The following is a 288,358-nucleotide window of genomic DNA, read 5'->3' as shown; positions in this document are numbered from 1 at the left end:
CTGCAATTCTTGCAAGAAGACTTGTTATTAATGCTTTGGGTGTGAGAAATCCCCAGTCCAGAGCCGATCGAGATGCTGAAAGGAAGAAGCTTAAGGAAGCTAAAGGTGAGCAGATGTAGATATGGAGGAACTGCTAGAAGAGTGTGGTATGTTTATATGATATGGGAGAGATTCATTGACTCTAGTGCATCAGTTATTTTTAAAACATAAAGGAAGACATTTAAGGGCTAGTCTGAGTGCTGTGCGTTTTGAAACCGCAAAGGCAGACATTAAGAGCTAGACAGTTGTGCGTGAGCAAAAAAGGGTTTATCCGGGGCTCTTTGTGCGCATCGGAAGTAGTGCGTATTACAAGTTGAAAGTAAACGCGTTTGCTCAAGCGCAATTGAATCTAACGTATATTGGGATAGTGCGACTTCAGAGCTCTGGTTAGCTGTTACACTCGACAAGAAAGTTGCACAAAAAACATTAAAAACACATTTAAATGTTCAGTTACACTCATATTAATAACATCTAATAGAAATGAATAAAAAAAAAATTATGAAAAGTTACAAGGGTACAAAGCTATATTGACTTATTGATATATTTACTGTAAATATTTCACATTCCAATGTTCTTCACATAGGGAATTATAAGTATTTATAAATAGATATTCCTATATATCTCTGTGTGTGTGTGTGTGTGTATATATATATATATATATATATATATATATATATATATATATATATATATATATATATATATATATAGTGAAGATTGGAGTAGTCGTGTTAGTCCAGTAGATAGATGCTCAAAAAAACAAAGTATTGCAGTATGCAGTGATACCTTTTCTCCAACATTGGTGTGTCCGGTCCACGGCGTCATCCTTACTTGTGGGATATCTCTTCCCCAACAGGAAATGGCAAAGAGTCCCAGCAAAGCTGGCCATATAGTCCCTCCTAGGCTCCGCCCACCCCAGTCATTCTCTTTGCCGTTGCACAGGCAACATCTCCACGGAGATGGTTAAGAGTTTTTTGGTGTTTAAATGTAGTTTTTATTCTTCTATCAAGTGTTTGTTATTTTAAAATAGTGCTGGTATGTACTATTTACTCTGAAACAGAAAAGGATGAAGATTTCTGTTTGTGAGAGGAAGATGATTTTAGCAGACAGTAACTAAAATCGATTGCTGTTTCCACATAGGACTGTTGAGATGAAGTAACTTCAGTTGGGGGAAACAGTTAGCAGACTTTTCTGCTTAAGGTATGATTAGCCATATTTCTAACAAGACCATGTAATGCTGGAAGGCTGTCATTTCCCCTCATGGGGACCGGTAAGCCATTTTCTTAGTCAAACAAACAGAATAAAGGGCTTAATATGGGCTAAAAAACTGGTAGACATTTTTATGGGCTAAATCGATTGCTTTATTTGGGCATTTTATTCATATTTATGCTGACAATTCGCATTTATAAACTTGGGGAACGTTTATTAAACGGCAGGCACTATGTTAGACACCTTTTCCAGTCAGGGGGCCTTCCTAGTTGTAGACTGAGCCTCATTTTTGCGCCATTACTGCGCAGTTGTTTTTTGAGAGCAGGGCATGCAGATGCATGTGTGAGGATCTGAAATTTGCTGGAAAAGCTTCTAGAAGGCGTCAATTGGTATCGTATTCCCCTCTGGGCTTGGTTGGGTCTCAGCAAAGGCTATAGCTGGGACTGTATAGGGGTTAAATTTGTAAACGGCTCCGGTTCCGTTATTTTAAAGGTTAAAGCTCTGAAATTTGGTGTGCAATAATGCTTTAAGACACTGTGGTGAAATTTTGGTAATTTTTGAACAATTCCTTCATACTTTTTCACATATTCAGTAATAAAGTGTTTTCTGTTTAAAATTTAAAGAGACAGTAACGGTTTTGTTTTAAAACGTTTTTTGTGCTTTGTTGACAAGTTTAAGCCTGTTTAACATGTCTGTGCCTTCGGATAAGCTATGTTCTATATGTATGAAAGCCAATGTGTCTCCCCATTTAAATTTATGTGATAATTGTGCCATAGCGTCCAAACAAAGTAAGGACAGTACTGCCACAGATAATGAAATTGCCCAAGATGATTCCTCAGATGAGGGGAGTAAACATGATACTACATCATCTCCTACTGTGTCTACACCAGTTTTGCCCACACAGGAGGCCCCTAGTACATCTAGTGCGCCAATGCTTATTACCATGCAACAATTAACGACTGTAATGGATAACTCCATAGCAAATAATTTATCCAAAATGCCTACTTATCAGAGAAAGCGCGATTGCTCTGTTTTAAACACTGAAGAGCAGGAGGGCGCTGATGATAATTGTTCTGTCATACCCTCACACCAATCTGAAGGGGCCATGAGGGAGGTTTTGTCAGATGGGGAAATTTCAGATTCAGGAAAAATTTCTCAACAAGCTGAACCTGATGTTGTGACATTTAAATTTAAATTAGAACATCTCCGCGCACTGCTTAAGGAGGTGTTATCTACTCTGGATGATTGTGACAACTTGGTCATTCCAGAGAAATTATGCAAGATGGAAAAGTTCCTAGAGGTTCCGGTGCACCCCGACGCTTTTCCTATACCCAAGCGGGTGGCGGACATAGTAAATAAGGAGTGGGAAAAGCCCGGCATACCTTTTGTTCCCCCTCCTATATTTAAGAAATTATTTCCTATGGTCGACCCCAGAAAGGACTTATGGCAGACGGTCCCTAAGGTCGAGGGGGCAGTTTCTACTCTAAACAAACTCACTACTATTCCTATCGAAGATAGTTGTGCTTTCAAAGATCCTATGGATAAAAAATTGGAGGGTTTGCTTAAAAAGATTTTTGTACAGCAAGGTTACCTTCTACAACCCATTTCGTGCATTGTTCCTGTCACTACAGCAGCGTGGTTCTGGTTCGAGGAACTGGAAAACTCGCTTAGTAAAGAGACTCCATATGAGGAGGTTATGGACAGAGTTCATGCACTTAAGTTGGCTAACTCTTTTATTTTAGATGCCGCTTTGCAATTAGCTAGATTAGCGGCGAAAAATTCAGGGTTTGCTATTGTGGCGCGCAGAGCGCTTTGGCTAAAGTCTTGGTCAGCGGATGTGTCATCCAAGACAAAATTGCTTAACATCCCTTTCAAAGGTAAAACTCTATTTGGACCAGAATTGAAAGAGATTATTTCAGACATCACTGGGGGAAAGGGCCACACCCTTCCACAAGATAGGCCTTTCAAGGCCAAAAATAAGTCTAATTTTCGTTCCTTTCGCAATTTCAGGAACGGACCGGCCTCTAATTCTGCATCCTCTAAGCAAGAGGGTAATGCCTCACAACCCAAACCAGCCTGGAAACCGATGCAAGGCTGGAACAAGGGTAAGCAGGCCAAGAAGCCTGCCGCTGCTAACAAAACAGCATGAAGGAGTGGCCCCCGATCCGGGACCGGATCTAGTGGGGGGCAGACTCTCTCTCTTTGCTCAGGCTTGGGCAAGAGATGTTCAGGATCCCTGGGCGCTAGAAATAGTTTCTCAGGGTTATCTCCTGGAATTCAGGGAACTACCCCCAAGGGGAAGGTTCCACATGTCTCACTTATCCTCAAACCAAATAAAGAGACAGGCGTTCTTACATTGTGTAGAATACCTGTTAAAGATGGGAGTGATACACCCAGTTCCAATAAAGGAACAAGGAATGGGATTTTATTCCAATCTGTTCGTAGTTCCCAAAAAAGAGGGAACTTTCAGACCAATTTTGGATTTGAAGATCCTAAACAAATTTCTCAGGGTACCATCGTTCAAGATGGAAACCATTCGAACGATTCTATCCACTATCCAGGAAAGTCAATTTATGACTACCGTGGATCTAAAGGATGCGTACCTACATATTCCTATCCACAAAGAACATCATCAGTTCCTAAGGTTCGCTTTTCTGGACAAGCATTACCAGTTTGTGGCCCTCCCATTCAGGTTAGCCACTGCTCCAAGAATTTTCACAAAGGTACTAGGGTCCCTTCTAGCGGTTCTAAGACCGAGGGGCATTGCAGTAGTACCTTACTTGGACGACATTCTAATACAAGCGTCGTCCCTGTCAAAAGCAAAGGCTCATACAGACATCGTTCTGGCCTTTCTCAGATCACACGGATGGAAGGTGAACATAGAAAAAAGTTCTCTGTCTCCGTTGACAAGAGTTCCCTTCTTGGGAACAATAATAGATTCCTTAGAAATGAGGATTTTTCTGACAGAGGTCAGAAAGTCAAAACTTCTAAGCACTTGTCAAGTTCTTCATTCTGTTCCTCGTCCTTCCATAGCGCAGTGCATGGAAGTAGTAGGGTTGATGGTTGCAGCAATGGACATAGTTCCTTTTGCACGAATTCATCTAAGACCATTACAACTGTGCATGCTCAAACAGTGGAATGGGGACTATACAGACTTGTCTCCAATGATTCAAGTAGATCAGAAGACCAGAGATTCACTCCGTTGGTGGCTTACCCTGGACCATCTGTCCCAGGGAATGAGCTTCCGCAGACCAGAGTGGGTCATTGTCACGACCGACGCCAGTCTAGTGGGCTGGGGCGCGGTCTGGGAATCCCTGAAAGCTCAGGGTCTATGGTCTCGGGAAGAGTCTCTTCTCCCGATAAACATTCTGGAACTGAGAGCGATATTCAATGCTCTCAGGGCTTGGCCTCAACTAGCAAAGGCCAGATTCATAAGGTTCCAATCAGACAACATGACGACCGTTGCGTATATCAATCATCAGGGGGGAACAAGGAGTTCCCTGGTGATGAAAGAAGTGACCAAAATAATTCAATGGGCGGAGGATCACTCCTGCCACCTGTCTGCGATCCACATCCCAGGTGTGGAAAACTGGGAGGCGGATTTTCTGAGTCGTCAGACATTCCATCCGGGGGAGTGGGAACTCCATCCGGAGATCTTTGCCCAAATAACTCAATTATGGGGCATTCCAGACATGGATCTGATGGCATCTCGTCAGAACTTCAAGGTTCCTTGCTACGGGTCCAGATCCAGGGATCCCAAGGCGACTCTAGTAGATGCACTAGTAGCACCTTGGACCTTCAACCTAGCTTATGTATTTCCACCGTTTCCTCTCATTCCCAGGCTGGTAGCCAGGATCAATCAGGAGAGAGTCTCGGTGATCTTGATAGCTCCTGCGTGGCCACGCAGGACTTGGTATGCAGACCTGGTGAATATGTCATCGGTTCCACCATGGAAGCTACCTTTGAGACAGGACCTTCTTGTTCAGGGTCCATTCGAACATCCAAATCTGGTCTCCCTCCAGCTGACGGCTTGGAGATTGAACGCTTGATTCTATCGAAGCGTGGGTTTTCAGATTCTGTGATAGATACTCTGGTTCAGGCCAGAAAACCGGTAACTAGAAAGATTTACCATAAAATATGGAAAAGATATATCTGTTGGTTTGAATCCAAAGGATTCCCATGGAATAAGATAAAAATTCCTAAGATTCTCTCCTTTCTACAAGAAGGTTTGGAGAAAGGATTATCTGCAAGCTCTCTAAAGGGACAGATCTCTGCTTTATCTGTCTTACTACACAAAAGACTGGCAGCTGTGCCAGATGTTCAAGCATTTGTTCAGGCTCTGGTTAGGATCAAGCCTGTTTACAGACCTTTGACTCCTCCCTGGAGTCTAAATCTAGTTCTTTCAGTTCTTCAAGGGGTTCCGTTTGAACCTTTACATTCCATAGATATTAAGTTACTATCTTGGAAAGTTTTGTTTTTGGTTGCAATTTTTTGGTTGCAATTTCTTCTGCTAGAAGAGTTTCAGAGTTATCTGCTCTGCAGTGTTCTCCGCCCTATCTGGTGTTCCATGCAGATAAGGTGGTTTTGCGTACTAAGCCTGGTTTTCTTCCTAAGGTTGTTTCTAACAAAAATATTAACCAGGAGATAGTTGTACCTTCTTTATGTCCGAATCCAGTTTCAAAGAAGGAACGTTTGTTACACAATTTGGACGTAGTCCGTGCTCTAAAATTCTATTTAGAGGCTACAAAAGATTTCAGACAAACATCTTCCTTGTTTGTTGTTTATTCTGGTAAAAGGAGAGGTCAAAAAGCGACTTCTACCTCTCTTTCCTATTGGCTTATGAGACTGCCGGACGGCAGCCTCCTGAAAGAATCACAGCTCACTCCACTAGGGCTGTGGCTTCCACATGGGCCTTCAAGAACGAGGCTTCTGTTGACCAGATATGTAAGGCAGCGACTTGGTCTTCACTGCACACTTTTGCCAAATTTTACAAATTTGATACTTTTGCTTCTTCGGAGGCTATTTTTGGGAGAAAGGTTTTGCAAGCCGTGGTGCCTTCCATTTAGGTAACCTGATTTGCTCCCTCCCTTCATCCGTGTCCTAAAGCTTTGGTATTGGTTCCCACAAGTAAGGATGACGCCGTGGACCGGACACACCAATGTTGGAGAAAACAGAATTTATGCTTACCTGATAAATTACTTTCTCCAACGGTGTGTCCGGTCCACGGCCCGCCCTGGTTTTTTAATCAGGTCTGATGAATTATTTTCTCTAACTACAGTCACCACGGTACCATATGGTTTCTCCTATATATATTTCCTCCTGTCCGTCGGTCGAATGACTGGGGTGGGCGGAGCCTAGGAGGGACTATATGGCCAGCTTTGCTGGGACTCTTTGCCATTTCCTGTTGGGGAAGAGATATCCCACAAGTAAGGATGACGCCGTGGACCGGACACACCGTTGGAGAAAGTAATTTATCAGGTAAGCATAAATTCTGTTTTTTATTGGACTAACATAATATTTAAAAGACAAGCTTTCGAGAGTTTTCCTCTCTTCCTCAGGTCTAAAGCAATACTGATCATTCTGATATAGATACACCTCACATACAACAAATGGAAGGGAGAAAGGGGGGTGAGAGGGGGGTCATAAAAGCAGAGAATGTGTCTGAAGGAGAAAATAGCTGAGAATAGCCAGAAAGAATAAATAAACAGAGGAGAGTAAATAGGCCAGATGAGAGGAAAAACAAAAGGAAAAAGAAACCAATATAGGACAATAAGATGAGAGATTATAGAAAGTTACGGTAGTGTGTGAGAAAGCCAGAGTCTACATTAAGTCCTTCATTTCTGGTATTGAGATGTGTGATCATTTTCATCTCAAACGTCTTTCGTTCATGAGAGTCTTTGAAATTCCCTTTAAGAATTTTAATCCTGAGGTTAAGGATGGAGTGACCAGTCTGGGTGAAGTGATGACCAACAGGGGTACAATATTCATTTTCCTTGTGGTTTTTGATAGAGTGTCTGTGTAGATTCATTCTGAGATCTCAGAATGAATCTACACAGACACTCGATCAAAAACCACAAGGAAAATGAATATTGTACCCCTGTTGGTCATCACTTCACCGGGTACAATATTCATTTTCCTTGTGGTTTTTGATCGAGTGTCTGTGTAGATTCATTCATTCATTATACCCCTGTTGGTCATCACTTCACCCAGACTGGTCACTCCATCCTTAACCTCAGGATTACCCTCCCTCCCTTCCATTTGTTGTATGTGATGTGTATCTATATCAGAATGATCAGTATTGCTTTAGACCTGAGGAAGAGAGGAAAACTCTCGAAAGCTTGTCTTTTAAATAGTATGTTAGTCCAATAAAAAAGGTATCACTGCATACTGTAATACTTTGTTTCTCCTGTTAAGTGTAGTCAGTCCACGGGTCATCCATTACTTATGGAATATATCTCTTCCTAACAGGAAACTGCAAGAGAATTACCCAGCAGAGCTGCTATATAGCTCCTCCCCTCACATATCATACTCAGTCATTCTCTTGCAGCCTAACTAAAAAGGAAGCTGTGAGAGATCTGTGGGTTTTTTTTTTAACTTAGTTTATTTCTACAATCAAAAGTTTGTTATTTTTAAATGGCACCGGAGTGTGCTGTTTATTCTCAGGCAGCATTAGAAGAAGAATCTGCCTGGGTTTTTTTCTATGGTCTTAGCAGACGTAACTAAGATCCACTGGCTGTTTCTCATCTGAGGAGTGAGGTAACTTCAGAGAAGGGGAATAGCATGCAGGGCTCCCCTGCAACAAATGAGGTATGTGCAGTAATTTATTTTCTGAGGAATGGAATTGACTGAGAAAATACTGCTGATACCATTGTAAAGTAAGTTCAGCCTTAAATGCAGTGATAGCGACTGGTATCAGGCTGATGTGTGTGTGTGTGTACACTGAATGTATTTTTCTAAGGAATGGAATTGACTCTGAAAATACTGTTAATACTGAAATAATGTATGAGCCTTAACTGCAGTAAAAACGACTGGTAGCAGGCTTATTAATAATAATACATAACTTTCAAATTTATGTTTAAAACGTTTACTGGCTTGTTAATCGTTTTTGTGAGGTACTTGGTGATAAAACTTATTAGGGCATGATTTTTACCACATGGCCATTTTTGTTTTCTGCATAGAAACAGTTTCTGAGCTTCCCCACTGTTGTAATATGAGTGGGAGGGGCCTATTTTAGCGCTTTTTTGCGCAGTAAAAATTCAGTCACAATCTGTCTACTTCATCCTCCATGATCCAGATCGTCTCTAGAGAGCTCAGGGGTCTTCAAAATCCATTTTGAGGGAGGTAATCAGGCACAGCAGTCCTGTGACAGTGTATTTGACTGTGAGAAAAACGTTAATTATATAATTGTTATCCGTTTTTGGGTACTAAGGGGTTAATCATCCATTTGCTGGTGGGTGCAATCCTTTGCTAACTTAATACATTTACTGTGAAAATTTGGTTGCTATAACTATTTTGGTCATTGTTATTTCAACTGTGTCAGTTTTTCTGTGCTTCTTAAAGGCACAGTAACGTTTTTTATATTGCTTGTAAATTAATTTTGAAAAGTATTTCCAAGTTTGCTAGTCTCATTGCTAGTTTGTTTAAACATGTCTGACTCAGATGAATCTCTTTGTTCACTATGTTTAAAGGCCAATGTGGAGCCCAATAGAAATTTGTGTACTAATTGCATTGATGCTACTTTAAATAAAAGTCAATCTTTACATGTAAAGAAATTATCACCAGACGACGAGGGGGAAGTTATGCCGAGGGAGAAAGGTAGCCCGGCTTGAAAGAAATTATTGCTGACATTACGGGAGGTAAGGGCCATGCTCTACCTCAGGACAGGGCCAAATCAAAGGCCAAACAGTCTAATTTTCGTGCCTTTCGTAACTTCAAGGCAGGAGCAGCATCAACTTCCTCCGCTCCAAAACAGGAAGGAGCTGTTGCTCGTTACAGACAGGGCTGGAAAGTTAACCAGTCCTGGAACAGGGGCAAGCAGGCCAAGAAACCTGCTGCTGCCCCCAAAACAGCATGAAGAGAGGGCCCCCTATCCGGAAACGGATCTAGTGGGGGGCAGACTTTCTCTCTTCGCCCAGGCTTGGGCATGAGATGTCCAGGATCCCTGGGCGTTGGAGATCATATCTCAGGGATATCTCCTGGACTTCAAAACTTCTCCTCCACGGGGGAGATTTTATCTTTCAAGGTTATCAGCAAACCAAATAAAGAAAGAGGCGTTTCTACGCTGTGTACATGACCTCTTACTAATGGGGGTAATCCACCCAGTTCCGCGGACGGAACACGGGCAGGGATTCTATTCAAACCTATTTGTGGTTCCCAAGAAAGAGGGAACCTTCAGGCCAATCTTGGACTTAAAAATCCTAAACAAATTTCTAAGAGTTCCATCATTCAAAATGGAAACTATTCGAACCATCCTTCCCATGATCCAAGAGGGTCAGTACATGACCACAGTGGATCTAAAGGATGCCTACCTTCACATACTGATTCACAAGGACCATTACCGGTATCTGAGATTTGCCTTCCTAGACAGGCATTACCAGTTTGTAGCTCTTCCCTTCGGATTAGCTACGGCTCCAAGAATCTTTACAAAAATTCTAGGATCACTTCTGGCGGTACTAAGACCGCGAGGCATAGCGGTGACTCCGTACCTAGACGACATTCTGATACAAGCGTCAAGTTTTCAAACTGCCAAGTCTCATACAGAGATAGTTCTGGCATTTCTGAGGTTGCATGGGTGGAAGGTGAACGTGGAAAAGAGTTCTCTATTACCACTTACAAGAGTTCCCTTTCTAGGGACTCTTATAGATTCTGTAGAGATGAAAATTTACCTGACAGAGGCCAGGTTATTAAAACTTCTAAATGCTTGCCGTGTCCTTCACTCCATTCCACACCCGTCAGTAGCTCAGTGCATGGAAGTAATCGGCTTAATGGTAGCGGCAATGGACATAGTACCATTTGCGCGCCTGCATCTCAGACCGCTGCAATTGTGCATGCTAAGTCAGTGGAACGGGGATTACTCAGATTTGTCCCCCCTACTAAATCTGGACCAAGAGACCAGAGATTCTCTTCTATGGTGGCTTTCTCGGCCACATCTGTCCAAGGGGATGACCTTTCGCAGGCCAGATTGGACGATTGTAACAACAGACGCCAGCCTTCTAGGCTGGGGAGCAGTCTGGAATTCCCTGAAAGCTCAGGGATTATGGACTCAGGAGGAGAAACTCCTCCCAATAAATATTCTGGAGTTAAGAGCAATATTCAATGCTCTCCTAGCTTGGCCTCAGTTAGCAACTCTGAGGTTCATCAGATTTCAGTCGGACAACATCACGACTGTGGCTTACATCAACCATCAAGGGGGAACCAGAAGTTCCCTAGCGATGTTGGAAGTCTCAAAGATAATTCGCTGGGCAGAGTCTCACTCTTGCCACCTGTCAGCGATCTACATCCCAGGCGTGGAGAACTGGGAGGCGGATTTTCTAAGTCGCCAGACTTTTCATCCGGGGGAGTGGGAGCTTCATCCGGAGGTCTTTGCTCATCTGATTCGTCGTTGGGGCAAACCAGATCTGGATCTCATGGCGTCTCGTCAGAACGCCAAGCTTCCTTGTTACGGATCCAGGTCCAGGGACCCGGGAGCGGTGCTGATAGATGCTCTGACAGACCCTTGGGTCTTCAACATGGCTTATGTGTTTCCACCATTCCTGATGCTTCCTCGTTTGATTGCCAAGATCAAACAGGAGAGAGCTTCGGTGATTCTGATAGCGCCTGCGTGGCCACGCAGGACCTGGTATTCAGACCTAGTGGACATGTCGTCCTGTCCACCGTGGTCTCTGCCTCTGAGACAGGACCTTCTAATTCAGGGTCCTTTCAAACATCCAAATCTAATTTCTCTGAGGCTGACTGCATGGAGATTGAACGCTTGATTCTATCAAAGCGTGGCTTCTCGGAGTCGGTTATTGATACCTTAATACAGGCTAGGAAGCCTGTTACCAGAAAAATTTACCATAAGATATGGCGTAAATATTTACATTGGTGCGAATCCAAGAGTTACTCATGGAGTAAGGTTAGGATTCCTAGGATATTGTCCTTTCTACAAGAGGGTTTAGAAAAGGGCTTATCTACTAGTTCGTTAAAGGGACAGATTTCTGCTCTGTCTATTCTTCTACACAAACGTCTGGCTGAAGTTCCAGACGTTCAGGCTTTCTGTCAGGCTTTAACTAGGATTAAACCTGTGTTTAAGTCTGTTGCTCCGCCGTGGAGCTTAAACTTAGTTCTTAATGTTCTTCAAGGCGTTCCATTTGAACCCCTTCATTCCATTGATATCAAGCTGTTATCTTGGAAAGTTCTGTTTTTGATGGCTATTTCCTCTGCTCGAAGAGTCTCTGAGTTATCTGCCTTACATTGTGATTCTCCTTATCTGATTTTTCATTCAGACAAGGTAGTCCTGCGTACTAAACCTGGGTTCTTACCCAAGGTAGTTACTAACAGGAATATCAATCAAGAGATTGTTGTTCCATCTCTGTGTCCTAACCCTTCTTCAAAGAAGGAACGACTTTTGCATAATCTGGACGTAGTCCGTGCCCTGAAATTCTATTTGCAGGCAACTAAGGATTTTCGTCAAACTTCTTCCCTGTTTGTCGTTTACTCTGGACAGAGGAGAGGTCAAAAGGCTTCGGCTACCTCTCTCTCTTTTTGGCTTCGTAGCATAATACGCTTAGCCTATGAGACTGCTGGACAGCAGTCTCCTGAAAGGATTACAGCTCATTCTACTAGAGCTGTGGCTTCCACCTGGGCCTTTAAAAATGAGGCCTCTGTCGAACAGATTTGCAAGGCTGCGACTTGGTCTTCGCTTCACACTTTTTCAAAATTTTACAAATTTGACACTTTTGCTTTGTCGGAGGCTATTTTTGGGAGAAAGGTACTTCAGGCAGTGGTTCCTTAACCTTGTCCCTCCCTTCATCCGTGTACTTTAGCTTTGGTATTGGTATTCCATAAGTAATGGATGACCCGTGGACTGACTACACTTAACAGGAGAAAACATAATTTATGCTTACCTGATAAATTCCTTTCTCCTGTAGTGTAGTCAGTCCACGGCCCGCCCTGTTTTTACGGCAGGTCTAAATTTTAATTAAACTCCAGTCACCACTGTACCCTATGGTTCCTCCTTTCTCGTCTGCTTTGGTCGAATGACTATGATATGTGAGGGGAGGAGCTATATAGCAGCTCTGCTGGGTAATTCTCTTGCAGTTTCCTGTTAGGAAGAGATATATTCCATAAGTAATGGATGACCCGTGGACTGACTACACTACAGGAGAAAGGAATTTATCAGGTAAGCATAAATTATGTTTTTTTGAGTGTATATGTGTGTATATGTGTGTGTGTGTGTGTGTATATATATATATATATATATATATATATATATATATATATGTCGAGTAGAAAACAGCACTCTCTGGACTTAAGTTTTAAACAAATAGTTTAATTAGTAACGTTTCGGGGAATGCTCCCCTTCATCAGACCCGATCTGATGAAGGGGAGCATTCCCCGAAACGTTACTAATTAAACTATTTGTTTAAAACTTAAGTCCAGAGAGTGCTGTTTTCTACTCGACTACATTTCACCTACTCTAGCACCCTGGCCCTTGGGAAACTGTTTGTGAGAGTGCAACTGACTCACTTTGCATATATATATATATATATATATATATATATATATATATATAATTTTTTTTTCATGCCAGGTTAGCACTCTTAGTTAAACGTGATCGGATTTGCACGCAATTAAGGGTGTTTGTTTTCCCCCCACTTTGCACAAAGACTTTTTACTTTCATCTTGTAATATGCGCGCAAAAAGCCTCCGTCTAGAGAAGTTCATGCGTGTGCACAAACTTCCTCTCCACTCGTAATCTAGCCCTAAATGGGCAGTAAAATAAAAATTTAACTTTCATGATTCTGAGCATACAATTTTAACCAACTTTCCAATTTGTTCATTATCTTGCTGTCCTTTGTTAAAAAGCTTAGCTGAGTAGTTTCAGGAGCAGCAATGCACTACTGAGAACTCGCTGCTGATTGGTGGCTGCACTTTGATAATATGTGTAAATTGTTGTTTAAAATTGCATGCTCCATCTGAATCACAAAAGAAAAATGTTGGTATTCATGTCCCTTTAAGAGTAATGTTACAGCCTAAAGGGAAAATGCCTGAGCCCTGACAAAGACACATGGGTTATGAAACTCCAGGTTAGATCAGGGGTCAACACTGTGTCAGTCTCTCTATTCTAATATTTATTCTTCTCTACTCATTTTATTTCATGCATTTAAAAGTTCTGTTTTTATTTACACAATGATTTAAAATTTTCCAAGGACGCACTTAAATATTTCACCTCTACTGGAACACTGCACCATAAATCCTCTGCGTCTTTTGTAAATTATTATGTTCTCTGATTTCTTCACTAAAAACCTGACTTTAGAGTTTGATACCTTTTCCAGTCTGTATCATAGTATTTTAATATTTCCAAGGCTTTTCTTCTTATAACTAATCTAATCTTATAATTACACACCGAAGCATCACTTTTACATTTGATTGAAATCTTGTATTTGAAGTAATTTGAATTTTACAGTTTATTATTTACCTTAGACTGATATCTTGATGTACTATTTCCACCTACAAAGCCTTTACTGAAATGTAAGCATTATTTTTTGGCTCGCCAATGAAGAATATTCCCCTTTTTAAAGTGGATGAACAAAAATTCTACCTTTAACTTTTTAGGCAATATTGTTCCCACCCCCTTTACAGTTTAGTTTATTTGTTTCTGTCCCACAGAATATACTGTGTTCTTTCCTTGCCCATTTTATTTCCTTTCTAGCTCTAATTTTGGTTTGATTTCTGGCCTACCCCCCTCATGTTTCAAGACACTCTCATGCTTGTACAGTTTACTTCTGTGCAGCCGAACGTGTATTTAACATGCTGAGTATTTGATTTTCTATAGGTAGGGCATCAATAGAGCTTCACTTGCTTGCTTTGATCCTTTCTGCTTTCTCATATTCCTTGGCGAGGTTTCATGAGTGTAGTCGGTTTTAGTCAGAGTATCAAGCACTAAAATGTGAAATAATATAGTGGCACCATTTTCTCACACAAGCTTGGCGATACATTTTGGATATTATGGATCTTTTCCCAGTAGTATGATAAACATTATACATTGTGTATGTATTTACTATCATTGGTATTACTTAGGCTTGGAAACCTGAATTGTACTGTTTAACCATCAGCCAAGGTTGAACAAGTTGATGCTTGACATTTCTCCTAGGATTTAGCCATTAAAGCCTTTGGCCCTGAAGGAGCCTATCACCTAAGTAGTGTAGCCTTATCCTGTCATCTCTATTTTATTTTTCCAAGCAAACAAAGTAGTCTTACATCGAGTTCTAGAATTCCTTTGAAAGGTTGGCTCAAATGTAAAGTCCACTGTTTTTCAATGAAGGAATAATTTCTTGTTTCTCCAACATTGGTGTGTCCGGTCCACGGCGTCATCCTTACTTGTGGGAATATCTCTTCCCCAACAGGAAATGGCAAAGAGTCCCAGCAAAGCTGGCCATATAGTCCCTCCTAGGCTCCGCCCACCCCAGTCATTCTCTTTGCCGTTGCACAGGCAACATCTCCACGGAGATGGTTAAGAGTATGTGGTGTTTAGTTGTAGTTTTTTATTCTACTATCAAGAGTTTGTTATTTTAAAATAGTGCTGGTATGTACTATTTACTCTGAAACAGAAAAAGATGAAGAATTCTGTTTGTGAGAGGAAGATGATTTTAGCAGACAGTAACTAAAATCCTTTGCTGTTTCCACATAGGACTGTTGAGATGAAGTAACTTCAGTTGGGGGAAACAGTTAGCAGACTTTTCTGCTTAAGGTATGACTACAACAGAGGGGTTTTTTGGTTACGCACACCACAAAAGGACTGTTTAAACTTAACACACATATTGTGGGAGTGCTACCAAAGTGTCCAAAATAATTACAAAACAACAAAAGATATTTTGGTGCACATCCAACCACTTAAGTCCACTCTTTCATGGCATATTAGTATATGCTTCTGTCTGCCAAATATACTTACATAGCTTCTAATAAGATTGGGATAAACATCTCGCAATAATATGAGCTTATATTTGTGCTGCAAAAACAAATATACTTCTATCTGCTAAATATATTTACATAGTTCAAATAAAATTGAGATTAACATCTTGCCATAGTATTGACTTATATTTATGCTGCAAAAATTTTTTTTTTTTTTTTTTTTTTGCTTTTTAAAAGATGATGAAATGGGATCTTAGTCACACAATATGATCATATTCTGCTAAGCCAGTCTACCACTTACAAGGTGTCCCACATCAGACCGGTCCTATACTAACCAGTTTCCACACTGCAGCAAGTCATGTCTACACAGTGTGAAGCTTTCTAGCTTATTGAGTATATTTATCAGGAACACACCTGGGCTGGGTGGCGTGCAGTAACCAAAGGGGAGGGATTTGGTCAGCTCCCTATTTAAGAAATACAACAGAGGGGTTTTTTGGTTACGCACACCACAAAAGGACTGTTTAAACTTAACACACATATTGTGGTTTGAACAATTCCTTCATATTTTTTCACATATTCAGTAATAAAGTGTGCTCTGTTTAAAATTTAAAGAGACAGTAACGGTTTTGTTTTAAAACGGTTTTTGTGTTTTACTGACAAGTTTAAGCCTGTTTAACATGTCTGTGCCTTCAGATAAGCTATGTTCTATATGTATGAAAGTCAATGTGTCTCCCCCTTCTAAATTATGTGATAATTGTGCCAAAGGGTCGAAATAAAGTAAGGACAGTACTGTCACAGATAATGAAGTTGCCCAAGATGATTCTTCAGATGAAGGGAGTAGACATGGTTCTACATCATCTCCTTCTGTGTCTACACCAGTTTTGCCCATGCAGGAGGCCCCTAGTACTTCTAGCGCGCCAATGCTTATTACCATGCAACAATTGACGGCTGTAATGGATAACTCCATAGCAAATATTTTATCCAAAATGCCTGCATATCAGAGAAAGCGCGATTGCTCTGTTTTAAACACTGAAGAGCAGGAGGGCGCTGATGATAATTGTTCTGTCATACCCTCACACCAATCTGAAGGGGCCATGAGGGAGGTTTTGTCAGATGGGGAAATTTCAGATTCAGGAAAAATTTCCCAACAGGCTGAACCTGATGTTGTGACATTTAAATTTAAATTAGAACATCTCCGCGCACTGCTTAAGGAGGTGTTATCTACTCTGGATGATTGTGACAACCTGGTCATTCCAGAAAAATTATGCAAGATGGACAAGTTCCTAGAGGTTCCGGTGCACCCCGACGCTTTTCCTATACCCAAGCGGGTGGCGGACATAGTGAATAAGGAATGGGAGAAGCCCGGCATACCTTTTGTTCCCCCTCCTATATTTAAGAAATTATTTCCTATGGTCGACCCCAGAAAGGACTTATGGCAGACAGTCCCTAAGGTCGAGGGGGCAGTTTCTACTCTAAACAAGCGCACTACTATTCCTATCGAGGATAATTGTGCTTTCAAAGATCCTATGGATAAAAAATTGGAGGGTTTGCTTAAAAAGATTTTTATACAGCAAGGTTACCTTCTTCAACCCATTTCGTGCATTGTTCCTGTCACTACAGCAGCGTGGTTCTGGTTCGAGGAACTAGAAAAGTCGCTCAGTAGAGAGACTCCATATGAGGAGGTTATGGACAGAGTTCACGCACTTAAAGGGACACTCCATCAAAATTAAACTTTCATTATTCAGATAGAGCATGCCATTTTAAACAACTTTACAATTTACTTCCATTAACTAAATGTGCACAGTCTTTTTATATTTAAACTTTTTGAGTCACCAACTCCTACTGAGCATGTGCAAGAATAAGTGTGTATGCATTTGTGAATGGCTGATGGCTGTCACATGGTACGTGTATGCATTTGTGATTGGCTGATGGCTGTCACATGGTACAGGGGGAATGGAAAAAGACATAACTTTTAAAATTGTCAGAAAAAAATGTACTACTCATTTGAAGTTCAGACTAAGTGATATTGCATTGTCTTGTTATCTTGCATTTGTTGATTATGTAAATCTACTGTGTTGACTGGTCCTTTAAGTTGGCTAACTCCTTTATTTTAGATGCCGCTTTGCAAATAGCTAGATTAGCGGCGAAAAATTCAGGGTTTGCAATTGTGGCGCGCAGAGTGCTTTGGCTAAAGTCTTGGTCAGCGGATGTATCATCCAAGACAAAATTGCTTTATATCCCCTTCAAGGGTAAAACACTCTTTGGGCCAGAATTGAAAGAGATTATCTCAGACATCACTGGGGGAAAGGGCCACGCCCTCCCACAAGATAGGCCTTTCAAAGCCAAGAATAAGTCTAATTTTCGTTCCTTTCGTAATTTCAGGAACGGACCGGGCTCTAATTCTGCATCCTCTAAGCAAGAGGGTAATACCTCACAGACCTAACCAGCCTGGAAACCGATGCAAGGCTGGAACAAGGGTAAGCAGGCCAAAACAGCATTAAGGAGTAGCCCCCGATCCGGGACTGGATCTAGTGGGGGGCAGACTCTCTCTCTTTGCTCAGGCTTTGGCAAGAGATGTTCAGGATCCCTGGACGCTAGAAGTAGTTTCTCAGGGTTATTTTCTGGAATTCAAGGAACTACCCCAAGGGGAAGGTTCCACATGTCTCACTTATCCTCAAACCAAATAAAGAGACAGGCATTCTTACATTGTGTAGAAGACCTGTTAAAGATGGGGGTGATACACCCAGTTCCAACGGCGGAACAAGGAATAGGATTTTACTCAAATCTGTTTGTAGTTCCCAAAAAAGAGGGAACTTTCAGACCAATCCTGGATTTAAAGATCCTAAACAAATTTCTCAGAGTACCATCGTTCAAGATGGAAGCCATTCGAACGATTCTACCCACAATTCAGGAAGGTCAATTTATGACTACTGTGGATCTAAAGGATGCGTATCTACATATCCCTATCCACAAAGAACATCATCGGTTCCTAAGGTTCGCCTTTCTGGACAAACATTACCAGTTTGTGGCACTCCCATTCGGGTTAGCCACTGCTCCAAGGATTTTCACAAAGGTACTCGGATCCCTTCTAGCGGTTCTAAGACCAAGGGGCATTGCAGTAGTACCGTACTTGGACGACATTCTAGTACAAGCGTCGTCTCTTTCAAAGGCAAAGGCTCACTCAGACATCGTTCTGGCCTTTCTCAGATCTCACGGATGGAAGGTGAACATAGAAAAAAGTTCCCTCTCTCCGTCAACAAGAGTTCCCTTCTTGGGAACAATAATAGATTACTTAGAAATTAGGATTTTCTTGACAGAAGTCAGAAAGTCAAAACTTCTAAACGCTTGTCAAGTTCTTCATTCTATTCCTCGTCCTTCCGTAGCTCAGTGCATGGAAGTAGTAGGTTTGATGGTTGCGGCAATGGACATAGTTCCTTTTGCGCGAATTCATCTAAGACCATTACAACTGTGCATGCTGAAACAGTGGAATGGGGACTATACAGACTTGTCTCCAGTGATTCAAGTAGATCAGAAGACCAGAGACTCACTCCGTTGGTGGCTAACCCAGGATCACCTATCCCAGGGAATGAGCTTCCGCAGTCCAGAGTGGGTCATCGTCACGACCGACGCCAGCCTAGTGGGCTGGGGCGCGGTCTGGGAATCCCTGAAAGCTCAGGGTCTGTGGTCTCGGGAAGAGTCTCTTCTCCCGATAAACATTCTGGAACTAAGAGCGATATTCAATGCTCTCAGGGCTTGGCCTCAGCTAGCAAAGGCCAGATTCATAAGATTCCAGTCAGACAACATGACGACTGTTGCGTATCTCAATCATCAGGGGGGAACAAGGAGTTCCCTGGCAATGAAAGAAGTGACCAAAATAATACAATGGGCGGAGAATCACTCCTGCCACCTATCTGCGATCCACATTCCAGGTGTGGAAAACTGGTAAGCGGATTATTTGAGTCGTCAGACATTCCATCCGGGGGAGTGGGAACTCCACCCGGAGATCTTTGCCCAGTTTACGCAACTATGGGGCATTCCAGATATGGATCTGATGGCGTCTCGTCAGAACTTCAAGGTTCCTTGCTACGGGTCCAGATCCAGGGATCCCAAGGCGACTCTAGTGGATGCACTAGTAGCGCCTTGGACCTTCAACCTAGCTTATGTGTTTCCACCGTTTCCTCTCATTCCCAGGCTGGTAGCCAGGATCAAACAGGAGAGGGCCTCGGTGATCTTGATAGCTCCTGCGTGGCCACGCAGGACTTGGTATGCAGACCTGGTGAATATGTCATCGGTTCCACCATGGAAGCTACCTTTGAGACAGGACCTTCTTGTTCAGGGTCCATTCGAACATCCAAATCTGGTCTCCCTCCAGCTGACGGCTTGGAGATTGAACGCTTGATTCTATCAAAGCGTGGGTTTTCAGATTCCGTGATAGATACTCTGGTTCAAGCCAGAAAACCGGTAACTAGAAAGATTTAACATAAAATATGGAAAATATATATCTGCTGGTGTGAATCCAAGGGATTCCCATGGAATAAGATAAAGATTCCTAGGATTCTTTCCTTTCTACAAGAAGGTTTGGATAAAGGATGATCTGCGAGTTCTCTAAAGGGACAGATTTCTGCTTTATCTGTCCTACTACACTAACGACTGGCAGTTGTGCCAGATGTTCAAGCATTTGTCCAGGCTCTGGTTAGGATCAAGCCTGTTTACAGACCTTTGACTCCTCCCTGGAGTTTAAATCTAGTTCTTTCAGTTCTTCAAGGGGTTCCGTTTGAACCTTTACATTCCATAGATATTAAGTTGTTATCTTGGAAAGTTTTGTTTTTGGTTGCTATTTCTTCTGCTAGAAGAGTTTCTGAGTTATCTGCTCTACAGTGTACTCCACCCTATCTGGTGTTCCATTCAGATAAGGTTGTTCTGCGTACTAAGCCTGGTTTTCTACCAAAGGTTGTTTCCAACAAAAATATTAATCAGGAGATAGTTGTACCTTCTTTGTGTCCGAATCCAGTTTCAAAGAAGGAACGTTTGCTACACAATTTAGATGTAGTCCGTGCTCTAAAGTTCTACTTAGAAGCTACAAAAGAGTTCAGACAAACTTCTTCTCTGTTTGTCGTCTATTCTGGTAAAAGGAGAGGTCAAAAAGCAACTTCTACCTCTCTTTCCTTTTGGCTTAAAAGCATCATCCGATTGGCTTATGAGACTGCCGGACTGCAGCCACATGGGCCTTCAAGAACGAGGCTTCTGTTGATCAGATATGTAAGGCAGCGACTTGGTCTTCACTGCACACTTTTGCCAAATTTTACAAATTTGATACTTTTGCTTCTTCGGAGGCTATTTTTGGGAGAAAGGTTTTGCAAGCCGTGGTGCCTTCCGTTTAGGTGACCTGATTTGCTCCCTCCCTTCATCCGTGTCCTAAAGCTTTGGTATTGGTTCCCACAAGTAAGGATGACGCCGTGGACCGGACACACCAATGTTGGAGAAAACAGAATTTATGCTTACCTGATAAATTACTTTCTCCAACGGTGTGTCCGGTCCACGGCCCGCCCTGGTTTTTTAATCAGGTCCGATGAATTATTTTCTCTAACTACAGTCACCACGACACCCTATGGTTTCTCCTATTTTTTCCTCCTGTCCATCGGTCGAATGACTGGGGTGGGCGGAGCCTAGGAGGGACTATATGGCCAGCTTTGCTGGGACTCTTTGCCATTTCCTGTTGGGGAAGAGATATTCCCACAAGTAAGGATGACGCCGTGGTCTAGGGTCAGTAATGCAAAACATGACATGCTCTAATTTGTTATTTTTTTGTATTTCAATACCCCATTAACCAATTTCTCAAGAAAGCCAAATATCACAGGTAGTACACTACGTTCACGTAGACAAGTGACCATTCAGAGGCCTTAAAAATGAAAGCGCAAAAGAGGCTGTGAGTTAGCGGATCTAAAACATTTATTCTGGTGATGTTCCTCTGTTGAGCTACCTGATTTCTCTGTATCATTTAACGTGCAGTAACTGCAGGGGCATATCAACCGAGTATAAAATCTTTCAAACCTTTTATTTATTTCTAGAGCGAAGGAAGTTAGAAGCTAAGCAGCGTGAAGATGCCTGGGAAGGAAGGTGATGACACTGATGTTTGAACACAGCAAGAAGACTGACGTGTCTATAAATGAGAGCCTTCAACAGGCATAAATTATTCAGTTTGTAGGACATATACCAAATAAACTGTTATTTAAGGTTTTGCTGAGCTTTGGAAGATTGACGTTTATCTTGAACAGCAGGTATTTTCAAGTGTAGGAATTGCTTTATAATAGGAACTAAACCATGGTGGGCTTGTTAAGGAGTGATGGTTTTACAAGTCCCACACCATTCTCTTAAAAAGAAGCGTGAAGCATTAAGAATATTTTTTCTTTCTATTTCATTGTTATTAATCTTATTTTTAAAGACATTTCTGTGTGTTCAGAATGTTAACTCTGTAGCCAGAGATGATAGATGAAGATTGGTTTGCTTTTTTGGGGAAAGTAAATTGATTATGTAGCTTTGACTGGCATATATCTTTCACTGTCCAAAGTGTGTACCAGGGTATATTGTTCTACTGATTCTCTGCAAGCTTCTGTCTGTATGTTGTGTGCACACTGTTTTGTAATGTTCCCAGTGACCGTGTTGCGTTTGGCATTCTATTCCAGGTACTGGATTTAAATGTTTTATTTAAGACACATTTTAATTTCTTTTTATTCTCATGAAGTTTCTTTGCAACATTAGGGAGAGACGATTATTTTAGTGTAAGTAGTTTAGCTGATAAAGGAAATGTTCTAGCTAATAAAATGTGCATTGATACTGTCAGCATTAATTAATTTTAAAAATAGAATCATAATGTCCAAAATCGACATTGTAGTTGCTAGAAACTACCCATTATCACGGTATAGTTATCACGGTATAGTTCTGTTAATTTCTGCCAATCGGTTCTCAGTGATTGTTTTGTTTTGCATAGTTTTATTAACCAGACTGCTAGATCATAGCTTTGTGTAATCCATTCAACTACTCTGAGAAATAGTTTATTTGTGAGCAAAATAGATACAATGAAAATGTGTTATTTATTAATAACAAAATAATTTTTTAAATGTAGAGATGTTAGTTCATTTTCTAATTAAACCTATTTCTACGTGGGTGGAGCCTAGCACAGGACTGCTAAAAAATCTTAGCTTTGCTTTAACTTTTTGTGTATAATGTGAACATCTGTTTAACATGAAGTGAAAAGCTTGACAGCATTTAAGTGATGGTAAACTGTACATGTTTCAAAACCTGGTCCGGAATATAAGTGATATTTTACAGGAATTGATCACTTCTAATGAAGATGCGTTATAAGTTATTTTTTAATCTACCCGTGTCATTCTAATACACCACAGTCCAGCCGCCCACTTTAAACTTCATATTTTTTCTGAGCTAGCAGTTTGAACTGTACTCCAGTGGGCGCTCTAGCTACAAAGAATGTACTGTACAGCTTATTGGAGAGCAGTTAAAACCGCTTTGAAGTGGCGGCTGGATCGCCGGGTATTAGAATGTCACGGCTAGATTAAAAAATAAATTACAGCCCATCTTCATTGCAAGTAATCAATTATGGTCCCTATAAAATATTGCTTAGATTACGGACCTGATTTTAAAACATGTAAAGTTTACCATCACTAAAATGTCCAACATGGTTTATAATAATACTGTGCTCTTTCCATTCTCCTTAGATTTTAGGTTTTCAAAATTTTGGAAATTGCTTAATCGTGTATTTGTTTACAGCATCTTGAAAACCTAGGTTCTAAAATGTGCTTTTTAGCCTCTATGGAGTGTGGGCTAAGCATAGTTTTAAACAAAAGCAAGCGGTGTTTAATGTGCCTATAATAGCAGATTTATATTTTGGCCCACCCGAGTAGCACTCACCAACAAATATTGGTACCATTTTATAAAGGGTCAGGCAGAAACCTAAAGCCTAAAACTTTCCTTGTCAGTATGTATGATTTAAATTTCTAGGCATGTGCATTTGCGTAATTTGCTAGCTGCTGAATGGGGAAGATGTGCAAATCTAGATCTTAATGTGTTGCGCTTTCACAAGCAAAGAAATCCGTCTCCGAAAAGTAGGGATGCACCGAAATTTCGGCCGCAGAAAATATCGGCCGAAAATGGCATTTTTGGCTATTTCGGTTTTCGGTTTTTTTGCCTGTTATTTTCGGTAAAATTATTGTGTAGCATGTTTCAAATTTGATGCTAGCCTAGAGCTGCTGTTTAAGTTTATTACTTGACTTACTGTTCTGCATATAATAAAGTTTTCTAGGACTATACTTTATTTGGATAATTGGCAAAAAAAAAAACCTCTTAAATATGATTCTGTTACATAGAACTAAATGAAGAATAATACATTATAATTGTTTTAAGTAGGGATGCACCAAAATTTTGGTCGCAGAAACATTTTGGCCGAAAATTGCATTATTTTTTGCCTGTTTTTTTTTTTCTTAGTAAAATTATTGTGTAGCATATTATTGTTTTAAGATATTTTTGTCCAATTTTAGTGTGTTACTTTCAATAAAAGTGTGGGCTTTTTTATTGGCTCTAATTATGCAAAAAAAAAAACAACTAAAAAAAAATTAATTTGAAAAAATACATTTTCGGTATCAGTTTCGGTTTTCGGCCAAGTGCATTCCGGATTTTCGGATTCGGTTTCGGTCCAGAATTTCCATTTCGGTGCATCACTACCGAAAAGAGATGAATGCCGCTGGTGGACGCCATCTTCCCCATTTAGCAGCTAACAAATTACTCAAAGGCACATGCCTATAAATTTCCTTTTTGTCTTCTTTGATGCTACCTAACCTTGTGTCAAAACCTATATATACTGTTTAGAGTCCTGCCATGCACTGCTAAAGAAAATTTGGTGTTCATAGTAATCCAAACCATAGTACAAGTTATGGCTTCAAACACAGTCGATTATAGGTCTAATTATTTGCCTTTTTTTTGTGGTTTTATATTATGTTTTTCGATATTATTTTACTTTACAGTTTATATAAACATGATGGTTAAATATAAAGTCTTGAATATTTTTCTACATAACTTTGCACCTATCTTCAAAACCACTTTTCAATATTGTATAAGGCTATTTCCAGCACTTTGGCAAATACATAATGGATTTGATTAGGAATGTGCCCCTTAATGTGGATTTTGACTGTGATTCTGATAAAAATCATTTAAATATTGTCTTTTCTCAGGTTATGAAAAGCAAATGGAATTTTGTAAAAAGTTGTTTGATAGTGTAATTATTTATTTTTTATACAATTGCAATATTGTTTTTTTTTAATGTGTTAATATCTTTTAATATATATGTGTACATTTTTTTTTCTTTTTACTTTTCTAATACCTCTTGAAAAGATGTGAAAATGTGAGTGCTTTAAAAATCATCTCGCTGATTTTAAACTGGATAGTTATTAAAACCATAAACCTTTTAAAAGCAAGGATCTGATACCATCCAGACACTTTCAGACTCTGACATGTTTATATAGTTCACAAATTGTTTTCTTTCATACAGGTGGTGAGAATCCACAATCCATTACTCCTTGTGATTACTCTTCCTGGCCACTAGGAGGAGGCAAAGATTCCCAAACCTCAAGAGCTCAATAAATCCTCTCCCACCTTACTAGAAACTAGTCTTGTCTTTGGAGGTGTTCTCCAACAGAGCTGAGGCCCAATTTCCCCTCAGAGTGTTGCTGTTTGAAGGAGGGATGTGTTGGATAAGTGCACAGTTACTCCTTATGGTAGTTAGTCACAAGCCTGCCACAGGTGTTATGGGGACCTATCCTTCACCTCCTCCTGTTGGGTCATCAGTATACTCCTATACTGATGACCCAGAATTTTTTCAACATTTCTGGGTACTCTTGTCGGTGTTAAGAGCCCAGTGTACTTAATCATTATTTCTTTACCTAGATGATACCTTGGTTCAAGCTCCATCTTTTCATTTAGCTGTATCTCACATCAGCAGGCACTTTTTGTTGTTTCTTCAGCAGCATGGTTGTAAAATACATTTTGCAAAAAGTTCTCTTCTTCGACAGTCACTTTTCTGTGTGTTCAAATAGACTCAATCTCTGAGACTTTCTTTGACTGAACAAAGAAGGTTTAAGCTGATTTCAGCTTGTTCAAATGTTCAGTCTGTTCGGTGTCCTTCAGTAGCTCTTTGTATGGAAGTTCTAGGCCTAATGATTGCCACTTTGCAATACCATTTTGTTTTCTCGGTTTTACGTGTGGCCTCTCCAGCTTTGCATGCTCTGGCAATGGTGCAGGGATCATACTCCGCTTTCTCAGAATTTATTTGGACTCCAAATTAAGACAGTCCCTGTCTTAGTGGCTGGATCATCAGTCTATTATTCTGGGCGCTTCTTTTGTTCGTCCTGTCTGGACTGTGACCACAACAGATGCTTGTCTTTCAGGCTGGGGTACAGTCTAGGGGTCTCAGAGAGCACAGGGAGTTTGGTCATCTCAGGACGAGAGGATACCAATAAATGTTTTTAACTATGTGCGATTTATTAAAGGGACACTCCAAATTTTTTCATTTGTGATTCAGATAGAGCATGCAATTTTAAGCAACTTTTTAATTTACTCCTATTATCAATTTTTCTTCGTTCTCTTGCTATCTTTATTTGAAAAAGAAGGCATCTAAGCTATTTTTTTGGTTCAGACTCTGGAGAGCACTTGTTTATTGGTGGGTGAATTTATCCACCAATCAGCAAGAACAACCCAGGTTTTTCACCAAAAATGGGCCGGCATCTAAACTTACATTCTTGCATTTCAAATAAAGATACCAAAAGAATGAAGAAAATTTGATAATAGGAGTAAATTAGAAAGTTGCTTAAAATTGCATGTTCTATCTGAATCACAAAATAAAAAATTTGGGTTTAGTGTCCCTTTAAGGCCCTTTAGAGTTGGCCCCTGTTGGAAAGGGAGTCATATCTACTTTTTTTTGTCATGATTGATATATGCTACTGCTGTAACATTGTCTAAGGGGGGAACTCACAGTTCCTTAGCTGTGAAGGAAATATCTCAAATCCTTTCTTGGCCAGAGGACGATTGTTGTCTAATCTCTGCAGTACATATTGCAGGGGTGAGCAATTGGGAAGCAGTTTTTCTCAGTTGTTAAAACCAGCAATCCAGGTGAATGGTTTCTCTATCTGGATGTTTTCAATCAGATTGTGGGTCTTTGGGGTCTCCCAGAGATAGATCTGATGGCCTCTCTGTTGAACAACAAACTTCCCAGGTACTTTGCAAGGTCCAGGGATCTTTAGGCGGAATTGGTGGATACTTTAGTAGCTCCATGGTGTTTTCATCTAGTTTATATCTTTCCTCCTATGGTTCTTCTGCCAAGGGTGATTGCCAGGATCAGACAAGAGGGTTCATCTGTGATATTGATTGCACCAACTTGGCCTCGCAGGACTTTGTTTGGGGATCTGGTCCAGTTGTCCACCATGGCCACTTCCTCTGCATCAAGATCTTCTATCTTTAGTCTGGTTTTTCATCAGGATCTTAAATCTCTAAGCTTGATGACATGGAGATTGAATGGTTATTTCTTAGTCAGAGGGTTTATTTTCTGAATCTGAAGACTTTGATTCAGGCTCGTAAACCTATGGCTAGAAAAATCTTTTATAAGGTTTAGAAGGCTTATATTTCTTAGGGTTTGGATCATGGTTTTTCCTGACATTCTTTTAAAATAACTAGGATTTTGCAATTTTTACAGGATGGTTTGGATAGTGGTTTATCTGCTTGTTCTCTTAGAGGTCAGATGTCTGCTCCTTCAGTTTTGTTCCATAAAGAGATTGCTAATCTTCCTGATATTCAGTATTTTGTTGCCTTAGTCAGGATTAAGCCTGTTCTTAAACTGATTTCTGCTCCCTAGAGCTTTAATCTGGTTTTAAAGGTTTTGCAGGCTCCTCTATTTGAACCTATGCCTAAGGTGAATATCATGTTTTTATCTTGGAAGATTTTGTTTCTTTTGGCTATCTCTTCTGCTAAGAGAGTTTCTGAATTATTAATATTATATGCCATTTCTTGTGACCCTTCTTATCTTGATTTTCATCAGGATAAGGCATTTTTGAGAACTAAATTTGATTTCTTACCTAAGGTGGTGTCTTCGGACAATATGAACAGGGAAATTGTTGTTCCCTATTTTGTCCTAATCATAAAAACTTTTATGAATGCTTCTCCATAATTTGGATGTTGTTAGAGCTTTAAAGTACTATTTGCAGGCTTCTAATGATTTGACATACTTCAAATTTGTTTGTTCATTTTTCTAGTTCTAGAAAAAGGCAGAAAGCTACAGATTTTTCTTTGATGCCTTGTCTTAAGCTCTTGATTCAGAAGGCTTACTTTTGAGGTGGGTGAGACCTCTGTGGATCAAATTTGCAAGGTAGCTACTTCTCTTCTTTGCATACTTTTACTAAATTCTACCATTTTTATGTTTTTGCTTCTTCTGAAGCAGCTTTTGGTAGGAAACTCCTTCATGCTGTTGTTTCTGGTTGATATTTTTTTCTTCTTCATATTTTTGCATGTATAAAAAAAACAAACTCCTATCTAATATTGTGAAAAAAAATATTTTCTTTTCTGACCTTTTTTGCATGGCTAAACTTTAGACTAGTTTCTAGTAAGGTGGGAAGGGTTTTATAGAGCTCTTGGGGTTTATGATTTTTTTTTGGCTCCTCCTAGTGGCTAGGAAGAGTAATTCCCAGGAGTTATGGATAGTGGACTCTTACTACCATGAAATAAATTAATTTATCAGGTAACTAACTTTATGTATTATACCTAATCAGGTTTAATTGAGACCTATGCAGTGGCACAATCCATTTGTATTGTATTTGTCTGATAATGGACAACTCAGTGTGCTGTGGTCCCACCTGGTTTGTGGTGATAATAGTGTTGATGATTTAAATTAATGCATTTTGATGAATACATTTTGCTCCAAAAAGAATAATTTGAATTTACAGAGAACCAAACACTAGCAGATAAGTAGGACCACATCCAGCCTCCTGTTATTATGTGCCCCTCAGATAGAGCATGATAGTTTAAATAACGTACTCATGTATTTATATTATCCAATTTATTTAATTCTCTTTGTATCCTTTGTTGAAAAGTATACCTAGGCAGGCTCAGAAGCTGCTGATTGATGGCCTCACATATATGCCTCTTGTCATCTGATTTTAGCTAGCTCCTACTATTGCATTACTGCTCCTTCAGCAAATGATACCAAGAGAATGAAGCAAATTAGAAAATACAAGTGAGTTGGAAAGTTGTTTAAAAGTGTATGATCTGTCTTAATAATGAAAAATTTTTCTTTAGTTTCATGTCCCTTTAAATTAAATTCCGTAGCCCCTTTCCCAAAAAATTACTACAGAAAAAATATCTTGTGTTGTACAATAATGTTTGTCTAGAGAACATTAGATAAATATTTGCAACATAAAAGTTATTTATTCAGAATGATCTCATAATTCAAATAACTGGATAGAAATTTTTGATATTTCCTACCATCTTTGTTTGTTTGTTTGTTTTAAGATCACACCCACAAGCCGCCTTCTTTTTAGAGGTTTTCCTTTGTTGTTAGGAAAAACCTGTGAGTATGAAGATCACAATGGCTACTCCAATATGGCACTTCTTCTGCTATTATGGAAAATAATATAAATGTGTCTTTGTATAGTATATACAGGTATGTGATAGACATAGTTGCCTTAAGTTACTAAGTTGAACCCATATATTGAAGTAGACAGCTATACAAAATATTAACGAGTAACTGTTCATTTCAAACTTCATGTTCTACAAAGGAAGCTTATTGTTTAATGTTTATTCATTTATCAGTGCTATATATACAATGTTTGTACTTTGATTTTTGTTTTTAAAAAATGACCAATAAAATGTCATTAAAAAGAAAATGTGGCACATTCTCATCATTGAGTTTATACAAGCCAATGGCTTTACCAGTAGTATATTGAATCTACTGTAATCTAATACTAATCTAAGCAACCGTATCATGATAATAAGACTTTGTTCTGGGGAAACTGTGAAACAACTAATACTTCTGAATCTATCCGAAGACCTATGCTGTACACAAATTTGTTGATTGTTTGTGCAATGTAGGTAAATTGGAATAGCTGGCACACACAATAGGCAGTCTGGAATATGGCCGGAATTGCTGAACTGCATGAGACTTAATTGTGTCTCAGATGCTATAAGTAAGCTGATATGGTGATGCAAAAATGATTCAGCACACATAGAGTGCATAGAAGGCCAATAGGAGCTATACACAGTAAATTACCAGCAGGATGCAATATGCAGTTAAAGATTAGCAGGGCACATTATGCAGACCAGGGCCTACAGAACATTTTATACAGGCAATGTCTAACAGCGCACGAGGTGTAGGCAATGGCCAATAGGATAGGTGCAGTAAGCAGGGATGGCCAGTCAGGTCAAGTAGAAAGGCAAAGCTCCAACAAGTAGCAAAGAGAAAAATCACAATGGCACTTTTTTTCTCTCTAAAATATGGGCAGAGGTTCAAAGGTTGCTGTGCAGCTTGTCAACTAGCGCAGTGTTAAAGTGATGGTAAACGTAGCGTATATTCTAATAGTGACACATATATTGTTAAACCAATTTTTTTTTTTTTTTTTAAGGCTTAGAAATTATTTTTTTGTTGCACAGTGATAGTATTTACAGGTTCCCTATGGCCGCCGCCACCCCTTTTTTCTATATAGGGGCTTCTTTACTTGTTCCATGCTTGCGCAATGTTGTGGCCATCTGTTCTATTAGCAAAGCCCCCTTCGCATGCGCTGTTTCCTCACCAAAGAAGTCCTCATTACGTGACATCAATACAAGTAAGTAGTGATACGGAACAAGAGTTCTTATTCACCGTTTACTTGTATTGCTAATGCTGGAAATGGTGCAGTGGGAGTATAATGTGGAGTGCACACTACCAATTACGTATAGAGCAGGTGGGACAGCTCTATAGGTCACTACACTACAGAAAAAGAATGAGGTGTAGGGAATCATAGAAATGGCAAGTTAGTAAAATGTATATTAACAGAACAGTTAAATAAAAAATTGCGGATTTACAGTGTTGTAGACATTTCCCATTACTCTAAACCACTGGTTTTCAAACCTGTTCTCAGGTCTCCCCAACAGGCAAGATTTTCAGGATTACCTTGGATGAAAGCAGATAAAATAACCATATTTACTAATCAGCTGATTTTTTTAACCTATGCTCCAGTTCAGATGTCCTCAAAATCTGGCATGTTAGGGAGGCCCAAGGACAGTTTGAAAACCAGGGCTCTAAACTAAACACAACATTGCTAGAGAATCATGTATGATAACTTAATGACCACACTCCTAACTGCTTCAAATATTTTGACATTTCAGATTTTTCTGTCCTATAATGATTGAAGATAATTTCTCTCACTAATTGACGTAATATAAAAACAAGTTTATGCTCATGTAATTGAAAATGATCAGCCACAATAATCTAACTATATACAGTGGCACAAACAATTGTATCCTTTGGAATTACCTGGATTTGGTCATAAAATTAATCTGGTAAAACAATAAACAAAGACTGAGGGGGGTAGTTATCAAGCCGTCTACTTTTCTGGCTTCGCCGGCCCAATACGTCCGCCTAAGCTCGCCTACCTTCGCCGCCGCGGACCTTGAATACGTTCGCCTAAGTTATCAAATAAAGCTGTCAAAAAGCCGCGGGGCGATGAGCAGCGGACTGTGACAGTTATCACTCATCCGATCTCGCTGCCCTTCGGCTTTTTCCCAGCTTTATTGCTAGCCTGTCACTAAGCACTCACACTAAACTACACTGTTCTACCCCCTATACCGGCGCCCCCGGAGGCCCCCGCAACTAAATAAAGTTACTAACCCCTAAACCGCCGCTCCTAGACCCTGCCGCAACTCTTATAAATGTATTAACCCCTAAACCGCCGCTCCCGGACACCGCTGCCACCTACATTATACCTAGTAACCCCTATCCTGCCCCCCCTATACCGTCGCCCTCTATTATAAAATTATTAACCCCTATCCTGCTGATCCCGCACCTCTCCGCAACTAAATCAATAGTTTAACCCCTAAACCGCCGCTCCATGAACCCGCCGTAACCTATAATAAATTTATTAACCCCTATCCTGCCCCCCACTACGCCGCCGCCACTGTAATAAAATGATTAACCCCTAAACCTAAGTCTAACCCTAACCATAACGCCCCCTAACTTAAATATTAATTAAATAAATCTAAATAAATTAACTCTTATTAACTAAATGAATCCTATTTAAAACTAAATACTTACTTATAAAATAAACCCTAATATAGCTACAATATAAATAATAATTATATTCTAGCTATCTTAGGATTTATTTTTATTTTACAGGTACCTTTCAATTTATTTTAACCATGTACAATAACTATTAAATAGTTATTAACTATTTAATAGCTTACCTAGCTAAAATAAAGAGAAATGTACCTGTAAAATAAATCCTAACCTAAGTTACAATTACACCTAACACTACACTATACTTTAATAAATTATTCCTATTTAAAAATAAATACTTACCTGTAAAATAAACCCTAAGATAGCTACAATGTAATTAATACTTATATTATAGCTATCTTAGGATTTATATTTATTTTACAGGTAACTTTGTATTTATTTTAGCTAGTTAGAATAGTTATTAAATAGTTATTAACTATTTAATAACTACCTAGCTAAAAGAAATACAAAATTACCTGTAAAATAAATCCTAACTTAAGTTACAATTAAACCTAATACTACACTATCATTAAATTAACTAAATAAACTACCTACAAAGAACTACAATGAAATACAATTACATAAACTAACTAAAGTACAAAAAATAAAAAAAGCTAAGTTACAAAAAATAAAAAATTAAGTTACAAACATGTTAAAAATATTATAACAATTTTAAGCTACTTACACCTAATCTAAGCCCCCTAATAAAATAACAAACCCCCCAAAATAAAAAAAATTCCTACCCTATTCTAAATTAAATAAATTTCAAAGCTCTTTTACCTTACCAGCCCTTAAAAGGGCCATTTGTGGGGGCATGCCCCAAAAAGTTCAGCTCTTTTGCCTGTAAAAGAAAAATACAACCCCCCCCCCAACATTAAAACCCACCACCCACATACCCCTAATATAACCCAAACCCCCCTTACAAAAACCTAACACTAATCCCCTGAAGATCATCCTACCTTGAGTCGTCTTCACTCAGCCGAGCCACTGATGGAACTGAAGAGGACATCCGGAGCGGAAGAAGTTAATCCTCCAAGCGGTGCTGAAGAAATCTTCCATCCGATGAAGTCATCATCCAGGCGGCGCTGAAGAAGTCTTCGATCCGGCCGATGTCATCTTCAAAGAGGCGCTGAAGAGGTCTTCTATCCGGGCGAAGTCATCTTCCAAGCCGGGTCTTAAATCTTCCTTCCGCCAACGCGGAACCACCTTCTTCACCGACGGACTACGACGAATGACGGCTCCTTTAAGGGACGTCATCCAAGATGGCGTCCCCTCAATTCCGATTGGCTGATAGGATTCTATCAGCCAATCGGAATTAAGGTAGGAAAATCTGATTGGCTGATGGAATCAGCCAATCAGATTCAAGTTCAATCCGATTGGCTGATCCAATCAGCCAATCAGATTGAGCTCGCATTCTATTGGCTGATCGGAACAGCCAATAGAATGCGAGCTCAATCTGATTGGCTGATTCCATCAGCCAATCAGATTTTTCCTACCTTAATTCCGATTGGCTGATAGAATCCTATCAGCCAATCGGAATTGAGGGGACGCCATCTTGGATGACGTCCCTTAAAGGAGCCGTCATACGTCGTAGTCCGTCGGTGAAGAAGGTGGTTCTGCGTCGGCGGAAGGAAGATTCAAGACCCGGCTTGGAAGATGACTTCGCCCGGATAGAAGACCTCTTCAGCGCCTCTTTGAAGATGACATCGGCCGGATCGAAGACTTCTTCAGCGCCGCCTGGATGATGACTTCATCGGATGGAAGATTTCTTCAGCGCCGCTTGGAGGATTAACTTCTTCCGCTCCGGATGTCCTCTTCAGTTCCATCGGTGGCTCGGCTGAGTGAAGACGACTCAAGGTAGGATGATCTTCAGGGGATTAGTGTTCGGTTTTTGTCCGGGGGGTTTGGGTTAGATTAGGGGTATGTGGGTGGGGGGTTTTAATGTTGGGGGGGGTTGTATTTTTCTTTTACAGGCAAAAGAGCTGAACTTTTTGGGGCATGCCCCCACAAATAGCCCTTTTAAGGGCTGGTAAGGTAAAAGAGCTTTGAAATTTATTTAATTTAGAATAGGATAGGGATTTTTTTTATTTTGGGGGGGTTTGTTATTTTATTAGGGGGCTTAGATTAGGTGTAAGTAGCTTAAAATTGTTGTAATATTTTTAACATGTTTGTAACTTAATTTTTTATTTTTTGTAACTTAGCTTTTTTATTTTTTGTACTTTAGTTAGTTTATGTAATTGTATTTCATTGTAGTTCTTTGTAGGTAGTTTATTTAGTTAATTTAATGATAGTGTAGTATTAGGTTTAATTGTAACTTAAGTTAGGATTTATTTTACAGGTAATTTTGTATTTCTTTTAGCTAGGTAGTTATTAAATAGTTAATAACTATTTAATAACTATTCTAACTAGCTAAAATAAATACAAAGTTACCTGTAAAATAAATATAAATCCTAAGATAGCTATAATATAAGTATTAATTACATTGTAGCTATCTTAGGGTTTATTTTACAGGTAAGTATTTATTTTTAAATAGGAATAATTTATTAAAGTATAGTGTAGTGTTAGGTGTAATTGTAACTTAGGTTAGGATTTATTTCACAGGTACATTTCTCTTTATTTTAGCTAGGTAAGCTATTAAATAGTTAATAACTATTTAATAGTTATTGTACATGGTTAAAATAAATTGAAAGTTACCTGTAAAATAAAAATAAATCCTAAGATAGCTAGAATATAATTATTATTTATATTGTAGCTATATTAGGGTTTATTTTAAAGGTAAGTATTTAGTTTTAAATAGGATTCATTTAGTTAATAAGAGTTAATTTATTTAGATGTATTTAATTAATATTTAAGTTAGGGGGGCGTTAGGGTTAGGGTTAGACTTAGGTTTAGGGGTTAATAATTTTATTACAGTGGCGGCGGCGTAGTGGGGGGCAGATTAGGGGTTAATAAATTTATTATAGGTGGCGACGGTGTAGGGGGGGCAGGATAGGGGTTAATACATTTAATATAGGTTGCGGCGGGTTCAGGGAGCGGCGGTTTAGGGGTTAATACATTTATTATAGTTGCGGTGGGCTCCGGGAGCGGCGGTTTAGGGGTTAATATGTATAGAGTAGCTTGCGGTGGGCTCCGGGAGCGGCGGTTTAGGGGGTAATAACTTTATTTAGTTGCGGCGGTGTAGGGGGGGGTCAGATTAGTGGTGTTTAGACTCGGGGTACATGTTAGGGTGTTAGGTGTAGACAGCTCCCATAGAAATCAATGGGATATCTGGCAGCAGCGAACTTGTACTTTCGCTATGGTCAGACTCCCATTGATTCCTATGGGATCCGCCGCCTCCAGGCTGGCGCTTTGAAAACCAGGTACGCTGGGCCGTAAAAGTGCCGAGCGTACCTGCTAGTTTTTTGATAGCTAGCAAAAGTAGTGAGAATGTGCCGCACTTGTGTGCGGAACATCTGGAGTGACGTAAGAATCGATCTGTGTCGGACTGAGTCCGGCGGATCGATGCTTACGTCACAAGATTCTACTTTTGCCGGTCTCGAGCCTTTGATAACTAAGGCGAATCAGCCTCGCCACAAATACGCTGCGGAATTCCAGCGTATTTGAGGTTGACGGCTTGATAACTAGGCCCCTGATTATTAAAATGGCACACAAACAATTATGCCTTCTCGGAAGATGCTTTGTAAGTGCAGGGGGGGAAAGGAATGTAAACCCCTAGGCTAATGACTTATTTAAAGTAGTCAGGAGTCAGCTAACCTGGAGTCCAGTCAAGTTGATGAGATTGAAGATATTGCTTAGAACTGCCCTGTCTTATAATAAACGCTCACAAATTTTAGAGTTTTCTATTCACAAGAAATATTGCCTGATGAGCCAGGCCACAGCCAAAATAGATCTCTGAAGACCTAAGATCAATAACTGTTGACTTGCAGAAAGCTGAAAAGGGATAGAAATTATCTCTAAAATAATCTCATGTTCGTCAGTCCATGGTAAGCAAATGATCTATAAATTGAGAAAGTTCAGCACTATTGCTACTCTCCTTTCGGGCAGGGTGGGTGTCATGCAAGGATGGCTGCAAGGGCACAGCGCAGAATTCTCAGTGAGGTTAAGAAGTATATTAGCGTGTCAGATAAAGACTTACAGAAATCTCTGGAAAATGCTAACCTCTCTGTTGATGAGTCTACAATATGTAAAAAAATCAAACAAGGATGATGTTCACAGGAGGACGCTACAGGGGAGACCTCTGCTGTTCAAATAAGTTTCTGCTCGTCTGAAGTTCACAATAGAGTATCTCGATGTTCTGGTTTCACTGGCAATATATTCTATAGACAGATGAAACCAAAGTTGAGTTGTTTGAAAGGAACACAAATGCGCTATGGGCCCATTGATCAAAACATCAACGCTGCTGGCCAGATGTAACAAACCATGCTGATACTTGCCTGGGTTGTGAGATGTCTCCCAAGAAAGTAAAGGAGCTCACTGGCAAGAGAAACTATTCTAGGAGAGTGAAGTTACCAGGTGGCGTACTTTAAAGGGAAAATAAACACTAAATACAGATACTTGCAGTGAAATATAGGTTCCAAAATGGCGGCACCCATATTTAGAGGGAGGTGCGTGAAATTAATTTAGTGTTTAATGTCCCTTTAAAAATTAAATCCTGCAGCCAATACAATTCAGATTACTTTGCTTTTGGCATATAGTACCATACTCATACTGTGATTTTTTTCAATTAGAGTAATAACTATTTTGGGTATTTATAAACAATCTTGATCCCTTTCAGTTTGCAAGAAAAAAAAATAGCAAGATCTGCACACCCATATAACTTCCCTGTTGAGCCCACTAGCATAGGTGGGGAAGCTTATTTTACAATACGGAAAACAATACATTTTGAATTTCGTATTATAAATAGGAAATTTCAGTGCTTTTTGCATGTGCTGTGTAGTTTTATTACAATTTTTACTGTGTGCCTTTTTCATGTGTAGTTTTTATTTTTTTTCTATAAAATGTGAAGAATGTTATGATTTTTAATGTAATTAAACAATACAATTTCTCCTGTTAAGTGTAGTCAGTCCACGGGTCATCATTACTTCTGGGATATTGACTCCTCCCCAACAGGAAGTGCAAGAGGATCACCCAAGCAGAGCTGCTATATAGCTCCTCCCCTCTACGTCACACCCAGTCATTCTCTTGCACCCAACTAATAGATAGGATGTGTGAGAGGACTGTGGTGATTATACTTAGTTTTTATATCTTCAATCAAAAGTTTGTTATTTTAAAACAGCACCGGAGTGTGTTGTTCCTTCTCAGGTAGAATTTGAAGAAGAATCTACCTGAGTTTTTGGATGATTTTAGCCGGCGTAGCTAAGATTCATTTTGCTGTTCTCGGCCATTCTGAGGAGTGAGGTAAACTTCAGATCAGGGGACAGCGGGCAGGTTCACCTGCAAAGAGGTATGTTGCAGTATATTATTTTCTGAGGAATGGAATTGACTGAGAAAATACTGCCTATACCGATATAATGTAAGTTCAGCCTTAAATGCAGTAGTAGCAACTGGTATCAGGCTGTTATGTATATATGTTTACACTTCAGTATTCTGGGGAATGGCATAGGGGAGGTATTAGCAGCTCTGAATGATTGTAACACCGTTGCAATCCCAGAGAAATTATGTAGACTGGATAGATACTATGCGGTACCAGCGAGTACTGACGTATTTCCTATACCTAAGAGGCTTACAGAGATAATTACTAAGGAGTGGGATAGGCCCGGTGTACCCTTTTCCCCCCCTCCTGTATTTAGAAAAATGTTTCCAATAGACGCCACCACACGGGACTTATGGCAGATGGTCCCTAAGGTGGAGGGAGCGGTTTCTACTCTGGCTAAGCGTACCACTATCCCGGTGGAGGATAGCTGTGCCTTTTCAGATCCAATGGATAAAAAATTAGAGGGTTACCTTAAGAAAATGTTTGTTCAACAAGGTTTTATATTGCAACCCCTTGCATGTATTGCGTCTGTCACGGCTGCGGCCGCATTTTGGTCCGAGTCTCTGGAAGAGACTCTTGACTCAATAACTATAGATGAGATTTCAAATAAGCTTAAAACCCTTAAGCTAGCTAATTCATTTATTTCAGATGCCGTAGTACATTTAACTAAACTTACGACTAAGAATTCCGGATTCGCCATTCAGGCACGTAGAGCACTGTGGCTAAAATCCTGGTCAGCTGATGTTACTTCTAAATATAAATTACTTAACATACCTTTCAAAGGGCAGACCTTATTCGGGCCCGGTTTGAAAGAAATTATCGCTGACATTACAGGAGGTAAAGGCCATGCCCTGCCTCAAGACAGAGCCAAACCTAGGGCTAGACAGTCTAATTTTCGTGCCTTTCGTAACTTCAAGGCAGGAGCAGCATCAACCCCCTCTGCACCAAAACAGGAAGGAGCTGTTGCTCGCTACAGACAAGGCTGGAAACCTAACCAGTCCTGGAACAAGGGCAAGCAGGCCAGAAAACCTGCTGCTGCCCCTAAGACAGCATGAATTGGGGGCCCCCGATCCGGGAACGGATCTAGTGGGGGGCAGACTTTCTCTCTTCGCCCAGGCTTGGGCAAGAGATGTCCAGGATCCCTGGGCGTTAGAGATCATATCTCAGGGATATCTTCTGGACTTCAAAATCTCTCCCCCAAAAGGGAGATTTCATCTTTCAAGGTTGTCAACAAACCAGTTAAAGAAAGAGGCGTTTCTACGCTGTGTACAAGATCTTTTACTAATGGGAGTGATCCATCCGGTTCCGCGGTCGGAGCACGGACAGGGGTTTTACTCAAATCTGTTTGTGGTTCCCAAGAAAGAAGGAACCTTCAGACCAATCTTGGATTTAAAGATCCTAAACAAATTCCTAAGAGTTCCATCGTTCAAAATGGAAACTATTCGGACAATCTTAACCATGATCCAAAAGGGTCAGTACATGACCACAGTGGATTTAAAGGACGCTTACCTTCACATACCGATTCACAAAGATCATTACCGGTATCTAAGGTTTGCCTTCCTAGACAGGCATTACCAGTTTGTAGCTCTTCCATTCGGATTGGCTACGGCTCCAAGAATCTTCACAAAGGTTCTGGGCGCTCTTCTGGCGGTACTAAGACCGCGAGGAATTTCGGTGGCTCCGTACCTAGACGACATTCTGATACAAGCGTCAAGCTTTCAAACTGCCAAGTCTCATACAGAGTTAGTACTGGCATTTCTAAGGTCGCATGGGTGGAAGGTGAACGAAGAGAAGAGTTCTCTCTTTCCACTCACAAGAGTTCCCTTCTTGGGGACTCTTATAAATTCTGTAGAAATGAAGATCTACCTGACAGAAGACAGGTTAACAAAGCTTCAAAATGCTTGCCGTGTCCTTCATTCCATTCAACACCCGTCAGTGGCTCAATGCATGGAGGTAATCGGCTTAATGGTAGCGGCAATGGACATAGTACCCTTTGCACGCCTACATCTCAGACCGCTGCAATTGTGCATGCTAAGTCAGTGGAATGGGGATTACTCAGATTTGTCCCCTACTCTGAATCTGGATCAGGAGACCAGAAATTCTCTTCTATGGTGGCTTTCTCGGCCACATCTGTCCAGGGGGATGCCATTCAGCAGGCCAGATTGGACAATTGTAACAACAGACGCCAGCCTACTAGGTTGGGGCGCTGTCTGGAATTCCCTGAAGGCTCAGGGATCATGGACTCAGGAGGAGAGTCTCCTTCCAATAAACATTCTGGAATTGAGAGCAGTTCTCAATGCCCTTCTGGCTTGGCCTCAGTTAACAACTCGGGGGTTCATCAGGTTTCAGTCGGACAACATCACGACTGTAGCTTACATCAACCATCAAGGAGGGACAAGAAGCTCCCTAGCGATGACGGAAGTATCAAAGATAATTCGCTGGGCAGAGTCTCACTCTTGCCACCTGTCAGCGATCCACATTCCAGGAGTGGAGAACTGGGAGGCGGATTTCCTAAGTCGTCAGACTTTTCATCCGGGGGAGTGGGAACTTCATCCGGAGGTCTTTGCCCAAATACTTCGACGTTGGGGCAAACCAGAGATAGATCTCATGGCGTCTCGCCAGAATGCCAAGCTTCCTTGTTACGGGTCCAGGTCCAGGGACCCGGGAGCGGTCCTGGTAGATGCTTTGACAGCACCTTGGACCTTCGGGATGGCCTATGTGTTTCCACCCTTCCCGATGCTTCCTCGATTGATTGCCAGGATCAAACAGGAGAGAGCATCAGTGATTCTAATAGCGCCTGCGTGGCCACGCAGGACCTGGTATGCAGATCTAGTGGACATGTCATCCTGTCCACCTTGGTCTCTGCCTCTGAGACAGGACCTTCTAATTCAGAGTCCTTTCAAACATCAAAATCTAACTTCTCTGAAGCTGACTGCTTGGAAATTGAACGCTTGATTTTATCAAAGCGTGGATTTTCGGAGTCAGTAATTGATACCTTAATACAGGCTAGGAAACCTGTTACCAGAAGGATTTACCATAAAATATGGCGTAAATACTTACATTGGTGCGAATCCAACAGTTACACATGGAGTAAGGTTAGGATTCCTAGGATATTGTCTTTTCTACAAGAAGGTTTAGAAAAGGGTTTATCTGCTAGTTCCTTAAAGGGACAGATCTCAGCTCTGTCCATTCTTTTACACAAACGTCTGTCAGAAGTTCCAGACGTTCAGGCTTTTTGTCAGGCTTTGGCCAGGATTAAGCCTGTGTTTAAAACTGTTGCTCCACCATGGAGCTTAAATTTAGTTCTTAACGTTTTACAGGGTGTTCCGTTTGAACCCCTTCATTCCATTGATATTAAATTGTTATCTTGGAAAGTTCTGTTTTTAATGGCTATTTCCTCGGCTCGAAGAGTCTCTGAGTTATCGGCCTTACATTGTGATTCTCCTTATCTGATTTTTCATTCAGACAAGGTAGTTCTGCGTACTAAACCTGGGTTCTTACCTAAGGTAGTCACTAATAGGAATATCAATCAGGAGATTGTTGTTCCATCATTGTGTCCTAACCCTTCTTCAAAGAAGGAACGACTTCTACACAATCTGGATGTAGTTCGTGCCCTGAAATTTTATTTACAGGCAACTAAAGATTTTCGCCAAACTTCTTCCCTGTTTGTCGTTTATTCTGGACAGAGGAGAGGTCAAAAAGCTTCTGCTACCTCTCTCTCTTTTTGGCTTCGTAGCATAATACGTTTAGCCTATGAGACTGCTGGACAGCAGCCTCCTGAAAGAATTACAGCTCATTCCACTAGAGCTGTGGCTTCCACTTGGGCCTTTAAGAATGAGGCATCTGTTGAACAGATTTGCAAGGCTGCAACTTGGTCTTCTCTTCATACTTTTTCCAAATTTTCCAAATTTGACACTTTTGCTTCTTCGGAGGCTGTTTTTGGGAGAAAGGTTCTTCAGGCAGTGGTCCCTTCCGTATAAAGATCCTGCCTGTCCCTCCCGTCATCCGTGTACTTTAGCTTTGGTATTGGTATCCCAGAAGTAATGATGACCCGTGGACTGACTACACTTAACAGGAGAAAACATAATTTTATGCTTACCTGATAAATTCCTTTCTCCTGTAGTGTAGTCAGTCCACGGCCCGCCCTGTTTTTTATGGCAGGTCTAAATTTTTAAATTATACTCCAGTCACCACTGCACCCTATAGTTTCTCCTTTCTCGTTTGGTTCTCGGTCGAATGACTGGGTGTGACGTAGAGGGGAGGAGCTATATAGCAGCTCTGCTTGGGTGATCCTCTTGCACTTCCTGTTGGGGAGGAGTTAATATCCCATAAGTAATGATGACCCGTGGACTGACTTCACTACAGGAGAAAGGAATTTATCAGGTAAGCATAAATTATGTTTTTTACTGCATATTTTATTTCAATATTTCATTTAGTCATTATAAATAATATATTACGTTAGCCCTTCTGTAATGTATGCATGCCCTTTACATAGTTAAAAGCAGGGAACATCCCTTTGCGAGGCACGCTGTCCTTTAGGTAAAAATTGCCTTTATAGAATTAGAACTTGGGCTTCATTATACTTGCAAGATTTATTAGAAAATCTCACAAGCCCAGAGAGCTTTAAATAATTGGGCCCTATGTGTGGAGAAAAAGGTTAAAGCACACCAAACCCAAAACCTCATCCAAACTATAAAGTATGGTGAAGGGGGCATCATAAATCCTCATCCTAACTATAAAGTATTGTGGAGGGGCATTATAAATCCTCATCCTAACTATAAAGTATGGTGGAGGGGCATTATAAATCCTCATCCTAACTATAAAGTATGGTGAAGGGGGCATCATAAATCCTCATCCTAACTATAAAGTATGGTGAAGGGGGCATCATAAATCCTCATCCTAACTATAAATTATTGTGGAGGGGTATTATACATCCTCATCCAGCTATAAAGTACTGTGGAAGGTGCATCATATACCTCATCCTAACTATAAAGTATGAGGAAGGGGACATCCTAAATCATCATCCTAAGTATAAAGTATGGGAATGGTGCACCATAAATCCTCATCCCAACTATAAAGTATGGTGAAGAGAACATCATTAATCCTCATCATAACTATAAAGTATGGAAGCGGGTGCATCATAATAACTCATTCCAATTTTAAATTATGGTGGAGGGTGCATCATAGACCCTCATCCCAGCTATAAAGTATGGCGCAGGTTTCTAGCTGGGCTAGTATACTTATGTATACTTATGTGATATCTTACATATTTAATATTATGTGTTATCTTACATATTTAATATTCTGCTCACACCACTTACATTGATCCACTCACCTCTGATTTGGCTAGTATCCACTCCCAAGTGGTCTCACTTGTCCAATCATGAGAGTTGTGGGACATCCTTAGTGTCTCAATCCGATCCGTTCATCGCCATGTCGCCGCGGCTCCCAGATCTCCTCTGTGCTCTGACCACGTCACGTTGCCTAGTAACGTAACGCGGTCTTCCAGACACTCCTCCTTGACGTCATGGCCTCCTCTCTTCTCTGGCTTTAAATGCCGGCAGGAGATTTTCCTCGGGGCCAGTTTGTTAGTCTACATTTTGGACTGGTGCTGTGAGTACAAACTTTAATTTGTCTGCTGGATATTGACTCCTTGCTTGCCTGACTACGCTTTTGCCTGAATCCTTAACCTGTCTGCTGGAGATTGACCCCTTGCTTGTCTGACTACGCTTTTGCCTGAATCCTTATCCTGTCTGCTGGAGATTGACCCCTTGCTTGCCTGACTACGCTTTTGCCTGAAACCTTAAACCTGTCTTCTGGATATTGATCCCTTGCTTGCCTGAAAACAAACTTGCTTAACCTCTTAAGGACATATGACGGATTTTTTCCGTCATAAAACAATTGAGCAAACTGAAAGCTGTGTCCTTAAAGGGTTAAAGGGACATTTATCATTGTTTGTTTTCTCATTCTACTGCCTAATCCTGCAAACCTGCTAAAAGGGACATTTCTCTTGTAAGGTGTATCCAGTCCAAGGGTTCATCCATTACTTGTGGGATATTCTCCTTCCCAACAGGAAGTTGCAAAGAGGACACCCACAGCAGAGCTGTCCATATAGCTCCTCCCTTAACCCCCACCCCCAGTCATTCTCTTTGCAAGCTCTCGACAAGTAGGAAGTATAAAGAGATATGTGGTGATTTAGTGTAGTTTTTCATCTTCAATCAAGAGTTTGTTATTTTAAACGGTACTGGCGTTGTACTGTTTACTCTCAGGCAGAAAATTAGAAGAAGAATTCTGCCTGGAGGATAATGATCTTAGCAGATTGTAACTAAGGTCCATTGCTGTTCTCACACATAACAAGAGTATTGGAAAACTTCAGCTGGGGGAACGGCCTGCAGCTTGCCTGCTTTGAGGTATGTTCAGTATAATTGTTTTCTAGAGAGATGATACTAGAAAATGCTGACAGAGCCTTTTTGGAAATGTGGTAAGCTAGATGCAGTGATTTAATAACGACTGGGATCAAGCTTGCAAGGTTGGGTTATACTCATGTTATTTGTTTCTGGTGTTAAAAACGTTTGCTTTTTACACATGCAGATCATTTTTTGAGAGTGTTTTAAACTTTGTTTTGGGGTTTAATTATCCACATGGCTTTTTTCAGAAACTCCTAGGAGTGTTCCTTTAAGGCCCCTCTGACATCGAGTATGGTAGGTGGGGCCTATTTTCACGCCTCAGTTGCGCAGTTGCTTTCATCCTAAGACATCAAGCTTCTCTAGAGGATTCCTGCTGGGTCTAAGGACCACTAAAGAGGGTTTCTTCCATTCCTGTTGCTCCCTAAGGGCAGGTAGGCACCACAGCAGAGCTGTGGTGAGGTGTTTAGCAGTTTTTTACCGGTGGTAGACGTTTTTTCAATCCGGTTTGGGGGCCAAAGGGTTAATCGTCCATTTGCAAGTGGGTGCAATATTACCTTGGTTTCATATACACACTGTAAAAATTTCGAAGAATTTACTACTTTTTTTCACTGTTTTGCAGTTTAAGTGCTACTTTTTTTCTCTTAAAGGTACAGTACCGTTTTGAGGAAATTGTTGTTTTTCACTGTAATAAAGTGTTTTCCAAGCTTGCTTGTGTCTTTGCTAATCTGTTAAACATGTCTGACGTAGAAGAATCTACCTGTTCAATATGTTTAGATGCTATTGTGGAACCCCCTCTTAGAATGTGTACCACTTGTACTGAACTATCTATAAGTTACAAAGACCATATTGTGGCTTTAAAAAATATATCACCAGAGGATTCTCAGACTGTAAGAAGGGAGATTATGCCATCTAGCTCTCCCCATGGGTCAGAACCTGTTATACCCGCACAAATGACGCCTGATGCGTCTAGCGCATTTAATTCTTTTACTTTACGAGACATGGCGGCAGTTATGAGTTCTACTCTCACAGAAGTGTTGTCTAAACTGCCAGGGTTACAAGGAAAGCGAGACAGCTCTGGGGCTAGAACAAATACAGAGCTTTCTGACGCTTTAGTAGATATGTCCGTTATGCCCTCACAATGTTCCGAAGTTGGCGCAAGGGATTTGATATCTGAGGGTGATCTTTCAGACTCAGGGAAGTTATTACTTCAGCCCGACTCTGACATGTCAACATTTAAATTTAAACTTGAACACCTCCGTTTATTGCTTAGGGAGGTCTTAACGACTCTGGATGATTGTGACCCCATTGTGGTACCAGAGAAATTGTGTAAAATGGACAAATACTTTGCAGTGCCTGTTTACACTGATGTTTTCCCAGTCCCTAAAAGGTTTTCAGAAATTATAACTAAGGAATGGGATAGGCCAGGTATTCCGTTCTCTCCCCCTCCTGTGTTTAAAAAGATGTTTCCCATAGCTGTCGCCATGCGGGACTTGTGGCAAACAGTCCCCAAGGTGGAGGGAGCTATTTCTACTTTAGCTAAGCGTACAATTATTCCGATTGAAGACAGTTGTGCTTTCAAAGATCCTATGGATAAAAAATTGGAGGGTCTCCTAAAGAAAATTTTCTTACATCAAGGTTTTCTTCTCCAGCCTCTCGCATGCATTGCTCCAGTTACGGCTGCAGCGGCCTTTTGGTTCGAGTCTCTAGAAGAGGCTCTACAAGTGGAGACTCCGTGGGATGAGATTTTAGACGGGATTAAAGCTCTTAAACATGCTAATTCCTTTATTTCAGACGCCGTGTTTCAGTTAACCAAACTTGCGGCTAAAAATTCAGGTTTTGCCATCATGGCGCGTAGGGCGCTATGGCTTAAGTCCTGGTCAGCAGATGTTTCTTCAAAGTCTAAGCTTCTTAACATCCCCTTCAAAGGAAAGATTCGGGCCTGATCTGAAGGAGATCATTTCTGATATTACTGGGGGAAAAGGTCATGCCCTTCCCCAGGATAAGTCTAATAAGTTAAGGACCAGACAGACTAATTTCTCCTGTTAAGTGTAGTCAGTCCACGGGTCATCCATTACTTATGGGATTATAACTCCTCCCTAACAGGAAGTGCAAGAGGATCACCCAAGCAGAGCTGCTATATAGCTCCTCCCCTCTACGTCATACCCAGTCATTCTCTTGCACCTAACTAATAGATAGGACGTGTGAGAGGACTGTGGTTGTTAAACTTAGTTTTTATTTCTTCAATCAAAAGTTTGTTATTTTAAACAGCACCGGAGTGTGTTGTTTTTTCTCAGGCAGCATTAGAAGAAGAATCTACCTGAGTTGTGTATGATCTTAGCGGACGTAACTAAGATCCATTTGCTGTTCTCGGCCATTCTGAGGAGCGAGGTAACTTCAGAACAGGGGACAGCGGGCAGGGTTCACCTGCAAGGAGGTATGTTGCAGTATATTATTTTCTAAGGAATGGAATTGACTGAGAAAATACTGCTAATACCGATGTAATGTAAGTGCAGCCTTAAATGCAGTAGTAGCAACTGGTATCAGGCTGATATGTATGTATGTTTACACTGAAGTATTTCTGGGGAATGGCACTTCACTAAGAAAATACTGTATACATATAACTTATAGCCTATTCTGCAGTGAAAGCGACTAGCAACAGGCTTTTTAATAACATTTCATAAATTTATATTTAAAACGTTTACTGGCATGTTAATCGTTTTTTCTCTGAGGTACTTGGTGAAATTTTTTTATGGGCATTATTTTTCCACATGGCTGTCGTTTGTTTTGAATAAAATCAGTTTACTGAGCTTCCCCACTGTTGTATTATGAGTGGGAGGGGCCTATTTTGGCGCTTTATTGCGCAGTAGAAATTCAGTCACAGTCTTCCTTGTTCTCCCTGCATGATCCAGGACGTCTCTACAGAGCTCAGGGGTTTCCAAAACTAGTTTTGAGGGAGGTAATCACTCACAGCAGACCTGTGAGACTGTGCTTTGACTGTGATAAAAACGTATATATTTTTAATTGTTATCCGTTTTTTGGTATTAAGGGGTTAATCATCCATTTGCTAGTGGGTGCAATCCTTTGCTAAATTAATGCAACTGTGACAGTTTTGTGTGCTTCTTAAAGGCACAGTAACGTTTTTTATATTGCTTGTAAATTTATTTGAAAAGTATTTTCCAAGCTTGCTAGTCTAATTGCTAGTTTGTTTAAACATGTCTGACACAGAGGAATCTCTTTGTGCTATATGTTCAAAGGCCAATGTGGAGCCCAATAGAAATTTGTGTACTAATTGCATTGATGCTACTTTAAGTAAAAGCCAATCTGTACATGTCAAGAAAATTTCACCAGACAACGAGGGGGAAGTTATGCCGACTAACTCTCCTCACGTGTCAGTACCTGCATCTCCCGCTCAGGAGGTGCGTGATGTTGTGGCGCCAAGTACATCAGGGCGGCCCTTACAAATCACTTTGCAAGACATGGCTAATGTTATGACTGAAGTTTTATCTAAATTGCCAGAACTTAGGGGTAAACGCGACCACTCTGGGGTGAGAACAGAGTGCGCTGATAATAATAGAGCCATGTCTGATACTGCGTCACAATTTGCAGAACATGAAGACGGAGAGCTTCATTCTGTGGGTGACGGATCTGATCCAAATAAACTGGATTCAGACATTTCAAATTTTAAATTTAAGCTTGAGAACCTCCGTGTATTACTAGGGGAGGTATTAGCGGCTCTGAATGATTGTAACACGGTTGCAATCCCAGAGAAAATATGTAGGCTGGATAAATATTTTGCGGTACTGACGTTTTTCCTATACCTAAAAGGCTTACAGAAATTGTTAACAAGGAGTGGGATAGACCCGGTGTGCCTTTCTCACCCCCTCCTATATTTAGAAAAATGTTTCCAATAGACGCCACCACACGGGACTTATGGCAGACGGTCCCTAAGGTGGAGGGAGCAGTTTCTACGTTGGCTAAGCGCACCACTATCCCGGTGGAGGATAGCTGTGCTTTTTCAGATCCAATGGATAAAAAGTTAGAGGGTTACCTTAAGAAAATGTTTGTTCAACAAGGTTTTATATTGCAACCCCTTGCATGCATTGCGCCTGTCACGGCTGCGGCGGCATTCTGGTTTGAGTCTCTGGAAGAGACCATTAGCTCAGCTACGTTGGATGAGATTACAGACAAGCTTAGAGTCCTTAAGCTAGCTAATTCATTTATTTCTGATGCCGTAGTACATTTAACTAAACTTACGGCTAAGAACTCCGGATTCGCCATTCAGGCGCGCAGAGCGCTGTGGCTTAAATCCTGGTCAGCTGATGTGACTTCTAAATCTAAATTGCTTAACATACCTTTCAAGGGGCAGACATTATTCGGGCCCGGTTTGAAAGAAATTATTGCTGACATTACTGGAGGTAAGGGCCATGCCCTGCCTCAAGACAGAGCCAAACCAAGGGCTAGACAGTCTAATTTTCGTGCCTTTCGTAACTTCAAGACAGGAGCAGCATCAACTTCCTCCGCTCCAAAACAGGAAGGAACTGTTGCTCGCTACAGACAGGGCTGGAAACCTAACCAGACCTGGAACAAGGGCAAGCAGGCCAGAAAGCCTGCTGCTGCCCCTAAGACAGCATGAAGTGAGGGCCCCCAATCCGGAAACGGATCTAGTGGGGGGCAGACTTTCTCTCTTCGCCCAGGCTTGGGCAAGAGATGTCCAGGATCCCTGGGCGTTAGAGATCATATCTCAGGGATATCTTCTGGACTTCAAAGCTTCTCCTCCAAAAGGGAGATTTCATCTTTCAAGGTTGTCAGCAAACCAGATAAAGAAAGAGGCGTTTCTACGCTGTGTACAAGATCTTTTACTAATGGGAGTGATCCACCCGGTTCCGCGGTCGGAACACGGACAAGGGTTTTACTCAAATCTGTTTGTGGTTCCCAAGAAAGAAGGAACCTTCAGACCAATCTTGGAAACTATTCGGACAATCTTACCCATGATCCAAAAGGGTCAGTACATGACCACAGTGGATTTAAAGGATGCCTACCTTCACATACCGATTCACAAAGATCATTACCGGTACCTAAGGTTTGCCTTCCTAGACAGGCATTACCAGTTTGTAGCTCTTCCCTTCGGGTTAGCTACTGCTCCAAGAATCTTCACGAAGGTTCTGGGTTCTCTTCTGGCGGTACTAAGACCGCGAGGAATATCAGTAGCTCCGTATCTAGACGACATTCTGATACAAGCGTCAAGTTTCCAAGCTGCCAAGTCTCATACAGAGTTAGTACTGGCATTTCTAAGGTCACATGGGTGGAAGGTGAACGAAGAAAAGAGTTCTCTATTGCCACTCACAAGAGTTCCCTTCTTAGGGACTCTTATAGATTCGGTAGAAATGAAAATTTACCTGACAGAGGACAGGTTAACAAAACTCCTAAATGCTTGCCGTGTCCTTCATTCCATTCCACACCCGTCAGTGGCTCAATGCATGGAGGTAATCGGCTTAATGGTAGCGGCAATGGACATAGTACCCTTTGCATGCCTGCATCTCAGACCACTGCAATTGTGCATGCTAAGTCAGTGGAATGGGGATTACTCAGATTTGTCCCCTATGCTGAATCTGGATCAAGAGACCAGAAATTCTCTTCTATGGTGGCTCTCTCGGCCACATCTGTCCAAGGGGATGCCCTTCAGCAGACCAGATTGGACGATTGTAACAACAGACGCCAGCCTGCTAGGTTGGGGCGCTGTCTGGAATTCCCTGAAGACTCAGGGATCATGGACTCAGGAGGAGAGTCTCCTTCCCATAAACATTCTGGAATTAAGAGCAGTTTTCAATGCCCTTCTAGCTTGGCCTCAGTTAGCAACTCTGAGGTTCATCAGGTTTCAGTCGGACAACATCACGACTGTGGCTTACATCAACCATCAAGGAGGGACAAGGAGTTCCCTAGCGATGATGGAAGTCTCAAAGATAATTCACTGGGCAGAGTCTCACTCTTGCCACCTATCAGCGATCCACATCCCAGGCGTGGAGAACTGGGAGGCGGATTTTCTAAGTCGCCAGACTTTTCATCCGGGGGAGTGGGAACTTCATCCGGAGGTCTTTGCCCAAATACTTCGGCGTTGGGGCAAACCAGATCTGGATCTCATGGCGTCTCGCCAGAACGCCAAGCTTCCTTGTTACGGGTCCAGGTCCAGGGACCCGGGTGTGGTTCTGATAGATGCTCTAACAGCACCTTGGGCCTTCAACATGGCTTATGTGTTTCCACCCTTCCCGATGCTTCCTCGATTGATTGCCAGGATCAAACAGGAGAGAGCATCGGTGATTCTAATAGCGCCTGCGTGGCCACGCAGGACCTGGTATGCAGATCTAGTGGACATGTCATCCTGTCCACCTTGGTCTCTGCCTCTGAGACAGGACCTTCTAATTCAGGGTCCTTTCAAACATCAAAATCTAATTTCTCTGAGGCTGACTGCATGGAGATTGAACGCTTGATTTTATCAAAGCGTGGATTTTCGGAGTCAGTAATTGATACCTTAATACAGGCTAGGAAACCTGTTACCAGGAAAATTTACCATAAAATATTGCGTAAATACTTGCATTGGTGCGAATCCAAGAGTTACTCATGGAGTAAGGTTAGGATTCCTAGGATATTGTCTTTTCTACAAGAAGGTTTGGAAAAGGGTTTATCTGCTAGTTCTTTAAAGGGACAGATCTCAGCTCTGTCCATCCTTTTACACAAACGTCTGTCAGAAGTTCCAGACGTTCAGGCTTTTTGTCAGGCTTTGGCCAGGATTAAGCCTGTGTTTAAGACTGTTGCTCCGCCGTGGAGCTTAAACTTAGTTCTTAACGTTTTACAGGGTGTTCCGTTTGAACCCCTTCATTCCATTGATATCAAGCTGTTATCTTGGAAAGTTCTGTTTTTAATGGCTATTTCCTCGGCTCGAAGAGTCTCTGAGTTATCGGCCTTACATTGTGATTCTCCTTATCTGATTTTTCATTCAGACAAGGTAGTTCTGCGTACTAAACCTGGGTTCTTACCTAAGGTAGTCACTAACAGGAATATCAATCAAGAGATTGTTGTTCCATCATTGTGTCCTAACCCTTCTTCAAAGAAGGAACTACTTCTACACAATCTGGACGTAGTCCGTGCCCTGAAATTTTATTTACAGGCAACTAAGGATTTTCGCCAAACTTCTTCCCTGTTTGTCGTTTATTCTGGACAGAGGAGAGGTCAAAAAGCTTCTGCTACCTCTCTCTCTTTCTGGCTTCGTAGCATAATACGTTTATCCTATGAGACTGCTGGACAGCAGCCTCCTGAAAGAATTACAGCTCATTCTACTAGAGCTGTGGCTTCCACTTGGGCCTTTAAGAATGAGGCCTCTGTTGAACAGATTTGCAAGGCTGCAACTTGGTCTTCACTTCACCTTTTTTCCAAATTTTACAAATTTGACACTTTTGCTTCTTCGGAGGCTGTTTTTGGGAGAAAGGTTCTTCAGGCAGTGGTTCCTTCCATGTAAAGATCCTGCCTGTCCCTCCCGTCATCCGTGTACTTTTAGCTTTGGTATTGGTATCCCATAAGTAATGGATGACCCGTGGACTGACTACACTTAACAGGAGAAAACAAAATTTATGCTTACCTGATAAATTCCTTTCTCCTGTTGTGTAGTCAGTCCACGGCCCGCCCTGTTTTTTATGGCAGGTCTAAATTTTAAATTAAACTCCAGTCACCACTGCACCCTATAGTTTCTCCTTTCTCGTTTGGTTTCGGTCGAATGACTGGGTATGACGTAGAGGGGAGGAGCTATATAGCAGCTCTGCTTGGGTGATCCTCTTGCACTTCCTGTTAGGGAGGAGTTATAATCCCATAAGTAATGGATGACCCGTGGACTGACTACACTACAGGAGAAAGGAATTTATCAGGTAAGCATAAATTTTGTTTTTCGCTCCTTTCGAAACTTCAGGAGTGGCGCGGCTTCCGCTTCCCTTAGTACAAAACAAGAGGGAAATTACGCCCAGGCCAAGCCAGTCTGGAGACCTAACCAGGCTTGGAACAAGGGGAAACAGGCTAAAAAGCCAGTTACTGTCTCTAAAACAGCATGAAGGAGTAGCCCCCGATCCGGGACCGGATCTAGTGGGGGGCAGACTTTCTCTCTTCGCCCAGGCTTGGGTAAGAGACGTTCAGGATCCTTGGGCAGTGGAGATTGTTTCCCAGGGATATCTTCTCGAATTCAAAGGTCCATCACCAAAGGGGAGATTCCATCTCTCTCAATTATCTGCAAACCAGATAAAGAGAGAGGCGTTCTTACATTGCGTCCAAAACCTACTGGTTATGGGAGTAATCCACCCAGTTCCAAGGGAGGAACAGGGGCAGGGTTTCTATTCAAATCTATTTATAGTTCCCATAAAAGAGGGAACTTTCAGACCAATCTTGGATCTCAAGATCCTAAACAAATTCCTCAGGGTCCCATCCTTCAAGATGGAGACAATCCGAACCATTCTTCCTATGATCCAGGAGGGTCAATATATGACTACCGTGGATTTAAAGGATGCTTATCTGCACATTCCGATTCACAGAAATCATCATCAGTTCCTCAGGTTCGCCTTCCTAGACAGGCATTACCAGTTTGTGGCTCTTCCCTTCGGGTTAACCACGGCGCCTAGAATCTTTACGAAGGTTCTAGGGTCCCTACTGGCGGTCCTAAGGCCGCAAGTTATTGCAGTGGCTCCTTACCTAGACGACATCTTGATCCAGGCGTCGACTCTTCAAATCGCCAAGTCCCATACGGACATTGTTCTGGCCTTTCTGAGGTCTCACGGGTGGAAGGTGAACAGAGAAAAGAGTTCTCTCTCCCCTCTCACAAGAGTTTCCTTCCTAGGGACTCTGATAGATTCAGTAGAAATGACAGAGGTCAGGATATCAAAGCTACTAACTTCTTGCCGTGCTCTTCATTCCATTTCTCGGCCGTCAGTGGCTCAGTGTATGGAAGTAATCGGCCTAATGGTAGCGGCAATGGAAATAGTTCCGTTTGCCCGCCTACATCTCAGACCTCTGCAACTTTGCATGCTCAATCAGTGGAATGGGGACTACACAGATTTGTCTCCTCTGCTAAATCTGGATCAAGAGACCAGGGATTCTCTTCTCTGGTGGTTATCTCGGGTCCATCTGTCCAGGGGAATGAGCTTCCGCAGGCCAGAGTTAACTATAGTGACAACAGATGCTAGCCTTCTGGGCTGGGGCGTGGTCTGGAACTCCCTGAAGGCTCAGGGCTCGTGGACTCAGGAGGAGGCCCTCCTCCCGATAAACATTCTGGAACTAAGAGCGATATTCAATGCTCTTCAGGCATGGCCTCAACTGGCTGCAGTCAGGTTCATCAGATTTCAGTCGGACAACATCACGACTGTAGCCTATATCAACCATCAGGGGGGAACAAGGAGTCCCCTGGCAATTATGGAGGTTTCCAAGATAATTCTATGGGCAGAGGCTCACTCTTGCCATCTCTCAGCTATCCATATCCTAGGAGTAGAGAACTGGGAGGCGGATTTTCTAAGTCGGCAGACTTTTCACCCGGGGGAATGGGAGCTTCACCCGGAGGTATTTGCCCAACTGATTCATCTATGGGGCAGACCGGAGCTGGATCTGATGGCGTCCTGTCAGAATGCCAAGCTTCCTTGTTACGGGTCCAGGTCAAGGGATCATCGGGCAGCACTAGTAGATGCCCTAGCAGCGCCCTGGTCCTTCTGCCTGGCTTATGTGTTTCCACCGTTTCCTCTTCTCCCGCGTCTGATTGCCAGAATCAGCAGGAGAAAGCTTTGGTGATTTTAATTGCTCCTGCGTGGCCTCGCAGGACTTGGTATGCAGATCTGGTGGACATGTCATCCTGCCCACCATGGCCTCTGCCATTGAGGCAGGACCTTCTAATCCAGGGTCCATTCAAACATTTGAATCTAACTTCTCTACGCCTGACTGCGTGGAGATTGAACGCTTGATCTTATCAAAGCGAGTCTGTTATTGATACCTTAATCCAGGCTAGGAAGTCCGTCACCAGGAAGATCTATCACAAGATATGGTGTAAATATCTTAATTGGTGTGATTCCAAGGGTTTCTCATAGAGTAGGGTCAAGATTCCTAGGATTCTATCTTTTCTCCAAGAAGGATTGGACAAAGGATTGTCAGCTAGTTCCTTAAAAGGACAGATATCTGCTCTGTCTATTCTCTTTCACAAGCGTCTGGCAGATGTTCCAGACTTTCAGGAGTTTTGTCAGGCTTTGGTCAGAATCAAGCCGGTATTTAAACCAGTTGCTCCGCCATGGACTTTAAATTTAGTTCTTAAAGTTCTTCAAGGGGTTCCGTTTGAACCTATGAATTCATTAGATTATGAACTTTTATCTTGGAAAGTTTTGTTTCTAGTTGCTATCTCTTCGGCCCGAAGAGTTTCCGAGTTATTTGCTTTGCAGTGTGATTCACCCTATCTGATTTTCCATGCGGATAAGGTGGTGTTACGTACTAAGCCAGGTTTTCTTCCTAAGGTGGTTTCCAATAGAAATATCAATCAGGAAATTGTGGTTCCTTCCCTGTGTCCGAATCCTTCTTCCAAGAAGGAACGGTTGTTGCACAATCTGGACGTGGTTCGTGCTTTAAAGTTCTACTTACAAGCAACTAAGGATTTTCGTCAAACATCTGCCTTGTTTGTTGTCTACTCTGGAAAGAGGAGAGGTCTCAAGGCTCTGGCAACTTCTCTTTCTTTTTGGCTGAGAAGCATTATCCGTTTAGCTTATGAGACTGCTGGCTGAGAAGCATTATCCGTTTAGCTTATGAGACTGCTGGCCAGCAGCCTCCTGAAAGGATTACAGCCCACTCTACTAGATCGGTAGCTTCCACATGGGCATTCAAAAATGAGGCTTCTGTTGAACAGATTTGCAAGCGGCGACTTGGTCTTCGCTTCATACTTTTTCTAAATTCTACAAATTTGATACTTTTGCTTCCTCTGAGGCTATTTTTGGGAGAAAGGTCTTACAGGCAGTGGTGCCTTCTGTTTAAGTTCCCGCCTTGTCCCTCCCTTCATCCGTGTCCTAAAGCTTTGGTATTGGTATCCCACAAGTAATGGATGAACCCGTGGACTGGATACACCTTACAAGAGAAAACAAAATGTATGCTTACCTGATAAATTTCTTTCTCTTGTGGTGTATCCAGTCCACGGCCCGCCCTGTCACTTTAAGTCAGATGTTTTTATTTTTTAAACTACAGTCACCACTGCACCCTATAGTTTCTCCTTTTTCTTACTTGCCTTCGGTCGAATGACTGGGGGTGGGGGGTTAAGGGAGGAGCTATATAGACAGCTCTGCTGTGGGTGTCCTCTTTGCAACTTCCTGTTGGGAAGGAGAATATCCCACAAGTAATGGATGAACCCGTGGACTTGGACACACCACAAGAGAGAGAAATTTATCCGGTAAGCATAAATTTTGTTATTGCATGTATACATTTTTTAAATTTTGATTTTACTCGGGGGGGAAAAAAGCAAAACCAGATAAAGCTAAACGCACACAATATATATATATATATATATATATATATATATATATATATATATATATATATATATATATTTATATATTTACACAGAAATTTATCAGGTAATTTATCAGGTAAGCATACATTTTGTTTTTTCAATGCTTATTTGAAAATTTTGCTGCCTAATCCTACAAGACCTGCTTAAAGGGACATTGTCCATTTCTTGTTTGACCACTCTTCTGCCTAAATCCTTCAAACCTGCTTAAAGGGACATGTTCAATTCTTTTCTGACCACTCCGCTTTCTATTCCTACTTGTCTAATTAAAGGAACTATATCTGCATCCTCCTGTGTATCCTCAGTACTCTGTTCTTATCCTCAAGAGACTATCCGGAGATTCAGTATCTACTGTGAGTATTCTGTATCCTACTTAACTTTGTCCTTTTGCTTCCTGTGTGGGTCACGTCCTGGTTTACTCTGTGTGCTAGCGTGTGTTTTTTCTTTTCACACTAGCAGTTGGGTTAAATCCTGGACTGATTCTTTACGGCTGACACTTAGATGTAAACATAGAGTTATTGTGTATATAACACAATTCTCTTGCCAAAACCTTAAAAGTATATAGGTGAAACAAAAAGAACTTCCAGAGGCCTTGATGATCGAAACATCATCAAAGTAGTGATATATTCAAAAGGGATATGTTATGGGATTGAGATTGCCAGTGAAAAGAGCTGAAATCAGTGTTTGAGGGCCGTCTCGCAAGAGGCGCTTTACTATACATCTCAGTGGATGGCGATACTGGTGAAATTTTCAGAGCAGCAACGGCACCTGCATTGAAGATGTAATGTAAATGATCCCTTATACACAACCGAATAAACAAATGGTAGCCTACAGAAATTAAAACAATAAAGAAATAATGTATTAATGAAAAGCTTTAAGACATAAGTTTATTCTTTATTCATTTAATGCAAAAAAAACCCCCAACCTAATAAAACCACTACACAACCCTACACTATTAACCCCTAAAGCGACATAACCGAAATCTAACCCCACTACACTATTAACCCCTAAAGCAACATAACCCCACCATAACCTAACCCCTAAAGTGGCATAAGCCACAGTAGTGAACAAAACTAACATATAAAAAAAAAAAAAACCCCACAACAAAGTTAAACATTAACCAATTGAGCCAAATGGATGTAGATCTATGTCGTCGGTACTTAGCATATTGTACTGCATAACGTAGATCTACGTCTATACTAATGGAAGCCCAAGTGACAACAACAAGATTTGCTATTTCTGGGCTTCCAGCATCTACCTGCATTTGGTAACGGAGCATACTCCTTGCTCTGTTACCATATGAAGGCCGATTGCTAGATGGTAACAGACAGGGACACAGTCACTGTCACTGACTGTGTCACAGTCACTGTCACTGACTGTAACAATCACCGTTGGTGCTGGTGTAAAGTGTGGTTGGGGAGGCAGGTGGGCAGCCCAGCAGAAGAAGGGGAGGGCGGAGACGGAATTATAGGTAAATAAAAAAAAAAAAAGACTTTATTTCTGTTTAAATGGAGTGATAGCAAAAATGCTAAAAATGATCCGGTATTTCTCTTGTAAGGTGTATCCAGTCCACGGATCATCCATTACTTGTGGGATATTGTCCTTCCCAACAGGAAGCTGCAAGAGGATCACCCACAGCAGAGCTGTCTCTATAGCTCCTCCCCTAACTGCCACCTCCAGTCATTCTCTTGCAGCTCTCGACAAGGGAAGTAGCTAGAGATATGTGGTGACTTAGTGTAGTTTATCTTCAATCAAAAGTTTGTTATTTTTAAACGGTACTGGCGTTGTACTGTTTTTACCTCAGGCAGCAATTAGAAGAAGAGTTTTGCCTGAGGTTTTTGATGATCTTAGCAGGTTGTAACTAAGATCCACTGCTGTTCTCACACATAACTGAAGAGTATGGGAAAACTTCAGCTGGGGGAACGGCTGGCAGAATTAACTGCCCTGAGGTATGTTCAGTATATTATTTTCTAGAGAGATGATAAGAGGTCTAGAAAATGCTGACAGTGCCTGATATATTTAAGGTAAGCCTGATTGCAGTGATTTAATAAACGACTGGCATCATGCTTGCAGTAAAGGGTAATATTCATGTTACTTGCTCTTATGGCTTAGTATGTTAAACGTTTACAAGATTTATAAAGAACGTTTTTTACTAAGGGTGATAAATATTTATTTGGGGGCCTAGTTTTCCACATGGCTGTTATTTTACTCTTAGGAGTAGTTTTTAAGGCCCTCTGACTTTGAGTGCATGGTGGGAGGGGCCTATTTTCGCACTCTAATTGCGCAGTTGTTTTTACATTCTGAGACATCCAGCTTCCCTGAAGGAGTCCCCTGACATATTGGACCTCTGTAAAGGGTTTTTGTGACTACAAAAGTCGTTTTATGGGAAGGTAGGAGCCACAGTAGAGCTGTGGCAGTTTGCTTGTGACTGCTATAACGGTTTTACCGTTTTTTTGCTTCGTTTTTGAGCCTGAGGGGTTAATCATCCATTTGCATGATTCAACTTTGGGGCAAACCCAAACTGGATCTCATGGCGTCTCGTCAGAACGCCAAGCTTCCTTGTTACAGATCCAGGTCCAGGGATTCCAAGGCAGCACTGATAGATGCTCTAGCAGCGCCTTGGTCCTTCAACCTGGCTTATGTGTTTCCACCGTTTCCTCTGCTCCCTCGTCTGATTGCCAAGATCAAGCAGGAGAGAGCTTCGGTGATTTTGATAGCACCTGCGTGGCCACGCAGGACTTGGTATGCAGATCTGGTGGACATGTCATCCTTTCCACCATGGACTCTGCCGCTGAGACAGGACCTTCTACTTCAGGGTCCTTTCAACCATCCAAATCTAATTTCTCTGCGTCTGACTGCTTGGAGATTGAACACTTGATTTTATCAAAGCGTGGTTTCTCTGAGTCGGTCATTGATACCTTAATACAGGCACGAAAGCCTGTCACCAGGAAAATCTATCATAAGATATGGTGTAAATATCTTCATTGGTGTGAATCCAAGGGTTACTCATGGAGTAAAGTCAGGATTCCTAGGATATTATCCTTTCTCCAAGAAGGATTGGAGAAGGGTTTGTCAGCTAGTTCCTTAAAGGGACAGATTTCTGCTCTGTCTATTCTTTTGCACAAACGTCTGGCTGAGGTTCCAGATGTTCAGGCGTTCTGTCAGGCTTTGGTTAGAATCAAGCCTGTGTTTAAACCTGTTGCTCCGCCATGGAGTTTAAATTTAGTTCTTAAAGTTCTTCAAGGGGTTCCGTTTGAACCTTTGCATTCCATAGATATTAAGCTCTTATCTTGGAAAGTTCTGTTTTTTGTAGCTATCTCCTCGGCTCGAAGAGTTTTGGAGTTATCTGCTTTACAATGTGATTCCCCTTATCTCGTTTTCCATGCAGATAAGGTAGTGTTACGTACCAAACCTGGTTTTCTACCTAAGGTGGTATCTAATAAGAATATCAATCAGGAGATTGTTGTTCCGTCACTGTGTCCTAATCCTCCTTCAAAGAAGGAACGTCTATTACACAATCTTGACGTGGTTCGTGCTTTAAAGTTTTATTTACAAGCTACTAAGGATTTTCGTCAAACATCTGCATTGTTTGTTGTCTACTCTGGACAGAGGAGAGGCCAAAAGGCTTCGGCAACTTCTCTTTCTTTTTGGCGAAGAAGTATAATCCGCTTAGCTTATGAGACTGCTGGCCAGCAGCCTCCTGAAAGAATTACAGCTCATTCTACTAGAGCGGTAGCTTCCACATGGGCTTTTAAGAATGAGGCTTCTGTTGAACAGATTTGTAAGGCGGCGACTTGGTCTTCGCTTCATACTTTTTCTAAATTCTACAAATTTGATACTTTTGCTTCTTCGGAGGCTATTTTTGGGAGAAAGGTCTTACAGGCAGTGGTGCCTTCCGTTTAAGCGCCTGCCTTGTCCCTCCCTTCATCCGTGTCCTATAGCTTTGGTATTGGTATCCCACAAGTAATGGATGATCCGTGGACTGGATACACCTTACAAGAGAAAACAAATTTATGCTTACCTGATAAATTTATTTCTCTTGTGGTGTATCCAGTCCACGGCCCGCCCTGTCATTTTAAGGCAGGTGTTTTTTATTTATTTTTAAACTACAGTCCCCACTGCACCCTATAGTTTCTCCTTTCTCTTGCTTGTCTTCGGTCGAATAACTGGAGGTGGCAGTTAGGGGAGGAGCTATATAGACAGCTCTGCTGTGGGTGATCCTCTTGCAGCTTCCTGTTGGGAAGGAGAATATCCCACAAGTAATGGATGATCCGTGGACTGGATACACCACAAGAGAAATAAATTTATCAGGTAAGCATAAATTTTGTTTTTCGGCAAGTTTTTCTCTGATATTCCTGGTAGTGAAGGGGTTAATCAAAAACTCCACAATGCAAGAACAACAAAGTAAACTAAGATTAAAACAAAAGCCAACAACAATAAACTACAACAAAGTAAACAAACATTAAAACAACGCCTTACAACAATAAACAAAAAAAATAAACAGTAAAACAAAAGCGAACAAGAAGAAACAACAACAAATAAACAAACTGTAAAACAAAAGATCCGTAAACATCAAAGACAAATATTTTTATTACCATCCGAAGTCCTCTCTTCTTTCTTCATCAGATGTAATACAAAAAGGGTCGGCAGCTCCTCTGGCCTTGGCGGTGACGGCTCCTCTCCTCGTCTAAATAGGATACAGCACTCCACACTTCGCATGGAGAAGGCTTACCAAGCCCACTATAATCAAGAAAATGTCCAAATCTCCAGCGAATTAAAGTCACCTTTTATAGCTACAACTTTGTTTCTTTCATGTAATTAGCAAGAGTCCATGAGCTAGTGACGTATGGGATATACATTCCTACCAGGAGGGGCAAAGTTTCCCAAACCTCAAAATGCCTATAAATACACCCCTCACCACACCCACAAATCAGTTTTACAAACTTTTCCTCCTATGGAGGTGGTGAAGTAAGTTTGTGCTAGATTCTACGTTGATATGCGCTCCGCAGCAGGTTGGAGCCCGGTTTTCCTCTCAGCGTGCAGTGAATGTCAGAGGGATGTGAGGAGAGTATTGCCTATTTGAATTCAATGATCTCCTTCTACGGGGTCTATTTCATAGGTTCTCTGTTATCGGTCGTAGAGATTCATCTCTTACCTCCCTTTTCAGATCGACGATATACTCTTATTTATATACCATTACCTCTGCTGATTTTCGTTTCAGTACTGGTTTGGCTTTCTACAACATGTAGATGAGTGTCCTGGGGTAAGTAAGTCTTATTTTCTGTGACACTCTAAGCTATGGTTGGGCACTTTTTTATAAAGTTCTAAATATATGTATTCAAACATTTATTTGCCTTGACTCAGGATGTTCAACATTCCTTATTTCAGACAGTCAGTTTCATATTTGGGATAATGCATATGAATAAATCAATTTTTTTCTTACCTTAAAATTTGACTTTTTCCCTGTGGGCTGTTAGGCTCGCGGGGGCTGAAAATGCTTCATTTTATTGCGTCATTCTTGGCGCAGACTTTTTTGGCGCAAATTTTTTTTTTTCTGTTTCCGGCGTCATACGTGTCGCCGGAAGTTGCGTCATTTTTGACGTTCTTTTGCGCCAAAAGTGTCGGCGTTCCAGATGTGGCGTCATTTTTGGCGCCAAAAGCATTTAGGCGCCAAATAATGTGGGCGTCATTTTTGGCGCTAAAAAAATATGGGCGTCACTATTGTCTCCACAATATTTAAGTCTCATTATTTATTGCTTCTGGTTGCTAGAAGCTTGTTCACTGGCATTTTTTTCCCATTCCTGAAACTGTCATTTAAGGAATTTGATCAATTTTGCTTTATATGTTGTTTTTTCTATTACATATTGCAAGATGTCCCACGTTGAAACTGAGTCAGAAGATACTTCTGGAAAATCGCTGCCTGGTGCTGGAGCTACCAAAGCTAAGTGTATCTGCTGTAAACTTATGGTATCTGTTCCTCCAGCTGTTGTTTGTACTGTTTGTCATGACAAACTTGTTAATGCAGATAATATTTCCTTTAGTACTGTTACATTACCTGTTGCTGTTCCGTCAACATCTAATACTCAGAGTGTTCCTGATAACATAAGAGATTTTGTTTCTAAATCCATTAGGAAGGCTATGTCTGTTATTCCTCCTTCTAGTAAACGTAAAAAGTCTTTTAAAACTTCTCATTTTTCAGATGAATTTTTAAATGAACATCATCATTCTGATTCTGATAATGGTTCTTCTGGTTCAGAGGATTCTGTCTCAGAGGTTGATGCTGATAAATCTTCATATTTATTTAAAATGGAATTTATTCGTTCTTTACTTAAAGAAGTCCTAATTGCATTAGAAATTGAGGATTCTGGTCCTCTTGATACTAAATCTAAATGTTTAGATAAGGTTTTTAAATCTCCTGTAGTTATTCCAGAAGTTTTTCCTGTCCCTAGTGCTATTTCTGAAGTAATTTCCAGGGAATGGAATAATTTGGGTAATTCATTTACTCCTTATAAACGTTTTAAGCAATTATATCCTGTGCCATCTGACAGATTAGAGTTTGGGACAAAATCCCTAAAGTTGATGGGGCTGTCTCTACTCTTGCTAAGCGTACTACTATTCCTACGGCAGATGGTACTTCCTTTAAGGATCCTTTAGATAGGAAAATTGAATCCTTTCTAAGAAAAGCTTACTTGTGTTCAGGTAATCTTCTTAGACCTGCTATATCTTTAGCGGATGTTGCGGCAGCTTCAACTTTTTGGTTAGAAGCTTTAGCGCAACAAGTAACAGATCATAATTCTCATAGCATTATTATTCTTCTTCAACATGCTAATAATTTTATTTGTGATGCCATCTTTGATATCATTAGAGTTGATGTCAGGTATATGTCTCTAGCTATTTTAGCTAGAAGAGCTTTATGGCTTAAAACTTGGAATGCTGATATGTCTTCTAAGTCTACTCTGCTTTCCCTTTCTTTCCAGGGTAATAAATTGTTTGGTTCTCAGTTGGATTCTATTATCTCAACTGTTACTGGAGGGAAAGGAACTTTTTTACCAAGGATAAAAAATCTAAAGGTAAATTTAGGTCTAATAATCGTTTTCGTTCCTTTCGTCACAACAAGGAACAAAAACCTGATCCTTCATCCTCAGGAGCGGTATCAGTTTGGAAACCATCTCCAGTCTGGAATAAATCCAAGCCTTTTAGAAAATCAAAGCCAGCTCCTAAGTCCACATGAAGGTGCGGCCCTCATTCCAGCTCAGCTGGTAGGGGGCAGATTACGTCTTTTCAAAGAAATTTGGATCAATTCCGTTCACAATCTTTGGATTCAGAACATTGTTTCAGAAGGGTACAGAATTGGCTTCAAGATAAGGCCTCCTGCAAAGAGATTTTTTCTTTCCCGTGTCCCAGTAAACCCAGCGAAGGCTCAAGCATTTCTGAAATGTGTTTCAGATCTAGAGTTGGCTGGAGTAATTATGCCAGTTCCAGTTCTGGAACAGGGACTGGGGTTTTATTCAAATCTCTTCATTGTACCAAAGAAGGAGAATTCCTTCAGACCAGTTCTGGATCTAAAAATATTGAATCGTTTTGTAAGGATACCAACATTCAAAATGGTAACTGTAAGGACTATCCTGCCTTTTGTTCAGCAAGGGCATTATATGTCTACAATAGATTTACAGGATGCATATCTGCATATTCCGATTCATCCAGATCACTATCAGTTTCTGAGATTCTCTTTCCTAGACAAGCATTACCAGTTTGTGGCTCTGCCGTTTGGCCTAGCTACAGCTCCAAGAATTTTTACGAAGGTTCTCGGTGCCCTTCTGTCTGTAATCAGAGAACAGGGTATTGTGGTATTTCCTTATTTGGACGATATCTTGGTACTTGCTCAGTCTTCACATTTAGCAGAATCTCATACGAATCGACTTGTGTTGTTTCTTCAACATCATGGTTGGAGGATCAATTTACCAAAAAGTTCATTGATTCCTCAGACACAAGTAACCTTTTTAGGTTTCCAGATAGATTCAGTGTCCATGACTCTATCTTTGACAGACAAGAGATGTCTAAAATTGATATCAGCTTGTCGAAACCTTCAGTCACAATCATTCCCTTCGGTAGCCTTATGCATGGAAATTCTAGGTCTTATGACTGCTGCATCGGACGCGATCCCCTTTGCTCATTTTCACATGCGGCCTCTTCAGCTCTGTATGCTGAACCAGTGGTGCAGGGATTACACAAAGATATCTCAATTAATATCTTTAAAACCGATTGTACGACACTCTCTGACGTGGTGGACAGATCACCATCGTTTAGTTCAGGGGGCTTCTTTTGTTCTTCCGACCTGGACTGTAATTTCAACAGATGCAAGTCTTACCGGTTGGGGAGCTGTGTGGGGGTCTCTGACAGCACAAGGGGTTTGGGAATCTCAGGAGGTGAGATTACCGATCAATATTTTGGAACTCCGTGCAATTTTCAGAGCTCTTCAGTCTTGGCCTCTTCTAAAGAGAGAATCGTTCATTTGTTTTCAGACAGACAATGTCACAACTGTGGCATACATTAATCATCAAGGAGGGACTCACAGTCCTCTGGCTATGAAAGAAGTATCTCGAATTCTGGTATGGGCGGAATCCAGCTCCTGTCTAGTTTCTGCGGTTCATATCCCAGGTATAGACAATTGGGAAGCGGATTATCTCAGTCGCCAAACGTTACATCCGGGCGAATGGTCTCTTCACCCAGAGGTATTTCTTCAGATTGTTCAAATGTGGGGTCTTCCAGAAATAGATCTGATGGCTTCTCATCTAAACAAGAAACTTCCCAGGTATCTGTCCAGATCCAGGGATCCTCAAGCGGAAGCAGTGGATGCGTTGTCACTTCCTTGGAAGTATCATCCTGCCTATATCTTTCCGCCTCTAGTTCTTCTTCCAAGAGTAATCTCCAAGATTCTGAAGGAATGCTCGTTTGTTCTGCTGGTGGCTCCAGCATGGCCTCACAGGTTTTGGTATGCGGATCTTGTCCGGATGGCCACTTGCCAACCGTGGACTCTTCCGTTAAGACCAGACCTTCTGTCACAAGGTCCTTTTTTCCATCAGGATCTCAAATCCTTAAATTTAAAGGTATGGAGATTGAACGCTTGATTCTTAGTCAAAGAGGTTTCTCTGACTCTGTGATTAATACTATGTTACAGGCTCGTAAATCCGTATCTAGGGAGATATATTATAGAGTCTGGAAGACTTATATTTCTTGGTGTCTTTCTCATCATTTTTCCTGGCATTCTTTTAGAATTCTGAGAATTTTACAGTTTCTTCAGGATGGTTTGGACAAAGGTTTGTCTGCAAGTTCCTTGAAAGGACAAATCTCTGCTTTTTCTGTTCTTTTTCACAGAAAGATTGATAATCTTCCTGATATTCATTATTTTGTACAAGCTTTGGTTCGTATAAAACCTGTCATTAAGTCAATTTCTCCTCCTTGGAGTTTGAATTTGGTTCTGGGGGCTCTTCAAGCTCCTCCGTTTGAACCTATGCATTCTTTGGACATTAAATTACTTTCTTGGAAAGTTTTGTTCCTTTTGGCCATCTCTTCTGCCAGAAGAGTTTCTGAATTATCTGCTCTTTCTTGTGAGTCTCCTTTTCTGATTTTTCATCAGGATAAGGCGGTGTTGCAAACTTCTTTTACATTTTTACCTAAGGTTGTGAATTCTAACAACATTAGTAGAGAAATTGTGGTTCCTTCATTATGTCCTAATCCTAAGAATTCTAAGGAGAAATCATTGCATTCTTTGGATGTAGTTAGAGCTTTGAAATATTATGTTGAAGCTACTAAGAATTTCCGAAAGACTTCTAGTCTATTTGTTATCTTTTCCGGTTCTAGGAAAGGTCAGAAGGCTTCTGCCATTTCTTTGGCATCTTGGTTGAAATCTTTAATTCATCATGCTTATGTCGAGTCGGGTAAGACTCCGCCTCAAAGGATTACAGCTCATTCTACTAGATCAGTTTCTACTTCCTGGGCGTTTAGGAATGAAGCTTCGGTTGATCAGATTTGCAAAGCAGCAACTTGGTCTTCTTTGCATACTTTTACTAAATTCTACCATTTTGATGTGTTTTCTTCTTCTGAAGCAGTTTTTGGTAGAAAAGTACTTCAGGCAGCTGTTTCAGTTTGATTCTTCTGCTTATAATTTCAGTTTTTTTTCATTATAAGATTTAAACTTTGTTTTGGGTGTGGATTATTTTCAGCGGAATTGGCTGTCTTTATTTTATCCCTCCCTCTCTAGTGACTCTTGCGTGGAAGATCCACATCTTGGGTAGTCATTATCCCATACGTCACTAGCTCATGGACTCTTGCTAATTACATGAAAGAAAACATAATTTATGTAAGAACTTACCTGATAAATTCATTTCTTTCATATTAGCAAGAGGCCATGAGGCCCACCCTTTTTTTTTTTTTTTTTTGTGGTGGTTATGATTTTTTTTGTATAAAGCACAATTATTCCAATTCCTTATATTTATGCTTCGCACTTTTTTCTTATCACCCCACTTCTTGGCTATTCGTTAAACTGATTTGTGGGTGTGGGGTGTATTTATAGGCATTTTGAGGTTTGGGAAACTTTGCCCCTCCTGGTAGGAATGTATATCCCATACGTCACTAGCTCATGGACTCTTGCTAATATGAAAGAAATGAATTTATCAGGTAAGTTCTTACATAAATTATGTTTTTCAAATTACTAAATATCTTTATAAAAAGAGAGGTTTCAATGATAACTGATTTTAGAAAGCTTAGCAAATAGCCAGATTCAAGAGATTATATATTTGCATTTGTCACAGACCTATTATATGATGGCTTGTTATTAATAACATTGTATAATTCTTATCATTTCATAAGGTATGTAATTTGCTTAACAATGTTTACTAGCAAAACCTCAATAAAAGATTATTATAGAAAAAAAAAAATGAAGGGACCTTTATTTGCAAATATGTGAGGGATCCAACAACAGGTTAGCAATGTTTTGGGTTCAACACTATAACCCTTAAGCATGAATATAGGGGTGTCCTGGCAGTTCTTTTGGCTGATTTAAAAAAAAAAATCTTCAATTGAGCCAATAGGAAAAAACATATTCTATGAACTAACTCATTTTTAAAATCAGCCAATAGGAATAAAGTAAATTCTAGTGGCTGATTTTATAAATCAATCAGCCAATAGAATATGTGAAATGTGTTGGTTTCTTGACCTAAACCACTACTAGTAAAAGTTTTTGATACACCGGTGTATTTAGTATTTAGGAATGTCTTGGAGGGAGCTCTCTGACTTTGAAACAGCTGCAATCATACAACTTCTTTAAATGACACCACGTGGGAGCGGATACAAGCTGAGTCAGAGGCAATGCGATCAATGGGAGTGTAGGTGTGAATGGAACACCGAATATGTATGAGTATACAAGGCAAGCTAGAGGTGGAGTGGATCGACACAAGTGGCTGTGTAAGTGAAATGCTGAAAGATACATTTCAATGGCTTTTCCAGCTTGAATATTTTTTATTGATTTGTCCATATTTAAGACAAAATTGTTTGATTACCATTACATGTGGATTTGGAACTGTAGGTTTTATTCCACAAAAGAGGATTTTAAATATTTTTTTATGAGATTATTTTTATGACCTTATTTATAGTGAGACGTCCCTTAATAGCCTAGCTCATTCTGTTTGGATACTTTTTTGAACAAGCTCTATTTTCTCATTTTATATATATATATATATATATATATATATATATATATATATATATATATATATATATATATATATATATATATATATATATACACACACACACACACACACACACACACACACACACACACACACACACACACACACACACACATATAGACACACACACACACACACACACACACACACACACACATATAGACACACACACACACACACACATATAGACACACACACATATAGACACACACACATATAGACACACACACATATAGACACACACACATATAGACACACACACATATAGACACACACACATACATACACACACACACACCATATACACACACACACATATAGACACACACACACACACACACACACACATATAGACACACACACACACACACATACATACACACACACACACCATATACACACACACACATACACACACACACACATACACACATACATACACACACACATACATACACACACACACACACACTGTATATATATTAAACAGGTCTTTTCACAAATTCTGCCTTTTATAAATTTGGGGATTGGAAATTGGGTATTAAACGTTGAATCATTGAGATTGTTTACGTATATATTTAAATAAATACATTTTGCATTCTGTATTATACTGTGAGAAACGTCCTGCTTATTTTAGCACTCTTCTAAGATATTTTCTGATAACTATAAAGTATGGTGGAGGGGGCATCATGAACCCTCATCCTAACTACAAATTATGGTGGAGGGGCATCATATTTCTTCATCAAAATTATGAATTATGGTTAAGGGGGCATGCTATCAGTGATGAAAAAAATAATTATAAAGATCATCAAAACATTTAGCAGGAGCATGTAAGGCAGTCTGCCACGCATACAATTTAAATCAAATTTCCAGTTGACTTCTATTATCACATTTGCTTCATTCTTTTGGTATCCTTTGTTGAAGGAGCAGCAATACACTACTGTTAGCTAGCCAATCTCAGGGGGTTAGCCAATGATAAGTGGTACAGATTTGCAGCTAGCTCCCAGAAGTGCACTGCTGCTCCTAAGCTTACCGAGGTATGCTTTTAAACAAAGGATACCAAGAGAATTAAGCAAATTAGATATTAGAAGTAAACTGGAAAGTTGTTGAAAATGCTTGCTATATCAGAATCATGAAAGTTCAATTTTGACTTTACTGCCCCTTTAAGAACTGACCTTTACATTATTAGATTAACTTTTCTGTGCTATTCATCTCTTGCTATCACATTTGTTTGTATATATTTTGATAGAATATATCGCTCCTCAAATATATAGCATACCGTGTTGTCAAGAGTTTACTAATATGTTTTTTTTTAAACCACGTACACACATTTAGGATACGGTTTTTAACCCTTTCGTGTCAGGGCTAAAGTGCCTGCATCGGAACAACTGTTCCGATGTAGACAAATTGAAACCACGCGATCGTGCACACGATCGCAAGATTTCAATTATTGGATCGCGTTTGGGGGGCGTCTCTACAATCCTAGGAACGCCCTCCAGACCGCGATCAAATCCTGACAGCACAGAAGGCTTCAGGACAGCCGTTAGCTATGACGTTCTATTCCATCCTAACGGCTTTAAAGCCCAGTCTAATTATGACGGAATAAAACGGCATAACGGCTTTAAAAGGTTAAATGATCACACATACACATATACACACACAGTTCAGCCTTTTTGGTTCAAGTGTATTAAACATTTATTTGATATAAAAATATGATTACAACAGAAATAACAGGTAATGTTTGATATCTACTTGATACTTTGCATTTTAACAAACTTTGATATAATCAACTCTTAATGTATTTTCACTTTATTATTATTATTTTCAGTTGTGGGCGGATGTTGTTGACATGTAACAGGGAATAGGCTGACAGGTCAAGTAGCGCCACTGAATGCTCTGTTAAAACACATATAATGACAAGATGAGCAATTCAAGAACAGTCCTGCAGGGGGAGCAAACCAGGTACAGATCAGCAGGACACAGTATGCGGTATTGGCAAGCAGGACAAAGATGATTTGAGAAGGTAACAGCCGCTGCCTACATGACACTGTGAGCAGGTACCAGGATAGGCAGGATCCAGGACAGACAGGATATAGCAAGGCACAAAGGTCACTAATACTGACAGTGATACTGTATATTATATTTCACCTTGTACACTTAATATAATGTTCCTCTCTTTATAGAAGACACTGGGTATTGACGTGCAGGACTTGCTTAGGCCTCAGCCTCTTACAAAAATCCAGGTCCATCGAGAGTATGCAGTCTGGCCAAATAGTGGACATGATACATAACTGAGTGCAGTTAGTGCCAGTTTTACTAAGTGAAATGGGGATTATTCAAATAAAATGTAAAACCATGGTCAATAATAAAAATAAATCACAAAAAGCGCAAGGATCATTTATCAGGCAGATAACTGTATCATAACTAAACCACAATCTTCTGGTACTTCGGACAAGAACCACAATAGCTTTATAACTATGGATTAGAAGATAGTGACACTGTGTTGTAACTGTCACACAAACTTTGGGAGCTTCTATGAATCTCTAGTGCTAAATTTACTTATGTAAAGGATTTATAGAGGACTTTCTTTTCCATAAAACCTTAAAGGGATAGTCTAGTCAAAACTAAACTTTCATGATTCAGATAGAGCATGCAATTTTAAGCAACTTTCTAATTTACTCCTATTATCAATTTGTCTTCGTTCTCTTTGTATCTTTATTTGAAAAAGCAAGAATGTAAGCTTAGAAGCCGACCCATTTTTGGTTCAGCACCTGGGTAGTACTTGCTGATTGGTCGCTATATTTAGACACCAATCAGAAATGTTAGAAATTAGAAAGTTGTTTAAAATGTCCTACTCTATCCTAATCATGAAAGTTTAGTTTTGACTAGACTATCCCTTTAACCTTATAAGTTTGATTATATGAAAAGATTTAGCCTAATCTTTAAAGGGACATTGTACTCAAACATTTCTGTTATGTATTTGAAAGGGCAGCAGTTAAACTTGTTAAAAATATTTGCATGAAGCTGCTTAAAGGGACATGAAACACTACATTTTTCTTTGGTAATTCAGACAGAGCATCGAGGTATAAACAGCTTTCCAGTTTACTGATATCAAATTTGCTTCATTATCTTGGTATCTTCTGTTGAAAAATCAGTAATGCACTACTGAGAGCTAGCTGAACACATTAGATAAGTCAATGATAAGAGGCATACATGTGCAGCCCCACAACAGCAGCTAGCTCCTAGTAGTACTTTACTGCTCAGAGCCTACCTAGGTATGCTTTTCAGCAAATGCCACCAAGACAATGAAGCAAATTTGATAATTAACATAAGCGGTACCTGGATATATGTCACCCAGTTACTGAGAGAGATAACTCCCAAAGAAACAGTAGGTTTATACAGCACAGGAATTTCTTAATATATATATATATATATATATATTTTTTTTTAAAAGAGCTCTATAATACATTTTTAAGTAATCAGTAACATTCAGCTGTTTGAAATAACACGGATAAGTTTTTAAAATGAAATCAAATCTATTCTGGAATGAATAGTGTGCCATGGATTTCCCATTACATATGAAATAAAAGAGTTAACTATTTTAATGCCAAAATATGGACTACCTTAGTTATTTTATTTTTTAAAGGGATATGAAGCCCACTTTCATGATTTAGGTAAAGACAACAACAAACAAACAACAACTTCCCTATTTGCTTCAAATGTACTTTGTTCTCTTGGTATCATTTGTTTGAAAGCAGGTAGGCTGCCTCAGAAGTGTGCACATGTCTTGATCACTATATGGCAACAGTTTTGCAAGAATGCTTTTCACAATATTGTACATTGTACAAACACTGCTACCATCTAAGCATTCTTGCACAACTGCAGCCATGTAGTTATCCAGATCCGTGCACGCTGACTACTTAGGTATTCTCCTCAACAAATAATAACATAAGAATAAAGTAAATCTGATCATAGAAGTAAATTGAAAAAGTTTTAAAAATTGTATTCTCTATCTGAATCATGACAGAAAAAAATGGGGTTCATATCCTAAGACACAATTGAATATATCCATCACATCTTGATGGGCTTCATTGTATTGCTTGGGTATCATTAAAGGGATAGGAAAGCCAAAATTAAACTTGCATGATTCAGATAGAGCATGTGATTTTAAGACACTTTTAAATTCACTTCTATTTTCAAATGTGCTTTGTTCTTTTGGTATCCCTTGTTGAAAAAGAGTATGCACATATCCTACAATAGTGGGAGCTAGCTACAGATTGGTGGCTGCACACATTTGTCTCTTGTGATTGGATAACTAGATGTGTCATCTAGTTGCCTGTAGTGCAATGCTGTTCCTTCAGCAAATAATAACAAGCAAATTTGATAATAGAAGTGAATTAGAAAGTTGTTTAAAATTGAATGTTCTATTTTTCCTGTCCCTTTAATTCAGCTGTAACCACTAACGAGATAAACGAAGGGTCCAAGGATAGTGACTTGCAACTATTTCTATGACTCATTTCACCTTGTTTGCTGTTAGAGAAAACTTTCTGGAGACAATTCAGTTACTATACCCTGACACACAGCTTTAACAGGTACATCCTGGTTTTCTATAAATCCATATAAATTGTTTATTAGAACAAAGTTTTTCTTGTAGCACAAATTCCAGACGTAAATAATATGGGAGAAAGAAATAATATTGTAAATAGAATGTTGTTTCAGAAAATATTTGGTGGACCATGGAACATGTATCCACTTAAAAAAAAAAGTTAAGACTCAAGTCAGAGAAAAATAAAAATGTCTTAAAATAAAGGTTGCAATTTTATATAAGAAGAAGTCCTCTGTTTTATGTTGGCTTCTCTAGTTGTTCGGTTATGTTAGGAATGTAGAACATCTAAGAAATTTTAGATGAAATCTGTAATGTTCTTTTTCTGTAGGGGATGTGGTGATTTACCCTTTCTAAACTTCACTTTTCTGCCAATAACTTCATTTGCTTTTCCGTTAATTTTCCTGCATCTAAATCGCAAGTGAACAGCTGCCCAAAACCACATCTCTTACGTTACCTCTTGCCAGAAAGCAGCTATGCGCTTGGGATAGTTTGGAAACATGCGTGTAATGTTTGCTTAGCAATATTCATGAAATACGTGCAATTTTAATTTCGTTGGAAATAACTCCTATTAAAAAAAAAGATAATCTTGTGATTGGTTAAAATTGTTTTTTGTAATGTGTAATAAATTTGAGACTTTATTGCAGAGTCACCAAAACTATGGTCCAAAGGCCAGATCTGGCCCTGCTATGGTTTTATGTGGCCCTCAACTCCACTAAGCAGAAAACAGAGATCAGTAATTTGTGATTAAAAAATAGTAGTTCTACACGTCTCATTTAGTAAATAAATGTGTATTTGTACCAAAGTTTGTAAATTTGACTAAGGTAACTAATTATTTGTACTTAAAGTGATGGTAAATTCAACAACGTTGTTTATTGGAAATCAATATAACTACATAAATTACTATGAGTTCCATACCGGGTTCTGAAACAGTAAAAACTACCATCACTTATAAATTTGTAAATTTGACTAGTATATGGTAACTAATTTACCATTGCCTAGTTTATGAGTTTTTGTCGGTAAGGCTGTGCGGGGCTAACAAGCCTTTTTTTCTTACCGCTCACTTAAGCCAACGCTGGTATTACAAGTTTTCTTCAAGCCAGCGTTAGCCTCAGAAAAGTGAGCGTTGAGCAAAATTTAGCTTCACATCTCACTGTAATACCAGCGCTGCTTACGGTAGCGGTAAACTGGCAAAACGTGCTCGTGCACAATTTCCCCATAGGAAACAATGGGGCTGAGCTGGCTTAAAAAAACCTAACACCTGCAAAAAAACACCATTCAGCTCCTAACGCAGCCCCATTGTTTCCTATGGGGAAATTAATTTTATGTCTGCACCTAACACCCTAACATGAACCCCGAGTCTAAACACCCCTAATCTTACACTTATTAACCCCTAATCTGCCTATAGCTGACACTGACATTATATTCTTAACCCCTAATCTGCGGCTCTGGACACCACCGCCACCTACATTATACTTATGAACCCCTAATCTACTGTCCCCAACATCGCCGACACCTACATTATAGTTATTAACCCCTAATTTGCCCCCAACGTTGCCGCAACTATATTAAATTTATTAACCCCTAATCTGTCACCGCCACTATAATAAATTTATTAACCCCTAAACCTAAGTCTAACCCTAACACCCCCCTAACTTAAATATAATTTAAATACATCTAAATAAATGTACTACAATTAAATAATTTATTCCTATTTAAAAATAAATACTTACCTATAAAATAAACCCTAAGATAGCTACAATATAACTAATAGTTACATTGTAGCTATCTTAGGATTTATATTTATTTTACAGGCAACTTTGTATTTATTTTAACTAGGTACAATAGTTATTCAATAGTTATTAACTATTTAATAACTTCCTAGTTAAAATAAATACAAATTTACCTGTAAAATAAACCCTAACCTAAGTTACAATTACACCTAACACTACACTATAAATAAACTAATTACCTAAACTACCTACAATTAATTACAATTAAATTAAATAAACTAAATTACGAAAAAAACAACAACACTAAATTACAGAAAATAAAAAAAGAATTACAAGAATTTGAAACTAATTACACCTAGACTAATCCCCCTAATAAAATAAAAAAGCCCCCCAAAATAATAAAATTCCCTACCCTATACTAAATTACAAATAGCCCTTGAAAGGGCCTTTTGCGGGGCATTGCCCCAAAGTAGTCAGCTCTTTCACCTGTAAAAAATAAAAAATAAAATTCCCCCCCAACATTAAAACCCACCACCCACACACCCAACCCTACTCTAAAACCCACCCAATCCCCCATTAAAAAAACCTAACACTACCCCCTTGAAGATCACCCTACCTTGAGACGTCTTCACCCAGCCGGACACAAGTGGTCCTCCAGAGCAGCGTTCGCCAACCAGTGGTCCATGGACCACTGGTGGTCCACAAGAAGATGTTGGTGGTCCTTGACACCATCAAGCAGGAATTAATCTACTCTGATGGTGTCACCCCCGACGCGCCGCAACTCCCTACAGTGCCTGGCTAGACATCAGTGAAAACCGACGGAGGAGAAGTTAAATTACAATCTCCCTACGCATGTTGCGTAGTACAGCACAACTTGCATAGCTAGATTGTATTTTTAACTCCTCCCGCCCGGCGTACTGCTCAGAGAAAGATGCTTTCATTCTAAAGCCATCAGAGGTTGGTATAGTCTTGGCTTGAAATAGTATTATTAAAGTATATAAAAAAAAAAAATATTTAAAAAAAAAAAAATTCTCTCTTATATTTCATCAATTTTCTTCCCTTTACCTGTCTCTTTGTAGTATTTTTCGTAATTACTTCAGATGGACTTACATCACTGTGTGTCTTCCTCCCCTCCATCTTCTTTTTTGTTATTAAATCTTAATTATTTTTCATTCTAATAATTTTCCCACACACAAAGCCATTCCACCTGAATTCCAGTAATTGCCATCCAGCAGATTAGCCATATCCCACCAGTATTATAGTAATTGCCAGTAACATCAGTCGTGGTTAGCTCACATCCTTATTGAGAGCTTTCTAATATAAACTTAAATTATGACTCCAATGTCTGTCCATGATCATCAGTAGTTTTGAATAATTCTTAACTGGGGAGAGGTAACTTGGAAGTCTTGTGGTCCTTTTAAAAATAATTTTTTCCCCCCTTTCTGCCTCTCTGTTTCCAGCTCAAAAGTTGGCACTCACACTTCATATGTCATTTGTAAGGATTCTCTCAGTTCTGTCATTCAGTTAGTTAATTTGAAAAAAATATTCTTAAAAAAGTGTAAATATATACATAATGTAAACTTAGCTATTGTTATACTAGTTATGTACAGTATGTGTGTGTATATAACACACATTTTAGAGGTTTGTACATTTTAAAAATAAATCATGTTAGTGGTCCACGGGATTCAAAATTGTCAATTTAGTGGTCCCTGAGGTTCGAAAGGTTGGAGACCCCTGCTCCAGAGGGTCCGAAGTCTTCATCCTTTCCGGCCAGAAGAGGACCTCCAGACCGGCAGAAGTCTTCATCCAGGCGGCATCTTCTATCTTCATCCTTCCGTAGCGGAGTGGGTCCATCTTCAAGACATCCGACGCGGAGCATCCTCTTCATCCGACGGCCGACGATTGAATGACTGGTCCTTTAAGTGACATCATCCAAGATCCTATCAGCCAATCGGAATTAAGGTAGGAAAAATCCTATTGGTTGATGCAATATGCCAATAGGATTGACCTTGCATTCTATTGGCTGATTGGAAAAGACAATAGAATGCAAGCTCAATCCTATTGGCTGATTGGATCAGCCAATCGGATTGAACTTCAATCCTATTGGCTGATTGCATCAGCCAATAGGATTTTTCCTACCTTAATTCCGATTGGCTGATAGGATTCTATCAGCCAATCGGAATTCAAGGGACGCCATCTTGGATGACGTCACTTAAAGGACCAGTCATTCAGGCGTCGGCCGTCGGATGAAGAGGATGCTCCGCGTCGGATGTCTTGAAGATGGACCCGCTCCGCTCCGGAATGATGAAGATAGAAGATGCCGCCTGGATGAAGACTTCTACTGGTCTGGAGGTCCTCTTCTGGCTGGATAGGATGAAGACTTCGGACCCTCTGGAGGACCACTTGTGCCCAGCTGGGTGAAGACGTCTCAAGGTAGGGTGATCTTCAAGGGGGTAGTGTTAGGTTTTTTAAGGGGGGATTGGGTTGGTTTTAGAGTAGGGTTGGGTGTGTGGGTGGTGGGTTTTAATGTTGGGGGGGTATTGTATTTTTTTTTACAGGTGAAAGAGCTGAATACTTTGGGGCAGTGCCCCGCAAAAGGCCCTTTTAAGGGCTATTTGTAATTTAGTATAGGGTAGGGAATTTTATTATTTTGGGGGGCTTTTTATTTTATTAGGGGGATTAGATTAGGTGTAATTAGTTTAAAATTCTTTTAATTCTTTTTTTATTTTCTGTAATTTAGTGGGGGTTTTTTCCGTAATTTAGTTTATTTAATTTAATTGTAATTAATTGTAGGTAGTTTAGGTAATTAGTTTAATTATAGTGTAGTGTTAGGTGTAATTGTAACTTAGGTTAGGGTTTATTTTAGCTAGGTAGTTATTAAATAGTTAATAACTATTTAATAACTATTGTACCTAGTTAAAATAAATACAAAGTTGCCTGTAAAATAAAAATAAACCCTAAGATGGCTACAATGTAATTATTAATTATATTGTAGCTATCTTAGGGTTTATTTTATAGGTAAGTATTTAGTTTTAAATAGGATTAATTTATTTAATTGTAGTAATTTAATTTTGTTTTATTTAAATTATATTTAAGTTAGGGGGGTTAGGGTTAGATTTAGATTTAGGGGTTAAGAAATTTAATATAGTAGCGGCAACTTTGGGGTCGGCAGATTAGGGGTTAATAAATGTAGGTAGGTGCCGGCGATGTTAGGGACGGCAGATTAGGGGTCAATAAAATTTAACTAGTGTTTGTGAGGTGGGAGTGCGGCGGTTTAGGGGTTAATACATTTATTAAAGTGGCGGCGATATCCAGTCGGCACATTAGGGGTTAAACATTTTAGTTAAGTGTTTGCGATGTGGGGGGGCCTCAGTTTATCGGTTAATAGGTAGTTTATGGGTGTTAGTGTAATTTTTAGCACTTTAGTTAAGAGTTTTATGTTACGGCGCTAGCCCATAAAACTCTTAACCACTGACTTTTATATGCGGTAGGAGTCTTGCCAGGAGAGGGTCTACCGCTCACTTTTTCAGGCGATCGTAATACTGGCGTTAGAAAAATCCCATTAAAAAGATAGGGTACGCAATTGACGTAAGGGGATTTGCGGTAGGCTAAAATCGCAGAAAAAAAAGTGAGTGGTAGACCCTCTCCTGCCTGACTTGTAATACCAGCGGGCGTTAAAAAGCAGCGTTGGGACCCCTCAATGCTGCTTTTTAAGGCTAACGCAAGACTCGTAATCTAGCCGTAAGTATTTTTGAATTAAATATGGAGGTATAATCTAATTTTATTATTCATTTTCTACAATCAGATGTTCATTTGATGGTTTCAAGTCAGCTTTTTACAGAAATGTTGCATCACTTTTAAGTCAAGTCCTTTAAGTTAAACAATTGTTATAAACTACTTAGAATCACTCCTGCAAGCTTGTGAATAAATCAGATGGAAAGAAATGAAAGACTATTTTCCTGCTGCACAAATGTGAACCACAATGCACATTCATTCCACACTAATATGGTCAGTTTCAAGCAGCCTACAATTAGTATCTAATGCCAAGTTCATTTCACACCCATTCAGTTCATGGAGCGGCTACCTTTAGGGATTTTCTAAATTATATCTGACTCCAAGGTATAGCACAGCTGGCTTGCCTTTTGATTCTAATTTTAGACAATTTAATTTGAAACCATTTTTTCTCACCAATTATTTACTTTACTAGATAATTAAAGGGATATGAAATACAAAATTTTTCTTTCATGGTTCGGACAGAGCATGCAATTTTAAACAACTTTCTAATTTACTTCTATTATCAATTTTTCTTCTTTCTTTTGGTATCTTTTGTTGAAAAGCAGGGATGTAAGCATACCTAGGTTGGTTTAAGAACAACAATGCACTACTGTGAGCTAACTGCTGATTGGTGAATGCACTTATATGTATGTTGTTATTGGCTCACCTGACTTGTTCAGCTAGCTCTCAGTTGCTCCACCTTCAACTGAGGATACCAAGAGAATGAAGCAAACGTAGTAATAAAAGAAAATTGGAAAGTTGAATACAATTGAATACAATATGCTCTGTCTAAATCATTAAAGGGACACTGAACCCAAATGTTTTCTTTTGTAATTCAGATAGAGCATGCAATTTTAAGCAACTTTCTAATTTACTCCTATTATCATTTTTTCTTCGTTCTCTTGCTATCATTATTTGAAAAAGAAGGCATCTAAGCTTTTTTTTTGGTTTCAGTACTCTGGACAGCACTTTTTTTATTGGTGGATGAATTTATCCACCAATCAGCAAAGGACAACCCAGGTTGTTCACCAAAAATGGGCCGGCATCTAAACTTACTTTCTTGCATTTCAAATAAAGATACCAAGAGAATGAAGAAAATTTGATAATAGGAGTAAATTAGAAAGTTGCTTAAAATTTCATGCTCAATCTGAATCACAAAAGAAAAATTTTGGGTACAGTGTCCCTTTAAAGAAAAAAGAGGTTTTATGTCCCTTTAATAGAGCCACTTTAGCTCTAGATATTGCACACAGATCAAAAAATCCACATGATGGCAGGATCTCCTCTTAAAAATATACAACTTTAAAAGGGAGGCATGTGAAATCACTCACATAAACTGGTTAGCAACAGCAGTGACATGACAGGAAGTCTTTCCTACACTTCCTCTGTCTACAGTGTATTTTAGTCAGCAGTCAACAGTGTTGTCAGTTCACATCACCCCTTCACAGTGAAACGCGCCCCGGCAACTCCAACGTACGTTTCCCTGTAAACCACGGCTTAAATAAAAATATCTGACGCACATTTTGATAACTTCAGAATCTACCAAACATGTAGTGTTCCTGTGGTCAAAGCTAGAAGGTTATTCTGCAATTACATTTATTCCTACAACTAGCTTTAGTAGGTATTTGTATTACAACATAAATTAGATTTAACAAATTCATTTTTTTAGAAGTGTTTATTTTTTCAAGATGTGATAAATTATTACTTGTGCATGGAATATAACGTTTCTGACAAATTATGATAATCTAAAGCCCTGTCATCATCTGGATTGGCTACTCCAAATAAAAAAGTGTTTGGTGAAGTTTTGCCATTTGAAAACTATTGCAGCAAACAAGGTCTTAATTTGTTCTAAGTTTCAGTAAGAACAGATATGCCATTGAAAGACTGCCGTACAATAAAGTTTCAAGGTGATTACAGTCCATTTAACATTCTAATATGATGATATTTACATATGTTCACCAAGGATATTGACTAATGTAATACAAATGCTCTGCTAGAACTCTGAAAGTTTAAATATTATTGATCAGTAAAATGTATTGCTTCACATTTTTAGACTTATTCCCACTGTTTTCAAATAAATAACTGGGGGCCATTAAGAAAATGGATTTTGTGTTCACCAGTCCATATGTACCCATTGCTATGGCTCTAGGTTGCTTTTTTTTCTTTAAGTTTTTTTTTATGGTTTCATGGTTTGTGAATACTTACCACCACAGACCTCCCAATTGTCCAATTTTGCACAGGAAAGTCTAGGATTCTGAGCTGTGTCCCACTGCCATGCTGAGACTTCCCTTAGCCCCACCCATGAACCACCCAGGCACGCCCACCACCCATTCAGTCAAGCCAATTATAACGCCCACTATCCACTTGCAACGCCCACACCTCCTGACAGGACCCTGCCCATAAAATGGCCCTCCATCAACCTCCTGAGTACCACATAGCCACCCACAAATGCTAGGAGGTATTCCGCCAGCCTAAATTTCTGTTTTCTGTAGACCATGGCTTAGATTAAAAAAAAAAAGTGAAAAAAAAACTTGCTGCAACAATGCAAATTAATGAATTCTTAAAGATTTGTACCTGCCCCTTGTCACCACTCAGGAGTTGAGAATTAAATTTCGTTATAATCAAAGGATTAAAATCTGCCCTATTAATTGATTTATCAGGGAACAGAAAGATTTCCATTGTTAAGGATATCAGCATTACAAAAACACCTTCAATACCTTACAGAAAAGAAAAGAAAAAAAATCTCTGTCTATAAAACAGTTCACTCCAACATATGCACAAAAGAAAACTTGCAAACAGTTTAAGAGAAATAAAATTAAAATAAAACAGCATTGAAATAGAAACAAGATACTTTACATGAGCAATAGATTTTTTAATACCTCATACTGGGATGAGGTGTAGGTGAAACCTTATCACTAGAATGCCCCATATTGCCCACTACTGGCCCCTGGAGTCAACTTTCATTCTATCCAGTGAGACTACTTTGCCATAGCAAAACATAAACAGTTTTACAAGCATTTTTCCTAAGTGTTGCATCTGTAATTATTAGTTTTCCATGTTGCTGGTGGTTCTTCCTTAAATATGTGAAATATCATGTATTGGGTACCTCATGCAACCCATAAACAAAAAGCTAGAAAAGATAGGTGAAGTAAAAATCCAATGGTTTTCAAACATGATTTTACGCTAACAACAAGACTCATCAGCAAACACAAGAGTCTATGAGGCCGATTTAACAACCCCTGTATTGCAGCAAATGTAACTGTGTCCGCGCGAGCCTTCAGGCTTGCCGGAAACAGAAGTTAAGAAGCAGCGGTCTTAAGACCGCTGCTCCTTAACTCGTACGCCTCCTCTGAGGCAGCAGACATCAATCCGCCCATTCGCATACCATCGTTTTGATTGACACCCCCTGCTAGCGGCCGAAAATCTGCAGGGGGCGGCATTGCATAAGCAGTTTACCAGAACTGCTTGTGCAATGATAAATTCCGACAGCGTATGCTACAGCGGATCATGGTACATCAACCCGTTTGAATCTAAGCCCTTTTTCCGCAGATCCTAAGCCCCTTCATGTCGGGGGCAAATATTTAACATTGGAACAAAGTTCTGATGTAAACATTTGCTTGAAAAAGAAATCATGTGATCATCAATGTGATCACATGATTTCAAGGCTGGGATCAGATCAAGGGGGATTGCCTACGCTTCTAGGCAGGCCCCTAGGTCTTATTTTTCATACCCAGAAAGTAGGCGACTATAGGACGCCATATAAGGTAGGATGTTTCATGCTGTCCTAACGGCGTTAAAGCCCAACAATGTTAGGATGGCATGGAACGTCCTAAAGCTGCCAACCAAAAAATGCTTTTTTTTTGGCTTCCATTGAATATTCTGTTGCTATACAATACTATAATACTACAATGCCTTTGGGTTTTGGCTGGAACCCTCATGGTATTTTACCAGTAAGACCAGTCTGGTATGTTTAAGGTGGTGAACCTCCATTAGCAGAATTCCTGAAGCTATCCTGTGAAGTCCCAGATGAGTGGATAAAGGCTTAGTAGGAATTAATAGAGGATACATTAGTTGGACAAATGATTTACACCAACTCTGTAGCTGAATTTATCAGTTTGCCATCTGTACTGCATCCCTTATCGGAAAGTGTCTAAACCAGGGGTATCAAACTCAATGGGGGGCCACTGGCCAAGTGTTTTTCTCCCATTGGGGGCTGCTTGAGCTGAGTAAGTGATCCGGAACTGGAAATACTAGAATCTGGAAGTGACATTTACCCAAGTAGTAGTGCATAGTGGGAGTTGTAACCCACAATAGGCATACACACCTGTCTATATTATCTTGTTTGTGCCAAGTTAAATGATCATTCTGGAACTGTAGAACAATGTAAAAAGTGACATTTATCCAAGCAATGCATGGTGGAAGTCTCTACACTGGACACTTTTTCTTTATATAGTTATCTTGTGAGTGCCTATATAGAACCTCAACTAGTTACACCACTTAGAACCGTAAAAAAAATTTGACTGCCCAAATGAATGGTTAACCTATTAAAGAAGGGAGGGCTAAAAAAAAACTACCATGAGGGCTGCATATGGCCCCAGGCCCTGTACTTTGGGACCACTGGTCTAAACAAACTAAAGCATGAAATTAAAATAAGACTGTTTAAGTAAATAAAGTTACTGACATGTGCACAGTCAAAACATTATTCTGGCCAAATAATTTATCATGCAAAAAAATACATTTGGTTTCATCCAAAATTTTTCATTTGTTAACATCTTCAGGGCAGAAGAGGAGCAGACAATTAGCAGCTTGAACTTAAGGGGATATGAAACCCACAATTTTTATTTTGCAATCTAGATAGAGCATACTGTTTGAAACAACTTTCCAATTTACTTTTATTATCTAATCTGCTTTGTTCTCTTGGTGTCCTTTGCAGAAAAGCACACCTATGTAGCCTAAGAAGCAGCAATGCACTACCTGGATCGAGATGCTGATTGGTTGCTCCAAATAAATACCTCTTGTTATTAGTTAACTCTGTGTTTCAGCTAGCTCCCAGTAAGCCATACTGCCAATTCAACAGAGAATACCAAGAGAATGAAGCAAATTAGATAATAGGAGTAAATTGGAAAGTTGTTTAGAATTGCATTCTTATCTAAATCATGAAAGAAAAAAATTGGGTTACCTGTCCCTTTAAAGTAGCAGATAGTGCTGCTGCTTCACACCCACAACAGTACAAAAATATATCTTTTTAAATGTGTTTTTTATGGGTTCAGTAAGTGAAGGTTACATTCTTGTCCGCTGAAAAAGGAATGAATCAACTGACAATAAAATTGCTGGATAGTAATTTTGTGTACATTTGAACTTCTGATAACTTTCCCACCTGAAATCTGAACTTCTGCATCCATTCCCTCCTGCAGAAAAGCTTATTTTTTTATTTAGAGCAATAATTTAGCTGCATAAATGATGGAACTAATTTTTTGCGGTACCATCATTTATTCCTTTGTTTATTTGTTAAGGGAAGCACTTTTTTTGTTTTGAAGAAAATGCAAAGAATAAAGAAATTTATGTAGATCTGTCCAAATCCAAGTGTACAGTACATGTCTAGTATCTATACATTAAAGTGTACATTCCCAATATCACTGTTGCAACCACCTGACTGTATATCATCAGTCTTTCACACATAAATTAACAATACCATAGCTTAGCTGTATTTATCATATTTTAATTGTTCTTCAGACTTTCAGATGGAATTCTGAAAGTTAAAGGGACAATATACTCAGGCAAGCAACTGATAAGAGTTCATTGTGTTCAAAGCTGCTGCAGGAACACCCATTTAAATGGGGCGGGCTCTGTTTCTCTGCTGCTGCCTTTTGTTTAAATAGTGTTTCTGTAGCCAATACTGCAGTATTGGAATTTTCAGTATAGGTTGTGGTTTATTCTAGTCAAACTTGCTGGAGGAACACCCTTTCAAATTAGCTGGTCTCTCCCCTCCCACTAGAAGGTTGATTTTTGCTGTTGCCAGTAATTTTCATAGTTGGCTAGAGCCAATACTGCAGTTTTAAGCTTTCAGTATAGGTGGTGGTTCAATGGATCAAATTAGCTAAATCAAATAGCAAAATAAAAGTAAAGGAAATATTTGTAAACAATTTAATACACTTCAGCAGGTAAAATGATCATGTGGGAACACATCAAAGAGGAAAAGTGTACAGTAGACTGTCCCTTTAATGTGCTATTAGATTTCTTAATGGACAAGAGTATTAAAAAAATATCTCAAATGTTTCATAAATTAATACAGTATTTTCTTAAGAAGAATGTTTATAATGATTTTCTGTTACAATCCAGGGCTATATATAGAATTCAAATTATATTGGATGTTTCCATCCAAATTATTTGAAGTATGCACTGTGCAACAACCACCAATAAACCGAGCTGTATATTATAGTACATATTATTCCCAAATTTCCAAACATCGAATGGTTAACAACCCCAGAAATAATATAAAGGAAAGTTAAAAAGATGGAATCATAAATATGATCTGAAGCATGAAAGCTTAATGTTTGACTCTCATGTCCCTTTAAGGGTTTAACCATTAGGCTGTTTATTCAGCATATAGCGACTTCCTATGTGGTGTATTTCACAAATAAAATCTTATAAAAATATCCATTGCTGCAACGTAACCGTTTGCCTGTTCTGTGCTGCAGAGTTCTGTCCGGTTGGTAAATGTTGCACCGTCCTGAGCTTAGATCTTTTGAAAAAAGTAAAAAAGCAACAAAAAAAAAATAATCAGATTTGATATTTTTTTTGCATGAGGAAAATAAGCACCTTTTGAGATGTTGGTCAGTACATAAATATTTTCAAGATTGCACCTCAGCAAACCGATCGTCCAATCAAATTCCATTCTGATATTTCTTATTTTAAAGCAAATCCTCCTTAACAGCACCGTATAACTGTGGCCATCCTGACATGTAAACGAAAGAGACATACTGTTGTGAGGTGAAGGATGTAAAAGAACGAGGCCTACACAAGGTTATTTGTGAGTCTTTGCTGGCGTTCAAAGTTTTCTTCCAAGTCGGCACTATACGCATCACCTGGCAACAAATGAGAGACAACCAGACACATAAGATTTTTGTTGTTTTATAAAACACATTATTACATGATTTTCTTCCATTAAATATAAAGATATATTCATATGTTTATTTTACTATGTTTTATCAAATTATTGAGTGCTTAGCCTGCTCCACCCATATGTTAAAGGGACACTGAACCCAAATTTTTTCTTCCATGATTCAGACAGAGCATGCAATTTTAAACAACTTTCTAATTTACTCCTATTATCAATGGTCATTACCAGTGGTCATTCTATGGTGGTGCACAGAGGTGCAAACATCACCCTAATCTTTTAGGTTTCAAACCAGTGAGGATGAAACTTGCTGCTGTCCCTTCCCATCTATCCATGCCACCAATGACCCAACCACACCACAAATTAGCTAGTGATGCTGCCAGATTGCTCAGTTCCACCAATAGTACATACATGACTCCATCCATCCCCAGCCACAGAACTGCAGCTCCAGCCTCCACCCACACCTTTAACCCCAAAGTCAGGGCAAGCATTTGACCCCCCAAAAAGTTCAAAGCGGCCAGATCCCACCAAAATAATCAATAAGTAAAGCAGAGCTTCTTATATTGAGATCTCCAGTGCAAGCAGAAAAACATTTATACTTCAACTCACTTTCAAATCATGTAGTTCAGAATTTGGCCACCAGATGTCACTAGAGCATTCTAAAGGCTTTGACATGTTGTCAAATGATTACATTTCAGAGCCACTAGAGGGGAATATAGAGGAGAAATGGCTGCCAGTTAGGGAGGGAAGAGGGTAGATATCTATAGATATCATGGGGGACAGAGGAAGTTAAAGTAGTACTTTACTTTTGTCCTGTCAGTTTCTCAGTGTTCATTCTGTAATGGTGTAATGTTTGTTTAGTCTAATATTTGTAATGTTTCATGAGATTCTTCTATGGTAATTCAATTTCCGGTTGTGGCTGGTCTCATTTTAGTTTACAGGTATAACTCACTTTACAGCACTTCACAGCGCTTCACTTTACAGTGCTTCTCTTTACAGCGTTTCGCTAATACAGGGCTTTGTGGAGCTGAAGTTCATCCTTCAGTGATTTTGAAACAGTGCTATAATCATTGTGAGATTGCTAGAAAAGTGACTGGCACCCTTTTGTTATGTGCAGTTCACTCTGTTTACATCATTACAGTTCAATCTGTGCCTCAGTGTTATAGTCTGGCAAATTTTACTACAGTAATTGTCACTATTTTACAGGTACAGTATTTATTGAATACTGTGCTGTGCTAGTGTTAAACTAAACCTAGCACTATTGCACCCCTAATATTTGTTAGTTCAAACATGTTCAAGTTTTAAACACAGATTCAAAAAAATTAGCTGCCAAGGGGAGCTCTTAGCCCAGGAGGAGATACGGAGCCTGGAGTGTGTGTGTGGGAGGGGGAAGAGGGTCGAGACTCGGTATTGGTGGGCTAACAGGCTGCCTGGAGGGGATTCGTCAAGTGCTGCGGCTGCGCAGCTGTGTGTGATGCTCATAACCTTGTGCGCAAATGTATTAGCGCGGTCAAACACAGCAGAGGTGCAGGCAGCGAGCCGAATCGATGCCGGTCCCGTTAGGTAACAGCATAGAGGTCAGGACAAGGTACGTGCAATGTATAAACCATTTGCCCGACCATGTATTTACATAGCTCCCTGGGTGGCAAGCGTAATTGGGTACCTAATTGACAGCCTAAACTTAAAGCTCTGCTGTCGGTTCTAGCTACTAGGAACACCGTTGGGTTTTGTTTTTAATTGGAGAGGAAGCTTTCTCCTAGTCAGAACTTAGGGTCAATCACTTAAACAGCAACTGTGGAATCTGAGGTCCGTTTTAAACACACTGGCAAGTGAAAAGAAAGCTAAAACTGCCTTGTTTCACTTTAAGGCGGTTTTCACTTTACAGCGGGGCTCCGGTCCCTAACCCGCTGTATGAGCGGGGTATACCTGTATTTGATCTATCTATCTATATACGTGTATATCTATCTCAAAACCAAATGATAGCACTCACAGGACTTTCACAAAACATCAAACAAATGTATTGAAATGTTTTCAAGGATGTACTCAGCTGATGAAGGGGGAGTACATCCTCAAAAATGTTTCAATGCATTTATTTGATGTTTTGTGAAAGTCCTGTGAGTGCAATTGTTTGGTTTTGGTATCCTATTACATTTTTGCACCCAGGCAGTTGGCGGGTTCGTCTGAAGATTGAAATACTATAATATATATATATATATATATATATATATATATATATATATATATATATATATATATATATATATATATATATATATATATATATATATATTACACATACACCTACACACACACATACAATCTAAGCATAGTTCCCAGAGCCATGAAGGAAGATGGGAAGTAAGGTTTTATTAGGGTCCCTATGCATTTAACCTTATTAATTATTATTATCATTTATTTGTATAGCACCTCAAAATGATGTATGTTACCGGAAGAGCTTTGGTCTTGCCCAATGACACTTTTTTCTGCCAGTTGCTACATATGTAAAGTATCAAGACTTTAGCGGTGCGTGCACTGGAGTACATTTGAGTATAATCACTAAGCTGCTTGTATTACGCTCAGCCAAGAGAGTAACTGCCCTGTGTTTTACCAATAGACAAGGGGTAAACTCATTGCTCTATGTGTGTTACTGTCAGGTAAAGGTTAGATAAAATCACTGCTTAATGTGTATTATCATCAGCCAGGGAGTTTGCTATTGGTAGCCATAGGGATAAAATTACTGCCCATTTGTTAAAAATATATATGGCAATTGGCAGGGCTAACAAAAAAGTTTGGTGTGGTGTTTAAGGTGACGCTTGAGGGAAGGTTTACTGCAACATCCCACAGCTGCTTTAGGGAATTTGCAGCAATTGGAAAACCCAGGTTAGAGAGTTTGCTTTCTGGTCTCTCCAGGGAGTGTGGGAAAAAACATAATATTGGTCCCACACTCCCAAGAAAGACCAGAAAGCAACGAGAGCTTCAGACACTGGAGGAAAACGATTGAGTGAGTAATAAACCATTCTGCTCACGTTGTATCCAGCAGTTTAATATCCCTTTAAATGAAATAGTGCAATAGTATCATTGTTAGTTGGTCTCTCACCTGTGTGACAGTTGTACATCCAGATACGGTGACCATCGTACTTACACCGACATCTCATCACATTATTAGTGAAATCTGACTCTGCCACCTCATATTTTGGGTTTATAATTACCTGAGAATATGAAAGAAAATAGAGGTTTTAATTGTTAGTATTATAAAAATACACTTTATAATTAGAGCTATATAAATGAATTTACAAACTGATTCCAGGTTTTAACAAAATTGCCTAGATGTACATACAGCAATAAGATCCACAAAAATGTGTCCCATAACCCCAACTGTTTTTTTTTTTATTCTATGTACAAACATATGAAAACACTGTACAAAACAAAAGCAGCAGCTTTAATTTTTTAATATTTTAATATTCCTTCTGCAGTTTAAAAGCTTCAAGCAAAGTCTGAACACATTACCGGTTGCAGACTGGGGAAGGAGGCTTGTTGTGGTTACCTAGGCAACCAGAAAGCGTCCCCCTAGTAACAAAAGTCAGTTTTCACAGTGTTTATACTTGCTACTTGTTAAGCCCATTACCCAGACCCCATCTCTGCTCCTGCCCACCACATATCACACTGTTGCTCAGTGTGTGGGGGTGGGGGGTGTCCCTCTTTTGAAATGTTAGAAGGTATGGTGTCCACATAGGTCAAGCCAAACCTATACTGTCATGCTTACTGAAAAAGGAATGCTATAAACAACAACGCGCGTTTCAAGCATTACACATTAATAGAAAATACAGCAACAAGTGAAAATCATATCAAAATTTGTATCATTACATGGAAACTGCATAAAAGTCTTTAAGTTATAATTTATTCAGGAGTTTTTGGGAAACAATATTTTATGTAAAAATGCAAAATTGCTTTTATGCTACAATTATATGCAATTGTTGTTGCCCTGTACTTTTTCAGTATGTGCCGCCATTTTAGCTCCTTTTGCCTTATTGCTTACAATAGAGTTCTTCAGCAAGCAGATATAGAATTTTTGTGGTGTACTTAGATGAAAATTTGTGTGGTTCAGAAACATCCACATAATTTTTAAATAGCAGTTCTAGAAACAACAGTTGCCCCCTGTGGTGTGAAAATTTGCAAGCTATATTGTTTTCTGAAACAATCAATGAGGCCGGGTAAGTGTTAAAGGGATAGCCAAGTCAAAATTAAACTTTAATGATTCAGATGGAGCACACCACTTGAAACCACTTTCAGATTCACATCCTTTATATAAATGTGCACAATCTTTTTATATGCACAGTTTCTGAGACACCAGCTCCTACTGAGCATGTGCAAGATTTACAGGGTATCATGTATACAGGGTATACATGATAATGTGCACTGGTTTTACAAGTTAGCCACAATGTGAACGAGAGCTGGCTTTCACATTGCTAGGAAGCATTGCGCTCATGAGATTGTGCTTCCATAGGCTCCTATGGGAGCCTCATTCTTATGTCGTCAGACCGAGGGGTAAGCCGTGCATCGATGGCAGCAATCAAATATATATGCTGATGTATATAAGCATATATATATTTACTGGGAACACACAGTTCCCATTGACCGCAATGTAAAGGCACTTCTCAGTGAGGTTTTTTTTCTAGGGAGGGATACGAGGGAGGCGGGTGAGCGGCCCATCACTGATGAAGTTCCGGATCCTGTTCCTGCAGTGCGGGTAAGTGGGCGGGAGCACATGAGCGCGCGCTACATTAAGTGCTAATGCTATGTATGGGAAGGAGGGAGAGGAAATAAATGTTGGGAAAGGGATCAGGGAGGGGGAGGGTGTAGGGTATTGAGGGGGGCAGCTACACTCCAGATTTTTTTTATTATAAAAAAAAAAAAAAAAAAGGTATTTTTTTTTAGCAAACTGGGTACTGGCAGACAGTATCCAAGATGGCGGCAAAGAGGTAGAGGGGGGAGGGATCCAACACTGCAGAATAATATATAAAAAATTATTATTTTTATTATAAAAAAAGCCTTTTATTTTATTACTGGCAGACAATTGTGAGGTGGGGGAAGGAAGAGAGCTGTTTGAGAGGGGTCAGAGAGGGATCAGGGGGTCTGATGTGTCAGGTGGGGGGCTGATCCCTACACTAAAGCTAAAATTAACCCTACAAGCTACCTAATTAACCCCTTCACTGCTGGGCATAATGCAAGTGTGGTGGGCAGCGGCATTTAGCGGCCTTCTAGTTACAAAAACAACGCCAAAGCCATATATGTCTGCTATTTCTGAACAAAGGGGATCCCAGTGAAGCATTTACAACCATTTGTGCCATAATTTCACAAGCTGTTTGAATAATTATAGTGAGAAACCTAAAGACAGTTAGTGAAAAAGTGTGTGTATATATATATATATATATATATATATATATACACACACACATACATACATACACACGTGAAGGTTTTTTTCAGGGATTCCTTACAGATATCAGTGTTACAATGTAACTATCACTAATTTAAAAAAAATGGTTTGGAAATAGTAAAGTGCTACTTTTACTTATTGCCCTATAACTTGCAAAAAAGCTAAGAAAATGTAAACATGGGTGTTTTTTGGTGTAACAGATTTTGGGGGTCAAAGTTATAAAAACATAATTTATGCTTACCTGATAAATTTATTTCTCTTGTAGTGTGTTCAGTCCACGGGTCATCCATTACTTATGGGATATATTCTCCTCCCCAACAGGAAGTTGCAAGAGGATCACCCAAGCAGAGCTGCTATATAGCTCCTCCCCTCACATGTCATATCCAGTCATTCGACCGAAACAAGACGAGAAAGGAGAAACTATAGGGTGCAGTGATGACTGGAGTTTTAATTAAAATTTAGAACTGCCTCAAAAAAAGACAGGACGGACCGTGGACTGAACACACTACAAGAGAAATAAATTTATCAGGTAAGCATAAATTATGTTTTCTCTTGTTAAGTGTGTTCAGTCCACGGGTCATCCATTACTTATGGGATACCAATACCAAAGCACACGGATGATGGGAGGGACAAGGCAGGAACATTAAACAGAAGGAACCACTGCCTGTGGAACCTCTCTCCCAAAACCAGCCTCCGAAGAAGCAAAAGTGTCAAATTTGTAAAATTTTGAAAAGGTATGAAGTGAAGACCAAGTTGCAGCCTTGCAAATCTGTTCAACAGAGGCCTCATTCTTAAAGGCCCAGGTGGAAGCCACAGCTCTTGTGGAATGAGCTGTAATTCTTTCAGGAGGCTGCTGTCCAGCAGTCTCATAGGCTAAACGTATTATGCTACGAAGCCAAAAAGAGAGAGAGGTGGCCGAAGCCGTTTGACCTCTCCTCTGACCAGAATAAACGACAAACAGAGAAGAAGTTTGCCGAAAATCTTTAGTTGCCTGTAAGTAGAACTTCAGGGCACGGACTACGTCCAGATTATGCAAAAGACGTTCCTTCTTTGAAGAAGGATTAGGACATAATGAAGGAACAACAATCTCTTGATTGATATTCCTGTTAGAAACAACCTTAGGTAAAAACCCAGGTTTAGTACGCAGAACTACCTTGTCTGAATGAAAAATCAGATAAGGAGAATCGCAATGTAAGGCAGATAACTCCGACTCTTCGAGCCGAGGAAATAGCCATCAAAAACAGAACTTTCCAAGATAAAAGCTTAATATCAATGGAATGAAGGGGTTCAAACGGAACACCCTGAAGAACTTTAAGAACCAAGTTTAAGCTCCACGGAGGAGCAACAGTTTTAAACACAGGCTTAATCCTAGCCAAAGCCTGACAAAAAGCCTGGACGTCTGGATTCTCTGCCAGACGTTTGTGTAAAAGAATAGACAGAGCAGAAATCTGTCCCTTTAACGAACTAGCGGATAAAACCCTTTTCTAAACCTTCTTGTAGAAAAGCCAATATCCTAGGAATCCTAACCTTACTCCATGAGTAACTCTTGGATTCACACCAATATAAATATTTACGCCATATCTTATGGTAAATTTTTCTGGTAACAGGTTTCCGAGCCTGTATTAACGTATCAATAACCGACTCCGAAAAACCACGCTTTGATAGAATCAAGCGTTCAATCTCCATGCAGTCAGTCTCAGAGAAATTAGGCTTGAATGGTTGAAAGGACCCTGAATTAGAAGGTCCTGCCTCAGAGGCAGAGACCATGGCGGACAGGACGACATGTCCACTAGGTCTGCATACCAGGTCCTGCGTGGCCACGCAGGCGCTATCAGAATCACCAATGCTCTCTCCTGTTTGATCCTGGCAATCAGTCGAGGTAGCAACGGAAATGGTGGAAACACATAAGCCATGTTGAAAACCCAAGGGGCTGCTAGTGCATCTACCAGCACCGCTCCCGGGTCCCTGGACCTGGATCCGTAACAAGGAAGCTTGGCGTTCTGGCGAGATGCCATGAGCTCCAGCTCTGGTTCGCCCCAACGAAGGATCAGTTGAGCAAACACCTCCGGGTGAAGTTCCCACTCCCCCGGGTGAAAGGTCTGGCGACTTAGAAAGTCCGCCTCCCAGTTCTCCACGCCTGGGATGTAGATCGCTGACAGGTGACAAGAGTGCGACTCTGCCCAGCGAATTATCTTTGAGACTTCCAACATCGCTAGGGAACTCCTGGTTCCCCCTTGATGATTGATGTAAGCCACAGTCGTGATGTTGTCCGACTGAAATCTGATGAACCTCAGTGTTGCTAACTGAGGCCAAGCTAGAAGAGCATTGAATATTGCTCTTAATTCCAGAATGTTTATTGGGAGGAGTTTCTCCTCCTGAGTCCACGATCCCTGAGCCTTCAGGGAGTTCCAGACTGCACCCCAGCCTAGTAGGCTGGCATCTGTTACAATCGTCCAATCTGGTCTGCGAAAAGTCATTCCTTTGGACAGATGAACCCGCGACAACCACCAGAGAAGAGAATCTCTGGCCTCCTGGTCCAGATTTAGTAAAGGGGACAGATCTGAGTAATCCCCATTCCACTGACTTAGCATGCATAATTGCAGCGGTCTGAGATGTAGGCGCGCAAATGGCACTATGTCCATTGCCGCGACCATTAAGCCGATTACTTCCATGCACTGAGCTACTGATGGGCTTGGAATGGAATGAAGGACACGGCAAGCATTTAGGATTTTTGATACCTTGGACTCCGTCAGGTAAATCTTCATCTCTACAGAATCTATAAGAGTCCCTAGAAAGGGAACCCTTGTGAGTGGGAACAGAGAACTCTTTTCCATGTTCACTTTCCACCCATGCAACCTTAGAAATGCTAGAACTATCTCTGTATGAGACTTTGCATTTTGAAAAGTTGATGCTTGTATCAGGATGTCGTCTAGGTACGGAGCCACCGCTATGCCTCGCGGTCTTAGTACCGCCAGAAGCGAACCCAGAACCTTTGTAAAAATTCTCCGGGCCGTAGCCAACCCGAAGGGAAGAGCTACAAACTGGTAATGCCTGTCTAGAAAGGCAAACCTTAGGTACCGATAATGATCCTTGTGAATCGGTATGTGAAGGTAGGCATCCTTTAAGTCCACTGTGGTCATATACTGACCCTCTTGGATCATGGGTAGGATGGTTCGAATAGTTTCCATTTTGAACGATGGAACCCTTAGGAATTTGTTTAAGATCTTCAGGTCCAAGATTGGCCTGAAGGTTCCCTCTTTTTTGGGAACCACAAACAGATTTGAGTAAAAACCTTGCCCTTGTTCCGTCTGCGGAACCGGGTGGATCACTCCCATTACTAAGAGGTCTTGTACACATCGTAGAAATGCCTCTTTCTTTATTAAGTTTGTTGATAACCTTGACAGATGAAATCTCCCTTGTGGAGGAGAAGTTTTGAAGTCCAGAAGGTATCCCTGAGATATGATCTCCAACGCCCAGGGATCCTGGACATCTCTTGCCCAGGCCTGGGCGAAGGGAGAAAGTCTGCCCCCCACTAGATCCGTTTCCGGATAGGGGGCCCTTTCTTCATGCTGTCTTAGGGGCAGAAGTAGGTTTTCTGGCCTGCTTGCCCTTGTTCCAGGACTGGTTGCCTTTCCAACCCTGTCTGTAACGAGTAGCAGTCCCTTCCTGTTTTGGAGCGGAGGAAGTGGATGCTGCTCCTGCCTTGAAATTATGAAAGGCACGAAAATTAGACTGTTTGGCCTTTGATTTGGCCCTGTCCTGAGGAAGGGTGTGACCCTTACCTCCAGTAATGTCAGCAATAATTTCTTTCAAGCCGGGCCCGAATAAGGTTTGCCCTTTGAAAGGAATATTAAGCAATTTAGATTTAGAAGTTACATCTGCTGACCAGGATTTAAGCCATAGCACTCTGCGCGCCTGGATGGCGAATCCGGAGTTCTTAGCCGTTAGTTTGGTTAAATGCACAACGGCATCCGAAATAAATGCATTAGCTAGCTTAAGGGCTTTAAGCTTGTTCATAATCTCATCCAATGGTGCTGTGCGAATAGCCTCTTCCAGAGACTCAAACCAGAATGCCGCTGCAGCAGTGACGGGCGCAATGCATGCAAGGGGCTGTAATATAAAACCTTGTTGAACAAACATTTTCTTAAGGTAACCTTCTAATTTTTTATCGATTGGATCTGAGAAAGCACAACTATCCTCCACCGGGATAGTGGTACGCTTGGCTAAAGTAGAAACTGCTCCCTCCACCTTAGGGACCGTCTGCCATAAGTCTCGTGTGGTGGCGTCTATTGGGAAAATTTTTCTAAATATCGGAGGAGGGGAAAAGGGCACACTGGGTCTATCCCACTCCTTGCTAATAATCTCTGTAAGCCTTTTAGGTATAGGAAAAACGTCAGTACACACCGGTACCGCATAGTATTTATCCAGCCTACATAATTTCTCTGGGATTGCAACCGTGTCGCAATCGTTCAGAGCCGCTAACACCTCCTCTAGTAATACACGGAGGTTCTCAAGCTTAAATTTAAAATTTGAAATTTCTGAATCCGGTCTCCCCGGATCAGATCCATCACCTACAGAATGAAGCTCTCCGTCCTCATGTTCTGCAAATTGTGACGCAGTATCGGACATGGCTTTCGTGTCATCGGCGTGCTCTGTCCTAAACCCAGAGCTATCGCGCTTGCCTCTTAACTCAGGCAAATTAGATAATACTTCTTTCATAACATTAGCCATATCATGCAAAGTGATTTGTAAGGGCCTTGATGTACTTGGCGCCACAATCTCACGCACCTCCTGAGCGGGAGGCGAAGGTACTGACACGTGAGGAGAGTTAGGCGGCATAACTTCCCCCTCGTTGTCTGGTGATAATTTCTTTACCGGTAAAGACTGACTTTTATTTAAAGTAACATCAAAACAATTGGTACACATATTTCTATTGGGCTCCACATTGGCTTTTAAACATAATGAACAAGTAGATTCATCTGTATCAGACATGTTTAAACAGACTAGCAATGAAGGCTAGCAATCTTGGAAAAAATCTTTCAATAAATTTACAAGCAATTGAAAAAACGCTGCAGCGCTTTTAAAAACACAAAAAACTGTCACAGTTCAAATAACAATGAACTAATTCAGTTATAGCCAACAATTTTAACAGTAATTGTATGAATTTAGCAGAGGATTGCACCCACTAGCAAAAGGATGATTAACCCCTCAATACCCAAAAACGGATAATCAATTTACGATTTAACGCTTTTATCAGAGTCAAACACACTGTCACAGGTCTGCTGTGACTGATTACCTCCCTCAAAAATGAATTTTGAAGACCCCTGAGCTCTCTGTAGACGTCCTGGATCAAGGAGGAAGAAGCAGGAAGACTGTGCAAGAATTTTAACTGCGCAACAAGGCGCTAAAAAAAAGGCCCCTCCCACTCATATTACAACAGTGGGAGACCTGTTACAACGGTTTCTATGCAGAAATACACGTTAGCCATATGGAAAAAAATCATGCCCAAAAAGATTTATCACCAAAGTACCTCACAAAACGAATAACATGCCAGTAAACGTTTTAAAAACAACTTTCCAGTGTTATGCAAAGTTATCACTAAGCCTGCTACCAGTAGCTTCTACTGCAGTTAAGGCTCATACATTTATTTCAGTATTAACAGTATTTTCTCAGTCAAATTCTAGTCCCTAGAAAATAACTCAACTGCGCATACATTTATCAGCCTGATACCAGTCGCTACTACTGCATTAAAGGCTGTACTTACATCATATGGGTAACAGCAGTGTTTTCTTAGTCAATTCCATTCCTAGAAAATATTACTGCACATACCTCATTTGCGGGGGACCCCGCATGCTATTCCCTTTTCTGAAGTTACCCCACTCCTCAGAATGTGCGAGAACAGCCAGTGGATCTTAGTTACGTCTGCTAAGATCATAGAAAACGCAGGCAGATTCTTCTTCTAAATACTGCCTGAGAGAAAAAAAAAAAAACAGCACACTCCGGTGCCATTTTAAAATAAACTTTTGATTGAAGAATAATTAGGTAAAAAACTCCTATCTCCTCTCGCGACCTCCTTCTTTGTTGAGACTTGCAAGAGAATGACTGGATATGACATGTGAGGGGAGGAGCTATATAGCAGCTCTGCTTGGGTGATCCTCTTGCAACTTCCTGTTGGGGAGGAGAATATATCCCATAATAAAGTAATGGATGACCCGTGGACTGAACACATTTAACAAGAGAAAAGTGTTTTTTTCAATTTTTTTCATCATATTTCAGTTATTTCTGTTTTTTTCAATAAAGATAGCAAGAGATAAAGAAAATGAAGAAAGATTGATAATAGGAGTAAATTGGAAAGTTGCTTTAAATTGCATGCTCTATCTGAATCATGAAAGAAAACATTTGGGTTTAGTGTCCCTTTAATGTGTATATAGCATCTCTATCTCTAGACACAATATATATCCAATGTAAATATAATAAAAAAGTCAGAACATGTTTAAATTGTGTACTTTAAAATGTGTAGCATTGTATTTTTTATTTTTATTGAATAAATTCTGTATTGTAGGTGTTGCAGATATTAAAGGAATAGTCTAGTCAAAATTAACCTTGGTAGTACTTGCTGATTGGATGGCTACATTAAGACACCAATCAGCAAGCACTACCAAGGTGCTGAACCAAAAATGAGCTGGCTCCTAAGCTTACATTTTTGCTTTTTCAAATAAAGTCACAAAGAGAATGAAGAAAGATTGATAGAGTAAAATAGAAAGTTGCTTAAAATGGCATGCTCTATCTGAATCATGAAAGTTTTGACTATACTATCCCTTTAACAATACTTTATTCTGTTCACATGGTTATTATGATTATTTACTATGTATCTGCTTTTGGAATAAATAAATATAGAATGTTCTACATTTATGATAGATATAAAACGATTTAATATATTTCTATTTTGTTGAAGTATTTATTGTTAGGTTGTGCATATATTTACAGTGATATTATTTATACTAGTTATTGTCTGTTGTGTGTTTTGTGAATAATGATGATTTAATGTGTGATATCAGCACGTTTGCCATTGATGATGTCAATTCTCTAATTCAATTCTCCGTACCTGGAACATGTAGTCTCCTGGACGAACATCTGTAATATCCACCCATTGGCAATCAATATCATGTCGATAAGTGTCCCAGCAGCCAACAGTTATCCCTTGCTCTCCAAAATTAGCACATTCATAACGTCTCTGTATTCCTAAATAGAAAATGAATACCAGTATGAGTTTCCCTTAAATACTGTATTTCAGCCTGCATACAAACTACTTGTTTACTACGTGTGTGTTGGACTGAACCCTGGTCGTTGGCATTTTTGTACACACACACACAAACCTTTTACCTCCCCCTAATTTTAAATGTTGTCAGGATCAGCAATATCCAATTCCAAGTAATAGATCCGCACTCCCTGGACTTTAAAAAAACCCAACAATATTGTGTACAGTGATGTTTCGGGGAGCAAACTGTCCCCTTCATCAGATGAAGGGGACAGTTTGCTCCTCCGAAACGTCACTGTACACAATAAACTATTGTTTTTTGAAAGTCCAGTGAGTGCTGATCTATTACTTGGAATTGGATATTGCTGCTCCTGACACCCTGGCTCGTATCTTAAGAGATGAGAGTGCAAATCCCTATGAACTTTCGTATATTATATATATATTTATAATCAAGTACCCAGGTAGATGGGTCCTGAAGGCAGATTTGCTTTATCTTTATCTATCATCCACTTCATCAGAACCAAAATAAATGTTGACTCACTTCAATAAATCCTGTGAGTGTATTAAAATATAAGATCAAATATTAAATTAGAGTTATATTAATATTATAACAGTTGTGTTACCTTTTGCACAATTTGTGTCCTCTAAGCAAAAACTAGCTTTGTGGCCTTCAGCGACTTTGGTGCCATTGACGGTCATAAGGTCATAGTGGGTAAAAACTTCAATACTGTGATAATGTCTTTAATAGAAAATAAATATGAGTAAGTGAAAAAATGCATAGCATATTTACTTTTAGTAAGGAAACAATCAATAGCTATTTATTATTATTATTATTATTAATCCCAACAACCCAAGTGCAGAGATCAGAACAAATTGTTTTTGTAAAAATAAACAAAAACAAAAATCTGTTGAATAATGAAAAAAAAAAAAGAGAAAAAAAAAAAAAAAGATTACTGAAAATGCATTTCTACATTAGACGTACTGGGTTAGGAATTCTCAGATAGTTACACCATTTTTTAGAGATATTTGAACATTTCAGAACATTTGTTCGACTGACCAGTTATGTTAAGCGCTAATAGTATATACACATATGTATTAAATATTTAAAGATCTAATTGTGTTGTTTTTTTGTTTAAATATATTAGACTCTTCCTGACCATTTATAAAGTTTTTGAGTAACTGCTTAGTCATCAAAAGGAATTCATTAAACTCCAGTACCAAGGCAGGTCCAGTATACCTTGATGTAGAGGCCAAAGCACTGAAACACATTAGTGATAAACTGGACCTTCCTCTTTATCATACAGACATAAAATAATCTATGTCTATGGCAGTCATGCCATCCAATCGACCACAAACCCATGGAGGAGACAAATGCTAATGGATGTTGTGCAAAGCACGCCCCCTGAGGGCAAAGCACACCCCCTGAGGGCAAAGCACGCCCCCTGAGGGCAAATCATGCTCCCTTAGTGCAAAGCACGCTCAAAAGCTTATTTTGCAGTGTCATTATCCTCTAGATTTACCTTTTATTCTTAAAGCTACAACTGCTGTTTATTCTTTTAAAAGGATGTGGAACCCATATGAGTTTAACTTTAACATGCATTTTAGAAGGTACAGACTGTTTTAATTCATATCATATGTATAGGCACAAAACATCATACCATTTAATTTTATCTATAGTCTATTTGTAGCTTTATCTATTACATTGTGTTCATTGAAATATTGCATGCAATTAAATAACCCTTTACTAAACTTAGATCGCTGCTACTACACTGTCTCCTCGCTTCCTTTTTAGCTAGCTGATGATTGGTGGCTATGCACATATGCCACTTGTCATAGGTTCAACAGATGTGTTCAGCTAGCTCCCGGCAGTGCATTGATGTTCTGGAGCTGACTTTAACTATGTGTTTAACTCCTTTGTGGGGGTTAAATACATAGTTATATGCAAGCAATATTGCAATAATAACATTCTTTTTGCACTTGTATGTTCTTTCAGACAACCCAGCCTCTAACTACTATGCATCAATTTAACTGACAGTAAAAGAGAATAAATAATACTAGCAGATATTTTTGTTCTGTATTGGATTTTCTCTTCACGTAAGTGCCTATGTGAGTTGATGAACCCTCTAAGCTGGATTTCGCTAGAAACATGGGCCTATGGGTAAAAAAAATCTGTTCTGCAAGTTTTCATTATTAGGCAGCTAAGAGGTTAAACGTAAGATTTTGTGTAATGATTTCATATGCTTTTTCCCCCCCATTTTCCAATAAAGGGGATTACTTAACAGCAAAGCCTCTACTTCTGTCTGTGACAGAGCACACTGGGAGACAGAGCACATTAGTGGTGTTTTTTCTGCTTATAGAAATCGCTTACTAGTTACCTGCTGGCACTGACAATCTACTGCTGGGAAAAAAGGCTCGTTAAAAGACACTCATCTGACATTATCACCACTCTTTATTCTTCATTTCAGCATGAGCTCCATAGTCTGTCTCAAAATCCAACACTAAAAAAAGAATCGAACTTTAACACCTTTTTGACCATTTATCTCCAGACTTGACAATTGCTTTAAAAGACACTGATTTATCATTGTTCATCCGTGTTCTTCACAACAAATATGTTTTAATGGGCTTCTATTTCTATCACAGACAATACTCTGCAGAAAACTTTGAGACTGTAAAATAAAATGTTTAATTAAAAGTATTAACACACTTTGCTGTACATGTGCACAAACCTAACTCTGCTGCATATCTTAGTTACATGAAGCAACCAAGAGAAAGGGAGTCCACAGTGTAAAAATGCACAAAGTATTTGATCAAGACAGAAAGAGAAATGAAACAATATAGAATACAGTTTATATTTCAAAATTTAAAATAGCTTATTTGGCATTGAGCCAAGTTTTACACCGCTAGCGCAAGTTAAAAATCACATCATAGTTAATAAGATCAAGAAGTCAAATTTCTCAAGCATACTTATTAATATAGTCAAAATGGGCCATAGCCCTAATTAGCAATCATACAAATATTTGTCATAGTGTAAGTAAATAATTTGTATAAATTATATAACTACTGGAATAATCCTAAAAAGGCAACATCAAGATATAAATTGCAAAATGTCAAGACAAAGGGATAACTATTTAAATATAGGTGTTTTGTAAAGTAAACACCAATCAACATGTGCTCTTTCTTACAGCTGCAACTCTAACTACATAACGTACCCTGCTCTGCAAGCCATTTTAAAAGCTGCAACTCTAACTATACAACTTACCCTGCAAGCTGTTTTAAAAGGTAATTCATCTGAAAGATATCTCCAATCAAGACAATGAGTGCATTTATTTCTTATATCTGCTGGGCCAATATGGAATTGCTTTTAACTTTTATTATTATAATATTCCAATCTCTTGTCTCCCCTTCTACCCACCCTGTCTCAAACGACACCTCCCCCCTTACTTTATAACCAGGATTCTTCACCTTACTATTCTCTTTCTTACAGCTGCAACTCTAACTACACAATTTACCCTACTCTGCAAGTCATTTTAAAAGCTGCAACTCTAACTACACAACTTACCCTGCTCTGCAAGTCATTTTAAAAGCTGCAACTCTAACTACACAATTTACCCTACTCTGCAAGTCATTTTAAAAGCTGCAACTCTAACTACACAACTTACCCTGCTCTGCAAGCCCTAGTCCTCCTTCCACAACCCACCCTGGTGTTTACCTTAATATTTAAACACCTCCTAACACCAATTAGGTGTAGCTGTCACTAATAATCCAGGATAGAGACACTACTTCATTTTCACAGCCTCTGCACTGACACTGAACCACATTCTGATACTCTTTTCCAATCCTCATTTTCCCTATGTCATCACTCACACTCAGTTTACACTGCCTTATATCAGACATATTTCCCTTCTCCCTTACCTTCTGTGTCCATTCCCTCTCCTTTAGATTGTAAGCTTGAGAGTCTCTCTACCTGTAGGCCACTTTGTATTTAAAGTGAGCTACTACTGATTGTGCTCAAGGGCAGGGCATTCCTCTCCTTTTGTATAACTCAATTATTGCACCTACAACTGTAATGTACCCCCTACTGCACTTGTTTGTGTATGTAATTCATCCCTGTAATGTTTTATTATTTGTATAGCGCTGCGTAATCTGCTGGCGCTTTATAAATAACTGCTAATAATAACAATAATAAACTACTGAGGGTGCTGAGCCAAAAATGGTCCGGCTCCTAAGCATACATTCATGCTTTTTCAAGTAAAGATACCAAGAGAATAAAGAAAAATTAATAATAGGAGGCACACAACCATTGGAGGAAGCCGGATTTGTCATTGATCTGCTAAAGAAAGCAGGAGCTGCGGGAGGAGGATTAGCGTTATGGTTAGCATAACGCAAAGGTAAGTATTTAAAAAAAATAAGCGTCATTGTAAAGTTTAACCCCTAACCGACCTTATGACGTTCTATGCCGTCCTAACCGCACTGGGCTTTAATTCCCATCATTGAAATCACGCATGAACGATCGCGTAATTTCAGTTTTTTACTTATTTGATTACACCAGAACTTTGTTTCGATGTAGACAAATAAGTCCGGGCGGGAAGGGGTTAATGAATTGAAACTGCCTCTGTTATTAAGTTTAATTTTAGTTACCAGGCACTTATTCATTAAACTTTACAATCGCTTTAAGTAAACAATACTACAAACAATGCTAGCTATGTCTTCTCCAGTGACAAAGTGACTTGCCCAATAGGGTTAGAGGTGGTGGGTGTTTGGTTATTGGTAAACAATTGCCATAAATAAAGTAAATTAATGTATTACAAAAGTTGTAGAATTCAGCTGATATGTTGTTATTACAAGACTACAGAAGAGTTTTGTAATTACAATCACCTAGATTATGAGTTTTGCGTTAATCAGGGTGCGAAATGAATGCAACAAAAGTTGCGTTATTTCATCCCCCATAGCGCTGCCATTACGAGTTGCTGAATAGCCTCCTTGTGCGTGCGATATGGTGGCGTTAAGCTCCATACCGCACAAAATCCAAGGGCTGCTTTGATGTGCTCGTGCACGCTTTCCACCATAGACATCAATTGGGAGAGAGTGTCAGAAAAAAAACTAACACCGTAGCACAACCCCATTGATGTCTATAGGAGAAAAAACACCCTAACATAAACCCCAAGTCTAAGCACCCCTAACCTGCCGCCCCGACATCGCCGAAACCTAAATAAAGTTATTTACCCCGCTCCCAACATTGCCGACACTAATAAAAGTTATTAACCCCTATCCCGCCGCTCCCCGACATCGCCACCACTATAATAAGTTTATTAACCCATATTCCGAAGCTCTCGACATCTCCGCCACCTAAATAAAACCTCTTAACCCCTAAACCGCCGGCCCCCCACATTGCAAAACACTAAATTAAACTATTAACCCCTAATGCTAACACCCCCCTGACTTTAATTTAAAATTACAATATAACTCTACTGTATTTAAATTTATAAAAAAAACTTACATGTGAAATAAAAATAAACCTAACAAACTATAAATTAACCTAACATAACTATTCTAATAAAATAAAAAAAACTACCAATTAAAAAATCTAAATTACAAATTTTACACTATGAAAAAAATAAAAATATCTAAATTACAACTAAAAAACCCCAAATCCTACGATTTGGGCTTTGAAAAAGAGCTGAATGCCATTTTAAGGGCAATGCCCATACAATGGGTAGCTTATTTTTTTTAAAGTTAGGTTTTTTATTTTGGGGGGTTGGTTGGGTGGTGGGTGGGCTTTACTATTGGTGGGACTTTGTATTTTTTTAAAGGTAAAAGAGCTGATTTCTTTAGGGCAATGCCCTACAAAAGACCCTTTTAAGGTCTATTGGTAGTTTATTGTAAGCTATGGGGTGCTTTTATTTGGGGGGGGCATTTTTATTTTAATAGGGCTATTAGATTATGTGTAATTGTTTTTATTTTTGATAATTTCATTTTTTTCTAATCTTAGTGTTTATTTTTCGTGATTTTAGTGTTAATTATTTTTGGTAAACTAAGATTTTTTTTAATTTTTTGTAGGATTTGTTTTTTTTTAGTTGTAATTTAGATTTTTTAATTTTTTTCTTAGTGTTAGGTTTTTTAAATTTGTAATTTAGATATTTTAATTAGTAGTATTTTTTATTTTATTAGATTAGCTATGTTAGGTTAATTTATAGTTTAATGTTAGGTTTATATTTATTTCACTGGTAAGTTTTTTTTTATTTAAATAGAGTTATATTGTAATTTTAATTTAAAGTTAGGGGGTGTTAGGTTTAGGGGTAAATAGTTTAATTTAGTGTTTTGCGATGTGGAGGGCCGGCGGTTTAGGGGTTAATAGGTTTACTTAGTGGTGGAGATGTGGGAGGCCGGAGGTTTAGGGGTTAATAACTTTATTTAATGGCGGCAATGTCGGAGTGCGGGGGAATAGGGGTTAATATATTTTAATAGTGTTGGCGATGTGGGTGGGCGGCAGATTAGGGGTTAATAACTTTATTGAATAGTCGCAATGCTGGAGGGCAGCGGTTTAGGGGTTAATAGGTAGTTTATGGGTGTTAGTGTACTTTGTAACACTTTAGTTATGAGTTTTGTGAAACATGTTTGTTACACAAAATCCATAACTACTGCTCTAAGATGGCGGTATGAATCGTGTCGGTATAGACTGTAACGCAAGCATTTTAGCCTCAACGCAAACCTGTAATACCGGCGCTATGGAAATCCCACGCAAAAATGTCATTTTTTTTAGTGCGGGATTGACGTTGCGTTACAGGCTAAAATGCTTTTTGTATAGCTATACCGACACGACTCATAATATGCGCTCCTGGCCATTACGCTGAAATTGCCATTTTTTCAGCGTTAAAAGCTGCAACGCAAAACTCGTAATCTAGGTGAATGTGTTCTATGTCCCTTTTAAACCTAACATCATACAAATTTATTCAAACATTCTGAATGAATGTCCTTCACTGTGCTACTTGAAATAACTTTCCAGAATATTTAGGAACATTTCCAGTACATATTTTTATTCAGATAGTTTACAAAAATGTATGTAACATTACATTTTCCAAGTATTTGAAAGATGAAATAGCAACCAAAAAAATCTAGGAATTCATCACTGTACAAACAGGTGTGGCTTCTTCACTGATGACTGCCACCCCAAATTATTCCCTCTCCCAACTGACTCATTTATGTATGTCCTTAATTCAATTTTCAGGTGTTTAATATTATTTTTTTGCTTTACATTTAATTTTCAGACATGGTTTTTAACCCTTCAGTATTAGCATATGAATTAAATGCTCACCTGGATGTGTTTCCATGGCCAAGTTCCATAAATGAACTCACTGTATAGCACTTTAAAGATAATCACCTCTCTCTTGTTGGTGGGGTTGTGGAAGGATTGTACACTTTAAAGGACAGGAAACCCCAAAAATGTTTTCATGATTTAGATAGAACATAAAATTGCAAACAACTTTCCAATTTACTCCTATTATCAAATGTGCTTCATTCTCTTGTTATCCTTTGCTGAAGGAACAATAATGCTCTACTGGCAGCTAGCTGAACACATCTAGTTAACCAATCACAAGAGACTAATGTGTGCAGGAACCAATGAGCAGCTAGCTTCCACTAGTGTAGGACATGTATGTATTATTTTTCAACAAAGGGTACCAAGAGAACAAAGCACATTTCAAAATAGAAATTAATTTAAAGGTATCTTAAATCACATGCTCTATCTGAATCATGCTAGTTTAATTTTTACTCTTCTATCCCTTTAACCCCTTTACTACGAGGAATTTCAGAGAATGTTTTAGCATTTTGGTATCACTCTAAACAGAAACAGAACATATTTATTTGTTTATTTACCTATGGAAACTATATATATATCTTTTTGACATAAAAAAACTTGTGGTGGATGACAGCATAAGCCCTAGCATAAAAGGGGTTACATGATAAAAGTTAAATTTTTATTGGAAATGAGCAGGCAAAGGAAACAATCAACATTATGTAGGGGGAAAAGTTAAAAAATAAGAGCTCAAGTATAATCCTGATATACTGGCAGGGCAGATGCCTGCTCACGGTTCACTGTATAGCGTAAACTACATCCTCTGACACTACATCAGGGCTCTGGTAATTGATGTCACTATTTCATCCCATTATTGCAGATTCACAAACTCTAAAAGTAGAACTGTTCAGTGTTCTATTCTATGTTTTTGTATAATGATTTCAAGTTCACAAGGTCCAAATTTAATAGGTTTTTGTCAATGTACATTTCACTGACATTCTTATGGGACAAAGCACACATATTTCTCAAACACTGACCAGCCTTTCTACTTAAAAAATAAACTACCTGTATTTTCAAAACATGTTCACACTGTTGAAATATATACCGCCCCTTGGATTCCATACATAGATTATACTTTATCCTTTAGGTAGGAATTACTGAAGTACTTAACAGTTGCTACAGCTCATCAGATTTAATTAAAAATAAGTCTAGAAAGTTATTGGCCATGTAACTATGGCCAAGCAACTATGTTTTGTTATTTGTTGCATTAATCTGTAAACAATAAATGAGGGGTCCTTTATTGAAAAAACAAACTAACAAATGTATACATGGAAAAAAAATCATTGACTTCATACGGTTAAAATTGTTACTCTAGTGGTAGGAAAAGCTCAACATTTACACCATTAAATGATCCATCAGTATCACATGACTGATTCCTCTGTTAGCCCATTAGTATATAATTTTTACTTGGCCAATCCTGACCACATTGGGAGAAGAAGAAAAAAATAAAATAAAATAAATATATATATATATATATATATATACACACACATACATATATACATATATATACGGTGTATATATATACAGGGAGTGCAGAATTATTAGGCAAATGAGTATTTTGACCACGTCATCCTCTTTATGCATGTTGTCTTACTCCAAGCTGTATAGGCTCGAAAGCCTACTACCAATTAAGCATATTAGGTGATGTGCATGTCTGTAATGAGAAGGGGTGTGGTCTAATGACATCAACACCCTATATCAGGTGTACATAATTATTAGGCAACTTCCTTTCCTTTGGCAAAATGGGTCAAAAGAAGGACTTGACAGGCTCAGAAAAGTAAAAAATAGTGAGATATCTTGCAGAGGGATGCAGCACTCTTAAAATTGCAAAGCTTCTGAAGCGTGATCATCGAACAATCAAGCGTTTCATTCAAAATAGTCAACAGGGTCGCAAGAAGCGTGTGGAAAAACCAAGGCGCAAAATAACTGCCCATGAACTGAGAAAAGTCAAGCGTGCAGCTGCCAAGATGCCACTTGCCACCAGTTTGGCCATATTTCAGAGCTGCAACATCACTGGAGTGCCCAAAAGCACAAGGTGTGCAATACTCAGAGACATGGCCAAGGTAAGAAAGGCTGAAAGACGACCACCACTGAACAAGACACACAAGCTGAAACATCAAGACTGGGCCAAGAAATATCTCAAGACTGATTTTTCTAAGGTTTTATGGACTGATGAAATGAGAGGGAGTCTTGATGGGCAAGATGGATGGGCCCATGGCTGGATTGGTAAAGGGCAGAGAGCTCCAGTCCGACTCAGACGCCAGCAAGGTGGAGGTGGAGTACTGGTTTGGGCTGGTATCATCAAAGATGAGCTTGTGGGGCCTTTTCGGGTTGAGGATGGAGTCAAGCTCAACTCCCAGTCCTACTGCCAGTTTCTGGAAGACACCTTCTTCAAGTAGTGGTACAGGAAGAAGTCTGCATCCTTCAAGAAAAACATGATTTTCATGCAGGACAATGCTCCATCACACGCGTCCAAGTACTCCACAGCATGGCTGGCAAGAAAGGGTATAAAAGAAGAAAATCTAATGACATGGCCTCCTTGTTCACCTGATCTGAACCCCTTTGAGAACCTGTGGCCCATCATCAAATGTGAGATTTACAAGGAGGGAAAACAGTACACCTCTCTGAACAGTGTCTGGGAGGCTGTGGTTGCTGCTGCACGCAATGTTGATGGTGAACAGATCAAAACACTGACAGAATCCATGGATGGCAGGCTTTTGAGTGTCCTTGCAAAGAAAGGTGGCTATATTGGTCACTGATTTGTTTTTGTTTTGTTTTTGAATGTCAGAAATGTATATTTGTGAATGTTGAGATGTTATATTGGTTTCACTGGTAAAAATAAATAATTGAAATGGGTATATATTTGTTTTTTGTTTATGTTGCCTAATAATTATGCACAGTAATAGTCACCTGCACACACAGATATCCCCCTAACATAGCTATAACTAAAAACAAACTAAAAACTACTTCCAAAACTATTCAGCTTTGATATTAATGAGTTTTTTGGGTTCATTGAGAACATGGTTGTTGTTCAATAATAAAATTAATCCTCAAAAATACAACTTGCCTAATAATTCTGCACTCCCTGTATATATATATATATATATATATATATATATATACACACACATACACACTGTATATGTGTATCTTGAATAGCTTATCCAGAGTTTTAGTTTTTTGGTGCATTGATAACAATGTACACAGAATACTGGGGGAAAGCAAGCGGATTCTTGCCTAGATGTGCTAATTGGCTATACAGTAATTATGTATACGCACACTTTTTTAACCGATCTTTAACTTTACTGAAGATTAAGCTGTTAACTGATTTCCAATTATCCCATTTCAGACTAAACAAAATAATCACCAAAAAAAATAAAAATAATAATAATAAAAAGTAATATATATATATATACATATATATATATATATATATATATATATATATATATATATATATATAAAGCACTGTCCATGGGTAACAAAGATAAAATGACAGTACAATATGAGACACCAGACAAAATTTAAGAAACAAATACAGGGGGAATTGGGAGCCTTGTTCCTGTGGGAACTTACAATCTAAATGGGTAGGAGGGCAAGAAACAGGAGGTGGGGACTGCAAAGGTGGGAATGGTGTTAGTGTGCAGTTAGATGAGGACAACTATTAGGCAAGTGGAATGCATTAGTTAAAGATTTGGTGATAGGCTTCCCTGAACAAGAAGGTCTTTAGGGAGCGTTTATAGGAGGAGAGGTTGGGGGAAAGTCTGAAGTCTGACAGCTCGAGGAAGTGCATTCCAGAGGGTTGGTGCCGCATGAGAGAAGTCCTGTAGTCTAGCATGAGAGGAGGTGATGGTAGAAGAGGCAAGGAGTAGATTGTTGTTGGATATTAGGGGACGTGCTGGAGTATATTTGCTGATGAGTGAGGACAGGTAGGGGGGGGGGCTGCTTTGGTAAGGGCTTTGTAAGTCAGAGGGAGAATTTTGAATTTAATTCTGCTGTGAATGGGGAGCCAGTGAAGAGACTTACAGAGGGGTGCAGCGGATAAAGAGCGTTGGGAGAGGTAGATTAGCCTTGCAGAGGCAATTAGGATGGTTTCAAGGGGGGAGAGGCAGGAGAGAGGAAGGCCAGTTAGTAGGTTATTACAGTAGTCAAGCCGGGAAATTACTAGGGAATGGATTAGCTGTTTAGTAGTTTCAGCACTCAGAAAAGGACGAATTTTGGAGATATTGTGTAGGTGGTTATGACAGGATGAAGAGAGCAATTGGATGAGCGATTGGATGAGCGATTGGATGTGGGGTATGAAGGACAGATTGGAATCAAGTGTAACTCCTAGGCAGTGGACTTGGGGTGATGGGGAGAAAGTGGTGTCACCAACAGTGATAGTAAAGTTAGAAACTGCAGTAGAATTAGATGGGGGGATTAGAAGAAGCTCAGTCTTGAACATGTTGATTTGTAGGTGGTGAGAGGCCATTCAGGAAGAAATGCCAGATAAGCAGTCGCTGATGTGGGAAAGGACAGAAGGAGAGATTGCAGGGGTGGATAGGTAGATCTGAGTATCATCAGCATAGAGGTGATAGTTGAAGCCATAGCTACTGATAAGTTTACCCAGTGAGGAAGTATAAATAAAGAAGAGTAGAGGGCCTAGAACAGAGCCTTGAGGTACTCCACCAGACAGAAGCAATGAAGAGGAGGAGTCGCCAGCAAATGAGACAGAAAAGGACCTATTAGAGAGATGAGAGTGGATCCAGGAGAGGGCAATGTCACAGAGCCCAAAGGAGCTGAGAGTCTGTAGGAGGAGGGAATGGTCAACAGTGTCAAAGGCAGCAGACAGGTCAAGTAAGATAAGTATAGAATAGTCGCCATTGCTTTTAGCAGAAAGAATATAGTTAGTAACCTTGGTGAGGGCAGTCTCAGTTGAGTGTTGAGGATGGAAGGCAGATTGCAGGGGGTCAAGCAATGAGTTGGAGGATAGGAAGTGGGTTAGGTGATCGAAAACTAGTTTTTCCAGGACTTTTGAAGATAGTGGAAGCAGTGATATGGGGCGGTAGTTTGCAGGAGAATTGGGGTCAAAGGAAAGTTTTTTGAGGATGGGGTGACCTTTGCATGTTTGAAGGATGATGGAAATTAACCAGTAGTAATGGATCGGTTGAATATGTGAGTAATGTATTCTACATGCGGTGAGGTCAGAGGCTGGTGAGGCACTGTCTAAGATACGCCAGAGAAATACATATATGAACCCAATAGAGGTAGTTGAAATGAAACTAAAGCATTGTTTCTCAACCACGGGTATCAAGTACCCCCAACAGGGCAGGTTTTCATTATAGCTGAACCAGTGCATAGGTGTCATAATCAGCTAATGGGTGAGAGCAATTTAGTAACCATGGTGTTACTGATCAGCTGATTACTTCACCTGTGCACTGGTTCAGCTATAATATAAACCTGGCCTGTTGGGGGTACTTGAGGACCGTGGTTGAGAAACACTGCACTAAAGCACCAACCCATCTGCAATGATGATTACCAGCAGATAAAAGCATGTAGTAAACATAATAACAGTGCTGTAATTATGGGAGATTTTAACTACCCTGATATAAACTGGGCCAATGAAACTAGTAATTCAGCTAAGGGGGATAGATTTTTAAATGTTCTCAGGGATAACTTCTTGTCACAATTAATAGAGGAGCCAACTAGGAGTAAAGCTATATTGGATTTAGTGCTATCAAACAATACAGATATAATATCAAACATAGAAGTTAAAGAACATTTGGGTAACAGTGATCATAACATGGTCACATTTGAAATCTATTTTCAAATGCAGTGTTTTAAAGGCTTAACTAAGACTTTTAATTTCAAGAAAGCAAAATTCAACGATTTAAGGAAATCATTAAATAATATAAATTGGGACAATGTATTTTCTAATAAAAATACAGAGAATAAATGGATAATATTTAAAAATGTGTTAAATAAATATACATATCAACACATACCATATGGTTATAAAAGTAAAAATAAAAAAACAAAGCCATTATGGCTAAATAAAAATGTGTTAAGAGAAATTAGGAAAAAACGTAGGGCATTTAAATTATTAAAAGAAAATAGTACAGACTCAGCATACAATATTTATAAGGAATGTAACAAAGCATGCAAAAAAGCAATCAAATTAGCCAAAATTGAAAATGAAAAATTAATTGCTAAGGATTCTAAGTCTAACCCTAAAAGGTTCTTTAAGTACATAAATAGCAAAAAATCTAAGAAGGATAATATAGGTACATTAAAATGTGTGGAGGGTAGCATGATAAATAATGACAGGGAGAAGGCTGAGGTACTAAACCAGTTTTTTTCTTCAGTATACACAAGAGAAGAACCATTGAATGATACTTTTGAACATAATAGAACATGCCAGTCCATACCACTAACTGGGTTTTGTTTAGAGGATATCAGGAAAAAACTGGAAAATATTAAGGTAAATAAAACTCCAGGCCCAGATGGAATACACCCAAGGGTGTTGAGGGAACTTAGCACTGTTATAGACAAACCTTTACTCTTAATTTTTCAAGACTCATTATCCTCAGGCATGGTACCCCAGGATTGGCGTAAAGCTGATGTGGTGCCACTCTTCAAAAAGGGAAGCAGGGATGATCCAGGAAGCTATAGACCAGTTAGTCTGACATCAATAGTGGGGAAGATATTTGAAGGGATTATAAGGGATTATATTGATGAGCATATTCGTGTAAACAAGATTATGAGTTCTAATCAGCATGGCTTTAGGAGAAATAGATCATGTCAAACTAATCTGATTAGATTCTACGAGGAAGTAAGTCAAAATATAGATAAAGGGGAATCAGTGGATGTGATATACTTAGATTTTGCAAAGGCATTTGATACAGTGCCACATGAGAGATTAATGCACAAAATTAAGGGACTGGGAATAGCTGAAAATGTTAGCTCATGGATAAATAACTGGATAAAAGATAGGGAGCAACGAGTAGTAGTAAATGGATCATACTCAGATTGGACAAAGGTAATCAGTGGCGTCCCCCAGGGATCAGTACTGGGCCCTGTTCTTTTTAATATTTTTATAAATGACTTGGAGCAAGGATTAAATAGCGACATCTCTATTTTTGCAGATGATACTAAGTTAAGTAAGGTCATAAGGTCAGAGCAGGACGAACTGTCTTTACAAAGGGATTTGCTAAAATTAGAACTATGGGCAAGTGAATGGAAAATGAGATTTAATACGGAAAAATGCAAGGTTCTACATTTTGGAAGTAAAAATAAGCAGGCTACGTATTTTTTAAATGGGACAAGACTTAGCCAAACACAGGAGGAAAGGGATTTGGGAGTAGTAATAGATAACAAGCTAAAGATGGGTGCACAATGCAGGGCAGCGGCTTCAAAGGCTAATAAGATACTAGCATGTATTAAAAGAGGTATTGATTCAAGGGAGGAAAGCATAATTCTGTCATTATATAAAGCCCTGGTAAGACCTCACCTTGAGTTTGGAGTGCAGTTCTGGGGACCAATTGCTAAAAAAGATATTGCAGAACTAGAAAAAGTTCAGAGAAGGGCCACAAAGCTAATAAGGGGATTGGAGAAATTAACCTATGAGGAGAGGCTAGCCAAACTGGGTCTGTTTTCTTTAGAAAAAAGGCGCTTGAGAGGTGACATGATTACTTTATATAAATATATTCAAGGCCCATATACAGAGATGGCAGAAGCTCTGTTTATTCCAAGAAAATTGTTTCTGACAAGAGGTCATAATTTAAGGTTGGAGGAAAGGAGATTTAATCTCCTGCAACGGAAACGTTTTTTCACTGTGAGAGCAATAAAATTGTGGAACTCATTACCAAAGGAGGTAGTGAATGCCAATACCATAGATACATTTAAAAATAGTCTGGATAAGTTTCTGTATACTAACAAAATTCATGGATATGATTGCTAGTATTAAATGGGTCACATTTTAATGGGGTTATTTAAGCTTAACTGGAGCTTTTTGTAAGTATTTTAGATTTGTATAGGTTGAACTCGATGGACTTCAGTCTTTTTTTCAACCTTATCTACTATGTTATAATGCATATATCTCAAATACAGCTCCAATACCAGCAGATAAAATAAAACTATACAGTAAAGTAATGCATATATCTCAAATTCAGCTCCAATACCAGCAGATAAAAGCATGTAGTAAATGAATGCATATATCTCAAATTCAGCTCCAATACCAGCAGATAAAAGCATGTAGCCATGGTAGATTACACTAGAATGTCTCTAACAATAAAGCGTAAGTAATCTAGGCACCACTGGTGTATAAATTAGTAACTCTATATAAGAATAAGCAAAAGGTAGGGAACATCAGCCAAAACAATTAGGCACAGGAGCCAGGAAGCAGCCACCTCATCCACATCAAATGAAACTCCAAAAGAAAGGGTGCTCCAGCCTTTGCAGTTTAAAGTAAAATTACTTTTATTGTGCTATGGTTCACAAAACAAACAACGTTTCAGACCTACATTAGGTCCTTAGTCATGTCCATCTGTTTATGCAGAGAGACTGCCTTTATACAAGTAAACAGGTGTAAAACAATTACACAGGTGCAAATCAACTGCACATTAATTGTACAACAGCGCCATCTAATGCTGACAATTTTTATAACATTCAAAGATGGTATTTCTTATGTTAAGCAAGCACTGTGTATAATGTGTATTGAAAAAAATTCAGAAAGGCACAGTTAAAACATATACATACAGTCCCTATGCATATAATTAAAAAATGAGAAGATACATTTGCATTATCAAAAACAATCATAATAAGACAGAATCCAGAAGTAATCCTAGTAGCAGAATAGTAACCATCATATATACAAAAATGCAGGTACAAAAGATGTGAACAGCGCAAGGCTATATACAGATAGCCCAAGAATATATTGATGTATGTAATTTGTCCAAAAATTTTGAATACCTTATATGTCAATTTTAAATTTTTACATTTTGAATTTTTAACCTGTATGGGCAATCTTAATCATTTATATCAGATAGAGTGTTTACCTAAAGAGAGACCAATCAAAATCTTTATTTAGACCCTTAGATTTCAAAGTTTGTTTTTGTTAATCTAAAACATTTCCCTGACCTTAAGGAGAAATTCTGTCTCCACCCCTCCTGGGGATATCTACTCTTTCTATAATTTGGAAGCGTAATTGGCTGATGTTATGGCCAGCTACAATAAAATGTGACGATACAGGGGCATCCTTATATTGACATCTTATATTGGATTTATGTTGTATAATCTGCTCTCTGGCCTCCCTACAGGACTCTCCAATGTAATAAAACCACAGGACATTTAATAAGATATACTATAAACTTGGACCTACATGTTAGATACTGTTTAATCCTATATATTGTACCTTGTGTAGGGTGGTGAAAGATTTCTCCCTTTATCATGAAATTGCAATTACTGCAATTCAGGCGTGGATAACAGCCTTTCTGTCCTGGACCTATAGTTCTCTGAATATTTATTTTATCACTGCCTATGTCCGCTCGAACCAAATGGTCTTTGATATTCTTATTGCGCTTATACGCTGACATGGGAGGATTATCAAATACTCTCACCAGGGGATTAAGATCTTTTAAGATATGTCAGTGTCCTCTGAGTATGCGGCTGATTTTATTACTCATGTGATTGTATTTACTTATAAAGATCAACCTATCCTCTTTATTATCCCTTCTCTGTTCAGGTACCTTTTGGCGCATAACCTCTTGTTTCTGTTTATCTACCAGATAGTTGGGATAACCCCTTCTTTTAAATTTATTACCCATCTCTTCTAGTCTATCATGACATAATTTAGTGTCTCTAATTATCTTTTTGACACATAAAAATTGACTTTTTGGTAAGGCTTTAAAGACATTTGGAGAGTGATGGCTGTCATACCTGAGTAGGCTATTCCTATCTGTTGGCTTAGTATAAAGGTCAGTCTTAAGGAAACCTTTCTCTTTATAAACTACCAGATCTAAGAAATTCACAGAGACTTCACTCGCCGTTAATGTAAATTTCAGTCCCAAGACTGATCGATTTAAGTCATCTACAAATGATAATTGGCTCTCAATGTCGCCCCCCGTATGCTCCAAAAGGTACCTGAACAGAGAAGGGGTAATAAAGAGGATAGGTTGATCTTTATAATTAAATACAATCACATGAGTAATAAAATCAGCCGCATACTCAGAGGACACTGACATATCTTAAAAGATCTTAATCCCCTGGTGAGAGTATTTGATAATCCTCTCATGTCAGCGTATAAACGCAATAAGAATATCAAAGACCATTTGGTTCGAGCGGACATAGGCAGTGAAAAAATAAATATTCAGAGAACTATAGGTCCAGGACAGAAAGGCTGTTATCCACGCCTGAATTGCAGTAATTGCAATTTCATGATAAAGGGAGAAATCTTTCACCACCCTACACAAGGTACAATATATAGGATTAAACAGTATCTAACATGTAGGTCCAAGTTTATAGTATATCTTATTAAATGTCCTGTGGTTTTATTACATTGGAGAGTCCTGTAGGGAGGCCAGAGAGCAGATTATACAACATAAATCCAATATAAGATGTCAATATAAGGATGCCCCTGTATCGTCACATTTTATTGTAGCTGGCCATAACATCAGGCAATTACGCTTCCAAATTATAGAAAGAGTAGATTTCCTCAGGAGGGGTGGAGACAGAGAATTTCTCCTTAAGGTCAGGGAAATGTTTTGGATTAACAAATACAAACTTTGAAACCTAAGGGTCTAAATAAAGATTTTGATTGGTCTCTCTTTAGGTAAACACTCTATCTGATATAAATGATTAAGATTGCCCATACAGGTTAAAAATTCAAAATTTAAAAATTAAAAATTGACATATAAGGTATTCAGAATGTTTGCACAAATTACATACATCAATATATTCTTGGGCTATCTGTATATATCCTTGCGCTGTTCACATCTTTTGTACCTGCATTTTTGTATATACGATGGTTGCTATTCTGATACCAGGATTACTTCTGGATTCTGTCTTATTATGATTGTTTTTGATAATGCAAATGTAGCTTATCATTTTTTAATTATATGCATAGGGACTATATGTATATGTTTTAACTGTGCCTTTTTGAAATTTTGTCAATACACATTGTACACAGTGCTTGCTTAAGATAAGAAATACCATCAATATAAAAATTGTCAGCATTAGATGGCGCTGTTGTACAATTAATGTGCAGTTGATTTGCACCTGTGTAATTGTTTTACACCTGTTTACTTGTATAAAGGCAGTCTCTGCATACACAGATAGACATGACTAAGGACCTAATGCAGGTCTGAAACGTTGTTTGTTTTGTGGACCATGGCACAATAAAGGTAATTTTACTTTAAACTGTAAAGGCTGGAGCACCCTTTCTTTTGGAGTTTCTATATAAGAATAGGGAGGGGTTACAAGACTTCAGGGAGTTGATCAGATATGCAAGGACAGCATATACATCTACACAAACATTCACACACACTGCACTGCATACACATCTACACAAACATTCACAGACACACATCTACACAAACATTCACACACACACACTGCACTGCATACACATCTACACAAACATTCACAGACACACATCTACACAAACATTCACACACACACACTGCACTACATACGCATCTACACAAACATTCACACACACACACACACACACTGCTCTGCATACGCATCTACACAAACATCTACACAAACATTCACACACAAACACACACTGCTCTGCATACACATCTACACAAACATCTACACAAACATTCACACACACACACTGCACTGCATACGCATCTACACAAACATTCACACACACACACACACACTGCTCTGCATACGCATCTACACAAACATCTACACAAACATTCACACACACACACTGCTCTGCATACACATCTACACAAACATTCACACACACACACACTGCACTGCATACACATGTACACAAACAGCTACACAAACATTCACACACACACACACTGCACTGCATACACATGTACACAAACATCTACACAAACATTCACACACACACACTGCACTGCATACGCATCTACACAAACATCTACACAAACATTCACACACACACACTGCACTGCATACGCATCTACACAAACATCTACACAAACATTCACACACACACACTGCACTGCATACGCATCTACACAAACATCTACACAAACATTCACACACACATACTGCACTGCATACACATCTACACAAACATTCACACACACACACACACACACACACACACTACACTGCATACACATCTACACAAACATTCACACACACACACTGCACTGCATACACATCTACACAAACATGCATACACATCTACACAAACATTCACACACACACTACACTGCATACACATCTACACAAACATTCACACACACACACACACACACTGCACTGCATACACATCTACACAAACATTCTCACACGCACTGCATACACATCTACACAAACATTCACACACACACTGCATACACATCTACACAAACATTCTCACACACACTGCTCTGCATACACATCTACACAAACATTCTCACACACACTGCACTGCATACACATCTACACAAACATTCACACACACACACACACACTGCACTGCATACACATCTACACAAACATTCACACACACACACTGCACTGCATACACATCTACACAAACATACACACATCTACACAAACATTTACACTGCACTGCATACACATCTACACAAACATTTACACACACACACTGCACTGCATACACATCTACACAAACATTTACACTGCACTGCATAAACATCTACACAAACATTCACACACACACACTGCACTGCATACACATCTACACAAACATTTACACACACACTCTGCACTGCATACACATCTACACAAACATTTACACACACACACTGCACTGCATACACATCTACACAAACATTTACACTGCACTGCATACACATCTACACAAACATTTACACACACACTCTGCACTGCATACACATCTACACAAACATTTACACACACACACACTGCACTGCATACACATCTACACAAACATTCACACTCACACACACACACACACTGCATTGCATACACATCTACACAAACATTCACACACACACTGCACTGCATACACATCTACACAAACATACACACATCTACACAAACATTTACACTGCACTGCATACACATCTACACAAACATTCACACACACACACTGCACTGCATACACATCTACACAAACATTCACACACACATCTACAACATTCACACGCACACTGCATAAACATTACTACAAAGAGAATCCGTTATTTTCCAATCCTCATATTTATGCTCTTTTAGCTAGACATCTTATTTATCTTTTAGACTACAACACTTCATTAGTGTATTTGGGGAAATTACCTTTCATTCTCCCTCTATGACTTGTAGTTGGGATCTAGGATGGCACGCTCACAACTGATTAATATGGACCCATTTATCCATAAAAGTATAATTTTTATGGATCCTAATTTTATAGGCAACTGGAGATATTTTGTCAGTAATGACAAAAGGACCCTTCCATGATGGAATAAATTTTGTCTCCTTAACTTGATCTCTTCCAAAGTTATAAAGATAAACTTTATCATTAAAGGGGCAGTAAACCTACAAAATAATGTTGTATAATTCTGCACATAATATTGCAGCTGATATTTTATTATAAAGGAGGATTTCTCAGACCGCTGCTCCTTGCTCTACTGAGCGGGTCTGTTTTTTTCACTGAGCGCATCTGGGCAGCTGTCTAGTCCCAGCCCGGCCCGATCGCGCCATTACACTCAATGTAGCTTGCTCCTGCTCTGGTCTAATAGCGGGAGCGAGCTAAATTAAGTGTAATGGCGCAATTGGGCTGGGCTGTGACTAGACAGCTGCCCAGATGCGCTCAGGGAAAAAACCAGACCCGCTCAGTAGAGCAAGGAGCAGCAATCTGAGAAATCCTCCTTTATAAAAAAAAATATCAGCTGCAATATTATGTTGAATAAAGTTAGCGCTAAGATAATGTTATATAATTCTGCACTATGTGCAGAATTATATAACATTATTTTGTAGGTTTACTGCCCCTTTAATTTCATATTCCTTTTTGGAAGTTTTGAGATCATAATAGGTTTTAGCGGCAGTTGTGGACTACTCTATGTTCCTTTAAACAAATGCAAAAGCATATTGCAGATGCTTCCTTAAGTTTTCCACATATTGGTGTGTAGTAGCAGCATTTACTAAGTTCTGGACTGATGTACGGTACAGTAAATGCTGAGGTTGCAGTGACGTGCTGTGAGGTCAGAGGCTGGTGAGGCACTTGCTATGATACGTCCAAGAAACAAACGAGTGTGTGTGTGTGTGTATATATATATATATATATATATATATATATATATATATATACACACACATACATACATATATATATATACATATATCACTAAATTACTGTCACCAACAAGTATTTTGCACCTTAAAAGAGTTCGTTATGTCAACCTCTAGCACATAACACCAGTACTGGACAGAGACAGACAGACAGACCCACACACACACAGGCAGACCCAAACACACAGACAGACCCACACGCCAGGGGCGTATCATGGCCTAGGCCAACAAGGCCCGTGCCTAGGGTGGCGGTTTGGGAGGGGCGGCAGTTTGGGTGGGCAGCAAGCACCATTCTCCTAAGGCTTGTTTGATTATCCCATGCACGCTTGCGCTGCGCACATTGAAAGGACTGAAGAGAATGAGACGGCGTGCATATAGGTAAGTGTCCCCCTGACACCAATGCTTTTTATTGTCTACTCAGTCCAGTCGGCTAAATTTCTCACGCTGTGCCGATTCACTGAGACTCAGTGACTCCTCAGTCTCTCAAGAAACAAATTAGTGGCTGCAGCAAGTCGGTTAATTTACTTTATGCACAACATGATCACCATGCTATGAATCGGCACAGTGTGAGAAATGTAGCTGGTCTCACAGATCAGTTAGTGTAATAATGTAATGAAACTGGAAGCCGCAGCGCCATAAGAAAAATATAAGTGGCTCACGGTCCCGCCTCCAGCAAAGGGAAGAAGAAACGATATAAAGTTAAAATGAAGCGTTTATGTACTTGAAAGTCTTGAATAAACACTTCATTTTAACTTTATATAGTTTCTTCTTCCCTTTGCTGGAGGCGGGAACGTGAGCCACTTATATTTTTCTTATGGCGCTGCGGCTTCCAGTTTCATTACATTATTACATTGGCTGATCTGTGAGACTGGCTACATTTCTCACACTGTGCCGATTCATAGCATGGTGATGTTGTGCATAAACTACAGTGTCAGTACTATTCCAGTTACCAGAGAATGCATTGCTGAGGGGAAGGGAACGTTAAGCAGTACTGCAGCAAGATGGGACCCTGGCCTGCACCTGGAAATTGATAAGTTACTCTCCTGATAAACTGTGGTGTGGGGTATATTTAAATACATAGCCATACAGGACCTGCTATTATTTACACAAACATCTGTCTGTGGTTTGTTTGTATACTGTACTGTATTTCTAGCTGTAAATCAGTACATATGGACTTTGTCTTAAAAGGGATTTGTGCACTAAAAAGAGGCTTGCAGTATATATATATATATATATATATATATATATATATATATATATATATAAAAAGTATGCTGCAATCCTCTTTTTAGTGCACAAATCCCTTTTAAGACAGAAAGTCCATATGTACTGATTTACAGCTAGAAATACAGTACAGTATACAAATAAACCACATATATATACTATATAGCCTTCCTCCATTTAAAAATTAAATAAAATACAGGGGCATTGCATTTAACTAATGCTGCAGACACATTTTTTTCTTTTTTGTTGTATCTCTTAATTAGTAATAGAAAATATGCTGTGTCCCTGCACAGAATCTTGAGTGCCTAGGGCAGCACAAAACCTAAATACGCCACTGCTACATACATACACGCACAGACAGATAGATCCCCCCCCACACTCACAGACAGACACACACACACACACACAGATCCACACAGACAGACCCACACACTAAAACATTTCCAGCAGTCACTGGCTGAATACAAGTACAAACAAGTTTACATATATTGGTTATAAGCTGGCCATGCTTTTTAATAATTCTATTTGTTTGTTTTTATACATATAATACACATGTAATTTTTGCCTTTATGGAATTGTATTTTTCTTGTGGCTAGGACACAGCCTCTTAGGGGTTTTGCCTGCAGAGTCAATTTTTTTAATTGAATTGGTGTCATACCTTCTTTAAGAATCTTTTTATGAGAATATATGTATTCTCTACTTTCTTTCTTGCCTATAATCTTTAATGTGGTTTTTCTGGGTCTTTATACAAATTAAGAATTTATGATATATTGTATTTTCCTCTCCCCATTCATACGTATATCTGTTAATTATTTTTAAGTCTCTCTTGGTGGATACCTAATGTAGTCCTCTCTTTTTGGGTTGAGAAGAAATTAAAATTAGTACTATTTAAAGTACATTAATAATTGCCTAATAAAATTGATTTGGCTGTGTTTTCCACGCGTACCTTTTCTCTGCTGGTGATTTTTTCAGGAGGCGGTGCTTTGGCTACAATGGCTTTTGTGATTTTGGATGAGCAATGGGAGGCGGAACTAGGTGAAATTTTACACACAAGTACAGATAAAGATGAAGAGGACAGTGCCAATATATTTAGTGTCTTTAAGAAATATAGAAATTTGTTATCTAAGCAGGTTAAATTAGGAGCTGAAAAATACAGTCTTGAGAATTACATTCAACAAAAATTATACCAATGGGTCTTAGGTTACATCTAGATCCTGGTTCAAATTTAAGGGAGGATGATGATGGTGATGAGTTTATGGATGACTGGCATTCAAGCTTATCTGAATGAGAAAAATAGAGAAAATTAGGGCTGAACTTGATGAAACCTTAAAAATTGTAAATAGTTTTGAAACTGATCAGAAATCTATCAGTAAATTGAATGAGGAAACAAAATAAACAATTTCTAAGTTACAACAGGAAATAAAAGTAAGGAAGAGACATAAATTAGTTGAGATCAAGATGACTACGAAAAAAAGAACCAAGTTTATTCATATTATATGAGCCGTAACTCTTATGATTCAGGTACAGATGGATCTGATATGGAAGGAGATTATAAGTAAAAAAAATTGGGGCAAAAACGTGTCAAAAAAGCAAGGAGACTGGGAGGCAGAAAGAGAAAAAGGAATAGATCCAAGCTCGGATCAGATGATAGGTAAGACCAGGGGAGCACACCGGTCTATGAGGAACAGATATTCAGGGAGAAACAGGGGAGGCCGAGGACCTTCCAAATTGAGAATGAGAAGGGACTATCGGGGGGGTTACTAGATAAATCCCACCCAGATGATGAACTACAAATTTTGAATTTGTCCAACTTCTCATTAAATCAAGCACACATTAGTTTGCTTCAAAAGGGTTTGTTTTTTTTCCCCTGCTAGGAATTTGGAAAAATTCACAGTAGTAAAAGATCTCCATCTTTTCGCAAGGATTGGAGGCAATAACAAATGAAGATAAAGAAACCTTAAGGTTTTGGAAAGTTTAATTAATGAAGGTGAGATTGGAGATGCTTCTAATATTCCCCTGGAATCTGCTCAAAGTACAGGCATTAATAGTGCATGTACCTCAATGGTTACTTCCAGTTTAAGTTATATGCCCCTGTATCTTTTGTACCTGCAGTTAGTCTATTTTTCAAAAAGGTGGAAAAAGAGATTGATAAATTAACTATCAATAAAATTATTGATGACGATTTGTCTAGGAGAGAAAGGGAGGCCCTTCAGGAACTTATGAATACTCAAGGTATCATTAAGCAAGCTGATAAGGGTGGAAACTTGGTTATAATGAATGAATCAAAATATATGTCTTGGAAGCTAAGAGACAATTAAAAAGACAAAGAGACAATTAAATAAATAAAGATCAATATCAGTTACTCCCTCAAAATCCCCTTGACCCCCCAGGCCGCCCCATTATCTTGGGGACAGGCAGCATTACTGAACATATCAGTAATTATGTTGATAATTTCCTAAAACCTTTTGTATCCATATTGCCTACCTTTGTTCAAGACACTACGGATTTGCTACACCAATTGGATGGTCTTGAGGTAGAGGAAGATACCATCCTAGTATCCCTTGATGTTGAGACATTGTATTCTTCCATTCCTCACCACCTGGGACTTCTAGCTGCACGCCATTTTTAGAGACTAGAGGTGGTTCATATGAAAAATATACGGATTTTGTTATAGAACTTTTGGATTTTATTTTGAAAAAAAATATTTTTCAATTTGATAATAAATTCTACAAACAAACTAGAGCCACTGCCATGGGTGCTACATGTGCACCCTCTTATGCCTGCTTACATTTGGGCTTATGGGAGCTTCTGATAGTGTTTGAAGAATTTAACCAGTGGATTACATCCTCAGTCCCATTATGGCGTCGATATGTGGACGATATATTTATTCTTTGGAAGGGATCCCCTGATTCTTTGAAGCAGTTTGTAGATAAACTTAGTGTAAATAACTTAAATATCTTTCTTACTTATGACTACAGCACTACTGAATTATCATTCTTGGATATAAAAATTAAAAAGGAAGGTACAAAACTTAGTACTGAAATTTATCATAAAGAAACAGCTACAATTACATTGTTGCTAGCATCAAGCCACTATCCACCTTCATTGATTAAAGGTATTCCTATAGGATAATTTATAAGGTTACGTAGAAATTGTTCTAGTAAAACTAAATTTATTGGGCATGCTAATGAAATGTCCAACAGGTTTTAAGCTAGAGGCTATTAAAAAAAAAATGCTAATTATGCAATGAATCGGGCCTTAAAAACTGATAGGGACACTCTTCTCTATAATAAGAAAGAAATTAAGACTGACAACACAGTAAGATTTGTTACTGAATACAATGGACATTGGAACAAGGTTAGAACAATATTAAAAAATAAATGGCAATTTCTAATGGCGGATGAAAATGTTAAGAGTGTGGTGGGCGATTATCCATCACTTGTTACATGCAGAGTTCCCAATTTGAAGGATAAGTTGGTAAAGAGCGACTATGTAAGAAATCTAAGAGAAACAATTCAGTACTGCTGAGAAGAGATTTGTGATCAGGCAGTTTATCAATTGTAAATCTGAGAATATTATCTATCTCCTATACTATCTCCTTTGTTCTACACAGGAAAGACAAAAAGAATGTTGAAAGATAGAATAACTGAACATCATAATGATATTACTAATGCAAGAGAAGGATAAAAAAATAGCAACATAGCGTTACATTTTAAGTTATGCCATAATTGTTCTATCGATGGTCTGAAGGTTATTGGGATTGAGAAATGTTCCCTATACGGTGGGGGAGGAGACATTGACAATTTACTTCTTAGAAAGGAAGCGGCTTGGATTTATTTATTTAGAACCCTATAACCAAAAGGGCTGAATGAAAAACTAGATGTTGCTCCTTTTCTGTAAACAGTAAATATACTGGGGTGTTTGGAGTCATTGTATGTTGGCACTGTCCTCTCCAACAGTTGGTTTAATATAAGTATGGTTTGAATATCCACCTTATCTCCTATCACAAAGGCCACTGTATTTAAACATGATGTAAATATGTAAATATACATTACCTTACAAAATAATGTAAATAAATGTATGGTAGTTTGTGCACAATTTTTAATTTGGGTACTTCTCCTTTTAAAACCTGCATGGAAATGTTCACCTATCCGATTAATGGGCAACGTTTAAATATTGGTACATTGTGTGCTAAGAAGTACGCCCTGTGGAAGCACCTATGACGCTTGGTCATGTGGGGGGTGAAACGGCTGTCGGCGTGTGACGTCATCTTTGTTGTGCCTTGACTGGCTTTCCAATACACGTGGATTACAAATGCGCAGCTTTCAGAGGAACATGTTTTGCTTGTGATCCCCAGAAGTATTGCGGTTCTTTTTGATACTATGCTGACTGACATACAGCTATACTGAGATGGTGGTGCAAAGAAATATATGCACCACATTCGCGTTTAAGTGTTGATTGTTACTGGACTTGCATCTACATCAGCACATTATCCTGTCCTATGTGAACTCAATATTTGATACAGCATCTTCGAGTATTTGTTATAGGCATTGTATACTATATGCTTTCATTCTCACCGCTTTATATACTTTATGTGAATATTACTATGCACCTTCACCATGTGCTTGCTTAGGATGAACATAGATCCTAATTATTATCTATGGTAGCCGGAACCACCAGATAGGTGGTGCTATCCTCTAGTATTGGTGTTGTTCATCCAGCTAGCATTATTGTATATTCTATTGCAATTGTACGCATCTAAGTATTCATATGTTCCTCTATTCTCTGGCATAGATCCTCAGGCTTTATCCCATGGTGACAGTTTCCAGCAGTGTTTTCTGGGTCACCCTCTGGGAGAGGTGTTGCCATTGATTTTTCTCATTACAGTATTGTTGTAGCAATGCATTTGCATAGATCCTCATTGATAGTCCAAGGTACCAGATTCTTGGCAAAGTACAGGGCTAACCTCTGGAAGAGGTGTTGCATCTAGTGTCAGTAATTCTGCGCATAAGTTTTGCTGCAGAGTCTGTGTGCATGTGTGGACATAGCCTAAATAAAAAATATGTATTTTTTTAATTGAATTGGTGTCATACCATCTTTAAGAATCTAATTGAGTGCTGAAATCCCGGTCTTTTTATGAGAATATATGTATTCTCTACTTTCTTTCTTGCCTATAATCTTTAATATGTATAATAATATATATATTTGTTTAAGAACTATTTGTCCGGATTGTTCCTTTATCCTTTGTACACTTTTTCAGCGATGGAGATCGCCTGCATGGACGCAGCTCAACATACTGTCCACACGTAATCTACACCCTGATACTGCTTGAGGAGGACAACTCACAGACATTCAATGGATTACAGCTATAATTTCAGCTTCCAGTTTGCCGCCATCGTCTTAGCACACACACACACGCCAGGGATTAGGCAGTGACATCATCAGCTACGGACGAAAGTGACGATTTGTTGCAACACACGCTGCCTACAGACCAGCGCATAGACAAGCGCATTGACTTTCAAGAAGCAAGGCACATAGCAAGACATACGGAGGAGGTGAAGTAAGTACCCCAGTAAGGGTAAGGAGTTACCATATCCCATTGTCAGGACTATTACAACGGCATATACGGTTGTACTGACCATTTGGTTAACGATTGGTAACGCTAATCCTACCCACGGTAGTACACCCGTACTAAATCAGAACTGGTTTTGACTCCGTTTTTGCCTTAGGCACATTGCTAATTTGGATACTTCTTGTTTGTCATACAATAGGTCATATTTGCTGATTAAAGATGGACATCTTGTTTATTGTCTAATGTATAATTTGTACCAACACTTATAGATTAAGCTATTAATTGCGAGACACCAGTTTGAGGCTGAGACTTCAACTTTATTTTTCATTATTACTAATCACTCATATCAGCCCCCAGGATACTCGCAAAGCTAGCAAAATAAGTGTTTCCTTCCGCAATATATATGTACATGAGGGTGTAAATGTTACAACATTATATCATCTACACATCTATGCATATGAATTTGTGCTTTTACTTGATGGAAACACAGCTGATGATTAATTTAATCTGTTCAAACTAATACACGTATCATACAGCAAGGGTAAGATGGCCCAACAATTTTACTCCATGCAAACAGTGGCTAATTTGGAGGGGAGTAGACCCAGCCTAGAGGAGACCTTTGAAAACAAGTTGAATCTTTTGGATATATCTGATGTTTTTATGGTAATGGAGAAAGCACTTATTTAGGAATATAAACTATGGTGGGACAAACGTACCTTAGAGAAGTACATATCATTAAGCATGGTCCCTAGGGGACTACGCATTAAGAAATTACCGGCATTTGTCAACACAGATGAAAAATTTGTTTCAGAATGGAACATTATACTATCTGAATGTTCACTTAGGCTTATGATGCTTATTATCAAGCACAAAGAAGCTAAGCTTATGGAGGCCAGAGAAAGTATTGAAAATATCGAAAAGGACATTAACACCTTCATAGAGCATCAAGATTATTCCTAATTGGATAGTATCTTGCAGCTCACTGTGGACAGAGCTAAGAAAGAACTGGACATTATCAAGTTTAGGAAATACTCAAGAGACACAGAGGATTATAAAAACAACAGGGTTTATAATTGGAACCCCAAGAAAAACCTCAAGAAATAGGAACCAAGCTAACAAAAGGATGTACAAGCCTAAAGAAAGGAATAAGGTCCAGAAGAGAGAGTGTCCTTTTCAGATACCCGGAATCCAATGAGGATGATGATCTTCAGGACTTTGTGACATTTATGTCTAGTGGACAATCCACTGATGAAGAAGGAGCAGAATTGGTCCAGGCAACTGGATTCAATGCACCATATATGCATCCCCCCTCCCAACCTTTAGCCCGATCTAATGAGTCCAATACAGAAACCGTAGAATCTAATAAAGCTAATGAACAGCCATCTTAAAAAGATCAGATACTTCCAAACCTTCTAGAGGTAACAAGTATAAGAAAGCACAAAACACACATAGAGCTGACATTCCAGCAGGGCAACAGGTTTTTCAGTTGGCTCAGGGACAAAAGGAAGGAAGAGACATAGCAATACAAGGGGTGCAGAGGGATCAGTATCCACTGAGGAGGGGCAAGCAGGCCAACAAGTACAGAGATCCAACATCATAAATCTATCTGGGGTCCCTTTGACTCAAGTTGAGATGGAGGTCCTTAGCCTAGGTCTAAACTTTGTCCCAACTTCTAGATTTAATGTTTTTGACACCTTAATTGACATCAATAGATTTATTCGTGGTCTCACATTAAAGACATTTTACAAACTTAATCCTTCGGTAGATAAGGAGTTTTTGACTCCTGATACCACTCCACAGTATGATTATCTCAACCCCATTGAAGCTAGGGATTTTTTGAGTCTACACACATTGGAATCTGAAAGTTTGGTAGAAGAGAGTCTAGTTGGTTGCCATAAGGGTTTCAAGCCCAAATCCATCTTTTACCCCATACAATATAGGGGACAAGTGTTGGAATCTTTCCACAAAAGAATGGAGGAGGATCTACTGAAACTATAAAAGGAAGAATCAAAAACCAAGGACAATTTGACACAAAATCAAAAGTTAGCTCTTAAACTCCAGCAAAGGGACAATATCATCATCAAGCAGTCCGATAAGGGGGGCTCCATTGTGGTGTTGGACAAATCCTATTATATAATCCTATTACATAATGGAAGCAGAAAGGCAACTTTTGGACAGGGATGTGTACATTAGGTTCCCTGGGGATCCTACACAACATTTTGGAGCCCTCACTCTGGATTTGCTTGATGACGGTAGATACCAGGGATTAATTAATGATGAGCCCTTTGAATTCCTTCACATTAAACATCCAGTAGTTCCAATATTCGATCACCTCCCCAAGGTACATAAATCCTTGGTGGAGGTGAAAGGATGTCCCATCGTCTCAGGCAGTGGTTCCCTGTTTGAAAATGTGTCCAATTGGTTTGAATCATTATTGCAACCTCTAGTCTATAAGCTACCCACATTCCTTAGGGACACCAAGCACATTTTAAGACTGATAAAAGATCATACCTGGAACTCTAATATGGGTTGGCTTACAGTTGATGTGGTTGGACTTTATTCAGCCATACCACACGACAAAGGGCTAGAAGCCACCAAATTTATGTTGGACAAGTTTAGCACTTTCAATGCAGATTTAAAGCAATACATCTTTATGGGCTGGTGGGAGCTTACGCACCTATATACTGACCAAAACCCATTTCTGGCATCAATAACTAGCTATAAATGCTATATAGATGATCTCCTGTTTGTTTGGTCCGATTCACAGACAAACTGTGAACTTTTTATCAACTACCTCAATGACAATAAGGTAGGCTAAAGTTTTACTTCAAGCTATGATAAAATCCAAATACTCTACCTTAATATTACCTTGATAGGTTTGCCCAATGAAAAAAGGGTGAGTACATAATTGTATGTTAAACCGATAACATCTAATACCTTTCTGCATGCAAGGAGCTGCCATCCCAAGCATACCAGTTATGGAATAGCTAAAGGTCAGTTCCTAAGACTTCACCGGAAATGTTCAGAGGATGACAACTTTTTGCATGAGAGCAAAACTCTCACACAAAAGTTTTTAGAGCGGGATATAATAAGAATATTCTATCCAGAGCTCTCAATGATGTACTGAAAAAAGATAGATCAACTTTGCTAAATGATGCAAAAAAGCAGAATAAAGCTAAAAAAAGCCCACATTTGTGACAACATATAGCTCACAATATTACTTAGTGTGCAAGATCCTAAGGAAAAATTTGCCAATTTTATTGGCTGATGACAATCTGAAGGAGAAAATAAGGGAAGGATGTTTCTGTGTACCTAGATGTAATATGATAATAGGGAATTGAGTATCCCCTTCACTACTAAAGAAACCTAAACATAAGAGTAGTTGGTTGTCACAGAAAGGTCATTTTATATGTGGCAACAGTACATGCAAGGCTTGCGGATATGTTGCAGTGAGCAAGCTGTTTCAATCAATGACCACCCAGAAAGTATATTCACACCTTCAATGTACTAATTGTAGGTCCACATTTGTGATCTATTTGATCACATGCCTCAAATGTGATAAGCAGTATGTGGGGTGTACCACTCGAGAAGTAAGGGAGAGGATACGAGCCCACCTCAATGACATTGAGCGTGGTCATTTAGCTACAGGCGCCACGAAACATTTTGTAGAAGTACATAGTAGGGATGTGAGGGATTTTTCGTGGATGGTAATTGATCAGATTGTCAAGAAACCAAGGGGAGGGGACAGATCCAAGGATCTTCTGACAAAAGAAGCCTTCTGGATCTTTACCCTAGGTACAAGACAACCATCTGGTCTCAACATAGAGACCGACTTGATAAACCACTGGTAAATTAGGCAGATATAACCATATGTCATTTGCCATAAATACAAGTATCCACAAGGATTGAGTCTCACACACCTACCTATAGTAAGGTTGGTGCAGTCTGTATTATATTATATATATATTCATTTCTAAGGATATGATTATATATTTTAATATCCCTTAAAGCTCCGAGTTAAGCACTATAAAAGGTTCCCAATCATATACCAACAATAAAGAAAGAGAGGTCACTTACATTGTAGGAGAGAATATACAAGTATTAAATGTTATACCAAATTACAATAAGTACACTTGAGTAAGCCCCTCAAAAGTTCTGTTTCTTTAAAATTTAATTGGGTTTCATACACCGAATCATAAATACAAATTTGATTTGGAATCAGACCAGGATTTAATCGAGGTTATCAAAAGCTCTTCATTGATTTCTAAAGAGATAGCATACTTGGATTCCATAATTTCAATCTCCCTTACGTATTATTATTAATAGATTTCAGTTTTTACTAAGTTAGGGGATATTTATGTTGACGCCTCAATTCTTTCTCTTTTGAGTAACATTAAATATTAATATCAATTTAATTATTTTTTTAAAAAAATCTTTTTTTATATACACAATTATATTAATTAATATTTAGTTACTTTATCCATTGATTAGCTGGGGGGGTTATTTCCTTATTTTCTTCTCCCTCCTTTACATACTTAGCCATTGGTTAGCAGGAGTGGGTCATAGTGACCAATCACCAAATAAATTAGCCTATATAACTTAGACAGCATTATGCTGTCTATGAGTAAGGCTCCATAGGAGCTGAAACGCGTCAGACCACGCCCACACTAGTGCTCCTATTCACCCTAACATCTATTCTAGGCCATAGTTACCCATTGTACATAGTACAAACTGCAGCAAATTGCCTTTTTTCTAATTGCTGCTATTGCTGTTTTAATGATACGTTTGGATCACAGTATAAAGTGGACACTTTTTGTTTAAGAGCTATTTGTCCAGATTGTTCCATTATATATATATATATATATATATATATATATATATATATATATATATATATATATATATATATATATATATATATATTTAAAATAAAAAAATAAATCATACATTGCATTTCTGGTCTCTAAAAATTTTTTTCATACACCCAAACACCTCCAAATAAGTATAAATCATTTACCAGTGAACCTACATCTATATATTTATATTTCACACTCATTTATTATCCACCAACATCTTTTCCTAAATATTTATTAATGACTTCACCAATTTTCTCTGAATACTTATTAATTCTTCACCACTGTATCTCCCATAATGGCTATTATAATATGCAAAAAATAAGATAAAAAAAATGAAGGAACCACAGGGCACCGTACCTCACTTGTGTATCATGATATTCCATCTTTAAATATCATTGAATTATGGTACCACAGAACCTCCAAGGTATGAAAAAACAGATTAAAAAATAAATATCCAAGAAAGTTGGCATCAAATGGATTGTTGGTGTTAGCAAACAAGCAAACTTAAACACCACACCACCAACACCTAACGTGATACTGCATCATTATCTGGCCAATTCTGATCATCTCTGAATTGGACATGTGCATTATTATTAGGCCTGGTACTAAGGGCTTTAGGGTAGGCAGCATTTTATTAGGCGCTAACTAAGCCACGTGTGAGACTGTGTACTACTAGCATACAAACAAAATAATGCAATTGAATTTGTACTAATCACCAACACCACTTACCTAACCAACTCTACTCTAGTAGCAGCTAGTATCAGTGTCAGCTCAGCACCTTCAACAACTTGTCATTGTTGACTTAGTCTTATGGCCGGTAAGTGTACCGGTAACAGCTCGTCTGGCTCGTCTCTCATAGATGAGACAGATAACTTCAGTTTAAATTTTCACTCCTCCTCCACTCACAGTCACACTGAGAGTGTCCGACCGACAGTCGACTCCTCCTCACGCCTCTCCACACGTGACTGCTGCTCTTCTCACTCTCCTCTCACCCCTTCCTGCTCGACGCCCAGCCCCAGATCTGAAAGCGGGGTGAGCGCTGATTGGCGGGGCTCCTACTGACTGACAGTGCAGAGGCTGCTAATACACATAGCCTCTATTGAGCAATATGGGCCGCGCAAACTAAAGAGAGACAAGCCTGAAGTACCACTGGGTGGCAATCTCTAGCGGCTCATTTGCTCAATATGGATATAATATTGAATTTTGTCTTGTACCCCTTGGAAGGCTTGAATCACTTTGGTTATTTTTGCCATGGTTGTGGTTGCAGCGGCAGTGGTTACTTGGGATATGCAAAAAAAAATATATTTTTTTTAATTACACCCATAGGACAGGTGAGGCACTGCCTCATCTGCCTCCTATGACAGAACGTCACTAGAACCATTCTTCTACCAGTCATCAATTCAAAATGTGACATCTTAGTAGCACTACTTGAGGTTGCTCTCAATTCCATTAGGACCAGAGGTAGTTTTACATCCCAGTCCTTACCTGTTTCACTCACAAACTTTTTGAGTATTTTCATGATGGACTGGTTGTAATGCTCTACACCACCACTAGAGGCAGCTCTATATGCTATATGGAGCTTTCTTTTAACCCCTAGTATTTTCCATATTTTTGTCATCACTTTGCTAGTGAAGTGGGTCCCCCAATCGGATTTGATTCTCTGGGGTAAACCAAATCTGGAAAACATGTGGTTGATGAGCAATGCTGCGCATGTTTCAGCACTATTATTAGGTATACTGATGCACTCATGTTACTGTCAACATGTATCTGTTGCCTCTGGATGACCTAATTACTGGACCAATAAAATCCATTTGTATATCTGACCATGGCATTACCATCCCCCTTTTCTGCAATGGCGCTCTATGCGTTGGTGCAGTGTGTTGGAACTGTGGACAGATTAAACAACCTTGACAGTAGTTTTGAACATCTTTCAACATATACGGCCAAAAGGCGTAGTCATGCAATATTTCATATGTTAATTTGGCACCACGATGGCCAGAGGTGGGAGCATCATGGGCATGTTGAAGCATGAGACCCCTGAACTGGGTAGGTACCACCCAATGTTGGATACCTGATTTTGAGGTTCTAATTAATAAACCATCCTGTAACTTGAATTGTGATTTTGACTTCATTAAAATTCTAAGATCTTCCTTGCCAATACCGTCATCTTTTGAGATGGGGTTGTTTTCAGGATCTTCTATGTGTTTATAGAAGATACCTATAATGGGGTCTTCATTTTGACTAGTGATCAGGTCCTCACTAGGAGAATCCTGACTCCATTGTACCAGGTTAGGCTCATTTTGTTGTTTAGCCTGATTTCTGGTAATGGCCTCTACATCAATTGCACCCATTAAGTAGTCAATATTGAGGAGGTCTCCAGTTATGGTCCCTCTTTTGGCTAATGAATCTGCAAGATCATTGCCTTCCTTATCAGGACCTAGAATCCTGGAATGACCCTTGGTCTTTTTCCAGTGTATGGTTAAACCATTGAACACCACTAACTTATAAATTTCACCATGTTTGACTGGTTTGCTGTTAGTTTTCTGCATGCCATTTTTTCCCCAAGTTGGCAGGTATTCAACAAAACGGTCACACACATCATTTGAGTCAGTAATGATCACAAATTCATGAATACCTTGTTCAATAGCCATTTTGAGTGAACGCTTTTACTTTCAACTTGCAATACATGCGCAAATTAACGCTTGATAAATTTAGCGTGGCACATGTAATCTATCCCTTAGCTGTTAAACAGTTTCTCATGTATAATTGGTGGTTTTATATTTTATATTATATTCTTTCACTATAATAGCAAAAATGAAATAATATAAAACAGATCTTTGCAAGTCTAACCAGTCATTGTCAAGCAAGTTTACACCAACATTATTTTCTTCGTTACAGGAAATATAAAATGGTGCTTCAAATAAAAGTTAAACATGGGATATATTTGTATTCTATTATTCTACGTAATACTCCTGACTAATGTTTATTTTAAATGATCTACTGATACCGATACTGGTGCTTTTTGTCGATGATAACTACAAAGTGGCTGTTAAAAATTATCGGAAAGCCACTGATAAAAATGGTTTCCTGAACGCCAAAAGTGGTCATTTGTCCAGATGGAAAACGTATATTCTTCTAGGACAATATCAACGAATCAAGAGAAATTGCACCAGGGAAATTGATTATATGACTGAAGCAGCCATCTTGGATGCTAGATTTTTAGAAAAAGGTTATAATGAGTCTATCATTAAATTCACCAAGGAAAGGGTTCAGAATATGAATATGAATAGAAAAACCCAGAGAAATGAGAAAACCCATTGTTGCTAATACTGGTAATAACATTAGATTTACAACAACTTACAATCAGGGCTCAAAAGATATTCAAAATATCTTAAAGAAACATTGGGGTGTACTAAAAGTGGATCCCATTTTAGGAAGCACTCTACCTGACAAACCATTAGTGACGTTTAGGAAGAATAGAAATCTTAAAAACATACTAGCACCTACCAAGTTATGAGATCTATCACAACAAAAAAGAGAAATCACAGCCAACCATTGGTTGGAACAAAAGCCAGGCACATACAAATGGGGAGTAGCAAGATGTGGTATGTGCAAATATGTAGATAAGAGCAATACCTTCATGAATTCTGGGGAGACTAAAACATTCAATATGAAATTTAAATGCAACTACAGCACTACATATGTAGTGTATCTCCTTAGCTGCAGCTGCAGAATGATCTATGTAGGTAGAACCAAAAGGAACATCCGCACTAGATTAAATGAGCATCTGAACAACATAAAAACGGGTTTAAAAACACATACTGTCCCTGAACACTTTAGATTATTTCACAATTCAGATCCTAAAAGTTTGAAAATTAAAGTTATTTATTGGATACCTCCCAACAAATATCCAAACAGGCTATTAACTCTACGATGTAAGGAGTCCTTCTGGATATATCAACTTGATGCAATGCATCCTTTAGGTTTAAACATAGAATTGGACTTACAAGCTTTCATGTAATACATGTTCTAGTAGGTAATGGCAATACATGGAGCATGACACTTTATGTATTTAACAGGGATGTCCTTTTATAATAAAGTCTTTTTATAATGAGTTCAGAATTACATGATATCAAGATAAGATTGTAAACATATATACACAAAAATATGCTGACAGTTGTAATAGGATGTAAATATCCCCATGATTTTAAATTATTTTTAGATTATTTTTACAGTTTGTTGCATTTTATATAGTGGATGCTTCTGTTGTGTACTGTTTTTATGCAAAGCCTGTATACTTTTATTGATACTATTTTTTAAATGTGAATTTGCTACAAGTGTAACATATGTCAGATGTATACGCATATGTGATTGGCCATTGTATTAACATTAACTTCCCATTGGCTCTTTAAAAAGCTGGTTAGAGCCGCCAATGAACTCACTCTTGAAAAAGTCTGAGCATTCTCAGACGAAATGCGTAGAGACTCTTACACTCTGCAGTTACTGCAAACAATCTGAAGGAACATCCTGCACTCTGCTCTACACTTGGTTTTCACTACGGCTGAGGTAGAATTGACATACAGGACTAACCCTCTCTGATTTGGAACAGATGCCGATTTTATACCGCATTGGCTTTTAACCATTTCATTGCTTGTTTAATTTGTTTTCTAGTAAGTAGCCACTTGTATTTTGCGCACTTACTAATTGTTCATACAATTAATTACAATTTTTTGGATATTATTAAAACGTACCATCTGTGATAACATACCTATGACATTCATGCCAGACCCAGGTGTGCCTTCCATTCCTTGGAGTGAAATCAGCTCTCCCTACATTGTGGATTTGTGATGAGAAACGTAGCAATCTGCGATGTCCATATGGCCAGGCCATATCATCTGCTGATTTAGAGAGGCATTCCTCCTCGTGAGCACACTCAAGCATGCTAAGGGGGCGATCTTCTAAGTAAGCCGACTCCTGAACCAATTGTGCATTTAAAATCAGGTCCGGTGCATCTAATGGGAAATCACACAGCATTACATAGAACAGTGTGCAGATAACGCTGATGCATTTAGATCATATGTTTGTTCTTGAGTTTCCCAGTGTTATAACACCAAACAAACTTAAAATAGTAAAACAATGGCAACAAATAAAGTTGATACAATTATTAGAGACATAGCAAGAAAGGGCTAGATTACAAGTGGAGCCTAAAATATCGATATTGTGAAAGCAATATTTGCACTCCACTGAGTAATACCAGTGCATGCAAATGTGCACTGGTATTACAAGTTAGCTGCAATGCGAACTCTGCCACACATTCGCATTGCTGGGAAGCATTGCGCTCACGAAAGCGCACTTCCATAGACTTCAATGGGAGCCTCGTTCTCATGTCGTAAGACACGGCATGAGAACTAGCGCAGCAACAGTGGTTAGTCGCGATTTTGTGGTAAAAAATAACCAGCCACTTGTAATGGCTGGTTATTTATCAGTCACCCGCAAACGGGCAAATTTGCCCATTTGCGGGCGCACAATAAATTAGCGCTCCCCTTTTAAATCTAGGCCTAAATCTGAATTTTAAATTCTATTAGAAGCATTTTTGCAATATTGTGATAATGTTTCTTGTGCAAATTACCCACCCAGCATACTCTAGTATGTCTAGTGCATGCTCAGAATGTCTGACACCCCTAGCAGTCACTTTTCAGTGCCGTTTTCTGCTAACACCCCACACCGGCAAATTTTAGCCCCAGAATACTGCCTAGTGAAGTAATTTTATTAATGTATTAATAAAATACAGTAGACAGTATTTTGGGGGCATTTGGGGCACATTTATAAAATTAACCAGAGATCTGACCTCTGGTTAATTTTATAAATGCTATTTGCTACCGCAAGCTCGCAATAGCAATAACCAGCCACTTGTAATGGCTAATTAATGACTGCGCAACTGCTTACGGGCGTGTAATAATTTAGCGATCCACTTGTAATCTAGCCCTATGACAGATTCCACAAGATCCATTTCAGTTTAAAACACATCACAATAAGAGAATACATAGGTAGCAAACATAACCATGGTGTCAGTCAGTGAGACAATTCTCAGCATCAAGCTTTTAGAAGTGTTATGTTAGATAAAAAGTGATTAAAAACATTCCATTATTCAAAGCGCAACTAAGATAAAACATATTATGAGAACAATAAAATAACACATGTGGAAAAAAAGACTACATGAGGCATACAGATAAAAGAAGCCATAGTTTTCAACTAAAATTCACAGTGCTGCCAACTCCTGCTATGCTTTAAAAGCTATGATATAAGTAGGCAAAAATAGAAAGGAAATTAAATAGCAAGGCACCATGGGTATTCTTATTTGCATGTCTGCTTAGAATGGATGGCTGAATTGGAAGTATAGTATGTGGTTAGTTTATTTAATTATAAAAGTGTTGCTTTTTCCTTCCCTCTCGGTGACATGTAAGTACTTTCAGCTGTGTATTTCATCTTTGTCTACCACAGACACTGTGCTCACCATATCTGATCAGTGTATAGCACTGAGTTTCCTGCAAGTTTCATGCTAGCAACTATTATGTGAAATAAAGGCACATTCTTCACATCTATTTATTATCCAGTAGAAAGTCACTGTTCTGTGAATTCTTATTAAATTCATTCTTGTTAATATGTATGAAAACTTTTTTCTTAATAAGTGTCCGTGTCATAAATCAGATAGAAAAACAATCCTTGCTATCCTTCTCTTAGTAAGGCTGCAATGAAGTGGACATAAAAACCTATATTATTAAAGGGGCATTAAATACCTCTTTTGAGTAAATAAAAAAATAAATACACCTATGATAAATGTAAAATGCCCTCTTTTATATGCAACAAAATGTGTTTTATGTTCCTCAAATTCAGTCATCACTTCTTACACTGAATCTTTTTAGTAAGTATTTAATATTTAAAATGAATTACATTTGTGTGTGTATATATATATATATATATATATATATATATATATATATATATATATATATACAGGTGGCCCTCGTTTTACAACGGTTCAATTTACACCGTTTCAGAATAACAACCTTTTTTTCCAGTCATGTGACTGCTATTGAAAAGCATTGAGAAGCAGTGCATTTATTAAAATAGCCAGTAGCAAGCTGAAATTAATCAGTTTAACCAGACCTGAGCTATCGAGTAGATTTCAAAGGAACAAGATCTTCCTGTCTATAAATCAGTCCAGATTGGAATGCATAGAAAGAACTGTTTGCAGAAAAATGCAAGTGAAGTCTGTGTTGTGTGATTATTTTATTAGGCTTATAATGCTGTTTAGCAAATGTTTTTGCTCATTTAACTTAGTTTAATTATATATTCTGTGTTGTGTGATTATTTTATTAGGTTTATAATGCTGTTTAACAAATGTTTTTGTGCCTTTAACTTAGCTTAATTATATATTCTGTGTTGTGTGATTATTGTATTAGGTTTATAATGCTGTTTAGCATTTAAAGTCTTCATTTCAAAGCTTTAAAAATAATGTATTAGTTGTTACTTATGACAATTTTGAGAGGGGCCTGGAACCTATCTCCCTCACTTCCCACTGACTAACATTATAAACTGGGTTTCAATTTACAACGGTTTCGATTTACAACCATTCCTTCTGGAACCTAACCCCGGCGTAAACTGAGGGCTACCTGTATATATATATATATATATATATATATGTGTGTGCGTGCATACGTACATATGCCTTTAACATTGACCAGCATTTCCCTGGTGCCTTCTTCACTTGACCTTACCCAATCAAATGTATCTTCTTATTAAAATAATCATTATGTTTAATTAAAGGGATAGTCTAGTCAAAATTAAACTTTCATGATTCAGATAGAGCAGGCAATTTTAAAGCAAATTTCTAAATTTACTCCTATTATAAATATATCTTCATTCTCTTGGTATCTTTTTTTTAAAAATAAGTATAGGAGCCAGACCATTTTTGGTTAAGCACCTGGTTAGCACTTTCTGATTGGTGTCTGAATATAGCCACCAATCAGCAAGTGCTACCCAGGTGCTGAAACAAAAATGGGCCGGCTGCTAAGCTTACATTCAAATAAAGATACCAAGAGAACAAAGACAAATAATTAATAATAAGAGTAAATTAGAAAGTTGCTTAATATTTCATGCTCTATCTAAATCATAAAAGTTTAATTTTGACTGGACTATTCATTCAATGTGCTAATTAAAGGGACATAAAGTCCCCAAAAAATCTTTCATGATTCAGATGGAGCTTACAATTTTACACAACTTTCCAATGTACTTCTATTATCAAATTTTCTTTGTATTCTTGTTATCCTTTGTTGAAAAGCTGGAAGGTAAGTTCATGGAGCGTGCATGTGTCTGCAGTACTATATGGCCGTAGTTTTTCAACAGTTTTATACATTAGCAAGAACACTAGATGGCAGCGCTATGTCCTGTTATGTAGTGCTTCAGCCATGTGCACGCTACCTATCTAGATATCTCTGCAGCAAAGAATAACATGAGAACAAATTTGATAATAAAAGTAAATTGGAAACTTTTTAAAATTGCATTCTCTGTTTATAAGAAATATAAAATGTTATCTAGGGTTCCCTGTTACTGCATAATAGACACATTTGTAACAAATAAAAAGCAGCTGGAACTCCAAAAGTAATCAAACAGCTCTCTGTGTATAGGAATCTTTGGAGTTTGTAGATTTTTGTCATATTTTATTCAGATATTGCTTTTCCTTCTCTTTCTGTGTGATATCATTTTTAGGATATGTCCAAAAGCACAATACAGAAAGAGGGGTTTGGGCTACAAATGGGGTCCAATTTGAGTGAATTTGTTTAGAAAAAAAGTTAGGGGAATTTAACAGTAATTAATTGTAAAATATCAGAATGCAAGGTATGTTTCTCTAAATGTCTTTGTAAGCATTAAAGGACCAGTAAATACTGTAGATTTGCATATTCAACAAAAGCATGATAAATAGACAATGCAATAGCACTTAGAAAAAAATCTATGTCTATTTCCACTCCTCCTGTATCATGTGACAACCATCAGCCAATCACAAATGCATATACGTAAATGGTGTGAATTCTTGCACATGCTCAGTAGGAGCTGGTGACTCAAAAAGTGTAAATATAAAAAGACTGCGCACATTTTGTTAATGGAAGTAAATTGGAAAGTTGATTAAAATTGCATGTTTTATCTGAATCATGAAAGTTTACATTTTGACTTGAGTGTCCCATTAATTATAAAATAAATCAATAATAAATACATTGCCAGATGCCTTGGTTTTGAGACTTACGTTCTGTGCAGGTAACCCCAGCAGAATGTCGACCTCCCCCTCTTGGGCAATGCACAACGCCGTGATGACGACACTGCTGAATAGATAGTTCGGTTCCAGAACAACGAACCCCACTCATAACCACCTCGCCAGCACCTGGCGTTCCTTGCCAGTACCAAGTCTCCTGCAACGTGAAAATGAAAAATATGATTCAAGACAATAAGAGTTAACAGGAAAGTAAAATGAAATTAAATGTTCATGATACAACTTTTCAATTTACTTTTGTTATTGAAATGTTTTTGTTTTCTTCGTCTCCATTGTTGAAATGTAAACCTAGTTATGGCTGGTAGGAACTTGGGAACATCCATGTCTTTAGCAGTCTATGTGCAACAATGTATAGCATTGCTATAAACATTGTTGCAAACACTGCTGCCAGATGGCTAAAGACACTTGCACGCTCCTGAACTCACATAGGATTACTCGTTAACAAAGAATACTAATAGAACAAAGCACAATTAATAATGGAAGTGAACTATAATCTTTTGTTTTGCTCTATCCAATTCATTTATTTCATTTTGATTATACTGTGCCTTTTTTAATCAGCAACGTTTTATAACCATCTCGTTTTCTGTTTAATCAATAAAGCATTAAGGACATTTTGAAATGCTTTTTAAAGTCCTTTTTTTGTCCTTCTGTGGACACAGGGCAGTCATTATCACTTAAAGAAAAAACATATTTCATTAAAATACATTGAGAACAACAAACATGAAAATGTAGCTGGTCTTTCTCCCCAGCTCATACACGTTATGTGTTCAATACTCCCTTGATATTACTAAGGAAACTAAGTGAAAAAATAAATGTCTGGCTACACATAGAAAAACACATTGCTTCAAAAGGTACACACACTTCAATTTGAAATATACTCGTAGTTCTTGCTGTGTATTAGTTTTTCCAATGAAAACTATTCCAAATATTCCACATGAAATGCAGGTACTCTGCAACAGATAATTAAAAAAATATAGGAATAAAAAAATGTTTGATAACAATGAATAATTATATCTTCTTTTTAAAGACTTTTCATGAAGGAAAATGCCAAATACACAACAGTATATAAAATGTAATAAAGATTAAATATTTTTGTCAGTTTGTATTTATTTATCCATTTATCTAACCTACTGGGGAAAAAAATATATTAGAAAACTAAAAATTTACTCCCCTAAAAAAAAAAAAAAAAAAAAAAAGTGCATTTATTGATATTTGTTTAACTGCTATGGCTTAAAAAACAAACAAAGAAAATAAAACTCTCAAAATTGTGCATGTTACATTTCTTCCAGGGAGTCTGGAGTAACTCCATTATATATAAAGTGACATGAAACCCAAAATTCTCACGATTTGAATACAGTTTAAGAAGTTTCCAAATTATCTATAATATCACATTTTCTTCATTCTCATGGTGTTTTTTTGTTGAAGAGCAAACCTAGCTAGGCAGCGTGTATGTGTTTATAACATTGTATAGAAACAGTTTGTCCAAACAATGCAGCCGTCTAGTACTCTTGCAAATGTATAACATTGTTAAACGCATTATTTCAGAACTGCTTCCATATAGCGCTCCAGATGTGCACGGTCCTGAGCCTACCTACCTTCTTTTCAACAAAGGATACCAAGTGAACAAAGTAATTTTGATAATAGAAATTAATTATATATTATTTTCATTTTACACTATCTGAATCATGAAAAAAATGGAGTTTCATGCTTTTAAGTATAGTGAATTTATCTGATCCTGCCATATTGAAAGATCAGACACAAGCGTATTTTACATCTAACCCTAATTTTACAATCGAGGAGCTGAGAAACATGCGTTCCATCTGGCTTTTTAAATGTTGTATCATTAACTGTTCTTGATAAATGAAACCTTGTAAATTCTGCTAACATAAAAGTGTAAAATAATTAAAATTATTATATATATATATATATATATATATATATATATATATATATATTTATATACACACACAATACAGTGATTAATTGTTGAAACAAAATCTTTGATATTTCTAGAATTTCTTAGCTGTGTTAACTCTGTTTCATTCACCTAATCTCCTGGGTTTTGATACCGCCCTCAGCAAAGTGTAAACATTGTACAAAAAGCAAAACACTGTCTACTATTTGATGTCTGGAGGAAATACCTGCACAGCATGGTTGGCAAACCCCAGTCCAAGTTGCCTGCACACAACCATGGCTTCATTAATGCCCCAGAGTTCTCCGCATATGGCACCCCACTTCTTTACGCCTTTAACACTGACCAACACTTCCACGGTGCCTTCCTCATTTGATCTTCCCCCCATCAAACGTATCTGAGATTAAAAATATGAAATTGAAAATACATGTTTTTGGTTTAAATGCTTAGCTCCTAAACTGGTACTTCACCATCAGAAATAAAGTAGACATCAGCTGATACACACAGATGCTTGGGAGGTTGCTAAGGGGGAGATTATGTTTCTTAATTGCAAAGCAGAAAAAAAATTATAATAGCAACAAAATTGTAGACACACTTGATAAATGTTTAATTTAAATGTTTGTAAGTGTGAAATATTATCAAGTCTGTTTTATTATGGAATATTAGTCTCTCGGCAAGAACGTAGCTAGCCCTCACTTGCCCTCAGGGCAAAAGCTATGGCAGTGCCCCCCATTTCAACAGCTTCCATTCTGCAATAAGTAGAAAATGATCCACAAAGGAAAAGAGGAGCTGCCATTCTGTGACTGAGTTATTCTTCCCCCTTGTGAGTCATCCTTCCTGTACAAATATGACGCCATGTTTTTCTGTATAGTAACACTGCAGTGGCCATCTTTGAAACACTGCCACCATATTGAAAAGACAAATCATTACATTTCCGTTAAACTGTAAGCCCTGTTTTGCAAAGAAGTACAGATATGATGCAGGTGGAGCCCTGGCCTAACGAGAGCTCCTGTGTATGATGCCACCACTGGCTGTAGAGCCAGAGGGGCTCTTTTGAGACCTCTGCGGCCCCTATAGTTAAACACCTGATCGCAGGATAGAATTGAAGTAGACATAAACTATGTGCTGACCCTGGGCATTCTGGCGGTGTGTTAGGGATTATTCACTAACATTACCTCCAAGCAGGTGGAATTTATAAAGACCTTTTGGAAAAATCTTGTCTCCCTCTTGTGTCACGTTATTACAAAGCTGATAAAGTTGTCTCAATTCCTTTTCTTTTCTTTTTTATAAAGTTGTCTTTAATGCACTTGTTAAAATGGACTGTTTTATTGAGGGATTTTTTAAAAATTGGTTTGCTCTGTAATATTTGAAAGATGTTTTTCACAGTGGAACTCATTCTATGCACCCAGAGAGAGGTGAACTTTACAAGATACATGCTGCCACATTCATTTTAATAAAGAGTTACTCTCAAGTTCAACTTGCTGATCTAATAAGGGGTGGGTACAAATCTTGTTGAATTAAACAATTATTTTTTTCAAGCAATATAGTTTCACAAATGGATTTTCATGAATCTATTTACTACTTTGAGAGATTATTGCTGCTCTATAAATATCCCTTCATAACAGAGGCTTCATTTAAAATCTATGGGGCCGAATTATCAAGGGCCAAATGGCCCTAAATACCACTGTTTCCGCGTGAGCATTCAGTCTCGCCGGAAACAGGAGTTAAAAAGCAGCGGTCTTAAGAACACTGCTCCTTAACTTGTCCGCCACCTCTGAGACGGCAGACATCAATGCGCCCGAATGCATACGATCGGGTTAATTGACACTCCCTGATAGCGGCTGATTAGCCGCAAATCTGCAGGGGTGGCATTGCACAAGCAGTTCACTAGAACTGCTTGTGCAATGTTAAATGCCAACAGCGTTTGCTGTTGGAATTCAGCAATGTCTGGCAGACATGATACACTACAGCGCATCTTGTTGGCCATACATTGATAAATCGGCCCCCATGAATAATGGCATTTTTCTAAAATACATGTTTAAATATGGTTGTTCATCAAAACAATAAAATCCGTTTTGGGTGGGAATGGGGCAGATTTGGCAATCAGGAGTGGGATTTGGTTTCTAAAGGTAGGTCTTATGGCTCTCTTATGAGATGCTACAGGGCAGGTCTGGCTTGGCATTCCAGAAACAGGCCCTTGGCAGTAACTCTGCCCTACATGGAGGCTGCCAGTCATTGTTAAATAGGATTTTACCTTTGTGTTTAAATCATAGTAAGCTTATTATTAATTATGAACATGTTGCTTCTTGTATGAAAGAAGGAGTTTGTTGATTTTTTCATTAATAAAAATTCACACATTTTCATATGCTGCTTTCAAAAAGGTGACATTTTCTTTTATGTGAGAAATGTAGCTATGTGATCCTAAGCATCACAATTTTTTTTCAATAAACCTATTTAAAAGATATGTGGTGAAAAGGTAACGAAAGTAGTTTTGCATAATTAACAAATGCACGATAAAAAGACAATGCAATAGAACTTAGGGGTAGATTTACCAATGTCGGCCCTTGTTAAATCTACCCCTTAATCTGAGTAGTAGATTTTTTTATGACAAATGTCAAAGTTATGTCGATTTCCACTGTTCCTGTATCATGTGACAGCCATCAGCCAATCACAAATGCATATACGTATATATGCTGTGAATTCTTGCACATGCTCAGTAGGAGATGGTGACTCAAAAAAGTGTAAATATAAAAAGACTGTGCACATTTTGTTAACAGAAGTAAATTGGAAAGTCGTTTAAAATTGATGCTCTACCTGAGTCATGAAAGTTTAATTTTGACTTGAGTGTCCCTTTAACATTTTTTAGATTGATAATTTAATGGTGTATTTTAAAGCAAACATAAATAGGACACTGTAGCCCTTACTTTGTATTTCAAGAACGTTGACAGTGTTTTTATGAATTTAGCATTTTACAATGGTATTTATATTTAAAGCACATTCAAGGTACATTTTAATGCTAATATTACATATTCTCATTTGTTACAGCATGTCATTTTTGCTTTTGTGACCTAAGATTGCTATATTGCAATGAATAAACAACGCAAGCTAAAGCAAAACATAGCCAGCGATTTGCAGTATCGTGCATCTGCCGCTCCTGATTGGCTGACTACCTCGGTGTTCTTCCAGGAAGCAAGACTTTACCTATTTAATTAACCACAGGGGTTAACAATAGTTAGCTCAAGCCAAAATTACCTTTTATGCAACATCAAAAAAACACAGGGGACATCACATAGTTCATCAAACAATCAGCAATATTCTAATGGTGCTATACGCACATTTCTACGACAAGCTAGGATCTCAGTAAGGAATTTACATAAACGGTTTAAAATAGACAAAATGGGACATAACTTTTAAGAGCACATCAACAGCAACGTGTTGCTAATTATTTGCATATAGCTGTTTAATTTTAATTTGCAATACCACCAGCAGTGGTTGTCAATCATTTAGATGGGATTGGGGTAATTTAAATCTGCCACACTTTAGGTAGCGAAGAGGCTAAGTAGCTGTGGTCTTAAGACACCAGTTACTAAAGTGGCATTATAGCGAGCGAGCCTGAAATGTTGAGGGCTCCGAAGTTGCATCTGCATCTAAATTGGGCCCATAGTGGGATATGGAAAAGACACTCAAAACAGTGTCTCACTCTCTTGGTGTGACTTTACTAGACAATAGAAATAATTCAAAGGAGGGTTGCTAAAATGGTACATGGTCTAGAAAATATTTTGTGACTTTGTGCCCCAGCTGATACAGCCCACTAGGCAATCTCCTGGTGTTTCCTGGTAAGTCAATCCGGCCTTACTGATCGTTTGATACGCTAGGTCTTACAAAACTGCTTGCTTTTTTTATGCACTCTGAGCTGTGTCGACCTGGTAAGAACATTTTCTGCTTTGAAGTGACTTTATTATTCCATATCTTATTTGTATTTCTTGAAATATTCTTGTTCCACTTGTTGTGTCTGTATGTTTCATGTTCTGTAACATTAAAGGGACACTAAACCCAATTTTTTTCCTTTCATGATTCAGATAGAGCATGCGATTTTAAGCAACTTTCTAATTTACTCCTATTATCAATTTTTCTTTGTTCTCTTGCTATCTTTATTTAAAAAGCAGGAATGTGATGCATAGGAGCCGGCCCATTTTCGGTTGAGAACCTGGGTTATGCTTGCTTATTGGTGGGTAAATGTAAGCCTCTAATAAGCAAGTGCTATCCATGGTGCTGAACCTAAAATGGTCTGGCTGCTAAGATTTACATTCCTGCTTTTAAAATAAACATAGCAAGAAAACGAAAAAATTTAAGTAACAAATGAGAACATATCATTTTTACATTAGATTATCCCATGAAAATAGTCATTGTTGCTATTGCATAATTAATTGTAGCTTTTACACAGGCAAACATACAAAATCCACTTTATTGTGAGGATTTTGTTTCAGACAAATAAATTAAATGCAACAGTCTCACTATTTTAATGAACTGGCAGATTTTGCAGTTGGCTTTTTGTAATATGAACATGCAAATTATTAACACCACCCTTTGGAATTAATTGCTTCAGTTACATTGTGCTGAAGTTGAGTTTCAATTGGATCTTTAAATAAAAGTGCTGAAATAGATCTTTATTTGGATATTGTTTTTGTCCTGATGAGATTTAAGGAAGCAACTGACTAGATGTATGGGGCTGAATTATCATGCTCCGAATGGAGCTTGATATCCCTGTTTCCGCGCGAGTCTTCAGACTCGCCGGAAACAGCAGTCTTAAGACCTCCGCTCCATAAATAGTCCGCTGCCTCTGAGGCTGCGGTCTGCAATCCGCCCGATCCTATACAATCGGGCTGATTGACACCCCCTGCTAGCGGCCCATTGGCCACGAATCTGTAGGGGGCGGCATTGCACAAGCAGGTCTGCGATGTCTGTTGGACATGATGCGCTACAGCGTATCATGTCAGACAGACATTGATAAATCGGTGTACAAATCTTGATATATTAAAGGTACATGAAAAAAAGTTTTTTTCTTTCATGATTCAGATAGAGCATGCAATTTTAAACAGCTTTCCCATTTACTTCTATTATCTAACTTGTTTTTGTTCTCTTGGTATCATTTGTAGGCTCTGTAGCATGACATATATGCGTCATGTTATTGGCTCAATGTGTCAAGCTACCTCCCAGTAGTGCATTTGTTTCTTCAACAAATGATACAAAGAGAATGAAACACCTTTAAGAATATAGGTAAATTGGAAAGTTGTTTAAAATTGTGTGCTTTATCTGAACCAGGGAAAACAAAATAGTTTCATGTCCCTTTAATTTTAAAGGGACATTCCATGCACAATTGTAATGCACATAAGTGAATTTTGGTAGAAGTCATGTAAAATTTATCACTCTTTCAGTGAGAGCTTTTACTGTGCAAGGACATATGGAGACTATAATAAAATACTCTGTACATCAGTATTTTAAACAGTGTCATGTTGGTGATAACTCACTTAACATGATACCACCACTGAGTCTCTGATCAGACAAGCTGTTACAAATGCTGGTGCACTTGCATATCTAAATATGTTATTTTGAATGGATATGAATTTGTTTGCAAATAACTCTCACCTGAGTGTTATATCCCATTTGAGGAACATTACATCTCACAGCTGCATCTTCCTCGTGCTGACAACCAACTTGACTTGCCTCTTTGAACTTGCACTCAGTGATGGAACGTTCCCGGCCTGTGCAGACGACTTCATTCATATGTATAGGACCAAGACCTAAAGGTATATATATATATATATAAATATATCAGAAAATAGACAATATTAATGCAGGGGGAGGCATTACACACATTAAAATAAGCAATGAATTTTTTTCTGACACATTTCAAAGTTTCCTTTAATTGCCCTGTCCCCTGTATCATGTGACAGCCATGAACCAATCACAAACTCATATACATATATACTGTGAACTCATGCACATACTCAGAAGTAGTTGGTAGGTACCTCATAAGGTGTGCACATAAACTGGAACTTTTTTTTTACACCCCATCTGAATTATGACAGTTTAATTTTGACATGCATGTCCCTTTAAAACAGTGAAATAAGTGATGCTTGGAAAAAGTATTATGTTTACTGTTAATTTAATTCAAATCAAGTTATAATGAACTTGCTATATTTTCCCTATTCCTTCTATATTATCTTACAGTCTTTCAGTATTTTCACAAATTACTATTGACCCATTCACCGTTGAAATTCAAATCATAAATCATGACCCCCTGTTTTGATTCTCACAGAAAATTTGAAGCAGAAATTTTGTAACTAGATTTATTTGTCTTAAATATCCTGTCTACCTACAATCCTTAGGTTTAATTAATCCTCTGGGAGATATCAGTCATATTCCAGGGAGTTAAGCAGATAATGCAGTGCACATGCCATTTCTGCTTGAAGTCTATTTCGAGTATATTATCTACAACACAAGTACGTCAAAATGAAACTTTCACTATTCGAATAAAGAGTGCAATTTTAAAAGAACTGACTTCTTTTCTTTTTATTTATTTATTTATATTTACTTTTTATTTTTGCAATTGAATTTAACTGAAGTGGGAAGTCCAGGAAAAGGCAGTTAGGGTATTTAGCAGTGGTAGAGGTCATGATTAGGTGTAACTGAGGTGGAGGTTTGGGACAATTAATTTAGGATATATACTAGTGTTGAAGGTCACAGTCAGGTTTAATTGCAATGGAAGCCTTGAGCCATCACAGTTAGGTTATTTAGCAGTGGGGGAGTTTGTGGTTAGGTTTAATTGTGGTTAGGGTTTGGGACAGTACAGTTAGGATATTTAACAGTGTGGGTGGTGCAGTTATTTTAATTGTAGTGAGGCTTTGGCATAGTGCAACTAGGATATTTAACAGTGTGATAGGTTGTGGTTAGTTTTAATTGCAGCAGAAGTTGGGAAAGCACGATTAGGGTGTTTTGTAGTGGGTTAGGGTTAATTGAGTTGGTGGGATCCTGTGGTTAGAGTTGAGGTGCAGTGGGGAGTTCAGAACAGTAGCATTTATGTTTATCTGTGTTGGAGGTTTTGGAAGAGGGGTGGTTAGAGTCAATGTGCAGTGGGGAGTTCAGAACAGCAGCAGTTAAGATTACTTGTTTTGGAGGTTTAGAGACAATGGTGGTTATGGTTAGCATGCAGTGGGGGTTAAAAACAGCACAGTTAGGTTTATTTGTGTTGGTGGTTTGGGGACAATGGCGGTTAGTGTGCAGTGGTGAGTTCAGTATAGTAGCAATAAGGATTATTTGTGTTGGAGGTTAAGGGACAATGGTGGTTAGGGTTAGTGTGCAGTGGTGAGTTCAGTATAGTAGCAATAAGGATTATTTGTGTTGGAGGTTAAGGGACAATGGTGGTTAGGGTTAGTGTGCAGTGGTGAGTTCAGTACAGTAGAAATAAGTATCATACACAGCCTGACTAAATGAAATTCACAGCTGGATATCACCGATAATTTGGCCACAGCTTGGACCAAATTGACTTTCTACATTCGTTAGTGCAGGAGCCACTGCTAATGCTAATGGTGAACACGGCGCTGGAGAAGAATAATCCTTAGAAATAGCTACTCCAGTCAAATATTTTTATGGTAATGCTTAAACAAGTTTTCTCCGCTCATATTTTTTCCTACTTTGAGAAAACTTCCAAGGAACATCTGGTTTAACCCACTCACAAACACTGCAAGACCTATTTTGCACACCTAAGAATATAAATTAATATAAATAGATTTTTATTAAGGCTTCATATAAATAACATAAATAACATTTATAACAGGAATACATTGTTGGATGAAATAATCAATACGATATCTTACATAATGCTGAGAAAAGCAACCAATGTCAAGATTCGTTACAACCCTCTACACCCAATGGGAGGGGTGTAGGCTAAGGCGTGGGCATCTGCAAACATTTTTCCCGGGAAGGGGCAAAAAAAAATTACCCAAGCACAGTAACACACACACATATATATATATCTATATCAAGTAGTAGAAGGCACTCACTAGTCTTTTCAAATGTACTTTATTTCAAAAGCGTTTTATTTATTTTTTGCAGTTTCAACAGTAGAGACGTGGTATCCTGTATAAAATTAGGCAGTCCTCTGACCAAGGGTTGAAGAAAGCTGTCGATCAAATTTGAAAGGGGTTCATTTAAGGAATTAATGCCCGCTATTATGGGGCACCCGGGATGATTTTCCATGTCTTTGTGGACCTTTGGAAAGTAATGAAACACTGGGGTCACTGGATTCTCTTTAAATAACATTTCTTCTGTTGTTTGCGTGATAACATTATTGTATCTTGCAGCTCTTACTATATCAGTTAAGATCGCTTTGTACTGTTTGGTGGGATTTTCTTATAATTTGGTGTATACCTCACTGTCATGTAATTGTCTAAGGGCTTCCTTTGTGTAGGCTTCTCTATCCAATATTACAACGTTCCCTCCTTTATCCGAAGACCTCACATAGAGGCCTATTTATTAAGCCGTCAACCGCAAATACGCCGGAATTCCGCAGCGTAATTGTGGCGAGCTTGATTCGACCTATTTATCAAAGCCTACAGACTGGCAAAATTTGAAATTTGTGACGTAACATACGATCCGCCGGTCTCAATCCGACACAGATCGATGCTTACGTCATTACAGATGTTCCGAATACAAATTCGCACTGACACCTTTTGCCATTTATCAAATTTCTAACAGGTACGCTCGCCACTATTCTGGCCCAGCGTACCTGGTTTTGAATCCGCCACCCTGGAGGCCGCGGATGCCATAGGAATCAATGGGAGTCTGAAAGCAGCGAAAGCTTATGTTCGATGCTGCCAGATATCCCATTGATTTCTATGGTAGAAAACAAGTTACGTTTACACCTAACACCCTAACATAAGCCCCGAGTCTAAACACCCCTAATTTGCCGCCCCGACATTGCCGCCACCTAAATAAAAGTTATTAACCCCTATCCCGCCACTTCTGGACCCCGCCGTCACTAAATAAAGTTATTAACCCCTATCCCACCGCTCCCGGACCCCGCCGCAACTAAATAAAATTATTAACCCCTAAACCCCTGGCCTCCCACATCACTACCATTAACTAAACCTATTAACCCCTAAACCGCCAGCCTCCCCACATTGCCATAAGCTAAATTAAGCTATTAACCCCTAAACCTAACAACCCGCTAACTTTACATTAAAATTACCTCATCCCTATCTTATAATAAATGTAAACTTACCTTTAGATTAAACTATATTAAACTATTAATTAACCTACCCTAACTATTATACTAAAATTACATTAAACTATATTAAACTATTAATTAACCTTCCCTAACTATTATACTAAAAATACATTAAACTACCAATTAAATTAACTATATTACATATTTAAAAACCTAACCCTACTCAATTAAAAATTACTAAGTTACAAATAATAAAAAACACTAACGGCTAGATCACGAGTTTTGCATTATGGGTGAAAAAGCAGTGTTAAGGCTCTTTTTCACTATCGCTGGTATTACGAGTCTTGCAGGTTTAGCTGCACCGCACACTTTTTTGGCCGTAATGCAACGTAATTACAGCAGCTTTCAAAAAGTCCTTTTTCAATGGGACTTCCATAGCACCGGTATTACGAGTCTGCCTGGGAGGCCAAAAAGTGAGCGGTACAGCCAATACCATCAAGATCCATACCGTAAACTTAAAGTCAGTAGTTATGGGTTTTACGCTACAAAGCCGTAACATAAAACTCATAATTAAAGTGCTAAATAGTACACTAACACCCATAAACTACCTATTAACCCCTAAACCGAGGCCCTCCCACATCACAAACACTAAAATAAAATTATTAACCCCTAGTCTGCCGCCACCACTATAATAAACATATTAACCCCTAAACCGCCGCACTCCCGCATCACAAACACTAGTTAAATATTATAGAAAAGAAAAATTCAATGGCACTACCTAATAGGTACAAATGACTACACCCTAGGTAAATTTATCAGCTTGTATGCTATATCAACAGGATAGGGTAGGCTGTGCTGTGTATTATTTAAACTTCAAAAGCAAATTCGAATGGATACAGTAGCCATTCTAGAATACACATTTAGCACTCATTGTAGACAAAAAAACAGGAGATAAAATTAAGGGATGTGCAATTAAAAACAATAGCTAAGGTAAGGGGATATAGAGTATATACTATATCACAATTGTAGATTGATGTAAATACCATGGCCTCTAGTTATCAATGTCTGTCGGACCTGATCCGACAGTGCGGATCAGGTCCGACAGACATCGCTGAATACGGCGAGCAATACGCTCGCCGTATTCAGCATTGCACCAGCAGCTCACAAGAGCTGCTGGTGCAACGCCGCCCCCCTGCAGACTTGCGGCCAATGGGCCGCCTGCAGGGGGGTGACAATCAACCCGATCGTACTCAGAGCAGGCGGACAGGTTATGGAGCAGCGGTCTTTGTGACCGCTGCTTCATAACTGTTGTTTCTGGCAAGCCTGCAGGCTCGCCAGAAACACGGGGCATCAAGCTCCATACAGAGCTTGATACATATGCCCCCATGTATCCATATAGATAGTGCGATTGTTATATACTTGGGTATCCTATAATACTGGTTCCCAAATCCCTGAAAGACTGGCAACTCTGTTACCTTTATAACTTATGATAACTCAAATGGTTAATCTTGAAGGGAAATTGTGTAATTATATCAATTCGTAGTTTGGGTTTCAATTAACAAGAGTACCTGATAATGAAATGGTCCGGTTTGGATATAAATAGTTATTATATACTTAATATCAAGTTTGCTCATATCTACTTGATTTTGTATAAATATCCATAAAGAGACCTAATATATGATCGGGTATTCTTATTATTCTCAGTATATCAACCTGTATTGTCACATCAAAGAGTAGTGGATTTTTTGAAATACTATATCACAATTTTAGATTTAGTTCAAATATCATGTATACTTTAAATCTTTTCTTTTATCATTTGCCATAGATCTATGGCTCACTCTATGACCCTCGTATAATCACTTAGGGCTAATTTAATTCACAGATCCCACTCCAAGGTAAATACATCCCTCACTTCATTAGTTAATTCACAATGTTGTATATATAAAAATTATTATATATTTGTAAACCTTTAAGGCTATTTTTTATATACACTAAGATATGTTTGTTTCACATTTTTTGTTTCTCCTTCAATTCACTTTCCACAGTATTATTTTGATTCTTCATGAGTACACCATCTATTTATTTCACCACCTTCACCACGATACCACCAGATTATATAATTCAAACCAATATACATAATATACAAGTGATTACTCAACCAAGTTGCCATTCAAAGCACTTATAGTATCCAGTGTTAGCACAATCCATCATATTGCCTGCAAAAAATACACGCAGAACATACCTGAAAAACTAATACCCAATAGTAATAAAATATGGTCATTCTCTACACATATATTTTAATGAATATATATTACATCACACCAGTGTAGAAAGTAATATCTTCAATATCATCTCTAATATCAATGCACTTCCTAACCAATAGTGGTAATATTATTGAAACTCCGACGGAGGTAATTCTGATCTCTGTATAATCGCTCATAGGACGGTTTGATTTCATAAGCCGCCTATTTGGCAAAAATCTGGGGGGTATACTATGCGTCCTCACTAACATGTATATAATAAAAAATATGATAAGCAGTATTGCCCAATGATAGCGTTATACATCACGTTCTGGCACACCTCCCATAACTAATATAAACATATGGGAAGTCTATCATCCAATAGAGAAGATAAAAGGTCTAATACTCTGACACTCCCCGTGTGACCTAACACTCTGACACTCCCCCTGTGACCGAATATAAACATATGGGAAGTTCAGCATTTAATCAAGTTGATCATTCTCGTTCTTTCATAACAATGATAGATAGCCAGCTGTTGATAAATCCTATAAGGGCTATCCTGTATTCTAGCATAGGTTGTTGTTCCGCCATATATTAATCTCTTAATTTTTGAATGTAAAAGGCTGACAATGAACCGGTATTCAGCAGATGCTTGGCGCAACTTCTTTGACATTATACAGTGGGGATGTATCGAATTTATCCGCCCATGAAATGCGGTCTTGCTCGGCAGTAACTGTTCTATGTAATCTATCAATATGTTTAGATACCCGGCTCAGTACAAATATGGAACATATGTTCAAGGCCATCATCCAATGAGGGCTGCAGCAGTGATGTATATGTAAACAAACACGCCCGCTTCTGACATCACGCTGACGTCACGAACCACTACCTCCCATTCTACCCTATCGCTAGTCATTTTTGTGATTGACATTCTCATAAGCCAATAATAAACTGACTATTGGCAATCAGGCATATCCACTCAATAATCGAGGAGGGTCTTAAAGACTCATAAATATGCCATTTTGCAGCGGCTCCACACCCCTCTGAGGAAGCGTTTTTTGTGAAACGTACGTCAGGGGTCCTCTGGGATAAGCTTTGTCTTTCCCTTTTTTAATTTGCTCACCTTTGTTGGTCTGGTTAATTGCAGCTTTATAAACTTGGTAAAACTTAAACTTAAAATAGCTCTCGGATTGTAAGGGCTTAGCCTATATTTATTATTTTGCTGCAGATACCTTTGATGCTGATTTCAGAATAATTTAATAATCCTAGCTCAACTTAGGTGCAGTGTTTTTAAATCGTAGCTCTTGCTAAATGTATGTGTGGTTAAATATATTTTCTTAATAAAGTTTAGTGTATGAATGGACAAGAAAAACATTTTTTCTAATTAAAAACAAATTTAGCTCTGACTTAGAAAGGGCTCAGTCGGTGGAATTTCTCCTCACAGATTTAAGTTACCTATTCCTATTTGTAAATCTATTTACAATTACTTGTTAGTTGTACTTTGCTTCTAACTATAAATCTGTGGCAGGAGGTATTAGTGGTTAGGAGATTACTTAAACTCAAATTGGGCTATTTGCCTTTAACCACTAACATCTTGTATATAGTATACTTTGCCCTACCCCCACCTATTCTTACTTTATCATGTATTTGTATTTGTAATCAGTGTGTTTGGTGCATACTTGGGTATCCAATGATACCAAATCCCAGTGAACAATAAAATCCCTGAAAGGCTGGCAACCGTGTTGCCTTTATTCAATATAATAACCTAAATGGTTAACCTTAAAGAGATATATTGTGAATATATTTGTTATTAACCTGGGTATTCAGTTTGATAGTTAATATCTGGTAACAAAAGGATCCAGTTCTAATATATATTGTAGTTCAATGATGATATTAAGTTAGCTAATACCTGCTTGATTATGAGTAGATATCGATATAGAGACCCAGATTATGATAGTCTTATTGTATTCTTAGTGTATCAGCCTATATTGTCACAGTTGTCATAAAGTATTGAATGTAAGGTGCTCATAAATTGTTAGCACCCTGTTTCAGTATACTCACTGAATAATATAAAATAACCACAGATTATTGTATAGATTACTGTTACCGATTCTATCCGATGTATCTTATTGAATCAAGTAGTTAAACATATATACACCTTATGTGGTAACAGAATGTATCTATCTGAATTTGGCAACAAAAATAAGCTTGAGCAAACTAGATTTAGGATCGTATTACCGGTACCGTTAGCGTGCACCTCTCCTTGATAGATTACCAACCAGCAGCGTGCTAGATATGCAGAGCACAATGGTATAAATAATAAGTGCCTACGGTATAGCTACATATTATTAATAAATAGCGTTGCTGGTACGTAATATTATTAACCCCTAATCTGCCACCCCTAACATCGCTGTCACCTACCTTCATTTATTAACCCCTAATCTGCTGACCCCAACTTCGCCGCCACTATACTATATTTATTAACCCCTAAACCTAAGTCTAACCCTAACCCTAACCCTAACACCCCCTAACTTAATTATAATTAAAATAAATCTAAATAAAACCTATTATCATTACCTTAACCCCTTAATGACCACAGCACTTTTCCATTTTCTGTCCGTTTGGGACCAAGACTATTTTTACCTTTTTGTGGTGTTTGTGTTTAGCTATAATTTTCCTCTTACTCATTTACTGTACCCACACATATTATATACCGTTTTTCTCGCCGTTAAATTTTACTTTCTAAAGATACCATTATTTTCATCATATCTTATAATTTACTATAATTTTTTTTATAAAATATGAGGAAAAATTGAAAAAAAAAAACACTTTTTCTAACTTTGACCCCCAAAATCTGTTACATATCTACAACCATCAAAAAACACTTATGCTAAATAGTTTCTAAATTTTGTCCTGAGTTTAGAAATACCCAATGTTTACATGTTCTTTGCTTTTTTTGCAAGTTATAGGGCCATAAATACAAGTAGAACTTTGCTATTTCCAAACCATTTTTTTTTTTTCAAAATTAGCGCTAGTTACATTAGAACACTGATATATTTCAGGAATCTCTGAATATCCATTGACATGTATATATATTTTTTTAGTAGACAACCCAAAGTATTGATCTAGGCCCATTTTGGTATATTTCATGCCACCATTTCACCGGCAAATGCGATCAAATACATTTTTTTTTCACTTTTTCACAAAAATTTTTCACAAACTTTAGGTTTCTCACTGAAATGATTTACAAACAGCTTGTGCAATTATGTTCAGAAATAGCAGACTTATATGGCTTTGGTGTTGCTTTTTGGTCATTAGAATGCCACTAAATGCCTCTGCGCACCACACGTGTATTATGCCAAGCAGTGAAGGGGTTAATTAGGGAGCATGTAGGGAGCTTTTTGGGGTAATTTTAGCTTTAGTGTAGTGTAGTAGACAACCCCAAGTATTGATCTAGGCCCATTTTGGTATATTTCATGCCACCATTTCACCGCCAAATTTTGATCAAATTAAAAAAACTTTAAATTTTTCACAATTTTAGGTTTCTTACTGAAATCATTTACAAACAGCTTGTGCAATTATGGCACAAACGGTTGTAAATGATTCTCTGGGATCCCCTTTGTTCAGAAATAGCAGACATATATGGCTTTGGCGTTGCTTTTTGGTATTTAGAAGGACGCTAAATGCCGCTGCGCATCACACGTGTATTATGGCTAGCAGTGAAGGGGTTAATTAGGTAGCTTGTAAGGAGCTTGCAGGGTTAATATTAGATTTAGTGTAGCGCTTGTAAGGAGCTTGCAGGGTTAATATTAGATTTAGTGTAGAGCTCAGCCTCCCACCTGAAACATCAGACCCCCTGATCCCTCCCAAACAGCTCTCTTCCCTCCCCCACCCCACAATTGTCCCCGCCATCTTAAGTACTGGCAGAAAGTCTGCCAGTACTAAAATAAAAGCTATATTTGTTTTGTTTTGTTTTTTAAAAAAAAAAGCATATTTACATATGCTGCTGTGTACGATCTCCCCTTAGCCCCCAACCTCACTGATCCCCCCCAAACAGCTCTATAACCCTCCCACTTTAACTTAATGGGCGCCATTTTGGGTACTGGCATCTGTCTGCCAGTACCCAGTTTAGAAGAAAAAATGTTTTTTTTTTTAATTTTTTAAACTTTTCTGTATTGTAGCTTCCCCCCACACAAAACCAACCCCCCACCCCTCCACGATCTCTTTTTGTGCTTTTGCACAAACAAGATTAGGCCACTTTTTACTAAAAACATTTTCCGTAGTGTAGCGGTTCCCACCCGCTCCCACCCCCTGCACGCGCCCGCCCGCCACCCTCTGTGCACGCGTGCGCGTCCGTGCGCGCCCCCCGATGGTCCCGCCCCCGATCCCGCCCCCCTTGGTGTCACACGGCACACCGATGGCCGCCCACCCGCTTCCCAAGTCGGCTCCCACCCACCAACGATACCGGCCATCGATGTCCGGTGCAGAGAGGGCCACAGAGTGGCTCTCTCTGCATCGGATGGCCATGTAAGGTTATTGCAGGATGCCTCCATATCGAGGCATCACGGCAATAACCGGAAAGCAGCTGGAAGCGAGCAGGATCGCTTCCAGCTGCTTTCCACACCGAGGACGTGCAGGGTACGTCCTCAGGCGTTAACTGCCTTTTTTTTTGAGGACGTACCCTGCACGTCCTCGGCCATTAAGGAGTTAATAATTCCTATTTAAAACTAAATCCTAAGCTAGCTACAATATAACTAATAGTTACATTCGGTTAGAGTCTTGCGTTAGCCTTAAAAAGCAGCGTTGAGAGGTCCCAACGCTGCTTTTTAACGCCCGCTGGTATTACGAGTCTGGCAGGTACAGGTGTCACTTTTCTTCCGCGACTCGAGCTTACCGCAAATCCCCTTACATCAATTGCGTATCCTATCTTTTTAATGGGATTTGCCTAACGCTGGTATTACGAGTCTTGAAGAAGTGAGAGGTACAGCCTCTCCTGTCAAGACTCCTACCACATTTAAAAGTCAGTAGTTAAGAGTTTTATGGGCTAACGCCGTAACATAAAACTCTCAACTAAAGTGATAAAAAGTACACTAACACCCATAAACAACCTAATAACCCCTAAACCGAGGCCCCCCCCACATCGGAAACACTTAAATAAAGTTTTTAACCCCTAATCTGCCGACCGGACATCGCCGCCACTGTAATAAATATATTAACCCCTAAACCGCCGCGCTCCCGTCTCACAAACACTAGTTAAATATTATTAATCCCTAATCTGCTGTCCCTAACATCGCCGGCACCTATCTACATTTATTAACCCCTATTCTGCCGCCCCCAACGTCGCTGCTACTATATTAAATGTATTAACCCCTAAACCTAAGTCTAAACCTAAGTCTAACCCCCCCCTAACTTAAATATAATTTAAATAAATCTAAATAAAATAACTACAATTAAATAAACTAATCCTATTTAAAACTAAATAATACCTATAAAATAAACCATAAGATAGCTAAAATATAACTAATAATTACATTTGTATCTATCTTAGGGTTTATATTTATTTTACAGGCAACTTTGTATTTATTTTAACTAGGTAGAATAGTTATTAAATAGTTATTAACTATTTAATAGCTACCTAGTTAAAATAAGTACAAATTTACCTGTAAAATAAATCCTAACCTAAATTACAATTACACCTAACACTACACTATCATGAAATTAATTTCATAAACTAACTACAATTAACTACAATTAAATAAAATAAACTAAATTACAGAAAAAAAATAAAATTACAAGAATTTTAAACAAATTAAACCTACTTTAATCCCCCTAATAAAATAAAAAAGCCCCCCAAAATAAAAAAATTCCCTACCCTATACTAAATTACAAATAGCCCTTAAAAGGGCTTTTTGTGGGGCATTGCCCCAAAGTAATCAGCTCTTTTACCTGTAAAAAAAAGACAAATACTCCCCCCCAACATTACAACTCACCACCACCACACACAACCCTACTCTAAAACCCACCCAATCCCCACTTAAAAAAACCTAACACTACCCCCTTGAAGATCACCCTACCTTGAGACGTCTTCACTCAGCCGGGCACAAGTGGACCTCCATAGGGGCAGAAGTCTTCATCCGATCCGGGCAGAAGAGGTCCTCCAAGTGGCAGAAGTCTTCATCCAGGCGGCATCTTCTATCTTCATCCATCCAGAGTGGAGCGGGTCCATCTTCAATCCAGCCAACGCGGAGCATCCTCTTCAAGCAAAGTCCAAGCGAAGAATGAAGGTTCCATTAAATGATGTCATCCAAGATGGCGTCCCTTGAATTCCGTTTGGCTGATAGGATTCTATCAGCCAATCGGAATTAAGGTGGAAAAATCCGATTGGCTGTTGCAATCAGCCAATAGGATTGAGGTCGCATTCTATTGGCTGATTGGAACAGCCAATAGAATGCAAGCTCAATCCTATTGGCTGATTGGATCAGCCAATAGGATTGAACTTCAATCCTATTGGCTGATCCAATCAGCCAATCGGATTTTTCCTACCTTAATTCCGATTGGCTGATAGAATCCTATCAGCCAATCGGAATTCAAGGGACGCCATCTTGGATGAAGTCATTTAAAGGAACCTTCATTCTTCGCTTGGACTTCGTTTGAAGAGGATGCTCCGTGTCGGCTGGATTGAAGATGGACCCGCTCCGCTCCAGATGGATGAAAATAGAAGATGCCGCCTGGATGAAGACTTCTGCTGCTTGGAGGACCTCTTCTGCCCAGATTAGATGAAGACTTCTGCCCCTCTGGAGGTCCACTTGTGCTCGGCTGGGTGAAGATGTCTCAAGGTAGGGTGATCTTCAAGGGGGTAGTGTTAGGTTTTTTTTAGGTGGGATTGGGTGGGTTTTAGTGTAGGGTTGGGTGTGTGGGTGGTGGTTTTTAATGTTGGGGGGTATTGTTTTTTTTTTTTACAGGTAAAAGAGCTGATTACTTTGGGGCAATGCCCCGCAAAAAGCCCTTTTAAGGGCTATTTGTAATTTAGTATAGGGCAGGGAATTTTTTTATTTTGGGGGGCTTTTTTATTTTATTAGGGGGATTAGAGTAGGTGTAATTAGTTTAAAATGCTTGTAATTATTTTATTATTTTTTGTAATTTAGTGTTTTTTTTCCGTACTTTAGTTTATTTAATTTAATTGTAGTTAATTGTAGTTAGTTTATGTAATTAATTTAATGATAGTATAGTGTTTGGTGTAATTGTAATTTAAGCTAGGATTTATTTTACAGGTAAATTTGTACTTATTTTAACTAGGTAGCTATTAAATAGTTAATAACTATTTAATAACTATTCTACCTAGTTAAAATAAATACAAAGTTGTCTGTAAAATAAATATAAACCCTAAGATAGATACAAATGTAATTATTAGTTATATTTTAGCTATCTTATGGTTTATTTTATAGGTATTATTTAGTTTTAAATAGGATTAATTTATTTATTTGTAGTTATTTTATTTAGATTTATTTAAATTATATTTAAGTTAGGGGGGTTAGACTTAGGTTTAGACTTAAATTTAGGGGTTAATAAATTTAATATAGTAGCGGCGACGATGGGGGCGGAAGATTAGGGGTTAATAAGTGTAGTTAGGTTGCGTCGACGTTGGGGAGGCAGATTAGGGGTTAATAAATATAATGTAGGTGTCGGCAATGTTGGGGGCAGCAGATTAGGGGGTCATAGGAATAATGTAGGTGGCGGCGGTGTCCGGAGCGGCAGATTAGGGGTTAATAATATAATGCAGGTGTCGGCGATGTCGGGGGCAGCAGATTAGGGGTTAATAAGTGTAAGATTAGAGGTGTTTAGACTCGGGGTTCATGTTAGGGTGTTAGTTGTAGACATAACTTCTGTTTCCCCATAGGAATCAATGGGGCTGCGTTAGAAGCTGAACGCTGCTTTTTTGCAGGTGTTAGGTATTTTTCCAGCTGGATCTGCCCCATTGTTTCCTATGGGGAAATTGCGCACGAGCACGTTTAGCCAGCTCAACGCTGACTTTAGCAGCGCTGGTATTGAGGTGAGATGTGGAGCTAAATTTTGCTCTACGCTCACCTTTTTGTGGCTAACGCCGGATTTAAAAAATCCTGTAATACCAGCGTTGTCTTAAGGGAGCGGTGGAAAAAAAAGGCTCGTTAGCACCGCACCCCTGTTACCGCAAAACTCGTAATCTAGGCAATTGTATCTAGCTTAGGTTTTATTTTTATTTTACAGGCAAGTTTGTATTTATTTTAACTAGGTAGAATAGTTACTAAATAGTTATTAACTATTTACTAGCCACCTAGCTAAAATAAATACAAATTTACCTGTAAAATAAAACCTAACCTGAGTTACACTAACACCTAACCTTACACTACAATTAAATCAATTACATTAATTAAATTAAATTACCTAAATTACAAAAACAAACACTAAATTACACAAAATAAAAAAAGAAATTATCAGATATTTAAACTAATTACAACTAATCTAATAGCCCTATCAAAATAAAAAAGACCCCCCAAAATAAAAAAAAACCCTAGCCTAAACTAAACTACCAATAGCCCTTAAAAGGACCTTTTGCGGGGCATTGCCCCAAAGAAATCAGCTCTTTTACCTGTAAAAAAATACAAAACAACCCCCAACAGTAAAACCCACCACCCACACAACCAACCCCCCAAATAAAATCCTTTCTAAAAAAACTAAGCTCCCCATTGCCCTGAAAAGGGTATTTGGATGGGCATTGCCCTTAAAAGGGCATTTAGCTCTTTTACTGCCCAGACCCTACTCTAAAAATAAAACCCACCCAATAAACCCTTAAAAAAACCTAACACTAACCCCCGACGATCCACAGTTTTCGAAGACCGGACATCCATCCTTATCCAAGTGGCAGAAGTCCTCATTGAAGCCGGCAGAAGTCTTCATCCAAGCGGGCTGAAGTCCTCATCGAAGCCGGCAGTAGTCTTAATCCAGACGGCATCTTCTATCTTCATCCATCTGGCGCGGAGCAGATCCATCTTCAAGACATCTGGCGCAAAGCATCCTCTTCTTCCGATGGTCAACGTAGAATGAAGTTTCCATTTAAGGTACGTCATCCAAGATGGCGTCCCTTACATTCCGATTGGCTGATAGAATTCTATCAGCCAATAGGAATTACAGGGGAAAAAAATCATATTGGCTGTTGCAATCAGCCAATAGGATTGAGCTTTTATCCTATTGGCTGATCCAATCAGCCAATAGGATTGAGCTCGCATTTTATTGGCTATTCCAATTGAAAGCTCAATCCTATTGGCTGATTGCAACAGCCAATAGGATTTTTCCCCTTTAATTCCTATTGGCTGATAGAATTCTATCAGCCAATCGGAATGTAAGGAACACCATCTTGGATGATGTACCCTAAAGGGAAACTTCATTCTACGTTCACCATCGGAAGAAGAGGATGCTCTGCGCCGGATGTCTTGAAGATGGATCTGCTCCGCGCCGGATGGATGAAGATAGAAGATGCCGTCTGGATGAAGACTTCTGCCGGCTTCGATGAGGACTTCGGCCCGCTTGGATGAAGACTTCTGCCAGCTTCGATGAGGACTTCTGCTGCTTGGATGAGGATGGATGTCCGGTCTTCGAGAACTGTAAGTGGATCGTTGGGGGTTAGTGTTAGGTTTTTCTAAGGGTTTATTGGGTGGGTTTTATTTTTAGAGTATGATCTGGGCAGTAAAATAGCTAAATGCCCTTTTAAGGGCAATGCCCATACAAATGCCCTTAAAAGGGCAATGGGGAGCTTAGGTTTTTTTAGATAGGTTTTTATTTGGGAGTGTTGGTTGTATCGGTGGTGGGGTTTACTGTTGGGGGGTGTTTGTATTTTCTTTTTTCAGGTAAAAGAGCTGATTTCTTTGGGGCAATGCCCAGCAAAAGGCCCTTTTAAGGACTATTGGTAGTTTATTGTAGGCTAGGGTTTTTTTATTTTGGGGGGCTTTTTTATTTTGATAGGGCTATTAGATTAGGTGCAATTGTTTTTTTATTTTTGATACTGTGTTTTTTTTGTAACTTAGTGTTTTTTATTTTTTGTAACTTAGTGTTTTTTATTTTTTGTAACAGTGTTTTTTATTCTTTTTCTAACAGCAATTTTCAATTGTAGATTTAAATAATTTGAGTAGGGTTAGGTTTCTAAATATGTAATATAGTTAATTTAATTGGTAGTTTAATGTAATTTAGTATAATAGTTAGGGTAGGTTAATTAATAGTTTAATATAGTTTAATGTAATTTTAGTATAATAGTTAGGGTAGGTTAATTAATAGTTTAATATAGTTTATTTTAATTCTAAAGGCAAGTTTAAATTTATTATAAGATATGGATGAGGTAATTTTAATGTAAAGTTAGCGGGTTGTTAGGTTTAGAGGTTAATAGCTTAATTTAGTTTATGGCGATGTGGGGGGCTGGCGGTTTAGGGGTTAATAGGTTTAGTAAGTAGTAGTGATGTGGGAGGCCAGGGGTTTAGGGGTTAATACATTTATTTAGTTGCGGCGGGGTCCGGGAGTGGCGGGATAGGGGTTAAGACATTTATTTAGTTGCAGCGGGGTCCGGGAGCAGTGGGATAGGGGTTAAACATTTAAGTATAGTGGCGGTGTTTAGTGACAGGGTATAAATAAAGTTGGGAAAAAGCCGAATAGCAGAGAGATCCATGACTGCTAGTTAACAACAGTCCTCTGCTCATCGCCCCGTACTTTGATGTGTGCATTTTTGCCGGCTTTTTTGATAAATATGGAGATCGTATTCAGGTCCGCAGCCGCAAAGTTAGGCGATGTTAGGCGAGCGTATTGGTGCTGGCGAATGCAGCCTAGTTGACGGCTTGATAAATAGGCCTCTATGATTCTATTATCCTCTGTTATGTTATTCAACGCTTCTTTCTCCCTAAGTGATAGGTTATGTTTTTGTTTCTTAGATTTTTTATTTAAATCTCTCAATTTTTCTTCTATCACTTTTTGAAATGTCTCTACTGAGTGCATTCTAGAGTTTATTAGGTATAAGTTACTCTTTTTTCTGAAACTTGTTCTTACAAACTTGTTCACATCCAAAATGGTATTGAACAATACCCAATACCCTTGGACAATACATGCAATTCAATATCAGTTAGATTTATATTAGACAGGTTTAATACATTATTATTCAGGCATATTTTTTCTGATGTTTTCCCGATCTTGTGGTATAAGTCCTTTGCTGTGTCATTTTCTTGTTCCGTCATTTTCTTGTTCTGTATAATACTGCTGCAAGAATGTATCTGTACTAGTTTGTATATAACTATATTCTGTAGTGAAAGCATAATTGCATAGTGAGGACTTTAAGTGAAAATATAACTGTATACCTTTAAGAAGAGAGCATATTTAGTTGGAGCAGTGAACAAGTGCATACAAGCACAAAACATGTCTGCTGCATAGGAACCCAGCTGTCCTCACTATCGCAGAGTCTGCCAAAGCAGTGTCTAAGCTGTTGACACTCATTTTTGTTTTAAACATGAAATAAAGTTTGGATCTTTTATATAGAGGAGTGCCTGGACATTCTGTGTGTACATATATATGTGGGTGTGTATCTATATATATATATATATATATATATATATATATATATGTGGGTGTGTATATATATATATATATATATATAATAACCAGCACTTAGGACATAATAAAACAATTGTTTTGTTTTTTAAGAGACACTAAAGTCAATATTAAACCTTCATGATTCAGATAGAGCATGCAGTTTTAATTTGCTTTCATTATCAAATTGAGCACAGTGTTTTTACATGCACAGTTTCTGAGGCATCAGCTTATATTAAGCATGTGCAAATGATCCCAGTCTAATTGTATATGCCTCTGTGATTGGCTGGTGGCTGTCACATGATACAGGGGGGGGGGGTCCGTAAATGTAAGTTAATTTTTACATTTTATTTGGAAAGAAATCTACTGCTCATTTAAAAATTAGGGTAAGTACATTGTCTTTTTATTATGCATGTTCTAATTATTCAATTCTACTGTATTGAAAGGCGCTTTAACATTTAAAAAAAAAAATGTTTTATCAAGTTCTGTGAGAGTTCTTTATAAAAAGTAGCTCTACATTTTGCACAAAATCAGGTGTTTGATCTAAGTTCTAAAGTGGCTTTGATAGTGGCTGTAGTGCAGGAGTTACTTGTTAGGACTGATGTGGTATATATACATACATACATATTATATATATATATATATATATATATATATATATGTGTGTGTGTGTGTGGCAGACAGAGCACGGGCTGAGCAGGGGCAGTGACGGCAGTCTCTGGAAACTGGAACATTTACCCATAAAGGAAAACAGTACGGTAGATATCTCAAGTCACAACAGTTCCGCAATATGCAGGACGGTTGGGACAGACTGACTTTCTCCAGTAGACAGAATGAAAAGCATATGTGAAGTTCCTAAGAACCTCATTTGGTTTTCAGGTCATTTATTGCTGACCTCTGATCTACTGCATACGTCTCCCTAAAGCAAAATAATGCCATGGTAAAATTAAGGGACATATTTCTCAAAATATTTATACGAAAGAGCATTTTAACCCCTTCAGGATGGACCCATCTGTCCAAGTTAAACAAAAAAGAAGAAAATGAAGCACATGATTGTCATTGTAATCATGTGTTTAAAAAACTGTGCTGATTGGCTCCTGGGGAACTGCCTGCGTTACTAGGCTCGTCCCCCTGTCGGTTCAATCACTATTTGTTTTTAGAATGGAGCAGGATGCCGCATAAGTTGGGATGATCCATGCCATCCTAAAGGTGCTTAAACCCATCGATTGTAGAATGGCATGGAATGTCCTAATGGCATCAAGTGGTTACATCATTTTATTTATTTATTTATTTTGTATTAAAAAAGTTTAATTAAAAGCTGTTTCAATTTGAAGTAAACCTGACAGGAAGTGAATAATTATGTACAACTGAGTCCTGTGACTCTACTGCTCACTGGCTGACATAAAGTTGGTTTATTAAAGGGACACTTAGCCCAATTTTTTCTTTTATGATTCAGATAGAGCATGCAATTTAAAACAACTTTCTAATTGACTCCTAGGGGCATATTTATGATTGTGCGAGTGGACATGATCCAATATAGGTGATCATGTCCGCTGCGCATCGATAAATGCCGACAGCATACGCTCTCGGCATTTATCATTGCACCTGAAGGCTCGCCGGAAACATGGGGCATCAAGCTCCGTACGGAGTTTGATAAATATGCTCTCTATTATAATTTGGGTTTAGTATCCCTTTAAAGTGAATGTAAATTTTGATGCTAAAGTGCCAGTTTTTTAAAAATTGGATTAAAAACAGGGGCACTTTAATTCATCAAAATTTACATTTCACTTGTGTTGTGAAAAAATACTTACCTTTTAAACTTGATAGCTGCTCCAGCTTCCTCTGCCCGTCACAAAGTCTCTTCCTTGGTCTAAAATGAGAAATCCGTCTTCCTCCAATCACGGCTTCGAATCAGACACTTATTCCCCGGGGGGGGGGGGGGGAAGCTGTGATTGGAGGATGACTGATCCATCATTTCTGACGTCAGAAATGGCTTTGCGACGACCGGGGGAAGCTAGAGCTGCTGTCAAGTTTAAAAGGTAAGTATTTTTTCACAGCGAATACTCGAATTTTTAGATAGAACAGAAAACATTTTTGAGTACCATGCACTTTTACAGCTAATAAAGCATTTTGCAATTATTAAGCAAGACTTGTAGATGTCAAATTTCTTTAACAGATGAAAAACACCATATGAAGCATTTTCAAGAAGAAATCTAACAATACGTATAGATACTTTTCTAATTGTTCTGATTCTGTATGTTATCTGTACCTTAGTTTTATTTTGCCAGCACTTTATGTTTATCTATACACCAGAAGAACAATTATTAGGTAACTATAGGAAATAATTACAAATAAAAATTTAATTTGATTTCAGAGGCTCCATTTCTATCCATCAGAATTTTATACAAAGTCTGATGGCTTTTTGCAGGGTTTTCAGATTCAAAGATATTCCAGCCCATTAGAAAATCCAAGCAACAACCCACTTATCACGAGCTTATTATTATTTTATTTGCAGATCAATACCCCTATATTTTGTAGCCATATTTCAGTCCATCACAAAACACTTTTCCAGTCACATTTCTCACCATTTTTGGACTTTTCATACTCTTTAGCCTTGACCTCTTAAAACCCTATTTTTGTTTGTTTTAAGACACCTCTGGAGTGTTTGCAATGTTTTTTCCCCATTGATTACGTTAATAACACCAATGATATAATAAAAAAAAAGTACAAATCATACTTTTAAACTTGCGCTAAAAGAACATTGATGATTGCAATAAAATATTTGGATGTTTAGAAATGTAAATTCTAAAATGATATGAAATTATTAGAGTCATAAATTGATATACACGGTAATTAAAAACCTGCAATCAAACATATTACACAGTCATATTTCACTCTGAATTAGCTAGCTGTCATCTTCGCTTTTGCTTTAATGGTGGGGTGTTGTTGGGGTTTAGGGGTTAATAGGTACGGGTGTGCTTGCGTTGGGGGGTTGTGCTGGTTTAGAGCTTAATAGGTTAGGGGTGTTTGCGGTGGGGGATTGTGGTGGTTTAGGGGTTAATAGGTTAGTGCGGTGGGGGATTGTGGTGGTTTAGGGGTTAATAGGTTAGTGCGGTGGGGGATTGTGGTGGTTTAGGGGTTAATAGGTTAGTGTGGTGGGGGATTGTGGTGGTTTAGGGGTTAATAGGTTAGTGCGGTGGGGGATTGTGGTGGTTTAGGGGTTAATAGGTTAGGGGCAGCTTGTGGTGGGGGTATTGGCGGCATAGAGGTTAAATAGTTTAGGGGCAATTTTTTACTTTTATCTAGATTTTTTCTGCAACTAAACAAATATGATTGTTGTATTCTAATAATAATATAAGCAATAATAGTATAATAAAAAAATGAAAAAATAATTTACCGTTATCTAATGTATTGTATTGAGTTCGGCTCTGAAAATAGAATTATCAGTATTTTAGCCTTAATAAAATAAATAGCTTACCTTGCCCAAGTTGGCCTCCAGTAATGGCCTCCTTGGCAGATCCAAATCCGAGTTCTCTGCATACAACACTGGCGGAGACAAGGTTCCACTTGTCATCACAAATGGTTCCCCACTTTCCATTCTTTAATACTTCTACCCTTCCTTCTCCTGCTAGTGGCCCTGCCCTGAGTCTCACCAAAGGCTCCTAGGTAAGAACAAAAAGTAATAGACAATCTTAGCCTATATTTGACAGGATTCATGTTATTTTACATTTAATTACCTATGTTTCCAGAATGACTATGGATTTTTAGCAAAATACAAAATCGTGCTCTGTGTATCCATTTAACCTATTGGCTGCTAGATAAAGTTCCAATGAATTTCATTGTATTTACTAAAAGCAAATGATTTAAACAGCACTGGGTACCTCCTGACTTGACTGTAAATTTAATTTCAATAGTAAGCACTTATCTATGTACAGGGTCATTAAATGCAACATTCACACTAAAAGGTTTTAAAATATGCATAGTGGAAAAACCTTTGCTATACATAGTTTAATTTTTTATTTTGCCTCCGTTTCAGGGACATTCTATTTTTGGCCATTTAATGGCCAAGATTAATATGTGTCTATGTTGTTTTTAATAGAAATACCTATGTTCTTCACTTGAAGAAATAAATAAATAAAAATATATACATATCAATATATATGTAGATTGGTTTAGCCATATAATGTCCTGTGGACAAGTTGTCAAAATAACCACAGTATTGCAGTATGCAATAATACCTTTTTATATTGCTATATATATATATATATACTTATAATATATTTTGCTACATGATAATTTTCTTCTAAATTAAATACATACAGCTAGATTACGAGTCTTGCGTTAGCCTTAAAAAGCAGCGCTGAGAGGTCCCAATGCTGCTTTTTAACGCCCGCTGGTATTACGAGTCTTGCAGGTACAGGTGTACCGCTCACTTTTTTGGCCAGACTCGAAAATACCGCAAATCTACTTAAGTCAATTGCGTATCCTATATTTTCAATGGGACTTGCATAACGCCGGTATTACGAGTCTTCCAAAAAGTGAGCGGTACACCCTCTCCTGTCAAGACTGGTACCGTATTTAAAAGTCAGTAGTTAAGAGTTTTATGGACTAACGCCGTAGCATAAAACTCTTAACTAAAGTGCTAAAAAGTACACTAACACCCATAAACTACCTAATAACCCCTAACCGAGGCCCCCCCACATTGCAAACACTAAAATAAAAATTTTAACCCCTAATCTGCCGAACTGGACATCGCCACCACGATTAAAAATATATTAACCCCTAAACCGCCGCACTCCCGCATCGCAAACACTAACCCCTAACATCGCCGACACCTACCTACATTTATTAACCCCTAATCTGCTGCCCCCAACGTCGCCGGAACTATATTAAATGTATTAACCCCTAAATCTAAGTCTAACCCTAACACACCCTAACTTAAATATAATTTAAATAAATCAAAATAAAATTACTACAATTAACTAAATTATTCTTATTTAAAACTAAATACCTATAAAATAAACCCTAAGCTAGCTACGATATAACTAATAGTTACATTGTATCTATCTTAGGTTTTATTTTTATTTTACAGGCAACTTTGTATTTATTTTAACTAGGTAGAATAGTTATTAAATAGTTATTAACTATTTAATAGCTACCTAGTTAAAATAAAGTCAAATTTACCTGTAAAATAAAACCTAACCTAAGTTACAATTACATCTAACACTACACTATATTAAATTAATTACCTAAATGAACTACAATTAAATACAATTATCTAAAGTATGAAAAAAAAACACACTAAATTACAGAAAAGAATAAAATAATTACAAATTTTTTAAACTAATTACACCTAATATAATCCCCCTAATAAAATAAAAAAGCCCCCTAAAATAATAAAAATCCCTTCCCTATACTAAATTACAAATAGCCCTTTAAAGGGCCTTTTTCAGGGAATTGCCCCAAAGTAATCAGCTCTTTTACCTGTAAAAAAAAGTGCAATACCCCCCAACATTAAAACCCACCAGCCACACACCCAACCCTACTCTAAAACCCATCCAATACCCCCTTAATAAAACCTAACACTAACCCCTTGAAGATCACCCTACCTTGAGAAGTCTTCACCCAACCGGGCCGAAGTCCCCAACGAAGCCGGGCGAAGTGGTCCTCCGGAGCGGCAGATTAGGGGTTAATAATATAATGTAGGTGTCGGTGATGTCGGGGGTGGCGGATTAGGGGTTTATAAGTGTAATATTAGGGGTGTTTAGACTCGGGGTTCATGTTAGGGTGTTAGGTGTAAACATAACTTTTATTTCCCCATAGGAATCAATGGGGCTGCGTTTTTTTCAGCCGGCTCTCCCTTATTGATTCCTATGGGGAAATCGTGCATGAGCAAGTTTTGACAGCTAACCGCTACCGTAAGCAGCTCTGGTATGGTGGAGAAAAATTTTGCTCTCCGCTCACTTTTCTGTGGCTAACGCCGGGTTTCTAAAAACCCGTAATACCAGCGTTGTCTGTAGGTGAGCGGTGAGCATAAACTGCTCGTTAGCACCGCACCCCTGTTACCGCAAAACTCGTAATCTAGGTGATAGATATTTGAAGTATTATTAATGCACCTTCGCAACTTCAGATTAGCACACAAGCCAAAAAAAGAAAATTAATTTTTTGCGCACCTTATAGAAGTCTATAGGTAAAGGTATTTAGCACAGTCATATAATCCAACCTGTTATCGTGTCTGAGTCTTTTGTGTGCACACTATCTTTTTACTTTTACCATCACAAACATATGAGCGCCACTGATTTACCTTGAGTGCAGTTAGCGCTTAACTGTACTAACATTTTTGTGCTTCACTTGTAATCTAGCCCGATGGTCCATTTTTATTGTATGAGGATCTATTGCAATTTTATTCTTAGTTGCTAATATATATACCATGTATATATATAAAACAAAATGTCAATATCCCTTTAAGTTCACAGCACTCTGTTTAAACCTGCATATTTTAAAACATGTTTCATTGTGCATATTGTGCTGGCCATTAAAACATGCTTACCATTGCTCTAAATGCTTTCTTGTATGTATTCCCATGCCCAGAGCTGTACTGAGGTGCGGCCACACATTTCACTATGGCATGCATCCCATTGTGACATGCAGGTTTCAAATGTTTAGGAGAAATCTGGACATTACAATTAGCCAAGTGAGGCTCATTTCCTGCGCAACTGACTTTGTGAATCCAGAACATCTTCTTTTTACTGAGAGTTTTTAGCCTAGGAAACAAAGCAGCACAAATATATGTTATAACACAATAGAGAGTATCTTGTTGCAATGGAAAAATATATTTACCCATAAATCCAAAATGAAAAAAGATGCCAAGATAAGAAGAGTAGAGGTATTTTGTTATTGGACTAAGAATGCATTGTAAAATAATATTTAAGAGTTTCCTCTTTGGTTCTGAACATGATGAAATTTATAAATTATAAACTGAAACACAGAATGATATAATTTACTATTCAAAATGCCCAAGTTGTCTTTAGTGAGCGCGATATATATATATATATATATATATATATATATACATATACACATATACATATAGATAGATTCCATATATAAATATATATACAAAAACCTTCATGGGAACGTAGTTCCTGCACTATTTTTGCAGGAAGAACTAAGTTCCCTCTGGACAGAGAACAGAAACGCTTCAGTAAACACTGCTGCTGCTGGTGGGAGGAGCTGGAGCACAGTCTAATTAGAGGGATAATGAGATCCTATAGTAATGGGCAGTAACACTTCCTACAACATGCTAAATACAAGCATGTCAATGGTCCCTGGAATGTGTGTAACACATGATGCTTGTATATCTGTGTGGCTTGCTCTGGGGTTATTTAACTCCCCTCACCTCAATTGGGTGAGACTCTGTGACAGAGGAGTCATCTCAGGCCCAAAAGCAGCCATTCAACCCTTCATTTGTTATAATTTGCTTTGATTAACCAAAGTGTATAGATTATTTACATACATACATATACAGTGTGTGTGTGTGTATAAAACAATATTAATTGTGAGAGGGGGGGGGGTGGAAGTTTTGGTGAGTTCCCACACTTTTTTTTGTAGGACTTGACCCCTGCACCTTGTAGATTTTTAAGAGACGTAACCTTGCAGTAATATAGTTGTTTAGTTTGATGTTCACATGAAGTCTAATAGGGTTTATTACCTAGCTTTAGGAGCTTTCATCTTCAAATTCCAAAGTTTCCTGTAATGAAGAAGACAAATATTAGAGACTGAAATAAATCATGGCCTATAATCATCGACAATTGAGAGAGATGTTGCATCCAGATGCAGGATGCATCCAAAAAACGTACTAAATTCATTTTAACAGGAATTGTCTAATGAATAATGAAAAGCTACAAAAGATCAAACTTCTGACAGCTAGTCGTAAAAGATGTCTTTTAATAAATGATAGCATGGAATGTAAAAATAAGCCTGGAATGTTAGAATAATACAATATCATGTAAAAAGGAGAAAATATCAAAGCTCAGAAAACCTGTGGACTTTGGGAGGCCGTCGCTTTCGCGCCATGTGGTGTGAGGGGGAAAAAAACTTATCAACAAGTTAGTCCAGATACATAAATATTGTAGATAGCCTGAATTCGGCTTATAACAGGTCTGCCCTCACAACAGCACACATCACTTCACACGGCAGCTGTCCGCACATAGGTACTGCACTATCAGTGTATAGAAAGGGAGTAGGTAGGGTGCAAAAGTAAAAAATACAGATTGTGTTTTAAGATTAAGTAGAATGACCTAAAAAAAAACACACACACCACCTATAATGGTCTGGACTACAAGTGGAGCACTAATTTATTGTGAGCCCCTAAACTGGCAAATTTGCACGATAGATAAACAGCCATTACAATTGGCAGGTTATTGCTACCATGAGCTTGCGGTAGCAATAAGTGCTCCGAAAATCAACCAGAGGTCAGACCTTCATTTTCAAAATATCTCCCAATTGCCCCCAAAATAAAGCATATTGTAGGTTTTTATTTTTTTTTAAAAAAACAAGCATTTTTATTTTATAAAAACAAACAAGATGGCAGATGTGGGGTGTTAGAAAAAACCCAGACACTGAATAGTGCCTTTACATTGCGGTCTATGGGAACTGTGTGTTCCCTGTAAATATATATATATGATTATTTACATATATATTTATGTTTTAATATGTGTGTATACAAGTCTGTGTTGTGTGATTATTTTATTAGGTTTATAATGCTATTTAGCAAATGTTTTTGTTCATTTAACTTAGTTTAATTATATATTCTGTGTTTTGTGATTATTTTATTAGGTTTATAATGCTGTTTAGCATTTAAAGTCTTTATTTCAAAGCTTTAAAAATAATGTATTAGGTGTTACTTATGACAATTTTGAGAGGAGCCTGGAACCTATCTCCCTCACTTTCCATTGATTTACATTATAAACTGTGTTTCAATTTACAACGGTTTCGATTTACAACCATTCCTTCTGGAACCTAACCCCGGCGTAAACTGAGGGCTACCTGTATTAAGAATTGCATTTTAACTAATAACTACTTAGTCATTTCACATCCCTCTGATAGAGACATTGTTTTTTTAGTCATGTGACACTCTTCACCGTTACATATCAGTTTTAGCACTTTTGCTGTGAGGCAGCCTCTCAGATCTTATCTTATATAGGAATTTTAAAAAACCTATTTATCTATTTATATAACTTGTGTCATTTTCTGTAGCGTAAATTGTCAACAGCAATGGAACTATTATTTCATAATATTTTCAGAAACATTTTACAGTTTATGTTTAACATTAGTTCGTCTTCAGAAAACTCAAACATTTAGGAATATATACATATACCATTTATTAATAATAAACATCATCATCACAATAAAAATAATAATCATTACCGCCAGGTTATTATCATTACTATCAAGATCACATGACAGCTATAAGGACATGAAACTCCTTTTTTCTATTGTAAGACACCTATTATTCAAATTAAGGGTCTTGTGATATATTTATGTGGTAAGATAATAGCCCTTTTAGATTTATCAGGACTATTGATGTGAGATATGTCAGTGTTATAACAATAACCTGGTAGCTGGATGAATATGGGACCACTTATTTGAAAGAGCAGAATTATTACTTTAAAAAAAAACAGGATCTCCTGTCCCATTGTGCCGTAGTATGTGACCCCTCATTTGAGAGAGAGGCCTCTCCAGTTTACAAAGAGGAGTCACTTTCCCAATGTTAGTACATTTAGGGGGCTGCTATAGTCCCTTTCAGAACCCATAACACTTTACAAGTGAGATAGAGAAAGGTGATAACAATTTTTACTACTTTTAAGAGTCCTAACATGTCTTGTTTGAAAGAGGGAGATGCTATCTTTAAGGGATATAGGGTAATTTTCAGTGCCATTGTTTATGGTAATACCATACTAATGACTTGGGTATAACCTCTGTTGATAATATATGTCTCCTTTCTTTCCAGAATGAAGTCTCATGCCCCTCAGGAGCTTATAGGGATGAGGCAAGCTTTAAAAGAGCTCCATATCTTTAAAAAAACAAACACTCTGGTATCTAGTTGGGCGGGTAATTACCATTACCCCAGTGATCACCAACAAATTAGAGGGGAATTGGACCCCTTATTTAAAAGAAGGATTTTTTTAAACAGAGGGGGGATATATGAGCTTCATATATAATTTATCTGCTATGGTCACCTTCATTCTAGGGAGACAAATGACCCTCATCTTCTTTCAAATGATGGGACACTTGTCCCTCTAGGTCAAACAGTGAGAGAGATTAGGGGTTCATGAGTGCCATCTTCCCCTTAGACAAATCTACTCTTTGTCTGGTGGCGCAGGTGATCACTATTTTTTCTCCTGCCCTTGAGTTGTGCAATCTTTCATTTGAAAGTGGAGCCTATTCTATATTAAACTATGGATTGTATATGAGATATAGATTTGGCTTGAAGAGTCACCCACCTATTATTATTATTATCGGTTATTTGTAGAGCGCCAACAGATTCCGCAGTGCTATAGCACCTCCACAGTAAACAATTAGGAAGTGCATTTGACCATAGACACCTCCTTATTGCATGTAACATCATCAAGCACTGCTCAGTGGCATCAAACATCATTCTGGCACTGAGATTTTGGGGCCACAGTAATACTGTAGAAGCAGAACAATACTGTATTTCCATTATACGTGTAAAAATGCTCATAATTAATTAATATTTATTATAAAAATATTTGGTTTTAGTACTTGTTTAATGCAAAAAATAAAGTTAAATTCTGCCATTTGCCCCATACTAGACATGCATTACCTGACAAAAAGGATTTCACTATGTTACCAATAAGCAATAACTGGGCATCTTCTAATTCTAAGGACTGGAAATGTTGTTACATATCTTTCCCTTATTGGCCTTAATAAAGACTATGAAGTACTGCAAATCAAAGCAAATTTTCCTAATAAAATGTCAGTGGCAAGTTGTGTCAGCTCAATTAACAAGCCCAGAGGGACTCCTACAAATATGGTAAGTGATGGAGGTAAGTGTACAGTCTAAAGACCGCTGCTCCATAACCTGCTCTGAGGCGGCGGACAGAAATCGCCAGAAATCAACCCGATCAAATACGAAAAAAAAAAGGGAATAATATAGCCCCTCAATTCTATGCATCTAGCCAAAAATCTGGGATATGCCCTGCATTAATATTTTGAAGTACAAATTCTGTATTGTTAGATGGTCTTACTAATTCAATCTGTGTGTTTTCAGACAGCGACCTAATAACTGTTATCCATTTCTTAAAGAAACGTTTTAATTGCATATTAGTCAGTTGTTGTATCATATATTGTTCTATCGTACTGTACATTGAGCTAGAAGGATTTTTTTTAAATTTGAAAATTTTGGAATGTTGGGGGACTTAATTAAATTCCTTGTTATTAGTACAATCGTATTGATTAGCTCGTTATTCCTGCATTGTTCTGAATATTTTGTTAAAAAAGAATACTTGGTGTTCCTCAATCTCTGTCTCTAATAGCAGTATTTCTTTAAGCCAGTAGTTGATCTGTGACCAGAGTTGTAATACTTTGGGACCAAAAATAATGAACAAAATCTGCTCTCTCTGTTCTACATTTAGGGCATGTTTTCTTTGCTTTATAGCATTTATTTAGAGAATTTACTGTTATATAACTCCTGTTTATTAATTTTAGGTGAGATTCGCGCCAAGTAGTAGGAACCCAAGTTTTTTTAATAAGTTTTAAGCTCTCCTGTACCCTTATATCCTCTCTATTTGGGAAATCTTTTTGCCACTTTATTCTAATTTCTTCTATTTGTTTAGTCATAGGGGTATATTTATTAATGTGCGACGTATCATGCCCGCCGCTCATCGATAAATGCCGACAGCATACACTGTCAGCATTTATCATTGTACCAGCAGTTCTACTACTGGTGCAATGCCGCCCCCTGCAGATTCACGGCCAATCGGCCGCTAGCAGGGGGTGTCAATCAACCCGATCGTATTCGATCGGGTTGATTTCTGTCCGCGGCCTCAGAGCAGGCGGACAAGTTATGGTGCAGCGGTCTTTAGACCGCTGCTTCATAACTACTATTTCCGGCCAGCCTTCAAACCATATGGAGCTTGATAAATATGCCCCAAGTGTGTGTTAATTAACTTATACAAACCAGAGATGGTATGGACCCTAGCTTTATATAGCTTAATCATACTACATAATTCCCTACAATTATTTTTTTATTATTTAAACAGCTAAGGAAACTTAAAAAATACATCTACATGTTATTCTCAGACTAATATTTTCAGCATTTATTTACACCTAGATTACGAGTTTCGCATTAGAGGCTGTGTGGTGCTAATGAGCAGTTTATGCTCACCGCTCACTTACAGACAGCGCTGGTATTACTGGTTTTTACAACCCAAACAAGAAGTGAGCGTTGAGCAAAATTTTGCTCCTTACTGCACTCCAATACCAGCGCTGCTTACGTTAGCGGTGAGCTGGTGTAACGTGCTTGTGCACGATTTCCCTATAGGAATCAACGGGGAGAGCCGGCTGAAAAAAAGTCTAACACCTGCCAAAAAGCAGCGTAAAATTCCTTAACGCAGCCCCATTGATTCCTATGGGGAAATACATTTTATGTCTACACCTAACACCCTAACATGAACCCCGAGTCTAAACACCCCTAATATTACACTTATTAACCCCTAATCTGCCGCCCCCGACATCGCCGCAACCTACATTATATTATTAACCCTTAATCTGCCGCTCCGGACACCGCCGCCACCTACATTATACTTATGAACCCCTAATCTGCTGCCCCCAACATCGCCGACACCTACATTATATTTATTAACCCTTAATCTGCCGCCCCCAATGTCGCCACCACCTACCTACATTTATTAACCCCTAATCTGCTGCCCCCAATGTCGCCACCACTATAATAAACATATTAATCCCTAAACCGCCGCACTCCTGCCTCGCAAACATTAGTTAAATATTATTAACCCCTAATCTGCCAGCCCTAACATCGACGCCACCTACCTACAATTATTAACCCCTAATCTGCCGCCCCCAACGTTGCCGCCACTATATTAAAGTTATTAACCCCTAAACCTAAGTCTAACCCTAAACCTAACACCCCCTAACTTAAATATAATTAAAAGAAATCAAAATAAAATTACTATAATTAACTAAATTATTCCTATTTAAAACTAAATACCTGTAAAATAAACCCTAAGCTAGCTACAATATAACTAATAGTTACATTGTAGCTATCTTAGGGTTTATTTTTATTTTACAGGCAAGTTTGTATTTATTTTAACTAGGTACAATAGTTATTAAATAGTTATTAACTATTTAATAACCACCTAGCTAAAATAAATACAAAAGTACATGTAAAATAAAACCTAACCTAAGTTACAATTACACCTAACACTACACTACAATTAAATTATTTCCCTAAATTAAATACAATTAAATACAATTACATTAAATTATCTAAAGTACAAAAAACAAACACTAAATTACAGAGAATAATAAACAAATTACAAGATTTTTAAACTAATTACAACTAATCTAATCCCCCTAACAAAATAAAAAAGCCCCCCCAAAATAAAAAAAGCCCTACCCTACACTAAATTACAAATAGCCCTTAAAAGGACCTTTTGCGGGGCATTGCCCCAAAGTAATCAGCTCTTTTACCTGTAAAAAAAAAGTACAAATCCCCCCCAACATTAAAACCCACCACCCACACAACCAACCCTACTCTAAAACCTACCCAATACCCCCTTAAAAAAAACTAACACTAACCCCTTGAAGATCACCTTACCAGGAGAAGTCTTCATCCAACCGGGCCGAAGTCCTCAACAAAGCCGGGAGAAGTCTTCATCCAAGCCGGGCAAAGTGGTCCTCCAGATGGGCAGAAGTCTTCATCCAGATGGCATCTTTTATCTTCATCCATCCGGCGCGGAGCGGGTCCATCTTCAAGACATCCGACGCGGAGCATCCTCTTCTGACGACGGCTAAGACTGAATGAAGGTTCCTTTAAATGACGTCATCCAAGATTGCGTCCCTTCAATTCCAATTGGCTGATAGAATTCTATCAGTCAATCGGAATTAAGGTAGAACAAATCCTATTGGCTGATCCAATCAGCCAATAGGATTGAGCTTGCATTCTATTGGCTGTTCCAATCAGACCAATAGAATGCGAGCTCAATCCTATTGGCTGATTGCATCAGCCAATAGAATTTTTTCTACCTTTATTCTGATTGACTGATAGAATTCTATCAGCCAATCGGAATTGAAGGGACGCAATCTTGGATGACGTCATTTAAAGGAACCTTCATTCAGTCTTAGCCGTCTTCAGAAGAGGATGGTCCGCGTAGGATGTCTTGAAGATGGACCCGCTTCGCGCCGGATGGATGAAGACTTCTGCCCGTCTGGAGGACCACTTCGCCCGGCTTGGATGAAGACTTCTCCCGGCTTCGTTGAGGACTTCGGCCCGGTTAATATAGTGGCGGCGATGTCGGGGGTGGCAGATTAGGGGTTAATAAATGTAGGTAGGTGGCGTCGATGTTAGGGACGGCAGATTAGGAGTTAATAATATTTAACTAATGTTTGGAATGCGGGAGTGCAGCAGTTTAGGGGTTAATATATTTATTATAGTGGCGGCGATGTCCGGTTCGGCAGATTAGCGGTTAAAAATGTTATTTTAGTGTTTGCGATGTGGGGGGGGGGGGGGGGCTCGGTTTAGGGGTTAATAGGTAGTTTATGGGTGTTAGTGTACTTTTTAGCACTTTAGTTAAGAGTTTTATGCTACGGCGTTGTAGTGTAAAACTCTTAACTACTGACTTTAAAATGCGGTACCAGTCTTGACAGGAGAGGGTGTACCATCACTTTTTGTCAGACTCTTAATACCGGCGATATGCAAGTCCCATTGAAAAAAAGAGGATACGCAATTTACGTAAGTGGATTTGCGGTATTTCCAAGTCTGGCTAAAAAAGTGAGCGGTACACCTGTACCTGCAAGACTCATAATACCAGCGGGCGTTAAAAAGCAGTGTTATGACCGGCCAACGCTGCTTTTTAAGCTTAACGCACAACTCGTAATCTAGCCGTTAGTGTTTATTGTCCCTTTAATATTAGTTTATTGGAGGAGAATTTGACCTTCATGGATTTCTAACAGGAGATAAGATTTTACTACCGTGCTCGCTCACATCTCTTAAGGGGCTTTGATAATTCACAAACGCTTTTATGAAGTAGCTGAAAACCTTGAGACAGATTTCTCAATACATTTTTTTCTCCTGACAGAACCTCAATGGGAAGATGACAGCATTTAAATGTCTAATCCCTTTTACTGTAATCTGTTTTGGTCCTCATGTTCCTCTCATTGACTTGACTTATTACAATTTCGAGTTCTGTATTCTTGAAACTATAAGAGCCTTGGTGGCAGATCTACAATAGCAATACTGAAAATCTTTAGAGTTTAAAAAACAGGGAAGGCAAAATATATCATTTATCTGACACAAGCAGATTATTAATAGCTCCAGAATTAGACACAGCGTGAGACACTCTCTTTTAATTAAAGGCATCTATAAACATTTTGCTATTCCTGAAAGTTTAATTAAATGCATACTAATGTGTAAGATCCATGATATTTAATTTACTTGCAATGATAAACATGTTAAATGTTAATTGTTTTGAAGCCTGCATACAAGAGATACTGCAGCCATGGAATATATACAATTGCTTCCTAAAAGGGATATGAACGTGCAAAAATATCACAAGAACTGCTGGTGCAATGATAAATGCCAACAGTGTATGCTGTCTGCATTTATCGATGTGCAGCGGACATGATACGCTACATTGTATCATGTCCGCTCGCACATTAATAAATTGACCCCTTAGTGTTGTCTAGGAAGGGAGTTAAAGGGACACTAAACCCAAATATTTTCTTTCAGGATTCAGACAGAGCATGCAATTTTAAGCAACTTTCTAATTTACTCCTATTATCAATTTTTCTTCGTTCTCTTGCTATCTTTATTTAAAAAACAGGAAAGCTTAGGAGCCGGCCCATTTTTGGCTCAGAACCTTGGTTACCCTTGCTTATTGATGGCTAAATGTAGCCACCAATAAGCAAGTGCTATCCAGGTTGCTGAACCTAAAATGGGCTCCTAAGCTTTACATTCCTGCTTTTTAAATAAAGATAGCAAGAGAACGAAGAAAAATTGATAATAGGAGTAAATTAGAAAGTTGCTTAAAATTTCTGCTCCATCTGAATCATTAAAGAAAACATTTGTGTTAAGTATCCCTTTCAAGGCAGCTTCAGGGCAGCAATAAAGTACTAAGACATTTCTAAACACATCTGGTGAGCTAATGACAAAAGGCATATGTGCATAGCTATCAATCACCAGCTAGCTCCCAGTAGTTCATTGCTGCTCATAAGCCTACCTAGGTATGTTTTTCAATAAAGGATACCAAGAGAGCAAAACAAATGTATAAATAGAAGAAAATTAAAAATTATTTTTAAAATGTCATGTCCACGAAATATATGTTTTAAAAGAATTGAAATGTTTTAAAGAATTTTAAAGAATGTTGTTAATGTGACTTCTATTGGTTTGCAGTAACCTTTCAAATGCCTTTTATCTCCTGTGCAACAACCAGCTAGAGACATATAAGAGAAATATAGAGAGAGATAAAAGTGAGATACAGAAATATAAGTGAATACCTGCACTAATCAAGCAAACACAGTTCAGAATCTTGCAGTGTCAGGGTTCTAAAGTTTTGAAGTCTACATTCCAGCCTCTATGGGGTTATTAAAAACCCTGCAATCTTTAGAGGTTAATTGAAGGAAAATCAGGCAAACTAAAGTAGTGCCAAAGTTTTATGCATTTAACGTATAATTACATTTTGAGTTTATTGTAGTTTTTAATAATGGCACTTTATTGATAAAACTCTAATTTTTACAATTCATAAAACACTAGAATGTACATTTAAAACTATGTTGCAAAAGGTTTACATAAAGTTAACAGGTTTTAAAAACATTTTGTTTGGAACTTTTGCATTATTCTGCACTACATTTACTTTTGAAAGTCAGTTATCTCCTCTACAGAGGTCAGTTAGGCACGGATGTAAATAAGCTAACTCATGTGTAGCATGTTGCAGGGTGAATGTGGGTCTCTGAGGGATGTAGCTTTATATTCTGGCTAGGACTTATATTGATAAAGAGATGATATTGTATGTACACAGTGTGACACATTGGTTACATTATTAATGTTTGATCAACTTGTAAATACACATAGCAAATGTTTATGTCTCCAATGTACAACCCTAGTATGTACAACCATTAAGATTGATATTATTACCATATTATATTGCTAAACCATCTTACATATAGGGCTCCATTTATGAAGCAGCGAATGCTGCTTCGGAGAACCATCGTTTGTTGCGTCCACAAGACTGCTGCTTCTTAACCTGTCCGCAACCTATTAGGTGGCAGATTGAAATCATCCAGATCTGATTGGGATGACTGACAGCCCCTGCTAGCAGCCGATTGATGGCCAGTGAGCAGGAGCGGCATTGCACAAGCATTTCACTAGAAATTCTTGTGCAATGATAAATGCCGACAGTCTATGCTATCAGTATTTGGCAATATTAAGCGGACATGATTCGCATTAGCGCATTATGTCAGCTCGGCATTTAAGAATTTTACCCAGTAGCCTCATACACTGTCAGCATTTATCTTCCCTTGTATATACACATGTATAATTAAACACAATTCATTTTAGTGTGGGTCACACTTTTTATACATAAATATTAAGATATTAAACTATATATATATATATATATATATTTTAATAATTATATTACTCATGTTAATTGTGTTACCATATCACACTATTGTATTCATAATGATATACATATAACACTAGAAAATGCAATTGATGCTTAATATTACCTATTTCTAATTTAGTTTGCGTTTTAAATAATACAAAATTGTATATATGTATTTAAAGGGACAGTTTAGGCCAAAATAAACTTTCATGATTCAGATAGAGCATGTAATTTTAAACAATTTTCCAATTTACTTTTATCACCAATTTTGCTTTGTTCTCTTGGTATTCTTAGTTGAAAGCTTAACCTAGGAGGCTCATATGCTAATTTCTTAGACCTTGAAGCCCACCTCTTTCAGATTGCATTTTAACAGTTTTTCACCACTAGAGGGTGTTAGTTCACATATTTCATATAGATAACACTGTGCTCGTGCACGTGAAGTAATCTGGGAGCTGGCACTGATTGGCTAGACTGCAGTCTGTTAAAAGAACTGAAAAGAGGGGCAGTTTGCAGAGGCTTAGATACAAGATAATCACAGAGGTTAAAAGAATATTATTATAACTGTGTTGGTTATGCAAAACGGGGAAATGGGTAATAAAGGGATTATCTATCTTTTAAAACAATACAAATTCTGGTGTAGACTGTCCCTTTAATTTGAGTTTTTACTGTGCACTTCAATTGCTTTTTGTCTATGAGATTATGAACACAAAAATATTCACACAAAGGGTTAAGGGTGTTTAATCGCATCACTATATAACAGTCACTGCTTAGTAGCCACACCTCTCTGACGAAGTGTGTATTTTCACACGAAACGCGTAAGAGAACTAGTTGCAATCAAGGGGTTACACTCCACTACCAAGTTGCTGTCTTGTTCATTATAGAATACATCCTGGATGTTTTGCACAAGTTTGTTTGTTGTCTTCTTCTTTCATATACAGGGCTTGAAAGTCCAATTTGAGCAAACAAGAAAAAAGTTTACTTTTTCCGTGGTTTAACATTGAGTGGACTAGTAACTTTTTACAATATCTTATGTCATTTAGGCAATATTTACATTCCATTATACAGCTTATACATGTAAGCTAAATGTAGTTTTATATCAATTGTACTAATTTTGTATACATACAGTAGTACCCTCAGAAACATAGCACAGTACAGTAATCATAAGGGTAATATTTGTTGTTTTAAATAAATTTAGACTATTTGCATTTTAGAACACAAAAAAACAAATTCAAGACACAGGCAGATAAGATTGTGTCTTACAGGCAAGGAAAATAGTATTGTTTGTTCATTATATGTTTTAAAAAAATATTAATTAAAAAAATTGGATTATAGAATAAGTTTGGATTATGGAATTCTGAATATATATATATATATATATATATATATATATATATATATATATATATATATATATGTATATATTTATATATTTTTTTTTTTCCAGTAAGAAAATGAACACGTGATTTGAAACTTAAAAAAAATACACTTTTACACAGATACTTAAAAAAAAATATTTTCCTTTCATGTACTGATTATAAAAAAAAAGGAAACAAATATTTGCAATATTGCTAAATTACCAGGTATGTACCTAGAGCAGAAAATATATTGTTTACAGGCTAGATTGGGTAACATTACCACAAATGACTAAATGGAAGAAAAGGAATGTGAAACTCATCATCTTCTTAAGTACATCTAGTTGAAGCAGTGCTAATGTATGCATTAAATGCTAGCGATATACATACAATTATAGTAAAATGTATACTGTTCATATCTTTTCCCAAACTGACTCCACTAAATCATATGCTTGCTGTTACTTCCTTTTGTAATTACAGATTGCTGTACCCATTCAGGAAAAAAAAAACAGTTTGAGACAAAGTGGTCATCTTAATTTAGCCTATCAAGTGAAAGGTCATGAATTGTCCATTTGCAATAAAGTTTTATAGAACTGTCAGCCATTAACGTTACATTAACCAAACATAGAATAATACTTACCATACAAAGAAATAGCTGCTATCGTTCCCATTAGGTCCTAATTTTAAAGTGAGATGAACTTTAAGTTCCAATTTATTTATGAAAATAGAATGTTCTGGCACTGTACTGCACTTAGATCTATTTAAAGGTGAAAAGAATTTCACACCAGTTCTAGGGTAGAATCCCCCCAGTTAAGTGGGACTAATTATATGGATTAAAAACCATTTAGATAATTTCAACAAGGTATACTCCCATGTAATATAGACCAATAATGAATCTAAGATTAATAGAGGGCAGATAACCTGTAATAAAAAGCCAAAATTTTAGTGCAAGTGAAAGAACAGTGGGGAGCTAAAATTAAATAGAAAAAAAGTTTCTGGCTGGAAAAATAAGGCTAAGTCTTGAAATGCAAACTAACTTATAAACAGATATTTAAAGGGACGTAAAAGAGCAAAAAGAAAAAGTTCTAAATTGTTTGCGCATTTTATTTTTGCACAATTGATTGCAAAGGGGTTAAACACATAGTGAAAGTCAGCTTCAGAGCAGCAATGCACTACTAGAAGCTAACTGAACAAACCTGGTAAGCCAATGATAAGAGGTATATGTGTGTAGCCTCCAATAACCAACTAGCTCTGAGTAGTGCATTGTGCTCCTGAGTCTACCTGTTTTTCAACAAAGGATAACAAGAGAACAATGTAATTCTGATAATAAAAACAATTTGAATAGTTTCCTATAATTGAATGTTCTATTTGAATCATAAAATATTATTTTTGACTTCCATGTTCTTTTAAGAGTCCTTATTGCTAATGATCAATAGCACTATAGTGACAAGTTCAAATACTGAGTTGAGTGGCACACTTAATCGTAAGTGGGGTACTAACTGTGGCACATGAGCGAAAAGGGGATTTATTGAGGCTCTTTGTGTGTGTCAGAAGTAGCGTGTGTTACAAGTTGAAAGTAAGCACAATCTTTTGATTGCTATTGAATTTAACACACATCAGGATATCGCGACTTCAGAGCTCTGGTTAACAGTTAAAGGGACATTCAACACTGCCCACAACATTAATCTATGTTTCTAAACTAAGTCTAAAGAGCAAGCTTCAACGTTCCCCCTTTCTCTTACTTACTGCCTTCACTGTTCAATCCTCATCGATATCGTCAAAATTTGTCTCCTAATATGGCTGCTTAACTCCCCCCACTGTGACGTACAGCTCGTCATCTTCAAACTAGCCGGCAGTTCTGTCCCATTTCTCCTACTTCAATCCCAGCGCGTTCACGGGCGTTAGCGCATGCGCGATACAATAGGAACCTTAAAAGCGGAACCATAATAACCCAATAACATAATAGAGTACTGTAAGTAATATCAGCGTAACGGAAACAACTTCTATTATTTTGGTTCCGCTTTTAGAGTTCCTAGTATATTGCGCATGCGCTAACGGCCGTGAACGCGCTTGGATTTCATTCCGGGGAATGGGGTCTCATTGGCTGCTAGTTTGAGAAAGAAGGCGAAGACGTCACGGTGGGGGGAGTTAGGAAGACATATTAGGACAACAATTTGGAAGATGCGAAAGACGATTCAACAGTGAAGGTGGTAAGTAAGAGAAAGGGGGCACCTTGCAGCTTTATCCTTTTATTTAGTTTTGAAACATAGATTAATGTTGTGGGCAGTGTTGAATGTCCCTTTAAGTGAGACAAAAAAAAAATACATTTAAAAGTACAATTACAGTCATAATAATACTGTCTGATAAAAACAATGTATAGAATATTGAACAAAAAAGTTATAAGGGCTCAAAGATATGAGATCTCAGGTTTTTTCACTAGAGTCTGAAGACGGGGGTTACTCTGAAAATGTTAACTCTTTATTAAATCACCCGAGATTACAAAACGGCGAGTGCACCCTGTGGATTTCATATATATATATCAGACCTCTGATGAAGTAACCGATTGGTTATGAAACGTGTTAGGCTCCGCCCCCGCCACACGTCATTACACGCATTGTGTTCACACGGAGCTGCATAAGGACTCGGCTGCTACACATACAGATACAGTGCAGCAGCTAAGAGATTATCCTTCAGTGCTCCATAGCGAAGTTGTTACCGGCTCAAGAGCGATTTAGTCAGCCAGTGTTTGGGATCAAATAATCACGATCCAGCAACCAGCTCTGACTACGGCTCTGTATTTACATGTTTTTTTGCCTGCCTTTTGTAATCTAGTGGGCTGTTTGTTATATGTACATCATTGTTACAATTAAATACTTGGTTTTTATACACATCTGTGTTAGTAGTGCGTATATATATTATATAGTTGTATAACAGCACAGCAGTATTTATCACTCCTTTAACCCCTTATCCACTGGGACATGCTCCCACCTTGAGAAGGACACCTATCGTTCAGGACTCCAAGGAGGTGTGGAAAGATATTGGACTGCAGCAGCAAGCAAAGAGTAAGGTGCAGCACAGCCATGGGTGCTAAATTTGCCCCGGTTATGCCATGGACTAGATGGAACTGAAGCGTATTTTTGCAGAGGATTTCCCATTAAGGCATAATATTTCTTTATATGGTCATTTTAGAGATGACCTAATTGTGATTGGCAGGAATCTGACTCTTTCACAGAAGATTAATTTCTTGATTTCATGAATAATAATGTATAATCTTTCCTTTACTGGTCAATACAGTGACATTTCTATTGATTATTTGGATCTAAGTTTGGGTACAGATGAGCATTGCAATATAGTGACTTCTACATATAGAAAACCCCTAGCTAGGAATACAATATTAGGAGAAGATTCCTGTCATGTACTTAATTTAAAGAAAGGAATTCCTTGGGGATAATATTTACATATTCCCAGACACTACCAATTTATCCAATTATTTTCATCAAGTCCATGAACTAACTCAAAGGTTACTTTAGAGAGGTTATAATAAAAAGCCCTTGACCAGTTTGAAACAAGAAGTAATGAAATTCAATAGAACATATCTCTTTGTGAGGAAGAATAAGGTTAATATACAGAATTATTAAAAGAAACCTTTTTATTCTTAGGGATTGATTTATTGTCTCCCTGTGACTGCAGGTTCTCACAAGAGAACCTGCAATATTTATCAAGCAACGGTCATCAGGCTGTTGCCTCCCTAAATTCTCCACCTCTTAGGTGGTCCCCAGTCGCAGAATGACAGCTCCTGCCCAAGCGTGATTGGATGTGCGCGGGCAGGGTGCAGTGCTGCACAAGAACGCAAAGTATCGAGTTGGTGACTCAAAAAGTGTAAATATAAAAAGACTGTGCACATTTTGTTAATGGAAGTTAATTGGAAAGTTGTTTAAAATGTCATGCTGTATCTGAATCATGAAGTTTAATTTTGACTTGAGTGTCCCTTTAACTTAATGCAAGACCCTAGTTTAAGCTGATTTTTTGTTGTTGGGCTGTGTAGCTGTAAAAACACTGTCAAAATGCACTGAGATACGAGGCGGTCTTCAAGGCTTAGAAATTAGCACATGAGCCTACCTAAATGTAGCTTTTAACAAAGAATAACAAGAGAACAAAGCAAATTTGATGATAAAAGTAAACTGGAAAGTTGTTTAAAATTGAATGCCCTATCTGAATCATGAAAGTTTAAAGAGACAGTCAAGTCCAATTTACTTTTATCACAAATTTTGCTTTGTTCTCTTGGTATTCTTAGTTGAAAGCTAAACCTAGGTAGGCTCATATACTAATTTCTTAGACCTTGTAAGGCCACCTGTTGTCTGAATGCATTTTGACAGTTTTTCACCACTAGAGGGTGTTAGTTTGTGTGTCATAAAGATAACATTGAGCTCACGCACGTGAAGTTACCTAGGAGTCAGCACTGAAAAGCTAAAATGCATGTCTGTCAAAAGAACTGAAATAAGGGGGCAGTCTGCAGAGGCTTAGATACAACGTAATCACAGAGGTAAAAAGTGTATTATTATAACTGTGTTTGTTATGCAAAACTAGGGAATGGGTAATAAAGGGGTTTATCTATCTTTTTAAACAACAAAAATTCTGCTAGTGGCCGATTGGCCGCGAATCTGCAGGGGGCGGCGTTGCACCAGCAGTTCACAAGAGCTGCTGGTGCAATGCTAAATACGGAGAGCGTACTGCTCTCCGCATTCAGCGAGGTCTGTCAGACATGATCTGCAATGTTGGATCATGTCCGACAGGCCTTTCATAAATAGGCCCCATAACCTCCATACTATGCTTATAAAATGTATTTAAAACTTTAATATCCCTTTAAGATTTATATCAAGTTGTGCTTCTGTATAACAGTCAAAATAAAAGCTGAGCAACCCTTTTCCTCAAGAGAATATTTCTGAGGTTTGCTCAGATAACTAATGATCCAGTCTCCCTTTAGAGTTATCTACTGCAAGACAGAAATTGACCTGTCTGTTGCTACAGCTCAGAAAACGTACATCTTCCTGTTTCTGCTTACTCAGGTTTTGGCAGTCAATTCAACTCTGACTACTGCAGACAAATAATCTCTGCCATTATTATAATCACACAGGGACTGTTTACCAGACACAGTAAGAACATGCAATTTGGCATAAATTAGAACACTCACGTGAACTATTTCCTAAATCAACAAGAGGTCAGTATATTGCCTGATTTTACAATGAATAATTCAGTTTACAGTACACATACAGTATGTGACTTGGAATAATGTCCCAGCACCTGGGATGTTTTGCCTGTAGCAGAAAGCTGACTAGGACTCAGCATGGGGAAGATGGTCTGTAACTGTGATGTTGAGTAAATTTGGATTACATGTGAATGTGTGATTCCTTCTGGTGCATGCAAGAGGGAGGTTTTAAAGGGACTTATAGTGAAGGTAAACTTTGATGAATGAAAGCCCTGTTTTTAAAAATGCTATTAAAAACAGGGCCACTTTCATTCATCAAAGTTTAGAAAGCAGCCGTTTTGTTTAAAAACGTACCTTTCTTCTTTTCACAGCCGGAGCAGCTTCCCCGGAGATCCTCTCTTCACACGTCAGCAATGACTAATCAGGCTTCCTCCAATCACAGCTTTCCCCCAGGGGAGTCATTGCCTGAGGCCATGCCTTTATTGGAGGAAGCCGGATTAGTCATTGTTGACATGTGAAGAAAAAAATTGGGTTTCATATACCTTTAAATTTGTATCTGATTGTCACAGCATTTGGTCTTAAAGGGATAGTAGAGTAAAATTTAAACTTTTTTATGACAGAACATACCATCTTAAATAACATTCCACTTTACTTCTATTTTCAAATGTGCCTTGTTCTTTTTCTTTTGTTGAAAAGCATACATAGGTAGGCTCAGAAGCATAAATGTACTACTGGAAGCTAGCTGGTGATTGGAAGCTGCACATAGCTGGCATAATACTTGGTGGTGTAGAATTGAACCCCTTCACTATCGGGAATTCCAGAGTAAAACTTGCCCAAAGTACAGGAGAATTTTTAGCATTTTTACTATCACTCTGATTAAACAGAAATAGAGATTTAGATTTTTTGATTTACCTATGAAAACTATACATATTTTAAAGCAGACAACACAAGGTATTGGTCTAGGCCCACTTTGGTATATTGATGCCATAATTTGACCGCCACATACGAACATATAAAAAAATAATTAATATTGTTGCAAATTTTGGGTTTCTCACTGGAATTAATTACATACAACTACTGCAGTCATATGACAAACGGTTATAAAAGCTTATCTGGGAAATAGCAGACATCTATGGCTTTGCCATTGCTTTTTGGCAATTAGGATGCTGCTAATTGCAACTACTCACTTTACGTGAAATTCCTGGCAGTGAAGGGGTTTATCAATTAGCTTGTAAGGTTAATTAATAAAATGTATAGATTACCCTCCCACCTGACACCTATCACAACCTGATCCCTCCCAAACTGAGCTCTTCCCTTTATTACCAATTTTGTTTTGTTCTCTTGATATTATTAGTTGAAAGCTAAACCTAGGAGGTTCATATGCTAATTTCTTAGACCTTGAAGGCCGCCTCTAATCTGAAAGCATTTTGACAGTTTTTCACCACTAGATGGCATTAGGTCATGTGTTTCATATAGATAACATTGAGCTCACCCACGTAAATTTACCAAAGAGTGAGCACTGATTGGCTAAAATGCAAGTCTGTCAAATTAACTGAAATGAGGGGGCAGTCTGCAGAGGCTTAGATACAAGGTCATTACAGAGGTAAAATGTGTATTATTATAACTGTTTGTTATGCAAAACTGGGGAATGGGTAATAAAGGGATTATGTATCTTTTTAAACAACAAAAGTTCTGGTGGTGACTGTCCCTTTAACACGTATTTGTTGAAGTACTGAGAACTGATCTTTTAATGTTCCTAAATATATACAGGGAGTGCAGAATTATTAGGCAAGTTGTATTTTTGAGGATTAATTTTATTATTGAACAACAACCATGTTCTCAATGAACCCAAAAAACTCATTAATATCAAAGCTGAATAGTTTTGGAAGTAGTTTTTAGTTTGTTTTTAGTTATAGCTATTTTCGGGGGATATCTGTGTGTGCAGGTGACTATTACTGTGCATAATTATTAGGCAACTTAACAAAAAACAAATATATACCCATTTCAATTATTTATTTTTACCAGTGAAACCAATATAACATCTCAACATTCAAAAACAAAACAAAAACAAATCAGTGACCAATATATCCACCTTTCTTTGCAAGGACACTCAAAAGCCTGCCATCCATGGATTCTGTCAGTGTTTTGATCTGTTCACCATCAACATTGCGTGCAGCAGCAACCACAGCCTCCCAGACACTGTTCAGAGAGGTGTACTGTTTTCCCTCCTTGTAAATCTCACATTTGATGATGGACCACAGGTTCTCAATGGGGTTCAGATCAGGTGAACAAGGAGGCCATGTCATTAGATTTTCTTCTTTTATACCCTTTCTTACTAGCCACGCTGTGGAGTACTTGGACGCGTGTGATGGAGCATTGTCCTGCATGAAAATCATGTTTTTCTTGAAGGATGCAGACTTCTTCCTGTACCACTGCTTGAAGAAGGTGTCTTCCAGAAACTGGCAGTAGGACTGGGAGTTGAGCTTGACTCCATCCTCAACCCGAAAAGGCCCCACAAGCTCATCTTTGATGATACCAGCCCAAACCAGTACTCCACCTCCACCTTGCTGGCGTCTGAGTCCGACTGGAGCTCTCTGCCCTTTACCAATCCAGCCACGGGCCCATCCATCTGGCCCATCAAGACTCACTCTCATTTCATCAGTCCATAAACCTTAGAAAAATCAGTCTTGAGATATTTCTTGGCCCAGTCTTGACGTTTCAGCTTGTGTGTCTTGTTCAGTGGTGGTCGTCTTTCAGCCTTTCTTACCTTGGCCGTGTCTCTGAGTATTGCACACCTTGTGCTTTTGGGCACTCCAGTGATGTTGCAGCTCTGAAATATGGCCAAACTGGTGGCAAGTGGCATCTTGGCAGCTGCACGCTTGACTTTTCTCAGTTCATGGGCAGTTATTTTGCACCTTGGTTTTTCCACACGCTTCTTGTGACCCTGTTGACTATTTTGAATGAAATGCTTGATTGTTCGATGATCACGCTTCAGAAGCTTTGCAATTTTAAGAGTGCTGCATCCCTCTGCAAGATATCTCACTATTTTTGACTTTTCTGAGCCTGTCAAGTCCTTCTTTTGACCCATTTTGCCAAAGGAAAGGAAGTTGCCTAATAATTATGCACACCTGATATAGGGTGTTGATGTCATTAGACCACACCCCTTCTCATTACAACATGCATAAAGAGGATGATGTGGTAAAAATACTCATTTGCCTAATAATTCTGCACTCCCTGTATCTAAAAACACACAAGCGCAAACTCTGTTTGCGGTTTCATACAAACTAAAACGAAAAGAAGATAACAGTAAGTAATGGGCCTTTTTTTTAGTTCAATCCTGAACCCACAACGCTCCTATGATAGGTTTTGGATGTTAGTATGGATTCAAGAAAATCCTAAAACTTAAAGTTCCATTCTACAGCATACTCAAGCAATCTTGTATACTTATCAGTTCTTTGTAGGAAATGGAAGTCTTGGTGCAGGACTCCTGTTCAAGGAGAGTAAGGCAATTCTGTAGGGGTAGCAAAAAACAGCGCTGGTATGGGTCTCTGTGGTCCTGGACCACTAAACCGGATGTGACGTCACTCGCTGTGTAGCTCCGCCCCACAGCGAGTGACGTCACATCCGGTTTAGCGGTCCAGGTGCACAGAGACCCATACCGGAGTAGTATGGATCATTAAAGTTTCTTTCTGACTAGACTGTCCCTTTAAGTATTCTTGTACCCTGTGACAGTGGTGCACATTTTACAGTCAGTGATATTGTTTTCTTCTTGACAAGTTGTATCATGCACTTCTGCTTAGTGACCACAATATACAGCTTGAGATCTACATTTTTGCCGTGACTGCATTTCTTAATATATATATTCCTAAAGGCTTTTTAAATATTTGTTTGGTAAGTTTTAAACTGAAGGAGAAAAATGCAAGAATGTTACTCTTCTGCTTTTTATTGTGCAAGCTATCCCATTGTACAAGGTGCATCTGTCAAAAAGCCAGCAATGTCACTGATCTGCAAAAGTGTTCTGCTCTCACAGGATGCAATAGCGTGTGTACCAAGATGGCGGTGTCCAGTGTAAAGATGCAGAGCTCTACTAACTGGCTTCTGTTATGGGTTAAAATGATGGAACTGCTTTTCAAAGAACTTGCAAGCACATGCTACTGTTGTACACAGCAATTTAGTGACCATTTAATTTTGACTTTTATGTCCCTTTAAAGGGACACTGAACCCAAATTTTTTCTTTTGTAATTCAGAAAGAGAATGCAATTTTAAGCAACTTTCTAATTTACTCCTATTATCAATTTTTCTTCGTTCTCTTGCTATCATTATTTGAAAAAGAAGGCATCTAAGCTTTTTTTTTGGTTTCAGTACTCTGGACAGCACTTTTTTTATTGGTGGATGAATTTATCCACCAATCAGCAAGGACAACCCAGGTTGTTCACCAAAAATGGGCCAGCCTCTAAACTTACATTCTTGCATTTCAAATAAAGATACCAAGAGAATGAAGAAAATTTGATAATAGGAGTAAATTAGAAAGTTGCTTAAAATTTCATGCTCAATCTGAATCCCGAAATTTTTTTTTTGGGTACAGTGTCCCTTTAAGGGAACTTTAGCCTAGGCAGTTGCTGACTGGTTTACTTTCATGTAGTAAGAGTAAGAAGACTGGGGACCTGCAACACCTCACTTATGATTAAGTCTGACCTCTGATCTCAGAGTGAGAATAGACAGGATCTCTGCAAAAAGCTAAATTAGAACAGAGCTATATTTGCTCCATATACAGTGTGAGAATGTCTTTCACTATGAAACCTGGAGGACCAAGGTCAAATCATGTGACATGCAAAAAGGTCATGTGACCATTAACTGCTAAAAAGGCTCACCAATATCACAGTTGCTGTATGCAAGGCAAGAGAGGGTTATCAGCTACCTGGTTCTAATAGAAAGCATAGCAATACTACATTGCAGTAAAAGCCAACATATGCATAGTGGCTTCTCACAGTCACAAGATTTTAATTCCAGTAATAAATATTTAGTAATGGTATAAAAAATAAACTACCTGAAACTGCTCACCTAAACTAAACTTAAAGGGACATGAAGACATGCTTCCTGTTGGAGGCGGGGCATGCAGGTAGCTGCAGGTAGCTACAGGTGCAGTGGAAGCTCCGCGCCTCTGTGTGAGGCCTAACTCATCCCAACATATGCTGGTGTTTCCCTTGGCCATGCACAGGCCTGGGTATTAGGATTTCGATCCCGCATGGGAAGCCAAATTTGCAGTCTAAGAGTGCACGCTGGCTGGTGCACACCATTTCTGCACGGGCACTTAAAGATTGATACAAGTAGCCCTTGAACTATGCCTTCTAACTATATCTACGATTTTACCTGGAAGGTGATCAGTTTGCCAGACTGCTGTTCCTGCCAGTGAAACCGGGTATGTTGAGAGTCATTGGACTTTGCACACATAAGCACCCCTCCATAAAATACTAATCGTACCCTGGCACACACTAAATAGAGCCGTGGTCATAATCCTCACCTGGTTGAGATCTGTTTCATACTTTGGCCGCAGCTCTTATGTACCCTGACTGGCCCTGGTCTGAATATCGGAAGACACAAAGCATTGTGAACCTATACGGCAAGCGCAACATCTTAGGCGGCAGAGCCTCTCTCCCTGGTTGAGAGTGGACGGATACCTGTTTCAAGTTTGCCGCAAGAAGTTCGAGCCCCCGGAACAGGCCAATAGTGAGAGGAATTCTATCTCTCCTGACGTAAGGCGCTGTGGGTGTTGCCGCACAGCGCCCCTGCCTGCAGCGTGGTCGTGGTTCCTGTTGCCAGCAGTCAGTGTGCAGGTAAGCGGAGGAGCTGTGGTCACGTTGACCGACTGGACTGCTGAGCGTTACACTTGGGACGAACTGCTTTTGCCTTTCAGCTGGTTTTTTCCTTTCCTTTCTGGTTGCCACAGGAGGTGCATCTGTTCCGGCAGCCTACAAGCTGGAACGATTGAACAAGCAGAGCTTCTGTTGAGAGCCTCGGTGACTGTGGTGAGATGCTGTATTCTGTCTGGCTGTCTGTACCCTGCTGAGAACAATACTACATTGAACTTGTTTTCTATGCCTGCATGATTAGTGTGAGGGTTTGGTTCATTGAGCCACACTGACTATTAGCCTGCTTTGGGTATTATTTAAATGCACTCTAGACGCCAGTTGACTATCACAAGTTGCTGCTTTGACAGCGAAGACGACATGCTTTATTGATATCTGGGTTGGCGAATGTAGCATGGACTCTAAGTGTGGGGTAGCATTATCATCTTGCCATAATGATACAGTATTTCTGTGTGTTTTTCTTATAAAAAAGTCCACTATACACAGGTTCTGATAGTGGGATATTATGTCCCTTTGAATGACAATAGGGGGAATAATATACACTTAAGAATGGTGGTATAAAACATCCCCTATGTGTTTATCATAGGGAGTGGTCGGCAAAGATAGCTTTGCTTATTATTTAATCGACATTGATTACTAAGGCAGAGTTACATTATGAAGATATAAATTTGGCACTAAGTTACTAGTGTTTTGGCAAATCCAGAAATGCAGTTCTCCTTGTGTATGGCCCCTTTAAATTAATTATATCGAACTTAAGGTTATAGAGTCACATTCTTACTTTCCATAGTAACCTATTAGGGTGCTCTGCTTGATATTCAGTTTGCATAGATTAACAAGGTAGAGTCATATCTAAGGGATATCAAATTGGCGCTAAATTATCACTGTTTTTGTCAAGCTATTACGCCAGTTTCCCTCGTATATGGTCCCTTTTAAACTATTAGTGACAAATCCAAGGTTATTGAGCTCTTTTCCTATCAAATTAATTCAATTGTAATTTTTTAAGGTCTGTATAGTTTCACAAATTATTTGACACAGTGTTCTACTAGGTAATTACATATCTAAGAATTCTCCTTCCTTCCTTTTTCAAAGCTTCTTTTAGTTAGATGAATCTCACATTGTTATTCACAGTAGTATTGGTTCAGAACTAGGGAATCTATTTTAGAAAGTGTAACATTTTAGTTGAAGTTAAGCATAAGTGAATTTACTTAAATTGATACTTGAAACGTAAGCACTATAGTACTTTGTATCACATAGGGAAGTATTTGGGCCTTCCCTAGGTATCTATCTCTACTTTTTGCACACATTATAGGAAGTTTTGCACGTAGCACTATATTTGTAGAAAGGTCTCTAAAGCAACATAGGAATTTAGTTATTTAAACGCACTTGTTCCAGCTAAATATTATAATCTTGATAAGCCGGTTTATTTGTTTTGTTGAATGTAAATATTAATTCTTTGGAGCCTGCTCTCTCCAAACTAGCAGGGCTAGATTATATGACACGAGCACTGTAAAGGTATATATATATAACCTATTTTGCTTAGTTCCTTGTATGGCCATGAGGTATTCACATTAATTACTACATTTTTGGTTTAGACAAGCAATATAATAGGGAAGCTGACATCCTTTATCTGATTTTTTCCGTAGCCCTGTGCCCCTTAGTTCTAAATCATATATCAAAACATCAGTCATAATATAGATAATTTAAAGTGGCGTCCTGTTCATGGACAAATATATGTATCAAAAAAGTTCTCCCTCCAACATGGCCCCTAAAACAAAGGAGAAAAAAGGGAGCAGCAGGAATCTGGACTCTAGTATTGTTTCCCCCTCGGGAAAAAATGTTCCCACTCTTTCTCCCAATAATTTGACAGAATTTGCAGCCGAAGTGGCAAAAATCTTGACACCCCAATTCGACATGATTAAACAGGGGATCAGAAGTGAGATTTCAAACCTCACTTTAGAGGTTAGACAGTTTTCATCAAGATTAGATGAAATAGAGAATAGGATTTCAGATCTTGAAGACAGACTCAATGTAGCAGATCCTATAATTGAAATGCATAGTAAAACTATCACTTCATTGCAAGCCAAGATCGAGGATCTTGAGGACCGATCGAGACGTAATAATCTCAAAGTGATTGGACTCCCTGAATCCTCTGAGTTTTCAGACTTAATGCATTTTGTCACCACCACACTACCACAGGCCCTGCAGATCCCGGTTCCTGCTGCTCCCTTTCAGATTGAAAGGGTACATAGGATAGGGCAACGACGTGATCATACTGAGGGCTCAAGACCTAGGCCTGTTATCTTCAAATTCGTAAATTTTCAGGATAAATTACTATACCTTAAACATTATAGGAAATCTTGCCCTCTTTCTCTAGGTTCTCATAAATTACTTATGTTTCAAGATTTCTCTTCAGAAACTTTAACTAAGAGAAGGGATATGTCTTTCTTTTATGGGAGACTGCAGAAAGAGAGTTACAATATTAAGCTGATTTATCTGGCAAAGCTAATAGTCCTGAAAGATGGCGTAACACACACACTTAATAATGTCATGGAGGCGGAGACTTTTTGCAGGGACGCAGGGGTTCCATGAATAGGTAACTAATTTTAACAGGTATAGGTACCGACAGAAGTAGAATATTTTGTCATAACAGAGAAATTGTTATGGATAAATATGTCGTTCAAACTCCGAAACAAGTTATTTGCAGTAATGGTGTTCATGGGTGGGGCGGGGATTTGTGGGGGGGGGTGTATGTGGGTTTTTTTTTTTTTTCTTCCTTCTCCCCCTCTTCTTCTCTCTCCGACTTTTTCCCTCTCCTTCAGGTCATTGCCTTTATTAGAGTGGGGCTAGGTAATCTATATAAAATATGGTACCAATATGGTTTACCATAATAAGCCCGCTTGGTTCTTAGATGAGTAATATCACTAATCTCAAGTTATTATCGTGGAATATAGGCGGAATTAATTCACCAATTAAAAGAAAAGCTATTATAAAATATTTGGGAAAATTCAATCCAGATATAGTTCTTTTACAAGAACTACATCTAAACGCTATTGAAGTACCCAAACTTAAATGTAAGTGGGTGGGGGAAGTGGTGGCAGCCCCATTCACCTCAAGGAAGCGGGGGGGTCGCAATTTTATTAAACCGGAATCTAGAATATCAAATAACTAATATTGAATCCGACCCAGAGGGCAGATTTCTAATATTGGAAGTAGAAGTTAGGAATATCAGATATATACTTTGTAATGTATATGGACCTAACCAAATTGACCATAAATTCTGGTCAGCCCTTACAGTGAAACTTCATAGATTTATCGGCCTAAACGTAATCATTGCGGGAGATTTCAATTTATTAGCTGATCCTATCCTTGACAGCTCGGAGAAAAAGACCTTAGAAAGTAGAGGTAGGAAAGCACAGATCTTTCAGAAACTATGCTCCCAGTTGGGTGTGGTGGATGTGTGGCGTGTACAAAATCCAGATGTCCGTGCCTATACCTGTGTTTCACACGTTCAACGTTCCTTCTCACGGCTTGACTACTTTTTAGTATCAGAGTCACTACTTGCTCGGAAATGGGACACAAGAATAGATGACATAGCTATCTCCGACCATGCAGTTATTGCCCTGAGTATTGATAACGGTCAGAATTATTTCGGTAAGAATTATATTTACTTTCCCAGACATTTGTCCAATAACGTCAAATTTCAGAACCATCTACGGTTAAAGTGGGCAGAATATTGTAATAATAACGCGAATTATACAGACAAAATTGAGACATTTTGGGAGGCCTCTAAGGCCGTCCTACGGGGAGAGATCAAATCCTTTTCACGTTATTGGAACAAAAACTGTAATTTAGTATCTAGGCAACTAGCTAATCGTGTTAAGAATGCATACCGAGCTTATATTCATAATCACACCAGAGAACATTGGGAAGCCTACACTACAGCTAAGACACTGAGGGACACGCATATGAAACAGACTAGTGCACAGGAAGAACTTAAACTGAAAGCAAGATACGGGGGCTTTATAGGTAGATCGGCCAAATTCCTAGCCAGGCTAGTTAAATCCTCGACCAGACATGTTATAGCTTCTATTAAGCAAGGTACTAGGAGATATACTAACCACGCTGATATAGAAAAAGTTTTTTTTGAATTTTTCCAAGATCTATATAGGCAAGAACCTATTAAACCTGACAAAAAAGAAGTATTTTGGGAAAAGATTAAAGTACCACGTCTATCTAGGGAAGCCATAGAGGCCATTAATGCTCCTATTACAGAGGAGGAAATAATATGGGCAATTAAGAATGCGAAACCTAATAAAGCCGCTGGTCCAGATGCTCTCCCTATCGAGTATTATAGAATTTTACAGAGTCAGATGATGCCTATATTAATCAGACTATTTAATTTTTATTTTTCTGAAAATACGACGTGCTCCACCTCTTTTACTGCGGCAAATATTTCATTAATTCTAAAAAAGGGCAAGGATCCCGAGGAACCAAGTTCATTCAGGCCTATCTCGGTCTTAAATACCGATTATAAGCTGCTGGCTGCCATTGTATCGGCACGTTTGAAACCCCATATGGGGAATCTAGTTCATGAGAATCAATCTGGCTTTATGCCTGGGCGTAATCCAGTTAGGAATATGAGGAAATTACTAATTCTGATTGAATTCTTTTGGAACAGGAAGAAGGCTAGGGAATTCCATGAGAGCATAGACAAGGCTATTCTAACGGTTGATGCAGAAAAAGCCTTCGATAGGGTCAGCTGGGACCATCTATTTACTACTCTGGAGCGATTTGGTTTCTCGGGATCCTTTAGTAATTTTATACATTTAATTTATAGTGTGCCTTCTTCCGCGGTGATTATTAATAATACCGCTACTCAACGTTTTGATTTATTTAGAGGGACTAGACAGGGCTGTCCACTTTCTCCTTATCTGTTCAACCTTAGTGTTGAACCATTGGCTATTAGATTACGGCAATAATTGGAAGGGATCTTCCTGGCAGGTGAGAAGTTGGTCCTCTTACTCTACACGGATGATCTCCTTCTATTTCTGTCGAACCTTGAGGTCGCTTTGCCTACCTTACGTATTATTATGCAAGAGTTTGGAGAAATCTCTGGGTTTAAAATTAATATGGCTAAATCAGAATTAATGTGGCTATATAAGAATCCTACACTGGACATTATACATCCTTTTCAAGAAGTCTCGCAAATTACTTATTTAGGCTTGCGTTTATCTAACAACTCGGGGGATTGGTACAGCTCAAATCATAGGATTGCAATAGTGTCTTGTAAGAAAAAGCTTGAGGAATGGGCTATGCTCCCGATATCCCTTTCCGCCAGGGTGACCCTAATTAAATCAGTTATCTTTCCAAAGCTTCTTTATATCCTGCAAAATATTCCATGGTTTTTGCACAAGAAAGACATCACTATATACAATAAGGCTTGTTCCAAGTTTTTGTGGAACGGGAAGAGACCGCGGATTGCCATCCATAGGCTAATGAATTCTAAGATTTCAGCCGGTTTGGCATTGCCTAATATTATGACTTATAATTGGGTTATTATCGCCAGATTTGCACTGGATTGGATAACGGAGAAGGAACAAATATCATCATTGAAATGGGAATCTAAGATTGTGGCCCCCTTTCAGTTAAAGGCTTTGCTTCACTGCCCATTCACTTCAATTCCATCTAACATATTCTACCTAGGCACTTTTAAGAACATCATAGGGGCTTGGCAGAAATTATGTGCCGAAGCAGGCAATTCACCTTATGTCTCGCAGTATTTGCCTATAGTTGGTAACCCTGATTTCAGCCGCGGTATTTCTAACCAGATATTTAAGGATTGGGAGCATAAAGGTCTCCAAACAGTGTGGCAAATACGAGATATAAGGGGCCACCCTTTATTATTTCAAGAAATTGCAATAAGATTCGATCTAGGTGCGCGTGAGTTTTACGCCTATCTTCAAATTAGACACTTTCTACAGGAGCTTTGTATGAAGTATGGGAACAACTGGTCTATGGGTACACTACAGGCCCTGATCTCCGCTTATGCGGCAGGTAGATATGCAGTTTCTCCTTTGTACCTATTTTTAAATCAGAAAGTGTCTTCACAGCAAGTAAGCGAGATGGTTGTTAAGTGGAGCAAGCTATTCCCGGACATAACCGAGCAGACTATTGTGGGTAGCTACAAAATAATTCAACAAAGCTGGGTCCCGACATCATGGAGGGAAGCACAGATAAAAGTTGGGCTACAGAGATATCTCACCCCGGAGATTCTATCAAAATGGTATAAAACAAGAGTTAACTGCCCCAGATGCTCATCTACAGGGGCGGATCTATTCCATTGTCTATGGAGCTGCCCTAAAGTAAGCCAATATTGGGGAAGAATCACATTTTGGATGACGGCGGTGCTTAAATTGGACCATAAAATAACCTCAATTGAGGTTTTTTTTTTTGGTAAAATATCAGGGTAGAATTAATAACTACAGTCTGATAAATACTATAATATTAACGGCACGTAATCTACTCTTCAAATCATGGAAAGCATCAGTTGCACCTTCAATGGCGCAATTTAAAACAGCCCTGTGTAGTCAATTTATAACTGAGCAGTTCAATGTACCATACCCGCAAGAGAAATATTTAATGGCCTTTTTTAAAAAAATGGGAGATCTTTGTAAGATCTCTACCCTTACCACAGCAAAAAAAACTTATTAAGCCTTTTAGAAATTCGGAACTTGTCCAGTTGAACATTTTGGCTGGCCATTTCCCTGGCGAATGGGCGGAGGCTAATGATTGAGAACCTGTTGGAGGAGAGTGGGGAGAGGGGAGAGTGGGGATTTTTTTGTTTGTTTGTTTGTTTGTTTGTTTGTTGGTTTGTTTTGTTGCCTGCTGTCTGATTGGGACGGTTGTCCAAGGGGGGGTCGGGGGTTAAAGAAGAAAAATAACAAAGATATATGAACTACATCATGGACAGGAATTAAGCGTGTATTGTTTGCACTTACTAATGCCACGTATTTGCCCGGTTTTAAAGCTTTTGTTTGATTTACACTGTTGTACGGGCACTTTATTCAATTTATTTAATCAATTAATTAACTATTTGTCTAAGTATTTTACTCCTTGTGTGTCACATTTGCAAACACTGTTTTTTTTTTTCTGTATTAAGTATGTCTTTTTTTCTACTGTGATATTGGTTTCTATATTGTATCATGGAAATTGCAGTATATCTCTTTGTCTTTGTAATAAATAAATCCTTAAAAAAAAAAAAGGGACATGAAACCCAAAAAGAGCATGCAATTTTAAACAACTTTCTAATTTACTTCTATTATCTAATTTGCGTCATTCTCTAGATATACTTTGCTGAAAAGCATATCTAGATAGACTCAGTAGCTGCGGATTGGTTGCTGCACATAGATGCCTTGTGTGATTGGTTCACCCATGTGCATTGCCGTTTCTTAAAATATCTAAAGAATGAAGCAAATCAGATAATAGAAGTAAATTGGAATGTTGTTTAAAATTGTATTCTCTACTTAAATCATGAAAGAACATTTTTGGGTTTAGTGTCCCTTTAAAATGTTGAACTAAAAGCCCAATAATAACTTTTTTTAAATAAAGAAATTTGAAAATCAAAGTAAATTGCATATAAATCCCTACAAGACCAGAGCAATGCAGTGTTATTAGCTACGCGAGTGCTAAAGGAAAACCCCATTTTCCTGACATTTCTAATGAGATTTTAATTAAAATACATTAAATCGCTAAGAGATGAAAATTCAACTAAGAGGTTAAAAGTATAAGATTTAATCACTTCTAGGTAACCAAAAAATCCTTGTTTTTGTTTGTGTATTCTAAAAAAAAAAAGCTGATTACTGTACATAAATATGCTCCCGAGAATAATGCACTTGTTTATCCAGAAAATAAACCTATTCTTTTCACCTCACTTATCCAACACTGTCCAAACCACAAGCTTTCCTGAGAGACAAGATATGTAATTAGACTCTAAAATTGGGTTTAGCTAAACCGTGGACAATAAACGTGGCACCAAGAGACCGCTGTTTTGTTGTGTGTTCTCAAGCTAGCAATTGACTGTCCTCATAAAACATCTGACCTACAAAAAAATATATTGAGAGAGAACGGCACTTCCTGTTTATTGTAAATTAAATCCTGTCAAATCCCAAGTGTGAAAGTCTAATATATTCATCTGAGGACCTTGGTGAAGGAAGTTGAACTTGATATTTTTTTATGCCATCTTCAGCTGTCTCTTTGAGTAATGATCAAGTACCAGATGGCTGATAGAAGACCTAAAGTAAAAATCTATACATAAACATAAATAGACCCCCACAATCCATGGCAGCTTTATTAATAATAGGACACTGAACACGTTGTAATTATAACACATTTCTGTTGTATTGCTATAGAACAGAATGTCAGCAAAGTTGAAGCATTTTAAAGGGACAGTATATGTTCAGAATAATGTTATATAATTCTGCACATTTAAAGTTCAGTCACGCTATTGGATTAAATGTAGCTCCCAGAGCGGGAGCAAGCTACTTTTACTCCAATAGCGTGACCGGGTGTGCTGTGACTAGCCAGCAAGCCTGTGAAGTGCTTTGGATATCCAAGACCCACTCAGAAGATCCTGGAGCGGAGTCCAACATTACACTACAAAATCAGCAAATACTTTTCATTTTTGAAGTTACTGCTAAAATAATGTTATATAATCCTGCACTGTGTGCAGAATTATATAACATAATTCTTAAAATTTACTGTCCCTTTAAATCAAATTAACGTTTTGTTTTCTGCAATTGTTTTCCAATAAACCAGCTCCACCCACCACTTGCCTGATTTGGAGGAGCCAATCAGACGTTGGGTCAGGAGGACAAGGCTAGTTATGGTAATTATGCTAATATGCAGCAGAGTTAGCCTCCGAGATTTTACTTTCCAGTTCTGAAAATAAGAAAATCCCCAATTTTCTGAGCTAAATTACATGAATAGGTAGGAATAGGTTGAGTAGGCTACTCGCCTGTACCCCCTGCTGTCTTCATATTTATTATTGTGGGCAAATTTTTGCACTCTTTCTATGAATTACTACTGCCTCTAATGTCGTCAGTTCTAAAAGGAGAGTGGAGCAAAACTGTTATTAATACTAACACATCTGTCTTTATTCTTAACTGAATTTACATATAGTAACACTTGTTAAACATAGTTTTTCAAATGAGATAAAAGTGTAAAACATTGCTGTAATGCATTATGGAATTGTATCATTGCACTGTGACTTGCATGCAACTCTGTGATTAAGCCCTAGGAAGAGATTAAACACATATTTAAAGTCAGCTCTAGAGTGGTAATGCACTACTGGGAGCTAGCTGACTACATCTGGTGAGCCAAATGCCCTTTTTATGTATTTGGGCAGAGTATATATCTGCAATTTCATTGGTGCATTTGTTACCCAGGAATAGAGGACATTAGAACCGTACTGCTGACAATTAAAATGACAACCATATATGGTCATGCAAAGTAAGATTTTAATATATATGCCACTGTTATTAAATAATGGCGCTGAAACATTTTCCACATTAATTCTTAACTGTGAAAATACATTTTCACAGTCACTTATATATATTACATTTATTTTGAAGTGATTTAAATAAAATTATTGTAACAGCTTGCTTTTATTTGTAAGAACATGATTTTTGATTAGTATGCTCAAATCATATTTTTGTGTTAGAACACAAAACTTGTTATAGAACCTCTCTATAATTCTATAAATGCAATTTAATACATAAAACAAATGTTACATCGCAATAATATAAAAAAAGTCTTCTGATCTGGGAGTTCTGTCCCATAAGGTGTCTCCATATATTCTCTGTGTCACAGATATCTTTAAAGGGACAGTAAACACTTTGAGATGGTAAAATTAAATAATAAATAGTATATATATATATATATATATATACACACACACATATATATAAGGATAACGAAGGGGCACCAGCGCTAAAACTATAACACAAATATGTAAAATAGAAACTGATGATGTATCTAATTGTGTTTGAACAGATTAAAATTCTAGACTGATGTGGTTGTGACTGTCTTAAACCAGTGTGTGATACATAAGTATAAGAAGGTTACTGTTTCTATATAATCTATATGCGTGCTGCCTGCGTATTGATACAGTGTACCCTTATCACTGTTGAAAATAAATTTAGAAAGAGGCTATCAAAACAAATAAGAAGGTGCACAGCAATATAATGAGATAACTGTAGTGATGGCTTAGTTCTTTTTGTGTGAACAAAATGGTATATACAAAAAGTTCACTGCAGTTCTATTAACCAATGGTCAATTCTTCTTTTTTCAACAATTCTTTGTTTAAGGTAAGTATAATGCGCTTACCAGAGGGTACCTCAATCGCATGAGGTAAGGTGTCAGCAGTTGTATAAGTAAAGATGATTCCTTGGCTCTTTTTGTGGTGGTATCCTGGTAGTTTTGTGTGGTTTTTTCTTTTTCAATAATGGAAATCCTGGACTCTCTTGTTTTCTTTCTTATCTTTCCTCTGGTGGTGAGATCTCCAGTTTTTTCAGACGGTCATATGAGTCTCTAGCGGGCTGGGGAGAAGCGCTAATCCAGATTCTTCTTCACAGCAGTAATAGGAGGTTTAGGACAGCGGATCCCAGAGCCTGCGTTAAAGGAGAAGGCCCTCCTATTAGCGCAGCCAGGGGTCTCTGAATTTCACAAAAGCAGTAGATTTTTTTTCTGCCAAATTATTTTTTTCTCCTACATGGTACATGGGGCTGCCATATGGGAGAAAAAAATAATTTGGCAGAAAAAAAATCTACTGCTTTTGTGAAATTCAGAGACCCCTGGCTGCGCTAATAGGAGGGCCTTCTCCTTTAACGCAGGCTCTGGGATCCGCTGTCCTAAACCTCCTATTACTGCTGTGAAGAAGAATCTGGATTAGCGCTTCTCCCCAGCCCGCTAGAGACTCATATGACCATCTGAAAAAACTGGAGATCTCACCACCAGAGGAAAGATAAGAAAGAAAACAAGAGAGTCCAGGATTTCCATTATTGAAAAAGAAAAAAACACACAAAACTACCAGGATACCACCACAAAAAGAGCCAAGGAATCATCTTTACTTATACAACTGCTGACACCTTACCTCATGCGATTGAGGTACCCTCTGGTAAGCGCATTATACTTACCTTAAACAAAGAATTGTTGAAAAACGAAGAATTGACCATTGGTTAATAGAACTGCAGTGAACTTTTTGTATATACCATTTTGTTCACACAAAAAGAACTAAGCCATCACTACAGTTATCTTATTATATTGCTGTTATTTGTTTTGATAGCCTCTTTCTACATTTATATATATATACAAAACATGGAAGGGGACTGCACTCTCAGACTGGACTGTATACACATCCTATGACCCTGCAACATGCTAATAGCACTCACAGGTAGCTGTACCGTCCCCAGAGTCCCAGGCGGTTAACCCCAGACAGGCCTGGGTGCAAGGCCCATAAGGAAAATTACAAAACAAATAATACAACACACAGAGAAAGTCTAGCACTCACTTGCAAGCACTCAGTTACCGCATCTGGCCATATGGGACAAACCCAGGTACCACATTAAGGTCTCTCCCAAAACCTGGGTCCCTAATGCAGCAATACAATGCAAGCTCTCAATCAAACAAACTGGGAATAAGTCAAGGGTGCACAGACTTATGTAATCACCCTAGACATATAAAAAACACGGAAGGGGACTGCACTCTCAGACTGGGCTGGGTGCACATCCTATGACCCTGCAACATGTACAGCCCTGTGTGCTCAATAGCACTCACAGGTAGCTGTACCGTCCCCAGAGTCACTGGCAGTTAACTCCAGACAAGTCTAAGTGCAAGGCCCATAGGGAAAATTGCAAACAAATTAATACAACGCACAGAGAAAGTCCAGCACTCATTTGCAAGCACTCAGCTATTGCAAGCACAACATTTTCCCCCCTAGGGTGCATTACTGTGTGTGTGTGTGTGTGTGTGGGGGGGGGGGGGGTGAAAATACAAATAAAAATAAACAAAAATACAGTTACTATACACAATATTGCATTACATTAAGAGGAATAGAAGTGATGATTAAAGGGACATAAAACCCATTTTTTTCTTTCATGATTCAGACTAAACATACAATGTTAAACAACTTTCCAATTTACTTCTATTCTTCTCTGAAGAAGCAGCAATGCACTATTGGGAGCTAGCTGAACACATTGGATGAGCCAATGACAAGAGGAATATATGTTCAGCCACCAATCAGCAGCTCCTGAGCCTACCAATATATGCTTTTCAACAAAGGATACCAAGGAAACAAAACAAATTAGATAAAAGAAGTGAACTAGAAATTTGTTTTAAATCACATATGTATGAATCATGAAAGAAAACATTTGTGTGTCATGTCCCTTTAATGTTTTGCGGATGGTGTCCCTTTAAAAGAGTGGAAAATGTGTATTATCAAATGATTTCCATAAACGTAACCCTACAGAAAGCAATGTCCTACAGTGGTTTATTAAAAAGGATATACAGTTTTAGTAACGTGACATTTCCAATGTATTTAAAAGTATAATGCAAAAGAACAATCTGGTTTTCATGATCAATAATTGATCTAAAGGTTTTCTCTTAACCACAGATAAAATCAATAGCACAGTGCAACAGTAAAAAGTAATAATGCTGTAATGAGCTAGAGCATTTTATTATTTCTCTGTTGTGTACCTCTAATTATGGTATTGATCAAAATCATGCGCTTGTTTTTGGTAGAATAAAGATTTCTGAACATTGGCTGATATTGTCAGTGTGCTTTTGATCACAATCCAAAATGCTTTAATTTTCCTAGTATTTTATTAGAGTAAAAGTGTTTATTATTAATATTTTAACTTTAATTGATTGAACAGGTAGTGTCTATATTTGTTTGGTGACGCTCCTTCCCAATATCATTCAATATGATGGGGGTGCGCAAAAACAAAATGTTCAATGTACTTGTTACAATTTTGAAAAGTATTGTCTGGGAGGTTTATAATTTTTACCAGTGGAATTCAATAAGTGAAAAATAGCCCCGCAATTGTTAAATATAGATAATTTGGATTATGATCAGCAAAACAGGACAGGTATTTGTATTTATTAAGTTTAGGAACATTTCCACCAAACTGATAATATACAAAGTGCAGCAGATAAACAATGGAAATGACTGTGATCAAGTCAACATTAAAAATGGCTTATTTGCAGTCATTAACATCCTGATAATTATCAAACAATAGATTATAATAACCCCTGTCTGTTTAACCTCTGCATTCACATACATGCTTACACAAGCAAGCACACAAATATAAAAAAGATCATGCTCACCCTTGCATACTCAAATACACAATACTGCACACAGAGTCAAACATGCTCTCTCCCACATACATTAATGCTCATGCACAAACTTGTGTACTTATATTTACATGGAGAAAATGTGCGCACACTAGGGATGGGCGAATGTGTTTATATTCGAATTCGAATGTTAGAACGAATGTTATTGTAGAAATTCGATTTACATAATAGAATGTTGATAAGAACGAATATTCTTAAAAATTCGATTTTAGAATGTTATTTACAGTTTTTGAATGTCACATTTATAATATTACATTTCTAAAACACAATTGTAGACTAGAAACACTATTTCAAATTTGAATGTCACATTCAAATCGAATATCACATTCAAATCGAATATCACATTTGAATCAAATATCACATTCAATTTTGAATATTACATTTATAAAATACAGTATTAGACTAGAAATACTATTTCGAATTCAAATGTCACATTCAAATTGAATATCACATTCAAATTTGAATATTACATTTAAAAAACACAGTATTAGACTAGAAATACTATTTCGAATTCGAATGTGACATTCGAATTCGAATGTCACTTTCGAATTCGAATATTAGATTTAAAACACGGTATTAGACTAGAAATACTATTTCAAATTTGAATGTAACATTCAAATGTAGCATTTGAATTAGAATATTACATTTATTAAACACAGTTGTAGACTAGAAATACTTTTTCGAATTTGAATGTCACATTCAAATTTGAATATTACATTTCAAAATTGAATGAATACATAGCTAAACATTCTATTATTCGAACAAATATTTTCAAATTTTATTGAAAAATTAGAAAACGAAAATTCAAAAATAGAATGTTATACAGTATAACATTCGAAATTCGTTTCGAATGAACGAATGTATCAAAATTCGTTTTAAATTTCAAATTTTTAGAAACATTCGCCCATCCCTAGCGCACACATGTAAATGCACTTACATGCGCAGGAGTACATACACAATTGTATATCATTTTAAAAGGAACAGTCTAGTCAAAATTAAACTTTCATGATTCAGATAGGATATGCAATTTTAAACAACTTTTCAATATACTTTTATCATCAAATTTGCTTTGCTCCCTTGGTGGTATTTTTGAAAAGCTAAACCTAGTTAGGCTCAAACTGATTTCTAAACCGTTGAAAACCGCCTCTTAGCTCAGAGCATTTTGTACGTTTTTCACAGTTAGACAGTACTAGTTCATGTGTTTCATATAGATAACATTGTGCTCACTCCTGTGGAGTTATTTAGGAGTCTGCACTGATTGGCTAAACTGCATGTCCGTCAAAAGCACTGAAATAAGGGGGAAGCCTGCAGAGGCTTAGATACAAGGTAATCACAGAGGCAAAACATATATAAATATAACTGTGTTGGTTATGCAAAACTGGGGAATGGGCAATAAAGGAATTGTCTATCATTTAAAAAAAATAAAAATTCTGGTGTAAACTGTTCCTTTAAGTAAAACCTCTAGGAAATTGAGTGCCATCAAAACTTGTTAATGCCGATGTTTAATGTGAAAAAGCATGGAAATTCTGAAAGTAAACTCTTCCCCCACCCACAGTAAATATATAATATAATTCCTGCATTCATGAGGGATAGTTTAACATGCTAATGCTATAGTACAACAAAGAAGATTTATATGACTCTTACAAACAACAAACTTACAATGACTCTAACAGGCCATATTATATCAAATAACAGATCATTACCTGTAAAACCTATCATTTGGCGGTACCTCTCCTGGAAATCCCAGCATTCCGCATACAACTCTGCTATTACTAATAGTCCAGCCTTGGTCACACACTTGTCTCCAACGACCTTGGTGTTTTACTTCGACTACACCTTCTGTGATAGGGACACTTGCCTTTGCACGTGCTAAAATGGGCTTAATTCGGACCTCCTCGATTTTCTTTGTGTACTATAAAAAAAAGCAGAATAATTTGCTAAAGAAATTAGTGTACAAAGCCAGCAGTTCTTCTTCACAGTTTTAAGCAAATGCTGTGGTTTTACATAAAAAAAGAAAGTGCAACTTTTGTATTACAGACCTGACATCATTTGTATATATTTCACAGAGCACATTAATTTGCATGTATGATAGTATCACAAAAAGGATCATGTCTTAATATTTAATTGAATTTCCTCTAAATGTTTTTTTTTTTATTCAAAAAGTTTTTTTATTGGGTTCACAAAGTTGCATACATTGACAATTGAATAAGTCAGATAGTAATTAGTGAATAAGGTCAGTAAGTATGATTGTGATACAACATAAATAATATCGTCTTACCCTAGGTTTTAAACATTTTTAAAGGTAATAACAAATATAAATAGAAGAGTTGGTTCATACATTATGTATCAAGAAGTAAGAAGAAAGAAGTATTAAGGCGGAGAGAGGGAGGGAAGGGTGATATACGAATATATACCTCCTACTGGGTTGCTTAAGTTTGCTTAATTGCATATGTCATGTGGCTAATTATGAGGATATAATTTAAGTTAGTCGTGCCTCTTGAAAAGAATATATTTGCAAAGAGGTAGTGACAGTTTGCCTCGGATAATTATAAATCAAGAGGGACAGGGATATTGGTGGTTAGTTCATAAATTCCCTGCTCCCAAATAAAAAACATATCTGTAAAGAAATCTCATTTACCTAAAAAGCAATAGCACTGTTTTTCCAAAACCAGGATGTGTTTAACCTCTGATATCCAAGTAGTGTGTGACGGGATGGTTTGGGACTTCCACAGTCGTGGTATTAGTCTTTTAGCACCAGTAAGCATAGTCTGGAGTAATTTTGTGCGGTACATACAGTGGAGTGTCGGGAGAAGATTAGGAAGAATAAGTTTAGGACATAGCGTTATATTGGAGCCTAGAATTTTATTTATGCTGGATTCAACTCTGTTCCAGAAGTCAGAGATGGAGGGGCAGTCCCACCATATGTGAGTCATAGTGTCCGTGCCTCCACAACGTCTCCAGCAAGCGGAAGATGCTGTAGGAAAGATATATCGGAGTCGTAATGGTGTCAAATACCAGCGAGAAATTATTTTATAGTTTGTTTCTGCCATGAGTAATGAAGAAGATGCCGAGTGGGTACCCTTAAAGCATGACCTCCACTCATCGTCTGTAATATCACCATGTATTTCTGTGTTCCATTTCCTTAGAAAGGAAGGTCTCTGTAGGGCAGTGCTTTCCAAACTGTGTGTCGGGACACACTAGTGTGTCGGCAGCAGTGTGTAGGTGTGTCCCTGCTTCATCACTTTTTTTTTAAATTAAATTTTTTTTTAAATTGTTTTTTAGTTTCTGACTTTCCACCTGCCTGCTACACATATCACATGGTTGACACGTGTTTGATACCTAGTGGGTCACAGATCATCTTAACCAATTGGCACAGCTCAGTGGGAACTGCAACTATTACCATTGGTGGATTTGGCGGCACATTGGCTTCTGACTGCACTTGTAGTCTCCTTAATTGGCTCGTGACTGCAAGTGTAGTCAGTGAGTGGGACAGCAGTGTGTTTGCAGCACAGGCAGTAGTCAGTCGGACTCGCAGAGCTCTGAGGGTTGCAGCTTAAACGCTGAGCTGAAGTTAGAAGTCAGTGGGATTTTTTTGCAACTAGCTCCCAGTAGTGCATTGCTGCTCCTGATCTTGATATATGGATAGGAAGCTTAAAAATGCTTGATGATGAAATGTGAGTGTCTTTATCTAATATTACACCAAACATTCCAAAACTGTGTTCATCCCATCAACCTCATACATCCCATTAAAATAGTAAATAGCTATTGGTGTTATTAATCTTTTTTAAATTCTTGCACATACATACTGTTACTTGTAAATGCATTTTGTTATTATATAATTTATGTATGTGTCGTATATTTTTAAAACAAGTTAGTTTAACCTCCTTTTTGCTAGTACAACTGAATTACTGTGTCGCGAAATGATGTAGGTCTACAAAGTGTGTCACCAACATGAAAAGTTTGGAAAGCTCTGCTGTAGGGGAAAAGCCCCTCTGAGAAATTTATAGCATATTGAGAGATATTTTTTCTGGATTTCAGGATTGGTGCAAAGCCGTTAAAACATTGTTAATGGTCTGAGGATATTTAGTTTATGCGTACTAAAGTGCATGCCGGATCTGGAAATATGAGTACCAGTTGTGAAAGGGTGGACCTAATTTGTTTAGTTCTGCTCTGTCCTTGAGTGTTCCTGAGTCTAATAGAGTGTAAATAGGCAGATTCTGCATGTGTGTCGTTGTGTTTGACTGAGCAAAGGATGTTTGTCGGAAAAATATCTGATTACCTAGTAGAGGGGTTAGAGGGGAGATAGGGGTGGAAAATGTTTTTATTTATTCATTCATTTATTTATTGTACATGCCAGTCAGATTATCAACAAACAGGATTTATTTCTCTTGTGATTTGGTTGAGACTTCCACAATTTGATCATTGACCTTTATTTCATAGTGTGATAAAGCAAATATCTCTAGTGAGCATGTTGTAGTCGGGAAGGGGGAAGTTGGGCGAGTCCTGTGCTGAGTGGACGGGTAAATATTGTGGCTTTTTCCTATAGCAAACATGAGTGGACTAGTATCTATTTATCTCTGTCTGTCTGTCATCTCTCTCTCTTTCTCTCTCTAATATTATGATAGGTAGCCTTGTTGTCTGCAGACTCAAACCCAAATTGGTTCTTCCAAATAATGCAAATGGGGAGTGGAGTATGGCTTTTAAAAACACAATTGCAGCAAACACAGTGCTAGGTTGTTTTTAAAATGTTTAGACTTGGCTGATATGTTATATTGTAGCAAGATAACAGAAACGTCTTTTAATTACAAGGTGATTCCTGTCCCTTTAAAATGACTTTAAACTCAAGCTAAATTCCCTATAAAATTTAATGTTTGGTACCTAGCTTTATTCTCAGACTGTGTTTTGTCCTTGTCTCTCCTTACTTCTCTGGTACCTTGCAAGATTGGATTGATACCTAGCTTTAACCTCAGACTGTGTTTTGTCCTTGGCTCTTCTTATGCCTCTGGTACCTCACAAGATTGGATTGATACCTAACTTTAACCTCAGACTGTGTTTTGTCCTTGGCTCTTCTTATGCCTCTGGTACCTCACAAGATTGGTTTGATACCTAGCTTTAACCTCAGACTGTGTTTTGTCCTTGGCTCTTCTTATGCCTCTGGTACCTCACAAGATTGGTTTGATACCTAGCTTTAACCTCAGACTTAGTTTGCGCTCATGCGGTTGTGTTTACTTTCAACTTTTAATACATGCACAAGTTAATGCAGGTGCAATATTTTAATATCGTGCGCTTTAAAGTTAGCGTGTTACTTTTGTTTTAACCCATTATTGTTCAGAGGTGAAGTGATACTCACTGGAAAACCCCTTTGATAGACCTTTACAGCTGTTAATACTGCTCCATTTAGCTTTATTATATGCAATTATTTCTCACAGTATTTATGAAACCTGTTTAAAGGGATAGGAAAGCCAAAATTAATCTTGCATGATTCATGATTGCATTTACTTTATTCTCTTAGTATCTTTTGTTGAAAAATAATATATACAGATCCTACACTAGTGATCAGTGGCTTCACATATTTGCCTCCTGTCATAGGCTTACTAGATATGTTTAGCTAGCACCCAGTAATGCACCGTTGCTCCTTCAGAAAAGGATACCAAGAGAATGAAGAGAATAGTTTGTAATTGTAACTTGGCATCTGTGATATTTATAAGGAGATAAAGCAACGGAACAAACTAAAAAAAATATGCATGGAATTAATTCTCTTGGTACCTTTATGCTGATGGTCTGTGGTTGCTCTGACAAACGTAGCCGACTTGCAGTGCAAAGAAGCCCCACATCCTCTGAGTGTTTGCAGTCAGTAACTCCCCATCCATTAGATTCACACTCTGCGATAGAACTCTCCTCTCCAGTACAGCGAACATTATCTAACCAGATAGGTCCTGTATATATAGAGAAAAACAAGTGCATAAGACTCTAAATTATGCTTATATTTTGGGACTACAAAAAGGCGGTGGTATCAACAGGCAACGTCAGCTATTTCAAAGAATGAAATAAAGGTGATCAAGCTATTTGTAAACAATTTAATATACTCTAGCAGTAAAGTGGGATAATTATGGACATATTAAACATTGTTCCAATTAGCCAATAGAATGTGAGCTCAATCTTATTGGCTGATTGGATCAGCCAATAGGATTGAAGTTCAATCCTATTGACTGATTGCATCAGCCAATAGGATTTTTTCAACCTTAATTTCGATTGGTTGATAGAATTCTATCAGCCAATCGGAATCTAAGGGACGCCATCTTGGATGACGTCATTTAAAGGAACCTTCATTCAGCAAGAAGAAGTTGATTGAAGAGGATGCTCCGCGCCGGATTTCTTGAAGTTGGAGCTGCTCCGCATCGGAAGGATGAAGATAGAAGATGCCGTCTGGGTGAAGACTTCTGCCCGTCTAGAGGACCACTTCTGCCCGTCTGGAGAACCACTTCTGCCGACTTTGTTGAGGACATCTTGCCGCTTGGATGAAGACTTCTCCTGGTAAGTGGATCTTTGGGGGTTAGTGTTAGGATTTTTTAAGGGTGTATTGGGTGGGTTTTATTTTTAGGTTAGGGCTTTGGGCCGCAATAGAGCTAAATGCCCTTTTAAGGGCAATGCCCATCCAAATGCCCTTTTCAGGGCAATGGGGAGCTTAGGTTTTTTTAGTTAGGGTTTTATTTGTGGGGTTGGTTGTGTGGGTGGTAGGTTTTACAGTTGGGGCGGTTGTTTGTATTTTTTTTTACAGGTAAAAGAGCTGATTTCTTTGGGGCAATGCCCCGCAAAAGGCCCTTTTAAGGGCTATTGGTAGTTTAGTTTAGGCTAGGTTTTTTTATTTTGGGTGGGCTTTTTTTTATTTTGATAGGGCTATTAGATTAAGTGTAATTAGTTTAAAGATCTTGTAATTTGTTTTTTATTTTCTGTAATTTAGTGGGGTTTTTTTGTAATTTAGCTAATTTTATTTAATTTAGTTAATTGTATTTAATTTAGGTAATTTATTTAAAGGGACATGAAACCCACATTCTTTCATGATTTAGAAAGAGCATGTAATTTTAAACAACTTTCTAATTTACTTCTATTATCTAATTTGCTTCATTCTCTTGATATCACTTGCTGAAAAGCATATCTAGATATGCTCAGTAGCAGCTTATTGGTTGCTGCACATAGAGGCCTCGTGTGATTGGCTCACATATGTGCATTGCTATTTCTTCAACAAAGGATATCTAAAGAATTGAGCAAATTAGATAACAGAAGTAAATTGGAAAGTTGTTTTAAATGACATGCCCTATCTGAATCATGAAAGTTTAATTTTGACTAGACTGTCCCTTTAATTGTAATGTAGTGTTAGGTGTTAGTGTAACTTAGGTTAGGTTTTATTTTACAGGTCAATTTGTATTTATTTTAGCTAAGTAGTTAGTAAATAGTTAATAACTATTTAGTAACTATTCTACCTAGTTAAAATAAATACAAACTTGCCGGTAAAATAAAAATAAACCCTAAGCCAGCTACAATGTAACTATTAGTTATTTTGTAGCTAGCTTAGGGTTTATTTTATAGGTAAGTATTTAGTTTTAAATAGGAATTATTTAGGTAATGATAGGAATTTGTATTTATTTTAAATTATTATTTAATTTAATTTATTAGGGTTAGGGTTAGACTTAGATTTAGGGGTTAATAAATTTAAAATAGTGGCAGCGACATTGGGGGCGGCAGATTAGGGGTTAATAAATGTAGGTAGGTGACGGCGATGTTAGGGACATCAGATTAGGGGTTAATAATATTTAACTAGTGTTTGCGAGGCGGGAGTGCGGTGGTTTAGCGGTTAATATGTTTATTATAGTGGCGGCAATGTCCGGAGCTGCAGATTAGGGGTTAATAATTTAATTTTAGTGTTTGCGATGCAGGAGGGCCTCGGTTTAGGCGTTAATAGGTAGTTTATGGGTGTTAGTGTACTTTTTAGCACTTTAGTTATGAGTTTTATGCTACAGCGTTGTAGTGTAACTGACTTTAAAATTACTGACTTTAAAATGCAGTACAAATCTTGACGGGATAGGCTGTACCGCTCACTTTTTTGCCTGCCAGGACAAGCTCGTAATACCGGCGCTATGGAAGTCCCATAGAAAAAAGACTATACGCAATTTTCGTAAGTTGATTTGCGGTAAGGCCAAAAAAGTGTGCAATGCCCCTAAATCTGCAAGACTCGTAATACCAGCGGTAGTAAAAAAGCAGCGTTATGAAGCTTAACGCTGCCTTTTTACTCATAACGCAAGACTCGTAATCTAGCCGATTAGTAGTTATTAACCATAAAGTAATCTCTCTACTGTTTCAACTCTCTCTCTCTGCTGTTCATCACTGTCTCTACTTTCAACGCTCACTCTCTCTGATGTTCAATTGCTCTCTCTCTGCAGATCAACTCTGGGCAAGATTGATCAATTTGCAATTAATCTGGGCATGTGCCTTGTAATAAATCTTGTCCTCAGTCTCTGCTGCTCCACTCTCTCTTTGCTTACAAGCCCCCTAGCCTCCTTCCCAATCAGACACCACTAAAAAGCCTTTAACACGTCCACCACAGCAACATGCACTGCACTGTTAATGGCTGCAGATATTTCATGCCATAGAGTTGCGATAGACATAAAAATAATATCAGCATGAGCGTTGCATATATATAATTAAAAATAAAATAAGTAAAGTTATGATAAAAAAGGGACATCCCTTTAAAAAGTTCTGAGTACAATGGGACAGTGTATTAAAAAAAGACAATGACAATCCCTTTAAAAACAGAATGTCTGGTCTCCCTAACCTATTATAAGTGATTATTTGAAAGACAATAAAATAGAGGTGCCTTATAGTGCAATATGTACAGTCCAAAAACTATATATATTGTAATACTAATCACACAGCCACACTGGTAGCATGCTCACACCCAGCACCAATGATATACATAGTAATACTAATCACACACACACACACACTTGTAGCATGCTCATACCCAGCGCCAGTTATATACATAGTAATACTAATCACACACACACTGGTAGCATGCTCACACCCAGCACCAATGATATACATAGTAATACTAATGACACACACACACACACTGGTAGGAAGTTCACACCCAGTGCCAGTTACATACATAGTAATACTAATCACACAGCCACACTGGTAGCATGCTCACACCCAGCACCAATGATATACATAGTAATACTAATCACACACACACACACTGGTAGGAAGTTCACACCCAGCGCCATTTACATACATAGTAATACTAATCACACAGCCACACTGGTAGCATGCTCACACCCAGCACCAATGATATACATAGTAATACTAATCACACACACACACACTGGTAGCCAGCTCACACCCAGCGCCTGTTATATGCATAGTAATACTAATCACACACACACACACTGGTAGCATGCTCACACCCAGCTCCAGTTATATACATAGTAATACTAATCACACACACACACACTGGTAGCATGCTCACACCCAGCTCCAGTTATATACATAGTAATACTAATCACACACACACACACTGGTAGCATGCTCACACCCAGCGCCAGTTATATACATAGTAATACTAATCACACACACACACTGGTAGCAAGCTCACACGCAGCGCCAGTTATATACATAGTAATACTAATCACACACACTGGTAGCATGCTCACACCCAGTGCTAGTTATATACATAGTAATACTAATCACACACACTGGTAGCAAGCTCACACCCAGCGCCAGTTATATACATAGTAATACTAATCACACACACACACTGGTAGCATGCTCACACCCAGTGCTAGTTATATACATAGTAATACTAATCACACACACACACTGGTAGCATGCTCACACCCAGCGCCAGTTATATACATAGTAATACTAATCACACACACACACTGGTAGCATGCTCACACCCAGCGCTAGTTATATACATAGTAATACTAATCACACACACACACTGGTAGCATGCTCACACCCAGTGCTAGTTATATACATAGTAATACTAATCACACACACTGGTAGCAAGCTCACACCCAGCGCCAGTTATATACATAGTAATACTAATCACACACACACACACTGGTAGCATGCTCACACGCAGCGCCAGTTATATACATAGTAATACTAATCACACACACTGGTAGCATGCTCACACCCAGTGCTAGTTATATACATAGTAATACTAATCACACACACTGGTAGCAAGCTCACACCCAGCGCCAGTTATATACATAGTAATACTAATCACACACACACACTGGTAGCATGCTCACACCCAGCGCCAGTTATATACATAGTAATACTAATCACACACACACACTGGTAGCAAGCTCACACGCAGCGCCAGTTATATACATAGTAATACTAATCACACACACACACTGGTAGCATGCTCACACCCAGCGCTAGTTATATACATAGTAATACTAATCACACACACTGGTAGCATGCTCACACCCAGTGCTAGTTATATACATAGTAATACTAATCACACACACTGGTAGCATGCTCACACCCAGCGCTAGTTATATACATAGTAATACTAATCACACACACTGGTAGCAAGCTCACACCCAGCACCAGTTATATACTGTACATAGTAATACTAATCACACACACACACTGGTAGCATGCTCACACCCAGCGCTAGTTATATACATAGTAATACTAATCACACACACTGGTAGCATGCTCACACCCAGCGCCAGTTATATACATAGTAATACTAATCACACACACACACACTGGTAGCATGCTCACACCCAGCTCCAGTTATATACATAGTAATACTAATCACACACACACACTGGAAGCATGCTCACACCCAGCGCCAGTTATATACATAGTAATACTAATCACACACACACACACACTGGTAGCATGCTCACACCCAGCTCCAGTTATATACATAGTAATACTAATCACACACACACACACTGGTAGCATGCTCACACGCAGCGGCAGTTATATACATAGTAATACTAATCACACACACACACTGGTAGCATGCTCACACCCAGCGCTAGTTATATACATAGTAATACTAATCACACACACTGGTAGCATGCTCACACCCAGTGCTAGTTATATACATAGTAATACTAATCACACACACTGGTAGCAAGCTCACACCCAGCGCCAGTTATATACTGTACATAGTAATACTAATCACACACACACACTGGTAGCATGCTCACACCCAGCGCTAGTTATATACATAGTAATACTAATCACACACACTGGTAGCATGCTCACACCCAGCGCCAGTTATATACATAGTAATACTAATCACACACACACACACTGGTAGCATGCTCACACCCAGCTCCAGTTATATACATAGTAATACTAATCACACACACACACTGGTAGCATGCTCACACCCAGCGCTAGTTATATACATAGTAATACTAATCACACACACTGGTAGCAAGCTCACACCCAGCGCCAGTTATATACATAGTAATACTAATCACACACACACACTGGTAGCATGCTCACACCCAGCGCTAGTTATATACATAGTAATACTAATCACACACACTGGTAGCAAGCTCACACCCAGCGCCAGTTATATACATAGTAATACTAATCACACACACTGGTAGCATGCTCACACCCAGCGCTAGTTATATACATAGTAATACTAATCACACACACTGGTAGCATGCTCACACCCAGCGCTAGTTATATACATAGTAATACTAATCACACACACTGGTAGCAAGCTCACACCCAGCGCCAGTTATATACATAGTAATACTAATCACACACACACACACTGGTAGCATGCTCACACCCAGCTCCAGTTATATACATAGTAATACTAATCACACACACACACTGGAAGCATGCTCACACCCAGCGCCAGTTATATACATAGTAATACTAATCACACACACACACACACTGGTAGCATGCTCACACCCAGCTCCAGTTATATACATAGTAATACTAATCACACACACACACACTGGTAGCATGCTCACACGCAGCGGCAGTTATATACATAGTAATACTAATCACACACACACACTGGTAGCATGCTCACACCCAGCGCTAGTTATATACATAGTAATACTAATCACACACACTGGTAGCATGCTCACACCCAGTGCTAGTTATATACATAGTAATACTAATCACACACACTGGTAGCAAGCTCACACCCAGCGCCAGTTATATACTGTACATAGTAATACTAATCACACACACACACTGGTAGCATGCTCACACCCAGCGCTAGTTATATACATAGTAATACTAATCACACACACTGGTAGCATGCTCACACCCAGCGCCAGTTATATACATAGTAATACTAATCACACACACACACACACTGGTAGCATGCTCACACCCAGCTCCAGTTATATACATAGTAATACTAATCACACACACACACTGGTAGCATGCTCACACCCAGCGCTAGTTATATACATAGTAATACTAATCACACACACTGGTAGCAAGCTCACACCCAGCGCCAGTTATATACATAGTAATACTAATCACACACACACACTGGTAGCATGCTCACACCCAGCGCTAGTTATATACATAGTAATACTAATCACACACACTGGTAGCAAGCTCACACCCAGCGCCAGTTATATACATAGTAATACTAATCACACACACTGGTAGCATGCTCACACCCAGCGCTAGTTATATACATAGTAATACTAATCACACACACTGGTAGCATGCTCACACCCAGCGCTAGTTATATACATAGTAATACTAATCACACACACTGGTAGCAAGCTCACACCCAGCACCAGTTATATACTGTACATAGTAATACTAATCACACACACACACTGGTAGCATGCTCACACCCAGCGCTAGTTATATACATAGTAATACTAATCACACACACTGGTAGCATGCTCACACCCAGCGCCAGTTATATACATAGTAATACTAATCACACACACACACACTGGTAGCATGCTCACACCCAGCTCCAGTTATATACATAGTAATACTAATCACACACACACACTGGTAGCATGCTCACACCCAGCGCCAGTTATATACATAGTAATACTAATCACACACACACACACTGGTAGCATGCTCACACCCAGCTCCAGTTATATACATAGTAATACTAATCACACACACACACTGGTAGCATGCTCACACCCAGCGCTAGTTATATACATAGTAATACTAATCACACACACTGGTAGCATGCTCACACCCAGCGCCAGTTATATACATAGTAATACTAATCACACACACACACACTGGTAGCATGCTCACACGCAGCGCCAGTTATATACATAGTAATACTAATCACACACACACACTGGTAGCATGCTCACACCCAGCGCTAGTTATATACATAGTAATACTAATCACACACACTGGTAGCATGCTCACACCCAGTGCTAGTTATATACATAGTAATACTAATCACACACACTGGTAGCAAGCTCACACCCAGCGCCAGTTATATACTGTACATAGTAATACTAATCACACACACACACTGGTAGCATGCTCACACCTAGCGCTAGTTATATACATAGTAATACTAATCACACACACTGGTAGCATGCTCACACCCAGCGCCAGTTATATACATAGTAATACTAATCACACACACATACACTGGTAGCATGCTCACACCCAGCTCCAGTTATATACATAGTAATACTAATCACACACACACACTGGTAGCATGCTCACACCCAGCGCTAGTTATATACATAGTAATACTAATCACACACACTGGTAGCAAGCTCACACCCAGCGCCAGTTATATACATAGTAATACTTTTTTTATTTCTTTTTATTTTGCCAAGAAAGATAAACAATTAACAATAGGTGATTCCGACAAAAAAGCAAATAAAAAAAATACTTGCAAAAGTGTACGTTAATACAAAACAGAATACAGTCTCGCTTGGAAATGAAAGGACACCTTAAGTGGGTGAAGACGTTCACCTACCCACTCGAGAAAAGAAAAAGACAACTCTGACCTGGCAATTTTTCTTAATGCATAAAAACCCTCCCAAAACTCTGATCTCCATTAATGCTATAAACTCTAGATCCTATCTGGCACACACACAGAGAAGAGAAAAACAGAGAAAAAGAAGAGACAAAAAAAAAAAAAACACCACACAGCCCCCCCCCTCTCCCCAACCAGCTTTCACCATAATCCTTCAGGCAAGCAGCCACTCGCCTCTAAGGTTAGCTTCCAATAAGAAAAGAGAATTCTTAAATGGCTGCAGGATCAATTTTTGAGTTTCCTGATCTAGAGATTTAATGAAAATCCCCCATTTGTTTAAAAAGAACCTAATATTGTTATCTATCTGTGCTTGTACTGAGGCTTGTTCTAGAAACATTTGATATGTTATCCCATTTTTAAATTCAGAAAATTTGGGTTCTTTATTAGACTGCCAATATTTTAAAACCAGTTTCCTACCGAGCAGTATCATTGTATTTATTAATAAATAACTAGGGCCTACTTCTTCCTGGTTTGCCAGGAAAAAGACTACATGTTTACTTACTTGAAAGTGTTGGTTTAAGATTTTAGTGACCCAAAATGAGATTTTCCCCCAAAATCTTTGGATTACAGGACAGGACCAGAACAGATGGAACATATCTGCTGCCAGATACTTGCATTTCCTACAAGCTATGTTCTCATGTTTTTTGTCCCACCGAGCCTGCCAGCTGGGTGTAAAATAGCATTGATACCAAATCTTTAACTGTTGTTCTTTAAAATATTCCCCTCTCATTGCCTTTGCTACCCTATCTCCAGAGTTCTTAAATAAATCTGATTCTTGTAAGTTATCACCTGCTATATCCCATTTAAGCTCCAAATATCTTTTATTGCTTTGTTCTTGAGAAGTGAGTAAAGCATTATATGAGTTTGTGATAGAATAATTTCCTGCTTGAAACATACTAGTTATCTGCCTTAATATATCATTGTCCCACTCTATTGCCACTATTTTCCTACACTGATCAGCATAGTGCCGTAATTGTAAATAAGAGAAGAATAAGCGATTTGGTATGTTAAATTCCGATTTACATTCATTAAAAGATTTAATCGAATTATCTTCTTTTTTGAATAGCTGTGCAATGTGGTTGATCCCTCGATCTGACCAGGCATTAAATCTAGCTGAGTCGTAGCCTACCTCGAATTCAGGGTTACCTTTAATTGAGAGAAAGGCTGAACCCCGATGGCTGATCCCAATTTTAGCACAGAATTGACGCCAGGCCCGTATTGGTTGGTCTATGATAAGCATCCCCCTTGTTTCTATAGGAATTAGTTTTAAAGGCATGTGTGTTAATGCTTTCAGGGCATAAGGTGCTACTAAAGCTCCTTCAATTTCTAGCAAGGAGAAGTGTCCTTTTTCCGAAAACCAGTCCCAAACAAATTTTAGGTTGGAAGCTATATTATACATCTCAAAATCGGGAAGAGCCATACCTGCAGCCTCTTTCCTGGCACTCAAACGTTTCAGCGCTATCCTAGATTTTTTTTTGCACCAGATAAATTGCGATATTAGTTTATTGATTAACTGACAGTCTTTACTCAGTAGTAGGAGTGGGAGGGCCTGAAAAATATATAAAAATTTGGGGAGAGAAATCATTTTTATTAAATGTATTCGTCCCATAAGAGATAGGGGCAGGTTCTTCCATCTTTCTAAATCTGCCTGGAGTGATGCAATAGCTGGTACAAAATTTAACTTGTACCAACTCTTAGAGTTAGATGCAAATTTTATCCCTAGATATGTAATATGATCTTTGGTTACTTTAAAATGGGTTTCTGGAGAGCTTTTTAATTTGATGAGCCACATAAGTTCCGATTTTTCTTTGTTAATTGCAAAGCCGGAAAAAGCCTGGAAAGATTCTAAAGCTTCCATAATTATAGGCAGATTATATTGAAGATTTTGAGCAAATATAAGCAGATCATCGGCATATATGGCTTGAGTTATTCTGTGTCCTTCGATATTTATCCCTAGCAGTTCTTGTCTAAACAATATTGCCAGAGGCTCTAGCGCTAAGTTAAAAAGCAACGGGGATAGCGGACAACCTTGTCTCGTTCCTCGCTGGAGTCTAAAATGTTCTGAAGTTAAGGAGTTAACACTTAGACTCGCCCCTGGATTAGAGTAAAGTAAGGCAATAATATGGGAGAATTTACCCTGGATACCAAAATTATTAATAGTTGTCAGCATATGATCCCAAAGTAACGTGTCAAACGCTTTCTGTGTATCAATCGAAATAATTGCAGCATCCTCTGTGAGCTTTTCTCTCCTTCCTTTTTTTTGTTCACAATAGTTAATTGCTATTTCTAGTTTCCTGAGGTTTTTAATAAGTGTCCTTCTTTTGATAAAACCAGTTTGGTCAGGATGGACCAGTTCACTAATCACTTTTTGAAGTCTGTCTGCTAAGATGTGGGTAAGGATTTTGTAATCCACATTTAGCAAAGAGATGGGTCTGTAAGACTCCATTAGTTCTTTATTTTTACCTTGTTTATAAATTAAGATTATTCTAGATTCTGTAAAATATTTAGAAGGTGTTTGATTATCTTGTAGGAAACCATTGAAAAGCTCACACAGAATGGGGGTGACCGAATCTGCAAGAATTTTATATAATTCTCCAGGAAGATCATCCGGGCCTGGCGCTTTGTTTAGCTTTAATTTCATAATGGAGTTTTTAATCTCCTCCTCCTTAATTGGAGAGTTGAGGAGATCCAGATCATCTTTAGCTATTTGAGGTATTTTAATCCTATCCCAGAAGAGAGCTTTTTTTATTTTATCTATAGGTTGAGCCTGATATAATTGTTTAAAATAGTGCGTAAATTCCTCTAAAATATCATGAGGGAGAGTGCAAGTTTTGTGTTTAGTTTTTATTATTGATATGATACTGTTAGATTTTCTAGTACTTACCAATCTGGCTAAGAATTTCCCTATCTTATTACCGAACTGCATGTAATTGCTATTTCTTTTCAGCTCATGCTGGATTTCTTTTGATATATGCCAATTGTCTCTTTGTTTTTTGGCTTCCAGATAGTTTCGCCAGTTCTCTTGACTATTATCTGCAACATATTTTTGGAATTTGTTAATAATCTGCTTAGAGAGTTGGATCCAATAAGCGTCATTTTTCCTTTTTACTTTTATCATATAAGCCAGAATTTCTCCCCTTATCACGGCTTTGAAAGCTTGCCATAAAGATTCTATATTCAACACTGATCCTTTATTCTCATTATAATAGAGATTCCATTTCTCTAGCAAAAAGCCTCGAAATTTTAAGTTATTATAAAAATATGTTGGAAAGTATAATCTGTGATTCCCTAGTTTCGGATTCAAGATGGACATAGAGAAAGTAATGGGGGCGTGATCCGAAATTGTGATAGGCAAGATTTCGACTTTTTTTGCCAGAGAGAACAATTTGTCGCTAATTAGGAACATATCGATTCGTGAAAATGATTTATACACTTTAGATAAACACGTAAATTCTTTACTGTCTGGATAAATATTCCTCCAGATATCTAATAAGCCTAGATTAAAGCAGAATTTTTTAAAATTTTTTGTATCCTTACAGCCTGATATAGCCTCTTTCCCCCTCCGATTTCTATCTAGGAAACTAGATGCCACCAGATTCAGGTCTCCTCCTAGTATTATGTTTTGATTGTATTCTAATAATTTATTTTGGAAAGGTTCCCAGAACTCGTTTTTTTTTACATTTGGACCATAAACATTACATAACACGAGTCTTTTTGAGCCTAGTTCTATCTCTAGTATAATAAATCTCCCTTGTTGATCAATTTCTTGTTTTAGAATTTTATATTTTAGTGATTTCCTAAAAAGTATAGCTACCCCTCTTTTTCTCTGTACTCCTGCCGAATAGATAACTTCGCCCACCCATCCCCATTTGAGTTTTTGACTTTCTGACTCATTTAAATGGGTCTCCTGTAGGAAGCCAATATCAATTTTAAGTTTATTAAAGTGTTGTAATATTGCTTTCCTTTTGACCGGGGAGGTGAACCCTCCCACGTTCCATGATCCAAATTTACATAATTCCGTCATATCTTATACTTCTTTCCTACTTCTAGGTAGAGACATAGAAAATCTAAGAGAAGGGGGGGGGGGATGGGGAGAAAGGAGAGAAAGAAAGAAGAAAGAAGAAAAAAAAAAAAAAAAAAAAAAGTTTGGAGTCCCTTTAAATTTTCTACGGTCAACAAGTGGACATAATCTCTTTAAACCCCTGCCAATTCAGAGGGGGAATCTGGGGAGAATCAGCAGACAGAACATTCTTGCAGTTTTGGAAGAGAATCCACTTGAGTATCTGATTGACTTTTGCCCTAAATTCTGTGTTTTTTGTACAATTATATATTTTTTTTTTTTTTTTTTTTTGGGCAATTCTTACTAATGGCATTTTGTTATAAAATGGTCGTGCAGGGATTAATGATTAAATTAACAGTTCTAGGTCACTATTTATCTAAAAGGTTATAGTCAATTCCAATCTAGACAAATAAGATACAGAAGGAACAGATAGGAAAATCTTTGCAAGAGTTGGAAGGGAACTCATTTGAATATCTGATTGACTCTGGTTTCTATTTTTTGTGTCCCCATTTCTCTCTATGTATTGCTCTATATTCTACTGCATTTTCTTTTTTTCTTTCTGAATACTTTTCATTAATGGCATGTTGCTATAAGAATTGTTGAGAAGGAGTTAACGATCAGATTAATAGTTTTAGGTCACCACTAATACAAAAGCCTTTAGTTAAATTCAAACCAGCTAACTAAGGTAAAGTCTCCTAACTAGAAGCAAATAGGGGTAAATAGAAAGTTTTAAGTCTCTTATAACCATTCTTTATGGATAAATTCCTTCTCCCCTCAGCTAACAATAAAACAGCAAGCATGGCAAGTAGAAGGCAGCAGGAAAAAAAGTTAATAAGACGCAGCACTGAGAACAGTCAGGAGATATCACAAGAAAATGTGGTTGAAACAGTAAATAACTCTGATTTATTAAAACAAATAAGTGAATTATTTCTTCCTAAATTTGAGGCAATCCAATTAAGCATAGACTCAGTGTCACAAGATATCAAGCAGATGGTTACCAGAATGGGTTTAGCAGAACAGCGAATATCAGATCTGGAAGACAGAGATATAGAGAAAGATAAGGACTTAACATATATTCAGAAACAAGTCAAATATCTTAGTGACAAAGTTGAGGATATGGAAAATAGATCTAGGAGAAACAATGTAAGAGTGATTGGGGTCTCTGAAACAGTATCTGAAAGAGAGCTAATCCACTTTGCTTCAATCCAACTACCCTCCTTATTAAACATCAATGAGCCAACATGTACATTCATAGTAGAAAGAGCTCATAGGTTAGGCAGGGTAAGAGATCAAGAGGATGATAAGAGTAGACCTAGACCAATTATTATCAAATACTTGAACTTTCAAGAAAAGGTCAAGATCATGCAAGCTTATAGAGCACAAAAAACAGTCCTCTTTCAAAATAAGAAAATATTAATTTTCCAAGATTTTGCATACGAAACAGCTAGTAAGAGGAAGCTATGTGCCCCCATCTGCTCACGCCTGATCCAGGAAGGCAGGATAGTTAGGCTATTATATCCAGCCAGAATCAGTATACAGACTAAAGAAGGTTTTAGGATTTTTGATAATCCTCAGGACCTAGAGGACTTCTTGAGAACAGAGCAAAGGTAAAAGTGATCAGATGGGGGATACAAGCTCTGTATCATGGGTAGCCATGCTGAGTAAAAAGTGGAATAGGAGAAGGGAGGAAGAAGGAAATAAATTTCTAGGTGCAGAAAGGTGGTCAAGTAAGAAGCTAAATATTATAAGTAGGGGGCAATATAGGAATGTCAGGTGTATGTGTGAAAGGGACTTTTTTTTTCTTTTTTTTTTTCTTTTTTTTATACATAGTAATACTAATCACACACACACACTGGTAGCATGCTCACACCCAGCGCTAGTTATATACATAGTAATACTAATCACACACACTGGTAGCAAGCTCACACCCAGCTCCAGTTATATACTAAAAGGCTTATTTATCAAAACGTCAACTGAAAATACATTGGAATTCCGCATCATAATTGTCGCAAGATTGATCCGCCGTAGTTATCAAAACGTCAAGATTGGCAAATGTTAAAATTTGTGACGTGGATTGGGCGGAGCTAGCCAGCAACCAGAGTGGCAGCACTTGGGAAGAGCTCCGTAAACAAGTAGAGATATAAGTGCTTAATAGCTGATTTCTGAAAATACAGTAACCAGAATCCAGCTCCTAATCACATCCGCATTCGAAGGAAAAACAGTTGAGTGATTTTGAGGCGGTTTAGAGAGACCGCAAAACAGACCGGAACACAGGACCAGGCCATAACTAGGAAAGACCGTGGATGCGGCCTACCTCGGGCCTCACGGACATAAAAACAGGGAATGAAACCAGCCGGATTCCTGTTTTCGGACCTCGATCAGTAAAAGTACACTAAAAGGGCCCCAGAGCTGGTGACATTAAGCCACAATAAACCAACAAATATCAGGAGCACACCGGAGGCCTATACACCACACGGAACAGGTGGAGGCTCAGAAAGCAGGATAAGGGAGTGGAACTTGTGGTCCTCAGGTTGGAGGAGGGCCTCCTAATATATTACAAATATTACAGCGGGTGAAGTGGCTCCCTATCATAAGCTGAAGCGCCACTTTGTGAGCGGCTGTACTACTGCCCGTGATGGAGGCCCAAGAATTGTATGCTGGCATCAGAAACCTGCTGGAGGAGTACGGGAAGAAAATTTGTGAGAGATTAGATGCTATCACCGGTAAAGTGCAAGCAGCGCGAGTGAGCAGCGATACCACAGCTATGAAACAAGATTCACCACTGGAGCCGCAGTGTGATGCAGCACCTAAGGATCCCCAGCCGCGCTCCCCGGCACTGGTGTTTGAGAGTCCGGGCTCCAAGCTGGAGCCCAGTTTTTTCTCTGCTGCCGCGACTGGAGTGCGGATCTCGGAGATCACACAGCATAACAGTCTGTTCATTGGGGCAGGCTTTGGAGAGCACTACAGAGCTCACGCAATGTCCCGCTCGCTTCTTCCTGACTTCAACCCGGCGGACTTTTCACAGCAAGTCGGTGAAGGATTTAGGCTCTATAGGATGACTGTAAAAGCTGGAGTGGGGTGACATTCTTATTACTGCAGAGGTTGCTAAGTACTCACAATACCTCCTTGACTTTTAAATGTGCTACCACTTAAAGCCCAGCTTTTGGACTTACTGAATAATTTTATTTTAGCTGTAGCCGAAGAATCCACATTTATGAAGATCATTGTCTGAGGCCATGTGGATTTCGGGACTAAACTTCCTGGATATTTTTCCGATAAACAGTATAAATGAGAACTTGCCAATACTAATCCCTGAATTAAGTGTTTGGTCCACCAATCATATTCCAGGTTGTCTAACTTGGGAATTATATATTCAGTGCGGTTTAATGCTGTAAACTTCAGATATTTATTAATGTGCTATGCATTGCTGTGACTAATACTGTTCTGTTTTACATATTTTTGCTGATATGTTTGCATGCCTATACCTTCACAACTAGAATCTGCTGTTCTGAGAATAATGGCTGTGTTGGTAAATTGCTGTAATATAGCTGGTTCAGTACCACTCCTTAGTTTTAATATCTTGTATGCAACGAGGTACAACAGTTCTCATATAGATTGACTACTGTGCAGCACACCCCTATACTATCTAAGAGCAGCCAATTTGGCCCTTAATATCAATAGTTATGAATGTTAAGTTTTTTTTTTTTTCAGTATTTTTGCCACATATTTCTATCATTAACACACTGGGGTATTTCTCATAACTGTATACTAACACTCTTCACTGATTATACACCTTGCTAGTGAGATTAACGACACCAGAGGTATATATCTGCATAGTATCCTAGTTAGCTGCATGTACTAAGCTTAGGCAGATAATATCCCAGACCTACTAAAGGGTTGATGAGGCATGTTAGATTGACTGTTGTACTACACCTTCAAAGTAGTTGCATGTATCCTTGCTGGATCATTTGTGTGTCTCATTCTAGATACTATTACATTTTTATCCCTTCTCAACCCTAGCACAGCATATTTATTATTATAGGACGTGGCTACATTATATGTCTAACCTATCTATCTTCTGCAAGAAAATTTTACATTAACAGTGTACCAACTGAGTTAATGATTTGAGTAATATATGCGCTAAGTTTATTCCAGTATATATTACTTTGCAAGATGTTATTACCTAGCTATCTATCCTATCCAGCAAAGTTAGAGTAACCTGTTGCTGGACTATCTCCCGCCCCCCCCCTCCACCATTTTTGTGCGGTAGGGACGAATACTTTCTCCTCCGCACTCTCTTTTGGTAGAGTGAAGTAGTCTCTACCCAGTCCGAAGTCCTAAGCCTATGTCTCCCCCTGCATACATGGAAAAGGATCTTCGGGCCCTAATATAAGAAATTCTCCTTTGTTTATTGTATGTTGGTTAATCAAAGAGTTTTGGAACTACAGTTTTATCACCGTTCAAGTTTCTATTAATGCTCAGTATGAGTGTCATTATATCCTTACTGTGACAACTGTGATCAGTTCTGGTACATCACTGATATCATTTAGCAGAGTAATTTAGATAACGTGGTTATGTACCTTATTAGTATCTTTATCTGTTTCAATTAAGTTTGCCTATAACCTCTATGCAATAACAAGCTAACATATGACGAGAACCCTTTGAACTGCTATAGATGTCTTCAGATTGATCCTTGCCGCCAGATCCCATGAGCGGATCTTTATTATATTGAAGACGCTAGAGTGTTTAAATATTGAGAATTTTTACCCCTGTAAGATCTGTCTTCAGACAAGTACTAATTTCCAGGTCCCATAAGTGGATCTATTTTTCACTGTTGACACATGTTTGCCCTAATATTAAGTTATAAAATGAGGCTCCATTAGGGTCAGTACCGTACTCCTACTTTTGTCTACTGTATCTATACTTGAATTATGGAACTGATGTCATACAATTTTGTTTGAGATATTGCCCTATCTACTATGTTTGTACTTTAATGTATTTTATTGCCTCAATAAAAACATTTTTCAAAAAAAAAAAAAAAAAAATTTGTGACGTGACATACTATCCCGCGATCTCAATCCGACGCAGATCGATGCAAGTTGAAAACCCGTGGAATTTGAGTGGAATCATGTTCATTTGCCCTGCTATTTGACACTATTTGAAGCTCTCACTAAGTTATCAAAAATTCTACATTTACACTTGCGTCTTTTCCGACTCAGCGTACCTAGTTTTCAATCTACCCCCTTGAGGTTGCGGATGCCATAGAACTCAATGGGAGTCTGAAAACACAGAATGCTTATATTATATACCCTTTCTAAATCAAACAATATTATTGCTCCACATTTGGTGCACTAGTAGATATAGGGATAAAAATAAAAAAAAAAGTACTACTTATGGATTATGCTACAATTTTGTCTCTCATTACAAAGCAAGGGGACAATATTATTTCTACATATTTGGTGCCAAGCTTTGCCCCAAACTTGTTGCACTAATAGATATAGAGATAAAAATTAAATAAATACACAACATAATGTTTGCACAATATCTATCTACCTGTCAACCGCCAATCCCCACCGCAATAACTAATAAACTATTAACCCCTAATCCACCATTTACACACATCGCAATCTATCTAATAAATGTATTAACCCCTAATCTGCCATTCATCCACATCGAAATCTAATAAATGTATTAACCCCTAATCTGCCATTCACCCACATTGCGATCTAACTAATAAATGTATTAACCCCTAATCTGCCATTAACCCACATCACAATTAACCTAATTAAACTATTAACCCCTAATCCACCATTAACTCACATTGTAATTAACCTAATAAATCTATTAACCCCTAAACCGCCAACCCCCCACAATGCAAATAACAAATTAAATTACTAAGACCCCTAACCTAACACCCCCTAAATTAACCCCAATTACCTAAATTAAAAAATAGTAAATTACAATTAAAATAAAAAAACTAACATTACTTGAAAAATAAAAAATAAAAATTTAAAATAATCTAAAATTACAAAAAATAAAAAAGTCTACCATTACATAAACTAAGAAATCAGTTTATCACAAAATAAAAAAATTAAACCTAATCCCTATGAAAATAAAAAAGCCCCCCCAAAATAAAAACACCCCCTAATCTAATCTAAACTACCAATAGCCCTTAAAATTGCCTTTTGAAGGGCATTGCACTAAGTTAAACAGCTCTTTTACAGTTAAAAAAAAACTAAGTTCCCCCTAACATTAAAACCCCCCACCCACCAAACAACCCCAAAATAAAAAAACACTAAAAAATGCTAAACTACCCATTGCCCCAAAAGGGACATTTGTACGGGCATTCAGCTCTTTTACAATTGCCCATTAAATCCCTAATCTAAAATATATATATATATTTTTTTTTAAGAAAATGCATAAGTCTAACCCCCAGATAGGAACTCACGGTTCCTGAAGTCTAGCGGTGAAGTCTTCTTCCAAGCGGTGACATCTTCTTCCATCGCGACAACCTCTTCTATCTTCATCCAGGACCACAGAATTGGAGACGGCGACCTCGGAACTGAAGACTGGCGACATATTGCGTTGTGGGGGGTTGTCGGTTTAGGGGTTAATACTTTTATTATTAGTTGCGATGTAGGGGGATTGTTTATATAGGGTTTTTTCCGTGTCAGATTTATTTTTGGGAGGCAGGTTATACTTTTATGGGAGATTTGACATATTTTTTTATTTTCTTAGGCGTCGGCAGTTTCTAAAGTGCCGTAAGTCACTGGCGACTCCAGGAAATGTGTATTTACGCACATTTCTGGACATCGCTAGTTTATCCGACTTATGGCACTTTATAAACTGCGGGTGGGGTTTATGTGATTCCCCGATGTGCGAGATGAAATTACGGGTGACATGGGTTTCAGCAGTTGCGCTAAAGACTGCGCCGCATATGTAATCTCATCCAGGGTTGAGATTTAGTTACTATATTTGCGATGAAGGAGGGATTGCGTAGAGAGGTTTTGTCAATAAGGATTGTGTAGGTGATGTTTGGGGTGCGGCTATCTAGACTTGAAAACTTCAGGAATTGTGTAGCGGGTGTAAAGTGTTAAAGTGACATTGTATTAAAAATGTTTATATCATAAATATGAAAAATGTGCCTTAACATATGCCTTTTAAAAAAATAAAAAGCTTTTTAAAATAATGTTTCAATTATAGGCACATACACCCAATATGTTTCTTCCATGATACAAATAGAGACAATTATTCTAAACAACTTTCAAATTTACTTCTATTATCTAATTCTTTGCTGAAGAAGCGACAGTGCACTACTGGGAACTAGCTAAACACATTGGGTGAGCCATGTTCAGCCACCAATCAACAAGTCCTGAGCCTACCTAGTTATCCTTTTCAACAAAGGATACCAAGAGTACAAAACAAATGAGATAATCAAAATAAATTGGAAAGTTGTTTAAAATCACATGCATCTGAATCATGAAAAAAATGGGTTTCATGTCCCTTTAATACTATAGTTAATTTTTGCTTGCTGAAAAGACTGCCTTTGCTTTACTGAAGAAGGACACGCCTCTAATATTGTAAGGACAGGAACATGAGTTTAAATGGATACTGAACTCAATTTTTTTCTTTTGTGATTCAGATAGAACAGGCAATTTTTTTTTTTTTTTTTGTAAACATATTTTTATTAAGGTTTATAATCATACAAAGTAAAAGACAAAAACAGAAACAAACATACAGGAATGGTAGAGTTACATACAAATTTTCTACTTCTGATCTAGTACAAATGAGACCTAGGAATTAATAATATATTCATGAAATATAGGTATTGACCAGTATAGGTAAACTAGCATAATCGCATTAAAACAAGGTGATACACAATACCATCCTGAACCTTATTTTTTTTTTTTAGGGAAATAACTAGAAATGCACAAATATAAATTCACACTGATAATATATAAGCCCATTATTGGACCTTCATAACTATAAATACATATAAGTGTTGAGGAGGAAGTTATCTGAGATTACTGTACTTAAGCGCAGATAAGTAAGGTATAAGGATTCGTCCAAATAATACCTATGGGGCAATGTAAAACCTAAATAAATTTCAATCCATAATTTCTTATCTCCTGAAAAGAATTGAGGTAACTTGTGGGCTAGAATAACAATGTTAGTCGTCACATTTAGGGAGTTAAAGCATATCAGACGAAACATGGAGAAAAATACAAACAAGTATTCCGTGCATATCTATGCTAGGGTCTATGCATATACCTGAACTGAATATATATTTCAAATAAACTTCATGCACATTTGTATATGGCCCACGACACCTGCGTTAGCATTATTACTGGGACTAAAAAGTCTTAATACTTTTAATAGAGGATACACCCATTGATATACAATTGACCAGCCCCATATGTTCAAAATATTATAAATATATGTACTAATGGTACTGAGTGATTGAGCCCTAAGGATATGACTCTGGAACTGTTCTATCAAACATGAAAATGTATGGACTTTACTTATTTAAATAACCTAAAAACTCGCACTAAGTACCTTTTGGGCTCCATTTCATATATAATATACAAATTTACCCTCTTGTAGAGTGTCATACAGCACAGGAAGCACATGGGTGATATAGTGAACAGCTCCTATACATGACGTTGCATATTAAGTATAAACGTAAAATCAAACATACACAAAGGTAAAATTACACATGGGTAAAGGGGACAGATCAAGATATATAATACATCAGGAAAACCATCTGAATCATTATTAAATAAAATAAAGCAGTCTAGACGTTTCTTGGATAACTGGGGGCTCAGAAATATTACTACGTTATCTGGAGGGACATTCTCACTGACTTGCAGCAAAGTTATTTAGAAAGTCTGAAACAAACATAGCAGCCGATTAATGCGGTTTAATGTCGTATCTCCACACTATCTAGCTCTTAACAAATAGTTCATCCGACCCCAACCTTGTTATAAGCGCTGGGGCCACAGTACATATCCAGGCTAAGACATGGGCAAAGTGTAGCATGACATATCCCTTCAAAACCTATCTCACTCTGTGGAACACTGTACCGGAGCCTGGTCAATGCAACTTCGTTAATACCTCCTGACTTCCAGCTCCGTTTCTCCTGCCCCCCTGGATGCGGTAAGCACTGTGTTATGTCCTGACTAGGACTCAGTTTCAAGTAGTCTACAGTCCCTGCAACAAGCGGCCGTCTCGCAGCAGGTTCCAACATCTGTTCTCTCGCCAGGGGGATCAGGGTCCTAGTCCTCGCATCAAGATGACGCTCATCCAAGCGGCAAGCAGTATATGCGGTGCCCGATTCTCGGCACTCACATGCGATTGGGTATGTATCCTGCAGAAGCAAGTGCACTTTACCCTGCGTTGGTCTCCAGATTGCCTCGTGGCAGACAAACCCCTGTTGCAGCATCGGCCTGTGTCGGGTTATAATATCAGACTCCCGACTATAGGATAGTTTCTCACCTTCCTTAGTGGCAGTTGGCTCCGGTATAAGCGAGGTCTGGGTTAGTGGAGCCTTATTATGTCCCATGTGATGAACATCCATTAGGCCAGTCTCTCGATCTGTACCGACCATAGTCCCAAATGTGCGCAACTCTTTCATCAATTCCTCCTCAACCAAAGACAAATGAGCATTTAATAGTTCAACAATACTGTAGCTTGAGCAACCAGCCATTGTGAAATCTAGCTGATATTCTTACGTCAGCACAACCGGCTGAATATACTGATAGATCAGATAAATGGAGGGGTAGAGAAAGGTATAGGCCACTGTGAGACCTCTGCTGCGTACCTTCTCTAGTTCCGGCTGCTTATTCTTAATAATATACATAAATCCCATGTATCTGTTCCTGGAGTGATGCTTGTCCTAGTTCTAATAAAAAGGATAAGGTATAGAAGCCTGTGGAGAGACAAACAGCAGTTTTAACATCCCACACAGTCAGACAAAGCTTAACAAGCAGCCATCTTAGTCGGTGGTCAGACACGCCCCCGTCCCAGAACAGGCAATTTTAAGCAACTTTCTCATTTACTCCTATTATAATTTTTTCTTCGTTCTCTTGCTATCTTTATTTGAAAAATAATTAATCTAAGCTTTTTTTTAAGTTCAGAACTCTGGATAGCACTTTTTTATTGGTGGATGAATTTATCCACCAATCAGCAAGGACAACCCAGGTTGTTCACCAAAAATGGGCCGGCATCTAAACTTACATTCTTGCATATCAAATAAAGATACCAAGAGAATGAAGAAAATTCGATAATAGGAGTAAATTAGAAAGTTGCTTAAAATGTCATGCTCTATCTGAGTCACGAAAGAAAAAAATTGGGTTCAGTGTCCCTTTAAAGAAAAGAAATACTGAAATTTTGAAGGGACCTCTTTTAGATAAAACATATTAAAATGTTGGCCACAATGTCCCTTTACTGAAGTGAGTATGAGATGTTTTTTCTTGGTTAGGACACTAGCAGTAGAAGTCACAGTTAGTGTTAATTAAGCTGGGTTGGATCATGATTAGCATTGCTTAAGGTGAGGGGAGTCAAGATTAGGTTAAAGAGACAGTCTTCTCCAGATTTTTTATTGTTTAAAAAGATAGATAATCCCTTTATTACCCATTCTTCAGTTTTGCATAACCAGCACGGCTATACTTTTTACCTCTGTGATTACCTTGTATCTAAGCTTCTGCAAACTGCCCCTTATCTCAGTGCTTTTGACAGACATGCATTTTAGCAAATCAGTGCTCTCTCATAGGCTTATAAATTAGCATATGAGCCTACCTAGGTTTAGCTTTAAACTAAGAATACCAAGAGAACAAAGCAAATTTGATGATAAAGTGAATTGGAAAGTTGTTCAAAATGACATGCCCTATCTGAATGATGAAAGTTTGATTTTGTCTAGACTGTCCCTTTAACTGCAGTGGGTGTTATAGGGATAACGTAGTTATTTGCAGTAAGTTAGGTTGCATCTAGAGTTAATTATGGTGTGATGCATTAGGACAGCATATTTAGTATAAATTAGAATTGGGGTTGGTATTGGGCGTGTTGCAGAATTAACAGGCTATAATGCTGATACTTATATAGTATAGATACTATTGTTATAGCAGAGGAGGTCAGAAACTCACTATGACCAGCTGATTTAGTGTGCCACATATAGGCCTCGATTACAAGCGGAGCACATAAATACTAGTGCTATAGTGCGTTAACATCTGTATGCATTAACATGTTAAAGGTTCAGCATAGGGATGTGCTAACATCTGCATGTCGAATAGTGTGGTGCACTAAATCCTTTACGTAGGAGCCGCTTAAAAAAGTTTTGACTGCGTTACGAAGCTCTTGTTAAAGTTTTCTAACCAGATTGTGTGCAACATAACATTCCCTGCTCTACTGATTGTGCTCCACTTGTAATCTAGTCCTTAGTGTGCTGTTGTTAAAGGGATAGAAAACGCCAAAATGTTCTTTCATGATTTGGATAGAACATACAATTTTAAACGACTTTCCAATTTACATCTATGATCAAATTATATTAATTCTCTTGTTATCCTTTGCTGAAGGAACAGCATTGCACTACTGGCAGTTAGGGATGGGTGAATGTTTTGCAACATTCGAAAAAAGGAATTAATTTTAACGCATTTGTTCGTTCTTTTCGAATTTCAAATGTTTGTACAACATTCTAACATTCGTTTAATGTAATAGTATTTCTAATGCTTTCTTGAAATGTAATATTCAATTAGAATTTTTCTAATAATTTGATTTAAATTATGCAATATTCGGATTTGAACATTTTGAATCTATATATTTGTAATAGTATTTCTAATGTTCTCATTAAATGTAATATTTAAATTATGCAATATTCAAATTAGAAACTTTTAGATTGAAAAATATGTATCTTACGTATCAATTTGCTAAATTCCCTACAACATGAACTATTAAACTACTGAATAGTATTTCGAATGTTATATTCAAAATTTTAAATGTGGATGTTTGATCTAATTATGAACAATCGAATATGAAAGTAACATTTAAAAACGGGAAATAACATTTGATTACCGAATTTTAATGTATTTTAATTCTTAACATTCGAATGTTCAAAACGAACGTCCACAGGAATATTTGTTCTACCAAATTAATTACACTTTTAGCACATTCACCCACCCTTACTGGCAGCTAGATGAACATATCTAGTTAGCCAATCACAGGAGACAAATGTGTGCAGGCACCAATCAGCAGCTAGCTTGCACTAGTGTAGGATATGTGCGTATTCTTTTTCAACAAGGGATACAAAGGGAACAAACACATTTGAAAAAAAAAAAGTGAATTTAAAAGTGTCTTAAAATGACATTCTCTGTCTGAATCATGTAAGTTTAATTTTGACTTTTCTATCCATTTAAATAATAGCAGTGTGAGCACAACCATGGAGAAATCTGCTGAAGCTATTTTTTTTATAGTGACTCTATTATTACATTGGTTGTGTCCTAGTTAAATTTATGAAGACATGAAAAGGTCCAAAAGTAGTTTTGCTTTGATTTCCTAAAAATATTCAATGTTATTTATTGTAAAGAAGAAGAAAAAAAAAATCTGTGCCTCTTTAAACATATACAGGACAGCTAATCAACAGTTAAATGTAGTATTCTAAAATGTATTCATGCATAGAAAACATCTTTGTGAAATAGCAATGCAGTGTTATTGAAATACTCTAAAGTGGGGGTCATGAAAACTGAGGACCCCTGCTCTAAAGTTTATTTCTGGCTCTATCTCCTTTTTCAGTAAATACTCACTGATATCACAATTATCTTGCAAGGCAAAGCTTAAAGTGTTACATTTGCACAGTAAGAATCCTTCATTAAAGGGACACTAGGGGCGAGATTGAATATGCGGCGCAAGCTTCAGCGTAACTACTGAAGCCATTGTCGCCTGTAATTTCATCCTGCACATCAAGAAATCACATAAACCTCGTCGGCAGTTCATAAACTGCCGTAAGTCGAATAAACTAGCGATGTCCAGAAATGTGAGTAAATACACATTTCTGGAGTCGCCAGTGACTTACTGCAATTTAGAAACTGCTGGCGCATAAAAATAAATAAATATATATCCTGAAAAAGTCTAACCCGCCTCCCAAAAATAAACCCTACACGTCAAAACCCCTGTATCCGCAATCCCCCCACATTGCAATTAAAAATAAAAGTATTAACCCCTAAACCGCTAACCCCCCAAAACTCAATATGCCTAATTAAACTATTAACCCCCTAATCCGCCATTCACCCACATCGCAAACTACCTAATACATCGATTAACCCCTAATCCGCAATCCCCCCACATCGCAAACTACATATTAACCCCTAATCCCCAACCCCCCACAACGCAATAAACCTAATAAATCTATTAACCCCTAAACTGCCAACCCCCCACAATGCAATAAAGCTAATTACACTATTAACCCCTAAACCGCCTACCCCCACAACGCAAATAACTAATTTAATTACTAAGCCCCCTAACCTAACACTCCCTAAATGAACCCCAATTACATAAATTTAAATACTAATTACAATTAAAATAAAAAAAACATAAGATTACTTTAAAAATAAAAAAAACATAGATTAAATTAAAGGGACAGTAATTACCCAGAGAAAAACTTTACAATTTTAAACATACCCTATGTATTACTTACCAACAATTTTATTAAATTGTGTATAAACTTACATTATATCCATAAAAATGGTATTAAACTTTACTACAAGGGAGTGTCAACAGACCACCCACGTGGTTGCTGCTTTTTTTCTCTTTACTTTAAAATTACGGTCCATCCAATTATAGCAATATCAATTGCGCTATAACTATACGCTATGAGCGCGCACGGCAGTTTACAGAGCCGCGGAAGGGACCTGTTGCGCATGCTCCGGGAATCTGTTGCGCTATGGTACAGAAATAAAGCGGAGAGTGTGCGAGCTTAGGTAGGAAGTAATGGAGGCATGATTGCGTCATCATGTGGGCCGCACAACAATTCAGAAAACACGCCCTAATAATGTGCAGATTAGGGAGGAGGACTGATGCCGTATGCCTAACGGCTCATACATAGTAATGGAAATTATAAAAAATTATATAATTAATAATTTTATTTAATTTTTTATAGCTTACATAATATAACTAGTTAAATAAATTCGAAATGACATTTTATTTTTCAAAGTTTACTGTCCCTTTAAGCTAAAAGTAAAAAAAATAAAAAAGTCTAACATTACTGAAAAAAATAAACCAAATTATCAAAAATAAATAAATTAAACAACTTAATCTCCATGAAAATAAAAAAGCCCTTCAAAATAAAAACACCCTCTAATCTAAACTATAATACCAATAGCCCTTAAAAGGGCCTTTTAGGCATTGCCCTAAGTTAAACAACTCTTTTACATTTAAAAAATACCAAGTCCCCCCCTAACAGTAAAACCCCCCACCCACTAAACCCCCCAAAATAAAAAAAAACCTAACATTAACAAAAAATTGCCTTTAGGGGCAATGGGTAGTTTATGTTTTTTTAGTGTTAGTTTTTTTTTATTTTGGGGGGTTATCTGTCTTTTCATATGCAGGGAAGGGGGGGGGGTCTGCTCCTCTTGTTTACCCAGCCACTTTCAGTGGGTGTCCCAGACTACCTCATCAGTAATGCTAAACTGGGAGCTTCTAAGTAAGTTTTCAACAGGTTTTATACTGGATTTTTATATCAGTATCTGTGCATATTATTCTTTATAGAAGTGTCTATTACATGCAGTTATATGAAAATTGGTGCATACTGTCCCTTTAAATCAATGAGAGATTGTAAAAGGTTTTTGAAACTTACACCCAGGGACATTTCTAGGTGGGACATAGGGCTGTCTCAAACAAGCCCTTTGCTCTACCAAAGCATTATATATTTATCACAACTGCACAATGAATTAGCCTCATGACTACCATTAATACTAATGCAATAGTGATTTACCCTTACTGGCTGTGTGTGTATATTATTTTGCGACCATGGGGGTACAATAATTACAGTTGTTTATGCATTAAAGTTACAGTAAAACCAAAATTAAACTTTTATGATTTTATTATCAAATTTGCTAAATTCTCTTTTTGGTAACCTTAAAATAAGGGAAAACCCAGGAAGTCAAAGAGAAGCTCAGGAGTGTATACCTGTCTTTAGCACTCTATGGGCTAGATTACAAGTGGTGCGCTAACTGTTGCGCACAGGGGTTATTGTCTTTTGTACGCTCGTATTATACGTTGAAAGTAAACACATTCGCAAAAGTGCAATCAAATTTACACTCATCGGGTTAGTATGACTGAAAACCTTGCATAGAGTTTAGGGGGTAAAAAAAAAGCACTTAACACAACATACATTCAAAATTACAGTTACAATAATATAAACACTATGATAAAAAAGTATTCATTTAAAAAAAATGTTTTAAGGGCGCATTGTTTGACTGAAAAGAAATATATTATATGTATACATACATTTATATGTCTAAATATGTGTGAATATATATATATATATGCACACATACATATGAGTGTACATACATATTTATGTGTTTTACTGTATATTTACTGTACATATTTCACATCCTAATGTTCTTCACAAATATCTGTGCATACCTATACCTATATATCTATTTCTATAGATGTATAGATATAGATATCTATTTTACATTAACATTATCATATACAGTATATATGCATATATATATATATATATATATATATATATATATATATATATATATATATATGTATATATATATATATATTTAATAATAAAAATTACATTTTTTTCTATGTGATGAAAAACATAGGAATATAAAATATGCATAGCATGGTTAATGTTTTGTGATTTCGTTCTAAAGCAGTGTCAGATTTAGAACACATGAAGAATTACTAATCTCAAAGTGCATTTTTTAATTATTAAATATAAAATATTAAAAAATATTAATAATAATTATTAAAAAAATGTAAACATACGGTAGAAAAAGATTATACATACTGTAGAAAATTCTAAATAATCCATCCTTAGCACCCCTCCCCCGCTACACATTTGCTTGCATCACTGGTAATATACATACAGTAAAACCTTGTAGAATTAAATACTTTGCATTTGTATTAGATCTACTGAGGTGCTGCTTATTTAACTGTCTGTCACAATCTATAAGTGATTTGCTCCCAAATAGGCTTTTGGCATTCTGACCAAATTGGTTGCCAAATTTCTCGAGCGATCGCAATGCATTATTGCTTTGCTTGTTAAAGGCCTGCCGTTGTGAATGAGTTTTCAAACAAAAATTCCTGAAAAGGCCTTTTTGTGAGTTAAATGCCTGTCTCAAAACTGTGACGTCTCCTGAAACTGACAAATAAAATAGCCCATTCACACCTCTTAAGCTTACAGTAAAACTCTATTCATGCAACCCCTTTATTATCTGTGTGCAAGGAAAGAAACTCATAATTGTCTCTAACAGTACTTTAAAATCAGGCCTTAAAAGGGGATTGCACAACTGCGACTTTCATAGGAACCTATTTTAATCCATTTCCATCCACACCACTGCTAAACCATCTGAATGCAAAAAATTATTTTATCGAATTGTAACATTCATTATAAATTGTGAATCTGCTGCCTTGCAACATTGTATTTGCCTAGGAGACCATCAAAAGAGAATGCGCATTTGTGACCAGGTTTTAATTGGGGACAAGCATCCATGCATGCTATGTCCAAACTCGCTAGAGTGGCTTTCAAATTGCTTGCGCCTACATAATTGAACTTTAAATCTGGAATTATCATTTGTGACCGTGAGTTCAATAATGAAGGCCCAGAAACTTTGAAAAGCACTGTCATGGGTAGCTTTGTCACTAGGCAAACTGCATTTGCCTAATAGGGAGTACTTCATTTGGGTGATTGCTGAGCAATTCAAATTATACAACTTCTTGGTTTATTTAAAGCACCATTAAATAAAGCCGAAATAAGCAATAGATTTTTTTTTACCAAATTTCAAAATTTACTACAATTGCTGGCCCCCTGTACCATGTGACAACCATCAATTAACCACAGGCTCATATACATATACTATGAACTCTTGAACATGCTCAGTAGTTGCTGGTGCCTCAGAAAGTGTGCATATAAAAAGACTATGCACAATTGATAATGGAAATAAATTGGAAAGTCTCTTAAAATTGTGTGCTCTAGCTGATTCATGAAGGTTTAATTCTGACTTTACTCTCACTTCTTTTCTGCTCACTTCAAACTGGTTACCCATTTTAATGGGTAACTATTAATGGGACAATAAACACTAAGGGTTAGATTACAAGTGGTGTGCTATCGTTACCTGAATAAAAAGTTGCACCAAACACAAAATAAATACATTAAAATAAAGTGTTACATTCATATATACACTATCTAATAAAAAATATTAATTTCAATATTTAAAAAAAACTTTATAACTGTTAAAAGGTAAATGATATAGTGTAATGTGTTTGAATTGATATATATGTCTAAATATGTATATGTATAATAATCTATTGATGATGCTGATATGGTGCATTCTTCCCATGAGACACCTAGCACACCCAGTTCATCTAGTATCAGATGTACCCATGATTAAAATGTGCACAATTACATTGAACAAGGTGTTACTAAGCAACTAACTACAAAATATAAAAGATAGTACAAAGCTGTAAACTAACATGTACTATTAATGTTTCATTACACAGCTGCTACATTTGTAGTGAGTTTGAGTAGCTAAAGGTAAGTTATATTTATCTAGCAGGATACTATGCATCAGAAGAGTATGCTGTATAATGAAAGGGAATACATAAGGTTGTATATATATCTCCAGTACCCCTGGCTCTAATTGAATGTGAACCCAGTTTTACAACAATATATGAGGACTACACAGCAAAATCAAATGGCAATATTTCTTTACTCACATGGTGATGTAGGATGCAAGTACAAGTGCTTTATGAAACGTTTGAAGAAAAGGTTTAAAATGCACAGTACACTCAGTATATTTTGAAAATTATAGCAGACAAAATATAAAGTACACTCAGGTAACAACCTACCTTTCCTTATAACAAATACAGCCCTGGACTCTGATAACTTGCACATGTTTTGTTAGCAACTGTGGGCTAGGTTGCAAGTCTCGCTATTGTTAGCACAGGTCGCAACCATGCTAATTTGAGTGCATTTTGCAAGTTGAAAGTAAATGCGTTTGCTCAAGCACAAACTAAATTAACGTGCGTGGGTTTTGTGCAAGTGCAGATCTAGCATAAAGTGCAAGGGTTAAAAACAAAGGTGCACCAAACACAATATAAATACAAAAAAAGTGTTACACTCATATATACACCGGGTGCATAAATAACGCAAAAAATGAGCGGTATTGCACTCTCCATAGTTCTGCCATTGCAAGTTACTGAAAAACCTTCTTTTGTTGTGCGGTATGGTGCGATAGGCTCCATACTGCACAAAACCCAAGGTCTGACTTGACGTGCTCGTGCACGTTTTCCCCCATTGACATCAATGGAGAGAAAGTGTTAGAAAAAACTAACACCTGCAATCGCGGAATGGCGATCACTATAACGCAATCCCCATTGATGTCTATGGGGAAAAGAAAGTTATGTTAACACCCGAACATAAACCCCTAGTCTAAATACCCCTAATCCGCCGCCCCCCACATCACGACACTAAATAAAGTTATTTAACCCCTAAACCGCCGCCCCCGACATCGCAACACTAAATAAACCTATTAAACCCTAAACCGCTGGCCCCCCACATCGCTACTACTATAATAAAATTATTAACCCCTAAACCGCCGGCCCACCACATTGCTACTACTATAATAAAGTTATTAACCCCTAAACGGCCGCCCCCCACATAGCAACTACTATAATAAAGTTATTAACCCCTAAACCGCCGCCCCCACATTGCAACACACTAAAGTAAACTATTAACCCCTAAACCTAACTATCCCCTATACTTTAAATTAAATTTACAATATAACTAAATAATTTCTTATTTATTTTGTTACTTATAACAAAATAAATAAAAACTTACCTGTGAAATAAAAAAAAACCCTAAGATTAAACTATAAATTAACCTAACATTACTATATTACAAATAAAAATTAACGAAAAATTAAAAAATTAAGTTACAAAATTAAAAAATCCTAACATTAAAAAAAAAAATGCACTAAAATTACGAAAAGTAACAAACACTAAAATTAGGAAAAAGAAAAAAACACTTAGATTACAAAAAATAATAAACAAAATTATCTAAAATAATAAATATTAAACCTAATCTAATAGCCCTATAAAAGCAAAAAAGCCACCGCAAAATAAAAACACCAACTAACCTAGCAATGAACTATCAATAGCCCTTAAAAGGGACTTTTGTAGGGCATTGCCCTATGTTAAACAGCTCTTTTACATAAAAAAAATTACAAAGTCCCCCCTAACAGTAAAACCCCCCACCCAACCAACCCCCTAAAATAAAAAAAACTTTAGTCTAAAAAAAAACCTAAGCTACCCATTGCCCCTAAAGGGGCATTTGTATGGACATTGCCCTTAAAAAGGCATTTAGCTCTTTTACTGCCCATTAAAATAAAAAAGCGCTAATTTAAAAAAAAAAAAACACACACACAAAAAAAACCCTAAGTCTAACCACCAAAGAGATACTCACTGTTCCTGAAGTCCAGCGGAGAAGGTCTTCTTCCAAGGGGTGAAGGTCTTCTTCCTTGCGGCGACATCTTCATCCAGTGTGGGGACCTCTTCTTTCTTCATCCAGGGCGAAGGCGGCACGGAGCGGAGGTGACTGCGGAACAGGACCGACGACCACAGAGTCATCCAGCGTGGAGGACCCTCTTCATGCGATCGATGCCGCACACTGAAGATTGAATGCAAGGTACCCCTTTTATATTGGGGTACCGTTGCATTCCTATTGGCTGAAAAATTCAAATCAGTCAATAGGATGAGAGCTGCTTAAATATTATTAGTTGTTTTGAACAGGTCATTTTTTCAGCGGTATAGCTGTACCGCAACGTACCGCACAACTTGTAATTTATGTGAATGTGATTTCTACTATTGAAAGTAACAAGCCACTTTCTTGGCTAAAACTGTATCTCACTGTACCAACTGATGTTGTGCAATCTTAAAGGAACATTAAAGGCCCATGATACCCAAATGTTGAAACACTTGAAAGTGATGCAACATACCTGTAAAAAGCTGACTAGAAAATATCACCTGAACATCTCTATGTAAAAAAGAAAGATATTTTACCTCAAAAGTTCCGCAGTAGCCACATCCCAGCAAATCAGTATGTCTGTCCTGGGACAGGCAAAGGAGCGTGCTTCGTGAACACTCATCTTGTTTCCCTATTCAGTTTAAGGAAGTTTACCATGAAATCTCATAAGAGTTAAGTGAAATCTCATGAGATCACAGTAAAAGAGTTCAAGACCTCAGCACTGTTGATGCTGATTGGCTGCTGATTATTTATTCTTTTTTTTTTTTACCTGCAGCTGGGCAGCTGCTGAATTATAACTTTTTACACAGAACTTACTCTGCTGAGCTGAGGAGATTGTGAGGTAAAATATCTTCTTTTTTTACATAGAGATGCTCAGGTGATATTTTCCTGTCAGCTTTTTACAGTTATACTGCATCAGTTTCAAGTGATTTAGCATATGAGTATTATGTCCCTTTAAACTTACAAAATAATGTTATAAAATTATGCACATTCAAATGCATTGCGAGATTTTTTATTCCAAATTTGGATTTACCTGGTCTCCGCTCCAGGCTCTACTAAGCGGGTCTTGTTTTTCAAAAGTGCTTCGCGGTTGCGCTGTCTAGTCACAGCGCACCCAATCATGCCATTGAACTGAATGTAGCTTGCACCCGCTTTGGTCTGCTTCTAAAAAACAAGACCCGCTTAGTAGAGCCTGGAGCGGAGACCAGGTAAATCCAAAAAGAGCTTTTTAAAATTTTGTTTTTAATAAACTTTTATGAAGCTGTATCCCATTGATGTCCTGCTGATGATTCTAATAATTAAAAGCTGACCTTCACTTGAAATCTTGTGAGTATATTCCATTTAGCGTATCCCCTGTGTGTGAGGTTACTGCACTATTTTGGGCTACTTTCTTTTGGAGGTAAAAGAAGATTAATTTGGTTGGAGAAGCAAAGAGGGATACTCAGCTTTATTCCCAGAGACACGGCGCCGCCATATCTGCATCGATTACCCTGTATAAGGTTGAGGATGACTTGGGCTTGCAGCAATCTCTATTAAGGGAAGTGCTTTACACAGTTTATACTATCTCTATATACTAGCCATTAATTTCACAACCTTACAACAAATACCATGTTATTGTCACCATATTATAACACAAAATACTGTACTTTCAAACATATCCTTAATTAATCTAGACCATTATATATTAAAGGGATAGTGTGTTCTAATTTTTTCTTCTCTTTATGTGTTCCTAATGATCAGGGATAGGCACGGACCAAGGCCGTGGTGGACATTTTCCAAAGTACAGACGTTAGTGAAGGACACCAAGGTACATTTCAAATTAAAAACATCAAAAAACACTCTCTTTACAAAGAGGGTAGTGGATACATGGTGGAATAGCCATCCAGCAGAAGTGGTAGAGACAGTGAAGTAGTTTAAACATGCATGGGATATGCATAAGGTTATGCTAGATATAAGATAAGGCCAGGAACTAATGAAAGTATTCAGAAAATTGGGCAGACTAGATAGGCAGAATGGTTCCTGTCTGCCAACATATTCTAAGTCAGGAGAGCGACACTTTGCTGTCAAATGGGCTGCACGTTGGACGCCCCTGGTCTAGTTCCACAAGTACAAATTAGTCAGTCATTATAAAACAAGTTTAAATAACATTTATATAAAGACTGCTTGTGGTATTACCTTTTTTTTTTGTGTGGTTATACTGCAACTCCTGACCAAACCCACCCACCTTGATGTTAATTGCATGATCATCATGGTTGGTTACTTACTTGGTTACGTAAGGTTTGTCAGAGTAGGCAGTGGTCTTCTACATACAGACACCAGCACCACGCTGCCGCGCAGATCAAGGAATTGGAACGGGTCAAAACTCGCGGTTAGTTGACCGCAGGTAGCTTGCTTCTTCCCTCACTTTCTCGCTACTAAGCGTGGAGCCGCTTGAGTCAAGGAGGAGTGAGGACCAGCATTCATCTGTCCTACTCCTCCCTCCGCTCTGCAAAACAGGTGGCGGACACTGCAAGGGCCAGTCACGGACACCAGTGTCTGTGTACGGACACCTTACCTATCCCTGCTAATGATCCATTTCTTCTGCTGGTGCTGGAGTGTATTTAATTGTTTAAATGTATCATTTAAAAATAGCTGCTTTTGCCTGTTGTATCTCCACCTATTCTGAAAATGTAGATACTTAAAGGGCCATAATACCCAAATGTTTAAACACTTGAAAGTGATGCAGCATAGCTGTAAAAAGCTGACTAGAAAATATCACCTGAACATCTCTATGTAAAAAAGAAAGATATTTTACCTCAAAAGTTCCTCAGTAGCCACATCCCATTGTAAAGGATTTCTAAGCAGCATTTTAGTGTGTTTGTCCTGGGACATCTGAAGGGACTAGCATCGTGCACTCTCATATTATTTCACCAATCAGGTAAAGGAAGCTTACTATGAAATCTCATGAGAGTTAAGTCAAATCTCATGAGATCACAGTAAGAGTTCATGACCTCAGCACTGCTGATGCTGATTGGCTGCTGTTCATTTCTTCATTTTTTTAAATTTGTTTACCTGCAGCTGGGAGCAGCTGAGTATAACTTTTTACACAGAACTTACTCTGCTGAGCTGAGGAGATTGTGAGGTAAAATATCTTCCTTTTTTACATAGAGATGCTCAGGTGATATTTTCCTGTCAGCTTTTTACAGTTATACTGCATCAGTTTCAAGTGATTTAGCATGTGAGTATTATGTCCCTTTAAGAACTTATAGAAATGCTGTGTAAAGAAGACGTGTAGAAAAAATTAAGCTCCCATGTGGAGGTGGGGGTAGCAGATAGATAATACAATTTTAATTTTTCTATTGTCCTCTAAAAATACTGTCCTCACTGTGTATGTAGTGAGAGAAATGATAAGGAGAATTTTCAGTAACTAAGGTAAGGTAACACTATCTGCTCTCCCTGTAAGCTCGGACAATTTAAATAGGGTGTGGTGTCAATTACCAGAGGAAGCAATTTCATATACAAAATATACATAAAGGAGCAATTTTCCATAATTTTTAAACACAACTGATATAACAAGTCATTGTAAACACATCAAGGGGAAACTAATTTAACAGTATACTGGCCTTTTACATACATCTAAAAATGTCATTAATGTATTTTTCTATGCACAAAAGTAATGTTTTTTGTAAAAAGTTTTGAAATAGTGTGAAATTATGAAACCAGCTTTGTGGTTTCTGATGTTCTGTATTAGCAGTCTCAATGACTTTACTAGAGCTTTTTACTTTGTTTAAAGGGCTATAATGGGCTTAAAAGTGTATAAATATGTGTGTGGATTGGTTTGTGTGTATGTATATACGTGTATGTGTATGTATTTGGGAACATACATACATAGACATGCATACACATACATACGTACATACATACAAACATACCAATGTACACACATATTCATACAGCTTTAAGCCCTTCCAATACCTTGTCATATACAATATCATGTTAAAACACTGTTAACACTTCTTTTATTTTTTTTAAAATATCTTATGTTTCTTCTAAATGAAGAACAAAGGTATTTCAATGATTTATTAACGCACCTTTGGCTTTAGCGTACTTTGACTTAGCACCACACCTTCTGATTAGCGCTTAAATAACAGTCAATACAGAGTTTTGTAGCGCACCACACAGAAGTCTATGAGGTGAAGGAGTTAGATCAATTGTGCTATCTAAACTCCAGATATTAGCGAGCCTGAAGCTTTTACTCAAGAACAACCATTTTACTTTCAACTTGTAATATAAGCGCAACAATAGGAGCATTTTGATTTAACTTGAGCAGTGTTAGCGCTCAACAGCACTAATAGTTTTGGGCTTTACTTGTAATCTAGGCCATGGTTGGTAATAACAGCCAGACAGATCCAATCAGATTTGCTACATCTGTATGTTTGTAGTTACATAGCACTTTATATGCTAGAAAACAGGGACATCATCAAATTGAGTGAAGCAACGTGGGAAAGCACATTATAATCCTATGTGTAATGACCCCATAGGTATAAGTCAATTCCTAACTAATCCACCATCTTTTAGTAATGTAGAATTTAGCCTTGTTAAATATATTGGTGCGTTACATGAAAACACAATAATAAAAAGCAGAAATTTGAGTTTTATTATTCCTGTGTTTATTATATAACCTTCTACTCTTAAAAGTCTCTATATTTAGAAAAAATCTTGCCTTTGGCAATTTTGTTAAATCATTTATCTTATTTAATTGTTTGTCATATTGCCACCGTCTCTACTGTCATTCTATAGATCATTGCTTTCCAATTCCAGTCCTCAGGGCAAACCTACAGGCCAGAGTTCCATGATATCTGCACTTAAAGAGACACAAATCCCCTAATTTTTCTTTCATGATTCAGAGAGAGAGCATGCAATTTAAGCACCTTCAAATTTACTTCTATTTTCTAATTTGTTTTGTTCTAGTGGTATTCTTTGTTGAAAAGCATACATAGGTAGGCTTGGGAGCTGTTGATTGGTGGCTGCACATATATGCCTCATGTTATTGGCTCCCCCATGTGCACTGCTATTTCTTCAACAAAGGATGCCAAAAGAACAAAGCACATTAGATAATAGACTTAAATTGGAAAATCTTTTAAAATTGAATTCTCAATCTGAATAGTAAAAGAACCAGTTTCAGTTTCAGTTTCATGTTACTTAAAATAAGCAGCTGATCAGTAACCATGGTTACTCACCCACAAGTCAATTATTTCACCTGTGCTCTAGTTCAGGTATCATAAAAATCTGGCTATTTGGGGGTGCTGAGGACTAGGGATCAGCGAATGTTTCACAACATTCAAAAAAATGAAACAAATCTTAACACATTTGTTCGTTTGGTTCGAATTTTGAATGTTTGTACAATATTATAACATTTGTTTAATGTAATAGTATTTCTAATACAATCTTTAAATGTAATATTCAATTCAAATTTTCCTAATAATTAGATTTGAATTATGTGGATATTTGATCTAATTATGAACAATCAAAAATGAAAGTAACATTCGAAAACCCGGAAATCACATTCAATTACCGAATTTTAATGGATTTTCATTAGGGATGGGCGAATGTTTCGAATTTCGAATGTTTACATAACATTCTAACATTCGATTTTCGAATATTCGGTTTCGAATTTTATGATTACATTCGATAAATATTCTTTTTCGAAAAATTCGAATTTAGATTGTAATAGTATTTCTAATGCTTTTTCTTTAAATGTAATATTCGAATTATGCAATATTCTATATGGAAACATTTCTTATTGACATTCGGATTTAGAATTCGAATTTCGGTAATAACATTCGTTCTACATTCGAAATTCGAAAATTTACACATTCGCCCATCCCTAATTTTCATTCGATTGTCCAAATGAATTACACTTTCATCACATTCACCCATCCCCACTGAGGACTGGAATTAAGAAGCACTGCTATAGATATTTATTTTCACTTGATGTTTTGTTGTTATATAATGTAAATGGGCACTTACCTTCCCCTTGTCCATATTTCGCGCTATGCGCCCAAGTAACCGCCATTTCAAATCCCAATTGCTTACAGATGACATGAGCAGTCTCTAAGTTGAAGTCATCATCACAAACTGTACCCCACTGACCATTGTACAGAATCTCCAGGCGACCTTCATTAGGTACTCTTGTTCCAACCAAGCGAATTTGCTGAGTTCCTGAGTTGCGCTGCGGCCAACAAACGTCTATTACACATGACAGTGATGCAATAAATAAAAACTTAACAGATTTCAGTACTTTCATGGCTCCTCTTCACAGTGATAAGCAGCAGATTAATGACCTTTGGTAGATGACCTAATGCAATAAAATAAAAAACAAAGCACAGATGATATTTACGCAGTTCAATAGTGTGAAACATAGAAACAGAAATATTAATGGTATAAGGGCCATAAAGCTTACACATGCTCCTATATATAGTGGCACCAGGACCCATGTGCTGGGGGGCCCATAGCAACCAGTCTATACACAGGTGTATGCCTATGTGGTCATTATCTGTGTATAGATACTCATCATCATTATACTGTGCAGCATACTCATCAGTGTATAGCTACTCATCATCATTATACTGTGCAGCATCCTCATCAGTGTATAGATACTCATCATCATTATACTGTGCAGCATACTCATCAGTGTATAGCTACTCATCATTATACTGTGCAGCATACTCATCAGTGTATAGATACTCATCAACATTATACTGTGCAGCATACTCATCAGTGTATAGATACTCATCATTATACTGTGCAGCATACTCATCAGTGTATCGATACTCATCATCATTATACTGTGCAGCATACTCATCAGTGTATAGATACTCATCATCATTATACTGTGCAGCATACTCATCAGTGTATAGATACTCATCATCATTATACTGTGCAGCATACTCATCAGTGTATAGATACTCATCATTATACTGTGCAGCATACTCATTAGTGTATAGATACCCATCATCATTATACTGTGCAGCATACTCATCAGTGTATAGATACTCATCATTATACTGTGCAGCATACTCATTAGTGTATAGATACTAATCATCATTATACTGTGCAGCATACTCATCAGTGTATAGATAATCATCATCATTATACTGTTTAGCATACTCATCAGTGTATGGATACCCATCATCATTATACTGTGCAGCATACTCATCAGTGTATAGATACTCATCATTATACTGTGCAGCATACTCATCAGTGTATAGATACTCATCATCATTATACTGTGCAGCATACTCATCAGTGTATAGATACTCATCATTATACTGTGCAGCATACTCATCAGTGTATAGATACTCATCATTATACTGTGCAGCATACTCATCAGTGTATAGATACTCATCATTATACTGTGCAGCATACTCATCAGTGTATAGATACTCATCATTATACTGTGCAGCATACTCATCAGTGTATAGATACTCATCATTATACTGTGCATCATACTCATTAGTGTATAGATACCCATCATCATTATACTGTGCAGCATACTCATCAGTGTATAGATACTCATCATTATACTGTGCAGCATACTCATCAGTGTATAGATACTCATCATTATACTGTGCATCATACTCATTAGTGTATAGATACCCATCATCATTATACTGTGCAGCATACTCATCAGTGTATAGATACTCATCATTATACTGTGCAGCATACTCATTAGTGTATAGATACCCATCATCATTATACTGTGCAGCATACTCATCAGTGTATAGATACTCATCATTATACTGTGCATCATACTCATTAGTGTATAGATACCCATCATCATTATACTGTGCAGCATACTCATCAGTGTATAGATACTCATCATTATACTGTGCAGCATACGCATCAGTGTATAGATACTCATCATTATACTGTGCAGCATACTCATCAGTGTATAGATACTCCTCATTATACTGTGCAGCATACTCATCAGTGTGTAGATAGATACTCACATCATTATACTGTGCAGCATACTAATCAGTGTGTAGATAGATACTCACATAATTATACTGTGCAGCATACTCATCAGTGTATAGATACTCATCATTATACTGTGCAGCATACTCATCAGTGTATAAATACTCATCATCATTATACTGCAGAGCATTCTCATCAGTGTATAGATACTCTACATCATTATACTGGGCGGCCCATAGCAACCAGTCTATACACAGGTGTATGCCTATGTGGTCATTATCTGTGTATAGATACTCATCATCATTATACTGTGCAGCATACTCATCAGTGTATAGATACTCATCATTATACTGTGCAGCATACTAATTAGTGTATAGATACTCATCATTATACTGTGCAGCATACTCATCAGTGTGTAGATAGATACTCACATCATTATACTGTGCAGCATACTTATCAGTGTATAAATACTCATCATCATTATACTGCAGAGCATACTCATCAGTGTATAGATACTCATCATCATTATACTGTGCAGAATACTCATAATCATTATACTGTGCAGCATACTCATCATCATTATACTGCGCAGCATACTCATCAGTGTATAGATACTCATCATCATTATACTGTGCAGCATACTCATCAGTGTATAGATACTCATCATCATTATACTGTGCAGCATACTCATCAGTGTATTGATACTCATCATCATTAAACTGCACAGCATACTCATCAGTGTATAGATACGAATCATCATTATACTGCACAGCATATTCATCAGTGTATAGATACTCATCACTATACTGTGCAGCATACTCATCAGTGTATAGATACTCATCATTATTATACTGCACAGCATATTCATCAGTGTATAGATACTCATCATCATCATATTGTGCAGCATACTCATCAGTGTATTGATACTCATCATCATTATACTGTGCAGCATACTCTTCAGTGTATAGATACTCATCATCATTATACTGTGCAGCATACTCATCAGTGTATAGATACTCATTATTATACTGCACAGCATATTCATCAGTGTATAGATACTCATCATTATACTGTGCAGCATACTCATCAGTGTATAGATACTCATCATCATTATACTGTGCAGCATACTCATCAGTGTATAGATACTCACATCATTATACTGCACAGCATACTCATCAGTGTATAGATACTCATCATTATACTGTGCAGCATACTCATCAGTGTATAGATACTCATCAGCATTATACTGTGCATACTGTGCAGCATATTCATTAGTGTATAAATACTAATCATCATTATACTGTGCAGCATACTCATCAGTGTATAGATACTCATCATCATTATACTGCAGAGCATACTGATCAGTGTATAGATACTCATCATCATTATACTGCGCAGCATACTCATCAGTGTATAGATACTCATCATCATTATACTGCAGAGCATACTGATCAGTGTATAGATACTCATCATCATTATACTGAACAGCATACTCATCAGTGTATAGATACTGAATATTATTATACTGTGCAGCATACTGAACAGTGTATAGATACTCACATCATTATACTGCACAGCATATTCATCAGTGTACAGATACTCATCATCATCATATTGTGCAGCATACTCATCAGTGTATTGATACTCATCATCATTATACTGCACAGCATACTCATCAGTGTATAGATACTCACATCATTATACTGCACAGCATGCTCATCAGTGTATAGATACTGAATATTATTATACTGTGCAGCATACTGAACAGTGTATAGATACTCACATCATTATACTGCGCAGCATACTCATTAGTGTATAGATACTAATCATCATTATACTGAACAGCATACTCATCAGTGTATAGATACTCATCATCATTATACTGAACAGCATACTCATCAGTGTATAGATACTCATCATTATACTGTGCAGCATACGCATCAGTGTATAGATACTCATCATTATACTGTGCAGCATACTCATCAGTGTATAGATACTCCTCATTATACTGTGCAGCATACTCATCAGTGTGTAGATAGATACTCACATCATTATACTGTGCAGCATACTCATCAGTGTGTAGATAGATACTCACATAATTATACTGTGCAGCATACTCATCAGTGTATAGATACTCATCATTATACTGTGCAGCATACTCATCAGTGTATAAATACTCATCATCATTATACTGCAGAGCATTCTCATCAGTGTATAGATACTCTTCATCATTATACTGGGCGGCCCATAGCAACCAGTCTATACACAGGTGTATGCCTATGTGGTCATTATCTGTGTATAGATACTCATCATCATTATACTGTGCAGCATACTCATCAGTGTATAGATACTCATCATTATACTGTGCAGCATACTCATCAGTGTATAGATACTCATCATTATACTGTGCAGCATACTCATTAGTGTATAGATACTCATCATTATACTGTGCAGCATACTCATCAGTGTGTAGATAGATACTCACATCATTATTCTGTGCAGCATACTTATCAGTGTATAAATACTCATCATCATTATACTGCAGAGCATACTCATCAGTGTATAGATACTCATCATCATTATACTGTGCAGAATACTCATAATCATTATACTGTGCAGCATACTCATCATCATTATACTGTGCAGCATACTCATCAGTGTATAGATACTCATCATCATTATACTGTGCAGCATACTCATCAGTGTATAGATACTCATCATCATTATACTGTGCAGCATACTCATCAGTGTATTGATACTCATCATCATTAAACTGCACAGCATACTCATCAGTGTATAGATACGAATCATCATTATACTGCACAGCATATTCATCAGTGTATAGATACTCATCACTATACTGTGCAGCATACTCATCAGTGTATAGATACTCATCATTATTATACTGCACAGCATATTCATCAGTGTATAGATACTCATCATCATCATATTGTGCAGCATACTCATCAGTGTATTGATACTCATCATCATTATACTGTGCAGCATACTCATCAGTGTATAGATACTCATCATCATTATACTGTGCAGCATACTCATCAGTGTATAGATACTCATTATTATACTGCACAGCATATTCATCAGTGTATAGATACTCATCATCATTATACTGTGCAGCATACTCATCAGTGTATAGATACTCATCATCATTATACTGTGCAGCATACTCATCAGTGTATAGATACTCACATCATTATACTGCACAGCATACTCATCAGTGTATAGATACTCATCATTATACTGTGCAGCATACTCATCAGTGTATAGATACTCATCAGCATTATACTGTGCATACTGTGCAGCATATTCATTAGTGTATAAATACTAATCATCATTATACTGTGCAGCATACTCATCAGTGTATAGATACTCATCATCATTATACTGCAGAGCATACTGATCAGTGTATAGATACTCATCATCATTATACTGCGCAGCATACTCATCAGTGTATAGATACTCATCATCATTATACTGCAGAGCATACTGATCAGTGTATAGATACTCATCATCATTATACTGAACAGCATACTCATCAGTGTATAGATACTGAATATTATTATACTGTGCAGCATACTGAACAGTGTATAGATACTCACATCATTATACTGCACAGCATACTCATCAGTGTACAGATACTCACATCATTATACTGCACAGCATACTCATCAGTGTACAGATACTCACATCATTATACTGCACAGCATACTCATCAGTGTATAGATACTCACATCATTATACTGCACAGCATGCTCATCAGTGTATAGATACTGAATATTATTATACTGTGCAGCATACTGAACAGTGTATAGATACTCACATCATTATACTGCGCAGCATACTCATTAGTGTATAGATACTAATCATCATTATACTGTGCAGCATACTCATCAGTGTATAGATACTCATCATCATTATACTGCAGAGCATACTGATCAGTGTATAGATACTCAAAATCATTATACTGCGCAGCATACACATCAGTGTATAGATACTCATCATCATTATACTGAACAGCATACTCATCAGTGTATAGATACTCATCATCATTATACTGAACAGCATACTCATCAGTGTATAGATACTGAATATTATTATACTGTGCAGCATACTGAACAGTGTATAGATACTCACATCATTATACTGCGCAGCATACTTATCAGTGCATAGATACTCATCACCATTATACTGTGCAGCATACTAATCAGTGCATAGATATTAATCATCATTATACTGTGCAGCATACTCATCGATGTATTGATAGTCATCATTATTATACTGCGCAGCATACTCATCAGTGCATAGATACTCATCACCATTATACCGTGCAGCATACTTATCAGTGCATAGATACTCTCACCATTATACTGTGCAGCATACTAATCAGTGCATAGATATTAATCATCATTATACTGTGCAGCATACTCATCGATGTATTGATAGTCATCATTATTATACTGCGCAGCATACTCATCAGTGTTTAGATACTCATCATTATACTGTGCAGCATACTCATTAGTGTATAGATACTAATCATCATTATACTGTGCAGCATACTCATCAGTGTATAGATAATCATCATCATTATACTGCTTAGCATACTCATCAGTGTATGGATACCCATAATCATTATACTGTGCAGCATACTCATCAGTGTATAGATACAAATCATCATTATACTGCACAGCATATTCATCAGTGTATAGATACTCATCACTATACTGTGCAGCATACTCATCAGTGTATAGATACTCATCATTATTATACTGCACAGCATATTCATCAGTGTATAGATACTCATCATCATCATACTGTGCAGCATACTCATCAGTGTATTGATACTCATCATCATTATACTGTGCAGCATATTCATCAGTGTATAGATATTCATCATCATTATACTGTGCAGCATACTCATCAGTGTATAGATACTCATTATTATACTGCACAGCATATTCATCAGTGTATAGATACTCATCATCATTATACTATGCAGCATACTAATCAGTGTATAGATACTCATCATCATTATACTGTGCAGCATACTCATCAGTGTATAGATACTCACATCATTATACTGCACAGCATACTCATCAGTGTATAGATACTCATCATTATACTGTGCAGCATATTCATCAGTGTATAGATACTCATCATCATTATACTGAACAGCATACTCATCAGTGTATAGATACTGAATATTATTATACTGTGCAGCATACTGAACAGTGTATAGATACTCACATCATTATACTGTGCAGCATACTCATCAGTGTATAGATAATCATCATCATTATACTGTTTAGCATACTCATCAGTGTATGGATACCCATCATCATTATACTGTGCAGCATACTCATCAGTGTATAGATACTCATCATTATACTGTGCAGCATACTCATCAGTGTATAGATACTAATCATCATTATACTGTGCAGCATACTCATCAGTGTATAGATAATCATCATCATTATACTGTTTAGCATACTCATCACTGTATGGATACCCATAATCATTATACTGTGCAGCATACTCATCAGTGTATAGATACGAATCATCATTAAACTGCACAGCATATTCATCAGTGTATAGATACTCATCACTATACTGTGCAGCATACTCATCAGTGTATAGATACTCATCATTATTATACTGCACAGCATATTCACCAGTGTATAGATACTCATCATCATCATACTGTGCAGCATACTCATCAGTGTATTGATACTCATCATCATTATACTGTGCAGCATATTCATCAGTGTATAGATACTCATCATCATTATACTGTGCAGCATACTCATCAGTGTATAGATACTCATTATTATACTGCACAGCATATTCATCAGTGTATAGATACTCATCATTATACTATGCAGCATACTCATCAGTGTATAGATACTCATAATCATTATACTGTGCAGCATACTCATCAGTGTATAGATACTCACATCATTATACTGCACAGCATACTCATCAGTGTATAGATACTCATCATTATACTGTGCAGCATACTAATCAGTGTATAGATACTCATCATCATTATACTGTGCATACTGTGCAGCATATTCATTAGTGTATAGATACTAATCATCATTATACTGTGCAGCATACTGATCAGTGTATAGATACTCATCATCATTATACTGAACAGCATACTCATCAGTGTATAGATACTGAATATTATTATACTGTGCAGCATACTGAACAGTGTATAGATACTCACATCATTATACTGCACAGCATACTCATCAGTGTACAGATACTCACATCATTATACTGCACAGCATACTAATCAGTGTATAGATACTCACATCATTATACTGCACAGCATGCTCAACAGTGCATAGATACTCATCACCATTATACTGTGCAGCATACTCATCAGTGTATAGATACTCATCATCATTATACTGCAGAGCATACTGATCAGTGTATAGATACTCATCATTATTATACTGCGCAGCATACTCATCAGTGTATAGATACTCATCATCATTATACTGAACAGCACACTCATCAGTGTATAGATACTCATCATCATTATACTGAACAGCAAACTCATCAGTGTATAGATACTGAATATTATTATACTGTGCAGCATACTGAACAGTGTATAGATACTCACATCATTATACTGTGCAGCATACTCATCAGTGCATAGATACTCATCACCATTATACCGTGCAGCATACTTATCAGTGCATAGATACTCATCACCATTATACTGTGCAGCATACTAATCAGTGCATAGATATTAATCATCATTATTCTGTGCAGCATACTCATCGATGTATTGATAGTCATCATTATTATACTGCGCAGCATACTCATCAGTGTATAGATACTCATCATTATACTGTGCAGCATACTCATTAGTGTATAGATACTAATCATCATTATACTGTGCAGCATACTCATCAGTGTATAGATAATCATCATCATTATCCTGTTTAGCATACTCATCAGTGTATGGATACCCATAATCATTATACTGTGCAGCATACTCATCAGTGTATAGATACGAATCATCATTATACTGCACAGCATATTCATCAGTGTATAGATACTCATCACTATACTGTGCAGCATACTCATCAGTGTATAGATACTCATCATTATTATACTGCACAGCATATTCATCAGTGTATAGATACTCATCATCATCATACTGTGCAGCATACTCATCAGTGTATTGATACTCATCATTATTATACTGCACAGCATATTCATCAGTGTATAGATACTCATCATCATCATACTGTGCAGCATACTAATCAGTGTATTGATACTCATCATCATTATACTGCACAGCATATTCATCAGTGTATAGATACTCATCATCATTATACTGTGCAGCATACTCATCAGTGTATAGATACTCATTATTATACTGCACAGCATATTCATCAGTGTATAGATACTCATCATCATTATACTATGCAGCATACTCATCAGTGTATAGATACTCATCATCATTATACTGTGCAGCATACTCATCAGTGTATAGATACTCACATCATTATACTGCACAGCATACTCATCAGTGTATAGATACTCATCATTATACTGTGCAGCATACTCATCAGTGTATAGATACTCATCATCATTATACTGAACAGCATACTCATCAGTGTATAGATACTGAATATTATTATACTGTGCAGCATACTGAACAGTGTATAGATACTCACATCATTATACTGTGCAGCATACTCATCAGTGTATAGATAATCATCATCATTATACTGTTTAGCATACTCATCAGTGTATGGATACCCATCATCATTATACTGTGCAGCATACTCATCAGTGTATAGATACTCATCATTATACTGTGCAGCATACTCATCAGTGTATAGATACTAATCATCATTATACTGTGCAGCATACTCATCAGTGTATAGATAATCATCATCATTATACTGTTTAGCATACTCATCAGTGTATGGATATCCATAATCATTTTACTGTGCAGCATACTCATCAGTGTATAGATACTCATCATTATTATACTGCACAGCAGTATATATGCTGTGCTGTATCATTATACAGCACAGCATATTCCTCAGGGTACACATACTCATCATATTTATACAGAGCAGTGAACTCATCAGGGTATAGTGTATAAAAACTCACCTCATTATACTAATACTTAGAAATAGATTAATATTCTATATACAATTGTAGGCGGATATCTATTATCTAGAAAAATAGTATTTGATTGACAAATTATATTATCTCCTACATTTGTATAAATACAATCATTAAAAAAAATATACATTATTTTATTTTTTTAGAAAGTACCATTTTCTGGAAATGCTATATATTTATAATGCTGTTAGTATAAATAAAAGGGACAGGAAAATGGGTAGATTGCCATACAAATGTTTAATCACGTTTAGTAAAAAAATTATTTTGCTCTCTTTTCCTGTAATTTCACTTTGAAAAGGTTTTCCATTTCAGAGAATTGGAAGTGCAAACTGCAGACTTCAAAGGCCTAACCCTGCTACATACTTATCCCTAATTGGCCTTAGAATAGATACTAACAAAAGGCCAATACAAGCTTTGTCTACTCCAGATTTGGTCCTTCTAAATAAGGCAACTGGTGTGAGAGTTTGCCCATTGAAAAACTGCCTTAAAGGGATAGTCAACACCAGAATTTCTGTTGTTTTAAAAGATAGATAATCCCTTAATTACCAATTCCTCAGTTTTGCATAACCAACACAGTTATAATTATACAAGTTTTACCTCTGTAATTACCTTGTATCTAAGCCTCAGCAGACTGCCCCCTTATTTTAGTTCTTTTGACAGACTTGCATTTTACCCAATCAGAGCTGACTCCATGGTAAATTCACGTGCATGAGCTCAATGTTATCTATATAAAACACAAAAACTAATGCCCTCTAGTGGTGAAAAACTATCAAAATGCATTTAGATTAGAGGCGGCCTTCAAGGTCTAAGAAATTGGCATATGAACCTCCTAGGTTTACCTTTCAACTAAGAGAACAAAGCAAAATTGGCGATAAAAGTAAAATGGAAAGTTGTTTAAAATTACATGCCCTATTTGAATCATGAAAGTTTTTTTTGGACTTGACTGTCCCTTTAACAAACAATCTATTAATGTATTCAGAATTTTTCCAAATTTGGTTTGTATGTTAATTTATTGCAAGACTACAGAAAAGGCTTGTAATTATTATTAGGGATTCTATGTTCCTTGGTTTACACTAGATCTGTTATGCAACGCAATTTTCTAGGAAATAGTTTGTGGACACGTCATCATAAAAGAAAACTGGCTTAGTTCAGTGTTTAGCTTCTGATGATTTGGGGGCAAGTTGTTAATTCCTTTTATGAATGAAGGAGCCGCTCTTTAGCTCGGTATATTAAGATACACTTGTGTGTAACTGCACTATCAATTGCGAGTCACAGACTGTTGGCCATTATAGAACAGATGGATGTTATAGATATTATATAAGAGATGGATATTATAGATATTATTGAACAGATGGATAATATAGATGTTATAGAGCAGATGGATATTATAGATATTATTAAACAGATGGATATTATAGATATTATAGAACAGATGGATATTATAGATATTATTAAACAGATGGATATTATAGATGTTATAGAGCAGATGGATATTATAGATATTATTAAACAGATGGATATTATAGATATTATAGAACAGATGGATATTATAGATATTATTAAACAGATGGATATTATAGATATTATAGAACAGATGGATATTATAAATATTATAGAACTGATGGATAAGAGATCATGATCCCAGAAAATGTGGGTTATCTATGGCTATGGCTATCAATATGATGGTGATTAGAATTTATCTGTAAAACCTGATGATTTATGACGTAAGTAATCTTTGTGTAATCTATACATTATGATAATTAATGACAGGTAATAAGGGAAATAAGCCACCAGAGGTGCATTTAATTGATCATTAATAGTGTTAATTACTGGTGTTAGTACTTTTCAGTCCTATTGTTTTAATTATTTTATGTATCATCAGTATTTTATAACACCCTTGGTCCTATACTATTAACAAACAAGGCAGTGTCATAAAGAAAATGATTTATTTATTTTGTTCTATTACTTATGTTTCTATAAATAGATGAATTAAGGCAGACTAGAAAATAACAGAAAATTAAATGTATTTAAAAAAAAAAAAAAAAATTACTATAAGTTTGAATTTCCCTCAAAAAATGTTTGCAAAATAGCATTTAGTATTGAAAAGCTTCTGACATTTTTTATAGTCTGACCCAAGACACAAATATTAAAAAAAAAATATTTGACAAACTCTCTGTCCAGTTACTGTAAATTCCACTTCTAATTCAGTTTATTTAAAAAAATAACAATTAAACAGGCGTATATGCTCTTTATTATTAAAGAACAGTTTACTAAATGTATATTCAAGTAAAACAAATTGTGTTACTTTAATTTCTTTGCTAATACAGTAATGCAAAATATGAAAAGTGTTAACTCACCAGAAAGTGGTTAGCAGCAGTTGAAGAACTCAGTTAGCTCAGTAAGATTCCTGTTCTGTGCCAGAATTCCAGTCGCTTTCCTCTTTCTCAAATATGCATTCACACAAGCAGGGATGACTGACTGACTTTCACTGGGATGTTTGTCCCTACAAACTCTGTGTTGCTTTAGCTGCCCTCCCACTTAATTCAAGGTATTCTGTCTGAACCTCCACCCATGGTTATTCCATAGTCCATTTCCCTAAGAGAAATATATTCCAGTGCTAAAGGGAAGGAAAAAGCCCCTAGTTACATTCAATGCAGCTCTTTATCAGGAGGTTTTTGTACCTTGGTAGATGTCATGAAACCTATAGGAGATTTTCCTATGCAGCAGATATCAAAAAGAACAAGTATCTTACAGAACATAATTGGTTCTTAGCTTTTTATTCTCCTTGGAGAGGCCCTGACTCATTAAAATAATAAAATAAATATATGTATACTATAAATAATTGTGGTTTAATGTTGTCTATTTTTAAAAGTACATATTGTTTGGTGTTTGTAATTGAATGTTTTGAACAATATACTAATCAGATAAACTATATGTTTTATGCCATTTTGGTAACATGAGCTCTACAATATAAGCACCTGAACTTCTATTGTCTTGTGCTATAGGGGCCGAATTATCATTGTGCGAGGGGACATGATCCGATATTGAGGATCATGTCCGCTGCACATCGATGAATACCGACAGTATACGCTCTCTGCATTTATCATTGCACCAGTAGTTCTGGTGAACTGCTGATGCATTACCGCCCCATGCAGATTCCCGGCCAATCGTCCGCTAGCAGGGTGTGTCATTCAACCTGATCGTATTCGATCGGGTTGATTTCTGCCGATTTCTGTCCGTCACCTCAGAGCAGGCGAACAGGTTATAGAGCAGCGGCCTTACGGAGCTTGATAAAAATGCCCCTTTGTCTTTATTAGTTGGGGATTGGTGCTTTGTGTGAATAATTCCTACACAACTTTGTCTTGTCCTCACTGTTTAGTCACATGGTAGGTGTATAAGGGAACTGTACTACATTGAGAAGAAAGTTAAACATTTTAAAAGACTTTGAATTTACTTCTATTATCAAATTTTCTTCATTCTGTTGTTGTTTTTGGTTGAAAATCATAGCTAGGCAAGCTCAGGAGCAGCAATGCACTACTGGGAGCTAGCTAGTGAATAATGGCTACACACACTTTTGCCTCTTGTTATTAGCTCACCAAATGTCTTCAGCTACATCCCAGTACTGCATTGCTGCTCGGCAGCTGACTTTAACAATGTGTTTAACTTGTTTGCATTACAGCATTTTCTGTGTTTACACTTTTATGTCATCTTAAAGGGACATTGTACACTCATATTTTTCCCCTTTATTGGATGTAGCATATTGCATGAGCGTTATTAACTTTATAAAACTTACCTCAATTTCAATAATGTATTTTCATTACATTGGGACAGATTTAATAAATAACAGTAAATGTATACATAAAGTGTGAAACAATATTAGTGCAAAATAGTCCTTTAAGACTTAGATCTAAAGCTCTCCACTCAGATGAGATGATCTAAGAAGTCTCGTTAGTATGGCGAGGTCTCTCAAAAAACTTTATAAACTCAAATTCTAACTTGATAGCTGTTTATCTCACTATGCAGGGTCCTATATGTGAATGAGAGACTTCCACATTACATTATAAGGTTTAAACAAAATTCCAAAGATTTTATATGATTTATGGACCCTTAGCCTTTATTAACAACATAAAGACAATAATAGTCTCAGTTAAAATCAACTTGCACTCAAGAGCTTGCAAAACAAAAGAAAGTCTGTTTTGTGAACTATGTAATGATAAGAACCATCTATGGCCAAAGAAAGGGATCTAGAAATATAAGTAGAAACAATATCTATGTGTAATAATCACCACAGCTTTGGGAGCAAATTGATTGAACAACAATAATGTTGCTGGAGTGATTAACAGGCCTGGCTCTCACTTGATTGGTCAAATAAGAGCAGGAGGCAGTGCTGCACAAGGATTTCCTTGTCCAATGAAATGTGGGTGGTGGATGATCAGCATTCGTTGCCGGCTTCTCTTGATCATGGCTGGACAGGTTTCCTAGTTGGGAACCTTGTCTGCCCTTGTCTTGTTAATCTTGTTAATGGGGCACTTAGACTGGAGAGCACCTCTTGCATGATTTGCTAGCAGTGGGTGTATTCTTTGAATTTCCCAGGGACCTGTTAATAACCCTATACCTTGCATTGCAGATAGCATTGACATTGGTATTCCAGACCACCAGAAAACTCAACTTTTACAAAAAGTCAATACAGACATCAGAATGTTCATTTATATTTGTTATGAAGTGTCTGGACATTTAAAAAAATGTTATTTAGGAATTACTTAGAATGACATGAAATTATTAATTGCACACATTGATTTAAAGGGACATGAAACCCATTTTTTTTCTTTTAGGATTCAGATAAAGCAGGCGATTTTAAATAGCTTTCCATTTCTATTATCTAATTTGTTTTGCTCTCTTTGGGCTACATGTACTAAGCGGCGAGCAGACAGCTTCTCAACTTCTCAGCTTATCATTGGGTTTCAGCTAGCTCCCAGTGGGGCATTACTGCTCCCTCGAGATACCAAGAGAATAGAGTTAATTAGATAAAAGAAATAAAATGTAAAGTTGTTTAAAATTGCATGATCTATCTGAATCATGAAAGAAACTGTTAAGGGTTCAGGTGTCTTTAGGTAAAAAACAGCATTAGGCATATTTAATTTGGAATTAATTAGCTGCCATGTTTTACCACCACATTGACTGTATATTTTGCTTCAGTGAAACTGTGCTGAAAGCCTTTGCAAACAATCCACTGGAAAAAACCCCAACAGTAGAATGTTTTCCCTATAGTATTTCATATGTTTATCCAATCACCGTGTAAGAAAAAAAAGAGAATTTCCTGTTATACTGTACTGTATTTGTAATTCAATCAGTTTAATTTAAATAGCGTCACTACCTTGGAAAAGCCTATAAACATCTGTTTCTTATAGATATTACAGTAATTAGCTTGGTAGGGGCTTAAAGGGAAAGTGTGTAATTTTTGTTAGATAATACAAATATTTGTAAACCAAGTTAGCATTCCATGAAAGCGTGTCAAATAAGTTGTGATTAAAAAAACAAAAAACTTTAAAGATTGGAAAAAAGAATACATTAAAATGGCATAAAAGTGTTAAACATTCTCTGATACATAACAATAGTTTAGGTCATCTCCAGAGCAGAAGGCACTACAGCGAGCTAGCTGAGCCAATGACAAAAGGTAAATGTGCAAAGCCAGCAATCACCAGCTAGCTCCCAGTAGTGTATCTGCAAAAGGCAAAATATAACCTAGAAACTCTTCAAGGGATGGCTACTAACATTTTATGGCCTTAACATGTATAAGAAAGAGGAGAAAATGCAAAGTACATACTGTTTTAAAAAAGGGACTTTTCCACTATAAAATAAAATAATTCTCCCCAGTAAAACCCCATGTTGTGAGATTTTACTTTTGTGTGTGTGTGTGTGTGTGTGTGTGTGTGTGTGTGTGTGTGTGTGTGTGTGTGTGTGTATGTATGTGTGTGTGTGTATGTGTGTGTGTGTGTGTGTGTGTGTGTGTGTGTGTGTGTGTGTGTGTGTATGTGTATGTATGTGTGTGTGTGTGTGTGTGTGTGTGTGTGTGTGTGTGTATATGTGTGTGTGTGTGTGTGTGTGTGTGTGTGTGTGTGTGTGTGTGTGTGTGTGTGTGTGTGGGGGGGGGGGGGGTTGCTTGGTGCTTTTCTAGACACAACCATTTGAAACAGCAGGTGATTCTATTTTAAATCTTGGACATCTGTAGCTGCTAAAGGAGCTGAGATTAAGTTGTTTGAATAATATCCACCATCACTTGATTCTACCTCTTTGTGAATTCCCTAGTCAAAAAGGAGGATCTTCCTGGAGTAATTCTGAAGTAATCGATGACTCTAGAATAGCCATCAGAAGCCATCCTGAAGTGTGCCCAAAGGCCAAAATATTTAAATGAGACAACTCTAGAGTCATTCACTGGCTGTTCAGATGATTATCAGATTACCTTACAGATTATTTCACAAGCATGAAGTCATATCCCAGAATGTTTTACCTTAGCTGATGACTTGACAAGCCTGATGTCTGATGATGTGCAAATATCTTCTACAGTAGTTTGATGATCATCAAATGACTCCAGGGTGGTCTCTAAAGTAACCCTGTTTGTTTTGGGTTTACCTCATGTTTGTGGCAATGTGACCAGTACTAATACTGAAGCCTTAGGAGTGGCACACACTAGCTCACAAATTAATCATAAAAGAAACATTTTGGGTTTCATGTCCCTTTTAAAATGTTTTGCAAGGAGACTCACAGAGTGGCCACACATAAAGTATTTACTAGACATTTTTTTGTTGGTCACCATACAAAATAAAAGTATTGGTAGGTGATGGTTTAAATTGATTATCCACGGCTCAAACACAAATATAGCAAACTAATATATACTGAAGGAAATCTTTCTTCTGCATCTCAGCATGAAAATAGCAGAATTCATAAAGATTTGTGCCCGCCCCTTGCCACAGGTGTGAATTCAAAATATAGGATCCAGGCATCACTAAAACACCTTCAAAAGCTAACAAAACAAACAAATTAAAATATCTTACATGTGCACAAAAAACTCTGATAAACTTAAAAAAAAAATGTCTGGTTAATGAAAACCCCCCAACAATTTTAACAGCTCTGAAATAGTGAGACTGTAGACATGATCGATAGATGACAGATAGAAAAATCCTGACCTTAGTCAGCCCCTGTTTTTGTCTGCATGGTTTCTGGGATACATTTTTGTTCAATCCAGCAAGACTATTTGCTATAACAAATCGGACATGAGTATTCTACACGTTCAGACATTAACAGTGTTTCAGGTTTGTTTCCAAAGTTGTTACAGTTATAATCATTCTAACCACTTAGCAATAGTTTTTTTTAAGTCATGTGCAAGTTGTATTGTATTCTATTCAACTACTATAGATATTAAAGGGACATTAAAGGGACATAAAACTCCCAAATTTTCTTTTGTTATTCAGGTAAGGCATACAATTTTAAACAACTTTCCAATTTATTTCAATTATCTAATTTGCATTTTTCTCTTGGCATTCTTTATTGAAAAGAATACCTAGGTAGGCTCAGGGGCAGCAAGGCACTTCTGAGATCTAGGTGCTGATTGGTGGCTGCACATATCTGTCTTTTGTCATTGATTCAACTAATCTTTGCTAGCTTCTTGTAGTGCTGTGCTGCCCTTTCAACAAAACATATCAAAGAAATTAAATGTGCTAATTGAAGTAGATTGGAAAACTGTTTAAAATTGCACGTTCTATCTGAAACATGAACAAACATTTTTTTGGGTTTCATATAACTTAAATGGCAGGGATGACAACTAACAATATGCATAGAAAGGTAAGTGACGCAATCTCACCTTTACAACAAGATCCATCGGCAACTGCACAATTGTCTATTTATCTAGCCCGTTATATATGTGTTCTTTGTATTTTTTATCAAATATTACAATACTTATGGAGCACAAGAAAGACAAAGCACACATTTATTATAAGAGAAACTGAGTTCCTTTCTTGAAAAGCTTTCAGTCTACTCAAAATATGACTCCAGTACATAACAATGGCAGTAAGTGTGCTGGATTGCCAGAGCATTACTGAAGTTCTTAGCAGGCCAACAGAAGTTTAACAGGAGTTTCCTTGCCCGCCTAAAATAAACACATGATTACACTACATTACTTTTTACATGGTCCCACCCAAGCAATGGTTATAAATATACACCAAACTCAATCTACAAAAACAGCATTATAGATGAAATTAGCTGGCAACTGTACTGAGAACGTGCAATTCCAACACACCTATGAACACAAGTCAGAAAAACAAATCCTCTGCTGCAGAGTATAATTAACTGAAATCAAGTAGTGACAACATCAAAACTAAAGATAGAAAAATGCATCTAAATATAAAGTGACATTTGAGTCTACCATTACAGAGAATGAACATTATAGTGTCTTTTAGGACAAATGTTATAGGTTTAGAATTAGATATATTTCTATATTTGCTTATTTAAAGGGAGATGATACTCAAACATTGTCTCAGTTTTATCAAAAAGATAATGTTTTAAAAGTATTACAGAGCTTTACTTTTTGAAAAAACAGATGTTTGAGTGCTGAATAAACCCATTTTTTCCTGTGGGAGTTGTTCTTAATAGCCAGGGAGAAATAAATTCCCAGGACTCAGTTTTACATAATCATTCACTTTGTTAGAGTCACTTTAAAAAAAACAACTTTTCCTACATTATAATTTACACAAAAAAATATTTTTAATCTTTTAAACTGCTCTTTCATATACACAATAGAAAAAAAAGTAATATGTCTATTTGTTATAGAATTTTATATTTAAGCAAAGCCCCTTTTTTACTATGTGTTAACTTTGTTAAAAGAGTTACAAATTTGCACTCCAGTTGATGATATAGCCAGTGATTGGAGCATACTCCTGTATGACTACTTATCATTTGCTCACATCTGTTACCTCATCTCATATTAATGTAACCCCTTTATAAAGGGACAGTAAAATCAAAATTAAGCTTTCTTGATTCAGATAGATCATACTATTTTTTTTTTATTTTTACTTTTTATTAACCAACAAAATGCACAGTTATACAATAATGCAAGATAAAAAAAAGCATAAACAAAGTTGTCAATATCTTCAGATATTCATGCAGTATTACAAGACACAGCATGTTAGACAACAAAAGTCAACATAGGGTCAGCCGACCATAAAAAAATATAAAATAAATAAAAAAAATAAAATAAAAATTATTGACCCAAGACATTTAAATCCAGTATTTCCTATATACCCATTGTTGGAATTTTCCTTATTTTAGCAAAAAACAACCACACAAAACAAAAAACAAACAAACAAAAAAACCCCACAAACTGTCCTCCTCCCTCCACATCCTACCAAATGCCTAGCAGGAATATCTCTGAATTTTGAAATTGAAAAATCAGATAATCTATTTCTGTAGATGGAAGTGTTTTAATGAATACTGCCCATTTATTAAAAAAAAAAGTCTAATATCAGATTCATTATCAATATTCGTACCTCTTTGTTCCACTATGCACTGCTTTTTCAAACAGTTCCTAACTTCGAAGATACTTGGCATTGATCGCATTTTCCATTTTTTTTTACAAATTAAATATCTGGTAGCCAAAATAGATAGAATTACAAATTGTTCGCTAATCTGATGACCATCTTCGTTCCTTAAACACAATATAATCTGGTGTAATAATAAAACCAAAGGCGAAATCTTCAATACCTTCTTTAACCAAAATTCTAATTTATACCAGAGAATTCTTATTTTTGGACATTGCCATAGCATAAGTACAAAGTCAGCCGCATGATATGAACATTTAGGGCATTTATTAAAATCTGAATTGTGAAACCTGACTCCTCTCTCAGGGGTGAAGTGTGCTCTGTGAAGGAGTTTGATATGTGCTTCTCGCCAGGTAGCGGAAAGTGTAACCTGTGCTACTTTGTTTATTGATAATTGGAGAGTTTTTGGTTCAATAGTGCTCTGAGCAGTTAATAGATTCCAAGCTGATGCCATCATTGCCAGAATAGGGGCACCTTTACTGGTGCCAAGAAGGTGATAGCACGGAGTAATAGACATGGCCGTTTTTACTTAATATGAGCCAGTTTTCCAATTTGCCCAAGGCCCAGCACCAGCCCTCTTCTTTAATTATTTCGAAAACAGAATGCATTATCTGCAAAAATGCGAAGAAGTCTTTATTAGGTAGGCTGAATTCCGCTTTCAGATCCTCAAATGTTTTAATACATACTATTTTAAACAACTTTCCAATTTACTTCTATTATCTAATTTGCTTTGTTCTTGGTATCCTATTTAGAATATCTAGGTAGGCTTGCAAGCAGCAATGCAATACTGGGAGTTAGCTGGTGATTGGTGGCTGCACATATATACCTCTTGTCATTGGCTCATCTTGTGTGTTCAGCTAGCTCCCAGTAGTGCATTGCTGCCCCTGAGATTAACTATGTATTTAATTAATAAAGGATAGCAAAAGAACAACGTAAATTAGATAATAGAAGTAAATTGGAAAGTTATTACACACTTTTTGTGTGCATCTTATACTTTTAATAGATAGTGCAGGGAGCCTTATTAGCAAGCTCTTTGTGCTTGTATTACAAGTGGTGAGCAGGGAGGCCTATTAGCGAGCTCTTTGTGCTTGTATTACAAGTGGTGAGCAGGGAGGCCTATTAGTGAGCTGTTTGTGCTTGTATTACAAGTGATGAGCAGGGAGCATTATTAGTGAGCTCTTTGTGCTTGTATTACAAGTGGTGCGTAGGGAGGCCTATTAGTGAGCTCTCTGTGCTTGTATTACAAGTGGTGAGCAGGGAGCCCTATTAGCGAGCTCTTTGTGCTTGTATTACAAGTGGTGAGCAGGGAGCCCTATTAGCGAGCTCTTTGTGCTTGTATTACAAGTGGTAAGAAGGGAGCCCTATTAGCGAGCTCTTTGTGCTTGTATTACAAGTGGTGAGCAGGGAGTACTACAGGGAGTGCAGAATTATTAGGCAAATGAGTATTTTGACCACATCATCCTCTTTATGCATGTTGTCTTACTCCAAGCTGTATAGGCTCGAAAGCCTACTACCAATTAAGCATATTAGGTGATGTGCATCTCTGTAATGAGAAGGGGTGTGGTCTAATGACATCAACACCCTATATCAGGTGTGCATAATTATTAGGCAACTTCCTTTCCTTTGGCAAAATGGGTCAAAAGAAGGACTTGACAAGCTCAGAAAAGTCAAAAATAGTGAGATATCTTGCAGAGGGATGCAGCACTCTTAAAATTGCAAAGCTTCTGAAGCGTGATCATCGAACAATAAAGCGTTTCATTCAAAATAGTCAACAGGGTCGCAAGAAGCGTGTGGAAAAACCAAGGCGCAAAATAACTGCCCATGAACTGAGAAAAGTCAAGCGTGCAGCTGCCAAGATGCCACTTGCCACCAGTTTGGCCATATTTCAGAGCTGCAACATCACTGGAGTGCCCAAAAGCACAAGGTGCGCAATACTCAGAGACATGGCCAAGGTAAGAAAGGCTGAAAGACGACCACCACTAAACAAGACACACAAGCTGAAACGTCAAGATTGGGCCAAAAAATATCTCAAGACTGATTTTTCTAAGGTTTTATGGACTGATGAAATGAGAGTGAGTCTTGATGGGCCAGATGGATGGGCCCGTGGCTGGATTGGTAAAGGGCAGAGAGCTCCAGCCCGACTCAGACGCCAGCAAGGTGGAGGTGGAGTACTGGTTTGGGCTGGTATCATCAAAGATGAGCTTGTGGGGCCTTTTCGGGTTGAGGATGGAGTCAAGCTCAACTCCCAGTCCTACTGCCAGTTTCTGGAAGACACCTTCTTCAAGCAGTGGTACAGGAAGAAGTCTGCATCCTTCAAGAAAAACATGATTTTCATGCAGGACAATGCTCCATCACACGCGTCCAAGTACTCCACAGCGTGGCTGGCAAGAAAGGGTATAAAAGAAGAAAATCTAATGACATGGCCTCCTTGTTCACCTGATCTGAACCCCATTGAGAACCTGTGGTCCATCATCAAATGTGAGATTTACAAGGAGGGAAAACAGTACACCTCTCTGAACAGTGTCTGGGAGGCTGTGGTTGCTGCTGCACGCAATGTTGATGGTGAACAGATCAAAACACTGACAGAATCCATGGATGGCAGGCTTTTGAGTGTCCTTGCAAAGAAAGGTGGCTATATTGGTCACTGATTTGTTTTTGTTTTGTTTTTGAATGTCAGAAATGTATATTTGTGAATGTTGAGATGTTATATTGGTTTCACTGGTAAAAATAAATAATTGAAATGGGTATATATTTGTTTTTTGTTAAGTTGCCTAATAATTATGCACAGTAATAGTCACCTGCACACACAGATATCCCCCTAAAATAGCTATAACTAAAAACAAACTAAAAACTACTTCCAAAACTATTCAGCTTTGATATTAATGAGTTTTTTGGGTTCATTGAGAACATGGTTGTTGTTCAATAATAAAATGAATCCTCAAAAATACAACTTGCCTAATAATTCTGCATTCCCTGTACAAGAACAAAGAGCTCGCTAATAGTGCTCCCTGCTCACCACTTGTAATTCAAGCACAAGAGCTCGCTAATAGGGCTCCCTGTGCTCCATTTGTAATACAAGCACAAAGAGCTCGCTAATAGGGCTCCCTGCGCTCCACTTGTAATACAAGCACAAAGAGCTTGCTAATAGTGCTGCCTGCTCACCACTTGTAATACAAGCACAAAGAGCTTGCTAATAGGGCTCCCTGCTCACCACTTGTAGTACACAAGCACAAGAGTTTGCTAATAGTGCTTCCTGCTCACCACTTGTAATACAAACACAAAGAGCTTGCTAATAGGGCTCCCTGCTCACCACTTGTAATACAAGCACAAAGAGCTCACTAATATTGCTCCCTGCTCACTACTTGTAATACAAGCACAAGAGCTCACTAATAGGGCTCCCTGCTCACCACTTGTAATACAAGCACAAATAGCTCACTAATAGTGCTCCAAGCTCACCGCTTGTAATACAAGCACAAAGAGCTCACTAATAGGGCTCCCTGCTCACCACTTGTAATACAAGCAGAAAGAACTCTCTAATAGCGCTTCCTGCTCACCACTTGTAATACAAGCACAAAGAGCTCGCTAATAGGGCTCCCTGCTCACCACTTGTAATACAAGCACAAAGAGCTCGCTAATAGGGCTCCCTGCTCACCACTTGTAATACAAGCACAAAGAGCTCACTAATATTGCTCCCTGCTCACTACTTGTAATACAAGCACAAAGAGAGCTCGCTAATAGTGTTCCCTGCTCACCACTTGTAATAAGAGCACAAGAGCTCGCTAATAGTGCTCCCTGCTCACCACTTGTAATACAAGCACAAAGAGCTCGCTAATAGTGTTCCCTGCTCACCACTTGTAATACAAGCAGAAAGAACTCTCTAATAGCGCTTCCTGCTCACCACTTGTAATACAAGCACAAGAGCTCACTAATAGGGCTCCCTGCTCACCACTTGTAATACAAGCACAAATAGCTCACTAATAGTGCTCCAAGCTCACCACTTGTAATACAAGCACAAAGAGCTCACTAATAGGGCTCCCTGCTCACCACTTGTAATACAAGCACAAAGAGCTCACTAATAGTGCTCCCTGCTCACCACATGTAATACAAGCACAAAGAGCTCGCTAATAGCGCTCCCTGCTCACCACATGTAATACAAGCACAAAGAGCTCGCTAATAGCGCTCCCTGCTCACCACTTGTAATACAAGCACAAATAGCTCGCTAATAGGGCTCCCTGCTTACCACTTGTAATACAAGCAGAAAGAACTCTCTAATAGCGCTTCCTGCTCACCACTTGTAATACAAGCACAAAGAGCTCGCTAATAGGGCTCCCTGCTCACCACTTGTAATACAAGCACAAATAGCTCACTAATACAGGGAGTGCAGAATTATTAGGCAAATTAGTATTTTGACCACATCATCCTCTTTATGCATGTTGTCTTACTCCAAGCTGTATAGGCTCGAAAGCCTACTACCAATTAAGCATATTAGGTGATGTGCATCTCTGTAATGAGAAGGGGTGTGGTCTAATGACATCAACACCCTATATCAGGTGTGCATAATTATTAGGCAACTTCCTTTCCTTTGGCAAAATGGGTCAAAAGAAGGACTTGACAGGCTCAGAAAAGTCAAAAATAGTGAGATATCTTGCAGAGGGATGCAGCACTCTTAAAATTGCAAAGCTTCTGAAGCGTGATCATCGAACAATCAAGCGTTTCATTCAAAATAGTCAACAGGGTCGCAAGAAGCGTGTGGAAAAACCAAGGCGCAAAATAACTGCCCATGAACTGAGAAAAGTCAAGCGTGCAGCTGCCAAGATGCCACTTGCCACCAGTTTGGCCATATTTCAGAGCTGTAACATCACTGGAGTGCCCAAAAGCACAAGGTGTGCAATACTCAGAGACATGGCCAAGGTAAGAAAGGCTGAAAGACGACCACCACTGAACAAGACACACAAGCTGAAACGTCAAGACTGGGCCAAGAAATATCTCAAGACTGATTTTTCTAAGGTTTTATGGGCTGATGAAATGAGAGTGAGTCTTGATGGGCCAGATGGATGGGCCCGTGGCTGGATTGGTAAAGGGCAGAGAGCTCCAGTCCGACTCAGATGCCAGCAAGGTGGAGGTGGAGTACTGGTTTGGGCTGGTATCATCAAAGATGAGCTTGTGGGGCCTTTTCGGGTTGAGGATGGAGTCAAGCTCAACTCCCAGTCCTACTGCCAGTTTCTGGAAGACACCTTCTTCAAGCAGTGGTACAGGAAGAAGTCTGCATCCTTCAAGAAAAACATGATTTTCATGCAGGACAATGCTCCATCACACGTGTCCAAGTACTCCACAGCGTGGCTGGCAAGAAAGGGTATAAAAGAAGAAAATCTAATGACATGGCCTCCTTGTTCACCTGATCTGAACCCCATTGAGAACCTGTGGTCCATCATCAAATGTGAGATTTACAAGGAGGGAAAACAGTACACCTCTCTGAACAGTGTCTGGGAGGCTGTGGTTGCTGCTGCATGCAATGTTGATGGTGAACAGATCAAAACACTGACAGAATCCATGGATGGCAGGCTTTTGAGTGTCCTTGCAAAGAAAGGTGGCTATATTGGTCACTGATTTGTTTTTGTTTTGTTTTTGAATGTCAGAAATGTATATTTGTGAATGTTGAGATGTTATATTGGTTTCACTGTTAAAAATAAATAATTGAAATGGGTATATATTTGTTTTTTGTTAAGTTGCCTAATAATTATGCACAGTAATAGTCACCTGCACACACAGATATCCCCCTAAAATAGCTATAACTAAAAACAAACTAAAAACTACTTCCAAAACTATTCAGCTTTGATATTAATGAGTTTTTTGGGTTCATTGAGAATATGGTTGTTGTTCAATAATAAAATTAATCCTCAAAAATACAACTTGCCTAATAATTCTGCACTCCCTGTATAGCGCTAGGCAATAAGGATCCAGAGGCGTGGCATAATGACACCAATCAATTGGAAGCAGATCTGTAGCTTGTACCCATAGGAAAGCAAAGGAGTAATGCTTCGTTCATTGCCGGATGAAACGCGTTGAGGTCATTCAACGCTCTGACGTCACAGACGTCCCTCGATGAACCAGGCTCTTCCTATTAGCCCACAGGTACAGCGCAAACCTTGATGAGGCTCGGACAAATCCTCCATCTCTCCCTGGCTCTCCTAGGACGTTCAGGCACTCAGAGCTTATAAACATTGCTCGTTTTTATCTTCTTCTTGTAAGTGTTTATTTTTAAAAGCGCAATATGTGCGTGTATTAAATGATTTTACTCTTAGATGGGATGCGCTGTGTTTTCTTTCTCTGCAGCTTCTTTCACATAAGGATTCTTTAAACGGAAGTTTCCACCATTCTACAGCAGCACCCAGTTCACGTGTACCTATTCCAGACACGGCATGAAAGCAAGGAAAAACTAAGTTTCTGCTATAAACTTTATTATCTTCGGGATTCCACCACCATGAGATTTCCATAAGCTTTTTACCGTACTTCAAGAACACTTGCAATTCGAATCTGGAATATTACTGGAATCTCCTGGGTTAAACATCAGCCCGTGGATATCAGGTTTTACTCTGAACTTCAGTTTAACCTTTACCAGACACGGTATTGTGACATTTTTGTTATTATTATTATTATCATTCTTGTGATTCATTTACTATATACTGATCACTAAGGGCGCAGTATTTTCTGTTGTTAGTTGAATAATTGCTGTCAATGACAAATAAAATTAAATAGATTAATGGGGTAATGAAGTACATGTGTGTAGCAATTGCGTAGCGTTGTATTGTGTGTTTTTTTTAAAAATAAAAATATTATTTAATGTCATTTACCAGTAGATATACATTGGTATTGATAATGATATCTGTTTATTAGAGATGGGAGAATGTTTTGCAACATTCGAAAAATGAAACAAATTTTAACACATTCGATAGATGGTTTCAAATTTCAAATGTTTGTACAACATGTAATAGTATTTCTCTAATGCCCTCTTTAAATATAATACAGGTGGCCCTCGGTTTACGCCGGTTCAATTTGCGCCGTTTCAGAATAACAACCTTTTTTCAGTCATGTGACTGCTATTGAAAAGCTTTGGAAAGCAAAGTGCACTAATTAAAATAGCCAGTAGGTGGAGCTGTCTGCTTGTTTTGCAGCAAATTTATGCAACATAACATCCTGAAATTGATCTGTGTACACAGAGCAGACATTAACTATCGAGCAACAATTTTTAGCAGCCACTTCCCTATTATCTTCCTGTCCAGCTGCTTGAGGTGAGGGTGCCTAACTGCTTAATCACTGCAGATTGAAATGCATAGAATAGGTGCAGACCCAATAGTATCTAACATGCTAACAATGCAGAGAACTGATTGCAGAAAAATGCAAGTAAAAAAACTTTTTTGTTCATTAAACTTAGTTTGATGATAATGCAGTATGTTGTGTGATTATTTTATTAGGTGATGTTTAGCAAATGTTTTTGTTCATTAAACTTAGTTTGATGATGATACAATCTATATTATTAGGTTTATAATGCTGTTTAACATTTAAAGTCTTAATTTCAAAGCTTTAAAAATAATGTATTAGTTGTTACTTATGACAATGTTGAGAGGGGCCTGGAACCTAACCGCCTCACTTCCCATTGACTTACATTATAAACTGGGTTTCAATTTACAACGGTTTCGATTTACAACTATTCCTCCTGGAACCTAACCCCGGCGTAAACTGAGGGCTACCTGTATTCAAATTATGCAATATTATAAATAGAAAAATTAAAATCAATATATTTGTATCTATTGCGTATCATTTTACTAAATTCCCTATCACATGAACTATTGAACTACTGAATAGTATTTATTAAATTGAATGTTACATTCGAAATTCAATTGTGGATATTGGATCTAATTATGAACATTCAAAAACTAAAGTAATGGTCAAAAATCAGAAATAACATTAGTTGAATGAATTTACAATATTTCCATCCTTATTAACATTCGTTTGTCTAAAACAAATGTCCACAGACTATTCGTTCAACCTAATGAATCGACACGTTCACCTATCCCTACTGTTGATATAGCGCAGATATATTTTCACATCTTATTGAGGATGATGATTGACATATTCACTATTCAGTTCCTTTTTTTTATTTTTTATTTGTCACCGTTAAACTGTCATCAAAAATGACCATCACCAATGTTAGAAAAGGGCAGAGTCATCTTTTTTGCAGGTCCAAGCAAGCTTAGATTGGTTGCTGATGTGTATTGTTGATTGATTTTTGGATGTTGAGCATTTAGCAAGCGCCTTTGGCTGTTCAGTTTGATGTGTATATTTTGTTGTCAACATGTTGTCGATAACTTGTGATTGGGAGGTTTGTAGTCGCCGATGTCAATGTTGTCTGCACATTGTATGGGTGAAATATATTACATCCCATCCTATATTTTATTCATAAGTAAACTGCGTTATTGTTTGGGTTATGATCGCTACAATGTCAAAGAATGCATATTGGGAACCTTAAAAAAAAAAACAGGATTAACAATAATGGAATGGACCCTATATATTTTAAAAAACATTTAAAATTGTTGTTTTGTTAGAGAAATCTGCATTATTTTGCAGTCCAGGGATAAAACCCTGAAAACCTTTTTTTGAGTGTTGTTTATCTTATCTGCTTTGTAGTGGCCAATTAGGGGAGGCTATTTATGAGAACCTGCACATATCAAGAACCACTGTGCAACATATAGGGGAGTTCAATATTACACGTAATACACTCTAGTTTCTCTAGTGTAGTGGAAAATCTGCAGTTTTTAGCTTTAAATTACAGAAAAAAACAGGCAAAGTAACTATTGGAAGTGCATTATTTGTTTTCATTGTGCTTAATTAAAACTTGTATATGGAATGTTTATTTTAATGTCCATTTAATTATGATTTGAGGCATGGGGTGTTCTTACAATAATCACAGACGGTTGCTATGGCGATATATATATATATATATATATATATATATATTAGTATGAAAGACAGAAAGCTATTGTGAATAACCCCTCTAGCTAACCCTACAGCGCTCCTAAGGTTTAGAGGCACGTACTTGTAATTCTCAAATACCCCTATATACGTGGTATACACCTATAGTCTCATATTAGCTGCCAATCTCCAAGAAGTCGGAGGATTTCCCAATACCTCCCAAAAGGATATGTGTACACAAGATGTATAGAGATGGCGCTGTTTGAGTAAGGTGAAAAAGTGTAATAGCCTATTTAGGTCTATAAGCAATGTACAGTTAAATACCAGAGTGTCGCATATATTCAGACAATAGGTACAAATAGTTTAAAATAGCTGTGAATGTAACCAGTATTATTAATACTAAAAGGAGTACATAGAAATAGGACCTATGTATGGTCTAGCAAGGTACAGTCCCTTGATGTTATCACAAAGTAGCAGATAAATGGAAATTCAGATTCAATCTTCTTCCAATCTTGTCCCCCTAAGGGTATGCACTTACTTTAATAACCCTCAATCAAATGAGGTAAGGATGATTCAATAACGCTGGGCAAGGATGTCGCCTCTTGGATATACAGTCACTGGCAGATGAAACTTTATTTCTTTATTAGGAGCTTGTGCCCTTCTTGGTGTCCTGGTAGATGTAAACTTCCAATCTCGATTACCATACTGGGTTTAGTGAGAAATATTTGGAATCACTACATCAGCTGGATTGTTCCCTTTTCTTTGCTTCACTTTTGACTTTCTTGGATTACAATATACATTTTTCTTTTATTTCTTCAGAAGTGTTATGGAGTCAACTAGTACAGCAGATTGCATGGATGTGAGTGGATTGTTACCAGGCAGCGTGTAACAACCAACCTGTCTCAAAGGGGTGTGTCCTTGCTATAAAGCCAAAGAAAAATGTATATTGTAATCCAAGAAAGTCAAAAGTGAAGCAAAGAAAAGGGAACAATCCAGCTGATGTAGTGATTCCAAATTTCTCCAACATAGGTGTGTCCGGTCCACGGCGTCATCCTTACTTGTGGGATATTCTCTTCCCCAACAGGAAATGGCAAAGAGCCCAGCAAAGCTGGTCACATGATCCCTCCTAGGCTCCGCCTACCCCAGTCATTCTCTTTGCCGTTGTACAGGCAACATCTCCACGGAGATGGCTTAGAGTTTTTTAGTGTTTAACTGTAGTTTTTCATTATTCAATCAAGAGTTTGTTATTTTCAAATAGTGCTGGTACGTACTATTTACTCAGAAACAGAAAAGAGATGAAGAATTCTGTTTGTATGAGGAAAATGATTTTAGCAACCGTAACTAAAATCCATGGCTGTTCCACACAGGACTGTTGAGAGCATTAACTTCAGTTGGGGGAACAGTTTGCAGTCCTTTGCTGCTTGAGGTATGACACATTCTAACAAGACGATGTAATGCTGGAAGCTGTCATTTTCCCTATGGGATCCGGTAAGCCATGTTTATTACGATTGTAAATAAGGGCTTCACAAGGGCTTATTTAGACTGTAGACATTTTTTGGGCTAAATCGATTGATATTAACACTTATTTAGCCTTGAGGAATCATTTATTCTGGGTATTTTGATATAATTATATCGGCAGGCACTGTTTTAGACACCTTATTCTTTAGGGGCTTTCCCAAAGCATAGGCAGAGTCTCATTTTCGCGCCGGTGTTGCGCACTTGTTTTTGAGAGGCATGGCATGCAGTCGCATGTGAGAGGAGCTCTGATACTGATAAAAGACTTCTGAAGGCATCATTTGGTATCGTATTCCCCTTGGGTTTGGTTGGGTCTCAGCAAAGCAGATACCAGGGACTGTAAAGGGGTTAAAGCTTAAAACGGCTCCGGTTCCGTTATTTTAAGGGTTAAAGCTTCCAAAATTGGTGTGCAATATTTTCAAGGCTTTAAGACACTGTGGTGAAAGTTTGGTGAATTTTGAACAATTCCTTCATGTTTTTTCGCAATTGCAGTAATAAAGTGTGTTCAGTTTAAAATTTAAAGTGACAGTAACGGTTTTATTTCAAAACGTTTTTTGTACTTTCTTATCAAGTTTATGCCTGTTTAACATGTCTGAACTACCAGATAGACTGTGTTCTGAATGTGGGGAAGCCAGAATTCCTATTCATTTAAATAAATGTGATTTATGTGATAATGACAATGATGCCCAAGATGATTCCTCAAGTGAGGGGAGTAAGCATGGTACTGCATCATTCCCTCCTTCGTCTACACGAGTCTTGCCCACTCAGGAGGCCCCTAGTACATCTAGCGCGCCAATACTCCTTACTATGCAACAATTAACGGCTGTAATGGATAATTCTGTCAAAAACATTTTAGCCAAAATGAACCCTTGTCAGCGTAAGCGTGGATGCTCTGTTTTAGTTACTGAAGAGCATGACGACGCTGATATTAATATCTCTGAAGGGCCCCTAACCCAATCTGAGGGAGCCAGGGAGGTTTTGTCTGAGGGAGAAATTACTGATTTAGGGAACATTTCTCAGCAGGCTGAATCTGATGTGATTACTTTTAAATTTAAATTGGAACATCTCCGCATTTTGCTTAAGGAGGTATTATCCACTCTGGATGATTGTGAAAATTTGGTCATCCCAGAGAAACTATGTAAAATGGACAAGTTCCTAGAGGTGCCGGGGCTCCCAGAAGCTTTTCCTATACCCAAGCGGGTGGCGGACATTGTTAATAAAGAATGGGAAAGGCCCGGTATTCCTTTCGTCCCTCCCCCCATATTTAAAAAATTGTTTCCTATGGTCGACCCCAGAAAGGACTTATGGCAGTCAGTCCCCAAGGTCGAGGGAGCGGTTTCTACTTTAAACAAACGCACCACTATTCCCATAGAGGATAGTTGTGCTTTCAAAGATCCTATGGATAAAAAATTAGAAGGTTTGCTTAAAAAGATGTTTGTTCAGCAGGGTTACCTTCTACAACCCATTTCATGCATTGTCCCTGTCACTACAGCCGCATATTTCTGGTTTGATGAACTGATTAAGGTGCTCGATAGTGACTCTCCTCCTTATGAGGAGATTATGGACAGAGTCAATGCTCTCAAATTGGCTAATTCTTTCACTCTAGACGCCTCTTTGCAATTGGCTAAGTTAGCGGCTAAGAATTCTGGGTTTGCTATTGTGGCGCGCAGAGCGCTTTGGTTGAAATCTTGGTCGGCTGATGCGTCTTCCAAGAACAAGCTACTAAACATTCCTTTCAAGGGGAAAACGCTGTTTGGTCCTGACTTGAAAGAGATTATCTCTGATATCACTGGGGGTAAGGGCCATGCCCTTCCTCAGGATCGGCCTTTCAAGGCAAAAAATAGACCTAATTTTCGTCCCTTTCGTAAAAACGGACCAGCCCAAGGTGCTACGTCCTCTAAGCAAGAGGGTAATACTTCTCAGGCCAAGCCAGCTTGGAGACCAATGCAAGGCTGGAACAAGGGAAAGCAGGCAAAGAAACCTGCCACTGCTACCAAGACAGCATGAAATATCGGCCCCCGATCCGGGACCGGATCTGGTGGGGGGCAGACTCTCTCTCTTCGCTCAGGCTTGGGCAAGAGATGTTCTGGATCCTTGGGCGCTAGAAATAGTCTCCCAGGGTTATCTTCTGGAATTCAAGGGACTTCCCCCAAGGGGAAGGTTCCACAGGTCTCAGTTGTCTTCAGACCACATAAAAAGACAGGCGTTCTTACATTATGTAGAAGACCTGTTAAAAATGGGAGTGATTCATCCTGTTCCATTGAGAGAACAAGGGATGGGGTTCTACTCCAATCTGTTCATAGTTCCCAAAAAAGAGGGAACGTTCAGACCAATCCTAGATCTCAAGATCTTAAACAAATTTCTCAAGGTCCCATCTTTCAAGATGGAAACCATTCGAACTATCCTTCCTTCCATCCAGGAAGGTCAATTCATGACCACGGTGGATTTAAAGGATGCGTATCTACATATTCCTATCCACAAGGAACATCATCGGTTCCTAAGGTTTGCATTCCTGGACAAACATTACCAGTTCGTGGCGCTTCCTTTCGGATTAGCCACTGCTCCAAGGATTTTCACAAAGGTACTAGGGTCCCTTCTAGCTGTGCTAAGACCAAGGGGCATTGCAGTTGTACCTTACCTGGACGACATTCTGATTCAAGCGTCGTCCCTCCCTCGAGCAAAGGCTCACACGGACATCGTCCTGGCCTTTCTCAGATCGCACGGCTGGAAAGTGAACGTGGAAAAGAGTTCTCTATCCCCGTCAACAAGGGTTCCCTTCTTGGGAACAATTATAGACTCCTCAGAAATGAGGATTTTTCTAACAGAGGCCAGAAAGACAAAGCTTCTGGACTCTTGTCGAATACTTCATTCCGTTCCTCTTCCTTCCGTAGCTCAGTGCATGGAAGTGATCGGGTTGATGGTAGCGACAATGGACATAGTTCCTTTTGCGCGCATTCATCTAAGACCATTACAACTGTGCATGCTCAGTCAGTGGAATGGGGACTATACAGACTTGTCTCCAAAGATACAAGTAAATCAGAGGACCAGAGACTCACTCCGTTGGTGGCTGTCCCTGGACAACCTGTCACGAGGGATGACATTCCACAGACCAGAGTGGGTCATTGTCACGACCGACGCCAGTCTGATGGGCTGGGGCGCGGTCTGGGGATCCCTGAAAGCTCAGGGTCTTTGGTCTCGGGAAGAATCTCTTCTACCGATAAATATTCTGGAACTGAGAGCGATATTCAATGCTCTCAAGGCTTGGCCTCAGCTAGCGAGGACCAAGTTCATACGGTTTCAATCAGACAACATGACGACTGTTGCGTACATCAACCATCAGGGGGGAACAAGGAGTTCCCTAGCGATGGAAGAAGTGACCAAGATTATTCTATGGGCGGAGTCTCACTCCTGCCACCTGTCTGCTATCCACATCCCGGGAGTGGAAAATTGGGAAGCGGATTTTCTGAGTCGTCAGACATTGCATCCGGGGGAGTGGGAACTCCTTCCGGAAATCTTTGCCCAAGTCACTCAACTTTGGGGCATTCCAGACATGGATCTGATGGCCTCTCGTCAGAACTTCAAAGTTCCTTGCTACGGGTCCAGATCCAGGGATCCCAAGGCGGCTCTAGTGGATGCACTAGTAGCACCTTGGACCTTCAAACTAGCTTATGTGTTCCCGCCGTTTCCTCTCATCCCCAGGCTGGTAGCCAGGATCAATCAGGAGAGGGCGTCGGTGATCTTGATAGCTCCTGCGTGGCCACGCAGGACTTGGTATGCAGATCTGGTGAATATGTCATCGGCTCCACCTTGGAAGCTACCTTTGAGACGAGACCTTCTTGTTCAGGGTCCGTTCGAACATCCGAATCTGGTTTCACTCCAGCTGACTGCTTGGAGATTGAACGCTTGATTTTATCGAAGCGAGGTTTCTCAGATTCTGTTATCGATACTCTTGTTCAGGCCAGAAAGCCTGTAACTAGAAAGATTTACCACAAAATTTGGAAAAAATATATCTGTTGGTGTGAATCTAAAGGATTCCCTTGGGACAAGGTTAAGATTCCTAGGATTCTATCCTTCCTTCAAGAAGGATTGGAAAAAGGATTATCGGCAAGTTCCCTGAAGGGACAGATTTCTGCCTTGTCGGTGTTACTTCACAAAAAACTGGCAGCTGTGCCAGATGTTCAAGCCTTTGTTCAGGCTCTGGTTAGAATCAAGCCTGTTTACAAACCTTTGACTCCTCCTTGGAGTCTCAATCTAGTTCTTTCAGTTCTTCAGGGGGTTCCGTTTGAACCCTTACATTCCGTTGATATTAAGTTATTATCTTGGAAAGTTTTGTTTTTAGTTGCAATTTCTTCTGCTAGAAGAGTTTCAGAATTATCTGCTCTGCAGTGTTCTCCTCCTTATCTGGTGTTCCATGCAGATAAGGTGGTTTTACGTACTAAACCTGGTTTTCTTCCAAAAGTTGTTTCTAACAAAAACATTAACCAGGAGATTATCGTACCTTCTCTGTGTCCGAAACCAGTTTCAAAGAAGGAACGCTTGTTGCACAATTTGGATGTTGTTCGCGCTCTAAAATTCTATTTAGATGCTACAAAGGATTTTAGACAAACATCTTCCCTGTTTGTTGTTTATTCAGGTAAAAGGAGAGGTCAAAAAGCAACTTCTACCTCTCTCTCTTTTTGGATTAAAAGCATCATCAGATTGGCTTACGAGACTGCCGGACGGCAGCCTCCCGAAAGAATCACGGCTCATTCCACTAGGGCTGTGGCTTCCACATGGGCCTTCAAGAACGAGGCTTCTGTTGATCAGATATGTAGGGCAGCGACTTGGTCTTCACTGCACACTTTTACCAAATTTTACAAGTTTGATACTTTTGCTTCTTCTGAGGCTATTTTTGGGAGAAAGGTTTTGCAAGCCGTGGTGCCTTCCATTTAGGTGACCTGATTTGCTCCCTCCCTTCATCCGTGTCCTAAAGCTTTGGTATTGGTTCCCACAAGTAAGGATGACGCCGTGGACCGGACACACCTATGTTGGAGAAAACAGAATTTATGTTTACCTGATAAATTTCTTTCTCCAACGGTGTGTCCGGTCCACGGCCCGCCCTGGTTTTTTAATCAGGTCTGATAATTTATTTTCTTTAACTACAGTCACCACGGTACCATATGGTTTCTCCTATGCTATTATTCCTCCTTAACGTCGGTCGAATGACTGGGGTAGGCGGAGCCTAGGAGGGATCATGTGACCAGCTTTGCTGGGCTCTTTGCCATTTCCTGTTGGGGAAGAGAATATCCCACAAGTAAGGATGACGCCGTGGACCGGACACACCGTTGGAGAAAGAAATTTATCAGGTAAACATAAATTCTGTTATTTCTCACTAAACCCAGTATGGTAATCGAGATTGGAAGTTTACATCTACCAGGACACCAAGAAGGGCACAAGCTCCTAATAAAGAAATAAAGTTTCATCTGCCAGTGACTGTATATCCAAGAGGCGACATCCTTGCCCAGCATTATTGAATCATCCTTACCTCATTTGATTGAGGGTTATTAAAGTAAGTGCATACCCTTAGGGGGACACATACAAGATTGGAAGAAGATTGAATCTGAATTTCCATTTATCTGCTACTTTGTGATAACATCAAGGGACTGTACCTTGCTAGACCATACATAGGTCCCATTTCTATGTACTCCTTTTAGTATTAATAATACTGGTTACATTCACAGCTATTTTAAACTATTTGCAGTATTTTTCTTTGTACCTATTGTCTGAATATAAGCGACACTCTGGTATTTAACTGTACATTGCTTATAGACCTAAATAGGCTATTACACTTTTTCACCTTACTCAAACAGCGCCATCTCTATACATCTTGTGTACACATATATATATATATATATATATATATATATTTTTTTTTTTTTTTTTTTACTGCAACAAGGAGGCTGGAGTGCGTCCTTCATTATTCATAACCCTGACTCTATAACATGCTACACAGTGATTGCTTGACTAGTGCAGGAGCTCATTTTTAATGGGCAACGAAGAAGTTGATAAACAATACTCAATAAGCCTTACAAGATGTTT

At 38.1% G+C, this 288,358-nt stretch overlaps 2 protein-coding genes across 3 annotated transcripts in view; one reads left to right on the top strand and one right to left on the bottom strand.

Annotated features, from left to right (window-relative positions):
- R3HCC1L (R3H domain and coiled-coil containing 1 like) overlaps window positions 1–26,209 on the top strand; it is a gene marked incomplete in the record, with an annotated part of 69,776 nt that extends 43,567 nt beyond the window's left edge. The window contains 2 exon segments of the mRNA XM_053692554.1: window positions 1–105; window positions 21,429–26,209. The exon segment at window positions 1–105 is cut by the window's left edge and continues 20 nt beyond it. Of these exon segments, the coding sequence (XP_053548529.1) occupies window positions 1–105; window positions 21,429–21,481 (158 nt within the window).
- A 57,759-nt stretch (window positions 26,210–83,968) lies between these two features.
- On the bottom strand, window positions 83,969–252,392 carry LOXL4 (lysyl oxidase like 4). 2 transcript variants are annotated; one of them, XM_053691737.1, is made up of 15 exons: window positions 252,087–252,392; window positions 213,969–214,138; window positions 209,906–210,114; window positions 172,218–172,256; window positions 171,057–171,270; window positions 169,340–169,345; window positions 167,985–168,168; window positions 147,086–147,240; window positions 141,669–141,836; window positions 139,504–139,666; window positions 134,971–135,214; window positions 97,390–97,505; window positions 96,614–96,750; window positions 87,169–87,280; window positions 83,969–84,039 (listed from the first exon to the last, which is right to left on the bottom strand). In XM_053691737.1, exons 1-15 carry the CDS (start codon window positions 252,361–252,363, stop codon window positions 83,969–83,971), a joined length of 2,265 nt encoding a protein of 754 aa, XP_053547712.1. In that variant the 5' UTR covers window positions 252,364–252,392. The 2 variants fall into 2 exon arrangements, with proteins under 2 accessions (XP_053547712.1, XP_053547711.1); XM_053691736.1 differs by lacking the exon at window positions 169,340–169,345.
- Window positions 252,393–288,358: the final 35,966 nt, after the last annotated feature.

The sequence above is a fragment of the Bombina bombina genome, chromosome 9, assembly GCF_027579735.1.
Source record: "Bombina bombina isolate aBomBom1 chromosome 9, aBomBom1.pri, whole genome shotgun sequence".
Taxonomy (NCBI): domain Eukaryota; kingdom Metazoa; phylum Chordata; class Amphibia; order Anura; family Bombinatoridae; genus Bombina; species Bombina bombina.
Note: the sequence above shows the minus strand (reverse complement) of the source record. Positions and strands in the feature narration are given on the sequence as shown.

Coding starts and splice junctions, on each gene's coding strand:
- LOXL4 (XM_053691737.1), bottom strand. CDS start 252,363: ATGAAAGTACTGAAATCTGTTAAGTTTTTATTTATTGCATCACTGTCA. Junction 172,257..209,905: donor CCAAATGATAGGTTTTACAG/GTAATGATCTGT, acceptor TCTTCATTACAG/GAAACTTTGGAATTTGAAGA. Junction 97,506..134,970: donor GTCTGGCATGAATGTCATAG/GTATGTTATCAC, acceptor TTTCTATTAAAG/ACATTATCACAGTATTGAAG.